The following is a 288,358-nucleotide window of genomic DNA, read 5'->3' as shown; positions in this document are numbered from 1 at the left end:
ACAATAATGGTAATTAATAACTTTATTTTGTTCAAACAAAAACGATATTAAAGCGACATTGTCAAAGAAAGACAACACCGAAGATAATTATTATCCTATTCGCATTATGGCTTGTCTAATGTTTAAAACTTCCTTGAGTAAGTTTATTTATTGATTATCTAAGTAATTATAAAATAGGTACAATATGTTGTTAAAATCAAAATATGGTTCATTAAAGTCAGCAAAAAGCAATAAGTACTTAGATATACCTAACATTTTATTTGTCATGAAGATATCGTCTGAGTATTCAAATAAAAAAGATGAAACTTTTAGGCAGCTCAAGCATAAAATTTGTATAAATTGATATCAAATAGTTGCTTAAGATGAAAGACATTTCGCGATAAGTGTGAAACAAGTTATTTATTTACTGTATCTGTAGCAAAAATGATTTCTGGGAAATATTTGCATGTAAATTGGGAATTTCTTACGTATACATAATAGTTTGTGACTTATTTTACAGTGTCTGTATTAACAAAGACTTAAAACTAAACATTATCTTAATCATCTTACGATTGACGACTAGACAATGCTATGTACAATAGCCGCAGTCCACTTAAATCAAATGAGTATTACATTTAATTCCGTTTAAGTACATTTTATTAATTTAATTACAACCCTCGTACAACCCAACAGTAAAAATACTTCGAATAAACAATACGACAGTAAAACCGTTACAGATAGAATTCCAATGTTTAAAATTCGAAAGTCAAGTTTCTTTTTCAGCCATCGACGGACAAAATGCTAGCCAGCCAGTATGCAGGCATTTCGCAGGGTTGCTAGTTGGAAAAAAATAATTAAATAGTGGAGTTGCAGCGAGTAGATACTGTGGGAGCATTTAATTTGTTCTATTTCCTGAGATTGTCAGGTATGTAGTTGTCCTTCCCGGGAATGCCCGAGCCGCCAGAGTCGCCGAGCCACGGATATCTGTAAATAGAAAAATATTGCTACAATCCCTTTGTTCTGTGAAAATTGCGGAGAATATAAAATAATGCTTTACATAAAGTGTGATCAGACCTCTGCTCTGAGCAATGTTTATGTTTAGACTACAGTGTAAGAGCTCCCGACTGTTTTGGTATCCCCCAGTTGATATCAGATCTATATTACGACACGTGTCGTGTAGTCAACATATTTATATACCTCGGTATACTCGTAGAAACCGTTCCAAGATGAAAACATTAGATACCGAAGCATGCGATTGATCAGCTCAAGAAATCTCTGGTACGGGATCGCTTTGAATAGGATAGCTCCATCTAGATACAAACGTTTCTACTGGACAGCCCGCATAATGGTTGGATTAACGTGATTGATTTGACCGAATAAAAAAAAGTATTTCTGTAGATGATTATTATTCCCTTATAAAGTGACCAAAGGGAGAGTAGGTTTACATACCTATTTTATAACATTTTATAGATTTTAGAAATATCATTTTTTTATAATCACATCACAAAGTAACTTCTTCAGTGTACATTGAACGCCTTGGGGCACACAAAAGGGTGGCGAAGTGGTCAGCGCTGCAGTTTTCCTTAGCGCTGCGGTAAATACAGCTCTATCTCGCTGAATTAAGCATAAGCTGATATCGTGACAAGTCTTGTTCAATTCTCCAGTTGCGCTACTAGTATACCACGAAAAAACAGCTGATACTCACTGGTTAGGGCACTCGCTACACGTCTCCATATACCGCGTGTCAGTAAAATTAGCTGTCGGGTTCTTAAAGGACAGGGCACACTTGTTGGGCAGATTACAGGGTGCGGCGGGGAAGGCCTTGACGTCGCACTTCCACGGCTCGAAGGTCACCAGGTTCTTGGCGGGCCGGGGGTCCGTCATCCAGGTGAGCGCTTGTGTGATCGTCACGAACCATACGTCGGGCCTGCGGGGGACGAAGGATTGTAAGTGGAGGAATATTTGGAGCTAGACTTATGTGTCAAATTAAAATGCTTTAGTGGATTGGGAAGGGAAATTAATTAACTGTAACCAGATTTGTTATTTTTACGTTATCCTTTTGCAAAAGAATTTATAACAAACGATGTACATGAGTAACCTACGCATAAGCTCAATGTGGTGGTAGTATATACATTAATTGTCACTTTTTCCAGAGTTGTAACTACCTACATAGGCAATAACCAACATTGCGTAGGTATTCTTGATTACTACTTATCAGTATTCCACTAAGTGCGATTATTATTTAATTCCCTTAAAAGGAAACGAACAGCCAATCCTAATTCTTATTAATGCTGTGAAATTATCACTTCAATCGAAATAACAATAAGAAGTGGTGAAGTCCAAAAGCGTTTCAGACTGATTGGCTATTTTAAAACCGGGTTTATTTACACAAAGTGGCGTATTGTTGCCGCTGCCACGAACCTAATCTGGAAACAGAAGCGAAGAAGTCTTTCTCTAATTATCCGATTTTCTTCAAAAGATCTTAGTTTAAGTTTGTGCAGCGAATAAGGCGCTTAGATAGAACTGCTTTTAAACTCAACGGTTTTTAGATAAAAGTGCCGAGTAAAGCTTTGTCAACTTCTAAAGACTCGAGGAAATTTATTGCAGATGAAACGGCCATCTTTATTCCGCCCGATTTCATTATCATTTTGTCACGAGAAATAAAGGTTTGCAAGGTAAGGTAAATACTTTCCATTGTTAAAATTTTACGGTCACTTTGTCGCGTTACGGAGGGGTCTTTTACTTCGTTTGTAGCCCCCAGTAATGAGAGAAAAATAAAAATAAACCCCTTTTTATTTTAAGTGTCCTGCTGAACCGGTTCATTTAAATTTTGCAGAGTCTTATTGTGGAGCGTCTATTTTGGGATTGTTTACGTTTGCCCCATTGAAACGGACAGGTAATAGGTATCGTGTATATTGAAGTAAAGTAGCCATAGTAAGCCTTCAAACATTGACAAATTCATAGCAGAGCGGCGATCTTTCTAATTATCGCGTATATTTCTATGTCTTTTCCACTTCTCTCTTATTTATTTTACCTTCCATCATAATTGGAGCCCACCCTATTGCTCTTTTAGGCACACCTCAGAACCAGACATATTTTCATCATACACTGTTGCCTGTATCAAATACCTGCTAGGGTAAGCTAAACTTAAAAAACATTATAGCTATAAAATTTAACGTTTCAAAGAGAAGCTAAAGAAGTAAGCTAGTGTGCTATAACCGACTTTGTTCATCTAACTTTGTAAGTCATCGGTAACATATTTAAATGTTATCTAGCGGAATATTGCAGTTCAACATTCACTCGTAATTTCACGGCAACTCGTAACCAAGTCTGGACAATGAAGGACATAACAAGCGGAACTATTTGGCCGTAGACAAGTTCCTAATTTGTACATCATAGAAGTTATATTCGAACTATACCTAGAGTACCTAAGCTACGAATGAACTCTTCGTTCGTATATAAAATATCGGAAAGAACTTGGAAAAAGTCGGAAGTATAAGGAACTATTTAGTTGTCCGCGAGTTCTCAATCCAAGCCACCCAGGTGGATTCTACTTCAGATATAGATAAATAAGTTCCCTTGTAGTATTGACCGGAGATTATGTGCAATCGTGATCAGATATTTATTAAATATGATTTAGTGGAAAAAACTGGGAACAAAGTGCGAATTTTGAAATTCTGATTTCAGTTTCGGGCTTAGATATACCATGCTGCACATGTAGGTTTCGGCTTAGTATACCCTTTTTGCAACACCCTGTATTATTAAATAAATAAATATAGAGCAGCTGCATTTATAACAATTTAGGAGTAGGTCCCGTAATTAAACTTATATGTAGTTTGTCGTGTAGGTACTTATATTGACTTAGCAATGGGAAAACCAACTTATAAAGTTCAACCCTGTATAGTAAAATAATCCAGCTCTGCTTTAACCACAACTAAGCAACCCGGTGGGCAGTGGTCCAAGCTTAGCAAAGATAGAGAGCCCAGGGGAATTACCGCAAAGGTTCCAGGTTAAAAGGTAATCGATTGAAACAACTGTAGGGAATAATACGCTGACTAAAGAGAAGAGAATTGTATTCGCGAATGTTTTAACTAATTACCTTCTCAAGATAAAGTCTTAGGGCTGATTTTTCAATAGCCAGATAAAAGTTATCTTAGAAATAATTCTGATGCTGTTGCGTCTGAATCTAAAAATATCATAAAACGAGAAACTGACTGATTGTCTGACATATCAACGCACAGCCTAAGAAACGGCTAAATTTAGGCACTTGAAATTTGGAAGGGACGTAGCTTAGGATAGGTATCCTAGAGGTGCACTATGAAAGGAATTCCCGAAACTCCCATGGGAACATTGTTCATTGCTTCACGTTAATCTCTCCCTCTTTTTTGTGGGGGTTTCACTAAAGATATAATAGTATTAAAACAACAATACTAACTGGCTAGCGGCCCAGTTGAGGAACTTGTGCAGGCCCTGCTCGAGCGGCTTGATCTGGAACCAGTTGGTGTGGAACGGCATCATGTAGGGAGCGCGGTTCTGTTCGTAGTAACGGTTGAAGTCTTCTTGCAGCCATTCTAGCACCTGGGGAAATTGATATAATTATGTATATTATTATGTCGCAGTCATCTGATTGAATCTGCTATTTCATTAAATCACTAGCTCGTTCATTGAATTAATGTATTCAATTGATTTTTGAAAAACGTGATGATTTTTGGGCAAGGAAACATAGGACCAGTCCTATACAGTGATTTACTAAACATGGTAAGTACATTACGAAGATCATTATTTCCATAGCGGTTCAAAATGTCCATTCTCCATTGATTAAATATAGCTAAGGACGCTGTCGACATCGACATTAAAATTATTGTAGTAGATAGGTACTACAAATGCATTAAACACGGATCTCATAGATTTTCGACAGAAAAAGACGCATTCAAATAGTGGATGCCTCTGATGTACTTTCCAGGGCCAGAAATAGTAACGGATCTCTTTTCCGGTGAGTAGAGAGACTAGAGAGTAAAATCAAATATGACAGAGTTATTGTAAAATTCTTACGTCGTCAGAGTCGTGATGGTGCAGCACGCACTGGTCCAGGTAGGGGCAGTGGCCACCCTCATATGACTCGATGAAGTGAGCGTTGAATGGCACCTCCCAGAGACCTGGAAATAATCATCATTCAACCTTTTAACCTTAATCCTTTTATCCCTAATCAGGGAACTTACAAATAATAGGAAACAAAAATATTCATAGAAGTGCACTATACATTGATGGGGTGCATTAGGAGCCACTTTTCGCCAATGGTATGTCAGTACTCCCGATTGCCATCTTTCATCATGATCATCAACCCGTAAACGTCCACAGCTAGACCGGCTTTCCTTATACAACCACTACCTACCGGATACCTGCCTAAGATCGACGGTTTCAAAATTTTGGGTTCTGAATAGCATCCCTACACTTGCCTAGTCGTGGCCTACACTCGTATAGGGATGCTCTCGTGTATAATAAATTATCGGTAGTTTATTAAACAAAGATACGATTTCATAACCACCAGCAGCCATAGTATCATACCTTTTTTAGGGTTCCGTAGCCAAAATGGCAAAAACGGAACCCTTATAGTTTCGTCATGTCCGTCTGTCCGTCTGTCCGTCTGTCCGTCTGTCACAGCCGATTTACTCGGAAACTATAAGTACTACAGTGATGAAATTTGATGGGAATATGTGTTGTATGAACCGCTACAAAAATATGACACTAAATAGTAAAAAAAAGAATTGGGGGTGGGGCCCCCCATACATGTAACTGAGGGATAAATTTTTTTTTTTCGATGTACATATCCGTGTGGGGTATCAATGGAAAGGTCTTTTAAAATGATATAAAGTTTTCTAAAAAACATTTTTCTTAAAGTGAACGGTTTTTGAGATATCAGCTCTCAAAGTCGTAAAAAGTATGCCCCCCCCCCCTCTATTTTTATAACTACGGGGTATAAAATTCTAAAAAAAATAGAGGTGATGCATGCTAATTAACTCTTTCAACGATTTTTGGTTTGATCAAAGTATCTCTTATAGTTTTTGAGATAGGTTGATTTAAGCTACGGAACCCTTTGTGCGCGAGCCCGACTCGCACTTGGCCGGTTTTTTAAAACACTAGTTCAATATCTTACCCGGGAAAGTCTTGGTGGGGCAAGTGTCGACCTTGCACTCGTGCGGGATCTTGTAGTCGAGCGTGTACGGCCACACCGGGATCGGCAGCGGCGGGACGCCGACTGAACTGTCGTAGATGTAGCCGTAGTCTTCTAGCACCTGGATGTGGAGCATTTTGATGTATTTAGTACTATTCGAAAATAAACAGACGTAGGTAAATAGTAAGCTGTAGGAAATGGGCTGTTGAAGAGTGGTGGGTTATTTTCTCAATCTTCACGCTTGGCTGGTGGGTGGAAGATATCACACAAACCCAAACGTTTAACCTGGGATCCTTGATACAACAGTCACAGTCGCTTACAAACCACAGCTTCATCCCCTTATCAATAATAATACACAATTTCATAATAGTCTACTGCCAGATATATTTTATATGGGTTTTCTTGAAACAAACCTAGGTAACCATTACATTTTAAAAACAAAAAATATCATGCAAATGAATTCATTTATATCCGATCTACAATATATGTAGACAGGAATACACCAAATTTCTAGGACTTTAATTTTAAAATGGAAATTTAGTGTGTCATCTCAAATTCAAAGTATTGTTTCTTCAGAAGCTACACTATTCGCTGAGCATTTTGGAGCTAATCTGAATGCTTTACGAAATCCGACTAGCTTGGTACCTACACAGTTTCAAGTTACGGCGATTGACCAAATCTAAAGGCAACCACAATCCACGTCCAACTTAGCAAGTAAACTTGAACCAAGCATTACCAAGAAATACTTTAATTGAAACATACGCGATAATAATCTAGAGGCAACTGTTATAAATCATTTCTTTTTATTATAACAGTACACGCGTAGGGAGGTAAGAACATAATTAATAATTATTTACACACACGTTAACTTTCTCAATGAAAGTTCCATGAAAAAAGCTTTGATATTAAAGCTATTAAACTACGAGCCAAGGCCTTGATAGAAGTTAGAACATATATTTTTAAACGCGAATCTTTTTTATTCGTTTATGCCTCGACATAAAAAGTACGTTTTCTTCCATCGTAACAAATAGTAGACAGGTATATAGGTACCTATGTATATTCGCTACTATGAATTATGTATTCGAAGGTAAGCCTTGAAATCCAGCCACATTTATAGCTTTTTTATGAGACATTTGGACGATGATAGTCTAGATAGAGCGTACTTGGAATCTCAACACCGGGCTTAAAAGCCCGATTTTATAACACCATAATTTCCGTATAACACCCGTTACTTGGTATGGATTAATGGGTTTACTCAGATTTTACACCCGTTGAAAGATAAGATATATCTTTTGTACCTATCTGTACCATACCATGCCATATTCCGGAAATCATAGCGTTTTCGAAGAGATCGTGATATTGTAATTCATATAAAATAAACATAACTATTGTAAAACAAATCACAGAATATATCAGTCATCAATATCCCGTGGCGTAATTCATCAAAAATTTTACTATAGCCCCCACTAGCCTACTAAACCGCATGAACCGATATTCATTTACCTATCACATTTTACATTCATAATCATAAGGTATCATAATGATTATTCATTTCATATGCCACGGAGTTATATTTAGAAATGCTACTACTCACGCACGGCATTTGCGTCGGCATATTAGTATTCAAATGTGAGACACACAAACCTGTATTCAACGCGAGTCCGGAACTACGGAACCGGTCAAGTTTAATATTACGTGCGATTACTGACTACAGGCCGATCAATGTTGCAATGTAAAATTAATTTTAAATTCGGAGTGATGGGCTAAATTAGCGACCGAGGCATCACATACGATAGGATATCTTAGATTAATGGTAAGTACCTTATTGATTGATTGTTATATTGCATAAAAATATATTAAATGTTGTAATTTTACTAATTTCGTGTATCTACACCTAATAATAGGCTTTTACAACGAAAAGTTCCTCATTGAATATTTGTTGTTTAAGCTGCCTGTGTTCCAGTTTTTATCAATAAATAGATAGGTACCTTTATTTGGCACACATTTAATTCGTGTTTTTGAAAAAAAATCATAAAAACTTTCTTGTCCCAACTACGCTCAACAGTTAGTTCCAAAAGGGACAAGACCACTTGTAATGAGCGGACTACACTGGATCTTTCGTGCGTGTAGTGACGCAATGTTGCTTTCTTCACCTCACACGATTACGCGATTAATATTGCATTCGTATGAAACTAATCGTTTTACTTAATAGACGAGGAATTGTTTTGCGTGCGAAATATATTATATTTCAGTTTCATATTTTATGTTATAAAATGTGGAGTTATAAAATCTCTGTAATGGGTATGCAAAGCAAAATCGTATATTTTTTTCTGCTTGACTCCATTAAGTTTATATTATTAAATAAATATAAAATGAATATCTCTGTCAAAACAATAAGTGCCTATTTCACAACGTCTAGATAAAGGATACCGTGTGATTATTTAACTAATCTCTTACTCGTCGCATATCGTCATAATAATATTTTAGTGCGCTATGATATAATAGTGTTAAAACCAGAAGGAAAAGGTGACACAAAAAGTTAACTCATTTGTGAAATAGGTTTGTTTTACCATAAATCATTAATACAACTTGAAAACATGAGGATTTATATCGATAACCAACAAATTAAATCAGAAAATACAAGAACACGACTCCATATTCAAATTAACTCCCCCCTTCCTTGACAATGACATTGACATCTCCTTTTTGACGTTTCCCGCCATGGCTTATCTGCCGACCACAGAGTACGTCGTCGCGGTGTAAATACGATTGCTTCCTGTTATTATTCTGAGGTTCGGAGTTATATTTGTAACACGGCCTTTCCTGATGGCGTGACGTCCTCGACCGCAACGTCTTCTCAAAGTCTTCAACACCACGCTCTAGGCAATCCAAAACTCAGCACTTCAAAATCTGTAAACAATTGATGTGATTAGAAGGGTATTTTTGCATTTTGTTCTAATTGGGCAGAGGCACACGAGTCGGCTTGCCACCCTAACCACTGGCAGAGGCACACGAGTCGGCTTGCCACCCTAACCACTGGCAGAGGCACACGAGTCGGCTTGCCACCCTAACCACAGGCAGAGGCACACGAGTCGGCTTGCCACCCTAACCACTGGCAGAGGCACACGAGTCGGCTTGCCAACATCACCACTAGCAGAGGCACACGAGTCGGCTTGCTAACCTAACCACTGGCAGAGGCACACGAGTCGGCTTGCCACCCTAACCACAGGCAGAGGCACACGAGTCGGCTTGCCAACATCACCACTAGCAGAGGCACACGAGTCGGCTTGCTAACCTAACCACTGGCAGAGGCACACGAGTCGGCTTGCCAACCTCACCACTGGCAGAGGCACACGAGTCGGCTTGCCAACAACTTGGGCAGAGGCACACGAGTCGGCATAACCCTGAACGAGAGATAAATCGGCACACAAATAAAAAGTAAAAATTCAGCACCGGCAGAGGCACACGAGTCGGCTTGCCAACAACTTGGGCAGAGGCACACGAGTCGGCATAACCCTGAACAAGAGATAAATTCGCATACAAATAAATAGTAAAAATTCAGCACTGGCAGAGGCACACGAGTCGGCTTGCCAACAACTTGGGCAGAGGCACACGAGTCGGCATAACCCGAACAGAGGGATAAATTGGCACACAAACTAACAACAAAAAAATAATTGTTAATACCTTTGTTAGCATTCAAACCAATAAATAATAAAAAAAAGTTATGAATGAAAGTCAAAGCCACTCATCGCATTTCTGCGTGAGATCCCGTCGAGAGCGGTTTGAAGTACTTGTGAATGCCCCTCGATGCATCTTCCACGTCAGCCGTCTATGGCCAACGGTAACGCGCATCATGCGCACACAGCATGCGTGTTGTGCACCCGCGTCAGGCGGTTGCCAGCGCGACCACCAGACCGCAGCACGCATACAGCGCAGACAGCAGCGCGCATACAGCGCAGACAGCAGCGCGCATACAGCGCACACAGCAGCGCAGGCCGGAGACCGCAGCGCGCAGACAGCAGCGCGCATACAGCGCAGACAGCAGCGCGCATACAGCGCAGACAGCAGCGCGCATACAGCGCAGACAGCAGCGCGCATACAGCGCACACAGCAGCGCAGGCCGGAGACCGCAGCGCGCAGACAGCAGCGCGCATACAGCGCAGACAGCAGCGCGCATACAGCGCAGACAGCAGCGCGCATACAGCGCACACAGCAGCGCACGCCGGAGACCGCAGCGCGCAGACAGCAGCGCGCATACAGCGCACACAGCAGCGCAGGCCGGAGACCGCAGCGCGCAGACAGCAACGCGCATACAGCGCAGACAGCAGCGCGCATACAGCGCAGACAGCAGCGCGCATACAGCGCACACAGCTGCGCAGGCCGGAGACCGCAGCGCGCAGACAGCAGCGCGCATACAGCGCAGACAGCAGCGCGCATACAGCGCAGACAGCAGCGCGCATACAGCGCACACAGCAGCGCAGGCCGGAGACCGCAGCGCGCATACAGCGCAGACAGCAGCGCGCATTCAGCGCAGACAGCAGCGCGCATACAGCGCAGACAGCAGCGCGCATACAGCGCAGACAGCAGCGCGCATACAGCGCACACAGCAGCGCAGGCCGGAGACCGCAGCGCGCAGACAGCAGCGCGCATACAGCGCAGACAGCAGCGCGCATTCAGCGCAGACAGCAGCGGGCATACAGCGCAGGCCGCAGCACGGAAACAGCGCAGGCCGAAATGCGCATACAGCGCAGACTGCTTGGAGGTACTGCATCGGCACCATCTGGTTGCAATCCAGCTCGGCCAGTCTGACTAGTGTAGAAGCTGGCTTCATTGAGATTCTCATTCTAAAGCTGCACTCATCCAGTCAAGTCTGCTTAACAAAAAAAAAACATCAAATATGAGTCAAAATTCATATCAGTCTACCTCAAGTGGTACCAATTGAAGGTAGACTTTTTATTGACCTCATTTACTTCAGTTCGGCCACTCCTGTAATAAAATTAAACCATTCCTATCATACAATTCGGCCACTCCTTTAATAGGGTCTCACACACCTATGCATGGGGATCAGAACCAATCTCAACTGCTTTCATAGGTTAGGTTAGGAAACATAAGAAGCAATAAGTACTTACTAAGTACTGAGTAACACTGTACCATATTATTTCAGGTTTACCTATCTCAATACATCTATATACAATGACATGGAGTGATGGTTGGTGCTACATGTAAGAAACTACTCAAGCTGATGGCATAATTATTATCCTTTCACACTGTCATTTACCATCTCAACCTTAGATTATTAACAATATACAGATGGTGTGCCACATACATACAAAAGCAAAGTTTTCTGCATTTTGTTTACTGTCAAACCGTTTTAATTTAAACCTACTACACCTCTGAGCTAACAAAGTCACAAACTAAACTTATTCAAAATAAGAGCTCAGAGGTAGAAGTGGGATGTTATTTTTGTATTGACATTTCTTTTGCACTGACACTCCATCTAGTTTGTGTATTCAAATATTGTTGCTCAACTGTTGAATTCATCTTTGCTTTCATATAAAATAATTGCAAAATAAATGTTAATTGATATCTGAACTATTGAAATAACTGAAACTGGTAGCAACATAATGCATATTCCCTGTGAGCACGGGCAACAGTGGCGTGATGCAATCACTTCCTAATTCAAATCTTACCACGATAAATAGTGCCAAGAACATACTTACAGGAATAATACCAAACTACCTGTTACTTCTTTTCACAACACCAATGTACTTACGTACCGGCTTTATACAACAAGAACTCATAAACTCACCGCCTAGGGAACAGAAAATTTATAAAATAAAGTGTGCAGAATACCAATATTTCTGTATTTTTCTGATTTAACTTGTATTGTATGATAAACATAGGCAGAAGCGGAAAATAGCGCGTGGAAAGAATCCAACTTCTGATGTTAAAACCAGAAGGAAAAGGTGACACAAAAAGTTAACTCATTTGTGAAATAGGTTTGTTTTACCATAAATCATTAATACAACTTGAAAACATGAGGATTTATATCGATAACCAACAAATTAAATCAGAAAATACAAGAACACGACTCCATATTCAAATTAACTCCCCCCTCATAGAGAAAAAATAAACAATTGTGAAAAGAGTGGCATCTCAAGGAGTTTTTTGTCATACTCTATACGTCATACTGAACGGCGCCACGCCATCTCTTTATATTTCTCAGCCTCATTGTACATACATACAGGGTGCCCTGTTGGGACACCCTGTATATATATAGATATTGTTATCACAAGTTAATCGCCGGATCTCCGCCGGGCGATCCGGTGCGGTCCGGTCGCCCGATCCAAGAAGTTTAGTATGTAAGATTTCTTGGATCGCGCGATCGGATCGCGTTGGGTCGTCTGGTGGGGATCCGGCTATTAACTTCAATCTATAAAGATATAAGACATATTTGCCTTAACGTAGTTACACCACACAACAGTTATTACATTTATTAGCTAAATGTAAGTTCAATCTATTTATGTACCTACCTACATGCAACAATAAATAAAAAACAAATTATTATATAATTCTTTATTACCTCGCATAACTATAACAATGTTTCAGTTCAGTTTTGTTCATGTCACTTGTAAAATAATATGCGAGTGGGTGTGTGTATTCCTTTTTTATTCCTTTCACCGTGAAAACCACTTCATGTTTTGCTAGTTTATGTTTCCCAAGAGAAGCAAATCTTGTCACTTGTGGTGATAAAGTCATTTCGTCCAATAGTGCATCATTTATCCTCACGAGGCAAATCTTTGACGACATTTATCAGTTTGGTACACATAGTATTTTAATCTTCAGCGGATATGAAGAGTCGATCGCTCTTTGCCAGTGCCGCCATTTCAGCTCGGTTCCCGTGGAACCACATGGAACCTGGATCCATATGGAATCTGTCAGGTCACAAGAATTTCATAAAAACACTTTTTGCGGATAAAGATGCTTTTTATTAACACACCATGTTTATTTTTATTTGTAGGTATATACAATTTATAAATAACGATAAGTATACCGAGAGTATAGGCTTTTATTACAAAAATGTTATTTGCGAGACATTGTAAGACAACTGAACTGACACTGACACGCAATTTCTTCATAATAGCCATAGATCATGACAATGTTAACATTCAAATACTACTTATCTATGTGTCTTGTTATTGTTCTAGGGTCTTGTTCATAACGCCATCTTACATCTTTTTTGGTAATAAGAGTAATATAAAGAGATGGCGGTACCTTCTACTAAAAGTTCAGCCATTAAGGGACTGACCCCCCCCTGTCCCCCCTTCCTTGACAATGACATTGACATCTCCTTTTTGACGTTTCCCGCCATGGCTTATCTGCCGACCACAGAGTACGTCGTCGCGGTGTAAATACGATTGCTTCCTGTTATTATTCTGAGGTTCGGAGTTATATTTGTAACAATAGTGTACCTACTTAAAATTGTCATAAGTACATTAAGTTGATAAATGTTTGTCCCCAAATATAGTCAGACTGGACTCGAATGCAACAGCCACCAACCAGCCTTTTGCTGCCCATGTATAGTACGTAGGTATATAAATAAACGTGGCTGGTAATACTCGAATACTCACGTGATATGTCGCGTGTCGAATCTAGTTTAGCAGGTTATTTCACAATCTATTTCGTTCATCATTGATTGAGAACAATCCACTTACACTATTAAATTTGTTCTATCCTAGCATTCTTAAAATAATAATAATGTTAATTTAAGCCCTTATAATAATATATAGCCCTCAAAAAATTAACAACTGAATTTCAAGCTAATCATGTCCGTTAGTAAGGTAGGTTATGGTATGTTAGCTTTGTAGCATAGTTTTACCGCTTGTTTCATAGTAAGTATCTGGATAAAAGATACCAGTGATACATAATTTCAAACCATAACAACATATTTTTTACCCCACAGACCTTAACATTTATTTCAGAATGTATAGGAGATTGTAAAGAAGCATTTAGCATTTCCAATTCAAATCACAGATTATCTTTATTTATATCCCACATATCTTACACTACATTTACGTGGTTTTAGATTATAGATAGATTAATTGTAAAATCGGCACTTACACCTAGCACCTCAAATGCAAATCCCAGCTCCAGTCCCACATACCTTGAACTGCGTGTTTCTCCCCGGCTTGAGGAACGGGGCGCGCGCGCCGACCACCTCCGCTCTCGACACGTTAGCGAACCGCCGGAGGACCTCACGCATTCCGATCATCTCGCCCGCCCACTCCTCGTAGCCCTTGTCTTGCAGGCCTTGCTGCATGGAGATCGTTCCTGTGGCAATCTGGGAGAGGGGTCGTTGGTTAGTGGTTGGGATGTTATGGTTGAGGAGGTTATGGTTGGTAAGTTAAATTGTAGGGGGTGATGGAATGATCGGGTTTTGAGGAATCAAAGCTGTCAGAGATTTCGTTTCAGACACTAAAAACTTAGAATGATGTTATAAAAAAACTGTTGAAATTCCGTCTGAATTCTGATGAATCTTATATGTTTTTGAGGGGATATAGCGAATTTTAAAATTTTGAACATAATAAGCGACAGCTTAGAATGACCCACTGCTAAGTCACCCTCCTTCGACTTACAACAAAAACATCTGTGTAATCTTTACAGCATAAAACTTACAACATCCCTATTTACCGAGCATCGGTTATAAGCTCCATAAGATATTCGGTTACAAAATGTGCTCTGCTCGCTGCAAGTCAAACAATATGAAACCCGTTTTTGATATTCGGTTTATGTCAGAGCCCCTCACAGGGCGTGTTCAAACATCAATGCGGGGAATCCCCGAAATGAAAGCTACACTGGCGTACCAGAATTCATTGTCTGCCTAGTGCCTGCGGGGTTGAGCTGAACATTTAGTTATTTTCATATCTAGAATGTGGATAGACTTTACAAGTACCTACTTGTTCACCTACAAAGCTTCCGGCCGATGTATGGTTAAATTCAATGTAATAGCTAAGTATTGTATTAATGTAAGTATATATTATTTTACTTAAATTCAAAGTAACGAAAAAAGCGTCAAATTAAAAGCTGTAACCGAAAAAACTGTAACCAAAAAACGCTGCATTTATAGACGCTGGTTACAGTACTTTCGGTCAAAATAAGACGATAATAATATGAGCAATACCCGATACACCAATAGTATGCCACCAACGAACTATTTCTTATAGTTAGTTGTTAACCACGTTTACTTTTGTTACGGTGAAGGTTCGAAAAACAAATAGGTTGCTTACAGATTGGGTATTCCACTTTACGAGAAAACAACGGAAGATTAAACTTAGCCCATAAATATTGCTCGTCTAGATTTAGGTACACTAAAACTGAAACTCCGGCTAAATCAAAAAACTTTCACAATCTTTTCTTATTAAAAATTCTTAGCCGTACCTGTGTTTACTCTTTTACCTCAGTTTTTCAATAAAAGCTTGTTATGAAATAAGCTAATATTAAAGTGAAAAGAAAAACATATATCTCTTGAGACTTTCTTTGACGTAAACAGAAGACAAGTCTAGTAGAAAAGGCTGGTTATAAACAAAGTTATTGTCTTTGTAGCTTAGTCTAAAAACAAAGTAAAGTCAAGTTCTAAGTCACAGTGCTATTGAAAATCTCTTGGATTTTTATACAGTATGGAATTTGATGAATGCCGTTAACTTTGGCATGAGAATACAGCAGCCGTACAGTCATACTGAGCAACTTTGAAATGGGACCAATTTTAAAATTACATAAAACGGCTGTTTCATAGTATATTTCAATACCTACATAGTTAAATTGCATGTTTAGGTATTTCACTGATAAAATTCCATCCTGTATATATATCTAAGTTAATTTAGTTTCTTACCTCATGACCATCGTGCGCCAAAGCTTGTACCATAGCGTAGTTACTGAAAACAAAACACATTCGTCATATTTATAAAGTTTAATTTTAGATATCAGAAACTCGTATCTACATAATATTATTATGTAGGTTTTGTTCATGCACTACAGTATGTTTTATAATAGCACCGTAAGTTGCCAGTGAGTTGATAATCCTAAAAATATCCATCAGTACATAAATGACAACTTTCAAAAAGTAATTAATCTCACTACTGAGATATTATTCTAGCTACAAAGATTATCGCTAGTCATATTTAAGCACCTCGACTAATTAGTTTTAAAGTAATTAAGTAAGCAAATCCTTAATTTATTCTTAATCCTGAACATAATTAAAGCGCCAATAATTACACAAAACATCCCGCCATAACAATTTAGCGAAACAAAAGAATCTACACAGCAAACTTTTAAATTACGAGTTAATCTGTTGTACAAAGTAAAAGTATACTGATGGCGTCCCAGGGAACGGTTTGATAAAAGTTGAAAACGGACGCAGGAGTTATAATTATTTGACTTTAGTTCTAATAAATATAAAGTTCGATCCCTTTGAAATATTATTCAGGTATGTTGCGTTTAATTGGCAATAAACATAAGTACCTATCAGCACCTATGTATATTTGTAATAACATATTAATATAATCTTTAGTAAATAAAATATACACTATTGTCTAATGCCAAATAACTTGATTAAAACTGTATTTAACACTACGGGCGGGATGAAATATCTAAATCCTAAATCTATGCAGTGTGACTTTGGACAATAGAAGAAACACTGGGAGGTTCTGTACAAAACACAACCCTATTCTGGCCTAAGAATCGATACCAAGTTAGATTCTACTGAAAAGCCATCAAAGTCATGTATATGTATAAGTATGTTTTAAAACAGTATTGTAAAAGATGACATGAGGATGCTACAGACGAACTGTCATCACGTCACTATTCTAGAATTCTGTTACGTTTCTTCAAGGACATTGGTTATAAATACAAATCCTTGCGTTTCTATGTATTTCTATAGCATTCATTTGTCAGCCAGTCACAATCTCACTCGACGATATTCACAGAAATAAATAGAAACCAGTAGTACCTAGTCAACTTGCAATAGGTACATCATTTGCTTCCACCTAAAATCTTCGATACCAATTTTCCCATTTCCTAGAATAGGCCACCAGCAAACTTGCACAAAGACATACCTGTATTCATGGGAGAGGAAGAAAGTCCCTCGGATGGGACATCCGTTGGGGTTCTTTATCTTGCCGTTGAAAACTTTCTTGTACAACTCGAAGTTGTTCAAATTAACAGCTCCGTCGAATGTGAGCAGGATCATTTGCGGCGTCTGGAACAAAGAGGTGGTGATGGGGTGAAGGTGATTGTAAAGTTAGATAGCAAGACACGGGAGTGTGGAGATTGCAACAAGTTCAAGGAATAAACTCGGAGACCTTATTGTAACTTATGGTATTATTAGACCATATTATCCAGTTTCATTTAAAAACTACACTCATGAACAATGAAAAAGTCCCCGACACTAAATGATACCAAATGAATGATTAATAATAATTAATATTCAATATTGCAGACGGCGGCGTCATTAAGCTACATTCCCTTTAGGAGTAATTTGGTGCTATAGTCACTGGAACTTTTTCACTGCCCGAAAAAATATATCTACCAAACACCAAATAGCAACCGCAATTTTTTATTCAATACAACAATTAAGTAACTTGTAAGTATTCAGAATATCCAGTTTCAGCCAGTTATGAACCGTTACCTGTAACCTAATACGTTTCCCTCTTCCTCTAATTTCAGTTCGTAGTAACTTTTGCACCAAAATTAATTATTAGGGTTTGCCATTATTCAATATCACAGTATTATTTGACACGGGAAAGTTACTTTTCCAGCGTTTGCATTACAAATTACCGAGAATTTATTACCTGAATGGGTGTTATTAATGTTGTTACTGAAATTAGATAGGTATTTTCCAGAGAATTTTGAATATCAAAATTGCAGGAAACATTTTAGTTGAAATTATTAATATTATTTTGAACGTTTAATTAAGAATATGTTCGCCTAATCAACGTATGAACATCGCGGAAAGATAAATATATAATTATATACATGTATAATATAGATACCTATGTAATTCATTTCAGCAACGATGATTCCTGTGACAATTTAATATTTTCCAAAATACGCACAAATAGGTACTTTTGCTAAATCTGAGTCCATTAATTAAATTTTATTCGAGTCAATTCATACAATAAGTAGGTACGTAAGTACATAAATAAATTTGATAGAATTTCAAAACGGATCTATTATAATATTGTGTCATCTTTATGAAAGTTACCGACACGCTAGACAGCTGTATCACCTAGACCTGACAGCTGAATACTCACATCCTCCGGGTCCTGCCTGCTGCTCTAATTGGTTATTATAGTCCTCTCAACCAAGTCATAACATACAAAGAATACAAAGAAGACGTGCCTGTAGGTATCGCTTGTGCTTAGACATATAGGTATCGTTTGCTCGACATCGACATCTATGTACCTTAGATCTGCTCTCTCAATACTCACATCCTCAGGGTCCAGGCCGCCCGGTATGATGGTGCCGTCCTTGGAGCAGAAGCAGTAGGGCAGCTGGCACTCCGCCGGCTCGCACCGCTTGGCCAGGTCCACGGGGGTCTCCGTGATGGCGCTGGGGCGGGAGCGAGACAGCTATATCGATGTCATGAGAGATACGTAGCACTATATTGTGTCCGCTGTATGAAAGAATGCTTCCCCAAGTATCCACTGTACCTTATAAACTTCCAACGCACCCTAGGCCGATTACTAGTCCTCTCAGCTTAATAGTAGCTCCAGTCACCACACGGTTGAGAGAAGAAGTACCTATAGGTATCGCTTGCTATACGGCAGATGAATCGAGAACTGGATGACTTACCCATAGGTAGACACCCGTAACTATATGGCTTAGATCTAATGTCTCAATACTCACATCCTCAGGGTCCAGGCCGCCCGGTATGATGGTGCCGTCCTTGGAGCAGAAGCAGTAGGGCAGCTGGCACTCCGCTGGCTCGCACCTCTTGGCCAGGTCCACGGTACCTATATGGCTTAGATCTGATCTGCTGGATCGAGAACTGATCTGATTATAGTATCACCCCAAAGGCAGACAGCTTAGACCTATAGGTCGACATCGACATCTACGAACCAGTATCTATATGGTTTTGATCTGATATCTCAATACTTACATCCTCAGGGTCCAGGCCGCCCGGTATGATGGTGCCGTCCTTGGAGCAGAAGCAGTAGGGCAGCTGGCACTCCGCCGGCTCGCACCGCTTGGCCAGGTCCACGGGGGTCTCCGTGATTGGGGCTGGCGCGGGAGCGAGACAGCTATATCGATGTCATGAGAGATAGCACTACATTGAGTCTATGCTTCCCCAAATATCCACTGTACCTTAAAAACTTCCAACGCACCTTGGGCCGATAATTAGTCCTCTCTACGCAATGGTAGCTCCAGTCACGACTCACGACACGCAAGATAGAAGAAGTACGTATAGGTATCGCTTGCTAAACATCGACGTATTATTATAAAATGTACCTACAGGGTGTTACAAAAAGGAAGAAAAAGCCATTCTCCATAGTAAAAAAGTCAGGTAACCAACAAAGCTTCTATGGCGCATGACTTTTTTTTTCGCGGATTTTGAAATTCTGATTTCATTTTCAAGCTTAGATATAACATGCTGCACATGTAGTTTTCTGCTTAGTATACCGTTTTTGCAACAACCTGTATGGTTTAGATATAATATAAAATCCCAATACTTACATCCTCAGGGTCCAGCCCGCCAGGTATGATGGTGCCGTCCTTGGAGCAGAAGCAGTAGGGCAGCTGGCACTCCGCCGGCTCGCACCGCTTGGCCAGGTCCACGGGGGTCTCCGTGATTGGCGCTGGGGCTGTGGGTGGCATTGATAGGTTGGTAAAGGTAATGGTTATGGAAGGTTGTTTGGTAGATGGCTATCTATAAGTAATAAGATAGAGATGGCTTTGAGAAATAAGGCAACCTTATAACTATGTGGTAATGACCAGATAATTTTCTTTCTTTATACTTTGTAGTTAGTGTACGACTTTCGAGATTTGGTTTCGTAGTTGTACTATCTTTTTCTTTTGGTTTAAATAAGTATATTTGTATCCACAGTAACATGTTTCAGCTTACAACCCCCTGTAATATTTGAGCAGGTATTAGGCGTGGAGCAAAATTAAGTGTTTTATTAAGTGTTTTAAAGGAGGTAGATGAGGATATACAATATACATAGATAGGAAATAAAACATAGTTTCTGTATCGCCAATAAAATTAGCAATAGAACGTAAAACTCTTCTCTCGTACCAACAAAACTTTGAGGAGGTAATTTCGTTTGACGAGGAATTCTCGAACCGGACCGTTCGATTAACTATGTGTAGACACTAGATACACACTCGCCGGCTAAGTCGCAACACTAACACCAAGTCAGAGCTTCCGAAACTTTCGTTCAACGGCGAACTTTGCCCGATGGCAGAGGTACAACGGTATAATCATGATATTCAAAGGTCCAAGTAAAGTGGCTTAAATATTATTTTTTACTTTCCATCCCTTCATAAGTCATTATAAGACTCATACTAATATGCCAGTCGCAAGTCATAACTCATAAGCTGATAACATACGGGGTTTAGACAGGGAAAATTTTGAAAACCAGTTTAATAAATCAATTTGAATGTACCTATCTTGTCTGCTTTGGCAAGTATATCTGAAACCTCTGGAATGATTTAAATGTGTTGTATTTTTGTTTGTTATGTGTAATCGATATGTTATTTATCAAAATTGGTTGGTTAAATACCTAAGTATAGTGTTAACAAACAATGCATGTCACTAACAGGAAAAAAAATTGGACCTGAAAACCCGAATAAGTATGAATTTCTCTCAAGCCAAGCGATTCATGATATTGGGCTTTACTTATAATCACGACAAAAATAATATGCCTACTCACGACTTGATTCGTGGTAAGTATAGTACAACTATAAAATAGCCCTTCACAGTTCAATTGAGGCCAGATTGAGGGACATAAGGAGTTTTCCGTCATCTATCCCGTCTCACCCACTCGCCTTACGGCCAGTTTATGGCAGCTACTCGTAATTAAACACGGAGCGTTTGCCCAGCTTACCCGATTTTTCATTTTGCCCTCCCGATGTTAAAGTTCAACTTCCTACGACCACTTTCCGAGCTGAAACTTTTAAGTGCATGTTTTATATTCGCTGCAAAATGGCGATACGAATTTTATGGCCAAAGACAATAGTATTGTACCTACTCGGAATACAGAAACTTCTGTTTATTGCAAAATGGCACTAAAAAGTTTTTGAAATAAAAATATGTTTTATTGTGCATCTTCATAAGAAATAACAAGAAAGGTGATGCCGAGTTTATATTTCCACAGAGGACTGTGCTGGCCGTTTGTAATGCAAATTGTAGGTAGGTACAGAGATTCTATTTTATTTACATGAGACTGCAGTAAGTATAAAAATATCTAATGTCTGATTTATACCGTAACGTATATATTTAAAATAAGTTTTATTCTGTGCTCTACCTGTAACTATAGCTGAAGTACCAACTTACTTATGACAAAACTTACAACATCATTATTAGGTACATAAATATGCCGAAAACACTGAAACTCTTATCGAATTTACTAAATACTATTCCAATAATTGAATTCCTACATAGGGCATACGCTTTTTACTGCACACAGACTGGTGGCACCAATTAATCTAACGGTCGGTAGAGCCATCGAAAAAGCCATTGAAGTTTTTTTCTAGTATAAATTAATCCAACATTCGATGCCGCTTGTCGAGTGTACTGGAATCAATTGAAAAATATCGCCAGCTGTTTTAATTATTGCGTTGGTTTTCTACTTTTACTCAGTCATAGGAAGAGGTTTTGTCATATCTAGGCTACGGATGCCACTGGAGCGTGGCCGCTAGTAGTTAGAGAAGGTAAACCGAGGACAGAGTATCGCAACACTCCATCGAACAGGCCATGTACGGCAGAAGAAGTAAGTGAACATTGGCTTATGATGATCAAGAATTGGTATGCTCTACCACTTTCAAAATTGAGATTAATCAAATTGTCTAAAAATTACGTCTGTACACAATAAAAATATATAATTGATTTGATAGCTCAAATTCGATCTTTTTAAACGTAGTACCTACCTATATTTATAAAAAATATTGTAGCAAACAAAATAACAGCAATAAAGAACTCATGCATTTAAAAGATACTGGACAGCAACCAGACAATGTTTTTACCTAAACCACAAAACTGTTAACGAAACCGTCTTTGTAGCTGGCCGGTCAGAATAAAAAAGCTATAAATCACGTGAAAAAAAAACTCACTGGTGGCGATGGGACCGCATCGGGCCTCCGCCTTGAATGTGCAGAACTTGCTGATGTCATCGAAGTACAGGCCCGAAGGACACCGGTTCATGTACGGGTAGCCGTCCACGCACTGAAATTAAAAAGAAACATCCATACAAGAACATTGATTAATGTTATAAAAGTGATAGTGTGTTCGGAGGGCGGTGTGTTATGATTTTGAGTGATGAATTCAATTTTAATGTTGTATTTATTATTATGTTGGTCATAATTTTATTCAATAAGTATACCTAAATATTTTATGCATATTAATAGTAGTCCAGTCAAGGAATGAGGTGTAGAGTGCGTGAGCAGGTAACTAAGCGATTCCTTCAGAAACTTGTTCAGGGGGCTTAGGTTGTTAACATACCAAAAGTCCTGACTCCTAGGTGATGAGCGGGGGGAAGGAGGGGGGGATAAAGGTACGAATTTTTGGTTTTTATCTTATATCTCGAAAACGGTGCATCGGAAAGAAATATTTTCAAGTAATGAAATGGAGCTCTTAAAATTATGTAAAACTTTTATATTATATGTTTTTTTTCAAATTCCTAACAGTTTTCGAACTATTACCCTCGGAAAAAGTTTAAATTTACAAGAAAAATTCATTCATGTCAAAACATTCATAAACATTGCATCATATTGTCTAAACCTATTCATTAACGAATAAAATGAAGAGGAAAGAAGTTGTAGATTTTTTAATTCCCTTTTAGAATATATATGCATATGCTGGTCAATGTCCAACCCGCCTAAAGTTACAGCTATTTTAAACTTGAATTTTGCTAAATTCACTGACATAACTCACCGAGTTAGTAAGCTTAAGTGTAAGTAAAATAGCTGTAACTTTAGGTGGGTTGGACATTAACCAGTATATCTATATACATATATTCTAAAAGGAAATTAAAAAATCTACAACTTCTTTCCTCTTCATTTTATTCGTTTATGAATAGGTTTAGACAATATGATGCAATGTTTATGAATGCTTTGACATGAATCAATTTTTCTTGTAAATCTCTACTTTTTCCGAGGGTAATAGCTCGAAAACGGTTAGGAATTTGAAAAAAACATATGATACAAAAGTTTTAGATAATTTTAAGAGATCCATTTCATTAGTTGAAAATATTTCTCTCCGATGCACCGTTTTCGAGATATAAGATAAAAACCAAAAATTCGTACCTTTATCCCCCCCTCCTTCCCCCCGCTCATCACCTAGGAGTCAGGACTTTTGGTATGTTAACAACCTAAGCCCCCTGAACAAGTTTCTGAAGGAATCGCTTAGTTACCTGCTCACGCACTCTACACCTAATTTTGAGTCATTCATTGACTGGACTATAGAGACAAACTGGCGTATAATTCAATCTTAACCTTTGTCATTTCCATAATAAATTTCGCAATTCCAAGATACAAAAATAATACGAAAAGAATCCCAAATGATCCAAGGCTGCGTTATAAAATCTGAACATGTTCACGTAAAATAATTTCAACATTAGAAGGCAGAACACAGCTAATATATTCGCAATGCAAGACACGCCGTAATCTTGTAACTGTAAGGTAAAAGATATTTTTTAATTCCATTATTTTTTCACCCGGATCTAAACGGGAGGGTTTTTATATTAAAGGTTTTTTTATGTTTTACTTATTTGAAGTCTTCGGATTCCGAGGGAGTAGGTATGCGTCCTTATTTTATGTTGTAGATAACATAATAATCCACATCATACTGTAGACTCTGTAGAGCATCTTTAATTCTTAACCGAGTCTGTTTTATATTATTTTAAAAACACATAAGTACGTGACGTGACGACCGAATGGCGTAGTGGTTAGTGACCCTGACTACTGAGCCGATGGTCCCGGGTTCGATTCCCGGCTGGGGCAGATATTTGTTTAAACACAGATATTTGTTCTCGGGTCTGGGATGTGCCCGTAAAATGGCAATAGGCCCGCCCCCTATTACATTGGGACTAACATAACACTCTGGCGAAAAGTGGGTGCAGCAATGCACCTCTGCCTACCCCGCAAGGGAGTACAGTAGTACAAGGCGTGAGTGCGTGTGTGTGTGACATAAGTACGTAGTGTATTTTAAAACTGGTAAGTACCTGTGATCGATGTTTTAATTTATAAAAGCTTTGTTAAATATTAAAGATTATTCTTACACAAAATGTATCCAGATAAGCGTAAACTACCCAATAGGTATTATGCATCTCGTTCAAATTCATTTCCATTGAAAGTGTCTATTAGAGTTATATTTAAGTACTTAGAGTGTATTCTATGTGATCGTTCTTATTTTCATAATAGGCATCCCCCTATAGCGGTACATATTATATTGTACAAAAACTGTCGGTATGCTTATAATCTCCCAGTTTGAAGGTAGACTTTCGCTAAGCAGATGTACATAATAAACGATGTCACGTTTAAATAAAACAATTTCTGGTCAAGGTTTCACAATCACGCTACACCAAAACCTGTTTTTACCGGTAAATCGAGATTCCGAAATGTCAATTTATTTTAAACTATATTCGATTACAAAAGCAGTCTTCATACTTATTTAATTCAAGATTTACTACCTACTCCTTAATCATTTAGTTATTGTTCCTAGTGGAAATATGTGTCTCAAATATTATAGCCCCTTCATTCTATATATTATCTGTATGCTGCAATATAATGATATAGCAAAGTAATCCTATACTTAGTAAAATTTTCCCTTTGCCCGACGTTCAGCCCTGAATATCCAATATTAACACATGGCCTTTATGAAATATTTCGTTTTCATTATTGTTTTCGGCGTCCAATTTCCTTAGTTTTTTGTTGTAATTTTAATGGAATAATTCCATATTGGTTAAATTGATAAAATCGATATTCACGTTTACGTTCCAAAAAATATTAAAGATGATAATTTTTTACTTCTGTTTATAAAAGGAATCGATTAATTTGTGAGACGAAGGGTGTAAATGACACGCTGCTGTACAAAATTAAACAACAATCTTTGTATCAATATTCAAGAATTACATATTCCAGAATACCTATGTTTTATATTTTAGTAAGTGATCGTATTTGTTTTGCATTATTATTTTATTTACCTACTAGCTGTTCCCGCGCGCTTCGCTTCGCCTTAAAAAGTTTTCCCGTGGGAATTCCGGGATAAAAAGTAGCCTATGTTCTTTCCCAGGGTCTAGACCGTATGTATACCAAATTTCATTCAAATCCGTTCAGTAGTTTTGGCGTGAAAGAGTAACAGACAGACAGACAGACAGACACAGTTACTTTCGCATTTATAATATTAGTTAGGATAGTTAGGATGTATAACCTAACTCTATGTGTTATTCCTATCCCAGAATTGTATGTATCTATAGAATGTTGTCTTTAATGATAAATTGATTTTCATTGCCTTTGGATTACAGTATCATTTTCGAATCACCCTTTGCTTGATGGATCTAAAGTTTTACTAGGGTAAACCTTTATTGGAAACCGTTATTAGTTTAGGTTGTTTTACTTCCCCATAACTTCCAACTAATACTTATAATTACGCATAATGAATCAGTAGGGTAAGATAAATATAAGTGTGATTTTAACAGCGAATTATTCTAATTCGTATACTGTTTAGGGAGGAGAGCTGAAAGTATACATTATCAAAGGAACGTAAATTTATGCAGCATATGTATCTGATAGAGCATTGTCAACATTGAAATACTTTAGGTTAGGATAAAAAAGTAAGAAACAAATGAAACAGATCAAACCGCACATTTTGGCTCGTGTAAATGATCATAACTTTGGTACAATCAACACACAATTATTTAATTAGTGCAATAGTTATAACCTAACTAAATTATAAACATTTGTAAACCGAATAATAATAACTAAATTATAAACATTTGTAAACCGAATAATGTAACGGTTAGTGACTCTGACTGCTATGCCTGTGTTCGATTTTCGGCCGGGACAGAATGATAATTTGTTTAAAGACATAATATATATATATATTATTGTAATAGGTTTTGTGTGTTAATATGTACCTATCTATCTATGTCAGCTGTCGGATAGTCAGGACATGGAGGGTTCTCACCACCCCGAGACGACTCTCCTTGTGAGTACTGTGGCTATACGCTGCAGCGACTAGATCCACTGCTCCATGGATCCCTGATGTCAGACTGTCGTCTGACTGAAGGTATATTGCCTGTAGTTTATTACCAAGTCGTCGGGAATTACAGGTCACTATAAATATATCACGTATTTCGAAAATGGGTATCGTGTCCGATAGTCATATTACAGGTTCTGCTTAGTTTAGGGTCAAATGGTCCTCACATATTATGTAACTAGTATTGTTATAAATACCTGGTAGAACCGTCGGCAGGTGGCGGGGTCGGCGAAGTTCCCGTTACCAGTGGTTCCTTCGGGACAGACGAACTCGACGCCATCTTTATCTTTTTGCGCCTGGCTGTTCACTGCAACAAGTCATATTCTAGATTAGGACTAGATGCTTACTTACACTCACGAGCAGAGCAATGAAAGAGTTCCAGTGACAATAATTATGCTGTTGATAAAATACGGTCCGATCTTCATAGGCAGTCTGGAGTTGAAGTTAATCTGACTGTAAATATGTTTCCACATTCATATGTATAGTTAAACATAATTATATCATAAAAAGAGAAGTATAGCCGATGCAATGTAAATCAATACGGAAAACAGTTTATATGTAATGTGTAAACTAGTTTATAATATATATACCTAGGTACCTACTACAGAGAACTTAACAAAGAAAACATATATAAGAGACGAAGGAAAATAACGGGTTTACAAGACAGTACTTTTTATATATACTTACCTTGATATACCTTTCTTACATAGGATAGTTAGATTATTAATTAACTCGACAAAATGTTTGCCAATATTTCTTTGTACTACAAAGTAGAAACAAAGTCAATGGTCTCACGGTAAAAATTCTAAGAAAATTATAGCAATAAGCAATACGCTATAAAAAAACAAACATAAAGCTATAGCAATCTTGAATTTAGGCTCAATGTTATGTGTGCAGTAGAATGCTATGTAGGTTTAGTAATGTTGAATGGGGAAATTATAATTTATAGATGCAGAATAGTTATTCTAATTATACCTACGTATGAGTAGATTAATAGTGAAAAAATAACAAGGAGCAATAGAGGTACGCTTAATTTCCAATTAGGTATTAAGTAATAATAATGTTGGTAACGTTATTATAAATAAATGGAGGCATACTTAATAAGGATTTGTACCTCAAAAACGATGAAAAGCACGACTTCACATACGAGATCCCCATACCTAATTCGCCTTCTTTAATGTGGTATCACGGAACGGAGATCGAAAAGATTAGTCGGGGATTAGGTACGTATAATACGACCTACTGCGTATTCATACAAAAATAATGATCTAATCAGAATGGATCACCTTACTCATCAGTGAAAGTATATGTAGAGTAACGTACGTATTTTTTAAACACAGCTAGTTTTGATTTTACAACATCTAAAGGGTTTTTTTAGTCAAATATGTAGGTATGTTTATTGTGAACACAATAGGCTTCGGGCGGTTCTTAAATTTAATTTATTTAGGCAGGCAACTATCCGATTCCCCGACAATACTGTTGGATGCTGTTACACTTTTCAATGTTTCATAAAAAACAATGGCTCCAAGTTTCTAAGACTGGCTGCAACTGCTTATTTTTATCAACGCCATTAATAAACCCTTTAATTTACTAAGAAACAAGGTTGTTGAACAATCCTCTTGCAGAGGACATGTCTAACAATGTATGAGACACTCAAATTATCTCTAAGGTTAAGTTTAATAATAGAAACCACAAATTCTTCACCTGGCTAGGTAGGATGCGGTTGCGATTTGTGATAGCATTGTTCAATGCTCACGTTAGCGGGAAGTTAATAAATTTAGTTATGAATATTTACTACAGATGAATCACTAACTATCCTTAGATTTAACTGTAAGTACCTAAGTACATTTGATAAATTAAAACAAACTATTTCTCTTGAATTTATAATGATAGGTAAAACTAAAAGTGATATTATTTTGACTGTGTAAAGTTGAACTGTAATTTGGTAAACGTTAAAAATGTCAACTTAACGTCGACCTACTTGTATGAAATTTTTGAAACAGACAAGGAAAAGTTCGCTTGTTACAAAGTAAACAGTTGCATTGTTTTCGGTAATTTACGACAATAACTTTTACTTATATAAGTTTCTTATGCATGGTCAACGCAAAAACAGTTTATTTAGCTACAGCTATTTACACTTTACACTTACCTACACTTCGTTTCGCGTCCTATATCCTTTTATGAGCTGCCAATCATTTCATACAATTAGTAATGGTATTAATCATCATTTATGCAATTATAAAAATGTTCATAGCCAAAATGATTGCCCAATGCATAAATTAATGGATAACCATTATCATTATACAACCTACTTACAACTATTGGTGAAAGTGAATTCCTGACATCGTCGTTCAGACCTTTTAGTGCATAATAGATAATAATGAGTCCTATGTCCTAATCATTTACATTAGGAAAAATCATTATGGTTGAAAGTTTTCTAATTTGTTCTCTACTTATTTCTTTAGGTATACATTTTTTGAATATTACTAAATAGTTACAAATCACTACTTGTTGGTAAGTACTTAATAGGGTCTCAACCGATAGCAATAATTGATGCTGGGTTGGTGTGTTACTACGTAGGCAGTAACTAAGCAACTTACAATTAAATTCGTGAAATTCTGGCTCGTTCATGTCACAATGACAAGAATCGAACCTAATCAAAATTTAATTAACACTATGCTTCGGTTCAGTAATGTAATAAATTAATAATCTCACAATAGCTCTGATTTCGACATTAACATAATTTTATTATAGTTAAGTATAACTTCATTGTTACCTCCTACTTTAATACATAGGTTCTGCTGCTGAACCTTAACTCGGAATATTAACTGTAAAAACTATATGAATTTACTTAAGTGAGGTGAGGATTACCTTCTTAAAAATAAACTTATAACCAAAGCTTGAAACTATAATTGAATTACTTACCTACTTACTACCTAAAGAAGTGCTTTTCAGTTTATTTGATTAACTCCGGTAACAGAGTGAAGTATTTTGAAGGTTTTGCAAAAAAAAAACCTTGCGTTCCCTGATATATATAGATATCCTAGGTCCTGGTCGTTACTCGTTATGCAGGATAATTACACTTGCTACGTTTTTAAACCGTCCCACAAAAGAGAATGCCAATTATCATTAAACTGGAATTTTTACATGTGTTTGTTTTATGCGCCATAAAGGTTTTTTTAATCGTCCCATTTGGGATAAACATTTCGCATGGACTTAATTGCGACTAAGGGTTAAAGGCTTTCAAGAGTTTCTGAACCAGCTATCTATAATTAAGTACTGCGAAAGGTCTGCATATATTGGAGTCATTATCCTTGTCTGCGGACGTAGAGCCTTCAATGTCAAGTGAGAGAAAGATTGTCCCCTGAATAGTAATTACTTGTGTGCAATGCAAACACAAGCTGCAACGGTTGTTTGAGGTACTTTCTAAAAACACTAAACTCTTTCTTTTATCGCACCAGTAACTGGTCAAGTGAGCAGTTTAACCCAGACGAATTTACGTCTTACCGAGACATCTCATATTTCGGCACTTTATGTAATCATCAGTACCCAATAAAGTGTAAATGAGATAGGTATAGGTAATAGCTTTCACTGCGTTTCCTGGAATCGTTATTACGTTAATATCAATAGACCATTGAGCGTTTGTGAGTTATTTGAGCCGTAATATTTAAAAAAAACCGCTTGCATAAGATTTGGTATGCGTGGGTATCTTCGTTTCCGTCTCACGATAGCTAAAGTCAGCCACACACGACACAGTTATCACACCAAACCATAAGTTAGTAAAGCTTATGAAAAAAAAAACTTTTAAAAAACGAACCCTGAGTAGAAATGGCACAGAAGACGAAGAGTATGACAGGTAAGCCGGCCATAGTGCTCCGCGCGTGGTTGGTACTGGTGGATCGCGACATGGCACCTTTCACTGCCGGCCGCGGACTGTGGCTGTGTGTTGCGCACGCGCCGCCAGCCCCCGCCGACCTCCAGCCACTCGGCTTTCTCCTACCGGACCCGGTTTGGACAAACAGTGACAAATCTGTCATTGTGACAGCTATAGCAGCTTTACTACCGGCTCGATGCGCGAACAATGTGGAAAACTTTGTAAGGTGAAGTTCGCAGGAAAAGCTAGCCACTTAATATTAAGATGAGGCCAAGCTATGAATGTAATAATTATTGCGATATTATGTGAAACTATACTATGATGTAGTTAAGATATTTAATACAGGAGTTAGCTATTATGTATGTATACCGCGATTCACTAAACCTGATAAAAAATTATAGCCATAATACATTATTGTCAAAAGCAGCCGAGTGGCGAAAATAATGCAAGTTCCCGTCCACGCCATAGCCACGTTGCATTTATTCATGTATCTAGTGTTTACTGAAAGATACAAGAAAGTTACAGATCAGTTACAATTTAATAAAGTGATCATCATCATCATCATCATCAGCCAATAATCATCCACTGCTGGACATAGGCCTCTCCCAAGGAGCGCCACAACACTCGGTCCTCGGCCTTCCTCATCCAACCACTACCCGCCACCCGCCTAAGGTCGTCAGTCCAGCGGGCAGGAGGGCGTCCCACGCTGCGTTTGCCTGTTCGTGGTCTCCACTCGAGAACTCGTCTACCCCAACGGTTATCGGACCAGCCCACTGCCACTTCAGCTTGCATATTTTGACAGCTATGTCGGTAACCTTAGTCCTCTGACGGATAACCACATTTCTGATACGATCCATCAGAGAAACCCCAAGCATAGCTCTCTCCATAGCACGCTGAGCGACTTTAAATCGGTGGACCAGTCCTACCTCAGTGTCCACGTCTCTGCGCCATACGTCATCACTGGCAGGACGCACTGGTTGAAGGCTTTTGTCTTCAGGCTCTGAGGAATGGCCGAGGAGAATATGTGACGAAGTTTCCCGAATGCAGCCCAACCCAGTTGGATGCGCCTTGCAGCCTCCTCGTCGAAGTTGCTTCTGCCTAGCCGATAAATAAAGTGATAATATCACGGAAAAAATGAAAAAACCTAGTTATCACACGAAAATTATTTGCCATGTAGGTACCTAACGTGAATCGGTAATGGATTACATAGACATAATCTACTCATACTCGTACTTACCAAGGTATGGGCTAAAATGCCACACTGTTTTTGCAACGTCCTCTGCTGCATGTTTTACCTAGAATTTAGGTCTAAAGTTGCCCATTTCACAATCCCGATCGCATTTACTGATCTGAAAGAAGTTAATTGGCAAAAAAAAACTCTATACTTACCTACTAGTTACCTACACACTTGAGCAATTTTTACCCTCCGCGAAGAAGTCAAATTAGGCCGTAGCTTTAACGACTTAATCGAATTTTATTAAAACATGGAACATAATAATATCATAACATCTCTCATATAGTTAAAATAATTACTTACTCAGGTTTATCCGTTTCAGAGTATAGGTAAGTTCGTAATTAAATCCTTAATTAATTTATTAACAACCTGATGAGGGATGGTGATCGATAGATAATAGACAGGATACACTAACCATCTTTTATACGCAGATGATAAAAAAATATACTTCAAAGTGAAAAACCATATAGATTGTGAGGCTGTTCAAGCAGACTTAAATTCTTTGTCCAACTATTACACTAGAAATAAAATAACTGTTAATGTTAGTAAGTGCGTGTGTGTTAGTTTTACGCGAAAACCCAAGCCAATTCTTTATCATTACAATTTCAACGGTGCTGTAATACAAAGAGCTGATAATGTTAAAGATCTTGGCGTGTTGATGGACTCTAAATGTCTGTTCTCTGACCACGTGGACTTTATCGCTGCCAAAGCATACAGAGGTCTTGGCTTTGTCACGCGTTCTTGTAAACCATTTAATGATATTAGCGCAATCAAATCCGTTTACTACGCATATGTCCGCAGTATTTTAGAATACGCAAGCCCTATTTGGTCTCCACATTACATGATCCACAAACACCGGTTAGAAAGCATCCAAAAAAAGTTCATCAACCACCTGAACTTTCGTCAGCGATTCTCCACTACAGGATACGTAGATGGGTGCCGTAGGAATAATATCCCTACGTTAGAGGAACGCCGCATTATGTTGGATATGGGATTCTTGTACGACCTGATGCTTGGTCGCGTAGACTGCAGTGCGCTGGTGGGCGCGGTGACGTACCGCGCGCCGCGCCGCCGCACGCGCCACACGCCGCTGCTGCATGTGCCCCCTCACGCCACCAACTACGGCTCTAACGAACCTCTCACTCGAGCAGCAGCCACATATAATAAGCTATTCAGCGAGATTGACATGTTTAATACATCCAAAAATACTTTTAAAAAACTTATTCTACATAAATTAACAGAATAATTAGGTACCTACACTGTCTTTATTTGTATTTGTGTACTTATTAACTTTAATAAGTCACATGTTTATTATCATGAGTACAGTTCTCTCCAGTAACATTCTTGATATTATGCATACACAATTATTATCGTACTGTGTATGTTAGTATTTTTCAGTTTTATATTATTGTGTTAAGATTTGTGAAAGTGTATTTAAATAAGTCACTAATTTCTCAGCAACTATAATTGTTAGATTTCTCATACTTATGCATAACAATTTATTTATTTTTGTTCTACTTTGTTAGGTAATTTATCACAAACTTACTTATTGATAAGTACTTTTTTCTTTTTCTTTTGTCAGTAAATTTTATTGTTTTTAACTCATGTAAAATCATTAAATAACTTTAAATTCGTTAAGTTAATTTAGGGAAACCTGTAATTAGCCTTACTATTAACTTTAAGCTGTGTGAAATTTATTATTGTTACGCTGTTGGTATCCTGAATAAACACATATAAACACATATAAACTAATAATAAGTATTAGTAGGTACCTGACAAACACTAGAGCTAGACTTTAATAGGGCTAGGGTTTATGTCACCCGTGCTGAAGGCTGAAAGGATAAGCTAGTCAAATTAGCGTCAGCTACTGAGTGCCCTGGGAGCATTGGATAGCTGAACACATTATTATAGATGAAGTTACAGTTAATACCTACATCACTCGGCTAAAGTCGGCTACTACTGGAAGGTCACTCTATGTATAGACTCTATACCTACTGAAGAATAACGAACGAACAGGAGCTGTCGCGCAATCGGCAAGTTTTATACAACGGGATAGAGTCTATTATACAGGGTGTAATAATGGCTTTAACAATAAAATTATACATAAACTTACATTACCTCCTCTCACTTACCGACTGTATCCAATTTGATAAGGGAAAGAGCGAATCAAAGATTATTTCCGACGGTGCGTTTCTTGAGAAAACTTGTTAGTTTAACCAGTGCAGTGCAGTGCAGTAGATATCTTTCTCCCATAATCTTTTGTTGTCCTTACCACTACATCATTCAGGTTTTATGCTTAATTCCTTCTCTGTTACAGCTGTCCGACTGTGGAATGATCTCCCCGAGTCTATCAGGAAGGCTCCCAGTCGAGCAGTATTTAAATCACTGGTTCGGGCTCATTATCTCAGCAGGATAGGATAGAAGACAGTTCATTTTTTCATGCACCTCAGTTGTTGTGTGTTTATATAATAATATTATTATAGTATATATATTTATATTAGGTATTTATGTATTGTATATATTTTATAGGTATAGGTTTATATATTATCTATTAGTATATTGTATAAGTATAAATTGTTGTAGGATATTATATTTAAGTAGTACATATTTAGTTTTCTTCGCTGAAATTGTCTTAAATAAGTTCTTTTTTTTTGCACTCCCATACAATTTACTCCCTGTACCTCCTGTAGGTTGACTGGTAGAAAATGCTTTTAGCATTAAGTCCACCTAATTGTACATAATTACTTTTGTATATTGTGCAATGAAGAATAAATAAATAAATAAATAAATAAATATCGTGCGTTTTTCTTTAATGATAAAAGATCACGTGGTATAATTATTAATTTAATTAGCCATGACTGATTTGGAAGAAAATTTATTAAGTATTTTTCTGTCTATTTAAATTCCCGCCATTTCCCGCCAAAAAGTTTTAATTTCTTTTAAATAGTGATGTCCAACTATAACTGAAAACGGAAATGGATCCTAAGGGCGCCTTCAAATTGGTCGCTAATTGTCGCGCGGAAGCAGCGCGGCTACAGCGCTGCGGCCGCGCTGCTGTCAAAATCCATATAAGTAAATTTTGTGATTTAAAAGATGCGCGACTGCAGCGCCCTAACAAATACCTAGTTTAAAATTTATTTAATAACAAATCTGTTAAAATAGGTTATCAGTCTGCATTTAATTTTTAACATAACTAATATATATTTAACTTTACATAAATAACTGACAACGATAAAAAGTCTTTGCAAAATCGCAATCTTTGTTTTCATGATTTAAATTTTGAGTTGAACTGTATACGGACAGAAAGAAACAGACGATGATGACAGACAAACCAGACACACTCTTCCATGCTGGCACTAAACTTGGCTATCCTATTATATTTGGTATTGGTTATTGGATGTTTGCTGAATTTACAAAACTAGGTAAGTACTTATTCCAAAATGTAGGCACTGACCACATAATGACAAGACAAAAAAATACGCAACGAATACGAATAGCCAAGTTAGACCATTAGGCTACGTCTTCAGAAGGCAGACAGTTTGGTGACTCGAACTCGTACGTGCGTGCGTACAGACCGGCCAAACGAACGCCAACGAACGGGTATCGTTGACCGTCGTTGCTGCTATCGGCCCTGTATTATGTATGATAATTATCCATCGTTGGCCTTCGTTGGGCCGGTCTGTACGCAGCTTTAGTTACAGGCCAGGTAGCTAAAGCTCAGAATAATAATAAACAGTCTTACTTAATAAGACTGTTTTACAATCTGTGGAAATAGAAAACAGAATAAACTGACAACTACGAGACGATGGCGACGACGTGTCAAACGTCAATTTGACGTTTCATGTTCTCATTCTTGCCTGCTACTTTTATTTACTTTTCTTGATGAAAACTATGGGAAAATCTACTGTTTAATTAATAACTAGTTCTAATAACTTAAGGAAATCAGCTGCCTTTATAGACAGTGTGGTATTTCTATTAAATGCTCAGTAGATAGTGGTTAAAATGTCGACTTTACGCGAACGGCAGCTTAGTAAGTATCAAAACAATTAATTTTCATTTCTCTGTAATTTCCTGTAAATTTTATTGTATTTTTATTCCTTTCAGATGCCTTGAAGCAAATGCTGAATTTGAACCAACCACTGACGAAGAGCTCAGCCAATGAACCGATGTGGAAGATATTAATTTACGACAGGGTCGGTCAAGATATTATTTCTCCCCTCATATCTGTGAAAGAATTGCGTGAACTGGGTGTTACGTTGCACGTGTAAGTAAACATGTATCTGTTTCACGCACTTAATTCCATTTCACAGTAAATTACACTTACATGTATTTAGGAAACAATCAAAGAATCAAATAACCTCTCATAATAGAAACCTGAGTAATTCTTATCTGTCAGTGAGTCAATCAAACTCATTAGAATGCTATACTTTCCAGACAACTGCACTCAGACCGAGACCCAATACCGGAAGTCCCGGCCGTTTACTTCTGTGCCCCTACAGAGGAGAACTTGGGCAGGATATGCCAGGACTTAGACAATGGAGTCTACGACCAGTATCACTTGAACTTCATATCACCTATCTCAAGGCAGAAACTGGAAGACCTGGCTGCGTCGGCCATACAGTCCAACTCTGTGGTCAATATACACAAGGTGTACGACCAGTATTTGAATTTCATCTGTGTTGAAGAGGACTTGTTTATTATGAAACATCAACAGTCGGATTCGTTATCATATTATGGTTTGTACTTTGATTGCTTACCATTGCCATGTTGTATCATCATAAAGCACTGATATTTTGAAATAGGTACGTCAGTCTTTAAGTGTGTGTCTGTGTGTATATTTGTTACTGTTTCAAACAAAATACTATATCCTACTAATGAACAGATTTCAATATGTCTTAGTAATATAGCTTATAATTATTTTTGAATAATTACATTGGCTATTCCAGAAATTCTCATCAGAAAACCTTAGTATCATAAACAAAAGTTAGTATTATTGATAATACTGATTTAGATTGGGAAGCAAATAATCATGATTATTTTGGTTTTTTTTCAGCAATAAACAAAGGTGATACAAAAGACACTGAGATGGAAGCCATTATGGACAACATTGTTGAAAGTCTATTCTCAGTATTTGTAACATTAGGTGAGTTAGATTAGACAACTGTAACTATGAAAAAGACACAATTCAATGGATTTTTATGAAGGTTGATAGCCTGTAGATAACCAAGTACTTAAGCTGGACTAGGATTTTTTACTGGGGTGAAAGGATTTAGCCAGTCAGATTAGTAAGAAGAGTCATTTTCTGAAAAACTGCATATATAAATACAGTTGATACATCACTGAATAAAATAACAACTGGAGGAGACTTCTTTCATGCGTAATTAATTAAAAAATTGTATCACCTTAGGATGCACAAAACTTCATAATGGACAATCTGATGGTACAAAATGTAGGTATTGATTGTTAATTAAAATAAATCCCTATACAATTCACAGGTAACGTCCCAATAATAAGAAGTACCAAAGGTAATGCAGCAGAAATGGTGGCAAAAAAACTGGACAAGAAATTGCGGGAGAACTTGTGGGACGCGAGGAACAACCTGTTCCACGGCAACACAGGACAGCTGGGGTCATTCAGCTTCACGCGGCCAATGCTGCTGATTCTTGACCGGAACATCGACATGGCGACACCGCTGCACCACACATGGACATACCAGGCTTTAGCGCACGATGTTCTGGATCTTTCGCTGAACAGGTTAGTAGTAGTGGTAATATTTAGAACCTCATTTTCTTTTCACTTCTAAGTTTAGTGAGTAATTTAAAACCATATATGGATACCTTCTCTCTCAAAACCCCGACCGAAGAATAATGGGGGGTTTCATAAGTTGGTCAAATGTCTTAGCCGTCTACCCCCTAGCTAGGTATAGTTTCAGACTGGCCCTAGTTTTGCACTCTAGACGTCCCCGCTCTCAACTTATCTAGCGTTTTAAGTTAAATATTGTATGCTACTTACGAGATGTTGAAAATTGCCTACCTGATTTCCAGTTTATTCTTATCAAGTACACATTTAATTATGAAGAATCTATGTATGACTGTTATGTAGCTACAAATAACTATTCTCAACTAACAGGGCGACAGTGCCTGAAGGACCTATTCTATCTATATTGATAATGAAATCCTCTTATCCCTCATCACCATCAGGGACATAGGGCTCGAAGAAAGGATTTCCACTTCTCCCAATCCTGCGCGGCCGCTTCCAGGTCGTCCCAGCCGAGACTTCTATCTATATTACAGGCTTATTATTATCTATATTACTATCGGTTGGATGGCTATGCGTGAGATATCCCCAATTCCCCACATATTTTTATATAATTTTATTAATCAATTGCCATCCATCTACCAGGGTGACAGTGCCCGAAGGAGGTGCGCCGTCTCTCCCAGACGCTAAGCCGAAGACCCGCGTGTGCGACCTCGACCCCCGCGACCCGCTGTGGACCGAGCACAAGGGCAGCCCCTTCCCGACCGTGGCCGAGGCTATACAGGAGGATCTGGATAAATATAGGTGAGTGCATCATTGTTATAAAGTGCTGGATAAATTGTACTTACCAAAAATGAAGACGACAAAATAAACTGTGTTGTCATCATAGACTACGCCTTCGGGGGCATATTTATTTGTGTAATTTAATGATCAACAGATGATCACCTATCAACATCAGTCAGTTCCACACAGAGATGGTTCATATTTGTATTATTACGGTCTTATTCATAAAAAAACCTTAAAGTAGGTTTACTGAGCTCAATAGCTACGGAACACTTTAAGCCTATTTGAGGTTTCATAAAAATCTCTATTCATAATCGTTCCGTAAACCTTCAATAACTATAGTGATGCTAATAGATTTCACAGACCAAACATTTTGACATTTACCCTATTAAGTTGCCGGTCTGACGAAACCATAAACAAAAATAGCGAAAACTTTCATTCATTTATCAATCTCTATTATCTATAGTCGTTTGCAATAGAATCCAACAATCATGTAAACAAACCAAATTGTCACGATTACTCCGTAATCACATACATTTGACGATCAACTATGAACATAGTCTGATTTCAACGAACGCACCATTGTTTTCACATTATCTTCAACACGATTTAACTTGTATTTATAAGTTAAATTTGTTAAAACATTTGCAACGTAAAAATTTCGAAGTATTTGACAAGCTGTCATCTTAGTTTTTTACTCATCGAACTCTATAAGTCATTGAAAAGTTAGTGTTGTTCGTAATCTGAAGTTATCTTTTAATTTTAATTTCATAAATTATTTTAATTTAATATTATTTGAATACAATAATAAATAATTTTCAAGAGCTTAAAATAATTAACCAAAACGAAAAAAGGAAGAGAAAGAAATGAAAAAGCTCGACGGCATTTTAGACACGGCAAGCGATGACACAGTGGTTCCATTTACAATTACGGTCACCGGCGACACTTCTGATAGTGATGATGAAGAAGACGAAGATTTAAATTTGTTTTAATAAACACTTTTTTATATATAATCAGTTTTATTTTATAGTCTATGGCTTATATATTTAATCTAATTAGAACACTATGACATCACTATGGGCATAAACAATACGCTGTCAATGTCAGTCCGCCATATTTGTTTACATGATTGTTGGATTCTATTGCAAACGACTATATGTTAGCCACGGCGCGGCACTTAAAAAAGTTTACGTTGGCTTAAAGGCGCAGTGGCCAAGCCAAAACCCACAAAAAAAATAATTAAATTTTTACGTTACCATGGCAACTTATTTTCAGAAAATATTAACTCACAACAAATGTCAAATCGTCAATAAAGCAGAACAGCTGTTGACCGGCCGCCATGTTTTTGTACAATAGGAGGTTTACGGAAGGTGTATTGTAGGGTCCAGCCAACTTTAGCATATCAAGGTTTTACGAATCAGTTGGAGAGTTCTTTAGCGCTATTGATCGTTTATGAATAAAGTTTTTTTGACATTTGCTTATAGCAGGCCTATAGGTCTCCCGTAACTTTTTATGAATGGGCCATTATTTTATTTTAGGGACCATTATCGGTCCCCTACAAAGAAACATTTTTTAAAAATTAAATAATGAAATTCAGGAATATAGCTACCGTCTGTAGCAATTAAATAAGACACCGGTCACAGAAAATATAATGAATTTATGTAAAATACTTTATTTATTTACAAATTACGGTTACTCTGTTGTTGTTTTTGGTAACGCAATTGTTTTTCATACAAAAATTGTCTGTCCCTCGGAGCGAGTCATATGAAACAAGCACAACGTGTGTAAAAAATTATAATGGAAACAATTTTTTTGAATATTATAATGAATATGTCATTATTTAAACTTTACTTCACGGTAATAATCATGATTTTATATGAACATATTATGGGACAATTAATATTCCTGGCCGAGTACCCAAGCCTAAGCAAAAATACACCTACACTAGGTTACCCTAGGAAATTCAATCATAAATAAACTTTTTTTCACTTTCTTACACCTAAGATCATTTGAATGGCTGTGTATTTGTATCGGAGTGCAGGAAGGAGAGCGGGACGGATAAAATGACCAAGTCTTTCGGATGAGAGTACTGGAGAGAAGCGCGTGTATTTATTGTGACGCCACTGAGTTACCGGCGACATACGGTGAGTTTTATAGATATTTATTATATTATTTCATGCAATATATGTAATAATTAGTAACAATTATTAGGGCATTTTGATATCCCATGTATGTGTATTCATTTAAGTACTAACTTCAAATAGGTTATTGTTTTACAACTGCGTTACCGCTACACTTCGTTACTTTTTCAGTAACGTAGTTGTAGCTATAGTAACTCAGGGGTTTTTCTTATAGTTTTCAGGTATCTGTTACTCAATTTATGGTACAAATATAACATTTGAGCATATTATATTGTTACAGTATAACATTTCAGACTCAATGGCGTAAACAGCGGCTGAAAAACAACGGCTTTATAGGCAAAAAAAATGAGAAATATTTCTTAGTATTAAATTGTTATATTTTCAGCGATTTTAATGTTTGATATTAAACAAAGAGTTCTGTTAATTCTAGTTTGATAGTTTTTTTCACATTATGATTAGTTTTAATTGAAGAAAGTATAAAGATTGTGATTGAGATACCACTGTGTTACCAATTAACCACAGCGTTATCTATTTGTCCCTCGTTTCCTGAGAGTATTCACAAACATTTTAGCTACTCTATATTAGAAAGAATGTTAAACTAAATATAATAATTAAAAATTCACCTTATTTAGAGCTATTTCTAAAACTTTGAGCAAAAAATTATGATTATTTTGTCCTTTTTTCGTAAAGTATTGCATTAAAACTTATTGATTGGTAACGCAGTGGGAAACTTTATTATAGAATGAATAACAAAACTGAGAATATTTTGTAATTTAAACTGTTAGATTAATGTTTTTTTTCTTACTTTTTATCTGGTATATGTTTACGAACCAAAATATATGTTCCTAACAATAAAACATAATTTTGTATGAAAGTAACGCAGTAGTATTTTTTTCTCATCATTCCTCGATTAAACGTCAATAACTTTAAGAAATAACAAGAAAACATCGCTGCAAATGTATTTAATGAATAATATAAATGTTAATTAACATAAATAAATATTGAAAGGTTAATTAATAAGAAGTTTATTTTTGAAAAAAATATCTGTAAAAGTATGTCAAATTGTACCCAAAATAAAATAATGGCCCGAATAAGACCGTTACGGTCTTATTCATAAAAAAACCTTAAAGTAGGTTTACTGAGCTCATTAGCTACGGAACACTTTAAGCCTATTTGAGGTTTCATAAAAATCTCTATTCATAATCGTTCCGTAAACCTTCAATAACTATAGTGATGCTAATAGATTTCACAGACCAAACATTTTGACATTTACCCTATTAAGTTGCCGGTCTGACGAAACCATAAACAAAAATAGCGAAAACTTTCATTCATTTATCAATCTCTATTATCTATGTTAGCCACGGCGCGGCACTTAAAAAAGTTTAAGGGCGGATTCGGCCAACGTCGAGTAACTTTTTACTCACGAGTAAAGTACCAGTTACTCGCGAGTAAGCAGATTTTGCATTCTACCAAACCTGAAACCAAGATAACTAGCTTATCCCAAGAATAAAATGTTATACCGCCAAAATTGACCGTGTAACGAGCTTATCCGAGAGTAATTTTGTAATGGCGGCAGCACATCAGCTGATTAGAAAACCGTCATAATGACATATAAACACATCTGTCAAAACATAAACAAAAGTACGTTAAAAGGCAAAGTCTCAGAATAACAACAGCGAATAAAATATTAAAACATAAACAATTTCATACTTTTATAATCCATTCAAACTAAGTTGGCATGTCATTTCTATTGCATGCTTTGAAACGCAGCTATTTTTATTTTAGTTGCATTACAGTTTCGTTCCTCGTTCATTCAATTTAATCATGGTATAACTTGGTAGAATCCAAATGTACTTATCCTAGATATTTACTCGCGTATAATTTTAATTCCGGTATAGTTATTCTCGTGTAACGTGATGTTTGGACGAATTCACCCTAAGTTGGCTTAAAGGCGCAGTGGCCAAGCCAAAACCCACAAAAAAAATTAAATTTTTACGTTACCATGGCAACTTATTTTCAGCAAATATTAACTCACAACAAATGTCAAATCGTCAATAAAGCAGAACAGCTGTGGACCGGCCGCCATGTTTTTGTACAATAGGAGGTTTACGGAAGGTGTATAGTAGGGACCAGCCAACTTTAGCATATCAAGGTTTTACGAATCAGTTGGAGAGTTCTTTAGCGCTATTGATCGTTTATGAATAAAGTTTTTTTGACATTTGCTTATAGCAGGCCTATAGGTCTCCCGTAACTTTTTATGAATAAGACCGTTACTATATTTCGCTAGATGTGTGAATGCATTAATGCACTAACCAGATCTGGCCAGAGGGTGGTGGGAGGTGTACAAAGCTTGACTTTAAAGCGTACATGGAAAAAGTCTCAAAGGTTTAATTGGAATAAACTCCTAGAATAGAATGCATAATTTTTCAATTTTTCAATTTCCCATTCCAGGAGCTCAGAAGCGGAAGTGAAGCGGCTGAAAACCTCAATGGGTCTGGACACGGACAGCGCTCTAGCGCTGAGTCTGGTCAGCGACAACACGCAACGACTCACTAGTGCCGTGAACTCGCTGCCTCAACTCATGGAGAAGAAACGACTTATCGACATGCATACTACTATTGCTACTGGTGAGTAAATTTATCTGACGAGCAGGCAGCATCTAGCGCTCGATATTACTGGTACTGATGAATGCGGGTATAGCGCTCGATATTGCTACTGGTGAGTGAATGTATGAAGTCAGGCAAACATAATTCAAATTCAAATCTTTATTGCATTCCATAATTAGTGTTACTTAAATAAGGTGTTAAAATAATAAACAAGCGATCATTATGGACCCGACTGTGGTTGTTACTTGTTTGTAAGTCGATGAAAACCTACAGCGATCGATGTGTCTATATGCTAGTAGCGCTCTAGCCTTTGAAAGTGATAGGAACCATCTACAAACATACTACGCAATCGTAGCGTGACAGCATTGCTACCACTGGTGACTACTACATGTAATGCAACGAATTCCATTTGAATAAAATTACATGTAAACCTCTCAATCATTACAATTACAAAACCAATTTCCTATTTCAGCCATCCTCAACGCAATAAAATCAAGACGGCTGGACTCGTTTTTCGAACTGGAAGAGAAGATTATGAGCAAAAGCAGTGCCATAGAAAGCAAAGCGGTTCTGGACCTCATTTCTGACCCGAACGCCGGTACTCCAGAAGATAAGATGCGACTCTTTGTAATATATTATCTGTGTACTACGGAGGTGACTGAACAGGAATTTGAGAAGTTTGAAGCGGCTTTGAAGAGCGCTAATTGTGATGTCAACCCGATGGCTTATATGAGGCGGTGGAAGTAAGTTTTATAATCAATCTATTTTTTAAATCGCAGAGCTGTATGTATGTTATTTTTTTTTTATTTTTATTTATTTATTTACTACTTATATTATCTTACAGGATAAACCTAACACAATAATAAAGAAAAATAACAAACACAACAAAAAACTTTCTTAAAAAGACACAAACAACTAAAAATAAAAAACAATAAACTAATCAACACATAACATATGAAACATAACCTTTGCGAACTCACCCAAAGAACATGTGAGAATGTCAGTCCTCTCAGATGCCTTGTTGATTAGCCTAATAGCCCTAGTGAGTGGAGCGTCATGTAGCAGGTTGGTGCGGGCGGTGGGCACCGCGAGCAGCCGGCCCGCGCGCCGCCGCAGCCCGCGCCCGCCCGCCGGCACCGCGAGCCCGATGCTCTCCAGCACAGTGGGATTGCACAACCATCCTCTAAACACCATAAATACCATTTTGGTCAAAGCCAGGTCTCTCCTAACTTCAATCTTGCTGTATCCAACCATACCTAGTATAAATAAAGATGGGTACAGCAAAGGATAGCCCGGATACACCCCGTACATTTTTAGGTAAAGATACCTTAAAAATGTATTTTGAATACGCTCCAACATGAGATTATATTTAATTTCATGCGGAGCCCAGATGACTGCGTTGCTTTCTAATTTACTCCTAACTAGCGCATTATACAGGGCTTTCACAGTACGTATGTCTGTAAAGCCCTGGCAGCTACGGAGCACAAAACCTAAAGTTTTAAAAGCACCTTTACATATATTCACAATGTGATCACTAAATGACAGAGTGGAGGTGAACTTGACGCCCAGGTCCCGCACGGAGCTGACCCGCGCCAGCGCGCCGCCGCCCAGCGTGTACTGGTGTCGCAGCGGCTCGCGAGCTCGGCTGAACGTCATCTGCACGCACTTCGAACCATTAAACTCTAGTTTATTGTCGCAACCCCATGCTACGACCCTGTCAATATCCTGCTGCAGCCTAATCGCGTCTTCTTCATTTCTAATTTCTAAAAACAGTTTGAGGTCATCTGCGAACAACAGACAAGTAGCGTCCATCAGGATTTCGGGAAGGTCATTGATCATTATAATAAATTCTAATGGTCCCATGTTGCTACCCTGATTTACTCCTGAGTATGTTGAAAAAGGTTCTGAGTATCTGTTTCCAAAGTCCACGTATTGCTGTCTATTATGCAAGTAATTCCTGAAGAAGGTCAGCGAATGTGTCGTGCAGCCGATAGCTGCCAATTTGGTTAGAAGGATGTCGTTGTCAACCGTGTCAAATGCTTTTTTAAAGTCGAAATAGGCAGCATCGACTTGCACTCCAGCATCCACTGACGGAACCACACGAGACATGAAGCTGAGGAGATTACTGTTGGTACTTCGTCCTGGCCGAAAACCATGTTGGCAGTCGGACAGTTGACTACTTACCTCATTGTAAATCATTTTCTGCAATGCTGATTCAAAAACCTTCGCGAATACCGACAGAACTGCTACCGGCCTGTATCCGTTTACATCTGACCCCAAACTGCCCTTAGGAACTGGAATAACCCTAGTGATTTTCCATAGTTTTGGGTATAACGCACTTTCTAGGCAACAGTTATATATATGCAGCAGTGGATCGAGGAGCAGCATGCGGCAGTCCTTCACCAGGTAAGCAGGCACGCCGTCGGGACCGGCGGAGGTCTTGGGCGCGAGGCGGGCCAGCGCGGCAGACACGTGGCCGGCGCTGAGCGCGGCGAGGTGCACGCGCGCCGCGCCCCCCGCGCCCCCCGCCCGCGCCGCCTCCTCCACACTCAGCCGCGGCGGCTGTGCGCTGTACACCGAGTGGAAGTACTCAGCAAAGTAATCGGCGCTCTCTTGCTCGTTCAACTCCGTTCCATCTCGCGTTATAATAATTTTATTTCTTGCTGACCTTTTTGACTTAATGAAGCTCCAAAAGGATTTAGGATCTCTAGCTAGTTGTTTTTGAATCCGGTCATTGTAACTTTTTTCTGCGAGTTGAATACCAATTTTTACTTTTGTCCTGTATTTAGAAAATTCCTCATAATCACACTGCGATCGCGTAAGTTTGTAGGTTTTATGTAAAGATGCTTTTAATGTAATGTCGCGAATTAATTCAGCCGTGTACCATTCAGGATAATAGTATCTTGAAGTTACAGGCTTTCGCATGTTATGTGTATGCACATTGCACATCTGTGTAAGATTTTGGATGTGCAGGTTTCCTCACGTTGTTTTCTTTTACCTGCACGCATTACCACATTGTATTTATCGTCATTAAATATGTAAGAAAGGACGTTCATAACTCTCTCTCACGTCTCAATATTTCTTTTATTTATTATGTATTTTTATGAAATGATCTATCCATATGAGTTTTAATTGATGATCATCATCAGCCTGTAATCATCCACTGCTGGATATCAGCCTCTCCCAAGAAGCGCCACTTCACTCTGTACTCTACTTCGACTTCTCTACTCTACTTCACATGGTCGTCGGTCCAGCGGACCGGAGGGCGTTCCACGTGGTCTCCTATATACCTAGCGCGACGCAATGTTTTTATCACGTTTGGTTTGCGCCGCTTCCGCTTCGTACTAGGCATGCTAATCATAATCACTAAAGCCACAATTTTCTAAACCGCAGAGGCTTCACAAAGATGTCGAGCGACTACTCGGGCGGCGGCACGAAGACCGTCTCCATGTTCTCCAAGCTGGTGTCGCAGGGGTCCTCGTTCGTCATGGAGGGCGTCAAGAACTTGGTCGTTAAGAAACACGTGAGTTTAGATGTGCAGATTGCTTTTTATAGTCAATATTAGCCAGTGGTTATACCACTGCTGGATAGCCCATTCTCCAGGCAACAAAAGTTTTAATAGTCAGAAGGCTTATGAGTCACACAAAAAATTATATGCAAGGCTGCGTTCGCAGTAGGCAAACTGCTCATTACGCTTATTAACGCCGTAAAATGGCTTAGAGTGAGCGCTAAACTAGCAAACTGTGAAAACTCGTCATAATAAAACCGATACGCCACTAACGCAGTCGGTGGCTACCAGTTAGCCTACTGGAAAACGCAGCCTAAGTTTAGCGCCCTCTGGGCAGTTAGCGATCGAACCTTACTAGTTATCCTTTATATAAGCTCCTCCAGTAGATTGGTATTAATAATTGATTGTTCCCATCAACAGAAGCTGCCAATCAGTCGCGCGGTGGAGTCAGCGTTCGGCGCGGGCGAGGGCGGCGCCGACCTCACGTGGCTGGACCCTCGCGCTGCCAGGTACAGTTCGGTCCACGCTACTTGATAAAAAAAACTGTTCGATAATGTAAGTAACCTTGGCTGTAATCGGCATGTTCTTAATCAGCACAGCTTAGAGGTGAATTATACAAGTCGGCTGTGCCATTTCAAAACACAGTAACAGCCAAGAGACAAAATTTTCAGGAGAGCCAAAAAACGTTTTTGTCCCTTCATTTCAATGCCCTGGTAAAACTATGATACATATCTCAACGAATGTAAGCTTAAAAGAAGCGGCAGAACCTAGGCTTTACATACAATACTATTTCATTTAAATATGACTAATATTGTTGCTGTAATGCACAAAAGAAAACACTAACTAGGTTTTAAATGGTTTTCTCACCCAAAAACCGCCCTCACTGACCATTTTATAACCTAGTAAGTATTTATTTTAGTATTATTTTATTAGTATTATTAGTATTATTTTATTTTAGTATTATTGTGTAATTTAAGACAAGTTAAGTATATTGAAATTGCAATAATAACGTAATAATTTATATGTTTTTTCTTTTTTTATATGTTTTGGATCCTTCACATAATATAAATCAAATTTTGCAGCACTTTTACACGACCGCACTATAAGTAATAGCTGAAATACCGGCATATTTTAAGTTTGTTTTTTGTTTTATCTAAATGAACTAAATCGCCATATTAAGAAGGCATGTCTGACACGAACATTATTTATGGCTGCCTTAAATTAGACAATATTTCCTAAATTTTGAGCTAAAATTAGTTTACAATGTTTGAGTTTTTTTTTGTTTTATGCAAAATAGGGCTAGTAGAAAGGTTCTGACGAGAAAGGTTTCTATGGCCTTTATAAAGAAGACAAAATTTCCTTATGTTCTACTTTTAATTCAACTCTTTAGGTCTCATTGGTTCAAAGATACAGGTTCTGAAATATCTGATATTTTTTTCGAAAAAAGTGTTAGTAATAATGTATGCTATTTGTGACTTACTAAAATTAACAGGCAAAAATTGACCTTTGCTGACCATTTCAAAACCTAGTATGAGCCATTGACCATTTTAAAACACAGTAAGTCATTTTCACTTACTATGTTTTAAAATGGTTGGTGGCTCTTACTATGTTTTAAAATGGTTTTCGTGGCATTTTTGATATCGCAGGGTGGAGTTACTAGGTTTTTAGAATTTTTATTTTCGTTTCTGAGCGGTTTTTTGATATTCTGACAATGCAGTTTTGTGCGCAACCGCCTAAAATAATGTATAAATCAAAGACCCGATTTTTTTAAAAGTTGGCGCTTACTGTGTTTTGAAATGGCGCAGTGTTCAGTTGCAAAAAACCCAAGCAGAAAAAGACCCGTTTCGGGTTAGTGCATCACTTTTGCAACACTCTGTAGTACACCCCCCTGTAGTTTACAACCCCCTGTCTTAGCCTGTAGTCCATACCGAGGATACCCAGTGTAATATAAAAAAATCAGAGGGCACTGTCATCATCCTAATCCTCATCAGCGTATAGTCGTAAACTGTGGTTACAACCTAAGCGCCGCAACCACACTATTATTACACATGCTTATTGATACTCACCTTCACGTATTATTATATCTAGGAAAAAACTAAATTAATCAACTTATTTTCATGTATGAAAATATAAATAAGTATTATTAGTTATTAAGTACCTACGACGAATGATTCATCGCGGACAAATCTCTGTGATTTTTGTGATGAAATTTATATTTAATCAATAATTGTGTAAATTAATTTGATGAATAAAAAAAATTTACTACAAATTCCATCTTACCACATTTCACACCACTCCTCCCAATCCTGCAGGTCGAGCCGCACGGAGTCGGCGCGCCGGCAGCCGCCGACCGACGCGGTGGTGTTCGTGGTGGGCGGCGGCAACTACATCGAGTACCACAACCTGCTCGACTTCGCTAAGGTATGTACACTGCACCAGGTTAAGTTGACCTATGTAGGGAGTTGCAAAAGTGGTATACTATTCATCCATCCATCCATTCCACGGGGAAAGTCATCTGACAGAACCCTTATTACCTTCGAATAAGGGTAGTTTTTGTTTGTATCAGATGTCATTCCCCGTGGAATAGGATATACGTCGAAAGGGGGTGAGCCAGGGGATCTTTTTATTTCGCGATTTTCCAAAAGTCGTAGGACAAAAATTGTTGAGAATGATCTCCTGAGTCCCCCCTTTTCGGCTTAGTATACCACTTTTGCTGTTCCTCTGTATAGTCCTCTTCCCAGAAGCACTACAAGACTATTGACTAAAGTCAGGGCTACAAGTAAAAGTTGACCAAAACAGTCGGCGAATAGAGCCGAAGCGGCATGGCTTCGTTTCGACGCTATTATTGAAAATTTTAGGTTTTTTTCTTTTAGTCAATACCTATACTGTTTCAGAAATAGAATCAAAGACGAAAGCCTAAAAATCGATTCTTCGGTGACACAGAAAGTTTGCAATAACAGCGGCAACTTATGCGCCTCACTCCGCATCGCCAAGGGGACCTTAAACGCCGTCTGCGTTGTATTTAACTTACCTTACCTGCCCTCTATCGTCCTCTGTTGGGTATAGACCACCACACAAAAATGAACGTGCGCGCTCTTGAGGGTGCGCGATGTGAGTAAGCGCAATGCAAAACTTTTGTAACGTCTTTGCGAACCGTGCAACCTCGTCTGTACGGATTAGAGTATCCATTTTTTACCCGCAACCTTGTATTTATACATGAGCTTATTATTGTTCCTTTCCTTGCAGCAACAAGCCACCAGCGGCACATCTAGAAAGATAATCTACGGCGCAACGACGCTGCCCAACGCGTCGCAGTTCTTGAAGCAACTGTCGCTCCTCGGAGAAGAAATGCAGTGAACATTCCCACTTCACTTATTAATACTGTATTATATGAGAAAATCTATTATTTAAATATTATTATTAAATGGTAAATGTATACACGGTGATGATTGTGTTTTTGGCGATATCGAGTTAAACAGGTATGTATATTGTCTTGCTAATGAAAAATGCATGGACTTGGGGGTAGATTCGAATGCCAATGATTGAAAAACCTAATTTAAAAAAAGGTATGCCTATAATTCCGAATATTCCTTCATAAGATATAACTTCCCAAACATTGCGTTTTCCAAGTCAAGTAGGTAAGTACCTACCTAATATTTCATACATATTCATAAACATGGCTTTGTAACTTAATTTTATTGAACTCGATTGGGTATTATATCCTAATAGGTAGATATTTATACCACACTGACCGCCTATAATAGGTCTTTTGAAGTTTTATAGGTTCTTAACTGTACCTACCTATTGCAATTATGGTAAATAGGTATACTTAGGCTTACTGCAATAAAAAGGAAGGTTATCTTACTTTTTAATTAAGTGGTTATAGAGGTACGTACTTAGGTAGATTTTAAAAGGCGTGCGCTATTTCTTTTTAATAATCAATATGATTACGTGCCGTACTACTTATATACTAGTTATATGTATTATACGTACGATAAGCACCAAAGAATGTACTTATTTACGTACACAACATCGTTTCCTTTGCCCCATATTGACGCATCTAGCTATATCGTTATCAGCTGTTGGTACCACACTTAATGTGTCTCGCACGTGCTACGAATGTAAGTGGAATTCTAGCGATGCGTGTTTTCGACTGAATCCACGTTTGGTATAAAACATTATTACAGCAAATAATGTGTAGATACTTATGTTTATATGAAAGAGAAACATTTTAATCGACTTTATTTACGCACGTATTTTGAGAAGATTCACTTTGTTATAAGATGGTTATAAGTATTTTGCTATTCCTTACCAACCCTAATCAAACTAATGTAACGAAATCGGAAACAGAAGTGTTGGTATGTAATTAAATTATGGGAATAATTGATAAACTTAAGTAATTAACCCAAGTACTTAATTAAGTTATGCCTAATGGAGAAACTAGTAGACATGAGGAACAATGAAAGTTTTATGAAATTAAGATTTCTGCAACAACCGGATTACATAGCTCTAGCATAAGCAAAGCATTACATATTATGGGTAAATAAAAACAAACGAGTCAACAAGTTGGCAATTTATTTACAATGACATTGGAAATATAGCTAACATCTAATAACTACTATTAAATTTTGATTGTTTTGAACAAGAAGTATAAAATCTAAATCACAAGATAGTCATTCAATTGTAATCAGATCTCGATTCGTAAAAATTAAGCATTCAAGCAATTCATGAACTACATCGTTTAGAAACATTACTGCCTCTTAGCATAACGCATGTTAGGTACATATTTATGTTTACATTCAGCACATACGAGCATACGTCACAAAACAACACTGTCCATGCGAAACGCTATCAGATAAAACGGCATAGTTCAATGTAAGATTGCGTTAACATTTAGATTCTACACAACGGTACAGTTTGTTTATCGCTCTTGTGTAGCTCATTCTTAGGTAAATTTCTTATACAGATATTTTTTAGAACAGATTTATTGAGGAAAGCTTCCCTGTGAGAACAAAGTCAATAGGTACAGTTTTAAATTAATCAATACACAGAGTTATTTTAACTTCGTAATTTCCTCATTAGATCCGTACCTAATTATAACCAGAAATTATTGACGATTAACATTCCTTGGTTAACACAGAAGCAAAGTTTAATCAACTATTAAATGGGGCTTTGCTCACAACCAAAAACTATTATGAGCCCATATCTGCCTGTTAAAAGCCTATTCAGACCACTTGATATTCGTTACCGGTTACCGCTATTAGTACTTAACTTAATGTAGTTTCTTCTATACCGGTATTGCAAACGGTATTTCCCTCTACCGCCGGCAATGAAGTGAGAATATCGTGTGTGTCTTAATAAGCCTTAAAGGGATAGATAGATACACGAATTTCAGTAAAGATTTGCCAATGTTTTTTATATCCCAACCCTTAAGAACTATTGTGCTATCGTAATAAAAATGAACTCACACGCCCAAATCAATTATAAGACCCTCGAAAAATATAAATTACTATAGATTTTCATTTCATTTAAACTATGTTATAGATAGCGTACTTTAAACAACAGAAAATGACAGAAGGAACTTTAACATCTCAACACGGTAACTAACTAATAATATGTGATCAACTTTATTTTAAAATATGTTCTTAATATTATTAAACACAAACTTCAGAGTAATTTAATCTATCACTGATTTATACTGATGAAATGATTTGGCACGGTAATAAAAAAAACTGGTGCAACTATTGAGAGAGCGTTAAAACGTGTGTTCAGTCATGGCAAGATTTACAACGGGGTCAAGTTTTCAATGTAATCCAAGATTACCTCGGTATGCATTTTGTGCGTTTAACAGATCCTTAGCTCATGACACAAATTTATTGATAACATTTGACTTCACCGACATAGGTATATCAAACTTCTCCCACGGATATACCTATAATATTGACAAGTCAGCTCAGTAGGTACATATACATAAGTCACGTCACGACAAAAAGTTCTTTTCAAACTTGTGATGAATTTACTTTATGACGGATGTACAACAACCCATTTTAATGGACTTCTGAACATATCAATGCGACTATCAAACGTTATTCTAACAAAAAATGCATTAAGTCAATGATAAAATTCAAAATATAACTAATTATACGTGTCACAACTTACATTACATAAATGGCACCCAAACAGTTAAACTTTTAAACCCATTTATGGTACATGGTAAAAAAACTAATGACTGAAGTTTCAAAAGTTAAACATTGTTAATAGATTCTTACCATAATTACACTTAATCTACTTACTTACATATTTTAAAATACAGCATTATTGATTCATTTCAAATCATTTATGTAATTTTGGTGCTTTCTCAAAAGTATTTTTTTGTATTCTGTTTACATCACATTTTTAAGAGGAATGACTAAGAATATTCACTTACATGGGTGGTTATTGTTATTATATTTTGAAAGAGCATCGTATATTTATAACTCCGCCTAGCAGACTAAAATATCAAACTATTTTGATAAGCAAAAGCTGTACCTACAAATTAAAAGCATAATAATTATGACAAAGTAAAACAATATTTTAGGTGTAATGCTGATTGGGAAGACTTTAAAAATTTAATTATATTCATTTTAAAACATCAATTCCGTATATAATGTTTAAAATATTACCTACAGTTCAAATTCATAAATTTTGTAAGTGTCACATAAATCTAATTTTGCACTTTTTATGTGTGTAAAACATGCTGATATGATTTTGTTATAACTTATTTATTCCTATGGAGTTAATAAAACAAAATGTGGTATTTTCAGATTCATTCTGCACATGACGAATTAAAACAGATATGTTTTGGTTTGTGAAATACTATCGGAGATTTATTCACTTGACTTCATGGACGGAAGATAAACTGTAAGTAAAATTACAATATCTGATGATGAATGATCTCTATGTGATTCGTCTAAAATCCCGTAGTTTTTTTATCGAGGTACCATTATGCATATTTAGTTTCCTATCTCATGCATATAAAAATACAATTAAATAATTAAGTATAAAAAAATAATAAATACTTATGTGTACAGATCCAAGAAAACTTTTTAGAACAGAATCGAATCAAAAATAGGCACGATAACACTATCGTATAAATAAACTGTTTTATGGTCACATACACGATACATAAATTTATTTTATTACTCATAAAAAACCTTTTATCCGTACCTGTACAGGAACGTTATTTAAAATTTAAATACTTACATACATGTTCGCTAAATACAAAATAATTTCACAAAAAAATACTGAGGTTGGAATGTACTTTTATATTTAATCCAAATGAAAGCTTTTAAATATATAACATACCTACATTGATATAATGTTAACTTTATTGGGCTCGTAAATGCTCAAAAGGAAAAATTATAATATTATAACAGTAAATAAAATGGGAATGTTCTAATTGATTTAGTAAGACAAATCAACTCAATACAAAGACATCTCAGATGTGATAAAATAAAACACGAGAAATGTTCAGAATCAGAAAGGATCTTAAAGGTTAAATTTAAGGGTAAAGTTTATGTTCGAGGGTAAGTACAATGATGTGTACAATTTAATTACAAAAAAAATAGTTTTTTAAGTAATTCTTCGGAGCTTCAACATTTGTGATTGAGATTCACAAGTCATAGAAAGCGGGCCAACTTGTAGAGTTTGCATTAACGGACGTCCCATACTAGTATATTGTACGGAGTCCAAACATTACATCGTGAAAGAGAGTATTACATCATGACACATTCAACGTATTGTGCTTGTATATTATAAACAGGAATTTCATTCATGGGATAGTCATACAATAATCTGTAGGAAGGTAAGAATTATACACTAATACAACTATTTATAGTCTCATACAATGCAATAGACACTACTCATTCACATCACAATTTTAAAACAACTACATTGTAAGGGTTAAATAGGTTGCAATAATGATTAATAATAAATATAGTAAAACAGTAAATATTTGTCATTTTATCAATTTCTTACTATTAGTTTTATGGGTTGTCCTTACTATCTCAATACTACAGTTTTGTTTTGTATTGATGTCTCTGATAAGTATAGGTACTTATAGCAGTAGAGCCTTTAAGTCTGTTTTAGGATTACTGTAACGCTGATGATTTTTATAACGGGTCATTACAAGATTATAACTTAGTAGCTTCTATAATGGAGTAGGATTTATGTATTTACAACTACTATTCTGTAGATAACGTGCGAATTACCGAATAATTAATAAATCAATATTATTTCGAGCCACAGTTATCTCGGGATTTATTATTATTTTTGTACGAACGAGGATACTGTCTTATCTTCTTAACGACTGTTTACATTTTCAAATCGAGGTATTAGGTACCTATGGCTGAGACTGAGATTTGTTTCTACAACTGAAGTAATTTAACCGGCTATCTGTCTATCAAACTTGTTTAAAACCCTGTGTCACAAACTCACATATCGTGTAATTGGTAAATATATACCTAATGCCCTGATTACACCTACCGAGCAGAGTGGCGAGACATATCCTCGGCCGAGCACTCGTTCAATTGCTAGTAGAAGTGCTCGGCCTAGGATACTGTCTGTCTCGCCTTTTATTCGGTAGGTGTAATCACCGTTAACTAAAACGTAACTTGGTACATACATGGATTCGATGAAATCTTCAAGTGCGGTGGTATTGGTGGTAGGACGTCTTGTGACTCGTAGGTAGATATAATGCACCAGACATAATTTAAAATGGCTCAATAGCCGAGCCTGTCACTGTTTTCAGGGTCAGCTAGGCTCTAGGTATCATTTTTCAAATCGATGTATTGATTTTCACATCACACCACACACGACTGTAATCCCAGATGGAGTAGGTATACATCCGTAAGTCACGCAAAGTCACTTGATTAAGTAATTGAAAAATACGTAAGTGTTTTAATTTCCCAGTTAGAGTAAAGTTATGAACATAAACATTACATATTTCGCTGTAAAGGGTGGCTTAAATTAAATTCCCGGAATACCCGGAATTAAATTCATGTTTTGATATTTAGTGACGCCTTTAACTGTAACAACTTTCAGTAAATATAAGATTCAGATAATAAGGACAACTCATCTAATAACATAGCACTTATTAATATGTGATTATCACCACTGTCCACTAGCAATAATTATTTTAGGCAGTATATTTAAAGAGAACAACATTTCTATTCCAATGCAAAGGTACATGTATGAAGTATAGATAAATAATGATTTTAATGAGTGATCAACGTGAAAAACGTCTTGTACTTATCTAGAAATAGGAAATATATTTTTCTTTTATTTGAACATAAAATCGTCAGTTGTTTAAAACCTATCAATAAGTTTATGAGTAAGTATCAAGAAGGATAGAGGAATAACAATTTGATGATAGAATATTTCATATTGCTTTGTGACTACCTTTCACTTATTAAAAGACCTAACAACATCTTTAATAAGCCACAATGACTAGTCATATTATGAATAATAATAACACTTTCGTTGATCTTGTAACACTATGTGATAACATTAAAATCACTGTTCCAATTAACTTTAAGAACACGATAAAAGCATTTTTTTTGATACATAGTAAGTAGATAGGTACATAATAATATAGTTTTAGAGAAGTCATGGCACAGATAAATATAGCACTTGCTTCTCAGCAACTGATTTGACAATGAATTTCAATTAATGTCAGCCACAAGTATCAATTTAATAATCACTTGCGAACTGATGTGTTAAAGAAAGTCGCCCACTTAAACAGAACACTTCAAATGAATCTTAATTGTAAGGAGAATAAAAAATAAAATCTTCAGATCTAAACATAGTTATGAGAGCAAATAAAATATCAATAGATGTTGTCTCATTGTCAGATCATAATTCAGTTTCAATGTTATTAATTGGAGAGACAAACCCTGTCAGAATTGTTGGGAACAACTAATTTAAGTACCTGGAACAAGCATGGCGGGTGCGAGGTGCGGGAGGGGGTCAGTCCACTCGCTACTGCTTGCTCTGTGAGTTGGAGGCTGCATTGCGACTCGAGCTGCTGCTGCTAAGAGCCATCTTCTGCATTTGCCGGATGACGGTGGTGGCGTGGTATGCCTGTTTCCAGCGAGACTTGGCAAAGTTCTTCTTGAGCTGCTCGGACACGGTGCCATGGATGTTCTTGCTGCTCGCCGCATTGCCTGATATCCATGGATGGGCCAGTGCTTGTCTGTAAGAGAAACAAGTATAATTTACATAAGTCTATAAACATTTATCTATGCCAAACAGAACAATAACATGAAATTTGAAGATTTTTCTCCTAAGTGAAAAATGTGTATGAATAAATCTTTTGGTACATTTTAATTTGATTAATTTGTAGGAAAATTTTAAGATTGCTCAGTAAAGTTAAAAATAACAAAATATGCTTACTTGCAAGTATATCTCTTGTCAACATCGACACACATTAAATGCCGTATGAAGTCTTTAGCAGAATCACTTATGTCATCCCAATAAGGCGAGTCGAACTCAAAGTCGCCTTTTAGAATTTGTGCAAACAGGTTTGCATCACTTTCATCATAGAACGGTGGGTATCCACACAGCAATATGTAGGAGATGACTCCTATGCTCCACACATCTACGGCCTTGCCATACGGTTTCTGGGCAAGGACCTCTGGAGCCACATATCCCGGGGTGCCACAGGCTGTAGCCATGATGCCGGAGTCCTCAATCTTAGACAAGCCAAAGTCACTGATCATGATCTTGCTCTCCTCTTCGGCGCTGTAGTACAGCAGGTTCTCGGGCTTGAGGTCGCGGTGCACGACGCCCTGGCAGTGCATGTAGTCGACCGCCTCCAGCACCTGGCGGATGAGATTGGCGGCGTCCTTCTCCGTGTAGGAGCCCTTCTCCACGATGCGGTCGAACAGCTCGCCCCCCGTCACCAGCTCCATCACCAGGTACACCTTGTTCTTGTCCTCGTAAGTCTCCAGCAGCTGAACGATGTTCGGGTGAGAAAACATCTTCTTGTCCGCGCCATCGCTCTTCGCCTCGCTGAATCTCTTCAGAACTCTGATCTCGTTCTCCAGAGAGTCCTCTTTTCCTTTTAGCGCCTTCTTGTCGATGATCTTGCACGCGAACAGCTGGCCGTTCTCCTTGCTCTCGATGAGGCGCACCTCGGAGAAAGCGCCAGTGCCGAGCAAATCTTTCACTACATACTTGTCGTCGATGGATGGCAGCTTCTCAGCTTCGCGACTTTCCTTTTTAGATTTCCTCCCGAAATCTTTTTTGCCAAATAGAGGCATCGTGGAGCCTCACGCTAACCGATGTGTACTACTAATCTAAAAATTATCTACGTTGCATTCGAGATTGACTCCTCTCGGATCGGAATAGACGTTTGATACGCGACGGACGTCTGTGCGCAGGACACCCAAGGTCAACTGATCTGTCAAAGTGACATGTCGATTTAACTACGTTTCGTTGTACGTAGTTCTAATCATGTACTCTGTGGTAGTTATTTTATTTTCTTTACATACCTACTTAGAAGCCACTTGAAAAAATAATCTTCTTGCTTTGAATAGAGCCAGGCAAAAAGGAAAAAATCAAAACGGATGAATTTGAAAATTTTGCAGGGCCTCTTCATCATTTTATCACCAGCATCTAAGTATTTATATTTTTAAAACACAGTAATCTTGTATCGCGTAATCCGAGTGATATTCTTAACTTTCATGCATTGAAAGCAAGCGGTGTGCCTTTCAAAGCATAAGCCAATGTTTATTTACTTACGCAATACGGAACGTATAAACATATTTCTTCGATACGTGCTGCCATCTACAGTTTTTCTAAAACATAAAGCTTTTAAAATCAATAAAATCGTTGAAGGGATTTCCAGTCAACCGACCCTGTGTACCTGGTGGATGTAGTGGTTAGCAGAGGGTAGGTAGGTAGTTTCATGTTCCTGTACCTAACCATCTCAGGTCATCAGTCATCATCCAGACAAAAGAATCATCATCGTTCTTTACCTAGTTATAATCACGAATATGCAAGTAGTTACCCTCATTATGTTAGAATGTTGTCCAACCTTACATTTTTCGTTTGTCTGGGTAACGGTATTCGGTACTTATTTATTTGTTAACACATTGAATGCCGACTACGCAATATTGCGTAGTACGTACCATGTGGTACCTAGTGACATTAGGTACCTTCGGCACTCAATGGGTTAACAAAGGTTAGATAAATTTTATTGCTATCAAGTAGTTAGAAGTTTTTTTTCAAGATTGTGTTTATGTATTTTGTGTCGAAAGTGTTTTACTTCCTACCATAGAGTTTCCAACCCTTATCGCTCTACATCTCTACAATTTCCTCGTCTATGGTTCCACCCTGTGACGTCACGGTGGAAATCGACCAATCCCGAAGGGCGCAGTAGTCGGCAACGGAGCTACGCGGAATCACTCTACTGCACATTATCGTCGAACGATTTTCCCAATGTTTTCGATGTGCGAACCCAAGTGCCGTATAAAAATAATTCAATGCTGTGATTAAAATAATATAAAATGGACGTAGGAATCGTTGAAGCTAAGCTATTTGTTGTTCTTATGTTATAAGGAATTAAATACGTTGGTAGTTTTGTGAAATTAGTGCGTGAGGGGGTGGTGCCGTGATGCCAGTTCGTAAGCAAGGTGAATATATTGGCTATTCGCTTATAAACGTTCGATGGAACGTCGATATTTCATTTGTTTTTGTGTAAGTTAGCGGCTCTGAGCGCGGGTGCATGACGGCTTATTGTTAGGGGTTGGTTATCGTAACAAAAGGCCCCCTGTTCCCCTACGCTTATCGACAATGCAGTGACTAGTGTTGCCAGATCACCGATATGGCATAAGTACACGTAGTTTTATTTATACTAGTACTGAATAAGTAGATAAGCACCTGTATCTACACTTTTATATTATTACATTTCGCATCGAGTAGCTATCCTATTTGCGTCGGGCAATAAAACTTTGAGTGCCTCTTTTGGCTAAATTTAGCCGGAATCAATCAGGAAATAATAGCTGATGCCTATAGGTTGGTACATGCCTCACGCCCCAGATTTAATAACATGCTGCCATACAGAGTTGTTCTCTACCTTATAGTTAAGTTGGTACCTAGACCTACCTACCACCTATCTTAATATGTAGAGTTTAGGTTTCAGCTATCTATCTATCTATCACCTATCTACCTATCAATCATTTAATTTAAAAATAAAAAGCATAATTATTTATACTTACTTCTTAAAGTTTACTTATAAAAAAACTTCTAAACTATTTTGGGTGAAGTTTGCTTTATCATTATTCCAATGCCTTCCTTCCGTTATCACCGAAAAACACCTGCGAGAGTGACACCCTATTCTTTAGCAGTTAGGGGTAACCAAAATATCTGCAGAAGTTAACTCCAAACTTATAATGGAGTGCATCCTCATCCTGAACAAAATTGGCGCTAACAATAGAGTGAGTGAAGAGGACGAAACGCCCATGCATATTCTCTGTGAATGTGAGGCCATCACATGAGAAACAGAATCTTGGGCGGCTACAAACCAGCCCCCATAGATGTCAGGTCTCTCCCTCCCGGTAAAATCATCAGGTTTATAAAAGGAGAGTGAGATTTGACTCGGCAAGGGGAGTCACAATAGATCTTTTAGGTCGCAGTGGCGAATGGGCACTGGTTGCCCTCCCCTTTTCTATTAGTAACTATAACTATAACCATAATATCTTTTATGGTATTTACAGAAGCCCACCGAGCCCTAGAACTGCTGGAAGACTACCACAGCAAGCTGGTGAAGCCGCAGGACCGGCAGCTGCGGCTCGCCATCGAGCGCGTCATACGGATCTTCAAGTCCAGGCTCTTCCAGGCGCTATTAGGTATGTTTATGTTAGCTTTTTTATAGCCATTTAGGGCCGGTTTTTTGTTTTTTTTGACTTTGGTGAAAAATCGAAAACAATAGTTATTTAAAACCAACAACTGCTGATGTCATTATATCGCGATTCGTCATAAATTCGCATGGTGGAACGCACAGGTCGATAAAGAACCCGTGTAGCGGCCGCAGCTTACGTATGTAGTTGCCATGGTTGACTACATGGTTATAGTTGACTACGGATCAAAAATTTGTTTAGCTATTGGATTAAAGTTCTTAATACTGGGGATCTGGGAGTTAAGGTAAAGTATAGTATATAATTATGTACTGTGATGCTATTGGGACCTCTTCTTCAGGTCAAGACTCGTAGAGTCGTTTGAATGTCTCCGGAAGAAGGTAGGTTGGTAGTTACTTAGTATAAAAGTAAAGTTATTCAAAGTTAACTTAGGTATTATTTCTATTAATAAACAGATCACACTTTATGTCGAGACAACCAAATTGAAGATGTATATCAATGCCACTAGGTACCTAACTACTTAAGTATAAAGTACATTTGTATAAAAGTAAGTTGTAAATCTTGTAAGTAAAGGCCGTGCAATAATTCTAGGCCAATTGCCTACTTAGGAGTACCTTTTGTGTTGGTGTCTTACCTACGTATAAATCAAATTACAACACGAATTGTTGTTATTAGGATTCATTAGCATCTGAATAGATCAGAAAAAGTCCGATCAACTAAAGCAACAGACACACTCTTGGTGCCTTATTAACTTATCGTACCTTTCTAGATACTTATACATATACCTACCGATATTCTCATATTCTCCCTTAAGTTTGTATAAATCATGTCACTTATAAATCGCACTCGCTGGCTATACCTGGCACTATTGAATATAAGTTTAAGTTTATTTATTTATTTATTTATTTATTTAAATCCAACAGCGTTACAAGTTTTTATAAATATGTTTATAGCTAATTATAATAAGGCCACTAATAGGATTTAAATTTTAAACTGTAGTATACATTTAGGTCAGATACAGCTGTTTCTTTTAACACAAAATAAAAAATACAAACAAAAATAAAATAAAAAATAAGTGCAGACTCAAGCACAAGCATCAGCATACCATCAGCTTAGCACCCCGTCACAATTATATCACAACTTACGTCATAAACAGAAGCTGATTACTATAAATTAATAGGTGAATAGTTCACATTGTAACAAGGCACACCATAAGCTATTGCCAAAGACCGCACATAATTATTCAAACTGAAAATTTAAGTTAAATTAAGATTAAGATGAGCAAAGTAATCGAAAAGATTTATTAAGCATGTACGTAATTGTACATAACTGTATGTTAAATTAATAATTAATAAGCGAACCAATATCATGATAGGTACATATTAAACATAGGTAACTTAGAGCTTATTTGTTATAGAAGTAGGTGTAAAACTATTGAGATAAGAATAATAAAGCGATTGTTTGGCGTAATCAAAAAATAAAGCAATTTGATGTGGGTTATACAATTATTCATAAATATATCTATACATAAATATGAAGTACATATATGTAGAAATACATAAATACTTCTACATATATACACAATAATAATTGTAATAGGACATCTCAGCTCCGACAAAATTCTCACATATACTCATCTTCCTCAGCAAGCAATTTAATTATTAGACTTTTGAAAGTAGTTTTGGAACAGTTGAAAATGTCTATATTAGCAAACAGTTTGTTGTACGTTCGAGTTAACCTAGTCAGCACGGAGTTGGCCGCGTAGTTAGTGGAGCAAGACGGGACCTGAAACAGAGGCGTGTGTCGGGTGCGGCGGCGCGGCGTGCAGTATGCCACACGACGCACCAGGTCGGGGCTGTCCACCACGTTGCGAACTATGTCATACAGCAGACTCATGTCGAGAACTGTACGTCGTTGATTTAGAGTTAGTAGCCCATTTTGTCTACATCCGTCGTTGTAAGATTTTACAGATTTCCTGAAGCGGTAATTTAAATGATTAACAAAGACCCGTTGAATGTGCTCAAGTCTGTTTTTATAGATTATGTACTGGGGTGACCAAACGGGGCACGCATATTCAAGTAAGCTTCGCACATACGCGTAATATACTATTTTAATAGTGTGAGGATTACTGAACGGTTGGCATGTACGCAGTACGAAGCCCAGATTTATGAAAGCCTTAACAGCGATAGCGTCGATGTGCTGATCAAACAGTAGTTTACTGTCAAGCAAAACACCCAGGTCTCTTACAACATCATCTACTAGGTACTTACTTATTATTATTTTAATAACTTGCAAACCCACAAGTAACCTATCCACCACCCGCACAGCCCGTCAGCAATAGGTAAGCTGTCGAACCATCGAAGCACATGGCTAAAGAATGGCGCTATAAATACACCATTACCTATTTATAAATAAACATCAAGTGCGCAGGCGCCGCCGTCGTGACGTCACGAGCGCTCTTGAGCACGGACTTGACCACACCGGGCCATTGTCAGCTAAAATTAAATAGTGTTCTCCACCTTCATCTAGATTAACAATTAATTAATTGGGCTGTACGTATCGTGCGTAAGAGACGCTTTCTCGTCACTAATGGCGTCGGTCTAGGAAGATTCGAATCTATAAGGAAGATCTCATTGCAAACGACCATAGTCTAACTATAAAAAGCTTCAGTTTTTTTGCAGTACCTAGTTGGTATAGAAGCAAAGACTTACTTTAATTAATTTCGAGATATAGAGGAACTAGAATTACCTAAAATAATAACAATATAGAAAAATAACGTTGTAGTGGTTAACTTAGTTTTGTGACCCCCTTCGGCTAGCAAAAAAATTCAACACCCTGTGTACCTAAGTATCAAGTCTATCTTGCGTTACATGTGCGGCGTGATCTAGTAACCCATATAATACGACATGACGAGTTTTACTCTGCGATCACACTAGACTATTTATGGCCCTGTCGTCTATAAACATAACATTTAATCTCCATAAAACAATACCGAATGCTGACATATTGTAGGTAGGGAGTTTTCGTGGAATCCTTTATCAAAACCTGTAACCTGCCAGATACACAATGGCGTAGATAAGGTTACTTTTGGCCGAAACACTGTCTAGCTTTACCAATATCCACCGATCTCCCTCATCCATTTCGCTGAAAAACAAAAGAGGGCCTACATATTAATTCAACCCGTCCATATAGGAGCCACTTACCTACTTGAACGGCCAAGATACGTTGGTTGCTATCCGTCCCTACATTGGATTAACCTTGCTCCGTACTCAACGTAGGTATAGTACCTGATTGCAGTTGGTACTATGTATTAGAGATGCCACGAATATTCGGCAACTATTCGGTATTCGGCCTATTCGGCCAGTTTTTTCAGTATTCGGTATTCGGCCGAATAGTAAGTAGTATTCGGCCGAATACCGAATACTTAAAAAAGTTGCAAATATCTTACAAAAGGGAATTAAAAACTATTTAATCGAAACATTTAACTATCAAACAATCATTAATTGCGAAAACCTGAATACAACATCAGTATTTTTAATATTTAAAATTAATTAAACGCAAATTGTGATGAATATAGACAAGTTTTGCGGCATTTGTTCATTAAAGAGACAATTGCGCTTTTTTTCATAAAATATACAATACCTACTACTGAGGCACAGGTATTTTTTAACAAAATATATAAGGTTTGGCTACTGATTCGAGTTGGTTGGCCACCAGTTGTACGGATCTGCCGTAAGTTTAAGAAGATCACTCTTTAAATAAAACTTCAACTTATTGAATTATACTGGATCACCTGCCGAATATTCGGTGGCCGAATATTCGGTATTCGGCTGAGAGCGCCGGCCGAATATTCGGTATTCGGTATTCGGCCAAATCACTATTCGTGGCAACACTACTATGTATTATGTATCGGAGTATGTGACTGAGGTCATGAGTGCAGGCTGGTGGATCAAATTTGAACTAATGTAAGTATTTGATTTGGTCCCCATTTAAGAGCTAGGAACGGAAAAGGCATTGTTAAAATCTTTACGAAAGCCCTAAGCTTATTAAGTATACTCAGAGGAAATTTTAATTAAATAAGAATATAAGTACCTAATGTGTATTAAACTCAATTGAGCGGTAATGTGGTGTTCTTAATTATGTCGTATCGTGATGCTTTTAACGTGGAGCTCATTCAATCATAGCAGGGTTCATGTTCATTCAATCATAATATTCATAACCCCAAGGTGTAATAAATGCAGTTATACATATACCTAGCTTACTCGTATAAAACTTATTATAAGTATCTATTTTTACTTATCTATTCTATACGAGCTTTACCCGCGAGTTGTTACAGCGCAGTGGTAAGCGAGAGTCCATTTTTATTCCGAGTTGGAGATAGATACTAGAATATCATAGCAGACCTACGTCAGTGATAATCCCACCTCTTTGATATTTACAAACATTTACAAGCACCTACAGTTATACACTGGTTAGTTCCGTAAACTTTAGCAGCTATTCACTGTGAAATTTATCAGTGCAACCGCCTGCAGCCGAAATTAAAAAGTTGTGAAAGTTATGAAATAAACTTAACCACATACTACCTACTAGGCAGTAAGCAGCTACTTCATGAAGTCACAGTGCATGCGCGCTAACAAGCCTGACAAACCTTTGCTTCCCAGTTCCCACTTGCCACCTACTTACTAAGTACTTCTATGTAAGTAAGTAGGTACATGGCAGTGAGGGTGTCAATACATAGGAGCACATACACTGGATGCGTCCACCCGGCACCCGCGGTCTCTGTGACCCAGATGCGGAGATACGGGTCAGCGGCTCCGACGGCCGACACCGACGTAGAACAACAGGCAAACACTATTCGATATCCAACGTTCGTCAACTGTGAACTTGATTGATTTACGTCCGCATTCTAGTGCGCGAACTGAGAGTATATCGCCCTTTGTGACACCCACAGGAGCTTATCTAGTAGTAGATACGGCTTAGTTCGGTAACATGCCGCTTGCGACCTCCTTTTAAACTGCTGGACTGCAGTCTTTTTTTCTGGCTCGATAGAGGCGTTTTATACGGTTCGGAAATGGAACATGGAAAGAGATTTTTGAATTGTAAAGAGTTTAGAATTTAAAGTAGCTAGTTAGGTAAGTCAGCATATAAGAGTTAATTATTATGAAGACTACATAATAATAGATCAATCTAGGGAGAATATACGTTAGACCAGCATTGAGGAGACTCTGTAAATAAAGCAACAACAGTCGTGAAAGTGAAAAGAGCCTTTAGACCCTTTGTTCATGAAACCTGAAACTATATATCTGTCCTGCGAAGCCCAGTGTCGCAGTGGCTATTTTTAGACAGCGTTTAAATCAGGTTCCGGTCCTTTTATTGGTAACCTTTATCTACGTGGTAACTATTGAATGATATCGTCGCTTTGCACTTCAAAAATTATCTCATAATTTCTCTTAAAATAACTTAAGAGTACTTTCCATTGTTACTTAGGATTTCACGCTCTTTCATTAAGTGAAAAGCCTGAAAGATACTTTTGTTATTTACATAATTGCTTTTCGCAGTATAGCGACGATAATTTATACAATACATGAATGGATTTTAAAATATAAACCGTAGATCATAATAAAGAGTAATTAGTAGTAGCCTCGCATATTCGATTGAGTAATTTTCCGGTGCTATCTCACATACCTAATGGTACAGGGATGACCGTAAACTATTAATATATTGGGATATATTCATAGTTTATTTACATATTTGGATTCATGGATCATGGAACGATTGGTGCTATATTGAGGTACCTAGTATTTTAAATTAAACAAGTAAACGATAGAGTATGAAATTCATTGCATTCTATTTATAATAAAGTGGGCTATAGATAGTTGGAAGGCTGCATAATAGCATAGGGAGGCAAATTTTTATCCCGTAATGTTCACAGGAAAACTTGAAGCCAAAGTTAAAGTCGCTAGCAAAAGCAAAAAAAAACAAAATTAATCAAATTATATCGATAATCCTTTCATTCAGCTCCATTATTGTTCAGTACTGCGAAGTATGAATACGACGATTTCAGAATCTGGAAAAATAATAGTTTTTCAAGCAAGTAATAAAGAATATTGTTTTTACTAAAGCACCTAACTGTCAGTTTTACACTTGTTAACAGGAGTACAACTTAAATGAAGTACGTAGATTTACCTTAGTGAGAAACTGGTCTAAGGACCATCATCATCATCACATAATCACGATCCTTCTTGGTCTCCTTCCAATAAAGAAATGGTTTTGGCTAAATGGCCTAGTCCACCACGCTGGCCTATTGCGGGTTGATAGTCCTCACTTACCACAACGAAAGTCTCCAAAGACAAGTTGAACTGCTTCCCGGCAGTGATCGACAGGGGGCGCTGGGCTCGCAGCATCAGCAGCATCAGGGAGCGCTGTGTCTTCAGCGAGGTCTGCTGCCAACTGCTCGCGTATACTGCCTCGGCCACTTGCTGACTCTGAATAAGAAGCGCACAATATTATTTAAACAGTGTAAGAGTCCGACTATGGTATTATTTGATAGTATTGTTTTCTTTAATTGGTACCCCTCATAGAACAACGCGGACTTGGATGGGTAGCTCTAAAATGAATGATGATGAATAAGACGCACCACGTCAATACACGTATGAAATTAAAAATATCAATTTGTTGCTTTAATCAACTCTTTTTGGTATTGGCACTTGTTTCTATTGCAAAGTTAGCGATGTCGGAGTCTAGCTGGATGTTTTGATGACGTACCTATTTGTTGCTTTTGTTTATTTAATTCATGCATATAATTATCTGAGTTACCTTGTTGATTAATACGTCTCCGAAGTAACAGTACACCAGTAACTCAATCAATATGGTTAACAGGTAAAATACTAGGTTGATAATTTGCGTAGGCTCGTTAGTCTGAAAATGAATTAAATATTAGACCACACTAATTAAGAAGATAATTATATTAAATTTTACATCTACTAGAAGATATACAGGTGGACTAAGGTTTTTCATTAGAGTGGAACCTCATATAGGAAGAATAACTTACGATGGTCATTCTAAAAGCTGTCATGCACGCTATGATGCATGATGAAGCAAATTGGCAAAATACTGCAACACCAAAAATACTTTCTATCTCTTCCACAAATCTGAAAAAAAGATCCATGATAGTTGTATTGAAGTCCTTGTGTAAGCTCCGAAATTGAGAAAAATTGTTTCCCATGATGGAAAATTACGAAAAAGTTATAATTAATAAACTACTTATTGTATTTAGTTATAAATAATTAGGTTATGTAAATTGAAAATTTATTCGACATACCTTATGATTTTCTGATGGTACTTAAGGCAATGAACAGCCCTCTTATTACACTCGATGCTGTAACCTGAACATTATGAACAATATTTTCAGCGTCCACGGAATACTGTGACTTATAATTATTTTATTTCAGTCGGATCTGATTTATAACAAAGCGTTATGAAAGACAACCGTGCTGGGTTATTGATGTAGCTCAGCAAGCTCAATGTGAGCGGCCATATCTGCCGAAAAACTGATCGACCGAAGCAAACCTAATTAATCAGCAGGGTTGTCTTTCAGCTATTCAGCTCGTTGGGCTTGGAATGTTGATTGCAACAGCAGAAAGAGGTCTGGTAAAGTCTTTATTCCTACGCAACCTTGCACTATCTAATCTGCGATTCACGTCATAATAATCATCATAATCGATCAGCCAACTTGGCTTTCAACCACTGTCATCTTGGATCATTGGTCCAGTGACTATACATATGATTGTATAGTCGTTGAGAAACTGTTGTACTTATCAGATGGCGTCAACTGGATTGTACCTGGACAACTATAATTAATTTATATTCCCTTACCGAGACTCTCGGCAGGATCCTCACTACCGTCGCCGACGCGAGTGAGCTCATGACTCAGCAGGTCGAGCTGCGCCGACGCCAGCCCCGTCAGGCCTCCGATGAGGTTGTCCATGCCCGTGTTTCCGAACGCGTTCACGATTATGCTGAATAGCTGGTAGCCGTATACTGTGTAATACCTGGAATAATTGGGGTTTGTGGGATGTGTTTAAGATTATATACCTACTAACTAAGATAAAGGGCTAAATAGGTATGCATGTGCTTGCCAAAACTAAAAATATATTCTAAAGTTACATTCAATGAACTGAAGAAGGTTTTTAAAAGCTTTCTTCCCAAAACTTAAACTTTTGAAAGTAGTTGCGACTGAAAGATAGAGGTGCTCGAAAGAATAAAAGCTCTCAAAGGTGAAGTTATAGCCACTCCAATACAAAAAAGCTTATACACGAACGATAAAGGTATGTTATGAAATACCTACATGAAAGTTCGCAAAATATCATTTTGTAGTAGTGTTGTGTGTTTGTGTAGCTCTGCTGAGTTCTCAGTATAATATTGACACTGTGCTTATTTTTGTATGAGCTTCACATACAAGTGACAAAATAAAAACAGCGTTAGGATACGATTTTATAAATATCACTTACATAGGAGAGCTGGTACTGAAGGTCGGATAGGCCAGGGGCACATAAAAATCCGCCTGAAACATAGGAAATGCACCAAACATAGCCGCAGTCACAAATACCAGCGACGAATATGTGTTACAAACCAACGACGCCAGCTTCGTGGTTTTGTCCAAAATGACTCTCTTCTCTGACTCTTCGCGATTGAAGGCTGGACCTAAATACAAAGATAATCCAAGAAATATAAAATAAAGAAGTTCCCGCGAGCTTCGCTTCGCCTTAAAAAGTTTTGCCGTGGGAAAGGCTTATGTTCTTTCTCAGGGTATCTAGCTAGACCAATAATGTATACCAAATTTCATTCATATCCCTTCAGTAGTTTTGGCGTAAAAGAGTAACAGACAGACGCAGACAGACACAGTTACTTTCGCATTTATAATATAAGTTAAGATTAGGATAGGATTACGATTAGTTAGGATATAGTTAGGATTAGGATAAAAGCAATAAATACCTATTAATAATATGAACATTAAAGAGCGCCCAAGGGGGAGGGACCCTTAATTTTCTAGTTAGGTTAGGTACTGCCCCTTATATTTTTTTAGGTAAGGATATAATTATTATGTACTTACTTTCTAATGTATGCAGAAGGTGTTTAATCCTAGACTGTCGACCCCAAATCGTAACAATTTTAGCAAATTGCGCTAAATGTGTCAGCAACAAAAGACTCACTTGAGCTGTTTTCTCTATGTCTCCCAATACCTGACAAATAAATAATTAGGTAGATATACAGGGTGCTACAAAAAGGGTATAGTAAGCCCGACCGTAGGGGGCGACTAAAGAGTAAAGGTCATCAAATGTCAAAAGCTTCTTTAAATCTGATCTGAGGTTACCCCTCTCGGGGCTTACTATACTTATCACTTTTGCAGAAATTCATTGGTAGCTATGTAAATTCATTATCAAAATCGTTAAGTACCTCCAAAAGTCGCAGGATTTCTATCAAAACAATTCCAAAGAAACAAACACCTTGGTAGAGTACAGCATAAACGACGTATAAGATTTTATAATATTTATTCTTAATTTTATCCGGAAACCAAACACCGGTCAATACCATTCCAAGCATCACGAAACGAAAGCAGCTAGTATTTTTCATATTTTGATACTGTTAACCGTAAAACGCAGTCAGTATCATTGATATCCTGAATAACATTGAAACATAGCATTGAAGGTTCCTATAATTAACATGTAAGAAAAACCACAAAGGTAATTAATTGTCTTAGTTCTTACCTAATGAAAAAATTGTAGACGAGTAATTAAATTAATTAGTGCCTATACTTATATAAGTACTTACATATCTTGAAGTTTGATTGACAATTTGACAAGGACAGTTTTTCATAATTAACGGCTCAGTACCCAAGTACCTAGTTACCTTTAAAGGGTGTGAGTATGAATATAAAGCCACCTGGGAAAAAAGCTTAATCCCTTATTCCCTTTAAAATATCTCTACCCAAGCGTGAAGATTATGGCAAAAATATAACCTTCCAGAATTAGGTACGTACGGTGGCCTGCGCCTAAAAGTATACAGGCGGAGTTTTTAAAATAGCGATCTCAAGCTCACATGCTGTTCAAGCACATCCACATAAACACCACTGCTACACACATCACACACAACACGTCCCCGGATTTATAACAGATGTAGCTGGTCCCTTCATTGTCAGGGATCGCTATTTTAAAAACTCCGCCTGTATACTTTTAGGCGCAGACCACCGTACATTAGTTGTTGAGAGAGCTTCAGGCAGCGTGAAATAAATCTTTATTCAATCTACTCGTCGAAAACAATTAAAAGATAGCATATAATTAAACCCTTTTGGGCTTTATATATATACTATCTAAGGTGGTGGTAGGTAGGTAAATTATTTATTTGCGATCCGGATCAGGGTAGATACATAGCTACGACACTTTGCCAACTGAGGCTTTAAATAATCAGATTCCAACAAAAATACTAACTATTTTCCTGGAGACAAACTTTTAGGCCATAATTTAATTAAAGTTATACTTATTTTTCATAAGATTTTTATTTTAATCTCATCACATTATAGGTACTTACCTAATGTTTATAGTATATGAATCGCATCGCAGAAAATCCTATCGCACAATACTGTATATCACATATCGTTCGTTCTGTCACAGAATAATAACTAGTACCAGGTACAGAAGCCCATCTTCGCAATGGCCTGCAAAGAAATATGACTCCATCCCATAAGCAATAAGATCTAATTTAGATCGCGTTCCGGCCGCACACGTTTTTATCTACTTACCTACCAATTTATTTTTGAGGGAATATGCGCCTTATTTCACTGGACTACGGTGCATAATAAGTTATACGTGGTTATACGCATTGAAAAAGAAGCCACCTTAGGGTTGCCTCAGCACCACAGACAGCAACGGACTGACTTTGTAAAAAGAATGTCATGTTTTAAAACAAAATTAATTTGAATTTAGAATACAAAGCTATTCCAAACTTTTTTTCTATTGGAAATAACCAGTAAAAACAATAACAATTTCATAGTTAAGATATTTTGAAGTACATAAAATGTGTATGAATACCTAAAACATTTAATTTTGTGAAAACATGTTTTTTTTTCGTTATAATTTATATTATGGATATAATTTATATTATGATACAGAACGTGTTAGTTTCGTTAAGCACTAATCCCACTCAGCGCACATTTTATAATCGATTCATTAATGCATTTTGAAGGTAGTTGTGTCTGCAGTGGCGGATTAAGAGCATCGGAGGCCCTAAGCACAAAGCCTGTGTAGGCCCCTAATTTATAACAATTTGTTCCTTGACAAAGAGTGACAAAACAGTTCAATAGCTAAAACGTCCTATAACTTTTCTATAAAAAGGGATGGAAAACATTAAAATTTGCTTGCCTTAAAGGCCTACGACAAGCGCAAGTATCACCACAGTTACAACTACGCAGGTACGCTGAGCTATCACTCGGCACACTTAAGTATACGCAAGCTTAATTTTTAACCGACTTCGAAAAAAGGAGGAGGTTCTCAATTCGTCTGTACTGTACCTATGTTTTTTTTATGTATGTTCACCGATTACTCCGCCGTTTATGGACCGATTTTGAAAATTTTTTTTTGATGTATTGGGTTGAGCTCAGGGGTCGTCCCTTTTTTCAGAATTTTATTCTACTCCCAAGGGTGGGTAAAGAAGTAAAAACAGGGTATGAATTTCCATTTTGAGCACCTATTAACCGATTCTAATTAAATTTAGAACGTAAATATTGTTCTTAATACAAAAAAATATGATGGTGACCTTGAGCTGATCTGATGATGGAAACGGAAGGCAGTCAAGGGAACTCCTCAACGGTATATAGCAACTACCTCGTGTTTAAGGTTGAATGATTCGTATTGACTAGTAGGACATATTGGTATCATTTGCATCTTACTTTTGATTGACAATTATTATTGCAAATAAACTAAAAACAATAAAATAAAATAATAATTAAAAAAAAACCGACTTCATCAATCCACTATCAATCTTTTTTTGTTAATTATAATGTTTCCCAATGAGGAACTATTTCTTCTACTGGTATATTTTCAATGTTTGCAAACAACTAGAATTTTTTCACTAGAAAAAAGTCCAGTCGCCTGCTATACCCAAAAATCGGCGGCGTTAGCGCGGTATACAGTTTTACCACCTATTCGCCACCCACCCACACAGTATTCCATGTACCTACAGTACAAGCTGGCCTGTGCAGTTTAAACTGTGGTGATACTTACGCGTGTGGTAGGCCCTTTACCAACCACACGCACGGTATTCCGTGTTTAAGCCGACCTGCGCAGGCAAAACTGTGGTGATACTCACGCGTGTGATAGGCCCTTAAATCAGAGCAAATTCATTACATCGGTCATATTGTGGATGAATAAAATGTAGGTAACAAGGTAGGTATAAAATGAAACAGCACCAGAGGATGGGGGCCCCTGGAGGCCCGGGGCCCCAAGCACGTGCTTGTCGTGCTTATAGGTTAATCCGCCACTGTGTGTCTGTAAATTTAATACTTTAACGAAAACAAAATTGGAATAGACTTTGTTCAACGTGGAGAAAAAAAAGGGTTTGTAGTTCGGATTAATTTCATTTCAAATAAGGAACATAGAAGAAATCAATAAAATACTTAGGACGTCTTGCACAACAAAGTTAAATAAAATTAAATCTATGACCTCTTGCTCTGACATTATACTGTCAGAGCAAGAGACAAACTATTTAATTTTATTTAACTTTGTTGTGCAAGACGCCCTTAGATTAGTTTTACCTGTCAGCATCTTTTGGTAATCTAAAAAAAATTAAATTTGGATCACGATCCGTATTTAAGCAATTAAATACGGCACAGTATTTTTTTGCTGCTTTTTTTCTTTTTATGTCCATTTTTCTATTCATAATTTTTAATAAATACCTAAATACGACATTTATAAACTAGTACAAAATAGGAACAAATAGCGCGCGCGTGTATCGTCTTCCGCTTGCGGCAGCCGACTAGATTTGCCCCATCGATGGGGCAGGCGCCAGGCTGGCGCCTGCGCCGCCCATGCGCGGAGTGACACAGGCCTGGTTCTGTCTAATAATGCTAAGGCAATTTTTTTATACACCTATATAAATTTGGTGGTCTTAGACGGAGCGTACATAGCGCCCAAACTGGTGCCTAGATCAAATAATATTGTATTTTTCTCGCTAGTATGAGACGCTCCGCTACGCTGAAACATCCTGAAAGATCGTTCCACTTTACGTATCGATGTCCGTTTCCCTCGTCTCTCTTAGGTCTATTGTGCAATGCAAACGGTCTTGTTTCATGTTATGGACAACGTAATAAAATTTTTTTTAAGGAAGTACCAACAAGTAGTTATATATATATATATATATATATATATATATATATATATATATATATGTATATATATATATATATATATATATATATATATATATATATATATATATATATATATATATATATATATATATATATATGTATTATTATGTATTTATCTTCTATTTGCTGTTAAGAAACCTAACAGAAATAAAACAATAAATTTAATGCTATGGTATCGTGTATTTATTTATTCTTGTGTGACTTCTTTGGTATGATCGTTAAAATGTAAAGACTATTATATACCACTGAGTTGTACCTAGGTTCTTGTAATAGTTTAAGGTGATGAATTTTTCATGTGATGGTTGAGCACGGCGTAGTAGGAATACGACGATCGCAGAATCTGGAACAGCGACCGCGATGGGCCAATTGTTTGTTTGAATATTTTTTTTGGTGATAATTTAAATTGTACCCGTTTAAAACGCCAGTTTTAGTAATATTTAAACTATTCGCCCTACGACGATGTATGATGTGATGAGGATGACTCTTGATTACGAAGAAAACTAAAGAATAAGAATGCAGTCTTGGGAGCTGTTCTGGACAACTCTGGGTAACGCTGGGCAACTCTCTGATTCTAAAGCGATCTGGCCGTAATATAGATGCTATTGAGTGAATGAAACTTCCAAGTATCAAGAACCAGAGTAAATACAAGGTGTTGCAAAAAGGGTATACCGACAGTACAAACCGAAATTATTAATTCGCAAATTTTGACATTCTGCTCTAATTTCCGGGCTCTGATATAACATACTGCACACGTAGGTTTCAGCTTAGTATACCCTTTTTGCAGCCCTATATAACAGACTAGCTGTTCCCGCGCGCTTCGCTTCGCCCTAAATAGTTTTCCCGTGGGAATTCCGGGATAGAAAGTAGCCTATGTTCTTTCCCAGGGTCTAGACCATATGTATACCAAATTTCATTCAAATCCGTTCAGTAGTTTTGGCGTGAAAGAGTAACAGACAGACAGACAGACAGACAGACAGACACAGTTACTTTCGCATTTATAATATTAGTTAGGATTCCTTACCGCCACAAACGTGACCAAGGACAGGTGGAACCGTTTCCCAGCAGTAATGGACAGAGGGCGCTGCGCTCGCAGCATCAACAGAATCAGGGATCTTTGGGTCTTCACTGAAGTACGCTGCCAGTCGCTGGAGTATACTGCCTCGGCTACCTTTTGACTCTGAATGAAAAATGTATTTAAGTTATATCAGTTTTCAGGCTAGTCGGTACGGGGCGCACTCACATCGCTCAGTCTCAAGACTCTCAAAAGCGAGCGCGACGCAGATCTTTTGCGCCCCGTGCTAGCCCTTCTGAAGGTTATAATATTTAATATATTTTATAATTCTTTATCTAATTAACAATGCAGTCTCTCCAACTCTCTACGTAGGAATAAGGTCAGCAACTTAACACTCTGCATTCTTATCTGAACTTAACGTAATGTATATGAAGTGCCTATATAAGTACCTTGGAAATGATAACATGACCAAAGTAACAGTAAACCAGTAATTCCATCAAAATAGTTGCTAGATAAAACATCAGTCTAATAATTTGTGTTGTCTCGTTTGTCTGCAAATTAAAAATAGATGTTAGAGGTACATATACATCACGACCCATTACGTCCCCACTGCTGGGACACAGGTCTCCTCCCAATGATTGAAGGGTTTAGGCCTAGTCCACCACGCTGGCCCAGTGCTGGTTGGTGGACCGCTGGCCCAGTACGGGTTGGTGGAGGTAGGTACGGTGGCCTGCGCCTAAAAGTATACAGGCGGAGTTTTTTAAATATCGATCTCAAGCTCACATGCTGCTCAAGCACATCCACATAAACACCACTGCTTCACACATCACACACAACAGGTCCCCGGATTTATAACAGATGTAGCTGCTGGTCCCTTCGTCATCAGGGATCGCTGTTTTAAAAACTCCGCCTGTATACTTTTAGGCGCAGGCCAGCGTACATACAATCGTACATTATTATTATTACTAACTCGTAAAATTATCTACTTGACTGAAATTTTATCTTCAGTGGTTCAGGAAACTAGAAATGGTAACAATATCTAGGTCGTATGAACTTACACAAGCTATTTTGAAAGCGGTCATGCAAACAACCATGCACGCTAATGCGAACTGTAAGAATACTGGCACACTGAAGATGTTTTCTATCTCTTTTACAAATCTGAAAGAAATGCATAAATTACCAAAAAAATTGCACATCCAAGTGATCCAAGTCTCTGGTATCCAGGACTCTATCATACCACTGCAACATCCGGTCATCGTAAGTTTTAAATTATAAGTCTGTCTGTTTAATATTATTAAATTACCTTATGATCTTGTGATGATACTCAATACAATTTACAGCATACCTGTAACTGTAGTCAATGTTGTCGCCTGTAAATTAGTGTATTTAACAATTACTTAAAAGTTGCCGAAAGTAAGTAAGTAAAAAACTAGTTAGTACCTACTTATAAAAAAAATAGAGAATGTGATGGGTGTCGGGAGCATTGATGTACTCGTACATACATACACAGAAGGTAGAACAGAGGGGAGATGGCTTATTGACTCAAATTGCGATTATTATATTTTCAGCAACTTCATACCATTAATACCACCTATACCAGATCTAATCATCCATCTTAGTAAATCTGACTGATTTACTAAGATGGATGATTTCTTATTTAAGTAGAAGAACTCAAGCGGTTACTGTTAAGGGATACATATCATCTTTTGTACCAATTACTTCTGGGGTCCCACAGGGCTCACATTTGGGTCCCTTACTTTTTAACATTTTTATTAATGACGTTTTTAATATTTTTCAACATTCAAATGCTCTGTTATATGCTGATGATACTAAAATATTTATACAAATCAAAGATAAAAATGACTGTTCCCTCTTACAAAAAGACTTAAATAATCTTACCAAATATTGTGAAGTTAATAATCTTTTTCTAAATGTTGATAAATGTTACGTAATTAGTTTTACCCGTAAAAATAAACCGATTGAAAATATTTATACTCTATCCGATAAAACTTTAAAACGGGTAAATGAGGTACGGGATCTAGGGGTATATTTGGATAGTCAACTTTTATTTAGGGCTCATATAGACAGAATTGTAGCTAAGGCGTATAAAATGTTAGGTTTTGTCTTACGACAAGGATCCGAGTTCAAAAATGCTAGTACCTTTATTATATTATACAACGCTTTCGTGAGATCTCATCTTGAATACGCATCAACTACATGGAATCCTATTTATTCTGTTTATATTGATTCTATTGAACGCATACAGAATAAGTTCTTGAAAGTATTGAGATATCGACAGAGACAAAACAATAATTTTAAATATAATCCCGAAACTGTGAAGCCGCTGGTTGTACGCCGAGATATAAATGACTTCGTTTTTCTTTACAAAATAATTAATAACATATGTGACTCCCCTTATCTTTTAGGTCAAATTGGCTTTAAATGCAGACTTTTTAATTCCAGATCTAGCAGTTTGTTCCATATTGCCCAGTGCAGTACTAACTATGCTAAGAATCGCTTTATAGTCCGAGCTTGCTCTAGCTATAATCAAATGTATAATGATATTGACATTTTTCAGAAATCCTTATACAAGATAAAAAATGATATTACTCGTATACGAAAGTGAATTATTTTACTATCATCTACATCTATATCTGATTAATATACTCTTATAGGCATAACTTTTATAGGCATAAGTTTTACGTGGTAAGACACTCATTAGTTTAGTTTAATTTATATAGGTACGGTGAATAATACCTACTTCCTTTCTTACTTAAGACCAATTTATTTTTCATAGTGTAGTTTCTAGGTAATAATTGTATTACAATGAGCTCAAATAATAAGTACCTACTCTCATAAAATTCAACGATAATGGACATTGTATTTATGTTTATCTTTTTTAACTTATATAGGACTTACTGCTGAAATTGTTAGCGGATTGCGTTGTTTCGAAATGTATTCAAACATAAGTATTTTTGAAAACTTTACTGGTGTGTGTGTTAGATATAGATTTATATTTGTAAGTTTAAGAATATACACTGTATGTTTTCTCTTCTAATAAAAAAAAAAAAAAAAAAAAAAAAAAAAAAAAAAAAAAAAAATACCACCCCCACCCCCCATCTCGCCCAGCTCACAGCTCAGCAGGTCGAGCTGCGCAGACGCAAGCATGGTCAGGCCCCCCGCCAGGAAGTCTACGGCTGTATTGCCGAAGCCGTTGAGCACGATACTGGACAGCTGGTACACGTACATTACTGTGAACCTGTGGGGTTACCACCAACCAATATTAACAATTAATAAGCAGCTTCGATCGCCTAAAGAAAGAAAGAAACATTTTATTTGGCTCATGAGTCGGTAGATGGAAGAAGTGTGATTTGTCTAAATATAATATCATTTCGTATTGGTCAATTAAGACGTGATAGACCAATACGCAGAAGACACATTTTTGTTCCCCTTAGAAGTGACCTAGCACCGTAGCGTTAAAAAACTCTCATATCACTTGTATTCAAAATTAAAGTGTTAAGAATAAATGTAAAAGAGCGTTATAGAGTAGGTACTGTAACTCACTTATAACCACGAAAGATGAAACCTCTAGTAAAGCCTGCAAAACGGTGTCATTGAGTCTATTGGTCTATTAAATCCTCTGCTATCTTTCGTTCATAATGGTACTTTCGCAGATGGCTGCCATTTTGTTCTTCTTTCATGATTCGGTGTGTACCTAGGTACTCACATAATAGAAGACTGCTGAGAAACATACGGGTATCCCAAGGGTAGAGTTAATGTAGATGTGTTAGCTTTCAGCAGTGGGAACACTCCCCACATCGAGGCTGTAACTAGTACAATCAAAGAGTAAGTTTTGCTAACGAGATAAGCCAATTTAATGGTCCTATTCAAAATTATTTTCTTAGCCGATTCTTCACGGTTGAAAGCTGGGCCTGAAACGAAACAAACCCTTACCTATTTACATTATATAAACGCGATTAAACCCCATGGGATCGAAACCTAAAGATAGGTGCGACGACGAGCAAAGCGAGGAGGAGCGTGTTAGGTGCACATTTTCGTCAAAAGCAAAGCGGAGCGCAGCGAAGCGGAGGGGAGCGTTTCCTACATACAAGGAAACAATACAAGGCACCAGTTGCGCTAAGACGCCCCATCCAAGTTAAAGCCCGAATATTATTACTTTATATTATTACCTATGCCATAGCATTATTAGACTATTCAAGATTTGGCCATACCATTATTAGGCTAAACAATATTATGCGAAATAACTTTTTACTAAACGAGATTTATGCCATGCAATTTTCGGCGAAACGAGACTTGGACCAAACGTTACTATGCAATACGAGATTAGGCAAATAAATCTTATGCCAAAAAAGGTAGAACCGTTTGTGGCACTGTAACTGTTAGTTTCATACCTAAAAACCTAAAATAATCAGAACTTGAATATAGAATTCAGTGCTATGGTTGACTAAATTGTCATTGAATAAGACTTACTTCATGCCTACGTATGAATAGGTCTTATACTTCATTGGTACTTATACATACATTTACCTAAGGCCCTGTTTCACAATGTCTGGTTAGTGGCTACCTCTAAGATAAAATACATGCTGTCACTCTCTGTTATAATTTTTTTGACAGTGACAGCATGTATTTTATCTCACTGGTAGCCACTAACCAGACATTGTAAAACAGGGTCTTAGTGACAAACTAGGCCTTACCACAACGAAAGTCTCCAAAGACAAGTTGAACTGTTTCCCGGCGGTGATGGACAGGGGGCGCTGGGCTCGCAGCATCAGCAGCATCAGGGAGCGCTGCGTCTTCAGCGAGGTCTGCTGCCAACTGCTGGCGTATACTGCCTCGGCTACTTGCTGACTCTGAATAAAAAGCGCACAATATTATTTAACAATATTATTTAACAGTGTAAGAGACCGACAATGGTATTATTTGATAGTATTGTTTCATTTCATTGGTACCCCTCATAGAACAATGCGGACTCGGGTGGGTGAGCCCTAAATAAATGATGAAGAATAAGACGCACCACGTTAATAGGGAATGCAATCTCGTACGAGATTTCCACCTAGCGAGATCTCGCGAGACTCAAAACGCAGTCTCGCGAGATCTCGCATTGGGAGAATGTCAATAAAAACATTATGCAAATGCTTGTATTAGGAACTATATAGTAACTGACATGATTTGTAATTAAATAGTAACTTCGTTGTTAGTTATTAAAATAATGTAAGTTTCTTTTAAAAATCAACAGCAGAGTACTTATTATTTTGTCTCTAACTCTAATAACATTTGTTTATGTCTATACCTAATTATTATAAGTCTCTACTGTAGCTAATAAGTTCAAATTCATACAATATTGGTAACAAAATAATGATCTATATTAAGTATTGCTTTAGTTTCAATAATTAAGAGTAATACAACATTACTGTTTATAAATAAAAACAAAAATTTAAATTCTGAAGTTTGAAATAAATGTTGTGATATCGTATTAATCAAATACAATAAGTTTAAAGTAAAAGATGAAGTTATCAAGGTACGGAAAGGCCAGTTAGTTTGTCTGAAAATGGCTTGTCAAAAGACACATATTTTGCATGAAAAACACGTCGTCACGCTGCATTTCTCGATCTCGTTATCTCGCGAGATCTCGTACAAAATTTGACGAGATTCAATCTCGTAAAATATGGCCGAGATCTCGCGAGATCGAGATCTGGCTGGATGTTGTGACTTTTATTTATTTCAATCATACATATTGTATGGTAATTAAGATAAAATTATATGTAAGTTACCTTATTAATTAATACGTCTCCGAAGTAACAGTACACCAGTAATTCAATCAATATGGTTAACAGGTAAAATACTAGGTTGATAATTTGCGTAGGCTCGTTAGTCTGAAAATTAATTAAATATTAGCCAATACAATACTAACTAACTATAAGAAGATGCGTACAATTTTACAGCTACTGAAACGCACACACCAGGTGGCCTTAGGCATTTCAGTATAGTGGAACCTCACATAGGAAGAACTTACGATGGTCATTCTAAAAGCTGTCATGCACGCAATGATGCATGATGAAGCAAACTGGCAGAATACTGCAACGCCAAAAATACTTTCTATCTCTTCCACAAAACTGAAAAAAAACGTAACTTTGATGAGTATGATCCAAGAGAAGATTAACCTGAAATTTTTAAAAGTCATTGAGTAAAGTTCAAAATTGCGAAAATGTATTTCCCATTAATGGATAATTACAAAAAAATATACATAAAGTACCTAACAAAAGTATGTAGGTAGGTATAAATATCTACGGTAAATTGAATATTTATTCGACATGCTTACCTTATGATTTTCTGATGGTACTTAAGGCAATGAACAGCCCTCTTATTGCACTCGATGCTGTAACCTGAACATTATGAACAATATTTTCAGACTCCATAAATACCGTTTTATAGTCGTATTTTTTTACATATAGATATGAAAATGCTGGGTTTCTACTAATTACTGATAATGGTTCAGCAAGCTCAATAAGTAAACTGAAGTTTCAGTAGGTAGTCCATTCAGGAATCTAAATCCATTCGAAAAACTGATAACCGATGACAACGTGTTGCTCCATATCATCATCACAACTATCACAACCCATCACATCCCCATAGCTGGGGCACGGGTCTCCTACCAATGAAGGAATGGTTTTGGGCCTAGTCCTCCACACTGGCCTAGGGCGGGTTAATGAAGCCGCAACACAAGCAAGCTTGTGCTGACAGAGTAGCCACACAGTAGGGTGGGTAAGTGGGCAACCCGACGGTCAGATATTTTCACCCTGCACTTATCAGGTAGGCTTGAATAGCTAAACTTCCCTTACCAAGACTCTCGGCAGGATCCTCACTACCATCGCCGACACGAGTGAGCTCATGACTCAGCAGGTCGAGCTGCGCCGACGCCAGCCCCGTCAGGCCTCCGATGAGGTTGTCCATGCCCGTGTTTCCGAACGCGTTCACGATTATGCTGAATAGTTGGTAGCCGTATACTGTGTAATACCTGGAATTATTGGGGTTTGTGAGATGTGTTAAAGATATACAGAGTGTTGCAAAAAGGGTATACTAAGCCGAAACCTACATGTGCAGCATGGTATATCTAAGCCCAAAACTGAAATCAGAATTTCAAAATTTACGAAAAAGAAAAACATTCTCCATAGTGAAAAGACGGTAGGTTTCGGCTTAGTATATCCTTTTTGCAACACCCTGTACACCTAGTACCTACTAACTAAGATAAAGGGCTAAATAAGTATGCAAGTGCTTGCCAAAACTAAAAATGTATTCTAAAGTTACATTCAATGAACTGAAGAAGGTTTTTAAAAGCTTTCTTCCCAAAACTTAAACTTTTGAAACTAGTTGCGACTGAAAGATGGAGGTGCTCGAAAGAATAAAAGCTCTCAAAGGTAAAATTATAGCCACTCCAATACAAAAAGCTTAGACACGTATGGTAAAGGTAGTTAAAGTTATGTTATAACATACCTACATAAAAAGTTCGCAAAATATCATTTTGGAGTAGTGTTGTGTGTAGCTCCTCTGCTTAGTTTTGTATGAGCTTCACATACAAGTTGACAAAATAAAAACAGCGTTAGGATATTATGTTTATAAATATCACTTACATAGGAGAGCTGGTACTGAAGCTCGGATAGGCCAGGGGCACATAAAAATCCGCCTGAAACATAGGGAATGCACCAAACATAGCCGCAGTCACAAATACCAACGACGAATATGTGTTACAAACCAACGATGCCAGCTTCGTGGTTTTGTCCAAAATGTCTTTCTTCTCTGAATCTTCGCGGTTGAAGGCTGGACCTTAAATACAAAGATAATCCAAGAAATATAAAATATAAAAACAATAAATACTAAAAACCTTTTACTAATATGAACATTAAAGAGCGCCCAAGGGGGAGAGGCCCTTAATTTTCTAGTTACTGCCTCTTATATTTTTTTTAGGTAAGGATTTATTATTATGTAAGTACTTACTTTCCAATGTATGCAGAAGGTGTTTAATCCTAGACTGTCGACCCCAAATCGTAACAATTTTAGCAAATTGCGCTAAATGTGTCAGCAACAAAAGACTCACTTGAGCTGTTTTCTCTATGTCTCCCAATACCTGGCAAATAAATAATTAGGTAGATATACAGGGTGCTACAAAAAGGGTATAGTAAGCCCGACCGTAGGGGACGACTCAAGAGTAAAGGTCATCAAATGTCAAAAGCTTCTTTAAATCTGATCTGAGGTTACCCCTCTCGGGGCTTACTATACTTATCACTTTTGCAGAAATTCATTGGTATATGTAAATTCATTATCAAAATCGTTACCTCCAAAAGTCGCAGGATTTCTACCAAAACAATTCCAAAGAAACAAACACCTTGGTAGAGTACAGCATACACGACGTATAAGATTTTATAATATTTATTCTTAATTTTATCTGGAAACCAAACACCTGTCAATACCATTCCAAGCATCACAAAACGAAAGCAGCTAGTATTTTTCATATTTTGAATAATCGTAACACGCAGTCAGTATCATTGATATCCTGAATAACATTGAAACATAGCGAAGGTTCCTGTAATTAACATGTGAGAAAAACCACAAAGGTACTAAGGTAATTGTCTTAGTTCTTTCTTACTTAATGAAAAAATTGTAGACGAGTAATTAAGTAATTTAATTAGTGCCTATACTTACTTATAGGTACATTATCTTGAAGTTTGATTGACAACTTGACAGAGACAGTTTTTAATAATTAACGGCTCAGTGGCCTACCCAAGAAACAAGAAAACCTGCCTTTCTTTAACCTTTATAGGGTGTACCTAAGTATGAATATAAAGCCACCTGGGAAAAAAAGCTTATCCCTTCCCTTTACATGTACAACTCTAACTCTCTAACCGAACCAAGCGTGGAGATTATGGCAAAAAAAACTTCCAAAATGAGGTAGGTACATTAGTTGTTGAGAGCTTCAGGCAGCGTGAAATAAATCTTTATTCAATCTACCCGTTGAAAACAATTAAAAGTTAGCATATAATTAAACCCTTTTGAGCTTTATATACTACCTAAGGTGGTGGTAGGCTGGTAGGTAGGTAAATTATTTATTTGCGATCCGGATCAGGGCAGATACATAGCTACGACACTTTGCTAACTGAGGCCTAAATAACCAGTTTTCAACAAAAGTACTTACCTACCTATTTTCCTGGAGACAAACTTTTGGAACATAATTTAATTAAAAAGTTATGTACCTATATACCTATTTTGCATAAGATTTTTATTTTAATCTAATCACATTATACCTAATGTGTAGTATAAGAATCGTATCGCAAAATATTGTGTATACTGTATCACATATCGTTCGTTCTGTCTTAATGCTAAGGCAATTTTTTTATACACCTATATAAATTTGGTGGTCTTAGACGGAGCGTACATAGCGCCCAAACTGGTGCCTAGATCAAATAATATTGTATTTTTCTCGCTAGTTTGAGACGCTCCTCTACGCTGAAACATCCTGAAAGATCGTTCCACTTTCCGTATCGATGTCCGTTTCCCTCGTCTCTCTTAGGTCTATTGTGCAATGCAAACGGTCTTCTTTCATGTTATGGACAACGTTATAAATTTTTTTTTAAGGAAGTACCAACAAGTAGTTATATATGTATTTATCTTCTAGTTGCTGTTAAGAAACCTAACAGAAATAAAACAATAAATTTAATGCTACGGTATCGTGTATTTATTTATTCTTGTGTGACTTCTTTGGTATGATCGTTAAAACGTAAAGACTATTCTATACCACTGAGTTGTACCTAGGTTCTTGTAATAGTTTAAGGTGATGAATTTTTCATGTGATGGTTGAGCACGGCGTAGTAGGAATACGACGATCGCAGAATCTGGAACAGCGACCGCGATGGGCCAATTGATTGTTTGAATTGGCAGAAATAGCACCAGATTCACATATTTGTATACTTACGCATTCAGTTTAAAACGCCAGTTTTAGTAACTATTTAAACTATTCGCCCTACGACGATGTATGATGTGATGAGGATGACTCTTGATTACGAAGAAAACTAAAGAATAAGAATGCAGTCTTGGGAGCTGTTCTGGGCAACTCTCTGATTCTAAAGCGATCTGGCCGTAATATAGATCTTTGAGTTAGGATTACACCTCTTGCGCATCTACCAGAAATTGCTATTGACTGAATGAAACTTCCAAGAATCAAGAACCAGAGCAAATACAAGGTGTTGCAAAAAGGGTATACCGACAGTACTCGTACAAACCGAAATTATTTATTCGCAAATTTTGACATTCTGCTCTAATTTCCGGGCTCTGATATAACATACTGCACACGTAGGTTTCAGCTTAGTATACCCTTTTTGCAACCCTGTATAACAGATTCCTTACCGCCACAAACGTGACCAAGGACAGGTGGAACCGTTTCCCAGCAGTAATGGACAGAGGGCGCTGCGCTCGAAGCATCAACAGCATTAGGGATCTTTGGGTCTTCACTGAAGTACGCTGCCAGTCGCTGGAGTATACTGCCTCGGCTACCTTTTGACTCTGAATGAAAAAAATATTTAAGTATATCAGTTTTCAGGCTAGTCGGTACGGGGCGCACTCACATCGCTCAGTCTCAAGACTCTCAAAAGCGAGCGCGACGCAGATCTTTTGCGCCCCGTGCTAGCCCTTGTGAAGGTTATAATATTAATATTATTTAAATATATTTTATAATTCTTTATGTAATTAACAAATGCAGTCTCTCCAACTCTCTACGTAGGAATAAGGTCAGCAAGTTAACACTCTACATTCTTATCTGAACTTAACGTAATGTATATGAAGTGCCTATATACCTTGGAAATGATAACATGACCAAAGTAACAGTAAACCAGTAATTCCATCAAAATAGTTGCTAGATAAAACATCAGTCTAATAATTTGTGTTGTCTCGTTTGCCTGCAAATTAAAAATAGATGTTACAGCTATACTCATCCTGCGGCCCGCGGGCCGCATGCGGCCCGCCAGGCCTTTATCAGTGGCCCGCGTGCCATGAGAGATAATAGGGAATATGCGTGTGTTTTTTTATATTATATTCGATAGTTTACATCGCTTTATAATAGTTAAAAAAAAAACAAAAAAATATTGCTTGTGGCCTGCGAAACCATGACTTAAACGTTTTTGTGGCCCGCAAAAAAAAAAGGTTGAGTACCAGGGTGTTAGAGGTACATACATCACGACCCATTACGACCGCACTGCTGGGACACAGGTCTCCTCCCAATGATTGAAGGGTTAAGGCCTAGTCCACCACTCTGGCCCAGTGCGGGTTGGTGGACCGCTGACCCAGTGCGGGTTGTTGGAGGTAGGTAGGTACATACAATCGTACATTATTATTATTATTACTAACTCGTAAAATTATCTACTTGACTGAAATTTTATCTTCAGTGGTTCAGGAAACTAGAAATGGTAACAATATCTAGGTCGTATGAACTTACACAAGCTATTTTGAAAGCGGTCATGCAAACAACCATGCACGCTAATGCGAACTGTAAGAATACTGGCACACTGAAGATGTTTTCTATCTCTTTTACAAATCTGATTTCAGATCTTGATCAGAATCTCGCCCAGCTCACAGCTCAGCAGGTCGAGCTGCGCAGACGCAAGCATGGTCAGGCCCCCCGCCAGGAAGTCTACGGCTGTATTGCCGAAGCCGTTGAGCACGATACTGGACAGCTGGTACACGTACATTACTGTGAACCTGTGGGGTTACCACCAACCAATATTAACAATTAATAAGCAGCTTCGATCGCCTAAAGAAAGAAAGAAACATTTTATTTGGCTCATGAGTCGGTAGATGGAAGAAGTGTGATTTGTCTAAATATAATATCATTTCGTATTGGTCAATTAAGACGTGATAGACCAATACGCAGAAGACACATTTTTGTTCCCCTTAGAAGTGACCTAGCACCGTAGCGTTAAAAAACTCTCATATCACTTGTATTCAAAATTAAAGTGTTAAGAATAAATGTAAAAGAGCGTTATAGAGTAGGTACTGTAACTCACTTATAACCACGAAAGATGAAACCTCTAGTAAAGCCTGCAAAACGGTGTCATTGAGTCTATTGGTCTATTAAATCCTCTGCTATCTTTCGTTCATAATGGTACTTTCGCAGATGGCTGCCATTTTGTTCTTCTTTCATGATTCGGTGTGTACCTAGGTACTCACATAATAGAAGACTGCTGAGAAACATACGGGTATCCCAAGGGTAGAGTTAATGTAGATGTGTTAGCTTTCAGCAGTGGGAACACTCCCCACATCGAGGCTGTAACTAGTACAATCAAAGAGTAAGTTTTGCTAACGAGATAAGCCAATTTAATGGTCCTATTCAAAATTATTTTCTTAGCCGATTCTTCACGGTTGAAAGCTGGGCCTGAAACGAAACAAACCCTTACCTATTTACATATTTTTTACTCACACTTGTAATGATTAGGTACTTACAAAGGAATAATTCCATTTTTTTATTGGTCGTAAGTTTTTTCCTATGTGCTGATTAAGGCAAGGCATATATTATTTATAAGGTTACGATACCTTCGATTTACAACCTCTAGACTTTCGTTAGCGGGTCTAGATGACTAGTTTATGTAACTGTCTTAACCTACCCCCTACTGGTGATTTATACCACCACTTTACAGCCTTTATAGAGCCTAGCCCCCATAGAGCTTTTTGACACTTTACAATAGGTTTAAAATTGACGTTGTGATATACGAATTTCATATTGTTGACTGACGTAAAGAATCGAAACTCCTGTGTTTCAATGTTCATTTTTCCCTTATCGTAATTTAAAATACAGTTTATGAATTTGAGGGTAGATGTCCATACTTTCCAACTCATGCAGAAGGTGCTTAATCTTCGACTGACGGCACCAAATAGTAACAATTTTAGCCAGTTGTGCTAAATGTGTCAGCAATAGAAGGCTTACTTCAGCAGATTTCTGTAAGTTGTTGATTACCTGAAAAATATAACAAGAGGTAGTTTAGTAATAGTTTGTTTCTAACTACAATGATCTATTTATTTCAGTTGAAACATGGTTAAGAACATTATCGGACCCGAAAATCCAAAATATTCTTATAACATCAAATAAATATTAGTGCCAAATTAATAATAAGGGCTGATTTTTCAATAGTCAGATAAGTGTTATTTGAGGAATAAAATTGTAGCTGTCACTGTCTAATACAAACATTCAGATGTGACAGCAACAATTTTATTCCTCAGATAACACTTAAAATCAGCCCTAACTAAAGAAGTTAAAAGACCGTATTTGACTTATTTCGAGTGTAACTACCTACTGTGTTAAGTACCTACCCTCTTAGGTCTTATCCTTTGTCATACTTACTGTAAAACTCTAGAATTAGGTACAATATAGATTTAATTACCTGACTTAGATGCACTATTTCGGTAAAAATTGTTGCGAAGAAAAATACGGACTGATAAAATAAAGCGTAAAGGAAGAACACAATTTTGTAAAAATTTTTCTTAATATTTTCAGGAAACCAAACGCCCGTCAGGACCATACCCACTATAGCTATACGAAAACAATCAGTATTTTTCATATTCAAATTATTAGAACTAATTTTCGCTTTTAACCGCTATTATATTACGTTGCAGAACACAGTTGGGTTTATCCATAGGAGGAACTAAATGAACATTAACGTTACTTCAATTATTTGCAATTAGCAAGAGTAGCGTCCTAGAGTTTGATTGACATTCCGAGAGCCATAATTAGGTATTATTTTAGAAGAATGTAGGTAAAAGTCGATCAAAGCTCGAGTAAACTTCCTTAATTAAAGGTACTTAGAGAACATTAAAAAGTAATTCCGCGAAATTAAAGTGACGTAATTTTTTCGCATGTAGATTACCTCCCGATCTCAGAAAGCTCTTTTAGTAATTAAAGAGTAGTACCTACCTACTTACAGATACGTACCTATCCGGGGGAATGTGTTAGATGTCCCCACATTATATTATTACCTATGCAAGTATGCATCCCACAACTTTTACTGTTGAAGAACTGAGTTTCGAGATTTGGTGTTTTTACAAGTAAATTTTTGTTGGTAGGTAGGTCCAATATGTAATTATTTAGTCATTAAAGTAGATACACTTACTTACATAATTTCATTCTACTAAATGTAAGCTGATAATTGGAGTAATTTCGAATAATCTTCGTATTATGCCATTATTATGTGTGAAAAAAGTGTTAGTTCACGAGCTATAATGGTATTTATTATGCAACTGAAAAATATAGGGGTAGTTGAAATTAACATCGAATAGGTAGGCACCTAGTTAATAATTCTTATACCTAATGCCACCTAGGATTGGTATGCACTAAGTATTTGTGTACTTATGTAGGTTACATAGGTTTTATCGAGTATAGAATAAATTAAGTTAATACCTACTTACCTATTTGTATTTAGTACCTACCAACATGGTGCTAGAAAAAGGATTTTGTAAGTTTGCAATCCGAAATTGGGCGAGTCAGGTGGTAAGTAATTCACAACAACTTTTGTTCACCGCCTGAAAAAATCATGAAATATAAATGTATAAATTCCCCTACGTTATGTATGGAGGTAGTTTACCTAGTACCTACAACAAGTACAACTGACTCTAAACTAAAACTATAATTATTATTATCCCAAAACAAACAAAAGTATACATATATGCCTCCTATTCCCTTCCATTAATGTCTGTACGCAATATATACCTACATGCCAATCAATTAAGTTATTAAAAATAAACCGTCTGCGATAATTTCCCAGAGGCGTTTCCAGCCAAATTGTCTCGTTTACCTGAACGGAGGAACAATTATAGATGTTCGAGAGTATTTTTGTCCCCCCACAGTTCAGGAGGGGGGGGTGGGTTCGCCGGCCTTTCAGCATATCGATCCCTTTACCTCACGCGATACTTTAGGGCGATATTCAAAAAGCCGATGGGCACTTACCTACGTCGAGTGGATAATTTGTTTACCAATACACGAACGGTTTAGTAACGTAACAGTTCTACCTGTAAGTTCTATAAGGGTGGTAAGGTACACCAGTTACACCACTAGTGTGTGTGAAGGAAAAATATTGCTAGCGATTTATTAAATTTTTAGTAAAAAGTTTCGTTAGCTTGCATTGTTTATGATCTTTTTGCAGTAAAGTTAAATAAATCACGCTACTTAGACGTTTTACACACCTACTCCTTCCCTATTTAAACACGCAAAAGCACCATTAAAGTTACCCACTTTTACTACAGGAATATTTTTTACTTAAAAAATAAAGTTTTCTTCTCATTTATACTTAGGTGCTTACTTAAAATAACAGAGCGTAGGTTGGTGGTAGGCATTATAAAAAGAGATTTGGATAATAAAACTCCTCTCAAAGGCGATTAGGTAGGTACGTATCTACGCATTGCCCTCTTATTTAATTCTTTACTCCACAAATATACGGTATAAGTTTAGTAAATAAATTTACAAAGGGCGAACTTAATTCCTAGGTACCTATATTAATTTAAAAAAATCTACCAGCCAAAAATCTTCAGTTACCTGCCTACAATACAAACAGCCCCCTAGCGTACCATAACCACGATAGAATTTCGAAACTCACACCAAGTATCTGATATCCAAGAGTTGTACGTGAGAGTCCTAGTAGCGTAAACATAACCACGTTCGATTTTCAAAACTCACCCCAACCTACTTATCTCCCTGTTCCAAATATCAAAGGGTTCTACGTAAGAGTCCTAGCGTAAACAATAACCATAATCGCCCATACTTTTTTGATCTTGTACCTCCTGCAGGTTGACTGGCAGAAAATGCTTTTAGCATTAAGTCCACCTGATTGTACATTATTAACTACTGTAGTAAATTGTGAAATCAAGTATAAATAAATAAAAAAAAATACGTTCGAATTTCAAACCTCACCCCTCGTATCTCCCTGTTCCAGATATCCAAGAGTTCTACGAGCTCACCCTCCTCGATGACAACAAGAGCGTGCAGCAGAAGACCGTCGAGACCATCCGCATCGCCAACAAGTGGGAGTGCGATGGCACGAGGCGAGAGGTCAGTCTTGTTCTTTCTATCCTACTAATCTCTCTATCTCTCTTTCACGCTATGTATCCCATCATGGCGATGGCAGTGGGGTCTGCCTTCTTTGTCTTCTATCTCAACTTTGCCATGTCTCCAGCTATCTATTCTACTAACCTGCCTATACTTACATAAATCATTATTCTTTATTTACGTATTGAATTAAATTACGCGGTGTCTGGTAAGGTCAAAGGTAAGCTACGCGCCTTGCATGTCTAGGCATAATTCATAGACTACCCACATTCTGAAAATAACACTCCTATGCTTACTTATTCTACGGAGAAGGGGACAAGAACAAAAGTCTCCCAAGATTTACCTGTGGACATTTAGCTTTAAAATTGGTCGAGCGAAGTCTACGCAGTAGGTATAAGTAGTTAGATATAAATAAATCTAAGTACTTATATGTATATAATAAGTAGGAAGTACTTATAGTAATTATAGTCCTTTATAGCCTTATACTCAATAGGTACATAGGTAGGTAGGCGTATTTCCTATTCCTACTTATGGAAACCGACTTGAGGCAGGTCATTTCCGTCGTCGTATTACCTACGATGTTAGTTTGTTATCGCTCGACCGACACAACCCGATATTGGCTTTCAGTAAAGTTACAGTGCTCTATACCTACATAGAAGTAGGTATAGGTTAAAGTCTACGTTGTACAGACAGAGTGGCACTCAAACCACAGTTGTATGCTTTAAGTCAGGTGGACGTGGAACTGTAAATTGTTGCCAATCATGGAAATAAATTGCCTGCGTAGCTTTTTCAGAATAAGTTCAGTAAACTTTAATGTTTGATGAACCTTTGTAAAAAAACTCTGCCGGCTTTGCAAGTTGTTGGCAGGATGCAGAAATAGCAACGGAAATTGAAAATACTTTTTTAGCTTGCAGTTTCCGACGTGGCTGGGAGTTTTTCATAGCATTGCTCCGTAGTTCGTTTGGTCAGGTCAGGAACCGGAATTATTCGTATTTGCTGACCGAGCGAAATTGTTTTATCGTTATGGAAATAACGAGCACTGAATAAGGATTAAAGCATAACGTACTACGCTGAATAATAAGGATGTACTTAATATAATAAGTACTTAACTACTTAGTAAGTATCTAACCTAACCTACCTAGCCTAGAATAACGAATAACCCTAAATATGTAGAAATATAGCTTAGGTACAGGTACTCCTATAAGACCCATTAGTCATTTAACGCTCGCCACCATAAACTTAAGTATATACAACTTATTACCTACTTAGGATAGGTTTAGATAGGTAGGACACGCTATGTCTAGAACTTTTAGGTTGAACTACTTATATTGAAATCAGACTGTTGTCTCTTACCTTGGTCATATCTTATGTTCCAGATTCAACCCAGTGAAGAAAGTGACTACAGAACTATTTCGAATGCCTTCCTACAGGATAGTAACGCAAAACAAGAGAGGCGAAATGATACTCCGGATTCTGCCAAGGTAGGTTGAAATGATTTTCAATAAGTAGAAAGTACAAAGTACTTACTATACTCACCTAACACTAAGTACTTAAGTACTTATATCATGATTACCCATCACCGTGATAGTTAAGAATAGTTATTGTCATTTGTCATGCCCCAATTTATTCTTGCTATGCTTAAGCTTGAGCCATCCTACGGCCAGTCTCTCCAACAAAATATTCCTAAATTCTACAATTCAATGATTTATGATAAAATGTACTTATGTTAATTATTGTGCTCGTTGTTAATTGTATTGTTTTTTGTTTATTGAATTTTATGACATGTACTGAATATGGATCAAGTTATCTGAAATAAGTGAATTTAATTAATAATGCAAAAAATACTATAGTTGTCAGCATGTAAATGAGGTATCGGATAATACTTATCATCCCCTCCTCATCATGTGAAATACCCAATACCCACCTAGTTAACAAGGTGTCAAATAAAGTTTTTCTTTCTTTCTTAACAAGAATCTAGAGTTAGAAAAAAACACTGCGGCAAAGTGCTCAAACTTTTTTATCTACCTAGCACCCAAATAGAACTCGGAACCATTTTTGTGTCTGTAGTCTGTACCTACTTTGGTAGATATCTATGGTGGTAGGTACGAGTACCTACCTATCTTACTAACAAAAGTAACATATTTCTTTCAGGGTGACATCACAATCTCTCATACAATTCCACATTCCAGTGGGATTCCCGTTAATGAGAAGGTATGCAGTAATTAGTTGGTACCTAGATAGGAAAGAGTCCGTTATCTTGTCGTACTGTGTAGATAGACAATGGTGAAATGATTACTTGTCCCAGATACATATTGCTATGCGCACCATGTGCATTGTGCATTCCTTTCGGGTCTGGGTATACTAGTACTAGTTCAAGTAGTCCAGCAGCTTTCATTTCCCGCTTTAGAGAGTCCGTGCCCTACACTACAGTTTTTTTACGTTTTAAGCGCCATCTTTTGGTGGTATGGTGTACCGCGGTGAATTTTCGATACATCGATTCAATTCAAGTTTTTTTTTGATGACGTGACGTTGTACGCTACAAATGGCGGATAGTCGCTGTTCGCGTCTTGTCGTATAGAACTATTTATAACCTAAAATATAGTACAAGTTTTCGGCGATATGTACTCTAACGTTTCAGCGTTCTGTGGATTGGTGCCGATAAATTTCGTAATTGTGCCAATGATGTACGACAAGTACATCGACTGAAGGAATATTGTTTAAATGAATATCAGTGAAATGAAATTATTGCACACAAAACTTTGACATTCACTGCTGATATTTCGAATTCGTTGCAAGTAAGGCCATAAACACTAATCTATTTTTAAACGTTTAGTAATTTCTTTACACCTTGGGAACGTTTTCGTATCTTGGTGAGACTTGCGTCGATCCAGACGAATTTGCTTGTAACATTCCTGCAGAGTTAAACTGATGATACCCTCCGATGTTTCTGCGGAATTTTATCATAAATTGCACACTAATAACGTAACACGGACATTCTAATTAAAGTTCATCGCTTTGACATTCATATCATCCTTTCATTGAGCTCAAACGGTAACAAGACCCTTAATAACTCACCCACAAACATGAATACTAAAAATCATTATCAAAAGGGCTTGGCTCTGCTGAAAAACTCATCTAGATAAGAAATACTACAGTTTTAAGGCAGTTAACACTCAGGCTTGTTCTACTTGATAAGAGTTTTAGCTGTCCTAATTATGGTCTGAGTTGGACTGTTTTGGTGCAATAGATAGAGTTGGGTTCTAGGTATAGAATGGTGCATGAAAACATCCTGCAGAAGGCAGCCACGGACAGAGTGTAACTAACCATGCATGCAGTGTACATAGTATTATACTGAGACCTCAGTAAGCAACTATCGGCAAAATGACGGAGAGACGGAAGAAAAAAACCCATAATGGATTCCTACGGAAAGTTTCCTCCCTGTTCAATCTTGACACGGTAAGCAAACACTCATTCAAATATCTGGGAATAACAAGTGACTGTCAAACTTTGTTTTCTAAATACTAGCTATGTACAAACTAATGTTCTAGATTTCGAAGTGCACTATGATAATATCTGGGCTATATTCAATTCACCAGTGTCTATTTATTTTATAATCAATACTTAGGTGATTTCTTACTGTATTTTGAAACAACATAGCTTTTACAGTGTTTACTCAGTACAAAAATATTTTATTTAAACCATTTTTAATATGCATTAATATTTTTCCTGACATGTTAATTTATCCTGAAATGAAACATGATTCTCATTAACTAAGCTTTCATATATGTATAGAAACTCATGTATCTGTTATGGGTATTGAGTTCTCATTATTGTATTCTTTTTAATGAATCACTACCTAAAATCTTTACACAATGACTCAAGCTTGCATAATATGTAAATAAAATATCTGTTACCTGCATAGTATTTTAAGGCCAAGTGTAAATAACTCCCATTACTCATATTGACTTACACACTCATTCATGTTAAGTATTGTTGACCTAATAAGCATTTTCTTATTTCAGGCTCACATTACAGCCCCAGAAATGAAGCAGGTAAACACATGATACTACTAAATGTTCAATTGAAGAGCTTGTAGTATTTAGTAGGACTTTCCCAACAACTTTTTCGTATTTATCTAACCCAAGCTTTGTAATGTAAATAACCTAATATTCATTATATAATCAGCATGATTAGAGGGGCCAAACTTTTATCAATTAGTTGTGAAACATTTGAAAAGTTTAAGTTAAATGATGTTGAAATTAGAAGAAAGTGCCTCAAGTGAGACTTGTTCCTAATATTCTACCCATCACTGTATAGAACATAATATTTTCATACCAAGTTCACAATTGGCCAATTGAAGCTGATTAGAAGACTCACAAGAGTACAATAAATATATCTCCCAGTGCAGACGTTGCACACAGCCTTTTGTTCTTTATGAGGCAATAGCATTTGTTTCAGTTATTTTAACATTCACATTTCAAAATTAGCTATGCCATTCAACTGAGCTCTGTACAATGGACAACATTTCAAAAAACTAAAGCTGCTATAAATCGAAAACCATTTCGAGATTTAGCTCTAAAGGACACAAAAAAAATGTTTTTGTATTTTTTGGATGTATCATTTTCGAGAAAATCATAAAATAGTAAAAAAGTGCTGATGACGTCATGCATCAGGTGCGATGCATTTTGATGATCAAAGCCCATAGATTTAAAAACAAAGTAACTGTCACTTTCATTTTTGATTGAATTTGACGTTTTATCGTGACGTTGTTGTTTATTTGGGTCATTTTCATTAATTCTGTTCTGACACTTTCTGACTATTTTTTTATTTATTATTAACAGATGACCTCTATATAATATGTCCCAGAGCATGCCACCGCCTACACAGCTGAAAAAATGCTTCTGCTTATTTTTTTACATGATAAGTACCTACTTTCCATCATCAGAAATATCAATGTCATTTGAAAATGACCCATTTGTTGGTTGGCATGTAAACAAAGTTTAAATGTCACTTGTCAGTGTCATTTATGTTTTATTTCGAGACTCAGGCAATAGACAAAAATAAAAATTGAGCCTAATATGTGACTTCACTTCCGGTTTTAAAATAATTAACTTTAAAGTTAAAAATAACATGCAAAAATTAATGTATATACAAAATAAAAAAATACGGGTCTACTAATTTTCTATAATCTTTCCGAATAGCTAATAAAAATATAGGGTAAATAAAATGAAATGTTGTCCATTTAGGTTGTTTGTTAGTTTGAAGCACAGTTGTTTAACCATTGTGTCATATTATAGGTACATCCATTTCAGTACAATCAAATAAATATAGAATATGTGAAAGGTGCTTAATAGAATTGAGATATACAGTATCATACATTTTCACTATAGATGACCAGTCATCCCCCAGGGGGCGGATCATGAACCACATTTCGCGTACCACGATACCATTGCATGATCCATACATAAAGCTTATAGCACCTGGTATAAGGCCTGTAGTCGTAAACATTCTGAAATATCAGAATCCTTACCACTGCATCAATAACCATCCATACACATATGTGTTGTGTAACTTAGAAAAAGCATCACCTAAAACCTGCTAGCAATCATTTATTTGATTTAGTTAGGTATTTATAGGTTTTGCTCATTGCACATGTGAATTCTGCTTCTTCTGTAGATATCTAGTCAACCTCGAAACTACATTCATCATTATACATTAATTTATTCAAAAACATACTGCGAGTTTGTCAAGATACAGAATTATAAAGCTGACCGTACACTTACAACTTTTAACCCTACATTTTCCCCAGTTGCAGGTGAACGGTATAGAAGGCGGCGGCACAGACACTAACGAAGAGGGCTACACGCACCTCACCGTGGTCCTCTCTCGGGCAGGAGGCGCCGGCCTCGGCTTCTCCATCGCCGGAGGAAGCGACAACCCGCACGTCAGCGATGACCCGCATATCTATGTGACGAAGTTGATACCTGGAGGGGCGGCGGCGGCCAGCCAGCTGCAGATCAATGATGCTATATTGCAGGTGAGGGTTTTGGTACTTAGGGGCAGAATGGGGTGTGTTTAGTTTGTTGATACATAGAATGTTGAGGGGGTGTGTTTAGTTTGTTGAACAAGATAATTTTATTATAAGTCCTTCTCTAACTAGAAGGTTGAAAGATGAAAGTAACAAACGAAAATGGAAGAAGTTGAAATTCAAAAGTAGAATCTTTGAATTAAGAACTTTTAATTTTTTTACGATGTACTATAAAAATTGAATTTTCGTCAACATAAGTTTGATACTTTGAAGATATTGATCGCCGGATCCTTTAAAAACCTTTTAAAATATGGTAAGTAGATAAAAAAACTGTAGTTAATGTTTATTTTGATTCATAATTCCTCTGATTAATTTGAGATTAAACTGAGGATTACTCTCGTGAGCATTGCATTGGAGCAAATCTCTGCATTCAGTCTGCGTATTTGTTTACCTAATTATGCGACAAGCGTGGGATATTATGTTTTGCTTCAGCTGATATTGTGCAGTCGGTTGGAACAAACGGCCTTGACCGATAAACCGGCTAATTATTATATTTATAATGTACGCTAACAGTATCTGGCGGAAATCATTAACTATTTATGATTATATTTTAAAAGTACAGCATTATTTTTTATGGTCACTCAGGCAGACTATTTTATGCATTTCAATAGTGCATGGAAATACCTTCAAAACATTCACATTTTAATAAAAGTGAGTCATACTTACCAAAACTACAAGAAACATCTATAAAAGTTTCGTCTAGTTTTGGGCGCTTAACAATAGGTGATCATAATAATATGTCTCTGTGATACCTTGTTGATAAACTAACAAGGTTGTAGATTTACATAACGTTTAGCATTCCCTATATGTACACCTCAACTACTGAGTCAACATTGACAGAGAGACCAGTTAGTTCTACGCATTGAGTCGAACATTTTCCTTGTGCCTTATTTTAAATAGTCACTTAATTTGTGGGTGTTATTACGGTGACAATAATAATTATGATTATTTATACCATCACCAGTCAGTCAACAATTGTCTGCCGCTGGAGGTAGGCTATCTGTTCTTACCTTACTCAATCTAGGCTTCATAAGTCTAATACGGAGAGTCTTAGGACTAAAAATATTTGTGATAATGATATCTAAATGAGTGTTTTGTTTCCAGGTGAATGACACAAATGTGGTGAACGTAACGCACGCAGACGCCGTCGACGCATTAAAGAAAGCCGGGAACACAGTGCGACTTGTAAGTTAATCAATGTTTTATTTTAGTTTACCCATGTACCTATTTAGTAAATGCATCAATGGACAGTTATGTTATAATATTTTATTTTACCCATTTAGCAAATGCATCAATCATTTAGTTAGTTAGACTGTCTAACTAAATGATTAATATTGCATTTGCTATATCGTTTGGTGTGAAGAACATTTTTTATCTTTCTAAAGTACTTACCGAAATATGATTATGATTTCATATTTTAAATCATCTCAAATCAGATAACTTGCTACTTTATCATTATCACAGATACTATAATTAATCTTTTAACAACGTATACCACTGCAATTTAAAGATAAAAATACATTATTGATCAAGTGTATCACCAAGGCACACGCCAAATATGTAGTTTACTTACTAAAAACTCTTTTTACAGAAAATAAAGCGTCGCTCAGCGGAAGCGCCCCTCAACAACTCCAGCCAAGTGAATAATGACAAGGAGAATGCTATCGAGATCGAGCTGGTAAAAGGCGGGGCTGGATTAGGCTTCAGCATAGCAGGTGAATAATTAATGATAAATTATACTGTATTTATTTAGCTATCATCTAGGGGGTTAACACACACACACGCGGACCAATTTAAGAATGGATTTACTCGTAATGTGTAAACCTCTGTTCCGATTGCTCTCAGAGGATTTAGATTATGCTCTATATTCATAGGCCTATGATGTGATGTGAGCAAGTGACTTAGTACTGATGCACATATGGCAGAGCGCCGCGTAGAGTAAAACATGCTCTTTGCTGCGCTATGTCATATGTGCCTTAGTCCTTATCGTGTTTAAATATAAAACCATTTTCCCTAATAATAAATCTATGTTCTTTCTCAGGCGGGCTAGGCAACCAGCACATCCCGGGCGACAACGGCATCTACGTGACCAAGATCATGGCGGGCGGCGCCGCGCACAAGGACGGGAGACTCAAGGTCGGGGACAAGCTGCTCGTCGTCAAGAATACCTCGGTTAGTATGTGTAGTTTTATTTTGAATAAGAAAGAAAAGCGATTGAAACTTTTCAGCACTATCGAGTGTGCCTATCAGGTTCACCAATTACATCATCGGGGAGAAAAAATGGCGATTGAACTAACCAATTAGAACCGGGGAATCTGGCACAGTCGCTTAAGGCGCCATCTGTAATAAGCTTTTAGATTTTCTCCCATTAGGTATGAATTTTTCTGAGAGGTACAGCTTTAGGTTAATTATAGACAGCTCTGGGTAAAGATTGGATATTTCGCTTCGGAATTTTCGTGATAAAAAGAAGCTTATATGGACTGACTGTATGACTGTCGGTCACACTTGAACTGATTTGACTGGTTCGTCCTAGAAAGAAGAAGAGAGCACCACGCTATGTAGCAATGTAATTTTACCATATACTTTTCTACCCCCAGAAAGGCGACGTGGAGCTAGACAACGTCACCCACGAGGACGCGGTGGCGGCCCTCAAGGCGTCGGGCGAGCGCGTGCAGCTCGTGCTGGTGCCCGGCCCGCGCGCCAAGCCCAGCCCGCGCGCCTCCAGGGCCAACACGCGTGAGTACACTTGTATACAACGTGACGCACGAGGACGCGGTGGCGGCCCTCAAGGCGTCGGGCGAGCGCGTGCAGCTCGTGCTGGTGCCCGGCCCGCGCGCCAAGCCCAGCCCGCGCGCCTCCAGGGCCAACACGCGTGAGTGTTATTGTGAGCAGGCTCCGCGGCATGGGTCGCTTATCGACGTCGATAAATTCTTTTCACGAATCTCGTTAATTGCTATGATCTTACTTTATCTGCGTCGGTAACAGACCCATGCAGCGGGCACAGTGCCTCAAACCTACCAAGAAAACTTTCGTAGACTACCTACTTTTTTTTTATAGACTACCTACTTAAAAATAAAAAAAATCACTAAAAAAAATACTGTAGAAATGCTGTTCGCTGAGATGCCGCACTCGTTTTTTTACATGACCCTCTATTCTCGAACCAGTCTTACCAGCCTTTTCCCCTATTTTATCTACCAACCAATGCCACCACTACAACCAACCCCTCTCCCCACAGCCTCAAGCACGGGCAACACGCTCCGCCGCGATGACGTCACCGACGGCGAGGAAGAGACCCCTCGGGTCGTGGAACTGGAGAAGGGTCCCTCAGGGCTCGGCTTCAACATCGTAGGCGGGGAGGACGGCCACGGGATATACGTGTCGTTTCTGTTGGCGGGCGGCGCGGCCGAGCGGTCGGGGGCTTTGAGAAGAGGAGATCGATTGCTACAGGTACTTACGTTGTGTTTTGTAACTTGACGATGTTAGATACTTTAATTGTGAACTCCGTGGTTTTTAAGACCCCTCCGGTTGCGGCTTTGGAAAGAGGCAGCTGAACACTACAGGTATATTTTTTTGGAAGGTTAGTGGTATCTGAAAGCAGGTCAATTTATCCAGTATGGGACCAACTCGGTGTTCTCTATAAGACACCTCGAGTGGTGGAACTGGAGAAGGGTCCCTCAGGCCTCGGCTTCAACATCGTGGGCGGGGAGGACGGCCACGGGATATACGTGTCGTTTCTGTTGGCGGGCGGCGCGGCCGAGCGCTCGGGGGCGTTGAGGAGAGGCGATCGATTGCTACAGGTACTTACATTGTTTTTTGGAACTTGACGATGTTAGATACTATATAAGGAAGTTTCATTGTGAAAATTTATCTCCGGTTGCGGCTTTGGAAAGAGGCGGCTGATCACTACAGGTATATTCTTTTGGAAGGCTAGTGGTATCTGAAAGCAGGTCAATTTATTTAGTACCAACTGTTCCCGCGAGCTTCGCTTCGCCTTAAAAAGGTTTCCCGTGGGAATTATGGGATAAAAAGTAGCCAGTAATTTTGGCATGAAAGAGTAACAAACAGACAGACAGACACAATTACTTTCGCATTTATAATATTAGTTAGGATTAGGATGGGACCAACTCGGTGTTCACTGTAAGACGCCTCGGGTCGTGGAACTGGAGAAGGGACCGTCAGGCCTCGGCTTCAACATCGTGGGCGGGGAGGACGGCCACGGGATATACGTGTCGTTTCTGTTGGCGGGCGGCGCGGCCGAGCGGTCTGGCGCTTTGAGGAGAGGAGATCGATTGCTACAGGTACTTACGTTGTTTTTGTAACTTTGCGATGTTAGATACTAAGCAAGTTTCATTGTGATTTTTTTTCTCCGGTGGCTATATTGTGGTATCTGAAAGCAGGTCAATTTATTCAGTACTAGCTGATCCTGCGAGCTTCGCTTCGCCTTAAAACATTTTCCCGTAGGAATTCCGGGATAAAAAATATCCTATGTTCTTTCTCAGGGTCTAGACCATATGTATACCAAATTTCATTCAAATCCGTTCAGTAGTTTTGGCGTGAAAGAGTAACAGACAGACAGACAGACCCAGTTACTTTCGCATTTATAATATTAGTTAGGATGGGAACAACTTGGTGTTCACTGTAAGACCCCTCGAGTGGTGGAACAATATAGGGACCCTCAGGCCTTGGTTTCAACATCGTGGGCGGGGAGGACGGCCACGGGATATACGTGTCGTTCCTGTTGGCGGGCGGCGCGGCCGAGCGGTCTGGCGCTTTGAGGAGAGGCGATCGATTGCTACAGGTAAATACTTACATTGTATTTTGTTGGTTGGCGATGTTAGATACTAAGCAAGTTTCTTAAGACCTCTCCGGTTGCGGCTTTGGAAAAAAAGCGGCTTACCACTATAGGTATATTTATTGGAAGGCTAATGCTATCTGAAAGCAGGTCAATTTATCCAGTATGGGACCAACTCGGTGTTCTCTGTAAGACCCCTCGGGTCGTGGAACTGGAGAAGGGTCCCTCAGGCCTCGGCTTCAACATCGTGGGCGGGGAGGCCACGGGATATACGTGTCGTTTCTACTAGCGGGTGGGGCGGCCGAGCGGTCTGGCGCTTTGAGGAGAGGAGATCGGTTGCTACAGGTAATAAAGACTTTATAGATAGGGTTATTATACATTAGTGATCTTCCATAAGCCAAGGCAATTAAATTACTGAAATTGGAGCCAACAAGGTGTTTATTTAGTTATGCGATTAAAACAACTGTTGGGACCACCACCACAGCACAGTTAAAGTGAATCATAAAAAGAAACTTGACGACCGAATGGCGTAGTGGTTAGTGACTCTGACTACTGAGCCGATGGTCCCGGGTTCGATTCCCGGCTGGGGCAGATATTTGTTTAAACACAGATATTTGTTCTCGGGTCTTGGATGTGCCCGTAAAATGGCAATAGGCCCGCCACCTATTACATCGGGACTAACATAACACTCTGGCGAAAAGTGGGTGCAGCAATGCACCTCTGCCTACCCCGCAAGGGAGTACATTAGTACAAGGCGTGAGTGCGTGTTTTTTTTTTTTTTTTTTTAAAAAGAAACTTTTTGGACTAAACAATAAACATATTTTTTTTTGTCGCAGGTCAACGAAACGGACATCACACACGCCACACACGAGGCCGCCGCCAAGGCGTTGAAGGTTAGTGCCCATAGTACTCAACTTACCATCACTTAATGCATGCTCAACTACATTACTCAATCTATGACTCCCTTAGTAGATACATACAAAGAATCTTTTCACTTGCATTCCCAATTTCACCTTGACCCATCCAGTAGTTTAAGCTGTATGTTCTCACCCATTCATCGCATGTAGAAGTTCAAGCTTCCTATATTGGAAAATAATAATCCTAATGAATTGTATCACAGAGCACGGGCCAGAGAGTGAAGCTGACTGTCGTATACCGGCCTCAAGAGTACAACAAGTTCGAGGCGCGCATCAACGAGCTGAAGCAGCACCACACGCTGCTCAGGACCTCGCAGAAGAAGTCGCTTTATGTCAGGTGTGTATTGAGTTTATTTGCTAACGATAACAATAGTTGGCACATGTTACACGCATCTGAAACCCAAAATAATATAGTCATATTTTTTTTAAGACCTGTGGTACAAAGTATTGTACTGTACAGTGAATTGTACTAATTAAAAAACGGCGATACGGCTCGCGACCTATCCCGTGAGTATAAATGTACAGCGAAAAGCGGGTGACTCGCTTGACTACCCTTTCGGGGATTAGGTACAGTCGTGAGCATATGTTTGTATGTATGTATCATGTTAATTTTTCTATTCTGTATTATATTCCATGAGTGCACCATAGAACTAAACACACTAAACAGTCTCTACCTTCAAATTCCAGGGCGCTATTCGACTACGACCCGATCCGCGACGACGGGCTGCCGTCGCGCGGGTTGCCGTTCCGCTACGGGGACATTCTTCACGTCACCAACGCTTCTGACGACGAGTGGTGGCAGGCCAGGTACGGTATACGTTTAGGTTAGACCAAGTTTCACCATAGTCTGTTAGATCATTAACACCCCTGTTACATTGTAATGTCATCAATTATAGTCAATTATACGTCATCTCCATATTAAAAATCTTTACAGATGTGTCGAAAGTCAACAACTAATCCCTTGTTATGACCTAACAGAGTATGGTTAAACTGACAGCTACCGGGAGACATCAATATTTCACGGTAAACAAGTCGTTAAAATTCTGTAGGGCTTCGTATTGCGTTTGGCCATTGTCGATGACAATCACTGGAGATTAATTTTATTGTCACCGTGGTGAAAGGATTAATTAATCAGACTGACGTCAGTCGCTTACTGCCCATTCGAGCCTCCACAACCGAGGGCGACATTAAATTCTATCGAGTGTCACATTTATCGATTTAGGTATTATTATCAACAGCCCGTTATCTCCCACTGCTGGACTCTTACTTTCAGTCACCACCAATAAATCCTATATCTCTCTCCTTCCAGAAGGCTTGACTCCACAGACAACGATGCTATCGGCATAATCCCTTCGAAGCGGCGCTGGGAGCGCAAGCAGCGTGCCAGAGACCGACAAGTCAAGTTCCAGGGGCAAGGCACCCCGGTAAGTTCCAGTGTAAGTATTCGCAGAATGGTTTTTTATTTCTCTAACCCTCGGAATACGGCCTCTTTGAGTTTCAGTGTGCGATACTCTGTGGTGTGGTGTGTGTTGCTGGCTGGAAGTAAGTGGCGTTTTTTGTTTTTTTAGCGCGCTTGTTAATGCGTGTGAAGCAAGCAGTTTGCGGGTGTGGGTTTTGATAATTTATGGAGATGAAAACGATTCTTTTAATTTTATCTAAAAAAATATCGCTGCTAGAGTGGCCCCTATTTATGTGAGCATATGGCAACTACTGTAGTTTATGTTATCTAAACCAACACTTGGCAAATGACGTTAAACAGTCGCATAAATTGAACCAATTTTTATTAGGACTACTTTACTGCTTATGGCCCTCATGATGGCTCTACATACTAGTTCTAGTCTAGAATCTAATATGCATCCACGATGTCAATAGATCACCATAGATATATAACAATCTACAGTCCGCCATTGGATCATCGTACGTATACAAAAAGCCTTATTCACTTTTTCTAACAGCGCAGCTATAACTCGATACTTAAACTGTATTCAACTTTCCAGAGCCAATCAACGCTGGAGAGGAAAAAGAAGACCCTTTCGTTCAGCAGAAGATTCCCATTCATGAAGAGCCGAGAAGACGGCAAGTCAGAAGACGGTTCTGACCAAGAACGTAAGTATCTATTATCACCCTTGTTACAACGAGCTTAAGATCCTAATAAAATAATTATGCAGTCCCCTACTTTTGAACTCAGATTACCCTGTAAATTTTAGAATCAAACTATGTAAAATTGTAAATAACGGTGGAAGGCAATCCTTGCACTGATATTATACAACCAGTTCTGCACAGCCTAATGAATATTATGATAATGAACATTAATTGTGTTATAGTTACGTACCCAAAACAAGAAAAGTTAAGACCAAAAGGTAAAAACCCCAATCCATCGGTAATACCTGCTACGACATCAAGCTACACCCCTATCTGAGAAGCTAAACGTACGGTGCCCATCTCACAATATTCCCCATGTACTTTACACCGGCTTGTTTTTTCCAGCTTTCATGCTTTGCTATACCCAAGAGGACACAAATGCGGACGGTAAGTGATATTCGAATGTTCCTCACTATCTATTATATGTACGCTACTCCGCTGTCTGTTGTAGGTACTTTACTATGCAGTTTTATAAACGCGGCTGGCCAATAACCACTGTATTCAATATTTTGTTTAAAATATATATATTGGAGCTGCTCGCTTTGTCTAACCACGGTATACTGTTGCATTACTACTCTACAAAGCAATGGGTAAATTGATTGTTGTTTATAAGTATTAGCGTATACTTGTATGTCTTATTTATATTATACAGTCTAATGCTGTATAACGTGTAATATCATTACATTTACATCCATTTCGTATACATATTTATTATTATTACACATGGTTGTATAGATGGTAGTAATCCTATTGGCACTATCGCTGTTTACCTATACAGAAGTAGTAACCAAATGATATATCCAAAATAAGTGTCGCTTGTAGCATAATGCATAATGTTGACATTACAAGCATGGCATTATACCTTTATATATTATTAAATATATGTGAAGAAAGAGTCTAAAATTTGAGGAACATAATTTCATCGTTGACATCGGTGTTTAGATTGTCCAAATCGAGTTAAATGTGTAAGTGTTGCTCATAAGTAGAGGAAGAAATGACAAGTGACCGCACAGATCCAGTAGGACGCTACGTCCGGTGCTTCTAGTTGCCTAACAGGAGCCATTATGAAACCCATCTCTAAACTTGCCTGTATTTTATTTGCTATTTATGTTCCGCTGTATTCATTGTAGCTCGCAGCTTGTTTAAACCGACAGTCAGCTGTCGTCCGTCACCCGAGTAGACCCCCTCGGCCCGCCATACACATTCTGTATAAAATGATGTAACGTGAATGTTTTCTACGTGTAGGGGAAATCTTGTACCGAGTGGAACTTCCCATGATGGAGGAGATAACGCTCATTTATCTCGAGGACGAGTGTAAGTGTTGGGAGCGAGGCAGAGCTTGCGAGTGCGTAGCTGATCCTTACCTCCCGCTACCTGGTTATGAATCATCAATTAGAAACGTAGTTTTCATTCAATAACACTCCAGTTATCTCTTATGTTGTCATTCTTTATGTTGAGTTTGTGTCATACAACGCGTCAGTTCTAATCGCCTTCCGCACTGGAACCTCACGAGTTGGGATCATGGTTTCTGAATTGAGCGAGTGCGTCGTCACGTGGCCATTAGACATAGTTTCACCGTCTAGAGCGACATAGTCCTATTGAGAGGATGCGGGGCTACTGGAAGCACGGGGCCCGACGGCGCTTGGCCCACGCGCATGCACCGCTTGCCTGTAGACTCACAGTAACACGAGCATGCCACAGGCGTAGCCACAGACATACTTCATTAAGCTTATAGGTTTTCAGATTTACTCTGTGCTGGTTGGATTTTTGAGAACTTGCTCAGTTTCCGCTTGAGTTTTGAGTAGGCCGCTGTGGTTCTTAATTTAGTGTTTTTAGCTTAGTTAGCTCTAGTTGGTGTTTGTATTGTGCTGCCTTTACATATTATTATGTATTATATTATGGCTCTGGTCTTCTGAGTGTTTTTTCAAATGTTATAGTAAATACCTACACACTATCTCACCTGAGTGATATTGAGACATGAATTGGAAAGTTGTGGTACAACTAAAATACCTACCTAGAGAAGGCATTACGAACATTCGCTTTTTTCACTTGGTAATATTACAGAAAGAAACGATTTTACGAGAAACTTAAAAAAGAAGAGCTAGATTACTCATATTATGTACTTTAAGCATGTCTTCGGTAGTTCCTTCTTATTAGAGCTAGATTATAAATTCTTCTTTTCTCTGTAAATTAGAGTAGACAAAGTATCAAAAGACGATACGATTTTCTTATTTGTAAGATTCATTGATCTTTTTTATATCTATCATACTAGCTTTGAGCGATAAGACCGCCATTTTTGTACATATTTGTTAGTATTTAAGTTTTTGTAAGTTTCTTTTATGTGTACAAATAAAGAATATTCTATCTATCTATCTATCTTTGATAAATATATTTATAAAATGTTTTCAAATCTATAACTATCTAAACATTTTTCTGCTCTCAGCTTATGCTAGTGTTTCTACACTCAATATATTTATTTATTGGATAGGTTCTACTCTCTCCAAAAAATCAGCTAGACGTGTTTTATCTTCATAGTCTTTAGCCAAAGGATGAAGTCACTTCTTATTAGAAGATCCCTTTATATGATGATGAATAGATGTAGAAATCTAGGACCATATGAATTAACATTAAATTAATAGTAATGAATGTTTTTGTACATATCATAACTCGTTTGAGCGCGGTGATTCAAGACAAAACCTATTTACTATATTAATTTTATAGAAATAACTATACCTACATCATTTAAAATTTACAGCACCCGAACGTGTTACAGTGTTCTTTGTAAATATTTCAGTGTTCATTAGATGAATTTAGCACTTCACAACTTTTATGCATTTACTACTACACATACATCTATACTTTACTAATATAACACACTGCTGTATATCTTCCAGGCCAAGATGAGAATGTGCTATCTTACGAAACTGTCCAGCAGTTGACTATAACTTACACCAGACCGGTCATAATCCTGGGTCCCCTGAAGGACAGAATTAACGATGACCTCATATCGGAGTTCCCTGAGAAATACGGCAGCTGCGTACCACGTGAGTGTTTTTTATTACTTGTTTTATTATAATTGAGGTATTTTATTGGCTATTTGCATATTTCATCAGGAGTAAAACGAATTGCGTCAGTGGTATTATCGTAGCGTGTTTTGAAACTATACAAGGCCAGAACGCAGAGGTTGGGACTGCTCGCGTATATTTTCAAATTAAAATGGTGCCATTATTTACTTGAAAGTATACAAGGCCATTACGCACTAATCGCGTATATTTTCAAGTAAGTTGGGCCAAAATTATGGCTTGAAAATATACTGTAGCAGTTACCACTGCGTACTAATCGTGTATATTTTCAAGTGCCAAGCGGCAATGCGAGCACTTGAAACTATACATGATTAGTTACCAGGTAGCCCTTTTGAATTGTTGCTCTCTCTTTCTTTCATGCGAAATAGTAATTAGTCTATTGCTTTCTAAACATTGCATCATTATTCCTTAACGCGTTTTTTGTTTACATCGTACAGTTAAAAAGTAAATTGATTTAAATTAAACTGTAGAACTGTTGTAAATATTAAAAGAGAAGAGGGTGTAGAACAATTCATAAAAGACAATTACGGTGAATTCAAAACTTGATAAAAATAGGTTTGTAATAGGGTAATACCTACTACAATCACGAGCAATAAATAAGTCCAAGTAGCAAAAAGTCAACACCAAATTACCCCAATTTTTTTTAACATTTAATTTAGAATTTGATCAAAATGTACGTTTTTAGTTGGTTATAATAATATTTTGATGCGCTGTTAAATGTATTTTAATATTACCGACGAGCTATTGTCACTGGAACTTTTTCATTGCTCGTGAGTGTATTACTATTAATTCATATAAATAATAAGATATAAGTAAGTAACTTGCAAGTGTGATTGCTATAAATATCAATTTATCAATCAAATTAGAGCTTGTTCATCTTTATTTATTAACATTCTATAAGTATGACAGGCAGATAAAGTAAATTGTAGTCATGTACATTTACCGAAATAGTTAAGCAAATCAGAATCAGCATGTAGGTACAAATTATATGCGACAAGTACGCGAATAAAGCAATGTGCGTAATAGCAATGTATATTTTCAAGAACGATTCAGTAATTCCCAACTTGAAAGTATACGCGATTAGTACGCACAAATCGTGTATATTTTCAAGTCAAATAATATTTTTTTTCACTTGAAACTATACAGTGCTAGTACACTATGGGTGCGTTCTGGCCTTGTATAGTTTCAAAACACGCATTATCGTAATTGGTTTTCATGAACGATATTATGCAGTATTATTACGGTGTGTATTATTTTTTTAGTACTTATACATGTCAGTGTCGGTAAAGTTGAGGTCAATGACTGAGGATATTGTGATGATTTGTAATGAGGAATTTATCTGGAATCCTAGACACCTTGTATTATATTGTTAAATTATCATCGTAGAAACTTATTGGGTATTAAAATTTATTTCAAATACCTAATATTAGACGAATGGACATACTGTGGTACGATCCATCAATACTGCCAAATTTTTGCTCTCGTCTAGACCTATCTACATTGGTTGGTAATGAGTCTCACTATTAAGTAATTTTACCGTATGTCTAAGGCTGCGTCCCCAGTAGCCAAACTGTTACCGCCGCCAACCAAGTGAGCGGCAGCGTATGGCTTTAATATGCTGAGCGTTGGAATTTTGCTGGTTTTGCGCTCACTCTGCGCAATTTGCATATTAAAGCGCACCTATTAACATGCCAACAGTTTGTTTATACCAAACGCAGCCTCTTGCCATTTATATGTAATGTAGTATAATCACGCGAAACCCATTCTGCAGACACGACGCGACCGCGCCGCGACTACGAAGTCGACGGTCGCGACTACCACTTCGTGTCGTCGCGCGAGCAGATGGAGCGCGACATACAGAGCCACCTGTTCATCGAGGCGGGCCAGTACAACGACAACCTGTACGGCACCTCCGTCGCCTCCGTCAGGGAGGTCGCCGAGAAGGTAATAGTTTACCCCCAACACAGGTCTATCACAAAACCCCAAAAAATTATAACAATGTGGCGGCCTAGCTCATAAATATTGTGTTCACGATGGGAACAAAATAAAAGATTTGGGTTGACTTCAGTTGTAGTGCTATATTTTAAATTAGCAAATAATTAGCACTTGTACAATTAGACCCGACAATGGTTCTTGCGTCGCGGTAAGTAGGGAAGTGACGTTGGATCGGTAACCGCATACGTGTCTAATACGCAGTGCGGATGACTAAGTGTGTGCGTTTAGAAATTATGTTAGATTAGTTATTAGAATACTTTAACGCTTTATATTTATTTACTTTAAATTATTTATTTATACAATTCTAGTTTTATATATTATTTATATTAATTATTTACTTTATATAATGCAAGACGCACACATTATTAAATTTCTGAATTTAAGTTAAACTAAAAGACCGGCGTAGACATCTTCCCGGCCCTTGAAAGCTTCGGCTTTCAAGATTCATTGGCTTGAGGAGTAGGTAGGATGCAGAGACGATTTAGCGCTCTCCGCACTGTGCCGTGGGTAGTGCGCACGTCGGCGACGCGAGGCACGCCGTCGGAGCCCGGGTACAGCTTGTCGACTCTGCCGAGCCGCCAGCACAGGGGGGGAGCAGCGTCTTCTTTGATGAGGACCAGGTCATCTAGGAGCAGGTCCGTGGCTCTCGTCTTCCACTTCGTGCGCTGCTGGAGTTCGGCGACGTACTCGCTCGACCACCGCTTCCAGAAGTGTTGCCGGTACTGCTCGAGGCGCTGGAAACGATCGAGGTGATTCGGATTAGCTTCCAGTAGACACGGAGATGGTGAGGCCGTTAGTGGCCTGCCTATCAAAAAGTGGCCCGGGGTAAGGGGGGAAAGATCATTTGGTGAGGGACTGATTGGACATAGGGGACGGCTATTTAGGATTGCTTCGATTTGAGCAAATAGAGACGCCAGTTCCTCGAAAGTTAAATGAGTGTCTTTTAATACTCTATACATGTGGAATTTGGCTGAATTTACACCGGCCTCCCAGAGACCGCCGAAGTGAGGAGCGTACGCAGGTGAGAAGCGAAATTCAATGCCCCGACGAGCTGCAAAGTCAACTATAGAGTCAGCTTGTGACGTTAGAAAACTGTTGATCTCCTTAGCTGCAGCAACAAAGTTTCGGCCGTTGTCACAGCATATTGTTTTTGGCTTGCCTCTACGACTTATAAACCTAGAGAGAGTGAGAATAAATGAATCCTTTGTTAGGTCACTTACGGCTTCTAGGTGGACACATTTGTAACGGAAGCATACAAAAATGCATAGGTAGCATTTCGTTATTTTGCAGCCTCGTCCCTTGCGATCAGTTATTACAAATGGTCCAGCAAAATCAGTGCCTACAGTGTGGAAAGGAAAGTCAGGTTCCACTCTGTCAGAGGGCAGATTCCCCATGATATTATTTAAAGTCTGACCCTTGAATCGACGACACACGAAACAATGACGAGTGACGCGTCGTACTAGTGCTCTACCTCCGATTGGCCAATAGCGCTCTCTCATAGAGGCGAGGAGATGTTGAGGTCCAGCGTGCATTAGTTGTTCGTGCTCTAACTCGAATAACAGTTTTGTTAGATGGTGATCTGACTTTAAAAGAATGGGGTGTTTTTTGTCGTAGGGATAATTAGATGAACCTATACGACCCCCAACTCGCATAACACCTTCGCTGTCAATAAATGGGTTAAGAGATGCGATATTAGCTTGAGGGACAGGTTTACCTTTCTTTAATAGGGATAACTCATTTGGGAAGGACTCTAGCTGAGCCATTTTTATTAAGGTCCTTAGGGAGTTTTCTAATTCGTTTGATTGTAGGGGACCTTTTCTTTGCGATTTAGGATCTTTAACAGAATCAATAAATCTTAAAACATGAGCAAATATTCGTTGAAGACGCACGAGCTTTGAATAGTTTGCAAAGGTTATAATTTTGTCATCGCTCGAAGACGATGAAGCCTCCGCCACGAAAGCGGGATTAGCTTTCAACTCTGGCAAATCGACTACTTCTGAAAACTCAGAGGATGGCCATGAAGACTCCGACTCCTTCAGGAACGCAGGTCCATGCCACCAAATAGTTGAGCCACCTACATGTTGGGGATCTACTCCACGGGAAACAAGATCTGCAGGATTTTCTGAAGTAGGTACATGGCGCCAGGATGAAGCATCGGTGAGCTCTAGGATTGAACATACTCTGTTGGCAACAAATGTTTTAGCCTTTTTGTTAGAATTCAACCAACCTAGTACGACACTTGAATCTGTCCAATAGACGTGACGATCGATATTGCGATGAAGAGCCTGTGACACTGCTGAGCTTAATTCAGCTCCAAGCAAAGCAGCGCTAAGTTCAAGGCGAGGAATAGTCATCAGCTGGATAGGAGCGACACGAGATTTAGCAGTCAACAGACTGACTTTGACATCACCGTTGGAATTAGTGGACCTCAGATAAATGCACGTTCCATAGGCGCGTTGTGAGGCATCGCAGAAACAGTGCATTTCAATAGACACAGCATTATCTATTAAAACTCGCCGAGGTCTGTGAAGGTTAGACAGTGAGTCTAAGTTTTTGGTAAAATTTGACCAGGAATTATGGATTTCTGTAGGGACCGGCTCATCCCAGTCAACTTTGAGAGTCCATAGAACCTGTAAAATAATTTTAGGTTTGATTGTACACAGGGACAAAAGACCAAGTGGGTCAAAAATTTTAAATGTAGAGGACAAAATCGACCTTTTAGTTAAAATTTTGCTAGGCGTGTACTCAATTTGGAAATGTAGCATATCAGATGGAGGAATCCATCCAATACCTAAAGTACTGGTAGAGTTGCTAATTAGGAGATTATCTTTCTCTAGCTCCTCGTTGCCGGAGAAAAGATTAGTTAGGTTAGACCGGTACTTTCGCAAGTTGAAACAACCCTTGGCAAGTTCGCTGGATACTGAGCGCTGAATGTAACGAAGCTGCTCCTCTGAATCTGCACCTGTTAATAAATCGTCGCAGTACAAGTCTCTCTGAATGATGGACTTGATAGAGGGGTCACTGCATTCTTCGCCTACCTGCCATATGCATCTGGTTGTAAGGAAACTAGCACTTGCAAACCCATACGTGACTGTACCGAGTTGTAGAGTCTTCAGTGGCTCGTCTTCGTTGTCTCTCCATAAAATTTGCTGCAATGGACGATCTGACTCTCTTAGAGACACCTGCCGAAACATTTTCTCGATGTCCCCTGATAAAACATACTTGTGGAGTCGAAATCGAAGAAGAATGTTGTAGAGAGAGTCCTGTATAGTAGGACCGACCATTTGCAGATCGTTGATGGAAAATCCGGAAGTAGACCGAGCGCTAGCGTCGAAGACCACACGAAGTTTAGTTGACTCGCTACTCTCCCTAAAAACAGGGTGGTGGGGAAGAAAATACGAGAGATTAGGCTGCTCTACTGGGCACTCGGAGAGATGACCCAGCTCTTCGTACTCGTGGATGAAGTCGGTGTAGGCTTTTTTCAACTCTGGTTGTCTCCTGAAACGAGCTTCTAAATTCAGAAACCTTTTTTTAGCCAGACTGTACGAGTTACCTAGGCAATCTGGATCGTCTCGAAGAGGAAGAGCTACACAAAAACGACCATCTGTAGAACGAGTAGTGTTAGTGAGAAAATGTTGCTCGCATTGTTTTTCTTCAGCAGTTAATGGCTCTACCTGAGGAAACCTCTCAATTTTCCAAAAACTACTTAACTCGTCATTTAGGCTGTCAAGATTTTCCTTGCTTGACACAAAATTGCACAATATGTTTTTATTAGATTTTTTATTATTATTTTTAGGCATAGTTTTAGTTATTATAGGACCTGCGATGAGCCAGCCAAACTTGGAACTTCTTAAAATAGGATTTTTCTCGCCTAATGAGTGCTGTTGAGACCCTATTATGTCCCAAAATAGGTCAGCACCTATAAGCATTTCGATAGGGGATGGCTCATTAAAGCTGGGGTCGGCTAATGAGAAGTCAGATAAATTTAGATGCCTAATATCGAATGCAACTTTAGGTAAATTATCTGAAATCTTAGGCATTACTAGGCACGTCATTTTGACGTCATAGGATGAGTCATTGGACTGTAGTTGGAGTGCACAACGCTCCGTTTTTAAATTAATTGGGGTGTTTCCAATACCTACTATGTTGGTGTTAGATGGCTGAGGGGTCAAACTAAGCTTGTCTTTAACAGCTTCAGTGATGAAGGAACTCTGGCTGCCGCTGTCCAGTAAAGCTCGGACCTTGATTGACTGGTTGGTCGCAGGATTTATTAACCTAACCAGGGCAGTGCACAACAGTACTTCTGTGGAAGACTGGGCCGACATTGTTAGGGAGCTTGACTGATTTGAGTCGGAGACTTCATTTGATTGGTGAAGTAACGAATTATGTTTTTGTTTACACAAACGACACGAGCCTGGTAACTTACAATAGCGTGAATTGTGACCTCCTCTTAAACAATTAGTGCATAATTTTAGTGCAGTGACTAAACTCAATCTCTCCTCCGGTTTCTTAGACTTAAATGTGGGGCATTCATACAAACGATGATTAGCTTTGCATTCGACACATTCAAAATGAAATTTACACGGGGAAGATGAAGCTTCTTTAGAAGTCACTACCATGGCATTGGTTTGAGGCCTACTTTGGGTGTTGAAATTATTATTATTATTAGGTTTAGACCTATCTTGCTGCCTACTACGCTGCACGGTTTCGAGAACATCAGCACGGTTCTTTAGAAAGTGGAAAAATTGTTCTAGTGTGGGAATATCTGGCAGAGTGTTTCTGTTTTCCTCCCACTTAAAAAATGTACTGGGATCTAATTTTGCTGAGACCATAAATATAATAAGCATGTCCCACTTGTCAGTAGGTAGGCCGAGAGTGCTGAGAGCCCGTAAGTTTTTTGAAACATGATCAATAATAAACCTTAATGACTTATCGGTCTCTCGCACTGACTCGAAGCTTAGAAGCGACTTTAGGTGGTTATTAATTAGTTGCCGCTTGTTGTCAAATCGTTCGCACAGGAGTTGCCAAGCCTTGACGTAATTTAGGTCATTTACCTCTAAATTGCAAATAACTCGTGAGGCCTCGCCTTCTAAGTAGGAGTTAAGATAATGAAATTTATGTATGTTTTTGATTTTTTCATTATCATGAATTAATGAAGTAAAGGTCTCCTTGAACTCCATCCATTTATAGTATGTCCCGTCAAAATTTGGGATTTTAATTATAGGTAATTTGAAACCTAGTGCCTCATCCGGTTGGTGATGACACTGGGAATTGGCGGAACATGATGGGTTGCTTACGTTGTCCTCCTGCTTAGAAGGCGACTTGGTCTGAACAATATTTTGCGCAACAGCGATGGCCTGATAAAAATCTTGCTCAATTAAATCTCTGGTAGCTAACTCAGAGGAGAGATTTAACTCATTTAAAATCTCGATTTCACCCTGCAACTCGTCGAACTCATTGAATAACGCTTCAAATTTCGTTATTTTCATCGAAAGTTTGCTTAGTTCGATGGAGGAAATGGTTTCGGTAGTTATCAAATCGACACTGTTCTTAAATTTAGTAACGCGTCCTCGAATAGAACTACGTTTGATTAGCAATTCCTTTAATTTGTCCTCCATGATTGCAAGCGTGCGATGAACTTAACGGTATAGATCAGCTGATGTTAGTTAGAAATAATAACAAAAGTTGAACGATACGCTCCTCACTTCGTTGTCGCTGGGCAGCGCTGGGCGATAGCAGAACCGGTTCGTCTGGCGGCGCACGGCGCGCGCAGGCAGCGGCCGCTCGACACCAGCAGTCGGTGACTATGCGCTCGCGCAGTGAACACGGCGTCTCCGCGCTTGGAATGCACCACACAGTCCGCTGGAATTGAGACGTTCGTTGTGTTTAGCAGCTGATTATCAAAGTTATGTTTTAGTTGGAAGCTAGTGAACAAAGATGATTGCAGGGGAAATTAAAGCAAGTGAAGTTATTAGAAACGCTAGGAATAAGTAGGCGTATTTAATTAGGCAGTGTTTTATGTTTAGATTTAATTGATTGCAAAAGCGTAAATATGCACAGCAATAATAATTACGATAGGTGGATACAGTTTAGTTGTGCAATGACTTGGAATTGGAATGCAAAATTGGGATGAAATGTAGTTACGTAATAATTCGTAAGTATTTATTGGCTTTTTATAAAGATTATATTTATTGAGAATAGTTTAGTTTACTAGTTAGATTAGGCCTTTGTGAAAGATAAGTGCTTTGTTTAGGCGATGACTTGCAAATAGACTCGATGACGTAGAATGAGATGACGTAACAAGCCTTAGGAATTTATGAGCTAATAAACTTGCGTTTAAATGCGTAGCTTAAGCGGATAGAAGGCACGTTTAGCTAGATATATCGCAAAGCGACTAGGATACCTAGGTCTAGATCACTCAGTATTTCGAGAACAAGCTTCAATAAATGCACAAATCAAATAGGAAAGGTAGGAAATAATAGGAACGGGCTCACAGTTAGAAGGGCAGGCAGGCGGCGGCTGCGGCGGTGCGTCGGCGTCGCGGCGGGCGGCGCGGGGCACGTCGGGCGCGGCTCTGGGGCTGGCTGCTGCTCACGTAGGCGGAGTCCCGGGTTCGTTCCCGGAGTGGGCGCGGGTCGCGGCTGCACGGCACGGGGTAGGCTCGGCGCTGGCTGAAGTGGGATGACCCGTAGTCTTCTTAGACCAGCTCCAAGGTGTGACACGTGGCGATGACCTCTGCTTGGCTTGGGCGGGAACGTGGACCTGTGCTCAGCAATCAGAATAGACAGCAGGTCCTGTCACGGTCGCCACTTTTTGTTCACGATGGGAACAAAATAAAAGATTTGGATTGACTTCAGTTGTAGTGCTATATTTTAAATTAGCAAATAATTAGCACTTGTACAATTAGACCCGACAATGGTTCTTGCGTCGCGGTAAGTAGGGAAGTGACGTTGGATCGGTAACCGCATACGTGTCTAATACGCAGTGCGGATGACTAAGTGTGTGCGTTTAGAAATTATGTTAGATTAGTTATTAGAATACTTTAACGCTTTATATTTATTTACTTTAAATTATTTATTTATACAATTCTAGTTTTATATATTATTTATATTAATTATTTACTTTATATAATGCAAGACGCACACATTATTAAATTTCTGAATTTAAGTTAAACTAAAAGACCGGCGTAGACATTGTCATTGTATGCCACCGTCGAGGGGATATGTGATGATGATGCTTTCTAGAAGTCGCTAAAAGAAGGCTACGGAGACTGTTGTTGGTATGGAAGTGCTCAACAAGCTAATGTTTGAAAGCAACTACCACCTAAGCTACGGTGCCGTCACATATCATCCAAAGCAGCACTCAAATGACTCCTACTCCTGCCCTTTTTTAACTGATGCATTGTAATGGTTCAAGAGTCGTGGGCTCATTTTTGTCATCGTTAACGACAGTTATTTCAGTTAAGTTCTGTAATAACATGGAGTTTCTTTTCTTTCCAGGGAAAGCACTGCATTTTGGACGTAAGCGGCAACGCCATCAAGAGATTGCAAGTTGCTCAGCTTTACCCCATCGCCATATTTATAAAACCAAAGAGTGTAGAATCTATTATGTAAGTATCAAACTACATCCTCCATCTTACATTACATTTGGAAGTAAACATAGATCTTTGAAAAGCTAACTTTGTGTTGTTTACTTTTCAGGGAAATGAATAAGCGTATGACTGAAGAACAAGCGAAGAAAACTTATGAACGCGCTCTGAAAATGGAGCAAGAATTCGCGGAATACTTTACCGGTACTTATCACGACCAATAATTTATATCTATCCACCATCAGTCCTTAATCGTCCACTGCTGGACATAGGCGTCTCCTAAAGAGTGCCACAACAGTATGTCGTCAGCCTTCCTCACTGTAGGACGACCCACTCTACATTTCTCCACTACACATCAGATATCTTCTAAACTAAGGGTTCCGCTCATAACTCGTTAATAGTCTTAAAGCTAACTAACAAATCTGTTTTCTCATCCACAGCGGTAGTAACCGGCGACACGCCCGAAGAAATCTACTCGAAGGTAAAAGCGGTGATCGAGACGGAGAGCGGCCCGTCCGTGTGGGTGCCGCGCCGCGAGCCGCTGTGAGAGCCCGCCCGGCGGCCCCGCGCCGCCTCCCGCCCCACCAACGTATTCTACCAGGCAGACCTGCTCTCCGAACTCTAACACTCCTACGCAACAGCGCCTCAGTGTTGCCAGCACTCAAAAATATAATAAGTGTTTCCGGGCAGTTTGAATTTTGAATGTTGGTTGGTTATGGTAAATTGCTGGTAATAGCTGAGCGTGCGTTCGGATTCCTGTCGTGTAGTGCCGTTTCGGTGGGCCGAGGCAGATAAAAGCAATAACGGTTACGCGCCCGTAGACCCGATAGTTAGTCATGTGATTTGATAAGTCGCCTTTATAGTAAGGAGCGGTAACTCGCCGGATCACGCTTGTACTAGACACCTCCGTGTTTGTTCGCTAAGAGTTTGTTTCCGCGTAAAAGTTGTCGTTCACTCGTGCAAATTGTTGACCAAGAACTCTAAGCAATTTATAGCGTTCGAATGTAGTTACACTACGCTTATGTTTATGTGCAAATCTTATTAACTAGTGGTAATATTTTAACATTGTATGCGATATATCATACATTAATTGATTTCTCTATAACGACTTTCTTCATTGTTTGACACGGCACACGTAATGTGCTTCAATTAACTATGTAAATTTATTGTATATTGAAATTTTATATGATATTCAAGTTTATTTACTCAGGTTGCTAGATACATTTTGAATCTGCATTAGCAATGAAGTTGACGTATCGCGTATGTCGGTATATAAGTACTAGGTAGTGAGTGAGAGACGTAGCGTGACCCCTCGCACATCCCGCATGGCTAGAGAAGTACCTACATCATTACAAATATCTGGATTATTTGCTCAAGAGCAATCTGTATTTGTAGCTATTGAATCTCATATATTCTGCACTATAATGTATCGCGTTAGTCGAGGTGCAAGTTGTTTGTTGATCATTTTTATAGTAAGCAATTGTGTTATACGGTGTGAAACATCTCACCAATTTAAATAGTGTTTGACATTAATTTATTGAGAATTTTATTTTCTTACTGAATTACGGAATGCCCATCTGCAAATATGGCGCCGACGCGGATTTACGATTCGAATATTGTGTCTACTATTACTTGGTGTATACTTTGCTTTTTATTGTTACTAGCGGATATCAACTTGCAATAGATAGGTATAACAATGTATTGAACTTATTATGATTGTACTTAATTACCTAATAATTTTAGCAATGGAAGTATTATTTCCCAAGATATTTTTTCTTGCGATATTATAACATGACAATTTTACTGAGTTTTTAGATATAAAGGAATTACTACTCTATAGTACAACATAGATTAAAGCAATGCAGTCGAAAACTAGGTCTACCAAAGAAGTATAATCAGATATAAAATAAATAAGATACAAATGAGATTTAAAATATAATTGATTTTAATGTTTGATAAAGTTATTAATAAACTAAGTTGGCAGTAATTCCTTTAATAATTTGTAACATTCTACTTTCTGTAAATATACTAATGATTTTATTGTAATTTATTTTTATTAACCCTAATTTAGCTCCCCATTGTATTAACATTTAATTGTGGAAATGTTCTAATAGGTATTTATTTTTATGGATTTAAGTAGGTACTCTATTTTAAATAAAGTAATTATGTGTGTTTATCTGTGTATAATAATGAATTTATTGTAACTAAAGTCACTATAGTTATAAAAGTCTATTTTATCTAAAACCCATATTTGCAGATGAGAACAATGTTTATGAGTTAGTGATGTTCAATAGACTAGTTTGAATAAAATTATTTACGTTGAAAATTCCACCGTAATTTTTGTTTTTCTCCTACATCTACTAATCCTTGCAAAAACTAAACAAGTATTCTCAAAGTAGTAGTAAAACTTTGTTCTACATCAGTTGCATTCTGCTCTACATTCGTTAGATGCTGCTCTACATTCGTTAAATGTTTCTCTACTTCAGTTAAATTCTGCTCTACATTCGTTAGATGCTGCTCTACATAAGTTTTATACGGGTTCCCCTCATCTCGCCTAATCTTTATTACCCTAAACTCGTTTCGCATAACTCGTAAGGTCTAAACTTTTTTGGTGGAATCATCACTTCGCCTAGACTTATGTGGCATAAGACTCGTTTCGTCTAAAACTCTATTGGCACAAACTTGAAACATCTAAGTCTCGTTTGCTCAAATTGTTCGTATTTTTATAATCTTGTTTCTCCTAATATTATCTTAATAAATACTATATTAAGTATGTTTTAAATGTACAAATTGTGGTATTTTTCTCCTACATCCCGAAAATCACGATATTGAATTATCAAAATATCGAAAGTAAATGACCATAATAATGATTACAAACGCCATTAAACCCCATGGGATCGAAACCTAAAGATAGGTGCGACGACGAGCAAAGCGAGGAGGAGCATGTTAGGTGCACATGTTCGTCGAAAGCAAAGCGGAGCGCAGCGAAGCGGAGCGGAGCGTTACCCACATAGCGGAAAATTAAATAATGCAAAGCACCAGTTTGCGCTATGTAGGGAGTCGCTTCGTCAAAGTTAAAACCAAATGAATATTAGTAGTTTGTATAAGCTATTCCATAATAGCTACCTATTGTTAGGCTATTTGAGATTTGGCCATACCATTATTAGGCTAAACAAGATTATGCGAAATAACTTTTTACTAAACGAGATTTATGCCATACGATTTTCGGCGAAACGAGACTTTGACCAAACGTTACTATGCAATACCAGATTAGGCAAATAAATCTTAGGCCAAAAAAGGTAGAACCGTTTTATACTGCTCTACATTAGTTTAATTCTGCTCTACATTCATGAAATGTTGCTCTACATGATTTAGATTATGCTCTGCATTAGTTTAATTCTGCTCTACATTCTCTTCTCTGACGACCGAATGGCGTAGTGGTTAGTGACCCTGACTACTGAGCCGAAGGTCCCGGGTTCGATTCCCGGCTGGGGCAGATATTTGTTTAAACACTGATATTTGTTCTCGGGTCTTGGGTGTTGATATTTATATTTATATTTAGTATCTATCTATCTATGTATTTGTGTAGATATATCAGCTGTCCGACACCCATAACACAGGTTCTGCCTAGCTTGGGGTCGGATGGCCGTGTGTGAGATGTCCCCACATATTTATTTATTATTTATTTATTCATTAAATGTTGCTCTATCTACATGATATAGATTATGCTCTACATCAGTTGAATTCTGCTCTACATTCGCTAGATGCTGCTCTACATTAGTTGTATTCAACTCATCATCATCATCATCAGCCAATAATCATCCACTGCTGGACATAGGCCTCTCCCAAGGAGCGCCACAACACTCGGTCCTCGGCCTTCCTCATCCAACCACTACCCGCCACCCGCCTAAGGTCGTCAGTCCAGCGGGCAGGAGGGCGTCCCACGCTGCGTTTGCCTGTTCGTGGTCTCCACTCGAGAACTCGTCTACCCCAACGGTTATCGGTTCTTCGGCAGATATGACCAGCCCACTGCCACTTCAGCTTGCATATTTTGACAGCTATGTCGGTAACCTTAGTCCTCTGACGGATAACCTCATTTCTGATACGATCCATCAGAGAAACCCCAAGCATAGCTCTCTCCATAGCACGAGCGACTTTAATTCGGTGGACCAGTCCTACCGTCAGTGTCCACGTCTCTGTACCATACGTCATCACTGGCAGGACGCACTGGTTGAAGACTTTTGTCTTCAGGCTCTGAGGAATGGCCGAGGAGAATATGTGACGAAGTTTCCCGAATGCAGCCCAACCCAGTTGGATGCGCCTCCAACGTCTTAAAGACATCTTCCAATGCATTGGTGAACAGTTTCGGAGATATCACATCCCCCTGTCTCACTCCACGTTGCAGTTGGATAGGTCTTGTCTAGTGGTCCTGTACTTGGACAATCATAGTAGCGGCATTGTACAGACATCTCAACACCTGGATATAGCGCCAATCGATATCGTATTCAATTCTACATTCGTTAAATGTTGCTCTACATGGTTAAAATTCTGCTCTACATTCGTTAGGTGCTGCTCTATATCAGTTGTATTCTGCTCTACATTCGCTAGATGCTGCTGTACACTAGTTTTATTCTGCTCTACATTCGAAAGGTGCTGCACTACACGAGTTGTATTCTGCTCTACCTTTGTTAGATCCTAGTGCTTCCACGAATATTTCACGACAAAAAATAGCCAAATCGGTTGAGCCGATCTCGCGTTTTAAGCAGACTAACAATATCAATTAATTTTATAACATTTTTTTACATATTCATATTCTATGCCACCATTATTATCTATTTTAAACTGATTGGACAATCCTATCAATTAGCTGCAAATAAGTAATTAAATTTAATTACAAAAAAAAAACATTTTTGAAACTTGTAATACCAAGGTTTTTGAATCTAAAATGCTCTATGTGAGGTTAAAATAACAAAATAATGAGTTTTTCAAGATGTTATATTAAATTCTTACAACTCGTCAAGTACAACAGTAGTCTTCTCGGACACGTAGAGACCATCCAAGAACTTTCTGATATCCTTGTTTTTGACAGTTGTGGACTGTTGGATGAGAGCAGCGGACCGTGAGACATCTTCTAGGGAGTTGCCTTCAATGACCAGCTCGTCCTTCTGCTTGGGCGAGTTGATGACGGTCACACCGGGTGCCATCTTTACCCTTCGGATGTATTTCTCACCCAAGAAGTTACGGATCTCAATGATGCTGTTGCTCTCGGTGGTGACACAGTTGATGGGGAAATGGGCGTATACAGCACGCATTTTGTATTGGAAACCCTTGGTGACACCTGCAACAAAAATGTAAACAATGTTATAATGTAATGTTGTTATGGTGTCCCCTAAGACACAGGAGCTTTTTTAAACATGGAGGAAGTCTGTACCCTGCATTTATTTATTATTTTACTGAACAGTATACAAAAGTAGAAGTATTTACAATCAGTTGGACTTAATTTTTTACCAGTCAACCTGCAGGAGGTACAGGGAGCAGAAAGTATGGGAGTGCATGAGGTTGAACTAAGTTTTTTTCATTCCCATGTTGAATCCAGGTGACAATAATGATGGTATGAATTAGTATTTGATACTTCAGCACTTCATGGGATCTCTATAAACACCCCTCAGCACATAGCATAGACTCCAATTATTATTGAACAACTCACAATAAAAACAGCATCATAATAATCTGTCAGTCTTGGACCAACCTAAAGCATGTTTCAATCAGCAATTTATTTATTTAATCTCCACAGTACAAACAGTAGAGGGTGGTTGGACAGAGATTACACTTTTCAACTGTTTTCCAAATACTATAATATTATGTGAGTAGACCAGACCCTAAATAAGGATAAGGCAAGAAAGAGGAGAAGAGAGAGAGAGTACCAGTTTATACTTCAACTGGTATTGGTAACTAATAGAACCCTGAAGAGGTGTCACATTTAAATAAGCTAAGATCCAAGACTACAATGATTGACAAACTAATAAAACAATAATATGATAAACAATTCCCCTTTTTCTAAACTAAACCACCTCAAGACAGTACTCATGCATGATAGGAATTGATAATATACATTTATTATAAATTGGTAAAGGTACTGATATTGGTAGGAACTGGATTGATGTATATATAATCTCGAGGGTAGTCCCATTATAAACTAAACATTAGATACTAAATTTAACAGAAACCAAAAACTAACCTAAAATTGTAAACCAAAACAAAACAAGCGACTCACCTTTGATCATGTTCTCAACGTGAGAGCAGACTGTCCTGACGGCCGCGAGCTCCTTCTTGGATCCGAACCATTTCTCCACCTTCAGCAGCCTCGGGTTGACCATGCGAATGTCAACTGCCAAGTGTTTGAAGTTCCTCTTCAAAACTCCTCGGGGTCCTTTGACGGTAATTAACCGCGATTTCACATGAACTGTGAGTCCCTCAGGGATCTTCACCTTTTGGTTAGCAACAATCTGCTTCATGTTGAGGGCCTAAAACAGAGACAACTTTGTATTGACAAAATATATAACCTCCAACACAGTTGACAGATATTATGTCTTGAACACTTGGAATTTTAACAGAAATATCGTCCGACATGAATCTAAGGACACATATAACGACACATTTGGTCACTGAAATAACATTATACGCACAAATTCACAGGATTTTTACGGATTTATCATCAAAAATTGCAAATTGCTTACTTTCTATCACACAGATAGCCGGAAAAAGAAGGTGTTGCCAGCAAAAAAAAACTAGACTAATATTATTATATTCTGTGATTATAGTCTGTGTTGGTGTTGGTGGTTTAAAAATCGTCGTGTCGTGCGTGCATCGTCCATCCGCGTATAAAAATAAAATAGTGTATTACTTATCAAACCATTCAAACCAAAGCATAAAAGTCATAAAATTCAACAATCAACAACAACAACAAATACCTACTTATTAGTCTTTAGGCAGTTCTCTGAACGCGCTGCCCATGAATAGTAAAGTTGGTTGTTGCTGTGTGATTGCTGTCCTAAGTTACCCCAGTGGTACAGAGGGCCTTTACAAGCGTGCAACAACTCTAGCCTCCGTCCACCTCAGGCCTTGCGCTTGCAGCTCGCCGTCCACTGTAGGCTGCCATGAGTGTTCGGGTCACGGGGTGATTTGAAGGCGATGCTCGCTTTGCTCTCGGCTCCTTTTTAGGGTTCCGTAGCCAAAATGGCAAAAACGGAACCCTTATAGTTTCGTCATGTCCGTCTGTCCGTCTGTCCGTCTGTCACAGCCGATTTACTCGGAAACTATAAGTACTACAGTGATGAAATTTGATGGGAATATGTGTTGTATGAACCGCTACAAAAATATGACACTAAATAGTAAAAAAAAGAATTGGGGGTGGGGCCCCCCATACATGTAACTGAGGGATGAAATTTTTTTTTTCGATGTACATACCCGTGTGGGGTATTAATGGAAAGGTCTTTTAAAATGATATAAAGTTTTCTAAAAAACATTTTTCTTAAAGTGAACGGTTTTTGAGATATCAGCTCTCAAAGTCGTAAAAAGTATGTCCCCCCCCCTCTATTTTTATAACTACGGGGTATAAAATTCTAAAAAAAATAGAGGTGATGTATGCTAATTAACTCTTTCAACGATTTTTGGTTTGATCAAAGTATCTCTTATAGTTTTTGAGAAAGGTTGATTTAACTGTAATATTATATTTGCTGCTACGGAACCCTTTGTGCGCGAGCCCGACTCGCACTTGGCCGGTTTTTTGATGGTTTGGCCACTGGCCGAGCGCATGGGCAATGTCCGAAAAAAATCGATAACGCTCATAATTTTTCTGATGATAGGAATAACCCTCCGTATCATCCTAAAAAAGTCTCAGATTTTTTCTACGCGTTAGTATTTTTTTAAATAAAAACATTTTAAGTTTTACAAAACGGGGATTCTACGGACTTTAGGTCTTTTTCCATCGTCTCTATAAGCAATAAAAAAAATATGACAGGTTACGATGTGAGAACTCCTTCGTCATTGGTGAGCACCGATAGACGTAGTACAGTGCCACAAACTTATCTGTTCCGGTGAGAGCGAACTAAATTGATCCATATCTCATTAATTACTAATGAATTGTATATTGTAAAAGATTAGATGGGTTTATTAACACCGCAAGAAAGAATTAACAATACGAGCAAACTTAAAATTTTATAGAATTAAGAAATATTACACATTTATGTGAGCTGTCACCGGAACAGATAAGTTTGTGGCACTGTAAGTCTATGGATCGACGTGTGACCAAAGAGTATGTAAAACGCTAACGCTAATGTGACGGCTGTCATATATTTTTTTTTATTGCTCATTGAGACGATGGAAAAAGTCCTAAAGTCCGTAGAATCCCCATTTTGTGAAACTTGAAATGTTTTTATTTTTATAAAATTACTAACGAATACAAAAAATCTGAGATTTTTTATCATGATACAGAGGGTTATTCCTATCATCAGAAAAATTATGAGCGTTGTCGAATTTTTTCGGACACTGCCCATTACGGCTTAGCTATTTACTCGCTAGCTACGTCAGTGTGCCGTATAGTGCCACAAACTTATCTGTTCCGGTGAGAGCGAACTAAATTGGTCCATATAATCTATGTCAATATGAAATTCATTTAGTAAGTAATGAGGTATGGACCAATTTAGTTCGCTCTCACCGGAACAGATAAGTTTGTGGCACTATACCCTTGGATTAGACTGATTCCCAGATTAGATTTCACCTTCTCGTTTTTCTCTAAAGCTGCGTACAGACGGGCCCAACGAACCCCAACGATGGATATTTATCATACATAATACAGGGCAGATTGCAGCAGCGAAGGTCAACGAAACCCATTCGTTGGCATTCGTTTGGCCGGTCTGTACGCAGCTTTACGAGAAGATTTTTTTTTGTACGCGCACGTGCAAGGCAAATCTATTAATATTCTGAGGTGTAATAATTGATGTTCACAGATCAAATAAGATTCACTCTCACAGGTTAAACTGTCAATGTCACCCAAGTATCCATCAATGTCAATTTGACATTTGACATTTTGTCAATCAGAAATCCCGAAATCAAAACAATAAAAATAAAGTATTTCGTATATAAATATTATAGGAAAAGCGTAAATTAAGTATCTAAAATAACTATAAAATGTTTCGTACCTTGATCAACGCAGAAGCAAAGTTTTGTCAACGGATTTTGTTAAGAGGTTTGTATGTTTTGAGGTTATGCGTTAAATAAAAATTCTAATTTGGCTTATTATTTATACATTTAATTTCCAGGAGTGAATTCCTCTTCATCTACGGGTACATGGGATGTGTTAGCGGGATTATGTATTGAAAGACTGCCAGTTGTTACTCCTCCGCTTAATGATATGCAAAAGAAGTACAAAAAGCTACTTGACACCATTGAAATTGAAAGAAGTTTGAAGTCTGATCACGAAATAAGGCGTGAAAATGATAAGTAAGCACATTCTGAAAGTTATAGTAAATTCATTCAAGGTATTTGAAAAATAAGTAAAATATGAAACTTTTACTTTACTTTATCACAACCACCTCCAAATTCTCTAAGAGCTGTTGGTACTGAATAATAACTGTAAAAATACTTATCATCTCTTTCAGAAAACAAGCAGAGTTGATGAAGAGTGAGTCCAGTGATGTGGACACAGTCAGTAAGATCACGGCACAGGATTTTGAAGATGCTGCAAATGAAGAACTGGCCCAGTTCAAGTTTGCACCTATTGAAACAGGTAAGTCTTTCTTATCATGTCTGGGGGAAATACTTGAGATGGACTAGCATTTGCCATGGCGTAGGGTGCGATGGCATAGGGTGCCTCAGATGTATATAAAGTACTCTTGACACATTTCTGAAAGCAGCTCCTATTGTGCACCCCAACAGGAAGCTGTTAAGTGGGACCAAACTTATTACCCTTAGGGCCTGTTTCACAATGTCTGGTTAGTGGCTACCTGTAACGCACATGCTGTCACTGTCAAAAAAATAATAACAGAGAGTGATAGCGTGTATTTTATCTCACAGGTAGCCACTAACCATTGTGAAACAGGGCCTTAGTGTGCAAATGTATAAAACATGGGAAGTCTTCTCTTGTGTATTTCCTAAACTTTATCTACTAACAAGATGCTTCTTTCCACTCAACATTAACATAATTTACCAACCAATATACTACATACCACGTCTTTAAAAATTAATGTTATTCAGAAACATATTTTTGATATAGAAAACAATACTATTTTATAGAAGCAGACAAGAAAGGTGACAAGACATCAACGGAGAGATACCTGCAGAAACACCTGGTGCTGGTGAAACAAACAAAGCTCGGCTCCGATGTGAAGAGCATACTTCCCCAGGGGGCATGGAAGGAGGGAGAGACATTGAGACAAGTATGTTTATTTAATCACTAGCTGTTGCCAACAAGCTTTATTTTGCCATGATAACTTTTCTCATAGAAATTGTGGAATAAAAAGTATCCTATGTGTTATTTCATGATGCCAGCTTGCTACTACCAAATTATATTCAAATTGGTTTATTATTATTTAGCTATTTTCCAGTGAAAGAAAAAAACAAATTACAAATTGGGCTTTTTTTAATAAAAAATATTTTTGGATGAAGGTTCAAGGTACACTCACATTCTACTCACCTTTTAAGGTTAAAAAGCGAAGCCTGCAGGAAATACGAGTAAAAAATAAATGTACTTACCAAAATGCCTCCTCCTTCTCCCACTCCTCATATTCTATTACCCTTGCAGACGGCAGAACGCGTGCTGTCGGAGCAGTGCGGCGGCCTGCAGGTGCAGTTCTACGGGAACGCGCCGTGCGGCTTCTACAAGTACAAGTACCCCAAGGAGGTCGACGGGAAGGTCGGCGCTAAAGTGAGTAGTAACACTAAACTACCCTCTTTTTTGTAGAACTTACAATGAAGTAACACAAAAAATTCTTAAGGAAATGATCATTTTTGTGGAAAATTAAATTTTCTGGTACGGAATTATTGACACATAATTTTATTGCTTTTCCTCGGAATCGAATCGCTAAAATCTTCATGATCGAAAATAAACCTATAATTTTGGCATTACATTTTTCTTTCTTGGTGTTTAATAGATCGTAATTGGCGAAGTTTTATACCATATCCGTTAGGATATTTAAAATTTCCACATGATATCTGTTAATCACCTTTATTAAGATTATTGAATTTCTCTGCTATGCTATGATTATGGCGGTATACTAATTAAAATTGTGGTCATTCGTTGATAAACATTAATTAAACCAACGACAGGATGAATCAAAGTGTAATGTAATTTCTCGCAAACGGTGGGATGGCATGATACACTCAATTAAGTTCTGATAGTTGGTACTTATCATGAGGCTGTGACTATGTAAACCCCGCTTTCTCACGGTAAACCTATAAATGCCAATTAGACTAAAGCCCGATAACCACATACTGTTTAGTGCTAGTGTTTTAAGTACATTGCGGGGTATGTATGGTAGATTCATAAGTTATCCAAATATAATACAACAAGCCCAGCAATGTACGACCACATACCCCTCCCACTAAACAATGAGTGAATCGGTCATATACATGAAATTAAAATGATATACCACGTAAAATTTTACAATTATTTGTCTACAATAGTCATAATATTACTCTACCACCATTTCACATGACAGGATAAACATAAATAACATAGACATGTTTGGTTCCAGGTATTCTTCTACTACGCTAGCTATAAGGGCGGTGCAGCAACAAAGGACAAGACCGCAGTGACCTGGCTGAGCAGACAGGAGCTGTCAGAGACCCTGCCCGAGCGGTACCACAAGTCTGTGGCAGAGTTTCTGATAGATGAGGCGCATTATTGTAGTGTTTGTTAATTTGTTGTTAATTGTAAAAGTTAGATAATAAAGTAGTGTTACGATATTTAGGTTTTTTACTAGATCTTCCATAGGAATCCTGGATAAAAGGTACAATCGGCCATCCAAACAAAATTTTGGAGATTTTGGTACACCTGCAGTGGATTGATATTAGTTCAGATAGATGCAACTCCTCAAACTGAACTGTAGTCACATATACTACCTTAATTTAGTTACCGCGTAGACTATCGAAGCAGAATATCGTTTGGATAATTGGCCAAAACAAGCCAAAAGCGCTGATTGCTGATAAGGTAAGATTAAGTAAGTATACACATTTTTCGATCTCCCATACAAAATCCCACAGTAGGAATCAAACTATGTATGGGAAATCTCTTTTTTTCTAGGTCATGTTTCTTGGGGAAAGTTGTTCAGTTTGAGCAGTAGATCACGTGTTTTCAGTTTTCGGGAGCATGTCATTTACACCCTGTATACTTAGGTAGGTAGCCACAATATGTAATTTTAATACGGGCACCCAATAAGAGCATACAATTTTGTAAAACATGATCGACAATTATTTGTTCCCATCGAACCCGAAATCTTCGGCACCAGAGTACGGACGTACCAATATTAACCGCTTAACGTTTGGTGGTCGTACCTTAAACTATGTCGTATGAAAACAATCCAGAGAGAACTATTCAGGATGTCGTCTTATTTTATCATTACACTTTTGGCTGCTACTTCAGTAATGCTCAACTTTCACAATACCCAGTCGTTTATCAGTAAGGTGTTTTTCCGTGCGTACCTAAATAACAGCAAAAAATGCTTTGACCAAATTTTAATTTCTTAGATATCAATAAATTTTAATTTGAACACAAAAAACCGTTTATCGTCGTCAGCGGAAAATCGCGAGCACATGTTGCCGGAGGTACAACCACGAATGACGGAAGCTGAGGAGTACAAGTACGACCAGTGGAGGTACCTCTAGCCGCCGCGCAGACTCCGCCGCGCCTGCTGCCCTCGCAGCAACCTCGCGAGTTGCGCGCGCGCACCGCTAATGAAGTGATAAATGCACGCGGCCGCGCCGCCCGCGCGCGCCAGTCGCCCGCCGCTCGCCCGCCGCGCCGCATCGCTCGGCCGCCGCATGCTTCCCTCACGCAGGAATCTCACCCGACTGGTTCGCGCTCCGACCGTGTTAGTGCGCCGCTCTGGTGAACCCTTTCGCTTGTAAATGTGCCGATATTTACATATGCGAGCTCGAGATCGAGTCGGACTTTCGAGCAGCTTGGCCGCCGGCCGCCCTGGCCGCCCCTGGCTGGCCGCTGGCGCCCGCACCCAGCCCACCATCGACGTGCCATGAGCGACGTATGTCTTTATCCTACTTTACATACTCGCGACTAACCCGCCGCGCCTAGCGACCCACCTGCCACTAACTAACCCTGCCGCTTCCACATTATACATTCCGTGTTGTATAACATATGCGGAAAATAATTCAGAATAATCCCAATTAGGTACCTGTTTGGCTTTCACATCTCAATTTCATAAGCTCCGTCCCCTCGGAGAAAACTCTACAAAGCTATTCGGTTTACAATTCGTGCGATAGATGGCGCCACATGGCCTTTTAGGGAACCAATCAATTTGTTTCAGAAAATTTAGAATCATACACTTTTACCCATATTTGCTGTAATATGTGCCTGTAAACATAGGTATAAAGTATCCCTAGAATACCTAATCATGAGCACAGTACCACGTACCTACAGTAGATAGCTACGACAAATATCAAAGCGCATCTGAAGCAAAAATACATCAGGCTGAAACCAATACTAGAGATCCTATCTGATGATGATTTACACCCGGCATGAAAACATTCCCTACACCTTATTTATTTCACTTGCATTGTTGGGTCTCACTACTACTCTATTGGTGATCACTGGAGCATGAAGGTGGCAAGACCTTCATAGTTTCACGGTCTGATGGGCCACAGTGGACCGCCCCCTAAGTTGGACCACCAATCGCATACCTACATATCTCTACATTGTAAAATAAGGTACATAGACTGAGTTATTTCAAATCTGTTACGGGCTACGGGGTTGAATAGGTAAACAGTTTCCTATTCAATGATAGGAAATACCTACATAGCCTTAGGCTGATGTTATCATGTTAATCATATTATTAATGCCTATGCGACTGAGGTTTTGCAATCTGTACCTACTTCGCTACCGTTTAAAAAACAAATAAAACGTCCAATGCAAACATTGATCAAGTTGTCGACTGAGTTATTTATGTATGCCTTCCGAATGTTAGTTACCTAGGTCACCTACTTTCGCAAGTAAGGTTGCATTATCAACTGAACTAAACAATAATAGGTAATAGGTACACTATCTAGCCTATCGAATGTCTCTGTATTACCAACAAATCTATTAATTTAACGGGTGTTTAGACTGTTTAGAACCGATTTTGAATAGGCATTAGGTAAATCAATTTGACAGCGTTTGATCAGCGTTCAGCACGTGTCTAAATTTTTAAGGTAACCCCTCTTTATGTTAATTGTGATTACCACAACTTCCTCAGATAACTTAAATTCTCAACGACCAACAAGTATAAAACTGAGCGTCTTCCGAGCCTATGTCAAAGCAGGTTGATTAGGACAACTATTAGCATTGTACGTACACTTGTCTATGTGTGCGTGACGCCCATGTGTGCAGACCGGTCTCTAGCCACCGTTGGACATGACTACATTTAAATAAATGATAAAGTCTCATACCTGGTTTCACAATTTGAAATTATTAAGGCCGTTGATATGGAATTCAGTTTCCCCGTTACGTCATTAAACGTTTATATGTGACGCAGTAGCGTGGTTAGGCTTTCGAGGAAAAGCACAACAGCTTTTGTATTAAATAACTTACAGAATTTCAATGGTCAGTACTTATAATCAAAGGGTCCGTATTAGAGCTTCATTTATCTTATTCATAAATTATTGTCGATTATTGTGAGTTGATAACAAACTTTGAGCTGACTGTTGGATATCTTGTCGGAACCTTGATTAGGAAATTCTCTATTAAACCAAATTGGAGCATTTAATTCAGTCCACATGGTCGAACGATACACAGGCTGATGATGATGATGATGAACCCAACACTAAAGCCATACAAATTTTACTCTCTCTACCTCTCAAATAGAGCTTTTCTGAGAAGGAAATTTACGTTCAGTCTATTCTCTGTATCTCCTTACTGAATAGTTTGAACCAAGCGTGACATACCGACTTTATACCCACTTTCTCAATTGATTAAAATAGGTAGGTATACCTTAAGTTCTGTCCAATGATAATGCATAATTACATACCTACTAAAATTCTACTGGACGTTCTTAGTCATAAAACCGGCAGTAAGAATACCAGAATACATTACAAAAATAGTCACACCAACATCTGTAATAGTGGTATAAGTACCTAATAAGTTACGGTAAAGATCATTTTTTCCCACTTAAGTAAGTACCTACTAAATTTTACAGTTGAACTCATACGTACCAATGTTATGTTTTTCAGACCCATTGGAATATCGCTAGAATATAAATCGCACATCTACAGTAGGCAACAGTTAATACAGGCCATGGACGCAAATAACCAGTAAAAATAAGCTATGAAGGTGAGATACCTACGTTGAGGGCGATCGGTCCCAAATACGCGTCTCAAGACAATTTCACTTCGTTACGTGCGTCAGAGACATCATAATGACATCACGTGACACTTTTCAACACGGTTCTTCAAGGTAGAGCTGATATCAAGAACATACACAATACAGTCATTATCGATAAAGTTATTCTTATCTACCTATAACGTGCTAAACTTATTTAATTTTCTTTTTTCTATCTCTTATCTGTAAAAGTATTTCCGTAGCTTTTCTTTCTTATACTTGCCTACCAACCTAATATTAGGATATTCTTATATGTAATACTAGCTGTTCCTGCGAGCGTCGCTTCGCCTTAAAAAGTTTTCCCGTGGGAATTCCGGAATAAAAAGTAGCCTATGTTCTTTCCCAGTGTCTAGACCATCTGTATACCAAATTGCATTCTAATCTAGACAGACAGACAGACAGACACAGTTACTTTCGCATTTATAATATTAGTTAGGATTAGGATGTAGGTACCTACCTATAGGCTTATATTTTTATAATACATTTTCAGTTACAGTTTACATGAAAATGTTCATAGAGAATTTAACGCTTAGGGTGGTCGACGAACTAATTCGTTCTAATATTCTAGATTCTCATTCTCATAGGAGGTAACTAGCCAAGTAAACGTAGAAGCTCCGGTCTTCTAGCCCTACTATGCCCAGCAGGAGACTGTAGATACATACATATTATGTAGTGTATATAGCCGTGACACATTTCTTCGATTACATCTTCCGTGAAGAGTGCAGCAATCCGCAATCCCTCGCATATCCAACGATTGAGTCACATAAACGGCACATTATCCAACTGTTACCAACAATTACGATTTAGCAGGTAGCTGTAAGAGATGAAACCGTTAATTGTTCTAAACGACTCACCTAATTGCTCGTACGGTGCAAGCGAGTCAAGTGACGGTACAGTCAGACAAACGTACACTTTCTTCGATGTTATGGCCTAGATGGTAAGAGCTATAGTTGCGAGAACGTTGGGTGTATCAGTGTCCTAAAGTACGCAGACTAAATATTTTTCTTAGAAGTGTTAATTGGTGTAATTGGTACGTGAGATGTGAGGACGATGATACTTCAATATTGTTCGAGGCACGGAGTCTGAGCTTCTCTAGAAATTGACGGTACTTTTGTTATCAATATCTTCCGGCAGAAAGATCATTGGTGAAATGCAATTGATTACCTGAAATAAAAGAAAGAATGATCTAAAGAGCAAATCGAATATAAAACGAAACTAACTGCCCAAATAACTATTATTTTCATAACTATGTGGGTAGTACATAGAACACCGCGGACTCGGAGTCTCGGATGTCCTACTAGGTACACTTTAAACTATAATTCAAATGCAAATGTTGAATGTATCGAGATAGAGTCGTGGCTAGCGTAGCATCGCTCTTAAACTTCTTATTTCATCAAGCAAACTTACCATCCAGAGATCAGCCTGTAGCTGGATCTCCGATCTTCATAATATGATGCATATATAATGCGTTTTGCTGGAATCGGTCCAGGGCCACCACTCGACACGACACAGTTATCATTTCATAGTACTCAGTGCAGCAAGCTTCCGGAAATGCAACTGGAAACTGATTCTTTCATTTGGTGTCCCGCTCAGTCATACTATTACCAGTATTATTAAATTTATTGTCTTAATGCAAGCGTCATGCCATGCCATGAGAAACGTAAGGAGTACCTACCTATAGAGAACAGCTTTAATGTCTAAATTTTTTATTAAACCTCTGGACTAATAGGGTAGGTATTATTTTCAGGGCCATAATTCTGACTTACATTGACTGCAAACAATATAAATAAAGTATGTTGATAAATAGTTAATTCATACAAAGTTTGTAATGTAGGTACCTCAGGCACCACTGGAAAAACCAACCTGAAAGTATGATGGAAGAAAATACTCGCATGCTGCTAACTGGCAAAAAATTAAGTGAATCAAGATCAGTATCTCGGAATGTACGGGGAGGAAAGAATCAGGCTGAGTGGAGGATAATCTCTTGACGATCTGAGTTCACTTCATAACTTGTACACTTGGGTGGCTCTAGCTTGACAAAAAACGAACGAACGACTGCTGCTATGCAGTTTGTTAATATAAGACTGCGGGGTAGAGTCCTGGTTCACGCTGCAGTAGCGAAATTTCGTTTTTCGTAAGGTAGAGTGACCCCTGGTGTTGGTTTAGCTAATTGAGGTCCGCCGTGCGTGCGACGGCTCGTTAGGTGAAGCCCTATTGTGGACCGGTGATGGTCAATTGGTCACCTTTCTTTTTACCCGACACGAAGTATAAAACGGTCATTAGGATTATTTTGTAAATAAGTACTTAGAAGAAGAAGGATTATGATGATTATGGAACTTAGGGAAGTTCATTCTTACGAAATCATATCCTGTATAAATGTTGTAAAAGTGTTATAGTAACCCGAAAGAGGCTAAAGGTGTAATTCTGAACAATTTTTGCATCCATCCTTGTAACCTAAGGAGTAAGGACACGTCGCGCAGGAACGTACAGCAATACTCTGCTGCTTTCATAAGGCGTAGGTAGATACGTGCGTATGTATCGCTTTTAAACTTGCGTATACGCGCTTCATACGTGCGTTTATACTACACTCACGGGCAATGAAAAGGTTCCACTGCGAAAAACACCAAATTACTTCTAAATGGAAAAGGGTAGATTAATGACGACTTCTGAAACATTGAAGTACTTACATTTAACAGAGCATCAGGATATTTCCAAATTAAATAGGTAATATTTTGTTCAACTTTTAAATTAAATGTTTGAAAAAATTGAGGTCGTTTGGTGTCCGCATTTTGTGAGTGGAACTTTTTCATTGCCCGTGAGTGTGTTAACCCAAACGCGCGTACATACGCTTGTCTTCTGCGTGTGTCGTCTGCCTCTAAACGACTACAATAATAACTCACAGTAGTAGATAACATAAACCAGCGTAACTGTCAGAATTGGATGTGCTGTTGATGTTGATTGGTGAGTCAGGTCAGACCTCGGGCCGGAAGGTAGGCCCACCAGGGTTGAGACTGCTTGGGGCCACTACAGTTGTAGTCTGCCCACACGAGGTTAACTTGGAGACTTGGAGAGTGTAGTAGGTATAGTGGAGTAGACATGTTAGTAGAAATGTGGCAGTTTTTTTGTATGAGTGTGTAGTTTGTTACTAATGCGAAATAAATTCTGAAGGTTATTAGGTACTTATCGAAGGTAATGGATATATTTACAGACATTGAAATTTTATCGGTTTACATGTATATTTTTAAAAAGGCACGTTTTTCATACACCATAGAAAAATGTAAATACAAAACCCACTATAGCCGACTTCACATTAATTCATTGTAAAGTGTTGGTTTTGTAAAAGAATGTTGAATCTGCACGTGATAAACCTAATAAATGTTATGATTGAATAAGTCAGTTCTCAGGAATATTGGCGCCGCGGCGCCAGACAAAATGTTTAAAAAGTAGGTCGAGATTAAACAAAATTACGACAAAATGAATTTTTGCGCATCGTGCATTAAACGTGATGTATGAAGACGATATTTTTTTGCTACCAAGATTTGATTACATTTTTTCAGCTAACATTGCATTGTTTGTCACATGCATTAATATCTACCAGACATTAATAAGAATAAAGTTTACAGAATTTAATAAGATCAATTTATACTTAAATAGTCAAATACCTAAGTCTTTTTCAGAGTCTGATTGAAGTTGCCTACTTCAGTATTTAGAAAACTTTGACTCTACAAATTAACCTTAAATAATGAAAAAGGAGTATATTACTCATTATAATCTCGCTGCCACTGTGATCATATCTCTGTCACTACATAGCTCCTACGATTTTCCTATTGTTTCATTATTTACGGGAGTAACACTGGTCTGATGAGCGTTAGTTATACCAACGCACAAACTTACATAATGTATGTTGTATGTTCAATAACAAGAATCATAAATGTTTGGCACGTGGGAGTTAGAATTTGAGACAGCTTGGAGCCACGTTGAACTCACCAACTCCATTTTTGGAATAAGTAATCTGTCTTGGCATCTAAACTCAATGACATACAGGTGTCAGGTTACCAATGAACGGGAGAACATAGGTAGTTAACATATTGAATCGGTGACAATAGAAATATGCTATAGAGTAGGGCCAGTCAGATTTACGTCTGTTACTGACTTCCCTGACCTGGATAAGTTTGATAATAACTGAGCTGAGAGTGCACAGGATCGAAGGGTGTGGAAGGAAAAAGGGGAGGCCTTTGCCCAGCAGTGGGAAACCTAAATACTTACCTAAGTTATTGCTCCTTGCGTGCAACACCGCAGTGAATAAAATTGTATGGGTTTTCAGCAACCTACATAGCTATCTAATAGATACCTATTATATTCTACTTATTCTATTCTCAGTGGGGGTGTAGCTACCTGTAAACCTAGCTCTCTCGAATGAAACCTTTGTGCATATCCCCAAGGTCTAAACTGCCTTCATAGGTTTGGACCATTTCCCACCACGCTGGTCCACTGCGGGTTGGTGGGTTCACATAATTATCTATACGTGATAAATCTAGATAATATGCAAGTTTCCTCACGATGTTTTTCTTCACCGTTAGAGCGATGGTATACATGGTACTTAAATTCAACGGAGATAAATTCCTTTACCTAAAAAGTATGATATGGAAAACTAGAACACATAAAAGGTTAAAGTGATTGAATCAATGGAATAATTAGACCGCAGCTATATTATGCCCATATACTTACGTATTTAATTTACGTTAGTGGAAAATTTAATGTGGTAGGTATTACCTAATGTAATTTGATATTGAAGATGAGTCAATGATTTCCAGGATTTATAAGATGATTTATCTCCTCGGGCTGACCTGGAAAATTGTTGTATGCAACTTAGAAATGTAAATTCTTTTATGAAATAAAAATAATTCCTTCATTAAACATTATATAGTATGGTTTTAACTTATTTTGGTAATTGGTAATCTACTGTGATAGTAAGTACGACACCCTGAGTATTTTAATTAAGTAGGTACATACATGTAGGATAGGTAATAATTAATATGTCTACTAACTTACCTTGATCCTAATTATAAAGTACTTATGACAATTAATTATAATTAAACATCAAGAAGGCAGTTCCACATGATAAATAATCATCATTATTTACTAACATTTTCAAAATTATGATTATTCTATAATAATGTATCTGTTTCTTCTTCTTTCACCCCTAAATATCTATTTGGAATGAAGCAATTCAGTTGAACTTCGGCTTTGTGAAATATAACAGTTCGTATAGAGATAAATATTTATAGAAGTAAATATAATAATATGTAGGTATGCATACATGGCAGATTCACTTAACTATTTTAAAGCCTTAAGTTAAGTACTTATGCTACTGTTATAATAATTCTGAGCTTTCGAGCTTGCTCAACGAACAAATATAATATAAAGATTTGAGATATCGAGCTGTGAATCGAGGTTTGTGGCTGCTACCGAAGCGGGCCGTTACGCGCAAATAGCTCTTTGGGTGATCTCGTTTTTAGGGATCCCCCGCTAAACTTGCTGCTGGTCCTCTGGACAGGGCCTGGCTGACTGCTAGTATCTAGTGCCTATACCTATCTGTAGATACTTAGTTTCTAATATGATGTAAAAAAATATCTGGTTTTGTTAAAATGGCTCAGGAGTTTCTTCTCCTTAGACAGAAAGAGCCCCCCTTATCCGAACGGAGAGTAGTTTGTAAAAATTGACGTTCATCAGAAATTGTTATAGTTTTACGATGAATAAAAATATTTGACTTTGACTTTGATTTTGGTAAAACTGTGACAATATTAAAAATCATAAAAAATGCAACGTAAACCATGGTGCAGACCTGAAATTAAAATAGCAGACCTTGACTTGCAAGTGCGTAAACCTCGTCCAGTGGCCAGTTGTTTGATTTGTGCCGCTCTGCCATCTGTACAAGACCATTAACTGCTTCCCAAGTCTAAAAGATAACTTCAGGGCCAAGTGGTCCCTTGTTTGATATATCACTGTAAAACTGTATAATACCTGAACGACTTGTTTCCTCTACCATAAAAGATCAGTAGAATATTTTTCTGTACTGAATACTAGTTTGAAAAGAAAAGACGAACTTAGAATTAAGTATTGTGTGGCGTGCTTTTGAGACACCCTGTAATTTCATAAACTGTTAATTCTGGCCGAACGTTCCGTACGGAACCCGGGAAGAAAGGTCAAGTCACGCTTGTCAGTTTGTTTTTTTCTTTTTTGTCACGTGCCACTCTCGAGGTTGCTGGTCCGTTATTCGCCAGTATTTCTGATCGGGCGAAAGTTAGAAGTTGCAGGTTGTATGATGCTGGCGTGTTGTGATGACCCGGCCACTGCTCCGAGGTGATTCACGCGAATCATCACTCGCTATCAATGATAGTCTAATAAAAGATATACGGTATAGCCGTACCAAAGTTGGTAATATGTGCAATAGAAGCCTGCTGAATATAGTAAGCTGACTATCATGATATACCTACTGACCTTCTCTAACCATGTCAGTTAGAAAAGGGGAACCCTTTTTGAGTTGTTTTAACTGGTGTATGGTGGGAGCCTCTGATGTGTGATAATGATAATGTGTGATAATGTATGTGTAACCTAACCTGACTGGCAAATCCTTTTACTATATTTCACAACTCTAGCCCGTTATTAGTTTGTACGTCACCGATACCCAAAGAAGAAGCAGATTAAATAAATACATACATAATTTCATAAAAATATAAAAAGTCTATAAATAGGCAAGTTACTTTTAACGGCCAATAAAATATTGATTTATACCAATATTCTCTCTCTAGTATAGGCTTATAATAATAAAGTTATTCTTACTTTTTTTCAATAAAACACAAACTGAAAAATAACAGGTGTTGGCACAGGTCTGTTGTTAATTATTCGTTTCAGGAAAATTTAAATATCAGTAAACTTTAAATATCATCATCAGTTTCATGACATTATTTATCTGTATTCGCAGACAGATGAGACAAAATGATAAACTCTGCACGTTTTCTATACTTTTTATTTTACAACTTCCTGCATATAGGATTCAGGCTCAATGAGACTGGTCATAGTGCCAAGAAGTCTGACGTAGGTTTGCTTTATTTATGCACTAAAGTGATATAAACAAACACGCATCTGTATATCAAATTATCAAGCATCTGATACAATCCATGATATCTTATATCAACATCTAATTTGGCTACCGGTGTCATATTATAGCATTTGCTATTTGCATGCTTTGCAGTTTGAACTACATACTTTGTAGATGGTTTCTTAGGAAGTCTTGAAATTTTATCGCTTTTGTTGGAATGCTATGCTATGTGCCTATAATGATGAGATGAGAGCCTTTTGGTTTAGTGGTAGAAGCTTCGCTTCAAACCAGATATTATACTTAGAAAGAATGGATAGGTTAGATAGATAGGTGGTTTGTTGGCAAGGTACAAAAGATTATTCGCTGCCAACTTCTGAACTATAATATAAAGAAGTTTGCAACGAATTTTACTTTTTATCACGCAAAATATGTAATAAAATTTATTCGAATACGATTCTAGTACTATGCTTATATAGCTAGTTACTGTGGACGACACAAAAGTGTTTTTTAACACACTTATAATTTATTAAAACATGAACTAAGTAGTATTTTTACAATTCGGACCAGTATTTTGATGCCTCGGCACATTTAGATACCCATATTGGACTCTTTTAAACAAGTTTTACAAAAATAGCCGGCAAAAAAGCAGTTGTATCTATTAAAGGAGACGCGTATAGTGGTGTAAGGTCATTTAAGAGCAACCGAGAGTAATGAACGGCCACAAGTGACTACAGTCTCAATGTGCTCATCCTGTATATAATTGGTAGCGAGCTACAGACAGTCAGACGCGCGCATACTTACACTATATGGACACATTAGTGTAGCTAGGTACAGTACAGTCTTCTTAGCGTGTCGATGACTATTAAGGTTTGTCGTCTGCTGAATGGATTTAGCGAGTCAGATTTATAGGTAAGCTTGTAACGAATAAGCTTTAAATCTCGAGAATCTACTTCAAAATATTTATATCTCACTAATCAACGAACCGTCCGTCAATCATTTCACCCCACTTAGGTACACCACAACAACTATTTTTTTTTAAATAGCCTGATTTGTGCCTGTTTAGGTAGCATTCGTTTTCTCCGCCACACCCAGATAAAAATTTCAGGAATATTAAAAAATAAAGACACGGATAACGGATAATGGACGCACATTTACGAAATGGGAGCACGTGCGTATCTCCAATCAAAATAACACCAGCATTCGACAGCTGAGCGCCACTCACCGCCCAGACACGCACTGCGTAATTCTATCATACACAATACTTACAGCATCATATGAAAACATGCTGAAATCAACCTTTTCACGTTACAATAACGACCCTAAACCTCCTGATAGGTGCACCATTGTTGAATCAACAGGTGCGTAATAGATAAAGATAGCGTTAGATGGAAATAAAAATATTAAGATTATGCATAATGTTATCTATAGGACGTGAGGTTATCAATAGTGTAAGTACGGAGAGAAGGAAGTGTGCAGTTAAGTGGGTTATGATTATGACGAGGTTAGGTAATAAGTTCTTTGTTGGGGGATAGTGGTGGCACAATGTACTGTGTACACAGCTTGTTAAGTAATGACCGGTAGAGCTTTTGTTTGGTTTCAATAGTAGCTGTGAGTTGTGACGGTTAGTCGTAGACTGTGACGCATTTAGTAACGGTTTTTTAAAGTGGAAAGATGATGCATACGTGTAAATGACTATTTAGTTAGATACTTGTAAATATACAAAAGGGGAATCCAAGTTCACATACTATTTGTATTTGTACAAACTCATCGTTAAGGTGAATTGAAATATAGGTGTCATAAAATGTATTTATTGTAACACAGTATAATGACTCTAATCACCGATTATACAAACTGCTTTCAGAATACTGTCTAGAAACAAGTCGGCAAAAATATTCGGTATTCATTGTAGATAAATGGACTTTTATGTGATATCAATTTTAGGTGATAAATGTGTGTTCATGGTATCTAGGCAGGTATTACATTTGATGCTTAAGATATTAAGATATAGGTTAATGGTGCGGTGGGTTATGGGTGTTTAATGTACCTATATACAACATTATTATGTAATATGAGTAGGATAGATACTGCATTAGGTACATGTTTAACGTGGGAACTGATTGCAATTTCGGAAGCTCTTTCTAAAGATCTCTATTCCAGTAACACTAATGAGTGTTAGCGCTTTTGTATTCAGGGATAAATGCACCGTTTTGTTACTTCTTCATTGCCAACCGGCTAAGACTTGTTTCACTATGTTGCAATATTTTTTTAAACTTACAGTCTTTTATTGTATGGGAATAAAATTGGTACAATAAATGTCTATGGAAAAAGGTATTGCTGCTTTCTGTAGAGATGCATTTCTATCAATTAATGTATTCCTTTCATATACGAGTATTTCGGTAGAATATGGTTATAGTGTCATGTAATAATGTGAGTCATGTTCACAATCAACTCAACATCAGTTGTAACCAAATGTGTTGAATTGACAACATTTCAATATTTTATACAGTTGAAATTCGAAAACCATTTAGAGATATGGCTCTAATATTCACAAAAAAAAATGTTTCAGATTTTTGTATTGATTTATTTCAGAGAAAAACATAAAATTCTAAATTCGCGTTCGTGACGTCACGATGTGGCATAATAATTAAACGCGCTTTTACTTCTACAAACATGAACAAAAAAAAACATATTATGTCACTTTGACAATGACAATGACAAACATCACTCAAATGTCTGTCACTTTTATATGTCCACGTCAATGACGAAAGCTTGTGATTGGTCCTTGCCACAAAATGAAGTTGAAGTTAAAGTTGATTGGTCCTTGTTCATGTCAAGTTAATGTCATCAAACTTTTTTTTTTAGGTTAGGCAGGCAACGAAAATATTTTTATTTAGAGCCTCAACGTGACTTCACTCAGGTTGTAAATATTTTGAACTTTGAAATTAAAAAAATATATGAAAACATAGAAATAAGAAAATACGGGTCATCTAAATTTGTGATATCTCCTCGAAAATAAAATAAAATCAGTGAGCATTTTATTTGAAATGTTGTCAATTCTGAACTAAACGCCATGCATGCATCTAAATACCAATAAACATTCCAATGTCTATAGTAATAAATAAGTAGAAAACGATGTCTCATCGATAGGATCTTTCCATAGTGTTAATTAATCGCTTTTTACTCCTAGTAAAATTTCAGTTACTTATTAGCAGATAAATGTTTTGCAAATAACACCTAATACGGTCCGTTCTATAATATACTGTTTGATATCATACTTAAGGTTATGCTAGAGACGCTATCTTTCAGATATAATAAATACTTACATAATTTACAAACTCGCAATAGCTACCAATTAAAAAAACCGGACTGCAGTTTAATAGAGCAAAGACTGAAATTTAGACCTGAAGTTAGACCTTTAGACCTTTTTTTATAATAATAATAATAATAATAATAATAAATCTTTATTGCGCAAAAGAAATGTTACATATTTACTATACCAAGTATAATACCTTAAACAAGGTATTATACTTAAACTATATCTATGCACACGTCTGAATTGGACATTAATCACAAGGAGCAGGGGTCCCCAAACTAGGCTAAGCCCGTATCTTGGGGTACCAAAAATGACTTGACTAAAGTGAATTTATATTAATAAAACATAATCAGTGTATGTCACACAAGAGTGAAATAAAATTTCAAAACAAAAACAAATCATAAAATTATCTTAAACAGTCTTCTTGTTATGGTAACTAGGTATAGAAATAAAATTTTAAAATCTTTAAATCAATCAAGGATATCCTCAGTACAATAATAATTTAGTTTGAATTTTGCATTATCCTATCCTATTATGGCAGACCTATTTAGACTTTAGATCTGAAATAATAGGATAGAATTGATAGGATAGATAGGATAATAGGACAGATATCTTGCTCTATAAAAATGTCGGCGCTGTGATAAAAAAGTACCTATTTGTTCAATTTAAAACTATAGTCACGTTTTACAGCGAAGAAAAAGGTGTCGTAAAATGAAATATACCTATCTACTATACCTACAACTCAATAAGCCATAAAACTTAAATAACAAGATCAAGCCATGCCGATCTTCGATACCAACTGTTTCATCTAAAGTTAATTTAAATCAATAAGAATAGCGGTGGTAATTTGATATTTTAAGTTTCTGGAATCGATTGATTAAATCATAATTTAAATTATGTACTTTATTAACATACTAAAATGACGTCACTTATGTCTTCCAAAAACTTGATATTTATTATAATATTTATAATTTATACATAGATTTACCTACTACACTTTACTACGATATGAGTCGATGAGCAGACCCATCGGACCCTGATAGTTACGCGCTACATTCTTAGTTAAATCGAAAAAGTTTTAAAAGAAAAACTCAACTATACAAACAGTCCCACGAACTCTAGGTAATATCATAACTTCATATAAGCAACATTGTTAAAAAACAATTAATTACTAAGTACAGATAATGGTTATCGTGAAAAATTTACATCAAACAGGCCTCATTAGTATGTAGGTGACAATAGGGGAAATAAGATAACAGGGCAGGTAATCCTGAAAAGCCTGCCTGTAATCCACGTACCGATATCAAAAGATTACATGAGCATGAACTTGGCCATACTTCAGATTTTCAGAAGCTTTTCTTTCTTGAATGTCATAAGTGATCGGTGTAATGCCTGCTATGAGTCACAGATAGAGACAGCGGATGTTTGGTGGTGAGGGTGTCTGTAGTCCTGAACCCTGGATGCTGGTGGGCGCGGGGGGCGCGGGGCGGGGGCGGCGGGCGGGGCGGGGCGGGGCCACGCCCGCGCGGTGCCGGCGCGTCTGGCGACGCCATTCTGTCTCCCGCAGCCGTCGCGAGCGCACGACATGCGCGCCCCCCCCGCGCCGCTCGGCCTCTCCCGCTCTCGCGCGCCCCGGGATGATCCCTCCGAGCTCGACTGTCATGTGCCGTGATACCTCGCGAACCCTCCGCCTGTTCCCCAAGCGTTGATTCCTAGTGCCCGCTGTGTCGGATTGCTCCAGACTGCGCTCGATGCGCTAACATTTCGGGTGAGTGTGGCGCCGCAGCCCGCTTAGATGCGGCCGCTACGTGCGGCTGGTTTGACCGCATTATTTTCGAAATACGTACGCAATGACTCGACCGGCCGTGTCGCAGCTATCAAAATATTATTTTTATGATTGTTAATTTACGAACGACTCGTTTGGATGACCCGACTCTCTTCGAGTTTTTCCACTTGAGAGACGACGACACTTGCCAAGTTTTCATTAATTTAACGGTAACTTTACTTGTTATTTAAATGTTTCGTATAAATCGATTTGCTTTAAGCTGATATTGGTTAAATCGTGAAGCCCCTGACCCATAAACCCAGTGTTTACATCAGCTTTCTTGCGCGCCGCCGCCGCCGCCGCCGCCGGGCCGGTGGAGGCGCGAGGCACTTGAAAAGCGCAACGCGTTGAATTCTTTTACTCACAGAAACTGATTTTTCGAAAGTTCTTCTCGATGTTATTGAATTTTATAAATATATTTTTGCTTTTGTAGTTTTATGGTTTTTGATAATTTCAAATTAATTATTTAATTATTAATATATCAAAAATGTGTGCATGTCGAAATCATTATTTGTTAAAAATAGTTTCCGCAAACAGGGATATATAAGATAACGTAGAGTAACTGTGTTGTGTGTGTGTGTGTAGTGAATGAACTGTGTCAGAGTAAACAACTAAACATACGCAATTGTAAATTTACCGTGTGTGATATTCAATTTACTGTTGCCAGTAATGAAAACATTATTATAGATGTAAATTATTTCTAGAATTGACCAGATAAAGCTAATGTTGATCGTTGACCGTTACGTAAACATTCACCGTAATATTATACTCATTACCACTGAAGCCTTGGGCCTGGTATTTTAATATTATTTGTACTTAATCATTTGTTACTTATCAATACTTAAGATTTTTAAAAATATACTTACATAAATGATTAATTTTATGGTTATATACAAATTATATTTTACAATTGCAGTTACACAATTATAGGTATACTAACTTAACAGAATCACAAAGTAAAATCAATCAAATAAACCTTCCCAGATCATTCCCTAAGCGTCCCCTACGTAATTGGTGGAAACATTTATATGTAAATGGTAGATATACATATGTATTTTGGATAGTCAAGGTAGACAAACTAAGATATAATTTGCTCCACATACATACATGTATAGCATATTACTGTGCTGTAATTATGTAGGTACCTTATATCAACGGCCTTTCAAATTAGGAAGTGCTTACATTGTAACCTTGCAGTTGTGAGAAATCAAGCAGATAAGCTGCTCCGGTCCGCACAGAGTCGCCATTCACAAGTCCTCAGTAGAGATAACTCGTACCAGGGACATGGCAACTTGTCACACATCGCCTAACAAGAAATGCACTTCCCAGAATAACCTTTTTAGGGTTCCGTAGCCAAAATGGCAAAAACGGAACCCTTATAGTTTCGTCATGTCCGTCTGTCCGTCTGTCCGTCTGTCACAGCCGATTTACTCGGAAACTATAAGTACTACAGTGATGAAATTTGATGGGAATATGTGTTGTATAAACCGCTACAAAAATATGACACTAAATAGTATAAAAAAGAATTGGGGGTGGGGCCCCCCATACATGTAACTGAGGGATGAAATTTTTTTTTTCGATGTACATACCCGTGTGGGGTATCAATGGAAAGGTCTTTTAAAATGATATAAAGTTTTCTAAAAAACATTTTTCTTAAAGTGAACGGTTTTTGAGATATCAGCTCTCAAAGTCGTAAAAAGTATGTCCCCCCCCCCCTCTATTTTTATAACTACGGGGTATAAAATTCTAAAAAAAATAGAGGTGATGCATGCTAATTAACTCTTTCAACGATTTTTGGTTTGATCAAAGTATCTCTTATAGTTTTTGAGATAGGTTGATTTAACTGTAATTTACATAATAAGTTTATTATATTTGCTGCTACGGAACCCTTTGTGCGCGAGCCCGACTCGCACTTGGCCGGTTTTACATTTAAAACTAATCACCAGAGTAATTCCACCGACATTAGTGTGAAATGAAAACTTGCTTTTAATTACTTGTTGTTTTAATTAGGCTTCTTTCGGCCCCGACTCCAAAAAAGATAAAACATAGTTTATTAATAGTTTTATCCATTAAAAAATTATGATGATGTATTTTAGCTATTGTTACATCATAATATCATCACGTTTCGGTTGAAGCTCTACTGACTTAAAATTAGATTGCAGAGATTGTGATCAATATTGTAATGAGTGGTGTCGTTGTTGCAGGTGGGTCCCGGAGAACTATGCTGGGGTGGTGCTGGTGGGGCGTGGTGGTGGTGCTGGCGGCGACGGGCGCGGCGCGGGACCTGGCCGGCGCCGAGCGGCAGCTGCTCGCGCTGCTGGGCCTACCGCGCCGCCCGCCGCCGCGCGCCGCGCCGCCGCCGCCCGTGCCCGCCGCCATGCGCCTGCTGTACGAGAGCAGCAGCGCGCTGCCCGCCGCCGCCGCCAACACCGCGCGCTCCTTCCACCACGCCGCCTCGCCGCTCGACGACCGTTTCCCCAACGAGCACCGCTTCCGCCTCTACTTCAACCTGAGCGGCGTGCCCGAGGACGAGCGCGCGCGCGGCGCCGACCTCACGCTGCAGCGGGCGGCGGGCGGCGCGGGCGAGCAGCGCCTGCTGCTGTACGACGTGGTGCGGCCGGGCCGGCGCGGGCGGGCGGCGCCGCTGCTGCGCCTGCTGGACTCCAAGCAGCTGCGCGCGGGCGACGGCGCCGTGACGCTGGACGCGCTGGGCGCGGCGCGGCGCTGGCTCGGCGAGCCGCGGCACAACCACGGGCTGCTGGTGCGGGTACTCGAGGGCAGCTCGCAGGAGGACGCGCGCGCGCCGCACGTGCGGGTGCGGCGGCGCGCGGGCGAGGCGGCGCCGGCGTGGCGCGCCGCGCAGCCGCTGCTGCTGCTGTACACGGAGGACGAGCGCGCGCGCGCGGCGCGGGAGGCGGGCGGCCCGGCGCTGGCCCGCGCCCGCCGCGCCGCGCGCCGCCCGCACCGCGCGCACCGCCGCAAGGAGGCGCGCGACGTGTGCCAGCGCCGCCCGCTGTTCGTGGACTTCGCCGACGTGGGCTGGAAGGACTGGATCGTGGCTCCGCCCGGCTACGACGCCTACTACTGCCAGGGGGACTGCCCGTTCCCCATCGGCGACCACCTGAACGGCACGAACCACGCCATCGTGCAGACGCTCGTGAACTCGGTGAACCCGGCCACGGTGCCCAAGGCGTGCTGCGTGCCCACGGAGCTCAGCTCCATCTCCATGCTGTACATGGACGAGATGAACAATGTGGTGCTCAAGAACTATCAGGACATGATGGTGGTGGGCTGCGGCTGCCGATGACGGCCGCAGCGCCGCTAGTGTTGGCTAGTGTTAGCTAGTGCCGGCTAGTGCCGGATAGTGCCAGCTAGTGCCGACTAGTGCCTTCTAGTGATACCTCGTGGACCCAGTGTAAATATAATGATAGTGGCCTCGAATATTGTAAATATCTATCTGTGTATATATTTCTGTAATTACTATTTTATTGAAATGAGAATGTAATAAAACTTTGAAAAGTGATCTCACCATTTTATTTCCTTTCTCACAGAGACACATACCTAACTTGCATGAGATACCTAGATGTATACATAAAGCGAGTTATGCACTATTCCAAAGTCTAGTCTAGTGCCTATGTCATTGTGATTGAGAACAACAACTCATGTACACTAGATCTATTTATTATTCTGATCACAGAAATAAATAACAAGATAATGTACTGCCGTGCCGCTAAGTGTAAAAGGTTTATAATATAATATGTAAATCCAATGCAAATATGTAACCGATTGAGAAATTAATATAGTTGTCTATTGCAGTACATGGCTCAGGGTGCATTAGTGTTACAAGAGTAATGAGCTGCTAGAATATGGTACCTATCTAGTTCAAACGAGTAATGCTATATAGGTATAATATAAAATATATGTTGGGATATTGCTTATAGTGTACAGGTAATATGCCAGACGGAAGGTTCTTTCAGAGCAGTGTACTCTTTGAAGTAGGTACCTACAATTGAATTAAAACATGAAATTTCAGTAGCCTAGCGCATTGTTGAGTTCTCAAATTCGCTATTTTCAGGGCTTCAGGCACTTTCCATCACCATTCCATTATCACAATTTATATTCGATAACTGTTTGAGATCGGCCTCTCTGATATCTTCTTAATGTTAACAAAATATAAATGCTAGTGTTAGGTAGATACCCTAAACGCAATCTCTAGGTTTGTCACCGAAACACTATGAAGATACACCACACCTATGTACCAATCAATCAATGGGTTACATTTACACACATAACAATAAAGACCTGACTGAATATGAAAATAACGTTAGCACTATGGATTGCAATCCGGTTCAGCAGACCCGGTAAGTTTTTGGTGCCAACCTTATTTCCGGCAGGAATTGATTTAAATTGTAGCGGAATACAATCTTAGGTTATCAGAGGATTTGCCGAAATTATGATGATCTTAGATGTCATCATCCAATAATAATAAGTCATCTGACCATGCAGCTAAATCCCAACGTACACTACACTCTACCCTCGGCGTTTTCAGCAGTCGTAGAGCCGTATCCTCTGCATGCTACACTAGACATGCATAATGGCAAATATTGATTTATACACAATGAGAATGTATTGGTGGTATGTGAGTTCGACAAGGGACAAAAGTGTATGCTATGCCTACTTCAGAGCTATCAATTTGTTTAAACTGAACTATATCATCGTGAAATTATGGTAGTAGGTATAATAGTGTAGGTATATTTTGCGAAACTGTTTTTTTATGCAGCCTATATGGTGTGGTTGGTCCACTGCTGTGCAAAGGTCACCTTATGAACAGGCCTCTTATGTCTATTAAAAATAGCTAGCTAGCATAGCTATCAATACACCTATTAGTGTAGGCAAATTTTGCAATATTAGGCAGCGTACAGAGTATCACTTACTGATAAGCGTAGGGATGTAACTATTAAAATACTTTTAGAAAAATAAAGTAGGTTAGTAAAAGAGTACTTAATATTTTTTTTCGACAAGACACAATAAGGCGGACCAACGAAAGTAAGTAAATTGTAGATATCCCTCATGGCACCCAGTAGTTCGTCTTGTTCCATTAGTTTTTTAAACCACCCTTCATAAAACTGCATTCCATAACTTAATAACCGTCACGAGTAAAAACCTTAGAGATGCTTTAAATATAATATTTAATATACCTACTTTAAAATTTATGTATAAATAAGTTAAATAAATACAATTATATTGTTTTCTGCAAAACTTGATAAAAAACTGATAAGGGTCCCGTAGCTACTGATTAAATTTGTGTTAAGTAAATAAAAAACTGGTGGGTTCTTATAACTTCTTATTCATACAAAACCTTAATAAGAAATGGTCCGGTTGTTTATGCATTTTGCCCTAGACAAGCGTCCATCTACACAGAACGTACGTCATTCATACACTAGATCGGTTACTTTTTTAACATGTAAGAATGCATTTTATTTGTACTACTTAGAATTATCATCAAAGTATTCATTTCAAAGCTTGACAAGCCAGAACACCTTACTGAATAAATTGTCTTCAATAATTGTATTGTTTTCTTAGAATGGACCTTTATTCAATAGAACTAAAAAGACTATGGCGGCCTGGTGAATTAAGTAGGTAGGGAACTACACTTACTTCAATGCCTACTAAAATGCATGTATCTATTTTAAATACTTTATCTTCTCCAAGAAATATAAATAAAACTAGTGACAAAAGTATTTAGTTGAAGGTTCCTGAAAAGTAATCATGTACTCATCATACATGTTTTTCGATTTTATGAACTTAAAGGCGTTACCACAGGGCTAACTAGGGTCTGCCATCGAAACAAACCAAAACTTGTGTTTAATAGCGTTTTCCTTCAAAACTGCTAAGTATGTTCATCATATTTATTCAATTTTTTTAGAATCTGTCTACGAGTACCTATAGTCTAGAAGTTATTTATTTTAAAACACCCTAAAACTGCTGAATCCAGCGGAAATGAAATTAACTTCAAGATTCATAGCTGGCCTTTTTTGTCTTGGCAGTTCTATGGAAAATTCATAATTTATTAAATTTGTAGTTGACATTATAGCACCTTTTGTTATTGTTGTGTACTGGCGATGATGATGGGATGATAGGAATACTCATGAATTACAAATTAATATCGCAACATTGTAGTACTGTGCAATGGAACTAGGTCCTAGGAATAAATTCTTGTATGAGCTTTTACAATATAGGTACATAATAATAGTAGAAATACTTCAATTTACATGTTATTCATGTCATTTTAAGTATTATGTGTTAAGCTTAGGTTCATTAGATACTCTTGCTAGTGTTAGGTTGATTTCCAAAATAAAGGGCGGAAAACGGATCAACTAATGATTTTCCTGAATATGTCCCTCCTAATAAAAGCAAAATAAGTTAAAGTTTCTTAAAGTAGGCTATACAGAATAATCTCTCCTATCTTAGCGATAGACAACTGTGGAGAGCAAGTACATTGTTATTATGCTGCTCTAAAATAAAATGTGTGTTTCTCTGTTGAACAACATTTCATCAATCTCCGAGAGTGAGATGCCCGATATTTAATCAAAGGCTGTCAAAATTTAGGCCAAGGAGGTTTTAAGGAATACATCGAGTGGAACAGGTCCTCAGTTAGAATATTTGGTCACAAGGCGGCTATATATCATGTTTTTGTGCGCGCGGCGCATAATGCGCGGCCACCCGGCAACTGCTGCTCCTCCAGCATACGTCTATATTATCAGTAGATAAATTTAGGTATTGTCTTTGCCTCGTCCTCCCGAGATTTTGCTTTTGTTTTTTTTCTCGTTTCCACAACAAAAAACTGAGTGGAGGCGAACGAAGTGGGTATAATTTATTTTATAGTCGGTTCGGTCGTAACTCGACGGTGGACGGGTGGACTCCGATTTATCCCCATCTCGGCGTAATTAACGTAAATGGATTGGCCAGTGTCGGTGCCTGTGAGCCCCCCTCCCCGCCCCCGCGCTGCCATCACTCCACACAGCCTTTGATGTTACTGACAGAAGTGTCACTGTTCCCCCCATATAGGGCTTACACTGAAATGTGAACTCCGTACACCGCCATTACAGTTTTATAGTTATTTCAGTATTCCTTATTGGTATTGCCTATTGTTTCATGCAATGCTTCGTCAAACTCGCCGTAACTATAAATCTATAGGTAGGTGAGTACGTACTTAGGTACTATTAAAGGTTTCAACTTCAGCAATGCTAACAAAACAGGCGGCTAATTGAGATACTTGTTATTAAAACCTGCTGATGTTCCGAATAAAAAACATTGTATGGAACATAAGCACGGCTCGCTAGTGATCAGGCGAACTTTTTCAGCCATCCTAATTAGAGGGAGAATATTACAAGAAACCACAATTCAAATGAGATTATACGATACCGGGAGAGGATCGTCCACTCGCCGCGTTCCCTGAGAAGTTATCCTCTCGGGGAATTATAATTGTTTTGCATTCTTGCACGCGAATAAAAACAAAAGACAGGCGAGTGGGCCCCCCGCGCTGTTGGCCGCGCATTCCCGCCGCCAGCGCGGCTGCGCTGCACCACCGAGAGACACTATATTACTAGCTAGCTGTTCCCGCGAGCTTCGCTTCGTCTTAGAAAGTTTTCCCGTGGGAATTCCGCAATAAAAAGTAGCCTAAGTGCTAACTGTATACCAAATTTCATGGAAATCGGTTCAGCCGTTTTGACGCGAAGAAGTATAACAAACACACACACACACACACACACTCACACACAAACACACACTCACACACACACACACACTCATACTCACAGACTTTCGCCTTTATAATATTAGCGAGATTTTTAAACTGCCTACTGAAATAGACGCGGTAGTGTTTGACTAATTCTGAGACTTACTTAATTATTTGATGAAATTCGCTGAATGGATAACATAGATTCAATTGTATTTTTAATTGTTCAATTACCGCTTTCTTTGAGCTGTAAAAGAACTTGAGTTTTCAGTTTTTTCAAGACGTTGTTATTATCAAAGCTCATTACTGTTATACAAAGGCTGCTACTGCTATATAGAGGAAACATATCCTTTACAATTCAGCTCTTTTTCTTGATGCCTGTAAGTTTCACATGTTTGTGTACCGTAGCACCGAAATAGATCAACCGATTTTGGTCTAGTTTTTACGAAAGAAAACCTTGAATGTTCTAAGCCATATTTCATGAAAATCATAGTTAGGCTCATTGACAAAATTCAATGTTAGAATATGTTCTTCGGGTTTCATTAGTTTTAAAATTAACATAAATACGAGATTCAGCGTAGATTTTGAAAATTTGCGACAAAAAAAAATAGTTTTTCCGTTGAAAATTTGTTGGACTAGGTATGTAAAGTACATTTTTTTTAAGAATTTCAGATGTAGATGTGCTGATTCGCCTTCTTTCCGCTTACCCTACCATTTTTGCAACAGCCTGTATAATGTATTCGGAATGAATGAGTATTATGAAACTGGCCGTACATTACAATTCCCCCAAGAACGTTCCATGCAGGGGAAGTAAGTATACCTACCAAAAAAAAAAAAAACTTGCTTTATTGCATTGCTTGCTTGATTGTTTTAATCCACAAAATCACAGGATTGGGTATTAAAGGATTTATTTATAATCAATAGAAAAGTGTAGTTATACCAAAATAAACACATACATAAACTATACATATAAAAATATATAATCTTAGTGATTATATACATATATTATATAACATTGAAAATAGTTTTTCAAAAGATATTATAGTTGGTTAAGTTTGCATGTTATTTTTGTAATGTTCTTGTTTTGTCAAATCTGTCTGTAAAATTGTATACAACTATACATTCACATCCTCTTACTTAGATATAACGGAAGAGCTTGTCACCTATATTACAGGCCTTTAACCTAGTTTAGGTGGCAAGGTTTACCATATTTATAGTGTTCACTCGATGTATATTTTTACATGTTTTTGTTTTTTGGATCAATAAATTATTATTATTTATTTATTATATAATTACTAACTTCCTATAAGTAATTATTCTTCATGTCAAAATACTTCTCCCGATTTACTTACATGTGTTTTTTAAATCAGTTAACTTAACCAATAAACACTATTGACTTTGATGGTACCTTCTATGAGGATAGAAACCTCATAAAATAACTGACTACAAATACCCACATAAATAGTTATCAGAGATAATTAGTTCATCAAGCTGTAGAAACAAGAAACGTTATCAGATGTTTAGATCAAGAACAAGAATTTGTTTTAATTATGTTTTATTCTGTTTAAGAATTTAATGCGTGCTTGTTGTTACATGTATGTTGAATGTTAATAAGAAATAGGAAAATTAATCTTTTCATATTTTAAACATATGCTTTGGATTTTTTTATTAAATTAAGTATAATAATCAGCGTAATTTAACTACTCACGTAGTTTAAAATAATACGTACTTATTTATATTTATGTAATTCCTTCTATTTATTAAGTAAGTAAGTAAGTAAACCAATGTATACATGTTGCTTATAAATAGACAGTATGATCCCAGGAAACCTTCTTTTATTTTTAGTGACAGATTTCGTGGGCAATGAAGCAACAAGTACCAACATTTCTGGTTGTCTCATCCACCTCAGACGAAGCTGCCTTCTCGCCACGACTTTGCCCTCTATTCATACCGGGATACGGTATTTTGTGATGGTGATTATGAGTCCGAGTGTACGCACCGCGGGCATCGACCGCTTGAGGCTCAGATATCCCCGGTATGCTCAAATTGAGCAGGTTCCACTCATATAGCATTACCAATTTTGCACGATACCTTGTAAACAAAACAATTTTCTTTCTGTCAATGGGCTCTGTTATCTGTTGTGTAATGTCTTCGTTACGTGGAACTAATCCGATAGATAGATACGTTCGATGGAGAAATGGTTAGGAATTTACATTTATTCATATGCATATGTATATATACAGCTATTTAGTTACATTGTAGGCTAATACTAGGCCTTTAGAAATAAAACTTGTGAATCTTACGACGCTCTCGTGTTAGGTAGCTATAAGTAAGTTAAATAAAGCCATATTAACTAACGAAGGGATTTCCATTTAAAATAGGAATAAGCGGGCCACTAGAGGCCGCTAGCGATTCACTCCACTATTGACTCTTCCCATTCGCGGAGGCACGCGCCTCGCTGTTCCTCAGTATCGACTTTCACCGTAACGCTTTTTTTATATAATTTAATTAGTGTAACAATGTGGTAATGTCGAGTGGAGCGGTCTCCGGCGGAGTAACGGGATGATTTAGAACCGGACACCTGCACATCGTGGCCGAGCCAGCGGAGGGTCACTCTACATGGCGAAAAGCTGACGAAAAACGGAAGCAAGAACAACTAAGTTTCGGAACGGTGTTGCGCGACCCACGAGTCTATCTCGTTGTATTAAACGTGTCGATTGCACGACAGCTCTCGTTCGTTTGTTTTTCGTCAGTAGAGAGTAACCCTTCTGGGTCACTATCTTACAAAAACGAACCAACGAGAGTTGTCACGCAATCGGCACGTTTAACTCAACGAGATAGAGTCGTCGGTAGGACAGCAGCTCTCCTAAAATTAGTTTTTCCTTAGCTTCAGAGTTCTTCGCTAACTGCAACTCTGTGACTCTATCTGGCTGTAAGTATTTATTTAGTTTATAGCTTGAATGTCAGGTCCCGTTCGTTAATTTTTCAAGGTTTGAAACCTAAATTAAGCTTAAGTAATTAGGAATGTCAATAAGTTGTAGCTTGAGGATGTTTCCGTGGAAACTCAATGTATAGACGAATAGATGTACAGGTTTTTCAGATACTATAAGTAATTAACCACACCAAATTCAGTTCAAAAATGCAATCGCCTGCAGATAAATACTTAAACAAAGCGGTTTTCATTCCACCACTGCACATGGTGTGCTGTGAACGTCGTAAAAATAGATCAATATATATTATCAGATTGGAAATGCTGACTATCAAAAAACTAAAACATACTAATCTTATCAACACCTAATAAGTATCTATATCTCACCTTTAGTGTTATTTTACAAATAACCAAAAATATTCAAGATCACCTCCAAGGTTTGTGTTAACCATCTAACAGCTATAATTGAACTAACTGAAAATTTTAAGAGAGTGTCGGAGCCCTTAGTACATGTTAGCGTTATTTAGCACCGTTGCGTTGACAGCGGAAAAAAACTGAATCAAAACGGCACATACCGTAAACTACCATGAAAATTTTACTATTTAACACTTCATCCATCTCCAAAACGTACGAATCCTACGATGGTAGGTACACCACTTACATAACTTTAGGCTGAAGAAAACAGACTGGTTGTCTATAAAAAAGAAAAGAAAAAACTTCAATTTAAAATTCGAATCAATCTGGCATCATACGATGTTACCATAGAGGCTAATGATCGATCATTTCGCGATGAGAATGAGAGCTTTTGAGATCACGATGGGCAGGGAAGTGCGGGGTATGGTGCGGGGTAGGAGAGGGGGTACTAGACATAAACATCATTTATTTTGGGCTAGTAACAACGACCTGCGTCCTTGGTGCGGCCTTACTGCGCAATGCCGTGTCGACACTCGGCCCGCGGCCGTTGAGCCATGTACTGTGAGTGTGTTTGTGTGAACACTGTGTACAGTTGGAAAGAAAAGCTTTTCGAAATAGTAGCTTACATATTTCAGTATCTAGCTGTTTTGGATAGACTGTTTTTGGGAAAGGTCTGTGTCTACCTTGCTAAGCTTGAACCATATACGCTGGTCTTCTACGGGCTGGTGGAATCGCACTTAATATATTTAGTTTCTTTTGGATAGTTAGTAGTTAGTAGGACCATCTGCCGAAGAACCTATGACAAAGGTTAAACGAGGTCTGAAGACAACGAACAGGCAAATGAAGTTGGATCGTTCTCCAGTCTCTGGACCGGTGACCTTAGATGGTTAGTCGGCAGTGGATAGATTAGTGGCTAGATTAGGAAGGCTGACAATAGAATGTGCTCTTTTGAAGAGACCTATATCCACCGTCGTTGAAGAAGCGTCTTAGGAAATAGGAAAGTAACAGATATTATAATCTCAAAGATTGTGTCGAGCACAGCTGAAAGTAAATAAAGAGGTCAGGCCAACGCTCATAGACAAATTACGGTAAACGATTACATCGTTTATTCAGCTTTACCGTTTATAAACCTATCGGCGGGATGAAGAGATCAGAGGAGCCGAAATGGTACGAGGGTGACCAGACAAAAAGTAAATCTCCCGAAAAGATACTAGGATTAATTTGCTAAAATAAACTTTTATTATGTTTTATATAAACTAGTTACAGTAGAGTATGTGGATCTGTTTTTTGTCACGTTTGAACACATAGCTTTAGCATTAACATTAGCTTTAGCATTAGCTTTTGTGCTAGGCTAGCATGATGTTCCAGGCACAGAATATGATTACATAGTTTTGAGCTTGGGTTAAACTATTGTTACATGGCAACCCCAGCCGCGGCTGGCTAGTACTCGTGTTATGTTCGATGTATGAGGTGATGAGAGCAGAGCGAGTGGCCTTGGAGCCATCTGCTTCTCGCCTGTGAACTGCGGAGTTACTCCAACTAATCTAAACATTTCTATAATATTTACTGTTTGTTTTGAGCTTTCCAAATAGTATGAATATGGGTTACAAAGTTCTTGAAAACATTTTCCCTACATAATGTAGGAATGTAGGGTATAGAGTGACTATTTATCGGTCCACACTAATGGGTCCCATGCTTGCGTCACATAGATAGAACTTAAAACCAATGATGCGAATCTGATTATCACTGGTGGTTTCTCATAGACCAACACCTTTTAATCGACTTTCAAGTTTAAAAATCATCAACCTTATAGTAGCCCTTAACACAGGTTCTGCCTAGCTTGGGGTCGGATGGCCGTGTGTGAGATGCCCCCACATATTTATTATTAGCTGGTATATATACTACTGCTACTATATGTTAGCTTTATTACACACAAAAACGTTCTGTTAACCCCAAGCGAATCCTTATACTATTTATTAAAAAAAAATATGTAAGTAGTTCTCGAAAAAGAAGGCACGTCCGGATGACGGCGGTGACAACACCTGACCGTGTTGGTTCATATCATTGATTTACAATTTGTGGTAAGAGTAGGCGCGTGAACATCGCGATACATCGAGCTGCGAACATTAGATACGACGTTTTGAGCTTAGTTGGTCTTTAGAACATATTCCCTTTATAATAAAATGTAGACTGAATGTAAAGATAGGGAGATGGGCTTCAGAAGTATGCTGTTGGTTTTTTAAATAATTATGAATAGAAAAAAATGGTACAGTTCGGTCCAAACAACTTGATAGCTGTGAAGATGGCAGTGATTAGGTACACCATAATACCTTGTCAAACTAACAATTTATACACTTTTTCAAAGATTGACGGTGGGTTAGTTTGACTTAACACACAAGTGTATCCTCAGACTTATGAAGTTGTTTGGAGCGAACTGTAACTAATACTACTACAAGTTTAGACGAATTATGACCTCCAGTCAGTTTCCTTGGTGCGTGTGTCGGCGGAGTGAAAGTGGCAGCGGGTCGTGTCGAAGGCCGCCGAGCGCCGGAACCTGCGGCTACACACCTCCAACCTCCACACCTGCACACCTCCACACCTCCACACCTCCACACCTCCTCACCTCCTCACCTGCACCAACACACAACCAAAAAACTCCCAACAACCACTCATTACAACCTGCGATCGCGAACAGAGCAAATTTTCTAAATTGCCATCATTACACAAATTCTTTCGGCGTTCCGTGACCTAGACCAGGTTGTAATAGTTTGAATTTCGAATCTCCGGGCCGAGAATCCGGATGTAAATAAATAATAGAGTGTGTCGGCCCGGGGCGGCGCGCACCTGCAATTACTGGCCGTCGTGAGCGGGCTAATTACCCGAGTGCGATGAGCCTTTGTCTAACACTTCTCACCTTGTCCAGTTTTTAGGAGCGGCCCCTAAATCGTCGGCCAATTTGCGGACTCGACCTCCAACAGACGGCCCGACGCCCTCCGCTCAAGGTTCCCGATGTCCCCGCGACGTCGGTGACCGGTGGCCGGTGGACAGAGTGCTCGGTAGCGTGTTTGAGCCTCGTGTTTGCGCGCTCTCCCCCGAACACTGTTGCGTAAACATGTCCAACATCAGCTATGCACATACCCGCCGCCTCACCGACTACGCTGATCGCCAAGAATAATATTTATTCAAGAGTTAACCCGTCGTGGGCTTCATCGATTTGTTGATATATCGTCATGTGCCGGCATTCCGATGTTTCATAGTTATCTGACTCACTATGGTGTTTGCCGTGTGGATTCCTGCATAGGTAATTGCGATTAGTGCATGTTTACCGCAGCCGTGTAGGGGATATGTTTTTAGCGGTGGTTGCGTGAGGAGCGGCCGGGCAGGTTTGGTTTATAAATAGCGGCGGCGGCGGCAGACGCGCGGTCGCCGCGGCTTCCGCGAAGCGTCGCCGACACCTTATCCGAGCCCGTATAAGACACTTTATAAACTCAGATGTGTAGATATGGCTTTATCTAAATGTGGGCATGTAGTATATGTATGGAGGAGCAGGTCTGTTCACCTGGCAGTCGAAGAAACAACGCACAGCGTTTTGTTTTTACTAGGTAACTCATTTCAAATTTATAGATGCAGTTCTGAACCTATGAGTACATAAATAACATAGTAAACAACAATCAGTTTTTCAGGGCCTTATGGAGTCAAATCCCAAAAAAGTGTTCACTTTGTCGCTTCCGCATTCCTCCGAGTCCATCGCTAAATGATCCCCAAAACATGATAAGTATTTGTGTCCACAAGAGCTTAAGCAGTTCGATTGCTTAAGGACAGGTCCGCGGCGTGTGAACGTGGGAGGCTGAGGGAAGCTCTCGAGGGCTGCGGGGGGAGGGGGAGGCTCCGCGGCGCGGGAGGGGGGGGGACAAACAAGAGAGCATCGCTCCCGGGTACTCGCTCCGTGGATGAGACGGGCCGAAGACTGGGTTTTGTTCCCAACGTCTAATTGAATGCCGATAGCCCGTCTTGTCATTCAACTATTTATGGTGTGGACGCTGTTACTGAATGATGGATTGGTGTTGCCCAATCGTTTTTATGAACTCGATATTATATTGAAATGTAAGCTTGAAAACTGCTTCGAGTGTCACGGTAAGATAATAATAATGATGGTGTTAACGGAGAGCTTTGAGTTGGAAAACTTGTTTGGTGCGTGGCCGAGGCGAGCTTGAGCGGAGCACAATATACAGTAGCATTGAAAGTTGTATAATATAGTAGAAAGCGTCTGTCGATTGTTCGAGCGTGATAATGAGGCTGACGCGGCGCGGCGACCAGACGGGAGGGCGCCGAGGCCGCGCCGCTGCTGGCTGCGTGCCGTGCCGTGGCTGCGTGCCGTGCCGTGGCTGTGCCGTGTCGTGGCCATGTCGTGTAGCCACCAGCCCCGCCGCCGCCCCGTGCCGTTCCGTCTGCCCTCTCCCACACCACACCTGCACTCTCACACTTGCGTCATTTACAACTTTAAAAATAAACAAAACCAGTTCCGATTGTCATCTACAAAGCCATATCAACCACGATTAATGCCCAACACCACCTGGCCGACACCCGACCCGACAAAAAACAGTAAAAATCATAAATATTGATAAGTTATTTGTCATTTGCGAGGATAAAATCGTAATCGATAGACGAGGGAACCTTGAACCCGCCAAATTAATGACTCTGATGGGCTCGGCGGACTCACGCTCAAGACGAGATAATGGGCTGATGAACTTAATTACTTAAATGTTGAAATGTTAGACGGCTCCGGCGAACATCGTGTCAACTTTGACCGAAAATGTTCAATCCAGTTATCGCAGGATCGACAATAACGTTCGAATAAATGGTTGGTTATAATTTATAATATTGGTTGTTGTAAGTTTTTGCGTGGAAACAAAGGCAGGGTCGCTGACCCGCCGCCCGAGCCTGCGCTTGAGGGCTACTCTTGTTTAACTCACTACGAAGCTCTGGAGAGCTTTCATGTAATCGGAAAGTTAGTGCAACAAGATAGAGTCGTGGTAAGCTCAAAAGCGGCCCGAAACTAACTGTTTCGTAAGCTAGGGTGACCCCGCGCGCCGGCCTGTCTGCCGCTCACTCAACGCACAATTAACGTTTATGAAGCTCACTCTGGTGGTAAAAGGGCAATTATATTTAAGTAGTACTGGAGAGTACTTAGGTATAGTTGTACATATTTTACTTTAAATTATGTTTTTTAACATTACTAATAAACTCACAGGCAATGAAAAAGTTCCACTCACAAAATGCTGACACCAAACGACCCCAATTTTTTCAGATTTAATAAAAGTTTCAACAAAATATTACCGTTTTTATTTGGTAATGTCCTGATCCTCTGTTCAATGTTGCAGAAGGCGTCATTAATCTAGACTTTTCTGTTTAGGAGTAATTTGGTGATTTTCTCAGGGGAAACTTTTCATTGCCCGTGAGTGTATTTATGAAATTTTTCATCACTCCCTTATCTCATAATATTAAGTTGTCATATGTATTTCCCTTAAGCACCACAATTAGAGGAATTTTGTGCATTTTATATGTAGAAAATGTAGTTTTTTTAAAGTAGGTACATTTTTATGCAGAAAAATTTAAATTATTTACATAGTTATCAGCGAAGTAGCCTAAGTACCTATATTAAATTGTGTAAGCCTATATCTAGCCTTTCCTTTTGATCAGTTCTGTATTCTCTTATCTTATTATTCAATTAGGACTACTAATTAATCAGATTTGAAGTTTGAACTTCGAAATACGATTTTCACATGAAGTATGAACTTCTGAAAAATTCAGTCCAGGGATTCGATTAGTGGCTCTACACAATTTAATTATATACTTAAGTACAGAAAGTGGGTGAAGTTGCATTTAATGGTAAGTAATTCCCTCTGCTACGGCAGAATATCGTATACTTACCTTTCTATTTCAGGACGAACAAGACCTTTAAGCTTAAGTAGGTATAAAGATATAGGAGGATGATGTAATATCTTCGAATAGTCGTAATTCTAATTCCATAGCTACCAGCTACACCAGAGACATTTCCTGTAGTAATCGATACCCTCGTAGAAGACCATTTAGAATTGGTCATTATAATGATGGTAACAAATGCGCGTCGGGCCAGCCAGGGGCGCACTCTATATGATGAAAAACTCAGTTTCGGAGCGGTCCTGCGCGAGATACGACTCTATCTCGTTGTACTAAACGTGCCGATTGTACGACAGCTCTCGTTCGATAGTTTTTCGTCAGTATAGAGTAACCCTCCAGGTCCTGCCAGGTGTTCCGTCCTGCTGATCAAGTTACACCGTAGCCAACAACATTAACCAATTTATATTGTCCCATACGACTACCGCCGCCGTCAATTATTGTTTTATTGACAACGAACATTAATAAAGAATGCTAATCTGCCTCGAGAATGAGCTGCAAAACAAATGATTCACTCGCGATGGAGTGCTTTGCGCAGATGGACGCGCCACGGGGTGTATTTATTATATTATGCGACATTTCATTTCAATTTAACGTCGTAAATCTGGATGATTATGAGGGCCATTACCCCCCGTCCTCCGCGACGCAGGCCGCGCCCTCCTTGCCTGAGTTACAGTATCGATATCAATGTACCAATTGTAGCATAGCGTATACGCAATATAACTACAAGTAAGTATATAAAGATATTGCTAATTTACAATAAATATTACGTCTCACGCATTAGACGCAGGAAAAAGTGCAGCCTGTTAACGCAACCCCAGAAAACTGGGTACAAAGTTCACAAGAGCTGATTCACTGCGCGCGCGCTGCACTGTGCCGCTACGAACCTGGCTGTCACTTTTACGCGTCCACTTCGTATATTTCCATTTATATTGTTTGTCAGTAAGGAACATTTGCATAAGTTCACTCGAAGGAAGCCGTACCTAGCTATAATGCAGTTGTACTATAGTTATACACCTGTTACTTGCGCTTGGTCGTGCGTTCCCATTTTGCAATACAATCACCGCCGTATGATAACCCAGTAAGTGCTACGAGCTAAGCTAGCTGCGATGTGTTGCGCTTTAGCATAACCACGGGCTGCATGATGTAACTGATTTAAATTTAAGCAATGCAATTGAAAACCTTCTCGATGGGGTACAGGAAAATATGGAGATTACAGCCAGTGTTTTCCGTTAGAAAACATCCCAAAAGCTAATTACAAAATCGCGTAGCGTTACTAAACCGAGATTAGAATATAATAGAATTGTAGACTACATGAAAATTATTGATTTAAGTACTTACTTAATAATATTTTTTCATCTTGGATGGAGATAATGTAAGTCTTCCCCGTCCATTGAATAGAAATGATCACCGGAACCCCAGAACTGCACCCTGTATCTTTACCGCTCGTGGTTCTTCCGATGGGCAGCAACAGTAAGCGAAGCCGCGCACGGTAGCCGACCTTGCGGACAGCGGTGTCGGGTGTCGCCGGCGGTGTCGCGACACGCATGCCGGCGCTGACACTGATTCTAGACACGACGGAGAAACTGCAGGCGAGATGCATTGTTGGGTGATGCTACCTTATATGTCATAGTTTTGAGACTTTAGCGATTCATTTTGCGTTGTTTAGGGGCGCTGCCAGTCTGTCTAATCATGGGAGTGAGATGACGGTACCGATGTAAAACTTCAGCGTTTTTAAATAAGATAAAAATTTTACCAATAATTCTCAAAGATACCCTAATTTAGCCTAACTGCTCTAGAAGGGCCTGAAAACATTATCCTGCAAATGGTATTATAAAAGCTGTAGTGTCCAGAATCAGCTCACGGCGCGGCTCTCCCTGGACACTCGAGCCGGCCCGCGCCCGCGCCGCCGGCGCACGCCACTCACCGTGGAATTCCTCTTCCCTTTCCCCGCGGATGCGATCACACCGCAACCAACCGCCACATACCGCTGACACTTCTACGTACCCATACGCAGCTTTGATTGACTAACTTTCACCATTTACATACCTACGAAAGAACCCGAGATAATGCTCGTAAAGCTTAATTGTTTAGTTGTTGAATGCTTATTAAGTAAAAAGCGGAGAGCATCGCAAACACCGCTGCAGCTTTCGTGAGCGAGTGTCGGTTTACCTTGCGGGCGACGCGCCTGACACCAATCCGGCCGAAGCACATGCAACTATTAAGATTTATGTAACCACTTCTATTAATATCGCTTGTACTGAATGTAATAGCGGAGTGCGTATGATAGACGGTGGCATTTACACGCCCCGCGATACGGGCTAAAGCGCTAATTGAATCCTAAGCCGGGCTTTTGAATATTCCATTGCTGTTTAAGGATCGTAATTAGGTAAATGCTTAATGCGTTCATTAATATGCGTGTCGTCCCGCCCCCGCCGCGCCCGCCGCGCCCTGCTGACTGCTCAATCCGCCGCTCCACATTTAATATCAGTCAGCGTTTGATGAATGTTTCTGTGCAATTAGCCGGTCGCATACTTGGCGAGTGTAGAGACTGAGCTGCAAATGTGTCAATAGTCTAATTAGAGGTGATCAATCAACGCGCGGGTTGCGTGGTCCGGTGTGCCTACTCCTTTATGCCGTGTTGTGGTCCGTGTCTATTATTAGCCACGGTAATTGTCACGCTGCTTTGCATCCGATAGTAGTACATAAATAAATGCGACACTAACAGCTATGCGTAACATATATTAAGCATGACCAGCATTTGTAAGTAAGTATTATAGATTGTCTATAAGTTGGTTTGGTATTTGGCTTCAGATTTAGCGGTCAAAAAGATTGATTATTTTACTCTAAATAATTTAGAGAACCTATAACGCATATTATAATTTTTTAAACCTTACATTTTCGCGAGTACGGACATATAGGTATATTAATGGTTAATTGGATGATTACATTAATCTACACTACTTAGTACTTTATCCCACAGAGAGTACATCAGGAGCAACCTTCCCCTTTCCCACCGGCACCTACCTACATTTAGGCAATATAACACTCACAAGCTCACAGCAACACAGTGACGAAACAAAACAAAATCGGTGTAACAGTTGAAGTCCGAACCTACCCGGAGATAACTCGAGCATTTAGCGGCGGCCGAGAGTGGCTCGATCGATCATTAGCACTTATATTTGTTTTGTCCCGGAGACGACACGGCCGGCGTGCCATCTGATCACGGAGTATCAGACGGGATAAGCTAATGAGCTGTTTGGACTCATTTAAGGCTGTGAATACATAATAATATTGGGCCTTTTTTGATGCTCATACTGGATATCCTGAGATTTTTTTCTAGTCCTAGTGCTTAGAGGAGTAATAATAATAAATGGCGTATAGAGAATGGGCTCCATTTCAACGTGCTATTGCCGTATTCACGATAACTATCGCGCTGTAACTGCTACTCTATCTCAATATATTGAACGTACCGATTCTGAAACTTCATTTTTGTGAAGAGCACTCTAATTATTAATGGATATGCTACGAGACTATTAATGGATATACTTACACATGTGTGTACTTATATCCTAACTCTAACTCAAAAATCCATCCAAATATCCTTGGATCAGTTAAGACGGCACCTGACGTGATGTTTTTGTCGCAGCGGCTCATTATCTGCCCTCATCGCTCCATCCGTCATGCTGTCACGGTGACAGCTCCGAAACAATCAAACGTCACCGACAGTGATAACCGTTAGTGTAGCTTGAGCTCTATTCAGGGCCTTTGGCCATGCACTTAGATTAACAATGATAAAGATGGAGTGTCAGTGCAAAAGTAACGTCTCGAGAAATAACTCCCAATTTCTACCACTGAGCTCTTATTTTGAATTAGTTGGTTAGTAGATTTGTGACCTTATTCATTGGTATAATGGTTGTCATTAGGTTGAACTTAAAACGGTTTGACAGTAAACAAATGCGGACAGTTTTTACTTAGCTTTTGTGTATGTGTCACACGCATCTTGTTTGTATATTGTCAATCTAAGTGGCTGAAGCTCTGTACGGGGCCTTTGCTAAGCATGTCAGGGCTGCATAAGACTCTACGCTGATCATTACAATGTCATAAAAATTTAGGGAATCATTAAACTTGACTCTGTATTTTTTTTAATTCACGATTCATAATCATAATAGACGCAAAAAAATAGAGTAGGTAAAGTTCAAAAGCTCGACAGTTTTACGACGAAGTCAAATAGAGTCTCCAAGCTATTCATCTCCAATCTCGACAGTTGAATATGCATAATATAATATTTTTATTGTATAATTGATCATTTTGATCTTCGAAAAGCGGGAAATGCTATATGCGTAATCATGATGGCGAATAATATAAACAAACCATAAAAAAGGATCAAGTTAAGTACTATGTTTTCCAAAACAAAAGTGTTATTTCCTTAAGGCAATATTATTGTTCTTCATAAAGTATAAAGATGAATCAACAGGACACAACATTTGCATAGGCTAAGTGATAAACAGGGTTTTGTAACACGATTATACATACGCTTAAAGTTTCCACTAAGTACATTTTAATAATTATTATGATGAGTAATAATGTCACTGCTATAAGGGCTGCCGTTTAACATTTTATTAGTATTGTCCACTGTCCAGAAATATAGAGTGTAACCAGTGAAACGGAAATGTTAAAGGGCCCCGTGCCGTCGAATTTTAGAGATGCAGATAGAATGTTGCTCTAGGAATCCAAAGCTCAGCTGCTCGTCTAGAGTAGAAAGAAAGAAAGAAAGAAACATTTATTTGACACACTGAACAATAAAAACAGAAACAAAAAGAAAAAAAAAGAATACTACAAAAAATATATGAAAAAACAGAAAATAATACATTATAAACAAACAAGGTTGCTGTCCAGAGCGTCAAAAAGGCAAGGAGTCTAGTGTTAGAATTCCACTCTTCACTAACAGGCAACTGTAATGCCTACCTATGTATGTCTTATCTTTGTCTGTGTTTTCCCTACAATACTTAACCTAAACAACGTTAAGCAACCCCGACATTCTACACAAAAAATCGCATAAGTTTTAAACGGCTAAGCCGATTTTAATAAAATATAACTAACAACACTTGAAATAAGTTAGCTATGACCCAAAAAAATCTAATTGAAATCGGTCGAGCCGTTTGGGAGCTAAGATACCACAGACAGATACACGGTTAAACTTATAACAGCCCTCTTTTTCGTCGGGGTCTAAAAAGTAGTAAGTACAGTCAAAAAGCTTGCACAAAAGCAACCGTAAACATCTAAAATAGTCATTTAATTATGCGTTAGTGACATACCGTCGTGTACGCGAGTGCAAATGACTATAAACACTGTCGGCTTGACTAAATGACTAACGCCGATGACACCGTGACTAATAAGGCTAACCGCCTGTCTAATAAATCTCGTGTAAATTATGCCCATCTGATGGTAATGAGATGTTTCCCTCAGAATATTTTATTGAGTATTGAAATTAAATTATGTACTACCTATTGCCCCTTAAATACGTTAGTAGTTGATATTCCAAAAAAGCTGGATTTGGTCTTGAGATAATAAGTTTGTCCAGAAATCAAAAATATACATGTACCAACTTAAAAAATACTAAAATGTACAAGCATATTTTATGGCATACTTATAGTATTCATTGTCAATAAATGGGCTAAATAAAATGAGAATTTAAAACATTGCATTTCATAGCCCCTGTCCTATAATACGACAGGAACCATACACATAAATTATCCTTTAGTTACAGTATAATTATCATAATTCATAGGCTATTGCAAAAACTATTTACCTATTTAAATTACTGTCAATAAACTAATAAAGCAATTTATATCCAAATCGGGCTATCACAATTGATCTATTAATGCTTGCCTTAATTTTTCCTTCTTTCCTTATATGTGTAATTGCACTTGCAATACACATAAACTTATGTATTTGAAAAGAAAATCTGCATGTGCGACAAGGTTCCGTATAAACTTAGCTAGGACCTGCATTTAAGCGCAATAGTGCTGTTTTGATTTTTTTTTGACTCAAATCAGTAGTAAGTATATACGGAAGTAGAACTCTAGATAGAGGAACCACCATTCGCAGGATAACACGAAGGTACGAGTAGTATAGTAGGTCGTGAGCAAATAAACACTTGTCGTTAGATCTAAACAACACGACAATGCGTGTAGCTGAGAATGATCTCTTGAGACGCGGAACCCTGGCGTAGTGACGTCACAAGACGTAGAGCTCAGAGTGGTTCAGAAGCCACAACTGCGCGTCTGCCGCACCAGAAGGGTTGCTCTACCTTGGTAAAAAACTAACTAACGGAAGCTGTCATGCAACCAGAGACTTGGTTAGCGCAGCAGCGGCAACGCTCTGGACCTTTGTTAAAGACAGAGTGACCCCACCACCACATCCCTGATGCAAGCGCTTACAACAACCATTTTAATGTAATTTTAATCGCAATTCAAACACATTTGTATGTCGATGGCACTGGAATATTTGCAGAAATAATAACTTATTTACTCGAACTCGTTTAGAGCTTGTGTGCAATCGAGTCAAGTTAACCTCACGGCACATTGAATCAATTTACCTCTTAAGTGGCCGTCGATAAGGTCGCAAGTTGAGGCTTCGGTTTTGGCTAAATGAAGGGCCTGTATGCAACTGTAGGTGAGATTATGGCGGTTGCATGTTGCACTGGCATTCCGAACCGAAGCGCATAATATAATATAATACAATGCATTACGAGGTACGTAGTCGCACACGAGACATTCCGACAAATATCCACTCCATCCTCAACACTACCAGTGACGTCAGACGTTACAAAAATATATGGACCAGCTGCAGAAATTCGAATACCTAACTGTTTACAAGTAATCATCAATTTATCTTTTATTGATCCTAAACTACACTTATTACGACGCGATCGGCGACTTTTTACCCAAAATCGTTTCACTAATTATATGCATAATGACTCCGAGATTACACAACAAAAAGGCTATCTGAATGCACAAAAAACATCAATCCATTTGTGATAGAACATTCTAATTACGAGGCTATATAAATTGTAGATGTTATCTCGCACACATCGGTATAAACAAGAAGAATGCGTGCCCGCCGCCGCCGCCGCCGCCGCCTCGGCCGAGGATGACACGGAATCACAACTTTAAATTTCAAAATCTCAGTTATCACGGTTCCCACTCCGAAGTATGGGCAATAAAATCTCGATGGCCTAAGAAAAACGGGCGGGCTCGATAACCATAAATTTCGGCCGAAACGGATGGGACAAATTTTTATAATGGGCCTCGGCCATTTGGACGCGGACTTGCACTAATGACAGACTAACAGTTTGTTTTAACATCATTATAGGAGCGTATCTCGCATTCCATCGCCGTATACCTGCGGGTGCCACCGCCGGAGCAGGCTCATTCCTCATTCATGGAGATATTCGTCAACTACATTGGATATTCATGGTCTCACGTTTCCACTCGGTAAAGTAGGGCGAATGCTGTCAAAGGAAGAGATTCTGTAAAAGGACATGAAACGCCACCGAACTGCACTGTAAGTAAACCTAAAAAATACCGCAGTTTTGGAGTAGTATCATCTCACATCACACCCATGCTTGGTTGATAATGTTGGCCAGCAACACATGGAATGAAAGAGTGTAAATTTTAAGTAAAAAATAAAATTCAAAATAATATATAACCTTCTTAGGTACATAATATCTGTGCAGTATCGTAGAGCAAGATGTTGGAGTGTTGTCAATGAGAATAGGCCTCCCGCTACAAGCGGGACATTCCGCCGACACCGCGCAGCAATTTATCCGCGCGACAGCTACAAGCATTCACAATTACCTTATCGCGGCTTAAGCGGCTTCTGACATCACACGACAAACATTCGTGGTCCCAGGTCACCACACACTCACACCACACAAAAGTATAAAGGTGACCTTCGATTTAATTGATCCCTGCCGAGTAGGTAGGTGCGCCGGAGAAATTGACATTTCAATGGCAAAAAAAAGGAAAGCGGGAATCGCATGGAAGTGATTTAGCGTGGAGGCGCGCCGGTTCCCATGGGAACGCTCGCGCTAATATTGACACTGCCTCTACAAGTTTATACCTATGCCTTAATGCACGGGCCAGCTTTTTACATTTATTTGTGTGCGCGGGCGCGACCGACGCGCCGTCTGCCGCGGCTGATAACGCATCTCGTCACTCCGTGTTTGCTGATAGCATTATGGTTTCCGAGATTTTAGTTACATGATATTTTGTCTGGTACCAAATTGAGCTGAAAGCATGCAAAGACGAGATGTTAAAAGAGCTTCGCCTTAACGTATCCAATCAATTATCATAAGGCGTAGCGAATACTTTACTATGAAATAGTTACAATTATTGTAGAAACAAATACTGAGATCAGCGGGTGGTCTGAACTTAGTTTATGTCTTATCTAATTTGTTAGGGATGCCGAGAATACCTGCAATTACCACGGTGTATAGCTAGTTACTGGTTGTTATGACGCAAGCTCGTAAAGGCTTTCCAAAGTTTTGTTTTAAGACATGTAAGTAATGTAACTATATTTACATACGAAACTAAGCACACAACATTCTTTTACACATTGAAATCTTACAAAGTTTATAGTAATAGATAAAAAAAAACCTTTTTTTCGTTTCAAAAGGTACCAACAAACACTATATTTAAAAAAAAAAACAATAATAATAGATACTTTCTGGTTAGAAACGGGCGTATTTTCTGTAGGCGTCAACTGTATGCGGCAACTAAGTACAACAACTACAACTTAGGCTACAAAATGAAATGTATGAAAACTACAGTTTACAGTTTTATCGTTGTATTGCTGTGGCCCGTGAGCGGAGGCCCTAACTACATTGTATCAAAATAACTTAATGCTGGATGCATTGGTGTTTATTTCCGGATATATACAATCTAAGACACAGGTATTCCGTGTATGTAATAAATAATAGAGAAGTTCACATAATATACCATGCTATTCAAACTTAATGTACTGCATAATGCAAGGTAGCTACAGCCTTAACACGTGCATTAAGTTTAATTAATACCTAGTTACCGATGTCCGGTAAGTTCAACCGTAGCTTTATATCGTTACTGTTTTGTTTATAATATACCTCTAATAAAGAAATCATTAGGCCTAAAAAGCGAAAATAATTATTTAACGACTCGGTTAACCTCAGTGACGTTATAAAACGTTAAATTGCTAAATAATTAATTGTAATAAATAACGTACGGCGACTCGACGTCTGTTTCACAACGAAACGAGACTCGTCGTCTCGGTAAAGGTTCTCAAACTTCCCATCAATTTTTACGATGATTTCATGCAATTTTATTTTTGGCAGCCCTAATGCACCTTATCCATTATGAGGTTGGTTTTTTGTGGTCTGATCAGACTCCGCGGCGGATCGTGGCCGCTCTGATAACAGTTTCCTGTTGAAGACGGCATCGATTATCTTACGCCACCTGTATATGTGTGTAAGGAATGCTCTTACAACCTTTTTGTTTCATGTTTGTTTTGTTTCATGATATATTGTGTCCACTCGCAAATTTTAAGTGCTTTACTCCGTAAATTGAAATATTTTTTAGTATAAAATTTATTTTAATTGGTGTAATATCGATCAACGAAGATTTTTATATTTATTTCCGCCAATAATATACAAAAAAAAACTTGACTGTATTATGTTATGCTAAATTATCTTTTTTTCCTCATCGGTAGAGCAATTTTACATTTGTGATTACGTATTGTCAACACCCAAATAATCGGGGTTTTGATTTACAAGCCACATAATTACACACGGCACATTAACTGGAAATAGAATATCATTCGTGTCCAATAAAAAACCAATTCGATCAATTATAAATGGGGTTTTGCCTCGGGCTGTTACCGCATCGTCAAGTTTTTCTGTGCTCATCTCACGGTACCTACTATGAATAATAAAAAATATGTTTTTTATATTTCTACGACTTGTATTTTGTGCTTCCATTTCAATGTCGAAGAATTCATTTTGCGCGGAAGACAGGGCATGGGTCAAATACAGTATCTCCAAATAATGGTGAAAAATATGCGATTTTCATCAAGCGCACAGTTTTCTCTACAATCCGCTGTACTTACTGTAAGTTTATCCTTAGTTAAGGTATTTATAATTTAAAACCATACATAGCCGTACCAACGCCATTACGAAACCCCTCTTAACAACATTTGATCTGTTGGTCTGAGTAGGTAGGTATATAATTTGGGACCCTAAAATTATATCAGATGTATGTTTATTTTATTACTACACATAGGTACCTATCTATTTGTGATGCAATTAAGTAGCATGCACCCATCCAGACTCTCGGCTTAAACTATATTCCAAGGCTGAAATTATTAGTGGTCTGTCCGAGACCTAGTACAATCTGTATCCCAATTATCAAGCTCTAATTCTAGATCCAGACTTCCTGCAAGCACTAGGTAGTAGTTTATGCGGATTGGCGATAATTGGAGGGATTCATCGTGGGTGTTTCTGCCGTGGTTTTATGTCTCAGTTCCTTGCTTATTAGAGATATAAATTAATCTGTATCATATCACTATACCTACATACTCAAACATAAAGCATGAAAACACATAGTGTGTTCAAATGTAGGCACTTAAAAGTGACCAGACCATTGTAGTTTGTATTGAGTAGCTTATTTTTTATCCGAATTCCTCAAGCCGTAGATGCCGAAAAACAAAAGTTATTTAGAATGACGAGCTGAGTCACTGTCTTTGCTTAGAATGACGCTTTTGCAAACAAAACTTTTACCTGCAAATGTTAAGTAAGTTGCTATGTTAGCATTATATTATATTTTACAGTTAAAGTTAGGATCATGTGTGTCGCTACATTTTGTAGGTATTCGATCACTTCGTTGTCATGGAGTTAGAACCGTAACGAATAAAAATATACCTTTTCATCACTCGTGCTCTGAAAGTAGGTGACCATTTCCTAAATAAATAAGCATGGCTCTTTTCATACATAAAACATAACATTAGTACAAGGCGTGAGTGTATGTTCATGTCCAGGGAAAATTGTTTCCTTCCATCAAAAATGCGATCAATGATTATCTTCATCTTCTTGTCGTGTCGATGGCAACCGCCACGTCGATACCTCTCTGGTTGGCCTTGAGGAGGTCTTCGCGGGTGCAGGTGTTGGGACAGCCAGGGCACACCATCAGGTGCTCCATGGTCTGTGGAGACGCACCACATGCGCAGATGTTGGAGACAGGGCTGCGGTAACCCCACCTGCACATGTTTTCTTCGACGGTCCATGTTTGTCCTGAGTCGGTTGACCTCCATGTCGCCCAGGGTAGGTCCATGTCCATCAATGATGATGAACTTGGGTTATTTACCTTGTAATGAAGGTGAGGGAATCTTTTCGTTGTCTATAAAGTCTTTATTCTTACGCATGATATTATAGAAGAAGAAATTATGTATTTTTGTTATTCATGTTTTTATTATTTATTTTCTTGTGTTTGTAATAAATATAAAACTTAATTATTAATAACTACAAAACCACCAATAACATCCTGAAACAGACTGCCATGCGTCCTGAAAATTGTCATTTTACGCCGATATGTGGACCGATCTTAAAATGGCGGTACGGAGGATTTATCTTATTCCTTGGTTTGTCCTTGCGGTGACCATGCGACCGGCATGTGGGAATGTTGGGACGTCACGCTCCCTTTAATTATGTGTAGGAGTGCATCCGCACAAATTATAGGCTGTCGAATGGACGCGGGCGGTTCGGCGTTGGTCAGTGTTGCCCACACGTTTGATTCTGCATTTGTTTGACGCATTCATTTGTTTCTTGGACCACCTATCATGGTTGTTTGGATGTATGGGTAGCGGATTGTTGAATGATCTGATCGTGTTTTGACAATATTTTTTATTAATTTGGTAGGTACTGTATGTTTAATTGTGGCTAGTTTATAATAGGATAAAATTTCCCAGAAAAACGTTTCTTCTATTATGTTATGTTGCTTTTCTTTGACTTTTGACCTGTCGGTATTATGAAGAAGGCTTTGCCCTTATTTCAAGGGCTGGTCACATTTGTCAAAGAACCGATAACCGATGGGGTAAACCGAGGTGGTTCTAGGGAGACCGCGACTAGGCAAACGTAGTGTCGGACGCCCTCTGGCTAGATGGGGTGACAACTTGCGAAAGGTCGTTGGTAATGATAGGATGCGGAAAGCTATATAGATCGTATCCAGCAGAGGCGTGCTTTGGGAGAGGCCTATGTCGAGGACTGCTATAGGCTGAAGAATTTAAAAATGTAATGTAATAAGGTTATATTTTATAGTGCACAGTAGCAGGAGGCTGGCTAGGAAGAGCCCTGCAGCGATCGGCCGATCACTCAGCGTCACAATTACTTTGATGTTCTCCCAACTGCCTTTATGACGATTATTAGCCGGGATTAAGTGCTCTTTAACCTTGACAATAAAACCTTTATTAGTGTTATAACTTTTGTCATAAAAGACCTTTTAGTTTACTTTATTTTTTTCGATAATTGTCACCTTCGTCGTACTTTAAAAAATACTTGGCTAACATAAATCGGTTACCACGATAATGTATTCCATTAGTCATATAGATGTATAAATTCATATTCAGTTACAACCGGATTGTCTCGTTTAGAGTTTTAGAATGTTAACAATATTCTCGCCGAGACGATGTTGTGTTTAAGACATCAAAAACAATTATTATTCTCCAACTGGGCTTATCCTCCGAGTTATTTATCATTATGATCCCGATCACAAAACAAGAACGACACGGAATAACTTATTCAAGTGGTGCAGGCGATTCTGGGTCTTATTCCCTGAGGCGTGGGGGTGGAGATTAGGTGGTGGCGACGGGGTGATGCTCGAAGCGCTTTCGATTTGGGATACATGGATGCGTGCGAGGTTTTGGACTGTTTACGGCATCGTGGGTGGCGGTGGGCGTGGCGCGCTCCGTCCCGCTCGCACCCGCGCACCCCCCGCCCCCGCCGCGCACCCCCGCCCTCCCTCCCCCTCCCCCTCCCCTCCCCTCCCCTGAGCCACTCCATCAGGACCCCACTTGTTAATGTCTTTTTTCTGCTTTCCGCTTGTTTTGAAGAATGGTCCGCCGAGCTAATATTTACTCACGTTTTTGGAAATTTTGTTTTCTTTCCAACAAGCATTAACAAAACAAAGATTACTGCTATTTACAACGTTAAAGTAGTAAATATCCAATTCACGATTAAAAAAACAAATAATGGACATGTTACATTAAGTAGGGATCGGTTTTTTAACTAACTGGAATAACAAGTATACCTATTAAAATGTACTTTTAATGCCACTTAATTTTGGTTCTAATTAGGTAAGTGGTTAGCTAAGATGGATAGAAGAAGATATAAATTTTAATTACATACGAAAATTTAATTATTTGTAAATTTGTCATAGGATAGCCATGAAGGTACTTACTTTCCTACTAGACTTAACTTCAAACTTCTACACATAGAACGAGACCTAAAAAAAATTATCAAACTTAAAACAAAAGGCACATAACTTTCTTAAACTATAGTACATATCATCCACAACCCACGAAGGACTGCTCTGTGTAGCGATTTATAAATATTCACCCAAATAGGTTTAGCTATTAGTTTTTAAAATTAGTTTAGGTTCAGAGTTAAAGTTCTGAGTTTTTTAAAATAAACTTAGATTTTTACAACAGGAAAATGTTTGTTTTACATCTAGATTTTATGTGGTTTAGGCGATCAATGTCTGTAGGGCAATATAACTCGAGGGAGCAACCACACCGATCCGACCGATATGAAAATACGCATTCATAATTATTATAAATTACCTATGTTTAACACCAGCAAACAATATGATTCCTACCTCACCGTATAGCCATCTGAAATAAGCAAGCCAAGTGTGATTTAATAAATACAATCTAGACTTTTATTTTTAATGATGTTTAATGGATTCATGTAATGAATGACTTATTATCACACCCTATACATAATATTATTTACATGGTAATCTATTTTAAGACAGCACCAGCATCTTCAAAATAAGTAAACTAAAAAAAAAGCAATAGATCAAAGCGAATATATTCGACCAGATGTGGCAAGTCCCTGAGGACACAAACCTCCGGGCGGCGCGCTCAATGGCGGCCCGACCCCCCGAATATCCCTTCCCTCCCTCTCCCCTTCCCCCCCCCCCCTCTCCCCTCCGCGGGACCCCCCACACGCCCTCCCGGAGATTAAGAAATTATCCCGTACATCGCTAACGAGCCACTGGGAACTGGGCTTTAATCAGCCGCTACAGAAGAGCAATAGATTTTTTTACCCTTACGTCGTTATGAGGTCTTAGTTGAGAATAGGTCAGCTAGCAATGGTTGTGAATGTAGACTACAGTCAAGCTAGAATATTTTAAACTGATCTGAACTGCCACGGTCTGGATTTATTGGGAAATGTAAAGCAATATTCCCAGCATAATACCTACTTTATGAACTGCAGATAAAAACATAAAATATGTTTTTAAACTGCTATTTTAAAAATCGTTTTTTTTTCATAGTTTTCACAAAATAGGTAGTCGTAGTCTTACATATTTTGGTCAGTCTTACCAAATATTTGGTAAGTATACCAAATACCTACGTACCACTTAGGTACTGCTGGATACTGGGGTAAGGACATAACTTGTAAATTGTACTTTAAAAAGACCATTAAATCAATAGGATGGATAATATGTAATACTTGTATCGCAAAAAAACATAATTATATGTCCTATTAAGTATGTATACAGCAGATGAATTAAATGCGTTTTTGTGTCGACTCTTGCTATAGCCTAACTGTAAGTTTAAATAACTATATCTATAGATAGCCGACAGTTACTTTCATACGATTTTCACAGAATGCAACTTTTTGTACGTCAAAATTGTATGAAACTAAATTATATGTGCTATCGATAGATAGAGTGTTGAATCTGGCAGTGAATGAGACTCTAGACCACAGGAGTTAAAAATAAAATTGCTTATCACGATGTGACTTAGCCAAAGTACCTACCCACAGTAAGGATAGAAGATTCAAGGTATTTTTTAGGTTAAAAAAATCACATATCGCATGTTAGTCGTCAATCAGAATATAAATTAATTATAAATAATATATGCATGCAAATAGCATATTTAACAAAAAAAACTAACACAAAATCCATAATATAAGTACGATTAATTGTGCCGGAACGGGCAGCGCTTTATATTCGACTACGCCCATATAAAAGACATCAACGCGTAGCCTTGGTTTGAAAGTTTTGCCAAAAAACCAAAGTTATTCTTATTTAATTTGTGTTCATTCTGTTACTAATACACTTAGGTATTCTCCATTTTGGGTATTGGTTAAATAATATTCCCTAGGATACATGGAAATATTTAAAATTATGATTCACACGATACTTAAGGTTCCGTTAGGATCGAACCTAACCCTCCATTGATAAGACAAAACTGATTTCTGAGTCTACAGTATTAAGTAAGTGAAACATAAAAGCGGACCGTAATTATGATTCTTAGAACAGAAGCGAGTGAGTATCGGCCCTTTCTAGACTTGTAACAATGGGGATAATCTGTCTAGGCGCTGCAGTGAACAAACAGAGCCCGGCAAATATTACACGGGGCTGAAGAGGCTCCTTGTGGCGCTAAGGGAAAGTTAACAGGCACACAAAGGGTCGAGTGGTCGCACAAAAGCAGAGATAACACAAACACGCACATTGTCGAGTGTGCGGTTTACGGTACCTTTTTTGTTGGTGGAGATTTGGAGCGCATTGTGCGTTGCGCGCGCCGCTTTGTGCATCATGGCCGCTGTCACCCGCCCGGTGACGTCATTGTTTGTTATTTCTACTTATTTACGACTACACCTCTCAACGCCGATTGGTATCATATATTAGCTACAATTAAACATATGCTTATTCTTCTCCAGAACTTTTCTCACGCCGAAAACTTGGCCGAAAACATTCAATTTACATAATCACCGCAAGACAAATGAAATAAAACCGCAAGAATGTTGTTTAAAACATCTGGCTTAATAAGTAATTACGATCGTGATATGGGAGAAAAAAAGCAATAAGTGGAGTTATTACGCCGCGCACAATTTGAGCGGACACCTATAATTGTTTTAATTTATTTTTACCAGTAGCCATGTAGCAGTAAATAAACAATAATGGCCGCGCATACCATGGCGCTGACGCACGCCGGTATGTGCACTTTCTCGTCACTCGAGGGATGAAGGCGAAGCGCCGCTGTGTAAGTATTTTGGCTCGTATATTACCGCCTTTGTCCCACCTTAGCGCCACCATAAAAAATCGACGGAAGTAGTAACACAAAGCGAATGCCATCGAGCAAAAAGTTTTCACCAAAAAAACTGCATAATGCGGTCGAGGCTGGCTGTGTGGCCGCTCGACCGCTCGCCCAGATTTATAACAGCTCTATCCGTACCTGCGCCGCGCCGACGGCCCTTTGTCTCATAATTGATGACGATGGTTGCGTCTCGATGAGTTATTAATTTATTGTCGAAACTTCAGTTTTAGGGCGTTTTTGTGTAGGTGCTAAAATGTACGAGTCACAGGTAGAGCTTTGTTTGAACTGCTTTTGTGCAATAAATAGTTGCTTCAATGCGTTTATTGTTGGCGATTGGTCCTGTTATTATAACGCGTTAAATTAGCCCCTTATTATGGGGTGTGTAAAATTGACTCACTTTATGGCACCCTTAAAACTAAGTAGATCGAAACTGAAGCTTTATGGAAAACAAACGATGTTAAATTATAGAAACTTATTAAATAATTAACGGCGCATTTACATTTAACTAAGGTATATCAGGAATGCTTAAACGTATAATAGTATAATACATACACGTACCTACGTTACTTGTCATTTCCACTCGTATAACTTGTTGTAAACTTTATACCTACTAATATGTACGTATTGTTATCTCAATCTGAATCGAACTGGCAATAAAATCAATATTTATAGTCCATATACGACTGAATCAGAGCTATTTATTTACTCCTAATTTATTAATGTCCAACCCATATCTGGTATAATAGACCCCATTTATATCTATAAACTATTGTTATTTCACTGGCAACGCCTAGATTTATCTGTGTAAATGTTTTTATATATAACCTATGTCAGTATTATACCTACCTACTCTACAGAAGTAGGTATAGATGGGTCTAGTCTAGCAATTTCAATATATCGAAATAAATATAACAATAATTGAGATGATTGATTCGAGACCTGAATTTTCCAGTCTAAACAGGTTCACTGTGACCAAGCATGAATCATTTCAACCAGAGTGAAATCATGAAAACATAATTATTTGGTCTTAATCATCAATGCCCGGGTTTATTAGACATCGGCCGACTGGAAAAGCTTCACAAGATAGGAAGCTACAATGTATGAGAGTATGTTGTGTGTGTGTGTATGTATGTATGTGTGTGTGTGTGTGTTGTTCGTCAAATAGAACTCCCCGTGGGTACTCTACGAGCCTCCATCCACAAGATAGCGTGTAAACACCGCTGGGGTCACTCCTTACAGTCACTCTACATTTGATTTTAACGAAAGTAATTTTTTTATAGAGATCTATCTAGCTATGTAATTTATTTGTCAACACATTTCTCAGATTTCAATACAATAACTAAAATTGTCAAAATAAAAGTAGATAGACAGAGAATCATGTGAGTGAAATCAATCATAATGAGTCCGGTTTAAAGTAGTCGCGATGTTGCTACTTTAATAATATAATTTACCGTGACTTTCTTGACTAACTGATAATATTTTTAGTTACACCAACTATCCGTAGACGAAGTAAATCTAGAGATTTATTTATAGATGTACCATCTCTAGATCTTATTTACTTATTTAAGGATGATACATAGGCATATCCAGCAGGGGACAAGGATACTATTAAAGATTATTACAAATTACACACACATTACAAATTAAATTATTACAAATTAAAGCTAATTAATCAAAGCATCGAATGCGTCTAGCAACAGGCGAGTGGCCCCGCCGGCCTATCAGCGCTGTGTGTTCTGTTGGAATTCGTGCCTTCACTAAATGATTATTGTCTTTGTTTTCTTTTTTGTCCGCGTGTCGAATCGAAACGTTAAAACATTATTATGATTTTTATATTATAAAAGGCTGCGTAGCCGTAGGCAGTTCTCAACTTGGCTGTGTGTGCATGAGGCCTAACGCTCTGGGATTACAAAACAACGAATACAACTCTACATTAGAACATCAATTAATTATACTTACTTGTTTATTTAGTTGTGGCAGACATCACGTCTTCCCGAGGCGCGCTCCTGCGCCCGTTAATGCTCAGCTTTACTGTTATCTGCTGCTTCGAGTGTGAATAGATAGAAAGCAATTGCAGTGTATATTAAGACGATATAAGTTATTTTCTTATTGGAAACTCATTAATAAAAGTCATCGAGTTGAAACTAGCAAAAAGACGATGTGTATTTAGGGTATAAAGAGGTGGATGACTATGGGGTTGATGGTAAATGACGAATGCCGGATTTCTTGAGGCCAAACTATTTACTGATAATTTCCAAATTACATTTTTACAAGTGTGTTATAAGTGACGGGCGCGAGACGACTAGCGTCCGCGCATTGATCGCTACTGGAAGTTACTAGAAAGCTGACATTGCAAAACGTGACTATAACATGTGTCGCTACATCACTTCCCCCGTTTTTCAAAATTTTTGTCAAAAATTTTCAATACTACTACATAGGTAATACGTATGTTACAAAAGCCTCTCTTACGGAGCTTTAAACTTGAAACAAACAATACCAAATAAAACAGAAATTACAAGATTACATTTCAATCTACCACATTAAGAAATCAAACTTATAAATCTCACACAATAAACCACTTGGTAAAACTACGTAGCACTATGTTCACTCGCGACGCGCTTATCACATTCCGCTGACCGTGCAAGATGAACGCGGCTACCTCGGTTCTACGAATCCGACCTCGTGTGTGATTGAACCATGTGGGAATTTCCGATCTAAAAATAGCTTCTTTCGTTGCACCTCTCGTCCATCCTGGCGGGAACTTCCATGAGGACCCTCGAGTGAGCCTCCGCGTGGGTGACCAGTCCACTATGCTCCAGCTCGGCAGCCTCGCAGCGAGGAAAACAGCCCACAACTCGCTAACTTCAGAAGCGCCGATTACCGCCCGTTGACCTGCCGTCGTGAACGCGCAATCGTACCTTCTATGTGTGTTCCGCTCGTCCAGGTCCTGACTTGAGATGCTTCGATACGCTAATTACTTCTGCGTTGCGTAACCAAATTTTGTGAAGGGGTGATGCACTTCCAGTAGATGATTATAATTTCTTCATGTGTTGTCGCCTGTTACCCCATGGCCCTGCTGGGGGAGCCGTCTCGTCCACGCCGTTCCATGCTGCGCCGCGTCATCGCCGTGCTGACTCCATCATTTCTTCAGAAAGTTGCGTGTTCCGATTGTCGGTGGTCACCAATTTAGGGTTACATGTGGGTGACTATGGGGTTGATGGTAAATGACGAATGCCGGATTTCTTGAGGCCAAACTATTTACTGATAATTTCCAAATTACATTTTTACAAGTGTGTTATAAGTGACGGGCGCGAGACGACTAGCGTCCGCGCATTGATCGCTACTGGAAGTTACTAGAAAGCTGACATTGCAAAACGTGACTATAACATGTGTCGCTACATGTACATAAGTACTATTGATGCATCATAAATGTGTTGCTGAATAGATTCGAATTGAAGACAACTCGGGACGGGCCGAGCGTCGCCGCCGCCGTGTCTCGGCAAACCTGCACCTGTGGAAATTCTATTAAAAGACTTTGAAACATGATCGGTGAGAGCGATACTTCCTCACGCACGCTACACACTGCGGGCCTGGGCCTCACCTCTCCTCCACAGTCCGAACCCAGGCGGCGATGGTTAAAGAAGTGGTAGAATGCGTCGGCTATAGGCTGTCTGTTTGCTCGCGTCGAGTTCAGGTCCCTCTCTGCACCTGTAGAGATGTACGTGCCATTTACATCGTAATGCGCGTTGCGCTAGACCAGTTCTCGGCACGGGAAAATGCTGTCCACATACACTCGGCTAGATAATGTATTGTAGCATTGTCGTGTTGATGCTGGGGCGAGTGGTTTTTTTTTGCGCCTACGGTTATGGGTAGAGTTGGACTGGATAAGTATTGAGATTTCATTGGCGGGTGGTTTTTGTGGAGTGCGGGTATGTGACGCACGCGGGACATGATGGATCGGGAGCGGGGTCCCACGGCCAGGTGGCGGCCATCGACACCGCGGCAGCCGCACTCTCGACGCTCGCCGAGCCCCGCCGAGCCGAGCCATCAAACGAGTTCTTATCTCGCGCTGTAAAATTTTATTGATACCGATAATGCGTAGTGCAATTCTATTTATGTTAATACGCTATAGGCAGTTCCACCTATTGCATGCAATCGTGGAAATAAAGCGCGTTAAGGGAAAGTCTGTTCCTGATTGTTTTGTAAAACAATAAAACCGACTAAAACCAACTAAATAGCAGGATACTTAAAAGTAAAATTATCTACTTCGAATGTCTGGCAAGGAATCCGAATGGAGGGAATAGAGACGTTAAATAACAGAGGTCGCATTTTTCAACCGTATATTTTGATCTCATAAATAGAATGATAATAAATTTATCCTTTCAACGATTCATTCTGCGTTGTTAGATTTTTATTTTATTGAGCTGCTTCGGCTTCGGTGGCATGGCATGAGCGGGGAGCGGGGCGGGGGCGGCGGGGCGCGGGGATTGCGCCCGCGACGGATAGTCTGCCCGATAAAGGAAGATTTTATGCGCTCGATTTAGCATGAAATTGGAACACAAAGTGAATAAAGCCACAAGATTGTAAACATTATGAGGTTTCCCTTTTTTATTACAACCGTTCGGCTTATTTACGAGTATCTTTTTATTGGTCACCAGTGTCTGGCCGGTCCCTCCGTTTACTGCCTTGTTAAAGTCTAGTTAACGAAACGACGGCGTCCAGTGACCGGCGCAAGTGAGCACTTGCCCTCTATTTAATTGGAAATTTATCGCTTTACCTCCCGCGAGCTAATTGATTCTGCAGCACTGCGGCGTGTCCCGGGAAATGTCGTTATCCGCTCCCATTTCAATTCCACATCGAAGTAAGTAGTAAGTACTCCATTCTGAGTGCCATTCGATGATCGAAATGATCGTAACTTAACTTAACTCAACAATCACGGCAGGCCTTCCACGGGCTACCTAATTCAGAAATGGAACAGAAAGGAAGGATCGAGTTGGAGATATCCTTTTATTGGGTCTGTCGTTAGTTAAATGACGTTTGTGTTTCCCACGCGGCCGGGGAGGAAGCGGCCACCACAATGAATGACTCACTAAAGTCTTAAGCTCTATTTCAACAAGTCATAGTGCAATTAATAATAAGCGGCATCCTGTCGAATTATCTCCCGCGCCGTGGCAGGGGTCCCGGCGGCTTTAATTTACCACAATGGAGGTTCGTTCCGAGAAGCGGCGCGGCGGCCGATCAACCGATTGTTTCGTCGAAAACAAACACGAAATAATTATCATAAAGATGAAGAGTGCCCGCGAGAGTGCCCGCGCTAATGTGCCCACCTGGTGGCCGCCCGCCCGCCCATCTCTCCCCATCACACATCACGCATTATCATTTTTCATCACATTTTCTTATAAAGTCATTATTTCTATGCCATCCACGAAACCGTGGGAAATGTTGCACTGAAAAGAAAACACTCAGAGCCCATTGTAAAGCTAATTGTCCATCCATTTTGTTAACGATTACAGTTATACAAGCTGAGCCGTCACCGATAACGGCGTCTTTGATTAGTTTTCGACCATTAAACTAATTATTGTGCGTTTCTCCGAAGGACCAGAGATTTCTATTAGCGTTCCACTTAACATGTTCGGCAGTCGTCGGGCCCTTGTAGGCTGTAATGTGTCTGTGAGGTGGTCGTGCTATCTGAGCTATGTGGCGTAATCTCTGCCGTGCTTACGGTACCGGCTTGTCCACGGGGGACAAAGGCAGTTATCGCCGGACATCGGCGCTCGTCCCGGTGAGCTCACTCTCACCCCACAGATAACTCTGTTAAAAGCCTCTCAGCAATAATTTAACACTCGGGCGGCAACGAACTGTGAATGCTACAGATAAAATGCTTTGACGAATTCCTAGCCTGTCCGCTGACAATGGCGAAATACGTTAGATTAGGAATTCTTTAAATGAGAAATTTTTTTTTTTTTTTTGTTTGTGCGTCTGCTTCGTGTGTCGTTTTTGCCGCGAGCCGCGGTGGGCACAGGCCATTAAAACGGGAACAATGGGCCACACACTCCCGACCACCACCCATTAACAAAGCTGGATGCGGATCACGTCAATGGCTCCTATCTGCAAATTGTAATTAACTATCGACCGTTTGTGGAAATAACTTCTGTGAGAATCGCGGCACCGGATATTGGTACTTAGATAGACAGACAACCTTTTGTAATAGATATTTTATCTAAGTTGATACGAGCCTAGTGCTAATTTGGCAGCTAAGTAGTCGATTCAATCACCTATTGTTATTTCTATCCTTCCCTATTTGGCATGAAGTGATGCATCTTGTGCTAAATTATTGTACAGTCAACAAAAAGGCTAAGTAGCCACCATTAGTGCAAACAGTAAGTGATCGGATAAATTCAATGACTCCTGGAATACAGTTTTGACTGCTTTAGAATTCAGCAGTACTCACTTAATTGTAACTATACATGAATTTAGCTCTAGGGATGGATATTTATCTCTTTTAGTGGTACCTAAGTAGCAGTGCAACGATAGGGTTTGCTTAATTAAATCAGTAACTTATTAATTAGAAAAACTTGTCCTACTCAACTGCAATACAAAATACGGGACCTATCTCAAAGCTACGCCTAACAAGCTCCATCGAATGCCTACATGATTGTTATTACACATTCTTATCTCGAAAATAAATGACTCATTCCCGAAAATTGGGGAATGTTGGAAAGGTCCGTAGTGTTTGAGAATTTTATCAATGATACTTTAGAGCAGCGGGACTACCACCCGGAGTGCTGTGTCTTCCCACTGGACTGGACGTGTGGAGTCCGCTTTTACTATTAGTTAAATGTCGAGTTTTTTATTTATAAGTACTTACTTAATTCCGGAGGTAGGTAGTTTTGACGGAAAACACATGGGAAAAACGTTTAATATTGTCTTACATTTTTTACCTTTTATTTCATTTAAAAAGTTTTTTTTCTGTATTTTTTCAGCTAGAGGTATTTGGTCACTAATAGTAGTTAGCTACTTACATGACTGAAACTTAATAGAAATTCTAGATAGACAACACATATTAGGCACTTCAGCAATATCTGAAAGCTAAGAATGGAGAGTATGAAATTAATTCACACAGTTTCAATTTAATATTATTATCTTAACTGTAACTGTGCTTAAATCATGTTACGATTGTCAAACATGTTAGCTAAATATCTATTTTCGCATAAGTACTTAGGTATACTTCATAATTTTGTTTACCAAAATAATAAGCCAATTCCATATTTACGTATCCCATGAAAGTTGTGCCTTTGTCTCACAGCTATTCCAATATTAGACTGGAACTTAGGTGGGCTCGTAAAATATTGAATTCCATAACATCATGAGGTTTAGAGATTTAATCTGATTACGTTGCTTGTCCTATTTGTTTGATTTACTTGTTAACTACGTGATTATGTCAATGACTTAATTCCATAGGTAATATAAGGTTTAAGAATGTATCCTAAAGAAAAATTTTGATTATGAATGGGTAAATTAAAATGAATTAAAGATAAAGAATAGTCTACAAAATAAAGCACATAAACATCTACATTAAAACTACTAGGTAGGTAGAACACAGTTATGAAGTAGGGAAAAAACTACCTATAGATAATGCAGGATGAAATTTTATTAATTGATGAAACATTCTTAACACTAATATTTTTTGGCTTTCCTTACAATTTTGCTGATCGTGTAAGTATCCTTTTCGTATACTTTTGTCGTATGCATATACTGTTTTTTTTCATTTAGCTACTTTTACCTCATTACATGTCTTGTCATGTCTTGTACTTATTCCTACCTTGTAACTAACTTGTAATACAAAATTGGTAAGTATAAGTACCAGGAACCACTTTTAATAGATTTACCTGAAATAACCAATTCATATTCATGATATATGCAAGTACTATGTAATGCAAGACCAGCTAGCTAATGTAAATACTAAGAACTGTAAACAAAACAGTCGAAACCTTCAAAACAAGCAATAATTTCTATGAAACCGCGCAGCAAACGAAAGTAAACATATCCATATTTATTTTACACGGAAAATTATCTAATTATACCGCGTGCGAATTGAAATTCAGCACGCCGCCATGTTTGTAAACCCGAAGCGGCCAAGACTCGGCGGAGCCTTGAGCAGTGCAGCCCAACATAAGCCATGCGCGTGCGCAACACGAGCCAAAACCTCCACTAACCACGTCAACATTCGGCTGAAAATGCCGTGAAGCTTTCAGCTAATATTCGGGAGCACACTGAAAAGTGTTTACTCATTAATCACGCTCATTGTTTGAAATGCGTCTATTTTGATGCGGCTACAAAGAGAGCCGCAACTCCACGACTCCTGCGCGCATGCGCCGTTGTTTAACAACACGGATAGCTAGTTAGATACGTACCTACTCTCACGGATGGTTTCTAAGCCGGTAGGTCACCGACGAATATAGGTTACCTAGTGATTTACAGTTAAAGACTTTATGAGGCGCTAATTGAAAATGAGCAGCATTAACTTCAGTTCAAAGGAGATTCGAATTAGATGGGTAACTCGTTAAATTATTATCCAGTAAGAGTCTGTTTAAAGTAAATGAAAACATAATACTTAGTTAGGTGGAGTAGAGCACGGCGCTTTCTGCTTTCAGTTAGTAAATATAGGTAAAGACCTGAAGGGTTACTCTACATGGTTACTCTACACTACAATGACAAAAAATTAACGAACGAGAGCTTTCGTAAAATCGGCACGTTTAATACAGCGAGATAGGTCGTGGTTCGCGCTTCGAAACTTCGTAGAGTGACCCCCCTAGTGGACTTCTTGGTTTGGTCCCGATTTTTTTTCGAGAATCTGAGGTCAAATGTCTTTGAGACTATTGTATCATACCTACTATACTACTCTTAACTAAGTGATCTACGTAAGTGTGACTTTCCAAAGCGAGATAATAGAGAATTAAGAGATCTTAATTTACCTTCACGGAAACTCAATCACCAAACAGGTGATAGGTAATTTCATAGGGAACAAATCCGGACAATCAAATATAATAAAACAATAGAATAGACCCAAAGATACATATATTAGTAAGTGTCCTTTTCAATTCAATGTGGGTATGGTTACTAATAAAAATTACCTACACATAATGAGAAATGATAATAGGTAAGTCTACCTAGGTATTATGATTATAGGTGTAGGTACCTATCATTCAGTCATTCAGCTTCATTACACTTCTGTTATGTCTCTCCTTGTCTTGCCAAACTATCAAAGCTCCTATTAATTCAAACATGATACCTGCAGTAACTGCATAAATAACTTTGTACCTAACTAATTCTCTACTTAAGCGCTTATTATTTTATTTGTATGGGATTACCAAGTTATTTATGCAGTTAGTGTATCCTGAAAACCGCACAGAAATGGACAACATTTCAAAAAATTAAAGCTTCTATAAATCGAAAACCATTTCGAGATTTAGCTCTAAAGGCCACAAAAAATTTTTTTTTGTATTTTTTGGATGTATCATTTTTGAGAAAATCATGAAATAGTAAAAAAGTGCTGATGACGTCATGCATCATGTGCGATGCATTTTGATGATCAAAGCCTATAGATTTAAAAACAAAGTAACTGTCACTTTCATTTTTGATTGACGTTGACGTTTTATCGTGACGTTGTTGTTTATTTGGGTCATTTTCATTAATTCTGTTCTAACACTTTCTGACTATTTTTTTATTTATTATTAAGAGATGACCTCTATATAATATGTCCCAGAGCATGCCACCGCCTACACAGCTGAAAAAATGCTTCTGCTTATTTTTTTACATGATAAGTACCTACTTACCATCATCAGAAATATCAAGGTCATTTGAAAATGACCCATTTGTTGGTTAATAATAATAATAATAATAAAAATCTTTATTGCGCAAAAGAAATGTTACATATTTACTATATACTAAACAAGGTATTATACTTAAACTATATCTATGCACACGTCTGAATTGGACATTAATCACAAGGAGCAGGGGTCCCCAAACTAGGCTCAGCCCGTATCTTGGGGTACCAAATATGACTTGACTAAAGTGAATTTATATTAATTAGTAAAACATAAACAGTGTAACTATGTCACACAAGAGTGAAATAAAATTTCAAAAACAAAACAAAACATAAAATTATCTTAAACAGTCTTCTTGTTATGGTAACTAGTTATATGTAGAAATAAAATCTTAAATAAAATCTTTAAATCAATCAATAGATAATGCTGGTAATAATTCTACAAGTATTATAGGATATCCTCAGTACAATAATAATCTAGTTTGAGTAAGCATTCCTTCAACTTAATTTGGTTGGTTGGCATGTAAACAAAGTTTAAATGTCACTTGTCAGTGTCATTTATGTTTTTTTTCGAGACTCAGGCAATAGACAAAAATTAAAATTGAGCCTAATATGTGACGTCACTTCCGGTTTTAAAATAATTAACTTTAAAGTTAAAAATAACATGCAAAAATTTATGTATATACAAAATAAAAAAATACGGGTCCACTAATTTTCTATAAACTTTCCGAATAACTAATAAAAATATAGGGTAAAGAAAATGAAATGTTGTCCATTGAAAAATATTTAGCTTTTACGTTGGTTTTACATTAGAAACGACTTCTGTTCTGAAATTGAGGCTTCTATGATGCTGCTATGTCTGCTAAAAATGCCTATTTCTGAGCACACTACTTTTTTAATGTTTGAAATCCGTCCATAAGGCAAAGTCATTTAATATTTTATCGGGTCCCGCCCGCCCGTGGATAGCGATGACGTCATAGGACTGAATCCGCGCGCGATCGCAGTAGTCCATAACTAATGATTTGTGATTATTTCGAGAACGTGTGATGTCACTAGTTATCAGAATACATCAAACTTTCAACTGGATCTAGAAGATCTTCAATTCGGTTCTTTACACTAGAATTTAGAGCGTCTTGGTCGTTTTATTCTTTAAAAAGGGAACAAATTCAACGAGTTCCAGGCGTTCCAGCCTGCAAAAAGGCTTGAACATTATAGACCGGCCTGCTAGACCTACAACCTTGGAAAAATTGCCAGAGGTGACTGGATGAGGAAAATCGAGGACAGAGTGTTATGGCACTCCTTGGGAAAGGCGTATGTCCAGCTGTAGCTGATTACAGGTGATGATGACAAAATAATGATTTAAAAACACACACTTGGGTGGCTACTACGTCTCTGGCAATGTGCATTAAAAAACTCAGTTACATGTATGGGGGGCCCCACCCCCAATTCTTTTTTTTACTATTTAGTGTCATATTTTTGTAGCGGTTCATACAACACATATTCCCATCAAATTTCATCACTGTAGTACTTATAGTTTCCGAGTAAATCGGCTGTGACAGACGGACAGACGGACATGACGAAACTATAAGGGTTCCGTTTTTGCCATTTTGGCTACGGAACCCTAAAAAGGAAGTTAACAAAAACCATGACTGACCCTCATTCGTAAACTACTGGTTCAAATTTATACAATTTGAAATAGTGATTTATTCCATGCTTAAATTGTAATAATAACTACCTAAGTACCTAGGTACCTTGTGAAAATTCAGAGTTGAGTTTTCCGTTGGTCTACTATTTAGGTATGGGACTAGCAAGCTCTTCTCGTTTAGAGAAGTACCTGTGTTCCTTGAGCAAACTTATCCTTATCCCGAGCTAGCTTTGCTCGCTTATTCTGGGGATGTGTATGTTTGCCTGTATTTTTTTAAACATTGAGTCGGTGGTTTTTCATATCAAATTTAAATTGTCCATTTCATTTAGATAGCAACGTTGAAATTACAATTACAATTTCGGTGAGAACATTACCAACGTTTTTTCAACGGTCGAAGCTGGGAAACGCCAATGACATTTGTCACAAACGTCAAAAATGACGGCAGACGTCAAAATCAGCTGGAAATGGAAATGGAAAAATAAAAATATGATTTTTCTACTTGTTTTCACGAATATTAACGCATAAAAAAATAAAATCCTAATTGGTTTACTTGAAAATGTATTCTAGAATAAAAATAAGGTGAGATTTTGATGTTCCTGCAAATTATTAATCAATGAGGCGTCTGTATCGGCTTTGTGATATTGTTTAACTTCTATACAATTATACTAAGAACATTGTATTCGATTTTAAGGGTACAATGTCCCTGCGGGATCCTTATAAGATGCCTGAGCCAAGCTGAGATATCGACCGCTTTGCGGCCGTTCTATTTTAGTGTACATCCAGATTTGTTTGGAAAATTTCCAGAACAAAGAGTGAGTACCTATAAGTATCTAAGTACCTACTACATAATGATATTTCCATACATTTTTCAATTTTTACTGGATGGTATGCCTCATTAAATGACTATATCATTTGTGTGATGAATTAATTATCACTAGTAAGAATAGAAGAGAAACTTTAAAACTAATTTATCAGTTACTATAACTTATCATTTTAATTGAACAGAAAGTGAATGAGAGCTCACTGCAACAACTAAGTGCATTGTTGGAAGCGCAGCAGTCTAGTCGGACAATGAAAGTTCCTCCTCTACCTTTTTATTTAAGAAATAAAGATGTATCAGAAGGTTTGTTGTATTTTTTGCATTATTGCCTTTATGTGTTTATGATATAATTACATAATTTGCTATGGATATTGTTGTGTAACCAAGATTAATAGAAGAACGCTAAGCTCACTATGAGTGGTGTGGATGTATTGAGTGGATTTATTGACCTCTGAGATAAATTTAATATTACAATTAATTTATAATTTTTTGATAGTATACATTGAGACTGACAACACTTATCTATTGTGTACGCCTCATGGCAAAGCTTGGCATGTTCTAACTTACATTTAAAACCAATCATCATCGTCATCACAACCCATTATGTCCCAATTGTTAGGGCTTGGGTCTCCTTCCAATGAAGGAAGGGTTCTAAGCCAAGACAAATGTAGTTAAAAGATGAAGATAAAAAACAACCAAACTCTCACAATATATTGATCTCTCAAAAAGGCACGGACATAAAGTCTGTGGAGTGATAATAAAATCTTAAAAAAATAAAATAAAAAAAAAGCCAAGACAAATGTAACATGTTAACTAACTAGTGTTCAGGATTTTAAATTTTTGTATGTTTCCTTTCAGGTGAATTTAAGTATGTAAGAATCCATCTTACTGGTAACACAGTCAGGGATACAGTTGTTAAAGTTTTAAGTACCTGTGATATTTCTACCAAATATGTAGACAAAATTCCTAGAACCACCCCAGTACCTGAAAAAATGTGAGTTTCAAAAAGTAGATTGTTAAAAATAAAACAATAACATTTTATTATTTCAATTCAACTCAATTTTGGTTGTATGGCTTTTTGCCGTGTGTGATTTTATTATTTGTATGCAAGTAGTAATAACTATAGGTAAATCTTCTGTTTTCAGTAAAACAGACTTTGACAAAGCATATGAAGAATACAGCACAGAATTTGAAAAGGCTAGAAGAATGAAAATGAAAGTTGAGGAGAAGAAAGCACCTGAAAATATTGTGTAAGTTTATTTCTGAAGAGGTCAATCTCACCATCTCATTGAAGCCAAATAGATAGGTAGTATTATTTATTTGTACGCAAACATAAAATAAGTTATAGAACTTATATATTAACACATACATACATACATACATCCATCCTGACATCCCTCAGCAGGGATAAAGGGCCTTGAGTAGATTTCTCCATCTGACTCGATCTTGGGCAGCGGCTGCGAGATCCTCCCACTTCATATTAACACATAGGTAGGTACAAATGGTGGTCTTATTGCTTAAACCAATTTTTTCAAGAAAACCTTTGGGTGGAGATATGCATATTTTCTCAAATTTTTACCTCTATATACATGATGTATGTATTACTTATCTAAAATATACCAAACACAATACCTCTATTATCCATTAAAACGTTGTTTTCAGAGAGTGGATATATGAAAACAGTGAAAAAGCCAAACAGAAGTATGAGTCTACGCACGCAACCAGAGACCAAGTCAAGAGTCTTGCGGCACAACTTTGCCAGACTTATGGTATAAAAGAAGTTGGTAAAAATCAATATTTTGCTTCATCATCATGATCATCATCAGAAGACATTATGATGTTTTTAATGTGCTATTAGAAAAACTCCTATTGCCGTAGTGCAATTATTTTACATTAATACAAAATTTATGTGCTCAACTTCATATTATTATAATATCTACATGGCGAGCGACATAAGTCTTGTAGTCCAGTCAAGGAATGAGGTGTAGAGTGCGTGAGCAGGTAACTCAGCGATTCCTTCAGAAACTTGTTCAGGGGGCTTAGGTTGTTAACATACCAAAAGTCCTGACTCCTAGGTGATGAGCGGGGGGGAGGAGGGGGGATAAAGATACGAATTTTTGGTTTTTTGCTTATATCTCAAAAACGGTGCATCGGAGACAAATATTATAAACTACTAAAATGGAGGTCTTAAAATTATCTAAAGTTAAACACATTTTAGTTAAACACATTTATTTACAAAAGCACAATACAATTTACAGACACATAGATTTGCCAAACCGTGAGGTTTGTTGGCAGAAAATCCTCTCGTTTACAATACGAAGTTTACATTGTATTGAGCAAGTATGTAAGTACACAAATGAACAATATAAGAAGGTACAGATCAATCATAATCATCTTGATAAGGCAGAAGATAGGTAATAATACACTAGTTGTTCATATTTAATATGTCATGTATGAAAATATATTACAGGACAATAAGGTTCTTTATCTTCAACAGTAAGTACAGTAAACAAAGTCACAGTAATTCACCGGGCATGTAATGTAATTTCAACTTAGTTTTAAGCATATTTTTACTTGTACAATTCAGCAAAACATCCGTCGGCAATTTATTACATAATCTAGGAAGTAGAAACGAAATGGTTCTTTCTCCATAATAGTTATTAGCTTTTTTTGTTTGAAACATTTTTCTAGTTACTTTTCTTGTTTGAATTTTATGGCTGACACAGTCCAGGCTCTTTACATTATTTATATTTTCTATGTGAGTCACATATTTTACCTTCTCATGTATAGGTAGTATTTTACATATATTAAACAGCTTATCATATTCATGGTTACAACTCAATTTAGTTTTTTTATCAACTAGGAACTTTAAACATCTTATTTGCAATGACTTAATTTCATCAAGGTAGGTTTTAAAAGTGTGACCGTAACTGCTTAGCCCATAAGATACTACAGAATCAAACAAAGCATAATAAACAGATAACAGGGTCGATCGACTAACAATGCCACTAAGATAGTAAAACTTACCCAGTATACATCTTAACTTTTTACATACTTCTTTTATATGCGTTTTCCAACTCATATTAGTGTCTATTGTCAGACCTAAATATTTATATTGTTTTACAAATTCTAATGCATCACATTTACAGTGCGCTAAACGGTTATGTAAACAGTCGTAGCTATGACCTATCACTTGCAGGCTCTGACTGTCTTTGCCATTATAGGGTGAGTGTATATGTCGCAGGCATCTGGTTTAATCTCCTGTTTGATTGAACCGCTAGCCCGTTCATTGGATGACGCTATTCAGTTGTATGACTAGGCCGAACGTTGATTGTACAAGCGTCACAAAACGTCCAACTAGTTAGCGGACTTAAAATCAGTCAGGTGGTGAATAAAACAAATATGGCGTCTAACAGCGAACAGCTGACACAAAAAGCACTTGTATTGTTATTTTTTGCAAATAAATTAGCTTCAAAGTGCGTTATTTATGTTAAAATAGAGTGACAACATGGATTTACCTATTATTACACCGCCGGCGGATAGTTTCAAAAGAAAAATGTGCTGAAACTGGATAATTATGAACAACAATATCAAGGTACGTTTATTGTTATTGTTTAGTTAATTTGTGAGATGAGAGCTTTGTAACATAGTCTTTTTGTTGACTCTTGTCTGGTCATGTTCATCCTAACCAGACATTACAAAGTTGCTATACTATATCCCATTTAACGACTTCGCTGAATAACGTTCAGTCAAGACGTTGGACGTTACAGTCAACCACTTGACGAGTTGTTCTTTAGTCATTCAACTGAGTAGCGTCATCCAATGAAAGGGCTAGCGGTTCAATCAAACAGGAGATTAAACCAGATGCCTGCGACATATATACATCACAGATCACCCCCAATAGATTCCGCCTACACTACAAGGCAAGCGACGCGCACCACGCATTAGCTCAATAAGTATAATAATGAAACAAAGCTTGACAGCGCTCCTTTAGTTCTGACCAAGATTCAGACCCGCGCGTAGTGTGGAATAATAAACTGTTAAAAATCTTTTCCAACGAAAACATATGACATTTTAATGCCGTTTTGTGGTGTAAAGTGGTGTGGGAAGTCTTCTAAGACTTCAAACTTCCAAAAAGATGGAATTACTTTCCACCGGTAAGTGAAATCATAAAAAAATATTTTATTATGTTAGTGAAGCAAAGGTCAATATATAATGGTTTATTAATAATAGAACTTACGCTATGCGTTGATGTCTTTTGAAAATGTCTCTTTCTCACCTGCGGTAATGAAATTACCTGTCCTTTTTTATCAAAATCACGCGATACTACTAGTGTTGTGTAGCGCCGAGTTCCGCGCTCAAGTTTTTATCGATCATTTTAACATATTTCAATTTACATGTAAAGATAATAATAATAATTATAGCTTCAAAATACTACTTGTTAGTTTATAGAGTATATTTATTGGGTCGGGGGTTTTTTATACAAATGATGTTGGGATTTTACACGGCAAATTTTCTTATTTTTAAAGTGCAAGATTAATGCGGAACATTATTGTAATCGTTTGTTTTAGGTTTCCGCAATGCCCTGAAAGAAAAAGCAAATGGATAGATGCAGCACATCGTGGCGACCTTTGGTGACCTAATTAATCCATTTAAAAAATCAATAGTAATGCTATTTCTTCGCGTGTACTGATTATTGCTGCCCACTTCGTCGGCCTATGATTATGTATCGTCATAATTTTAGCATATTTTTTAAATTATGTAAAATTTTATCTACTTATAATAGGTAAGTCAAGAATAGCTTCTAATACGTACCTTTGTACCCTCATAATGTTATGGTTTTTTAAGTGTGTTTTTGATTCAATTGTAAGTATTAATTGTAAATATTAAATTGTAATTGTAAATTGTAAACTACCCTACCTTACACTACACTACCCTACCCTACCCTACACTACACTACACTACACTACACTACCCTATCCTACCCTACCCTACCTTTCTTACCTTTTAAACCTTCCCTGGAGTTTCACGAACATTTCAAGACCAAAATTAGCCAAATCGGTTCAGCCGTTCTCGAGTTTTAGCGAGACTAACGAACAGCAATTCATTTTTATTATACATGTGTATAGACTAGCTGACCCGGCGAACTTCATACCGCCTCTTACCCTACACTACCCTACACTTCCCTACACTACACTACCCTACACTACCCTACTCTACCCTATACTACCCTACCCTACTACCCTACTACCCTACCCTACCCTACACCACCCTACACTACCCTACACTACCCTACCCTACCCTATACTACACTACCCTACACTACCCTACACTACCCTACCCTACCCTACCCTACCTTTTTTACCTTTTAAACCTTCCCTGGACTTCCACGAATATTTCAAGACCAAAATTAGCCAAATCGATTCAGCCGTTCTCGAGTTTTAGCGAGACTAACGAACACCAATTCATTTTTATTATATAGATTATTAAGATTATGTAAATAAATAATTTTCTCAAGAAAAACATTTTTATTTTCTAATTTTTTAAAAAATTATTTAACCTTACTTTACTGTTATATAATTTTTGTGACTTTAAATTTGTAGTTCGGAAAATCACAGGTCTTACGTTGGAATTGATTCGCTATGACTATCTATCGATTAGTTGCTAACTCTGTGATTTCGGTGTCGCATCACTAGATCGTGGATGCGTTCTAGCGCGATTCTGAATTAGCCAATCACTCGCCCGCTTTTTTGCTCCCCGCACACCCTTCCTTCCTCTAAATTTGGTGAGTTCGGTCCAGTGCAAATGTCGCATTAGGCGGAATCTATTGGGGGTGATCTGTGATATACATGCATTTAGTCTTTTTTATGTTAAGTATTATACCATTGTCATGCGCCCATTTTGTAATGCTATTGAAATCACCTGTATCTTAGAATTAATAGCTTTTAAATCTTTACCTGCACTAAGTATACACATGTCGTCGGCGTACATATACACTTTACAATTTTGAACTACATTTGACACACTATTTACATGCATTATATAGCCAATAGGCCCATAAACTGAACCTGTTGGTACCCCGTATTTTATTTGTTCCGCGTGACTATGGTTGTTATCTACGACTGTTTGCATTTTCCTATTGTTAAGGTAGCAGCGGAACCACTCACTCATCGGGCCCCGTATACCGCACTCATTCATGGCACGGATTAATAGGTCGTGGTCTAAAGTATCAAATGCTTTTTTGTAATCTATAAATATGGCCAAAACTTGATTCTTATTATGTAAATACTCATTAATATCATTTGTAAACTTTGATAAGGCCGATGTCGTGCTATGGTTGCGCCTGAAGCCATACTGATTACTAGACAAGATTTCGTGTTTTTCTAAGAATTTTGTAACTTGTGCGACAATAGCTTTTTCTGTAATTTTATTAATAACTGACAAGATGGCAATAGGACGATAGTTTGAGTAGTCAGTGTGGCTCCCCTGCTTAAATATTGGTCTGATAAGTGATAATTTTAGCTGATCTGGATAAATACCTTTTTTGACACTTACATTTATGAAATGAGCTATGACAGGACTAATTTTACATTTAATTAGCTTCAAATCCTGAATTCTTATTTTGTCTGAACCGGGTGACTTATTAATTGACATTTTATCTATAATTTTTTCGACACATGATGCTGTAATTGGTTGAAATCTAAAACTTACATTACAGGTATTTACATATGAGTTTCTGTCTAGAAAATTTACATTACATTTATGTTTTATGTTATCTATCTCTTGTGTAAATGTTTTTGTGAAGTTGTTACAAATATCTGTGATGCTACAGTCCCTCCCTAAGTGTTGAAGTATTGTTTCATCTATATTACATTTTCTTTTACCCATCCATTTGTTTATATTTTGCCATATTTTTCTATAGTCCCCTTTACAATCATCTATGACCTTTTTTCTGTAGATATTTTTTGCGATATTAATTTTTTTATTAGTTTTATTTCTATGCTTGGTATACTCTAATCTTAATGTCATATTACCTGGTGATTTTTTCCATTTTTTAAATAACAAATCTCTTTTTTTAATCATTTTATACAAGTTCTTTGTGATCCACGGTTTTGTTATTCGTCTGTTAACATATTTGACATATTTCTTTGAGTTTTCATAAACATCGCAAAATATATCACAGAGTTTATTATACAATAAAACAGGGCAATCTATTTCTACAAGTTTCTCCCACTCAATCTGAAATAGTTTTTCTTCTATAGTTTTATTATCTAGAATACATCGTTCCGCGCAAGAGTTTTTTATACTGAATGATGCGGACTGACAGGGCGATAAGCACCCACCTATTAAGTAGTGGTCAGATATCTTACCAGCTCTCAGTACGTATGACGATGATTCACCTTGGTTAGAATAATCCCTCACCCACATATGATCAATGCACGATAACACAATTTTGTTTTTTACAATTTCCTCACGAGTCACATCACTAATTCCACACTGCAATCCAAGGTCACACAATGTATCCTTATATTTGGTAGATATAGCACTGTTCACTCCGTCCAATATGTTGATATTAGTATCTCCAATCAATACAAGATGCTTCTCCTGCTGCAGACCGTGGAATAGGGATCTTAGTTCTTCTATAAATCGTAGTTTGTTAGTTTTAGGCGGCCTATAGACCGCTACAAGGTAGGTCGTCCCCATCTCCTGTCCTTGAACCGCGCCGTGGAGCACCTCGCATGATGTACCATTACTCGTGTTAGGTATGAATGAGAGGTAACTTTTCAAATAGATAGCAATGCCACCACCTTTTCGATTTATTCGCGTATTTGTAAACAACTTGTAGTTCTGCATATTATACAGACAGGCTTCCTCTTCTTTTATGTTTATTTCTGTTAGAATAATGACATCAATATTTTGTTTACATTGATCAATCAATACTTGAAATTCTGTGAAGTTTTTTCGCATAGACCGTATATTCAGATGAATGATGTTTATATTTCCAATCTGTTTGCTATTTATAGATTCTGCCCAATTATCAAGATTAGTGTACCTTTTGTAGTTTATATCAGTAATAAAATGAAGTTGCTGCACATCTTTGGATCCGAATTATAATGAAATTCGTATCAACAATCGATTGGCACAGAGTGTAGTAGAATAGGAGGTATAATATAAGTTAAATAATATTATCATTTTGGTTTTAGGTGCAGGTCAATATCGGATTCGTCACGTATTTGCTTGATTTTATTGTCCGTGTCATCTTTTTTGACTAGGATTTTCCCGTTTTGAATCCAAATGTATTTAACAAACCCTTTGAGCTTCGTTTTTGTTTCCCAGAATAGTTGTCGGGTCTCCTTGGTCACACTCTCATTGATGAATATAGGCGATTGGTTATCATTGGAGAAAATCGTACTGTTTGTTAGCCGCTGTTTGCGGCAGGCGAGCCAGCGGTCGCGCGCGCCGCGGTCACTCAGCTTGGCAACAATCGGTCGCGGCCGACCGTTATTCTTATCTCCGCCGCCTACCCTCCATGCGCTAACAATTTGATTTTCTTTTAAGTTAAGCTTTTCTGCAATTTTTTGCACCACTTTCATGATATTTTCACCTTCCTTCTTTTCGACCCCTACCAGCTCAATGTTCTTTTCGGGTTCCGCTCATCTGGCATAATCTTTATTGACCAAAACTCATTTCGCATAACTCGTATGGTCTAAACTTTTTTGGCCGAACCATCACTTTGCCAAGACTTATGTGGCATAAGGCTCGTTTCGTCTAAAACTCTTTAGGCACAATCTTTAAACACCTAAGTTTCGTTTGCTCAAATTTATGTTCGTCTATAACCTGTGTATAATCTTGTTTCTCCTAATGTTATCTTAATAAATAATATATTAAGTATGTAGTAAATGTACAAATTGTGGTATTTTTCTCATACATCCCGAAAATCACGATATTGTATGATCAAAAAATCGAAAGTTAACGACCAATATAATTATTACAAACCCCATGAGATCGAAACCTAAAAATAGGTGCGACGACGAGCAAAGCGAGGAGGAGCGTGTTAGGTGTACATGTTCATCAAAACCAAAGCGGAGCGCAGCGAAGCGGAGCGGAGCGTTTTCCAAACAGCGGAAACAATACAAGGCACCAGTTTGCGCTATGTAGGGAGACGCTCCGTCAAAGTTAAAGCCAAACGAATATTATTACTTTGTATAAACCTATGCCATAGCATTATTAGGCTATTCAAGATTTGGCCATACCATTGTTAGGCTAAACAATGTTATGCGAAATAACTTTTTACTAAACGAGATTTATGCCATACGATTTTCGGCGTAACGAGACTTTGACCAAACGTTACTATGCAATACGAGATTAGGCAAAAAAATCTTATGCCAAAAAAGGTAGAACCGTTCTTTTCTAATTCCTTCTGCTCTAATATTTGAATTCTTTCTTCCAACGATTTATTGCATTTTTCTAGGTATTTGTTATGTTGCTGCATATCTTTTATGTAATTTTCTTCCTTCTTAAATCTTTCAATAGTTTCCTTCTTGAATTCAATCAGTTCCTGGTATTTTTGTGCGTAAAAATCAATCGCTTCGCTCATTTCTTGCAACTGTTTTTCTATTTTGTACATAATGCTTAGCTTCGAGTTGATTTGCTCCAGTAAGGTTTCTGTCGGTGCTGCAGTTATGTGGGCAGCATCAACTTTAGTGGTCACTGGGGGATCCAATTTAGGGGAACCAACGCGGTTAGAACAGCCATCGCAAATATGGCTGCCTCCGGCACTAGAATTTTTCACACACTTCTTATGGAACAGTCCACCACAATGTCCTTTACACTGAAAAAACTCCTCCTTAGTTTTAGCAACATATTGCTTGCACTTTTTGCACGTTGACATTATTAAAGGTAATTAGGTTCTACGTAACAACAATATTTGTGACTCGCGCTTGCGCCAGTGTCCTTACGCCGAGAGTGCGCGCGCCAGACTAAAAACTTTTATATCATATGTTTTTTCTAATTACTAACCGTTTTCGAGCTATTACCCTCGGAAAAAATTGAAATTTACAAGAAAAAGTATTCATGTCAAAAAATTCATAAACATTGCATCATATTGTCTTAACCAATTCATAAACGAAAAAAATGAAGAGGAAAGAAGTTGTAGATTTTTTTATTCCCTTTTAGAATATATTACATATGGTGGTCAATGTCCAACCCGCCTAAAGTTAGAGGTATTTTAAACTTGCATTTTGGTAAAGTCACTGACATAGCTCACCGAATTAGTAAGGTTAAGTGTGAGTAAAATAGCTGTACCTTTAGGTGGGTTGGACATTAACCAGCATATGTATATATATTTTAAAAGGGAATTTAAAAATCTAAAACTTCTTTTCTATTCATTTTTTCATTTATCAATAGGTTTAGACAATATGATGCAATGTTTATGAATGTTTTGACATGAATACATTTTTCTTGTAAATTTCAACTTTTTCCGAGAGTAATAGCTCGAAAACGGTTAGGAATTAGAAAAAAACATATGATATTAAAGTTTAAGATAATTTTAAGAACTTTATTTCATTAGTTGAAAATATTTCTCTCCGATGCACCGTTTTCGAGATATAAACTAAAAACCAAAAATTCGTACCTTTATCCCCCCCTCCTCCCCCCCGCTCATCACCTAGGAGTCAGGACTTTTGGTATGTTAACAACCTAAGCCCCCTGAACAAGTTTCTGAAGGAATCGCTTAGTTACCTGCTCACGCACTCTACACCTAATTTTGAGTCCTTTATTGACTGGACTATTGTCAAGGTTTCAGAGACGAACGACAGAGCGAGTGTGACAGAAAATGTCACATGTTGCCTGCCCTTTTAATTTAACTGGCTTCAAAAAGGAGATTCTCAGTTGGACCTGTGCGTTATGTCGGCTGAACAGATTTTGATGCAGTTTTCACTAAAATATATTTAAAAGAAAATTCTCTTATTTCAGGTGAAATGGGATAGCGGATGGAACATCAGCCACATCAGAGGAGCGTTGCAGAGCTTGGTCGCCCTAGCTTCACAGCATTCACGACATATGACTAATTTGGAAGGTGGGTCATTCATTTGATTCACAATCAATACATATTCATTCAGAGAGCATCGTTCCTAATTGGATAGTTGTGTTAAGTTTCAAACTTTAATAGAAGCAGTATCCAACCATAAGTACCTACCTTCCGTCGTTTTTGGAACTCCTTCGGAAGCACCTTATATGCCTATTACATCGACAACTAATTCAAATATACATATATTTTTTTATTATACACCGGTAAGTTATTCGTTTTCGTATATAGCAAAACCGCCTAAATCTGTACTAAGCCAATATTGTTATTGTTGCAGGTCGAACAATAGCCCTCGGTCAGTTCACGGGGGTCAGTCTGGACGGAGAGGTGTTCCTCAATATCATCGATGTGAGACACGAGTGGTTGAACGTAAGTCCGCCCACAAATAGTTTAAAAACCCACAGACCTATGTAATCAAAGAATGCGCTTGGCATGATGAATGTTTTGTCTTGAAACAATAAATACCTACCTAAATAGCTGCAGCGTTCGCGAATCAGACCCGGGACTTTCGGCACAGCTAGAGTTACTTACTGCGCTATCCTGTCTTCAGTTCAACGAGTAATATTTAGTATTATAATTATTATTCGGTACTTTAGTAATTTTATGCAACTGAGCGTGTTCCAAGACTACACGAGACGTAGACGTAGCGAATACGAGATTGCAGAGGCCCTATTCAGCAGAGCTCACCAGTAGCTTTAATAATGAAAAGTTTTATCCAGGCCCAAGACAAAAACCTCTTGTAGAGAATGCGGTGCGGACTTTATGAATACATTTTGTTTGTTTTATTACAGTTAATAAAGAACGTCAGTCAGCAAGACAGTGCACTGGCCCTCATCCCCGACTACGAGGAGACACTGTCCGGCGTGCTCAGGAAGATACACATTTGCAGACGGTACTTATTTAAGTTTCACGTTCAACGAGCATTCACGTGTACTGAACTGGAGGGTCACTCTACCTATATGACGAAAAACTAAGTTTCGGAGCGCTGCGGGGCGGCGGCGCGAGCCCGGACATTATATATTTTTGTATTAAACGTGCCTATTGCACGGCAGCTCTCGTTCCTTAGTTTTTCGGCAATATATAGTAACCTTCCTGCACAGTCACATTATAGATTCGTCTTTGAGCATATTACAATAATACCTCCCTGACTGTTAGAAAAATATGATAATTTTACTCAGGTAGGCAAGTCGAAGATCCAGGACTCGGTGTGGGGACTCGACGTTAAAATCCGAAGGAATCTTGATGTTCACTCTCAAAATTCACTTTGTCTTTTTATGATATGGTAAACAAATGTAATGCCTAATGGATGCTGGTAATATTTCACCGATATTTCCCGAATTCACTATTAATCCGATAGTTACGACTAGAGATGCCACGAATATTCGGCAACTATTCGGTATTCGGCCTATTCGGCCAGTTTTTTCAGTATTCGGTATTCGGCCGAATAGTAAGTAGTATTCGGCCGAATACCGAATACTTAAAAAAATAGCAAGTATCTTACAAAAAGGAATAAAAAAATCAATTTAATCGAAACATTTAACTATCAAACAATAATTAATGCGAAAACCTGAATACAACATCGCGCTTACGACAGTTGCGCTTTTCTTCATAAAATATACAATACCTGCTACTGAGACACGGGTATTTTTTAACAAAATTTATAAGGTTTGGCTACTGATTCGAGTTGGTACAACTGGTGGTCAACCAGTTATACGGATCTGCCGTAAGATTAAGAAGAACACTTTTTAAATAAAACTTTAACTTATTGAATTATACTGGATCACCTGCCGAATATTCGGTGGCCGAATATTCGGTATTCGGCTGAGAGCGCCGGCCGAATATTCGGTATTCGGTATTCGGCCAAATCACTATTCGTGGCAACACTAGTTACGACGGCTCTGAATTACAATGGCAGAACTCCACGACGAAGACTACCGACATCTTGTCAAAATAAAATTAACCTACCGTACAAAAGGGAGTAGATTTATTCCAATCTACCCACATATACATATTAAAATTAGTCATGGTATTTAACACTGACTGACGAACATTGGCGTGTTATGTATGACTACCATGATTATTGTATCATTGCAAGGTGCTCATTGTAATGCTCGGTTCTCCTCCTTCATTGATGTAGGTAATACTCAATTCTGTAATGTTACATTACAAGCGAATACTCTCGGCATAGACTAATACACTAATCGGTTGATAAAATACAGCTAAACTCAGAAGTCAAGGCACACCACATACACACAAACACAGACACGTTAAACTTATAAGTAACGCCCTTCTTTTTTGTCGGAGGTTAAAAAATTCCAGCATTTCATTCTTGATGCCCATCTACTATGACAGCCAGATTCTAAAACCATAACCATAATCTAAAACCATATCAGTGGGCAGACTGTTAGCGGCGATATACTGAGATAATCAGAGCGCTAGCTCAGTCAGTCGCTGACGGTTTGCCTGCTGGGGACACGGCCTAAGTTTTACACCACACACACCAGTGTACCTACGAATTACAATTTCCTCCCCATTCTCCCAGTAAGTTCATGCCGAAGGTCTCCGCGCAGCAGTACTGCAGCCACTTGCGGCAGCTGGTCACGTCGGTGGGGGACTTCCACGGACGAGGGTCAAGGTTCCCGGACCACGTGCCCGACTCGCTTAGTAAATATGAGATCGTTGTTGAGCCGTGAGTGACTTTGTTGTTATTATTATAATTTACGTTAAGTCCTTACTTAAGATAGATTTTGCGTGGATCTTTCTGAAAAATCCTCAACCAAAGAACCATCTACGTACTTAGGACAAATGATCTGTCCAGCTAGCCTGGGCATGGGGCGCAAGACTCGCACGTCAAGACGTGACTAAAGTTCTCCGTCGCACTCGCTCTCGAGGCCGCGAAGTGTGAGTTTTAGTCACTTTGTGCGCGGCTTGCACCCCGTGCTAGCCCTTCTGATGAAGCAAGACATCGGGTGCCGACTTCTTCCAAATTTCTGGAAAGTCCCCAGTATTTTTTCCTCTAATAGATTCACGACTTACAGTTGATCTCATAATTAAAGTGATTTATTACGTCGGGTGTAGACATACTGCCTTCAGAAAGGCCACTGATAAAATTCCCCCCTATCCAGCGAGGCGGGTCCCCTGATGCTGTCACCCACGGGCCAGTTCATCACCCCCTCGTCGTGTCCCGCCGATGAACTCATCTACTTCATCGCGAAGAGGTTGGACGAGGCCACTCTACTGTTGACCGAGTATAGTATGTGAGTATGCTGGTCTTTGTAACACAATTTTATATAGGTTGTTGCAAAATTGGAATAGTACGCAGAAAGGTGGTGACTCGTCATTCTGAACACTTTAGATCTAAAATTCTCGATTTTTGTTACGTCTTCTTAGAAACTTTTAATCAAGAGGCGTGTAGTAAGGGGAGTAGAATTCGGTAATATTTCAAACAATGTGCCCCTTTGGCAGATTACACACAGATGAAACACTTACCATAAGTCAGGCGACAATAAGCTCTTGATTGTACCTTCATTAAACAGGCAGACATGGATGGCTAACAAAAGCCATTAATGACATTTTGCAATAATATATGTTTCTCTAACCCTATCTAAATCTTCTAATTACAGCAACAAGCACGTAGAGAAGGCTCTCTACAAGGAAGTGAAGGAGCGGTTCGGTCTACTGGAGCTGCACAAGGACGACAGCATCACGCCGGCGCTCATGATCCTGTGCTGCCAGCGACTGCTCACCAGGGTCGACAGGCTCAACACGGTAAGCAATGTTTGAAACACAATTGTAAAGAGGTAAAGGTTCAAGGGGTGCTAGAAAAGAGACTACATGTACATTGTACATAGTACAGTTAGTGTCACGGAACTTGGCTAATAGCACGGGGCGCATTTAAGACGTGACTCGTAAGTCGCACTCACTCACATCGCGCAGCCACAAGGGTGAGCGCGAAGGAGAACTTTTGTCACGTCTTAAATACGCCCCCTACTAGTCCTACAAGATGCGTGCCGGCTTGCGCTTGTAGATAGGTAGTCACCGTCGCTTATTTCTACATGGTTAACTTACGTGAATTGAACTGTAAGTATTCTATACTTAGAAACATAAATTGATGGTCCCACCCGGGAATCGAACCCGGGACCTCTGGGCCATGAAGCGAAGCTTCTACCACTAGACCACAGAGGCAGTATGTATTTATGTTTCTAAATTGTGGTTCTAAGTTTGGTTAGGACATAGAAGGCTGATCACCTGATGTCCGAAACAGTGAAACGATCCATGCTGTCGGATGGGCATGTAAAGCAGTCGGTCCTGCGCCTAGCTCTCTCCAGTCGTGTCGGTCAATCCGTCCCATTGGGCTATGAGAGTGATGGAACAGAATAGAGTGCTCCTGTGTACTGCGCACACACTTGGGCACTATAATCTACTCCTGCGTAGATGGCTGATCTCAAATGAGATTGGCCGCCGTAGTCGAAATTCGGCTAGGAGGACATTATTATTATTATTATTTATTTATTCTATACTTGTGTATAACACACACCGTCAACATACAACACCACCAATAGATATATTAGGTCCTTACATATAAAATTGGCGTTTTCTATAGGAACATAAAGTCGTTTTTTTTTTAAATGAAATATTTTAAATTAATCAAAGTATGTACCATTGCTTTTGCCATCTCATAGGTAGTTCATTGATCCCCTTACTAAAAAAACCATTCGGGCGGGAATCAATAAAATCTTTGAAGGCGGTTTGGACTGCCCCATCGGAGTTGAATTTTTTTCCTTGCAAGTAGTTATCCAAATTGCGAAAAAAATGGTAATCTGTTGGAGCAAGGTCCGGAGAGTACGGTGGATGTCTAAGACATTCTAATTGAAGCTCCTCTAATTTGGTAGCCGTCTGTTGTGCAGTGTGTGGTCTAGCGTTGTACTGAAGCAGCAGTGGCCTAGAGCGATTGACCAGCCTCGGTTGTTTAGCAGCTAGCTTTTCCATCATGGTTTGCAGTTGCTGACAATAGATATCTGCCGTAATCGTCTGGCCAGATTTAAGAAAGCTGTAGTGAACGACACCGGCACTAGTCCACCAAACACTTACAAGCAACTTTTTTTTAGTCAATTTTCGCTTAGGGCAGGATTTGGCTGGTTCGCCAGGGTTCAGCCATTGCGATGAGCGCTTCCGATTATCGTAGAGGATCCACTTTTCATCACAGGTAATGATTCGATTTAAAATTCCTTCATTATTGTGCTGGTTGAGTAACGTAACGCAGCAGTTGACGCGCGTTTGTCGGTTTGCTTCACTCAATTCATGAGGTACCCACCTTTCAAGCTTTTTCACCTTCCCAATTTGCTTCAAGTGGATTAGAATAGTTTTATCACTAACACCGGAGCCTGCAGCTAACTCGGACGTGGTTTGCGATGGATCCGCTTCCACAATAGCCTTCAATTCTTCATTATCAACTTTGGTCTCCGGCCGTCCACGAGGCTTGTTCTGCAGGTCGAAATTTCCAGAACGAAAACGTTGGAACCAAAAACGCACTGTGTTTTCTTTTGCGACACCGTCACCATACACATCATTAATCCTTCGAGCCGTTTCTGCAGCACTGGTGCCACGGTGGAACTCATACTCGTAAATAACGCGATATTTCAAGTTTTCCATTTTGTAAACAGAGTGACACAAAGAAAAAAAACAAAAGAAGAAAAAACAAATGAATTAGGGGGTTTGAAACACAAATGCATGAGTAAATAGCTGTATGAATTTGAATTTGGAATTCCTAACCATAAAGGTAATATTTGAGATCAAAGTGGCCAGTACGACAAAACGCCAATTTCATATGTAAGGACCTAATATAATGATAGTAAAGTAAGATAAAATACTATACAACTAAAATCTCATTTCTTTGTTTGTTTCAGAAATTACGGGGCAATATTCTGAATATTACTCACTATTATTCAGTTCTATCCGAAGGCGTCCTCTGCATACCATGGAACTTTAAATAATGCTTTTATGTATTTAGTAAACCAAGTACCGAATTATGTAGCTAAAGAATATTATATACAAAAAATCAGTCAGTATCAACTGTAAATCAGCGGTATTTTTGTAATATGTAAATAAAACTATTTATAACGAGAGCAAAATATTTATTTACAGAGTTTATTTACATGCCTATGTTAAGTATATTTATGTATAGAATTATTGAATCAAAAAAAGTACAGAAATCGGCTCATTCTATCGAGACCACAAGGCTTTTTAAATAGGTATAAATTTGTTGAATTCAAAAATTTTATAATCTCATAACATTGTGATTCGTTCCGTAAAAATACAAATATTTATTGTGCGCATAAAAAAATAATCCTGTGATAAAAAGACAAAATAGTGGTCTTATTATGTAATATAATAACAATAAAAAAACACTAATTGAATCAGATTTAAAAGCACCAATAATATTCTCACAATCATTCAAAACACGCATTATTTTATACGAAAGAGTATAAGTAGATGGTACCTAACTAGAGACTATAATAACAATAATACGATATAAAGATCAAAATTGCTTATTCAAGGCAAAGATACAGAACACTACAATAATATGAGTCACAGGTGAAAGATACATGAGAAAGAAAACTCCATATTCATTAGGTAGACCCCATGTTAGTGCTTATCAGCTATGTTGACTGTACAATCAGCTGAGTAAGTATGGACATTGTCGAGATCGAAAAATATATGCGTCGAAAGATGAATCAATAATCAAAGATACCAGTGGAGGTTATACTTATCTATTTTGTTAACTGTACCTAACCCTACGGCTGTTTTTAACATCATGCGGATTTGATCACGCACGCGAGATTGCCCCGCACGCGTTCATACAAGTATTCATTGTATTGCGTGGAATATGCACGCAAGACGCCGGAAAATGGCGTGCCATCCCGCGTGCGTGATACGATACAAGATATTAAAAACACCCTACCCTTGGCAAAATCAGCACATACAACACTAACACGTAAACCAACACCGCGTATCATCGTCGCTTGTTCTGCTGCACTATAACTAGCTTGTTGCGTTGCTTGGTGACGGTGGCATCAGCAGCAGCCACAGTGTCATTGATGATGATATAGTATACGTGTTTATAGCCCTGGCTGTACCTAACCCTACATCCGCGGCAAAATCAGCACGTACCACACTAACACGTAGACCAACACCGCGTATCATCGTCGCTTGTTCTGCTGCACTATAACTAGCTTGTTGCGTTGCTTGGTGACGGTGGCGGCGGGCGCGGGCGTGGCCGGCATCAACTGGCGGAGGTTCTGGGAGGGAATCACTGGCGCCTGAAGGGGGAAAAGTTTAAACGTCAGTTTCATTCATTTCATAGTCTAGGCAGAAAGATTACCGAAGAACATAGTGATAGATGTCCGATACTGTACTAGGCGGCCTTATCGCTAAATTTCTCACAGGTAACCGTAAAAGGTATAATTATGGTAACAAGAATGCCAATACATAGCGTATTCATAGCTTAGTCATCTCATCACTGACGTAGTATGTTGTAAATTCAAACTGAAGATAAGTTCAGGAGACATAGCAAAGCCTATTAATAAATACAAGTTTAATAAAACAGCCACTCACAGGCGGGTATCGTGCTAGCTGCCGCATGCGGTCGACCAATCGCATCGCGTCGTCGGACGTCTCCGAGTCGGTCGTCATGCCGAGAGCCAATGCGCGCTCGTAGTTGTGACCGCCTTCCAGCAGCCGCTGCATGGGGTTGTAGTGTCTGGAAATAGAGAAGTTGGTTTTGGTTTATTGATGAAGCTTAGAAAATCCAAAATTAGTGATATAGAGAGCGTTGTGTAGGAATTCTGTGCCACGTTATAGCATCTTTGTAGTCCCCGCTTGATATATCGTTTTTCCCAACGGTTATCGCTGTTACGCTAGATATTAGAGCTTAGGCTATAAATTATAAATTGCAGTACCAAAATTTATATGAGCAGCGTCCTTAACCAGTAACCCCGGGCCCCGGCCGCCTGGCCCGTGGCCACTTGTGCTTGCTGTTTCGACCCACTATGCTTGTCATATTAGAGAGGATTAAGCATGTTACAGTGAAGATTCACTGTCGCCATTATCTGTTCCCGTGGGAAGTAGTTCGGGCCATTATAGGAATACTGTTGATCTGGCAGAGAGTAGTATACTTGGATCTACTATTTAACCACTCACGTCCCAGTGACCCATTGGTAAACCAGTCACAATAGAATTTTTACTATCTCTGATTTCCCGCGAAGTGACAGGTTAACATGGCCAGCAGTCTTACCTAGCATGAGCAGCGTTCTTAACCCGTTGCGCGTGGCGACAGGCGGCGGCGGCGCGCGCGCGCCACGCCGCCGCCTCGCCCGCCGCCGCCGCCGCCGCTGCCTCCAGCGCCGCGCACGCCCCGCGTAGGTCTACCACCTGGGAATGTTGGGAAGGGAATGTTGTAAATGTTTCTGGCAAGAAAAATAAGGGGAATCGTAACACTAAGGATTGCTGGTCCAATAAATCTTTACATAATTTGTCGGGATGCCCTTGTGGCCGATAAATGAAGACTATGAAGAGGCCTTGCCCAGGAGAGCCACATAAACTAAGCAGGTACCATCAGGATATTCAGGATACTGGCCGGTTACCTGCTTTAAAGTTTATAACTGCTTGCAGTGTATTAGCGTGTGCAGTAAAAAGACACAATGCTAGAACGACGAGTTGCGCGCGAGGCATATTGTGTTGAAATCTTGCATGAATGGATTCTGAATGAATCCTCGGCTGTACATAAGCTAACAGCAAAGAGACTTCATCATTCACAGACCTACAACTCAAAACCCATCTAAAGGTTCGGATCTCGTCAATCTTACCTTCTGGAAATATCTATACAGCAGCGTCTTGATCTCATCATGCGACAGTTTGTCCAGGCGTGCCATGAGCATCTGTTCCCCTCGAGACCGCGTGTCTTTGCCGTCTCCATACGAATCCGACAAGGAGGCCGAGGGAGACTTGCCACAGATCAGATTGTTCTTGTACTCTATGGCAGTGTCTATCGCCTCTATGGCTTCTTCGCACTCGAGGAGTTTGCGTTCCTGGTGAAATGTTTAAAATTATAAATTGAGGAGTATAAATTCAAAAAGTATATGGGAATGAAGGGAAAAAAGAAAAGTGTGAAATTATTTTTTTGTGGTAAAAACTTAAATTGAATGTACATATTTTAAATGATGTTTCTATACAATAAAATTCAGATGGTGGGAAGAGGCCTACATCAGGTATATGAAGTAGCCCATTGTGTTAAGGTCAAAGTAGAATGTAGATTACCTCGGAATCAGATAAAGATTTGTACATTTTCCGCTTGTGGCCCAAACTGCACCTCTGCTCATGAAGACATTCCCTTGTTTTCCTCAAGTTTTTTATCTCTTTCCTTAACATTAACTCCCTTTCCTTTGATAAGTCTAAGTTTTCCAAATCATTTGTCTTCTCCTTTAAAATATTATCTAATTGCGTTATTCTATTTGTGAAGTGTTTCAGAGTATTCACTTTCTTGTCTTTCACTTCTATTGATGTTTCAGACAGTTCGTCTAACTTCATTTTATCCTTAACAAGTTCTACATCCAGAGTATTCTTTCTCTTTTCATCCTTCTTTATTTGTCTTTTGATTTGTTCAATTCTTTTCTTGTAAGTTTTAATGCTAGTCTCATGCTTTCTTATTTCTTTAGCAGTATCCTGATCGATGAGACTTGACTCAACACTGTCACTGAGTTGCTTCTCATACCTCTCTATCACAGATTTAAAATAATTGCTTTGTTGTTCTAATTTTGTGTTATTTATTTCTCCATCAAATTTCATTTTAATAGCAGCTAAATCAGCCTTTGCTTTTGTGTATTGGTGCTTACTAGTGACCCTGTCACCATGAGATCGGTTTTGTGAGTTAACTATTGCTCTTGCTAGTTCATCAATAGTTTTCTCCTTAGATATACAAAGGTTTATCAATTCCTTCAATTGTGTTTGACTACTGCTTATCTCCCTGGATAGCTTTCTAGCCAAGCTTTGTTTTTGAGTATATTTTTCTTTAGTAATCCTATATTTCTTACATATTTCCGTAGTCTTTGGGTTGTCTATCATTTTGAGTAGTTCTCTTTCAATTAATTTAGGTTCAGGATCAACATCTTTTTTGTGAGATTCAATTATAATTTTTTGAGATTCTGGTGATATGGCTTTTGCTGCTACCTTTCTGAGAAGTTCTAACTCTGGTCCTGATAGACTTTCACCAGGCTGAATGGTTCTCCTCCTGCCTGAATTGGATTGAGAAGTCAGCACAGGCAGAGACTGAGATCCACTGGTCTCTGAAATTGTGATGTCATCAGAGTCAATGTGGTTCAAGTACTCTTCACATCTCTCAGCAAACAGATGATCATTCTTCTCTCTGAAATATTCCATGAACTTATCAAGTTTGTCTTGAAACACAGTATCCGAGTGGCTGTCTTCAGAGTCTGTCTCTTCATCAGACTCACTCCGTTCACTAGGCTCTGTATCCTCAGCTATCCGAGGCAGACCTTGCTTCTGTCCAATATCTTTATTATCTACAACTATATCAGTATTTAAACACTCATCACATTCAGCCTTCAAAAACAACCATTCGCTGACTTGACTAATATCAGCCTCAGATAGTGACTTTGACTGCAGTATTTTATTAAACAATCCCTCAGCATTGGATACTAGCTTAATCCACTGTGTAGTTGCAAATTGTAAATTAAAATTATTGTCATTGGCAGGCATTATTGGTTTCTCAGCATACACTGGTGTATTGTTGTCGGCAAAAGTATTTACAGTGACAAAGTTCTTTATTCCTCTGCAACACAAGCACAGGTTTAATGTTTGCAATGTCTCCTGGTAGTCTTCTGGTTCAGTGCCTATACAACCAATGACCCAGGTGAAGGCTCTTCCCCCAAATGAGTCTTTCAGCATAGCAGTGAGTATACACTGGTCATAGTTGATTTGCTTCGGTGGGTTTCCAGCTAGCAGCTCTTTTATTATGTTTTCCAGGGCATAAAGGCCTGGGTCAGGGTATGCTGCTAGATCACAGAAGCTGGCTGTTGATAGTCTATGATTGAGGACTCCATTTGTTCCAACCCACTTCTGTTCCATGCTGACAGTGAACACTGTATGATGGTTTCCCTGGCACCGCTGTCGCCAGCCCAGCTGTAGGTACTGGAAGGCTTCCTCAACACTGTAGCACCTCACCAGGCCCACTCCAAGCACATCAAAGATGTTGTTGTTGACAACTTGCATCCATGTCAGATGTAAAATGAACTCCCTTTCTGGTAGCTGGTTCATCTTGTGAAATATATCTGTGATGAATCTTGGAATGATTCCTTGATCACTTTCACTATGTATGCATTCAAAACCTGTCAACAGTAAAAAAAAAGATTTACAACTGCTTTTAAATTTTCATAAATGGTAGCAAAGGCAAATAGGTATTAAACATAAAGCAAGTAGGTATAAATAAGGAAATGATAGAACAAGTTAAATACCAGGTCCAAACAATGTGTAAGTTTTCCCGGTCTTGGGTTGTCCGAACACGACCACTGATGTGTCACAGCCATCTAGGAAGCAGTTTATTTGTGGTATCATGAACGAGTTGAAGAGGTTGGCTTGAGAGCAGTCCACTGGAAGTGCTCTATTAACGTGGAATGTTTGCCCACTTTCCGTAATAACTATTTGAGTCACAGGATTGCTGAAGATACATTGAGTTGAGTCTGCTAGGCTTGGGGGCTTGAGACGGACGGCTATTTGAACTGGGATATCCATTTTTGAAACGTAAATAAACAATTTTCTAGGACTTCAGGCGATCACCAAATGGCATACTTCGTTTTATGAATATCAATTTACTGAACTGAAAGTAAAGTATATCAGAATTATTTAATGAAATAAAGTTTAATCTATCCCGCAAATACTATACAGGCTCTGGATATTAGTCACAAATTAAAATAAACACATGAAAAGACCCGAAAATCGTAACAACACCAAAAAGCAAAGCAGAAAACCAGAGACAAGAATTGGAAGTTTTTTTTTTGCTGTCAAAAGCAGTCAAAGTTTGTTGAGTGCACAGACTTAACTTGATCCGTTATTATTCTGAGGTACAATCTTGTTGCCCGTCGACCGTTTTATCATTTTGCAAAGACTTCTACTTGTTTATCATCATATCATCATCATAAAGCACTAGCCAACGAACGACTTTTGTGGATGAGTGGTCATCATCGCTCCATATGATAGCTGCAAAAAGTAACTCGTGGTGCCACTTGAATCGATCGAATCTTCAGCTGAGTACCGAATAATGTGTTAACAACAACACTAGTACTTTTTATTTTTTTTTAGTGGAGTTTGTGATGTTGTTGGTTGTGGACGTCATTTTAGTTTAAAAACAGAAATTTTGTTTAAATTAAATAAATTAAAGTGTAACTAGAGTATTTTGAAGGTTTTGTTTAGGTTGTTATTTTAACTACGATATACGGTAAACATTAAAACCATGGAAGTAGTTGACGATGAAGGTATGGATATTCCACCGAAATATGGTCTTAAGTTTCGCCTGAACCATGAATTTCCTCTTCAAAGCAAGCAAATAATAAAACCAACAGCAAAGCAACTTATAGAGATGTTACCGCTTACAACCAGGTAAGTTATCAAATTAATATTAAAATGTTAAAAAATATAACCTATATTTTGATAGAATTCATTAATCTACACTCTAATTTTTAATCTCGCGGAATTCTGACAGTTATCAATTTTTGACATGTCAGAGATCACAAACCTTTTTTGGCTGGGTACTTTTTTCAATACGAGTATGAACTGAACATCAGTTGTATCCGGACAATTTTTTAAATATATGATGGTCTTTTCGTTTGGCGCAAAAGAACAACGAGGACGCTTCTTTCTGGAAGAGAGAAAGTCGGGCTCTTGTGCTCTGTCAGATGGGGCTGCTTCCCGGGAAGAGCCAAGTTGTGGCTCCATAATGTTTATAAAAATCAACAAACGATCACAACGCGAAATGTCAAGAATAAAAAACCGTCCAAGTGCCAGTTGGACTCGCGCACTGAGGGTTCCGTACAAGTCTACTTATCTGAGATATTTTTCCTTTTAATTTCATCATATTATGTACATCTATAGATATACATAGCTTAGATTCTATACGAAATATCAGCTTGATATCTTTAACCATTTCTGAGATAAAGGGTGGTGACAGACAGACACAACAAAATTATCATATAATGGTTCCTTTTGAGGTACGGAACCCTAAAAAAAATAATAACATCGGAGCAATCGTTTCCGAGACATTCATGGAAAAACAAACATACATACCAACAAGCATATAAACATATTTCAAATTTTGAATATTAAGTAGTTTATTGGCCCTAATAGATTATCATTATTATGAATATGGTGCAGTTCCATACATACATATACCAAACATAATTATGTACCTATTTACCGAATTGAGAATCTTTTTTTGAAATCGATTAAAAAGGTTTATTATCCCTGAATTTAGAAGGAAGTGATGCCATGCTAAAGAATAAAATTAAGTAATTAAAATTAATTCGATACATTGGTCGTGAGTCGTGATCCTACTTAATCTTATTGTGATATTTAGGGAAATAATATACGAGTTTGTTGTTCACCATTCTTCTATTCGGTAATAGACTAACTAGAAGTATAAACAAACTATAAACAAACTCTTATCAAAAAGGCCAAACACCACACTTATAAATGGGAAAGTTTATGAGTATGTGTGTATTTATGTATGTATGTTTGTTACTTCTTCACGGCAAAACGGCTAAACCGATTTTATGAAATTTGGAATGGAGTTAGCTGACACCCTGGATTAACACATAGCTTACTTTTTATCGCGGAAATCCCTCGGGAAAACTTCTTAAGGCGGAGCAAAGCTCGCAGGAACAGCTAGTATTGAAATATTTGTTATTTTTGTATGAGAAAATGGTTTATTTAAATTTGAAAGTTCTTGGAGTATAAAATACTAACCTGGATATATAATTTTTGTATTAGTTCACTTGAGCAAGTAAATATTTATAGATTTATCTTTTAAAAAATATTGCCCTGAAATGGATCTAAATTTTTCCTTTTTTCGGTGAAGAGCTTTTTTAGTAGCATCACTTTTGAAATGTCAGAATTCCGTAAGATAAAAAATTAGAGATTAAGCAAATTTGTAATTTATTACCTTGTATCTATCCCTAGTATAAAATACGTAGGTACATTCGTATTTTTTAAAATATAGTATTTATAATATAAGTGCAAGTTTCAATGCTATACAGTACAGTGTTATTCAATGTATATTGCAGATACCTTTTTTACTATATGGATAGAAAAATGCACAAGAAAAAACCTATTATGGATTACATACATCTCGTCTCTGCTCAGAGAAAGTATGGTAAGTTGATGTTCACAATTCTAATTTATTATTTAAAATATTGTTTGCAAATATCATCCATTATCATGGTGCACAGTCAAGTCAAGTCAATTAAACCTGAGGAATTTAGTACTTTGAGGATCAAAGAGTTGATAGAATGCATCCAGTCAGTGTGGCAAATTCTGTTAAATTATACAAAGTTAATCTACAACAACTACAAAAACAAAACTTTCCAGATACGTAAGGTAAAAGCTAATGACAAAATATCCCCAATCAATCTTCATTTAACCCCTTATTTTGAAATCAAGTCATGGTTCTTTTTCAATCGGTAAACTTTTAGTATTTCTGCAGATACATTTTAGATTTAGTTTATATCCATGCAGTATGGATTTGAGGAGTGCTAAAACCTGATAATAATGATAAGATAGGGCAGGTGCTCCTGTTATCCATTATTTATCTCTTCCTGTTTGACTTTGACAAAGTAAGGGTGGGTTGCATCAACATCCCGGTTATCGTAATAGTTAAGGTTAAACTTAGCAATGACAGAGTCGTTACAGTTAACATTTTACTGCAACGTGTTGCACCATCAAATCGTCGGTCATTGTTAATGATATTAGGGTTGCTATTCGTTTGAGACATAATTATCCCCAAAGTTATTGTGGGAAACGTTTTTAAGTAAGGCAATACCAAATCTAGCTGTCGGACTGAAGCCGTCACAGAGTACATTGTAGCCGTCATTCTCTGTCAAAGCACTCAAAGTCAACATGTCATAGGAACTAAGTCTGGTGTTCCTCCAAATATTGACCAAAAGATTATCATCAATAAAACCCGCGACAAAGTAGACTCTAATAAGCCTTTACTAAGAGCGGTGGTAGCTCAGTCGGGTAAGCGCCCGCTTCTCACACCAGAGATGCGGGTTCGATCCCGGCGCTGACATGTACCAATGAGTTCTTTTAACATAAGTATACCATCGCTCTTACGGTGAGGAAAACATCGTGAGGAAACCTGCATACCTAGATTTAGCACATCTAGATATGTGAACCCACCAACCCGCAGTGTACCAGCGTGGTGGAGAGATGGTCCAAGCTTTGGAAGGCAGTTTAGACCTTGGGGATATGCACAAAGGTTCCATTCGAGAGAGCCAGGTGCAGGTACTTACACCCCCAGAGAATAGAATAGAATAGAAGCCTTTATTATTAATTACGCAGCTATGCCGTAGCCACAATAATGGGCTGCACTCTTAGTTCTTCTTAGTTCTGTCCTTATTTTCATTGATATATTTCTGTGTTTGAGTGATTGCAAAATTTCTGAAAACAAGGTTATTCAATTAAAGAGTTACGTAGGTTACTTTGATATTAGATTGCTGCGCTGGACCGGCAACCGGCAGGTAGCCGGTAGTGGCTGGATAAGGAAGGCCGAGGGCACAGTGTTGTTTCGCTCCTTGGAAGAGCCCATGGCTAGAAGTGGACGCTTATTTGGTGGTGAAGATGATCATTACACCTACAACATAATAATAGGTGCACTTACTTCGTCGTTGGAGGCAGTAAGAAAGGTTCTAGTTTTAAAGCCAACACACGAGCCACATTTTTGAGACCTGGAACCTGCGGATCTATCAGTTCTCTGAAAGTACACCTTTCTCTTCATATTTCGTAAGTTCCGTACTTACTCCACCTCAATCTCTATTTCTGAGGAACTTGTTTCAAGCGCTATTTCACGTAGAAGCGACATGATAAGAATTATTTAATATTAATATTTGTACGTAATACTGTTACTTTGAGGTTATACAACGCGTTTGACAGCTACTTGACTTTAACAAAAGCACTAACCGGCCAACATTGGGTGGTTATGGTTATCGTTAAAGTTATGACGTCATTTTAACTATAGTTGAATGGTGCAACCCATTTTTCGCTTAACCGATGCTTTGACAGACGATGTGACGTTTGTAATAGTTAAAGTTAAATGGTGCAACGCACCCTAAATGTAAAACTATCACTTTAATAAAAAATATTTTGCTATACAAAGATTATACTCAACTTGCAAAACTTGCATTAAATGTACTATAAGACAATGCAATACTGAGGCAAAAATATAATTAAATTTGTGCTGAAAATTGTTTACAAAAACATTAAACCTATAGTTAATAATCACATATGTTTTGCCCATCCAGGTTGTCCTATCGGAGGTATAGGGGGCGGCACAATAGGCAGAGGTTTCAAAGGAGAGTTCTGCAGATTCCAACTAATTCCCGGCATCTATGAGTACATCACCGTCCCTGAGTGCCAATTCATTGTGAACATTAAAAACGGAGACAATGAGACCATATTCCAGTCTGTACTCGCCACTTATGAGTAAGTTAATTGCTATTGTCATGAAGTTCAATTGAATACAATTTGTTACTAAGCATTGTGCCGCATGCTTATTTGATAAGATTAATTAGTTGGCTTAGATTACAATTATGAAGTGAGTTCAATATTATGGATTTGTAAATTGTTCCACATTTAAATTTTAAAAGCACATTTTAGGCCCTTTATTGTTTTTTTATTCTTCTATACCTATGTATTACTTTCTCATGGGTAACTTAACAAAATCTATTATGTCAGCACCCCTACAGCCTCAAATCTTTAACTTATTTTTTTAGCAAACCAAAGAAATCTCCAGCCAGTTGGGAATGGAACCTCAACGGTGAAGACTGTGAATACACAGCCCTATACCCTCGAGCATGGACCACATATGACCTGTCCAAGTATGGCATCAAACTAACATGCAGGCAAATATCACCAGTGATTCCTCATAACTACAAGGTTATTACTAAGTAGCTGATGCTGAAATTTCCTGTGTTTGTCCATTTTGTGTAGCTTTTTATGTCTGTTCTAGCCCATAGGTGTAGATCCTATATCCTATTTAACGTGTACTTATAACCTGGCTTTTCATAATCGTGCCCCATACTATTTCACCCCACTTTAAATTCACCATCAACATGATTTGATGTTGAGACAACCGGCATTCACGCTCTTATAAACTCTACTTGTTACTATTGTTGTCCCGAACAGTGGGTGGCCTATTATATGCTTATTTCCTATGAAAATCAAAACGAACGCATTTTACGTTTCAATTAGACCACATTACCACCACCGACACATTATTTAAAAAAAATCCTATTGCGTTTGTAGAATAGCAGTAAGCAGCTTTACCTAATAAGTCTTTACAACCTACTGAAGTTTCAATCCCATTTTCAGGACAGTAGCCTGCCCTGTGCGGTGTTCGTGTGGACGGCCAAGAACACGAGCCAGGAGCAGCGGCATGTCAGCGTCACGTTCACGTGGACCGAGATACTGCCCAATAAGAAGAAGCCGCGTAAGTTGTACATGTGTTGCTAAAACGGTATAGTACGCCGAAGGAGTTTAAATAATAAATAAATAAACACGCACTCACGCCTTGTACTAATGTACTCCTTTGCGGGGTAGGCAGAGGTGCATTGCTGCACCCACTTTTCGCCAGAGTGTTATGTTAGTCCCAATGTAATAGGGGGCGGGCCTATTGCCATTTTACGGGCACATCCAGGGTTTAACTGAACAACTTTTGTTCTGCGACTTTTAGAAATGAGCGGATATCAAAAATCAAGTGACCAATAAAGTTTCTTATACAAATATTATGAAATGTAGCTTGCAGAGGCCAATTTTAGCGAGTATTCCCAACTCCGATGTAATAGAGGGGCCTTTCGGCATGTTAAGGGTACAGCTAAGACCAGAAACAGATAGCTACGCTGAGAAAAAAACCCAGCGACTTTAGGCCCTTTTTCAGTTTAGTGTTAGCGATATTCAGTCATCATTTAGCACGGAACATAAAATCTCATAACTCACACGTGCACCCGTTTATTTGCGGCTTAAAGTTGGTTCTATTAATAGCTGCCGAGCTCTGAAATTCTTACACTTTATGTGTGTAACCTTGAATAACGTTAGGACCTGAACTAATTCTATTTAAGAGATTTTAGTATGGTGCTATGCCTGTTGGTATACAGGATGTTGCAAAAAGGAGACACTAAGCCGAAACCTTTTTGCAACACGCTGTAGAGTAGGGTTACTTATTGCTAGTCACTCTAGAAAATTATTATACGTAGGCGTCAGTGGAGGAGCCTATTGCCATTAGTTAGAAACATGCCCAAAGCACAATAAATCTCTTTATCTAGAAGACACAAAGTTCGAGCTAGGAATAGGTCTTGGTTCATCTCAAGTATGTGCAATAGCAAAATTATTGATGGAATAAATAATGCAATTTTAATGTCCCTATGATAACCTAAATAGCTTGCATGAGCTCATATCTGAGTCATTTCCGTTTATAGCTATCACCTTATACCTAATCAAGGTACAGAAATAGCCGATATATAGTTAAAGGCTTACTTAGTTTGCCTACATCGTAGGCACCTATCTAGCTATCACATCCCTTGTTATAGGACTATTATGTTGCCCTTTCAGAAAAAATCGACATAGAGCGGTATTCCGAAGAAAACACGTGCGGAGTTCAATTAGAACAGAAAATAGCAGATACCCCGTGCACTTTCACAATAGCGAAAACAAAAGACGAAAACGAGACAATACATGAAGGCTATTGCACATTCAACGCGGCGAAAAACTCCAAATATGTGTGGGATTGTCTAAAGACCAAAGGGAAGTTAGAACCAGACACGACGGATGAGAAACACAAAAACCAAAGCGATGAAACTAAGGAGGAGAAAAATCATGCTAAGAAAAGTTATATTCGTAAGTTGATCTTTTATTAACTTACTATAAGACTTTCTTTTATATTTTTTTAGAAATGGTGTTATACCAAAAATAAACTTATCCTCATTCTTTTTACAAATATTGATACTTACTGGTTTTTTTTATAATTATTTTCAGCTGATTCGATAGGTCTATCGAGCTGCATGTCTCTAGACCCCGGGGGAACTGACACGGCAGAGTTCAGCTTAGTCTGGGACATGCCAGTCGTTAAATATAAGAAAGATGGTTTAGTTAATAAAAGGTATGGTTTATTACTTTATTACTTAGCTGTATTAATGGTTTTTGTGTGTTAACACAATATAATTTTAGCGATAATTTTGTTATTCTCTCACAATTATTTACGAGTAGGTGTACAATGGTTCTAGGGTTATTTACAATGAATTTTATTATTGACGATGTGAATGTTTTTTCCAGATTTTATACTAGATATTTTGGTAGTGACGGCATAGCTGGAGCTAGCATAGCAGCGTATGCTTTAAAAAAGTACAAAAAATGGGAGAAACAGCTTTCTGAATGGCAGGATCCCATTTTAAATAATAGGTAAGTTTTTATCTACATTGATACTCACAATACATGATATTCTTTGAATAAACTTGAATATAATTCAAAATCACAGAGCGTAGTCATATAGGATGCGCATTAATAACCTTTAATCAATACTAATTTGTTTTGATTAAACTGACACAGAATACTTATTGTTCGATTCTATTGCCTAAAGTTGAATTGTACTAATAGCCCTAGAATGGCCCTATTCATGCCCCACAAGTTAACAATCATTTCACACTACATACGAAAATAAGCCTAAGGTTGTAATAATTAAGGGTGCTAATCAACTGTGTAACTTTTCAGCAATATACCGGACTGGTTAAAAAGTGCCTTAATGAACGAGCTTTACTTCGTGGCCGATGGCGGGACCATTTGGTTCGATGTTTCTGATGAGTTCCCTGAAAACGATCCGAGGTTAGAAAGCCTACATTTTACTAAAGCTGTAAAGCGTTTTCACGATGTTATTTTGCCCGGTTATAGCTCGCTTGTAATGAAAATTAGAGCATGATCTGTTAAACTGATTTGCTATCGTCATCCGAATATCACTTACTTTTATCATATTGTAATTCCAAAAGCAATAGCTTTTCAAAATGGCCACTTGCTTAAATAATATTTTATTGTGACAAAGTACTCACCCAGTATATTTTTATAATATTCCAGGCACCACTTCGGATTGTTCGGGTACCTAGAAGGACACGAATATAGAATGTACAACACGTACGATGTCCATTTTTATGCGTCATTTGCATTAGCGCAACTCTGGCCTAATCTACAGGTTAGTAACTGATATTTACATAAACATACATACTTGTTATGCACTTAGGGTTGCTACACCATACTTATGGGAGTTTACAAGTTCCGGCTTTGTTAGTTTGAGTTATTTATAAGTGTAACGGAAAAGCCGATTAGAAATTATATCTGCATATTTTACAATCGTTATTGTTGGCTCAGCTTTTGCTACTAATTAATTAATTAATGCCGACCAGTTTTTGTCTTTAGCAAACCTAAACTTGTTACTATCGAGATCGTATAGGTGTAACATTTACTTGTCTAAGGTGTAACGGAATATGATCTCCTTATTAATATCAAGAACTTTCCGATCGATAGTATATTTTTATTTCATGGTTACAGGTTGTAATACAATACATGTTCCGAGACACTATAGCGATGGAATCTGAGAAGACTAGACCTTCCATCTATAACGGAAAGACGTCCAAATACAAAGTGAAGAATTCAATACCTCACGATTTGGGCGACCCTGGTAAGAAAGTATTTTTAAAATAAGAAAGTAGGTACTGCATACCAACTCTCGATGCATCCTGGTTTTGAGACTGTATCGTAATGCGCTAATAGTCTTATCGCTAAAAAGTCTGGAAATATACTCTGAATGGAAAATAGAACTCGTTCCAAAAAAGTTAGCTTTATAACTTTCAAGCGAAAAGAATCAAAGAAACACTCCGGTTTTAATTAATAGGGCAAAATTAATAGACTCCAAATTATTTTTAACTTTAAACCTGAAATAATTAATTTAAAAGTGAAATTATTCACTACCTTGTTTCCCACTAATTAAACTGTGTCTAGTAACCATCTCTGTGAGTACTGATACCCAGTTGATACTTGAATAAATAAATTTATTTATTACTAATCATTCAACCCTACAGAGGGAGAACCGTTCAAGAACATAAACGCCTACAACATCCACGACGTGAGCGAGTGGCGCGACCTCAACATCAAGTTCATACTGCAGGTGACTCGCGACTACAGGCTGCTGAAGGGGCATAGCGCGCCTTTTGATAGGGACAGGTGAGCATGTTGAGTAGCTATTCTGAGAGCACAGAAAATACTTTAGGAATGGTGAATTATAAATTCTGGCTGGGGAAAATGAGATTTAGGGATTCCTACACTCATAAAGTCTATTTTTTACCGACTTCTTAAGATTAGGTTCTAAGTTTGATTTGTATCTTTGTTCACAATTATTTAAACAAAAATAGTTTCTACAATGAAAAAATGTGTGCCTTCAGAATCACTGCGATCAAGTTGACTGATATTTTACGACAAAGGTGCAAATCAGTGGCGGAAGTTGCGACACGTCTAATGCAACTTTATTTCGTCCGCCGCCACTTTACACCTTAACTTATCACTTTACTAGGCAATTATGTTTTTTTTTTGCAATAAATTCTGTATACGTAGTTTGTATATTTCACATATTATTCAACCAAGAAACTGGCGATTAAAACTGATCCCATTAAAAACAAAGAGGGAAACAATCAGAAAATTCACTGCTGCTCTTTCATTCGTAATTATGTTACATTAAACACAATAGTTATGTTTGCTACAGTTAAGTTTTGCATATGTTTTGTCAACACAAAGTAGCATAGGCAGCTTAGCATAGGCCTTTCATACAAGTTTATGTCTCGCTCACACCCTCACAAGCGAGCGGGACAAAAACTCAGCTCGCTTTATCACCTAGGTACCGCTCGTTGGAATTCATCGACGACGACCGCGATTGCAACGAGGACCTTTACGTTAGAGCGACCGGCCAAGGAGACCACAAGCCTAGGAGCGCTTCCGTCACGCAACAAGACCCCAGCACGCCCCCCACGCAACACGCCTCCAAGCCCTCCCCAGTAGGAAATATCCTAGAAATGTTGTACAGGAATGAGGAGAAAACAATAGAAGCCGACTCGGAAGAAAGCGATGATGAGTGTGATGCGGCGACTTGGGATGCGAAGAGATATGTCTCGGATATGTACGAGCCTGTCGTGGCTTTGTTGCGACAGACGTTGACCTGGGATCAAGATAAGGATGGCCTGATTGAGAATAGCGGGTGGCCGGACCAGACGTATGATGCGTGGGTCATGTCGGGACCGAGGTGAGTGTCATTTTATTGATTTTCTTGAATAAATAAAATAAATAATAAGTTAATGAAGGACCGATTCATACTGTCTCGCTCTTGTTGTAGCTCTGTCTATACTTCTACTGAATTTGACCGGCAGCCATTATGATATTGTTTCTTTAATTATCTATAATTAACTTAAGAGTTTCTCGCCATAACATAATATAGCATGATAGATCGAGGCTTTCTGAAATGGTGGTAGTCATTTTATTAGTTAACTAATCAACAAATAAATGGTTAAAATCATGTCGAATGAACAAGTACAATCTTCAAGACTATATGGCCTATATGCACATAATTATATTATATTTATTTATTTATCTATTCTTCTTATGAGGTGGATTTAATGCTTATATGAATTAAATCTTTAAAATATTCAGACTCTAAAATAAAGATCTTTAAATTCCCCAGCGCATACTGCGGCGGTCTCTGGGTGGCGGCCATCAGCAGCGTGTGCGCGCTAGCTCGGGTCCTCGGCCGGGAAGCTGACGAGGCGGAGTTCAGTGCGCTACTGGACCGGGCCCGGGCCTCGTTTGAAGAGAAGCTGTGGACCGGGACTCACTACCGGTTCGATACCAAGACGAGTGAGCGGGTTGTCATGTCGGATCAGCTGGCTGGGCAGTGGTATGTTGAGATTCGAAGATATTTGCGTTTGTGTTAAGGTTTCAGACTTGCGTGCTTTCGGCGCGTGTAGGTACTTTTCTGCAGTATATGCTACATTACGCACTTGCAAAACTGAACTCGCATGAATAAAAAGTTTTTCAAGTGCGTAATGTAGCATTAGATTCGCTAAAACTTATGGTGTCATGTCAGTATCCCCTTATCATACTAATACAGATATTTTGTAGTGTAATTATATAATTATTATTTATCAACAGAACCGCTTTATAATCTACGTGATGATGATAGTCTGTAAACAATCAAATGATTGATTAATCAGATTATGAATCATTATGTTGTATGATTAATTGATTATCTTTATCAACGTTATTAAAAAGCTACATTGTAGGCATAATTAATCTACACAATAAGTACAACCGATAAAAGGCGTAAAACTATTCGAAAGTATGCACGACTGACTTTTATCTCCCACCAATTTCCTCAAATCCACATCATCATCAGCCCGTAATCGTCCATTGCCGGGCAGACTAGGCCTCTCCCTAGGTGCGCCACAACACTATGTATGTCCTCGGCCTTCCTCATTCAGCCATTACCGGCTACCTGTCTAAAGTCATCGGACCAGTGGACCGACGGGCATCTCACGCTACGCCTATCAACTCGGGGTCTCCACTGGAGCATTTGCTTACTCCACCGGTCATCTCTTCTTCGGCATATAGAGCCGGCCCACTTCTGATTCAGCTTACAGATTTTATAATCTTCTAACATCCTTATTCCAGGTTCCTCCGCGCATCAGGGCTCTCCGAAGCGTTCCCCGCAGCCAACGTGCGCAAATCCTTACGTACAATATACGACAACAACGTGTTGAAATTCGGCCACGGTCGCATGGGGGCCGTCAACGGGTTCGTGTTGGGCGACAAGAGTCGTGCGGGCAGAGTCGACTACACGGCTCTGCAGAGTGGGGAGATGTGGACCGGGGTTACTTATGGACTAGCTGCTTTGATGATTTATGAAGGTGCGTGGATTTATTTGATACCTACCTAAATTGAGTTTTGCAAAAAGGGTATCTAAACTGAAACCTATGTTTAGCTTTTCCGTGTGAGCTCCGCGTCGCTTTTAGAGGAGTTTAATCCTGGGAATTCCGGGATAAAAAGTAGCCTGTAGGGCCGACGAATAATGCATCATGTAGGTAGAGATGTGAGATGTTTACATAGACGTGATTTCTAACACGTGTTCTCTTATTATCTTATCAGTCATGTCATTATGGTCACCATGTAGAGATAATCAATCAGACAATCACCTGTTCATTAAGTCTTTATCGCTACAATAATTGATAAGATTAGGTCTATACTGTCTTATCAAGTCATAGAAATAGAAATATAGTTATAGATTATAGTGACGACTGTGAAATATGCTACAACTAATTTTAAATAAAATTTCAGGAATGCACGAAGAGGCGTTCGCCACGGCGGGAGGTATGTACAACACGTTGACCCAGATGGGACTCGCATTCGAGACTCCAGAGGCACTGTACGAGAACGGCAACCATCGGTCGATAAGCTACATGCGCCCTCTAGCGGTGTGGGCCATGTACCAGGCCGTAATCACGAGACCCCCAGCGCCATCTAGTGGCGTGGTGGCGAACGGACAAACAGCCAAACCTGTTTTATAGTAGATCGTTGTTGTATTTAGTTTACGTTGTTTTTCGGAGCTCGGGCACAATTTGTTGTTGTGGCTAGATTGTTGAAATTCGTACTTACGAGTCAAATATCGTAGCTAAGTTATTTGATGAAATTAAAAGCGTCTCATTTTTGAGTTGTAAAACAAATGCAATATTTGTGATCTCTAGGCGATGCGTATACGATTATTTACTTGATGTTGTTTTCGTATGACGATTATTCGAAATGTTGTTTTGTTAAAGGTTCCTATTCACATCAACAAATGCAAAAGTAATTCAAATGAAGTAACTTTTTCGACTTATAAATGAAGGGTAGGATAGGTCCGCGCTTTTGATAGTTTTGTCTAACAATAGATGGCATTTAATGCATTTCGTTTCTATGTACTTAATAAAAATATATTGTGTCGGTCACAATCAAACCTGTTACATGTAAGTTGATAAATTTTAGTGAAAACTAATAACTAACTATTAGAATTAAATAATAATGAAGGAGTCTACTAGATGACCGCAGGTGATATGAAACACATTTTACATCTATTTGTAAAAGTGCAAATTTTATACGTAATTTAATCGTACATTTAGATTTTTTTACTAATCAAATTAATGAAGTGTTATAATACCAATGATCGCAACGAAAGTATTGATTTAATTTATTATTTAATTATAAATACATAAACTAAATATATTCAAGTTTAATTTTACATATTTTTTTGTTATACTTAGTTTAAAATGCATGCAAAAATATAGATTACAGGTCTAAAGCCAAAATATTTTTATTATGTGGGACTATTAATAAAGTATACTACATAAATTATGCTACCGTGTTTTAATTAAATTTATCGTAAAATTTTATAACCCAAGTTCACCGCACAATACACTAGCTCTAGAAGATAATAAAATAAATAGGTAGGTAATTTACTTTATTTAATTATTTTTATTAAGAAATATAGTATAAATGCTTTTTACTACTAGATAAGTACAGGATTTAACAGTTCACCTACCAATAAATGATAAACCGTTATCATGAATACATAGACTAAAATCGCATCTAGATGATTACCCCAAAAAAAAATGGTATGATTAACTGTTAATACCTATATAAATTTGTATCTACTATTTATACATTACAAAAATAATCTATTACAGTTGGTATATCTACTACAATCTCAGATCTTGTACTGTTTGTTTATAATATTATGTAAATGCAAAATATATTAATGTATAGAGTATTTAAAATGTTATAGTTACGTAGGTACTTAGGTAATTCAATACATTTATCTATTCTATACTATACACAAAACATGCATTATAAATATTAAAATTCAATCATCAGCAATGTTTCATGGCTGTAAACGTATCGGTTATACATTTTGCACAAAATGAGTACCTCTTTGATCAAACAGAGAATACAAATTCATAAATCATGGTAAAATTTATTATATTTAATTATTGTTTCAGTAGTTAAATACAAATAATAAATAAATAAGGAAATGTTATTGTCACTAAATGTTCTACTATTTACAAAAATCGCCTATTTACATCAGTTCATTAAACGTGTTAAACTCAGTCTTCTATTTATATTGAAGCGCAAAGATCTAATATTCCATTTGTTTCGTATAGCGTTTTAAAAATGTCGTCTTAATTTTTACAAATTGCTGGACGTATCATTGACTATTTCTAAAAGTCAGAGATAAGTATTTTTGGTGCAACTAGCCATTGTATTTTATTCGCATAACGCCCGCAGTCAAAGACGTAATCATATTAAAATGGCGGACCGGCTCATGCTATCTCGCCCTTTTTCTCTCAATTGGGAATTCTCTTCTCCATAAGTAGGAGCGACTGTCACCATTTTAATTTTGTTATTTATATGCTCGAGTCAGATACGGACATAATACCGTCTGTCTCTTTTACTCTTGCCGTCTTATGTAACATAGTATCGACTCTTATTTAACTTACACTCTACGTATGTGTAGCAGATATGTTCATATACATGTGAGCGCCGTCCCTGTCGTCGCAGCGACTGGGTAAGCGGTCTCTGTTGGTGAAGTTCAGTAGCAGATGCGTTCCGTTGCGTGCGTCTGCGCAGTCGAGCCGCTCGCGCGACGCTGAGGTTTCACGCTCGACGATCGTTGCCATGTGCTGCCCTCTGGTGGGGAAATGGTAGCTTTGAGTATTGGGTGAGGGTTTGTGACGAAAAAGCTGAGATGTAAATACTGGAACGAAGTTACTTCTAAAGGTTCCTAGAGATAAGTAGGTATATTAGTCAAATGCGAAACTATGAGTGAGGGAGAGAAAAAATACTATGAAACCTTCATTCCAAACAGCACTCATTATTCTAAGGCGTGTTTTTTTGGGTAACTGCTTCACCATTTACAAAGTTTGTTGGTCTCATGACTACTTCCTTTTTGGCACTAATTTCGAAAATCTATTATTATGGCTATGGCATAGATCCATACTTTTTTGGATAAGTACATGTCTCAAGTGACATTACCTGTTGATCTGATCATGCCGTGGGTGTCCGAAGGTGGTGAGTTGCGGGCCTCCGTTGAGCGGGCGCGGCGGCGGCGGGATCAGGTAGTCGTCCAACTTGTGGTCGATGTCAGAAGTTGCAGAGTGCATGGTGAGTGTGCTGGATGATATCTGGGGAGAGAGGGACTGTTTAGAGGTTGGTAAGAGGAAATATAGCAAGATGAGCGATATCTCGGATGATAACTGGCTGCATATCCAAATACCGACTGATAGCGGCAAAAGCTTGAGTGTCAGCGATTCATAACTAGACTAGCGTTTGCCATAGTGGTGGTCAATCAATGAGACTTGTATGCTCTCTCGTATTGCTTATGTCTCTGCCTGCCCAGGTGCACTGACGTACCACGCACCGAGTAAGAAAACTTAAATCAAACCGAGCTTCAAATAACTTTGTTATAGGTATATAGGTACTTACAATAGATCTAGCCTTGTCATCCATCTCTGATTGCACACTGTTGGTCTCCCCGACACTGCCGCCACTCACTGTGCTGAGACGACCTGATGATGAAGAACCTAAGAACAAAGATTTGTCCATTAGACCATTCACTGAGAGGGAAGTATACAATGTTGTAGAGTAGATTGTATAATACTTACTCTCGCTCAAACTGCTGTTTGGTCTTGTGCTTCCGTTGCGCTTTTCTATTGATCCATTTTCAGAGTCTGAAATTTATTACAAAAGTTAAAACCGATTTATGAAAGTTAATAATTCTATATTTTTAGTCATAAAACTATTTTAAAACTTACGCTTGCTCTTGTTCTTAGAGAACATTTTCTTGACTCTCTCGAACGGAGTCGGTCTCTTCATGTGGTCCTTTATCTTCTGTTGTATCTTGTCGTATTCAACTCGCATCTTGTTCAGTTGCTCCTGTTTCTCCTTCAGGGACTGCTGAGTTTCGTTTCTATTCTTCCATTCCATCACCAACTTTTCCACTTCAGAAATTGTGAACACATTGTTTTTGAAATCGTTAATGATTTCCGCTAACTCCTCCTGTCCAGTCAGAGGACAGCTTTCCTTTCCGGACTTAATACTAGCACTGCTCCTTATGTCTTTGGTATTGAGGTTTATTTGGCAAATATCACTGGTGGGTGTGTCGATGGTGAATGATTTGGATTCTTCGGTGGGTGAGTAGAGGAATATGTTGTCTGAGTGTTGCGCGGTGAGGCGTGAGCTGTTGACGTAGAAGTTGTTGCATTTGAACTTAGGGCTCTCAACTTTAATGTTGGATGGCTGGACCAGGTAGTCGTGTTCAATGGCTTGTTGCACTCTATCGACTGCTTCTGTGTGCGCTGCGAAGTCATTTTGGTAAAGCTGCTCTGATACTTTCGGCAGTTTTAGCGACGGTCGCTTCTTTTCGTATTCCTTCTTTAAGTTTTCTTCCAAGTTCTGTGTGCAGACTTCACTGAATGGGTCGGTTATTTCTTTGTTCTCTTCTTTGGCCGGGTCGTTGGTGTAGTTCGGGAAGTCGACTGTGTCTTCGGACTCGACTATTCTCAGTTCCTCCTCCATTTTGTTCTCTTTGTTGTTGTCGTCCTCGTTGTTCTCTGTCATGTTTTTCAAATAGTAGTACATGTTGGAGAATTCGTTCATTTGCTGCAAGAAAAAGACACATACTTATTAAAATGAGACCCAGTCTTGCTTTTGGGTAGTGAACAGAAAACCTCGAAAAGAATCTCATGGCAAAACTTCAAATGGTCCGAACTTTCCATATCAATGTATTCCTAAAACCACTTACCAGATGTGAAGCGAGCACATCAGCCAGTTTATCATGCCGCTGCTCTCTCGCCAGCTCGGCCGGCGTGAGGTGCCGAACGTTCCTGAGCGCACAGGCGGCGCCCCCGCCCGGGCACTCCAGTAGCTGCCAGCACAGGCGCTCGAGCCCGAACCGGGCCGCCCAGTGCAGGAGGGTCGGGTATTCTTCGCCACCTGGAGGGAATTTGGGTCTTGAGTGAATGGAACTCCAACCAGCTAGACAGGTAGCCAGCATAGTTATTTGGTTTAGGAAGGCCGATGAGTCCGATGACAGGGTGTTAGATGCCGTATAATGATTATAATCATTAAGGCTGCCACAAAATAAACTAAAGAGACCTACCAGGAAGATGTTCAACAATACATAAGCGTAAGTAAGAAGATTGATTGAAGACACATACAGTAGAAAAGGTAACTAGGTTTAACTTACTCGAAACATCAGATTTAGGGTTGAACTGTTCAGGCGAAGCTAGCAAGTTGAAGTGCGGGGGAATGTTCTTCTGGAAAGCGTTGAGCATCCAGCTGTCCAGCTGCTCCTTACTGGTCGCTTTGAAGCCGAGCGTCTGGAAACCAACGGTTACTGTTAGCCAATCAGAAATGTTGATTGTTTAGTTTGAATATCGTGGGTGCCCCATTTCGTGACGAACCTCGTTTGTTGTTCTATCGTGACTAGGGCATGCAATACCGGAACAATTTTCAATACCGGTATTGAGTTCCGGTATTACAACTCAATACCGGGATCCCGGTATTAATACCGGTATTAGACTTCCTTGTAATAAATGGCATATACTGTGTTTAAAGGTCGTATACGTCAAAATAAAACAAGAAAATGCAATCATATTCGTATTTTGTTGTAGATTTTTACGAGAATTTAGTTTTAAAGTTTAAATTTTAGAATAAATTATTTTTTTACATCAGGTGTCGGTTTACGCATGGTCAACAGTAGATTTCTAGCAGCCGAAAACTGCATTAAACGGCTAGGAAAAAGTGCGCTTTCACAGTATATAGGAACACAAGGCTAACTAAATCTTAATCGCTTTATTTATAGCCTAAAAAAGTCCGATTCCGGTATTACTTCAATACCGGTATTAACTTTCAATACCGGTATTGAAAAAAGCGGGAATTTTGTCTGGGATCCCGGTATTACGGATACCGGTATTGCGGTATTGCATGCCCTAATCGTGACGTAACTTTTAATTAAGGATGAAACTAGGATGCATTGATTGCATTGTCCAAGAGTTACAGTTAGGTAATAGTAATCATGGGTGTAGCTTTTCAATCCCTAAATCCATAGAAAAGGGTGTAACTTCGATATCTTTGTGTGGTCTCGGAAACGAAAAAAAACGTTTTAAAGTGCAATTTTCTTTGGTGCTTTCTTTTGTCCTTACCTGACACATAAACTCGAGCGGATGATCAGAAGCCCTGAGCAGTTGGTCCAGCTCGCGCAGGCGGCTCTCGCACTTGATCTGCCTCCGTCCCAGCGGCTGCCCGTTCTTGCTGACTCGCACCCACACCAGCATCGACACCTCCAGGCATGACTCTGTGGTGGGAGGGGATGATTGAGAAATGGGGGGTGAGGTTTTGGATGAGCAAAGATAGATTGATAGAATATTCTTTAAGATTGTGGATTTATGCGGCTTAAGCTCTGAGGTGATTTTGTGCTATAGCTAGTAGAGTTACCTACACAATAACTTATTCTGATCTTGGAGGACTAGAATTTGCCAAAATGGACACTCGTTGTTTGCAAGTCGGCATCAAACTGTTGGCTGCTGTCACATGAGCGTTATCTTCACATAATTGCCTATTGCTTCCTATTCTAATGAACCTTTATCAGCTATCCAAAAATAGCTTAACAACGTAATTATCTATCTCTTACCAGGGATATCGAACTGAAGCGTGTATGGGTTCCGTTTCTTGAACGTGTTGATGTGGATGACCTCTCCCTTCTTATCGACCATTATCTTAATGCTGTCTTCTTCTCTAATAGGGTCGTTTAGCAGCGCTATCACCCGACTTTGGCCCTGTGGAAGGTTGATTGTTTTTGTTAAAAAGTCAAATTGTTATGTAAGAGTGATAATTGTTGTTGCAGCATCATTTTTCATTGCACTAGTAGTGCCACGAATGCGAATTAAAATTTATAGTTTGTGCTTTCATTGTTGCACAATTTACATTCATTAGTCTGTGTTAAACTTTTAGAGGCAATGTTCTAAAATAGATTCTAGTGGCTACGTGAGGGCAGTTTGTATCAATTAAGTAAGTTCCTGTTTACTGTTTGCTTTTATTAGCCATTTGTAAAGGCCGGAACGGAAGTGGGGAATTAATTTCTCTTATCGCTCTTGCAAAGACAGTTCTCGGTCGTATTTTCTATTCAAACAAAAGTATACAACAATACCTAAGTACTTACATTATTCTTACAGTATGTTTTTTTTTTGTTTTTAAATACCTATTACTTTCGGTTTTTTATGCCTTTAATCTATTATCACACCCTCACCATCTCATGAAGATAAAGCAAAGCAGTTTTGGTTCAAATACCTTTCAAAGTGACGACATAGGTTTTCATAAGCGGATCAATTATTGCCAATAGATGTCGTCTTATCCTATTTGACAGATGCTTCCAATCATCAAATAGTATACCTGCTAAGTACTTACAAGTTTGACCTTCTTCGGCACGATGGAAAAGCTGGTGCGGTCGGTGGCGGTGTCCCGACAGTCTTTGGTCCTCAGGATGCCCACGGCCGACGTCAGGAATGTGTCCACGAATGACGTGTCCTTCTCGCGGACCGACATCATCTGCCATTGGTCGATGCTCGGGTAGTCTGTCGGGATTGGTCAGTGGGTAAGTTTATTTGAATAGATGGATTTGTGGGTGAAAGATGGAAAAAAAAAAATTAAAAAAATTAAATCGTTTATTCATTTTCAAACAAGACATATACATTTATGCATAACACCCCAAACAATACAATTGTTTCTCGGGGTAGTACACTCTAATTAGCTAGCTATTTTTATAAACACTTAAAGTAGGTATAAATACAATTAAATTATATGAAACATGCAGCAAGTTATGTACTATAGTTTATGCAATCCCAATAAAAAACACAAGTTGAAGGTAACAATAATTGAGTCTTATTACATTTTAAACAGGTACTACACCAACATACACTAACATGGTGGACCAAATAAACGTTTAGGACGAGGCCGGTGTTAACATTTCTGGCCTCGGACTGAAATGACATAGGTACATAGAAGATATTAGAGAGAACGTTTTCAGACGAATAAAGGCAACAAAGAAAAGGTTACGCTGCACTGAAACTAATAAGTACAATCAGTTACTTGAATGTTTCTGCCACTTTAAAATGCATTGTCAGCGGTCATTAACAGATGTTAGGCAAATTAAACCAAAGAATTTTCTGTCGAAGTCCCCGTGTTCAGTCGGCAACGTCTCTTGCATACTAAACACGGAAAAGTAAGACAAATACTTGAGTGAAGAATATCAAGAAACACCGCTCCACTTGTTCGTCATTTCAATTCTGTTTGTGTACAACTCTTTAAAATACTTTGAGTTAAATGTCGATACAAAAATGCTTTGTGAAGTATACCTAGTAGCCTTGATTTTGAATTTGAATAACATGTGTATGTAGTACCATCGGGAAAATCCATTGTAGGCGAGGCGACTGGACAGACAACAGGCGAGTGGGTTTCAAGAAGCGTTTCTACGATTAAAGATAAAGAACATCGGTAAATTTTCCGATAGTACCTACCATAAATTCCTTAGGGAGCCTTAGAAAACCCACTCTACATCAGTGTATTGAATAGTGTAATAAATGCCAATGTCCTTACCAGCAGCATTGTCAGCAACCACATCGTTTTTCTCAACCCCAAGCAGCATCACCAGGACTTTGTCCACTTTGAACAGATTCTCCATGTTTGTCTCTCTCTTGAGGTCCGCCATCTTGGCTGTCAGCTTTGGACATATGATGACAATCTGCAGCTGCGCTTTGGCCAATTTGTTCAGCTTCTCTTGAGAATCCGGGCCCATCAGCTCTTCTACCGTCATTGGGGTTACTCTGGAAAGAAGTTGGTTTGTTAGGTTATTTCTTACTACTTAGTCTCTACTCTTAATATTGGTATCGACATCCGTTTAAATGAATTCCTCGTAAAAAGCTCCAATACGCCTTAAAAATTATTAACAAAATTCTGCCTTCAAAACATTTTTATACACTATACTAGACACTTAGGTACTTCTACTCTTTTGGCCCTTCATAAACATTAACTTCAATAAATAATAGAAAATCTTAGACCAGATGTTGAAACCAACACTATGTATACTTACTAAAAATAGTATCACAATCTCTTAGCTATCAAGATCTCTGTACCACCAAGCCCAGCTATCTTATTACTAGTTAATGGAAACTGAAGTATTTACCTGTAATGGTGCCTCGCCCTCTGGGACATGATCTTGTCGAAGCTGGCGACCAGGTAGTCGGACCACAGAGCGCTCTCCGGCGACCCCGAGCTCCACAGTATCGAGATGTCCTCCATTTCTGACGGCAAAATGGTATTTGTCACACACATGTCACCGTAATCAGGGTAATTAATTATGTAGCAATGGTTCGGATTTAAGTCTTTTGGACTGGGGATAGAGTTGGTTTTGGTTGGAATTGGTGGTTTTGTGATGCCGTGAAGCTTTCAGGAGGTTAATTATGATGTTTTGTTTCTTATAGATTTGTGAGATGATTGCGTAATTAATACCTAAATGTAGGGCTTTGTTATTTAGTTTGGTTAATTCATTTTTAGTAATTTCTTTCTCTCGTGATAGTCAATTTCTTTGTATGCTGTCACAAATTCAATGAAACATAAATCCTCAACTCAATACGAGCTTATCTTTATATCTGATACTTCATACTGTTGAAAGGAAGTGTTGTTTCGAGTGAGTATAATCCGATGTATGAAGGATGTCGTTTATTCGTATCGAACTGGGGTCGATGGCTGGACTCAACACATTTATTGTTATTATTATGATGTGCCAGTTGTTTTGTACCAACTGAGTTCTAGTGTAACTTATGTAACTTATTATGCCTGGCCTGGCCTAACAAAAAGGTATCTAGATGAAAGTACTACTACATAATGTTTTAGTGTTACAAAACTTACAAAGGTCCTGCCATGTTTTGGTATCTATAAGTTCGAGTTAACTTTACCGTAATTTAATTATATGTTAAAAATCCACAATAATTATGAAAATAAACCTATAAGTATGTTATTAATAAAAATATGAAATGCGCTATAATTAGAGCTTCTAGGTGGTAATGTTGCCGACGGTACCGGCGCGGGCGCATCCTGTCTCTGTCTGAACAGTCGCCACTTGAAATCAATTAATGTTAATGTTGTCCGCATCGATACATGATAATAATAAACGCAAGCCCTTTGAAAACAACCCGTACTTCACTACTTATTTATTATGTATATGCTTGGCTGTAGCTAAGTACTTAAAAGCTTCCTTTGTTTATAAAGTTACTTACGCTATTTTTGTAGAGATTTAGAAAATCATTGAATTAAGGAAGGTACCAACTTAACAATATTCATAAGCCTCCAAGTTTGCAAAAGCTTTTTTTACCGCGCCTCGCCTGTCCCATTAGAATTCATTTACTTTTCATTATCCGAGCTTTCAATTTCTTGGGTAAATATAAAATATCTAAATAGCTTGCCAATCCTAAAGATAACTTCATCTGTCTACGGAAAAATAAACAATAACAAAAAGTAGACATCCTCATTTTTATTACGTTCAGAATATCTAATGGCGCGCATTCGATGCCGTTGCGTTCGAAATTATGCTATGCACCATGCGCGCCCTACCGGAAACGTATCCAGAATTATACGTGCCGTGTCTACGGCTTAGGATCCCGCCAGAACTCATATCCGTTTCCTAAATAGTCAAACGAGTGTCTATCACGTGGTACGGAATAACTATGCGCGATTATTGCGATTGGGGCACCGTACGTGGTTGGGTGCAACGGTACTTTGCTGCACTGACGATGTATGGGCTTGTTTTGATTTAACACCCGATATGTAGGTACCTAACTGATATTTTGGTTGCTTATGGTGTGCAATGATTGATGTATGCATGCTTAGATTAGCAATTTAATAAAACTAGATTTTTATTTAAGAGTTAATTTCACATGGCTTCATACGGCTATAACATATTTTAATTTAAGATTTTAGTTGACATGGCATAAGTTATCGATGACTATCTAGTATTAAATAAACTTTATGTGTAAATAGAAAGGGAAACTAGCTCAATAACCCTACGAGCTAAAAGGAATACCTAACGACCTGTCGATAGTGAAACTCACTGTCCTCGTTATCCAGTCCTCAAAGCTCTGTAGGGCTTACAAAAGCTCTTTAATATTAATGGCGTGGTCTGTTAGTCGAGACGTAAATTGAAAACTATTTTTAACCCCCTCGAAACGGATATACAGTGCGGGTGCTTTTAAAAACATAAAGTAGAGCATAGGTGTTGCCCAAGCTCAGCCGTGGGCTCCCACAAGGCAGATGTTTTCTAACACTTTGATGTGTCCAAATAAAACATCCACGCACCGAAGTATAAACACACGGGATATTCCCTGTTTATGGGAATTGCTTCTTGTTACTCATTCTGGCCTAGTCTAGATTTGGTCTTCGGTTTATTTGTTTTAAGAGTTTAAATCTATAGCTGAGAAAGTTCGTCTACTTGCTGCTATATTTTCCGGTGAAGGTACACTATATCTTTAGAATTTATAAGGTAATATGCAATATAAATAAAATACATAATATTATATTTGACGTATAATTGATATAAGCTCCTTTGGCCGGTTTCAATATATATTATCATTATTGTCACACCTAGCAACTTACCTATCTATGGAATCGTTACCAAATACTAGTAGGTTAAACTTAAACGTATTTGCTGCCAAATATGATACCTTAGTAAGTAGATCCATAGATAAGTCAAGTAAATTCTGTTTAAATCGCCCAATTAGTAAGTAACGTTACAACCAAAACTCGGTGTATAAAGCAATGTTACAGCCTGTAAATAGGGCATCTCGTTTACTCAAATGTCAGGATGTAGCTTATTGACATTGTTAACTCAAGTTTTCGACGGATGCGGCGAGACTGTATCTATGTCTCTAGTTAGAAGCTGGTATAATAGTCAGAAGTGTGCCTACCTAATGGATTCATCGAATCGAACTCGCCTCAAATAGAAACGGATGAGCTTTGAAATATTCAGCGGGGGACGATCGATCTTTTCTCTAAAACATACCTTGTTAGAGCTTTAGTGAAAATCAAAGCAAATGTTGAATCATGTCTACCTATACAGATAATTTACGCATACATAAATTATGAATGTATATAGTTTTTAAAACATGATGATGATTGATGTAATATTCATTATTCATCCCTGAAACAAACCTCAATAATTTCAACATTTTCAGTCGTTATTTGCGGTGAGCATGTTGTTGAAAATAATAATTTAGGTAATTGATTTCATCCCAACCCAACATTTACATGTAAGTATTAAGTATGAAACTGGGTCGAGAGGGCGAACTCGGGTGACTCAAACATTTTTATGCTGTTCTCCGAACTGATTATGCCTACGTAATAATGTAACATCTTGAACCTAAATTATAAGGTTACAAATTTAATTGGAGAGACATTCTGTAAGTATGAAATTAATACTTCTGAGAGAAATAACTTATACTGAGTACATACTTAGTTCATTTTTAGGAAACTTTAATTTTGTTAAGACGATTGTCGGATATTGTATACAAACATATATCAAGAGAAGCCGGGACCTTCTCATAGCGATCAGCCTCTAACGACTACGCCATCTGTCCGTCGTTCTAGTAGGTGTAAGCATCTACAAAGAAAATAAATCGGATATGCGTGCTTTCACACAAAACCCCTACCCTTTGTCCCAATTGGCGCTACACACAAAAGGTTCAAGGTACTTAAGCTCAGCTAAAACCTATGCGGGGATAAAACCAACCTTTTTTGCCAATCCGCAATCTCTGATGTCAGACGTTTTAGCCAAAATACAATATTCAACGAATGGAAATGTAGGCCGGGTTTCACACGCTAAGGATTTCTTCTCGAGACACTACTTGAACTCTAGTGGGTACTTATATTTATTTAGTCTAGTACTCTAGTATCACGGTCAAATTTCAAAAGCTTCATTCATAATACTTTATGGCGCTCAGCCGGGAAAGCGCCCGCTTCTCCCACCAGATCCCACCATGAGTTTCCTGAAGATTTTTGAATTTAGGTACTATAAAGTATCGCAACTACAGCCTTGGAGGCAACCTGCATATCTAGATGTGTGAACACACCCACCCGCTGCAGCTGTGGACAATCGTGGTGGTTCATTTCATTCATTTCATTTCCAGGTGCAGGACGTTACACCCCCACAGAGAATACAAGGTTTTATGTGGACTTGCATATTACTATGGGCCACTTGCAGAAACATATGAAATCTAGATTTAGTGTCAAATCTCGATTTAAGAAATGTCAGTCCATATAAAATTTGATACTAAATCGAGATTTTAACACTAAATCTAGATTTAATATGTTGGTGCAAGTACCCCTCAGGTGTTTTAAATAAAACAAAAATAAATATAAACCAAAAACATACAAGTTCTAAACTTCGCTCTCAATATCATAACATGACAGTGGTCTCAATTAGCTCGCTACGTTTGACCGGTGGCGGACCCGCTCATGTGAAACTTGCCTGAAACTGGCTGAAACTGATTCACGATATCGAAATAAACATGCGCTTTTTACTGCATTCGTTCCCGCACATGCTAAATCATACGTCTTGACGTATTCGGTGGTTTATTTATCGCATTAATGAGCTGTTACTGCGTGTTCCCTACATGGGTGGCGTTTATTATCTGTACTTTATTGTATTTATAATGCATTATGTGTTGGTAAATAATGGATACAAAAAACTCTCTACCTCTATTTTTCCTTTGAATAACAAGCATACGGTTTCCGTATTTCGAGTACTCAAACAACTATTTATATTGATTCAATATTGCCGTAGATAGGTAGGTACAAAATTTGAAACATCATATGAGTAAGTAGGTACATAAACCATAACGACCAACAGCTTTGAATATGCAAACATTTCGCGGTAGCATCTTTGATGTGAACTTTTGACATGAATAGAATAGTGCTTACTGCCTCGATCTACACACTGGGTTCCGAGAAACTAAAATGTGTCGTATTAATTAATACGCTAATGGTTCGAGGCAGTTTGAGCTCATTAAATTAGCAGTCCTTGAATTTGTGTGTCGTAGTCCTGAAGGGTTTACTCCAGCTTAAGAAAAACTATTTGGATCGCTGGTGCCTACGACTCTATCTCATTGCTGTTGCATGACAGCTTCTGGTGATTTTGTTTTAAGAATAGTAGTCCCCCTTGCCTTGGAGACTCCACTAACATTAACAAAGAGACTCATAACTATTATACATAGGTAGTCACATCGGAGACAAGATAAGAGTACAAAGGGCCCAGCACGTTACTATCATAATAGGACGTTAACTTAGAATCTTTATTGACTATTACTTTTATACATTTTTTTACTGCTTGCCAGCTCATAGATTTTTATTTCCACATAGTATGTAGCTATGCTTTTCTTAACATTTGAGTTGAGTTCATGCTTTAGAAATTGTAGTTACCTAGATGAGATTAATAAGTAGATAAGGTGTCATAAAATCTCGAAAAACTTAAGTATTAGATACGCCTACTAGGTTACCTAAACTTTTTAAGTAATTACTTAGTATCTGCTTTTGTATTAGAAGGTATTTATTATTCAGAATAGCATTGCACATCTTATTGTTAGTACTTATACCATCTTCGGCTATTTCAAAACCAGTTGAAATTCAAAGGAAACAACACAAACATTCCCTTTCACGCCTCTAGCGTGTTGAAAAAACATAACTTCTCTCGCTACGGATGACATAAAGTTGATGTAGCTGTCACAGTGGCACGGTAGCTGTGAGAGCGGAGGATCACTCTATCTTTTCAAAAAACCAACGAATGAGAGCTTTTATGCAATGGGAACATTTGATACAACGAGATAGAGTCGTGCACGCGCAGCGGCGCTCTGAAACCTAGTTTTTCGTATGCTAGAGTGTCATTTTCGAGGGCTTTGTGCATCCTTCGAGACTCCACAAGTTCACGCATTGTGAGTCCGGGCACACGCACATTAAGTCACTTCGATGCATGTAAATGTGGGCATGTTTATTCAGCGGAGATCTGGCGGCTCGTCGTGCATAGCTAATGGCGGGCGACAGGCGCTAACAACCAATTTGGACATGTTTGTGGCACATGACGTGGCGTGACGCTGGACTGACGCTGCGGAGCCGGTTATGGCACGAGAAGACCATGTTCGTGGATGAAATATTCTGGGGTAACGGGTGGGGTTGACTCGTAAGTAAATGCAAGAGGCAGATCAATAGGAATAATTAAGGGGAGCTTTCAGTTATGAAAATCCCATTCAAAGAAAATGTTTCATCTTGCATTGCAAAAGCTTAAGAACATGTGTCTATATTTTTTGCCGTTGTTATTCAATACTAACACAGAGTGCTTAAGAAGAATAACACATAAGTGTTTTCGAAAAAAAAGCTAACATCCGGCTTCAACTTTGAGGAAAAAAACTTACTCATATCCCCCATTGTTTTGATTCACCAAAAAAACTGTCCTTGCAAATGCACTTAGCAGTCAGCCAGCATAGTCAATATATCACTGAGAGTTCACTTCGTTGGCAGCTTATGTAAGAAAACTTTAATAAAAGCTCACACGAGTATAAAATAAATGATTTATTAGCGTTCGCGAATCACGCGCATGCGGTGCGCGCGCCGGGAGCGGATTGTGCGCGGGGCGGCCGCGCGCGCGCGCCGCATACAAACTGCACCAGCGACACCTAATCAAACACATTTGGGCCCTTGTCTAAATATTCTCCCGGCGTTATCGAGCGCCCAAACTCGGCCGTAAACACCCCATTGTGTTCCGCAGATAGCCCGCGCGGGAAGGACAACGGTTCTGCAGATAAGCGGACCACCATAAGCGGGAGATGTGCGCATGGCCATCTAATATCTCTATGAATCCGATTGTTGCAGCCGTCAAAACATGATAATTAAAGTTGTTTCGCGCCGCTCATTAGTTCAGCGGATGCTCCGGATTGTAAAAGAAAAAAGTTTATCAAAGCTCGCCGCAGTTTTGTAGGGCTGTCGAGAATGCAGTGGTTATCTTGAGGTCGAAGGGCGCCCCGAGTGCAACGATCGATACGAGTGGAGGGTTCCTAGTGAGCGTCTATTGTTTACTGCTGCCATATCAATATCGACGTTCGTCTTGAGTTATTACCGAGATTGCGTAACCATAATTTGATGTTATGGCCCTTTGTCATCGAATCTGAATAAATTAAGAGATACCTACGGCAGACACACACGAGTACCGAGATACGAAGGTTTGTTTTGACCAGAAACAATTTGAGTTACTTACCTTTTGAAGTCATATCTTCGGTAAACTTCGGACATCACAAACTTCACTAGAGACCAATATAGTACGAGTTTGAGCGATTTCTCAGAATTATGGTCAGAAGTTATCAGGGCTGCGGCTGGTTTCCCAACTATTAAGTAGCTAGTTCGTACAACTTAGTTGTACAATAGTTTATATTACATGCCTATCCACAATATTATAATATATTATATATATTATATTTATACACAATATTATAATTATAATTACTCTACGGTTATGTGTTCGAAAACTTTACTTATATGCCACACTCTTTGAGGCAAAACAATTCACCTCATCTTATTCCAATGCCATAATAGTTATGGTTGGACACACAAATAGACGAGACGCTAGAAAAACAAGTCTAGACAAATGGGCAATTTCGTATTCAAATAGTCTTTCTTATGCGTGATTAACTTCCCATACCGCGTGGCACGTACTTATCATGCATGGGAGCCTAGTCTCTTACCTTTGAACGGGAAGTTCCTGGGTCGTCGTTTGCGGACCTCTTCATCTGAGGCTTGTGGCTTGGGGGGCGGCATGGTGGGCACCTCGCTGGGCACCACGGTGACCTCGCCCAGGCCGCCGGGCCCGGTCGCCAGGTAGCCGCTGACCGAGTGCCGCCGGCGACCTTGCAGTGGAATGGTGTAGAAGACCTCCTCGCGCTCTTGCAAGCCGTTCGGCGTGACTACTGTCGAGCTGATTTTGCCTTTCCTGGGTAAGTTTAAAGTTTATTTTTAGATAGTATACTGATAATTATGTTTTATTGTTATTGGTAAATACAAAACAGTAGGTAAAATTCTAGGTTGATCATTGAATGACGAGTAAGATACTTACTTGATCCTGGGAGCGGTGGACGTGTGCCTCATGTCTCCGGGCGCCCTGTCCCCTGGTCTCGGCTGCCCGCGCAGGAACCCCTCGGCCTGCTCGGGCTCGCGCGCCGACAGCGACCGCAGCAGCGCGCGGAACTCGCGGCGGCGCGGGCTCTCGGGCTCCTTGCGCCGCGCCGCGCCCAGCGACCGCACGCCCTCCCCCCCGCGCCCTGCCCGCGCGCCCTCCGCCCACACGCGCCCTGGCGCCGACCGCGAGCACACCTCGGCCGGGGCGCGGCTGTCCGGCACATCTTGCGACTCCTTGTCCGTGAGCGCGAAGTATGATGGATTATCTGCAATAATAATAAATGAGTTAAAGAACGGTTGAGGTCAAAAGGGTAGCATAAAGAAGGATGCATTACCGACGCTCATCGCGGGAAGCGGCGGCCCGCGCCCGCGCAGCGCCAAGACTGCCGCTCGGGAATTATTCAATAATGCCAATGGAGTAACGGGCTCCAATCGCCCAGCGCCCGCTACCGACAACCTAGTTTCACCGCTGACCGGAAAATGCGAATTGAAAGCAATCCTTCGGAGTTACGGCGACAGGACGTTTGTTAAACAATGGGGAAAATTTGAGCGTGCTTCCCACGCTTTTTTCGTAGTACGAGATTGTTTTTGTAAAAATGTTAGCTTGATAATAGACCCGCATGTTATGAATGGAAGCTCATTCTAGGCGAGAGGTCCCATCCTCGGGGAACATGTGGCGTCAGTGCAGCCAATTAGACCACAATGGAGGCTCGTAGGGGGCGGCAGGGGGCGAACACATTTATTTTTTGTTATAAATCCCGAGTCTGACGGATTCCGCAGGGATGTTCATCCTTGACACAATGTATAAGTACGAGTAGTATATGCAGGGACTGTGGGATATTATTAAGATTAAGACGGATCATGCGGTCGAATACTATAAGTACTTACACAAGAATAACTACGTACTTTTTGTTCCTAATTGATTGATTCGACTTGTTGTTCAATAAACTTTTGGATTGGTTGATGAAGAGAAATAATACCTTATGTTAAGAGAGTTATGAGTTGAGAACCAACCATATTGAGTCGATCAAGTAAAAATAAGATGAAGTAGGTAAGTATACATCTTAATGGTATTGTTATGATAATATGGTATTAGGTATTATAATTAAATGTACTTAATGCCAATGAATGCGTAGCTAGATATTGTCAGATCTAAAGCTACTAATGAGCGTAGTAAGTATATTTTATCTGTTCTGATAATTATATACCAACTTAGTAACTAATACCGACCCACTTACACAATGTAATACTTGTTGGCAACACAACATTAGGAGAAACAGTAAACAGATGATTTAGATTGGGAAGTGACTCAAATTCTTAGAAACGAATAATGCTTATTCATAACTTTTTATAAATGTGCGAGTACAAAAACCATTAAATAATATTATGTTTCAGAATTTAATTATTTAACGTATATATGAAGAATGGACACACTCATGCTAGATTTAAACTGTCCTTGTTATGATAATGCTTAGAATGAAATCATGTAATAAAAAAAGATTCTCGTTGAAAGACAAACATAATATAAAAACACATAAGGCACATTCGTAGGGCGCTGTAAACACTGGGCGGGCGGCGACCGCTGAAACTACGCGAAAACAAACAAACAAACACACAGCGACACATCAGCTTCAAAACAAATGCATAACACAAAACTCACTGGTGGCACGTAAACAGTAGTCAAACTGCGGACCCATTTTAACGAAACAAAACTTTTAAAAATTATATTTGATAACTGATAAAGCGCACAAGTTCAGCGGACGCGACGCATCTCGAGCGCGGCCTGGCTGCGTCTGCGCTGCGCCGGCGCAGGTGGGCGCCCCACGTGCGGAGGAAGCGCAGCACGCGCCCGCAGGAAGCACCCCCCTCCCCCCCTCCCGCCCCCCCGCACCAGGATATTCGTAAAAACACACCCGGGATTTATTAAAGGGAGCCTGTTTAATTTGGGAGACGTGCGTGCGCGCCGCAGTAGCTAGGCGCTAATGTTTGTAAATAAATCCCCGCTTTGTTGACATTCGCTTCATTCATTCCGCCGTTCGTATTTGGATGCGTTTTCCGCTACCGGGATCGGTTGCGGGAGTTCATTTATTTTCAGTTGCGCTGAAAAACTGCGAAGTCAAACATCCGATCGACGTAGCTTTGAAATGTGAAGCTGAAAGGCGAGCCGGGCGCGGCGGGGCATGGCAACCAAATTACTTTTTCAATCTCGGCGCAGGCACAGGCCCCTCGACACACGAGAGCTGTGACCCGCCTGGTGGAGCAAAAAAAATCGGACCAGATGTGGAGCCCCCGCCGCCGCCGCCGCCGGCTGTTTACTTGCAGATGCAGTAAAACAATGATGACTTTTGTGTCCGCTCGGAACAGAGTACACGACACACAATGCTCGCTCGTCAATTACTTTGTAAGCTCATTCGAGCTTCAGTACGAATACCACTGGATGTAAATGAGAAAAGCGTCTACTTGTAAAAATGTATGGAAAAGAAACGGCGCAAATTAATGTTTATTTATTCGAGTCACTCGTGAAACGAAGATATCTGGCCTAAATCTTTGTTAGCGGCCGTTCGCTTTCACAATATAATTAATTATAGGAATTGGAAATCTCTTTCCTTTTATTTCTGTCTTGAGGCGAAAAAAAATCTACAGGGTGTTACAAAAGTAATAGAAAAAATTATGGTCACGCAGGTGGTCATTCTGAACATCTTTTATTATGCCGTTACACATTATATATTACCAGGCCTAACTCTACATAAATAACATTAACCTCCCGCAAAACATGCAATTCAATCTCCTATATGGCTCAAAGCCGGTCACTGTAGCGAATACACAGAGAATCCACTCTTGGATACAGTCAGTCTACTAGTACAGTCAACAAAAGAGATCATTATGTATATATCCACCCTCAGCCCAAACAGTTTGATCCTAAAAGTCAGATATTATTATGAAATATGAGTAAAAGAAAGTATCACCGATCCAAACAAATACAGTTTATTTATTAAGTAAGGGGCCGTCCATTAATCACGTGAGGTCGTTTTTCTCATTTTTTTACCCCCCCCTCCCCCCTGGTGATATTTGGTGAGGTTTGGGACCAACCCCCCCTCCCCCCCCCTGGATCACGTGTATTTTTTTGGAAGTCTATATAAAGGCAATTTTTGACTAGAAAAAATATAGGTCATACTACAAATCGTTAAATTTTTTGCGCCGTCCAAAATATCGTTTCAGAAATAACTATTTTTTGACAAAAAATTAATACACGTGATGTCTAATGAGAACCCCCCCTCCCCCCTCGTGATGTTTCGTGAGGTTTTCAGTACCCCCTCCCCCCCCCTTTGAGCCTCACGTGATTAATGGACGGTCCCTAAGTAAGTATTATATTCGTGAGTAGATATTTATATGAAAGTGTTTTTGTAAGGGGTGGACAGTCATCTCTTTTGCTGCCCGTAAATAGTGGGCATCCGCGGAATGTCCGCGGTTTATTTTCGCAGTAGCGCACGCGTTTGATGCATTCCCTGCAGGTTCTATCCCATTACTCATTCATCTCTATTTATATTCACATTCAGTTGCGAAGTTGCGTTGCTTTACTTTCGTTTCCTTAGATCTGAATGGGCAAGGAATCTGAGTGACAGATGTATTGAACTTGGGAAGCTGAAAGCTGAAGGAAATTAAATGCAGCTTCTGGAAAACAATAGAGATAACTTTTCAAGGGATTTAAAGAATTATGTATAAGTATCCGTCTATAGAGAAATGATTTTTTACAATAATGTTTAAAGGGGAGTGGATTCAAAAGATATAAACCAGCAGAAGCTGAAAAATATAATCATATTTAAGCTACTGTTTATAGTACGTGACTTTAATATCTATAGTTTACCTACTTACCTGACTGAAAAGTCCTAGATGCCTAGAATTTCTTACAAAGACTATTATTTATGGTTTCTCCACCCCCACGTACTCCTTTAGAAATATAGTGAATCAAAGCAAACAAGCGACACACAACAACAAAGGTGCAAGTTCCTACATATCGCCATATATACAGGGTGTGTCCGTAAACATTATGTAATGAGAATGAGACACGGGAAGCTCGCCAGGTGCGGCGGATGAAACTAATCGATAGAACCTGGCACAATTGTTCAGTGGTTATGTTGATGATTAGATACGATTTTCAGGTCGGGCGTCTCTTAGTTTAAATTCAATATTTTTGTATTTCTTTCTCATCTTTCACTCTCACTCGTATACCTGTAGGATATATCTTGCCTTTATACAAAATGTTGCAAAAGTGGTATAGGAAACAGAAAGAGGGTGAATCAGGTGACGATTCTGAACAAATTTTGTCATATACGACTCTTGGAAATTCACGAAGAAAAGCTACTTTTTTAATTAATATAACTGTATTTCACAAAAATTGCAAATTTTTACATCGTCACTGTTGTATATAGGACAAACCCAAGAACAGATCTATCCTTGTTAAGTATTTATTTATTATTAAATACTCTATTATGTAAGTACAGAAACCACAATATATTCATAACAAATAAAAACCTAGTAAAAGCATTCATTTCATTTTCATTTATTTATTGAATAAGAAATTACACAAAAAAATACAATATGCCTAATACAAGCAGCAGAAATCCATTAAGGGTTTAAGAGCTACTTAATAGTAAAATATTTTTATATCACATGCATTATTTAACAAGTAGGTATATTAGTAATTAGCTAGTAGTTATCACTTATGGTAGGTATTTAGTTATTAAATATTATAAGTTAAGTTAACACAATTCAATGAGATAGTTAAGAATACAGTACAGATTACAATTCGAAAAGTGGGCTCATTGCCAAAGAGCAATTTCTTCCAATCAACCTTCGTTGGTGGTAAAAGAGTTATTATCTAGGTTACACACACACGGAACACTTTTCAGTCGATGCTATTCTATTGTAGTTACAGTAAAGTTCCAAGTCTAGATACCTAGCTAGGTTCGTAGCACCGTCGTCGTAGGCTAAAGTTTCGTAGCAGTTACCTACGAATTCTCGTAGCACTAGAAACTGAAATACTTGAAAACTTTCCTGTTTCATATACATACTTAGATCTTTCTTGTTTAAAAAGACGGGGTTTGCACAATTTAATAATTTGCAATATCACATATCAAATCACAGCGTTATAGCCTCGAAAACTACTCTACATGCAGTATTTTTATAGAGATTCGTATGCGAGGCTTCAGCCGCTTTTCATTTATTGTTGTAATTTGATATAACTGTAACGTATTGTAATTTTACGAGTACAAATGCACTCCTCTCTTTAATCCTGCTGCCATCAATCATTGGCAGGGCACAGAGTCTGAGCATCTTCAATTGTCTCCTTCCGTTCCTATTATGTAAACCAACTCTTGTATGTATGTAGTACTTAACCGGTAGTTATGTAGGTATGTCCTTGTTTAGTTTTTAGTGTTAGGTTAATACTTAGTGGAATACCTTTGGTATACCGTAAACTAGGTGTCTTGACGAGTGATTTGAGGAATGTTCAGCAATATTGCCTCTACGGTTCAACTTACAAGACACGGATGCAATATATCTGTCGCAGGCAACTGGTTTAATCTTCTGTTTGATTGAACCACTAGCCCGTTCATTGGATGGCGCTGTTCAGTTGTATGACTAGGCCGAACGTTGATTGTACAAGCGTCACAAAACGTCCAACTAGTTAGCTGACTTAAAATCAGTCCGGTGGTGAATAAAACAAATATGGCGTCTAACAGCTAACAGCTGACACAAAAAGCACCTATATTGTTAGTTTTTTGCGAATAAATTAGCTTTAAAGTGCGTTATTTGTGTTAAAATAGTGTGACAACTTGAATTAACCTATTATTACGCCGCGGGCGGATAGTTTCAAAGAAAAAAAGTGGCGAAACTGGATAATTATGAACAACAATATGAAGGTACGTTTATTGTTATTGTTTAGTTAATTTGTGAGATAAGAGCTTTGTAACATAGTCTTTTTGTTGACTCTTGTCTGGTGATGTTCACCCTAACAACACATTACAAAGTTGCTATACTATATCCCATTCAACGACTTTGCTGAATGACGTTCAGTCAAGACGTCGAACGTTACAATCAACGACTTGACGAGTTGTCCTTTAGTCATACAACTGAATAGCGCCATCCAATGAACGGGCTAGTGGTTCAATCAAACAGGAGATTAAACCAGTTGCCTGCGACATATCAATATTGCAAGGTTTCGATTATAGAGTCACCTGCAATAGTTAGGTTATAGACACTTACCTAAATTTAGGTTAGATTACTATGTAAAAACACATATAGGTAAAACACACCGATCTCTGGATTAAACTGTTATTATGACACAACTAAGGGCCAAGATATTTGATCTGGTGAAGTACTCAAATAACATTGTAAGCTACACCCACCGTGAAAGCTGCTAAAACTGGCTAAAAGTGTCGCCGATTCGGGCCCAAACGAAAATAAACAACGCACTCACGACCACCAGAGACGGACACTAACAAACACCCACAATGTACAAGTATGTAAATATGTAACTTCTACCCAAGTACATGTATATTACAATACTTAGAGGTAGAGGTTCAATAAAGTTCCGATGACAATAGCAACAAATTACTCCTAAACGGAAAAGTTTAACAGGGCATCAGAATATTATCAACAAAAAGCGTAAATATTTTGATCAAATTCTAAATTAAATGTTAGGTAAGTACGTATTATTAAAGTCCTAATTCCAACCATATCTACTTAGGATTCTGTACTTTAAAGTTTTAGTACAAAAGTACCTATGTTAGGTAAATATATTACACGAATGTCTTATTTGATTTTTCAAGCCTATTCTATCGTTATATCTTAATATTATAATTTGCTATAGTAAAACAAAGTTATGAAGCTAGTCCCCGATGCGGTGGATGAGATCGCAGCGGAAACGGCGGCCGGGTGCGGATTACAAATGTCTATATTTGAATGAACTTCGGATATTGCACTCGCTCGCATCTCTCTTGTTCCTTGTAGGCAGGTGAAAGGTTAATCCCATGATCTTTTCTAAAGGAACGTAAACTACAACTAAGTTTCGCAGATAATAGACCTAATTTCTGAATAAAAAATATGTCGTAGCTAAAGCTCATGACCAAAATAGTCTAGTTATGCTATTATCAACGAAATACCTATTCTATTCTATTCTCTTCTATTCTCATAGAGGGTGAAGTTCCTAGGTATCTATCCTATATCATAGGTATAAATAAATATCCTGTATTATTCGGGAGTTGCCCTCAATATGAACGCGTACCCTAAGTGTAAGTGTTTCTACGTTGTGCTTGTGATATGAAGCAGAGCTAAATTATTAATGTGGAGCATCGAACTTACTTTCAAACAAGCAGACAAGATCTGTATAATATCTAGCAAAAGCATGAATCGATTGCCTGCAAGCAAAGCAAACGTTAACTCGAAATAAAACGTAGAGTATATAGAAATAGAAAGTTTGACGTTTATAAAAAAATGTGTTTTAATAATTACCTACTAATCGCGTTCCAGGCAAGGAAAGCTTTTTGTCGAAAGAAATTTCAGGAATAGGTTAGATGTAGCGTCGTTTTGAGGAATCGGTTCATTGAACTGAAAATCTTCTGAGTACATAATATATCATGAAGTACCTTTACACTGTCAAGGTAGGCATACCTCTCCTGTTTCGGATTAATAGTAGGTTAAGTACATAGGTCTAAAGTTTCACGTTTCCAGTCTGAAATAATTAAGGGAGTAAAATCTGGATGTAGAGTTATCAAATTCATATTCCTAGTACCTACTTGCATTATATTGCATGGTATGTTGATATTTTATGTAAGCCGTTTGATACTTTTACTACTTACCATAGAAGACTATGAAGCTATAATTTCATCTGAAATCTATTAACTATGTACATACATGGTAGGTACCTACGAACTAGTTTTAGTACCTGCGAAACGGTTTCTAAACTGAAAATTTAGACGCATTGGATGAAATGAAATCTTAGTGTGAATTCAGCTTTACACCTAGTTCTCATTACGAATCCATATTAAAATAAGCCACCTTGTACTTACCAAATTAAGTGTCTACTCAAGTAGGTATAAGTACTGCTACGCTTCCTATCCTATACATGTACAATACTTACATGTTGTATTTAAAAGTCTATGCAATGTAGTTTACGGAGTAGGTGCATTTCTAATCAACGCCACATCACATTCCGATGTAAAAATAACATTCGTTCTAAGTCGAACCACAAACCACAATGCACCTACCTGTGGAAGAAGTAACACACCGTAACTGACACTGGAATATTAACTCTTACGACATTTGAATTAAGCACGATTTTAAATCTAGCGATTTTAACGTTTAAATAGCGAGACCTCAACTGTATCAAACTGATTAGCGGGTGCCAGCACGCATTCTAAACTGAGTTAAAGCTGAGTTTACACAAGAAGAGTATGCTCGGTCCTAGACCGTTCGTATGAAAACTACAGAACACGATTAGAATCTGCCTATTTGGTGTCGTTGTCCGAGAGCGATATTACAGGCTCTGCCTAGCTTGGGTCGGATGGCCGTGTGTGAGATGTCCTTATATATATAATATATATTGTTATTATTATCTTTTGTTTATAAGTACATCACGAGTAGCATCCGCACAATCACTCTGTCCGTCTTATAATAGGTAGGTACTTAATCATCGTCAGCCCGTAATTTCCCACTGCTGTGCAAGTGCATATATGCCGCTCCCAAGGAGCTCCACCGCACTCTGTCCTCGTCCTTCCTCATCCATCCACTACCGGCCATATGTCTAAGTTCCTCGGCCCAGCGGGCCGGAGGGCGTCCCACGTTACGCCTGCATACTGTTATCGTGTACACCCAACACTCACAATCTCAAGCCAGCTGACTGGAACAAAGTGCTAAGTTTTAATTGAAGCGGCAAACGAATGCGGTCACAGAGTAACAGTTGGCACAGATAACTGTTCCAATGTCACACGCGACACAATGGCACGCTGCGTAATGTGTCTACACAAGTACCTACATACCTACAAGCCTAGACTTCGATTCACGTAACTTGACCAATATTTTTTCAATTAAATTACCTATGTAACTACCTAAGCCGTAATGGCTACAGAAACAGGAATAAATGCAATGCGGCGTGACCGGAAACATCCAGCATTCGTCTCTAATGCTGCTGCTATTGACAAGAACAATTATTTCTCAATGCTGGTCATCTTTCGTGAATCGCATAATACCTATAGGGATCTACCTGTCTACTTAATGCTTGCCAATAATAGCTCATTGGGAAGGTTGAGGTATATGTAAGCTCATTAGCGTCAGAATAATTGTGCTAAGATGTAAGCTGTTCCGGCCTGAACTGCATGGGCTAAAATAGTGGTCTTCCGGAAAAGGCATTCCAATAGAATTTACCTGCTAGGTATTTATTTATTTGACTAGTACCTATACCTTTACTCCAGTCCACGGTAGTATACATGCCTAGGTAGTAGAGTTGCCTAAATCATCATCATCAAATGATACGCCCAAAATAATCCACTGCTGGACATAGTCTCCCTACGATCGCCAAAATACTCTGTCCTCGGCTACGAATGGATAACAAAACAATAGACCCTCAGGCTTTTTGTTGCCTGCATAGCACAGTAGAACTCACACACCCACTTGTTCTTAGGTAAGGTAGTAGGTAGCACAGAACAACCTTGGTACTTGACTTGGAATGTGGAAGTGCAATTATAGTTGCAATTTTTCACAGTCCGAATGTTATAGAGAATAGCCCCGCTTCCATTTTCCTCGGGCTAAGGCCCTAGTTCAAATCTGAACTCAATGAAAAGTAATAATTATTAAAATTATGACGCGACTCATGTTGGCCTTCTTCCACGCGTTATAAAGCGGCACACCTTCCCCTGTCTCCAGAAATAGTCGCCGCATCATCAAACACTTTCAAATGAGTAACGTAGTGCGTTTGTTTTCGTTCGGTGGAACGATAGTTCCGTACAAACCGCGGTTCTTATTAACTGTGGGTGGTCCTGGCTAAGAAGAGTTCCATATGTTCCTCGGGAAATAAGCACGATAAAGTTCAGAACAAAAGAGCTTCAGGTAAATCAAAAGACGATCGTCAAATAATATCCAATGTCGAAACAACGGCTGCATACAATACACATTCAAATTAGAAGCATCTCAACAAAAAGCTTAAGGTTGACAAACTTTTGGTGGGGACACGGGAGGAATAGAAATGTGGGAACATTTACTGTCAGTAGTTAGCATTCATATCCCGCTCGACTCACCCATTGCTGGGACATCCGCCGTTGCTTCCGCTGCCAAAGATGGAAGAAAGATGCCACGCACCTAGTTCGTTGACTACACTATCACCATGAGAAATGACAAGGTTACACTGTCACACTTTAACACTACATGGTTTCGCTTGGGGGATTAAATAAATCGTATTTATTTAGTCGTAAAAGACGCAGAAAACACGATCTGCCTCGCACAGCGGCCGCGTAAACTTAAACGTATTAGCTATCGAGTTGAGGAGTTATTTTTGATGCAAAAGCGCGCTCTGCGCTACCAATGTCTAGAGCATGTGAGGAATATGCAATGTCGACAGCCTTGCTGTTTATATTTACGTGTAAACATTCGATGCAGCCTGACACGCGGAGATCTTGCATCTATAAGGTACTAGCTTAGATGCGAATCGGAAAGTTAATGCCCTGGGAATGTTCTGGAGTCCATGAGTACCTAGCAACAAAGAGAATAAAGTACTTCTACCTATCGTATGTAGATAATAATAAAATAAACATACGGATAGGTCCCGTGGAAACTCAAGAAAATAATTAAATATAAGTAGGACCATTAACTACGAAGATAAAACTATTAAATTACCGATATCCTTAGACAGGTGACAGGTGGCCGGTAGTGGCTGGATGAGGAAATGTGTGTACTTTGCTGTGACAGCAGTGGTTGACTACTGGATGAAGAATCGGATGATGATGATTAATTCCTCAGATATTAACGCATTTACGAAGTATACTCAGTATACGTAGATAGCCAGATTACAGTGCTTATGTAGGTATAAATAACCAGATATTTATATCCTAGCTGGTGGAGACAATAATTAAATTCCAATTTAGGTACAGGATGGAATTTTATCAGTGCGATTCCGATTCCCATTGGCACGGCATGCGGCAGGCAGGTCGATGCACTGATACCATTATGATACCTTGATACCAACTCTAAATCACGAAAAAATATTAATAACGTGACCATACATTTCACTGTATGGTGTATGAATGAATACTACTACTATAAGTAGGTAGGTATATTTATTGAACTAATGAAGCGGCTGTTTTCGCCATTGTGCACCTAGAGTATGCATTACTTAAATAGTTACCTACATTTTAACATTTTATACGACTCTAGAAGTGCCTGGGCTCTAACGATTAGTTACAACACAGCAGTGTGGCTGTACCTACTGTAGTAGTATGTAACTAACACATTAACTGCAGGTACCGATTTATCATAAGTCACCCATTTATGTAGCTACATCCACAAACAGAACAACATAAGTAACTACTTATATACTATTAGCATTATTTTTTGTTCCAGTAGGTACTTTAAAAGAGCGGTGTTTATTTTTAGTGCTGTGCTAGGCATTTTTCAGTATCTTCCTCAGGATATCTTTGCCCATAAGTTTTTTCATTCACTTTATTAATTCATAAACATTCTTTTAAAATAATACATAATCGGAGAACATCTCATCTATTGCATGCGTAAATGGGTTTTCCAATATTTTGTAGAATACCCGCACGGGAAGCTGGGCTGAGGGAGGGATTCCCACACTGTGCTCGTTCGGAAACTCCAATAAGCTGATTATTAGAGTTTTCACACGGTAATGATAATATCGAAAAGTTCCTTCAGTTTACGTATTGAATCGCACCGCACTACTTAGTAAAGTTAATGAAAAATATAGAGGGAAAAAGGTCAGAAACAAATGATGAAATGAATTACTTGACAGTGACAGTTCAGTGGTCAAAATTTCTAAACGAAATTTGAGACGTGTGGATGGTGCAAAGCGAAAGGTATCCAGGCAAATAACCAAATATGCTTAGTTATCACAGAAAATGACTACATATTTGTATCAAACCGAATATAATATAATGTGTATGCTATTTGTAAATTGATTCATATCACACACACAATAATTCATCAAACCCACGCCCACCACGCGACACATGACAAATACATAAGACACTGATTTTACAAAATTTTCATGTCATGTCACCCTTTTGCATGAACTTATCCAACACTGTTATTGATTTGCGCGAAACTAGACTTGCGCAAGTGAAGGCTCTTTTGTTTGCTTTGCTCTGATTTGTGAAGGCAGTGGTGTACAAGGAAAAACACAAATAGTATCCGCTGGGGTTCTGTAAGGGAGGGTCGTAAAAATGAGTGGTGTGGACGAAATACTCAATTATGAGAGTAACCCCAATGATGACTACTACGCACTGCTCGGCTGCGATGAGAACTCTTCGGTAAGTTTGAATTTAGAACGAAATAGTTGAAAACTAGTGCACTATCGATCCACCTATTTCCTTTCTGCTTATTGACCTTATTCCGTGAGTACCTTTTACCTGAGGGCATATGACATGACCTACAAAAAGGGGACTTGTTTTTTTTTTGTGAGGATTTGTTAAAAACATTTGAATAGAAGAGTTTCTGAAAGGAATGTCAAGGTTTTCCTTTTGAATTTCCGGGTGGTTTTCCTCTTTTGTTTTGTTATTATTAGTGAAAGTTAGTTGTGATTGTTTTGTCCCAACAGGTTGAGCAAATAACTGCGGAGTACAAGGTGCTGGCTCTTCAGCACCACCCCGACAAGAACGATGGCGATAAGGAGGCTGAGGCGAAGTTCCAAAAACTGAAGGTGAGATTTAATCTCTCCTAATTTTAATACCCACTTCTCATTATCTAACACATAAACTTTGCTGCTCGATATATTATATGTAAAAGTCTTCCAAAGTGTACCATCCTCTGCTTTTCTCAATGAGCCACTGCTCTATTGCAGCTTATTATAACCACATAAAATTATATTTATAATGCATCTATTTTATAGACATTACGTCATGCTTTGTGGTTTCAGTTTCCTTGTATTTTTATGTAAGAATCTATTTTAAACCTACTGGTTTCTATTCAGCCTGTAATAATAAAAATAATAATAATTGAAATAGTATTGTGTGTGCGAGCATGCTTTGGTGAATCGTGGCATAAACCCATGCTTTGGCGTTCCAAAGGTTAATGAATTTAGAGCTTTTTATTATTTTACAACTATGTTCAGTAATAATAATATAGGCTGATGTTGGCCCTCGCTAATACTTATAACCATAATAAAAACCTAAAAATAAAAAAAAATGTCACAATTAACATAATAACCACCACAATTTACCCACCAGGAAGCCAAGGAGACCCTGTGCGACCCGTCGAAGCGTGCTCTCTACGACAAGTGGAAGCAGAGCGGCATCGCCATGAGCTTCAAGCAGTGGCACGGCATGAAGGACCACGTCCAGCAGTCCATGCACTGGTCCAAGCCTAACACCAAGGACAGGTACGTTCAAGTATTTAGGTCCTGATCTGTATAGTTTGTCCATTGAGAGAAAGAATTTTATATGTTCTCTTATGTCTGGTAAGTAATGTTGGTTCTATTTCGAATGTCAAAAACGCATTATCTGAATGGACAAACTATAGCTAGCTAAAGATGGCAGAATAGCGAATAGCACATTGATTTTTGTTGGAGGAGTGCTGTACATATTTTGTTTGTAAGTAAGTGAGGCTAGAAGAGGCACCAGAGAAGCTCACAGATGCATTGACTGAACATGGCCAGAAGAGATCATCATCATCATCATGATAAAGCTGCCTAACATACAATACACCCATCGTACAGGAGCCTAGAAAAAATATCTAAATAATATTTGTTTGTTCATTCATTAATTTTTTTTAAACATTAATTCCAGGATCAGAATATATTAATCTTCTAGTTCACTTGCATAGGTGTGAAAAAATTAAAAATTCATTCGTCTCTCAAGCCAATGCCTTTCCTTAATTGAAATTCGATATTCCTACTGCATCTAAATGACCCACTCTGTTTCTAGTATAAATATTTTATTGACTTGCCTTCAGTTTTAATTAGATATTTGAGTAAAGATCGGAAACATTCCCTTGAAAACAAATACCGACTGTTTCAAGATTCAGAGAGTCGTTGTTTGTATTCAATTAAAATTAATGAGGTATCATTGCTTGGACAGTTTCTATTACTCGGCCGATATAATTGAATGTTTTATCGACGTAGAAGGCCAAATATTCTCAGACGAAATGGTTTACAAAAAATATCTACTTATTTCTTTGTATCCCACGCGATGTTATGAGATTTTAATGTCAAGAAGGAAAACTTTTGTTAAAGAAGCACCTACTTAGATATTTCAGTTGAACCAAACTTATGATTTATGATTCTCATATTAGGTAAACCGCTAATAAGTTTCTATAGTATTACATATTATTAACAGGAAAAATAAATTATTTTAAATTTGAATAACATAAGCAGTTCACCTGTCTAGTAGCTAAGTTTCTTTGTATGGCTTCCACTTTTGTTACATAAAGGCAGGCTGACTAAAGGGTTGATGCACTCATTCGCACATTTCACACCCGAGTTTAATTTGTGCAAGTGAATCGAAACAGTCGACGTTACTAGGATACAAACCTATTCGCAGCTATTCATAATTATTAACTAATTGATTTTTTAACTATACACACAACTAAAAGGTACCCTCCTACATTTTGACTTTACCAGTAGATAAATTCTGAGCTAACCTATTTTTACTTCCAGGATGCTGCCAGAAACCGAAGGCGGGAAGTCTGGTCCGTCGAGCCTGGGCCCGTCCAACGCAGCCGCTCGTCGCGCATCCGAGGGGGGCGCCAACCTGTGGGGGCGCTGGGGGGGCGGCAACCAGGAGCCCCCCTCCGAGGTCATCAACAAGTTCCGCAACTACGAGATCTAAACCTCCTTCGCGCCACAAACCAATGGGGTCTATGCTGTCTATGGTCGCGCGATGCTAGTTCCCCATCGCACGACCTCTTTGCTAGATACACCTCGTTGGTCTGGCTTGTTTAACACTCTCTTAACTGGACTTGTAAAAGTACAGTTGTTTGAGTGTTGAGCTTTTTTATTATGTTATTTATTGCTAGAGGTTGCTTGTGCCGCAACCTCTACGGTTTACAATCAAAATGTATTTACAAAACTTACATTCCAATATTTACCTCTCATGACACAAAAATGTTGTGATAATCGGCCAGGCTGTTGAAAACACTTGCCAATAATTTTTATTCGATATTATTACTATTGTGATCTGTTTTATGTATACTCAATTATACAAGTTTGTGTATGTTAATTGTAATTTAGTCTTAAAGGCACAATATTCATCAAGTCAGCTCGAAAAGTTACTTAAATGTTAGTTGTATGTTAGAGTTTAAACTAAGGTTACATTCGATGTTTGGTGTGTTTTAAACTATCAATGTTGCCCGTTAGACGTGTCCCATTGTCCAACAATGACTATAGTTACACCTAGCCGAACCTGTAGCTTTAATCTACACGATCCTACTCTAATAATCACAAAGTCTGAACGTTGAAATTTCTGCTGTAGAACAATATGTTAGTACTTAAAGTATCTTAATATTTTGAAGAGTTCTATATATTTTGGAATCCTCTATGAACTGTCTTGTCCTATTTACATTATTTTTATACAAGGAGTGCGGAAATATTATTGTGTAATCCAAACAGGGTATAGGTAGAAGCGCGATGCGAGATGGTCTCTCTATTATTTTTTTCTGACCTTTCTTTATCTGAAAGACATATTTAAATCATTATAATAAATTAAATGTTATTTACTCATTCCCAAATGGCTGTTGTGTTCCCCGGTAGAAGTTAAATATAGAAATTATTAATATTATAATATCAGTATTTATGTTTGATGTTTAACAATATAAATGTTATAGATGGAGTAGATGTTTTTAATGTTTTATCTGAATGGAAATCTCTTAGCTTAATTAATGACAAATCTAAATGTTTATTTTTGATGTTACATATCTTTCAAACAATAAAGAATTACCAACACAATTCATGACCTTATTATGTAACCCAATTCTCAAAAAGTTTTCGTCCATAAACTAATAGTAGTTACTACTACAGGTAATAAAACATAACATACATGAAGACTGAATAAGGAATTATTGAGTGTAATGGGGAATTATGATACAGGGGACAGCATTGAATAATTATTATACCTAATAGGTAAGTATAATAAGTACATCAAACTTTGTTCAAAGACTAGACCGACCGTGGTCTAATAATAATGACCTACAACATCCTTCTTTATCCTTAGACAATTACCATAAATTAATTTTGCTTTATAAATAGTCTTCTTAGTCGTATCAATCTCCTCATACAGGGTGATTGGAAAGTCGATGTATTCCTTTAAATGGGTCATAGACGAAGGCATTTCCAGTCGATTGAACCCCATAATGCATTATCCGAAAGTCAACCATTTCTGAGTTATTGAATTTTTAAGTTTTTTTTAGATTTTTCCCAAAATTTATGTTTAAAAGCAAAATATTTAAAAAACTAACCATTTTTTTAATACTTTTTTGATTGTTTTGCATCAGTGACACCTTAGTCAACAAATTATAATCATTAAATGGTCAATATTCAACTTAATTTAGACACGGTGCTTCAAAATAGTTGAAACATTAAGAAAATGTTACGAAAGGTGAAAACAAAATGCTAAATTAAAAAATTTTTTATCAGAAAATTTTTCAGGCACTATAGCTTAAAAACATAGTCAATTAATAAGCTTTAAAATGACATATTCCAATCTAAAATCGATTAAGGTATGACCAAGATATAGCCAAAACAATTACAGAAGCGGACCAATCTCAGTAGGAAAACGAACAAGATTTGTTCTAATTTAAAGGTAAAAAGTCTTATAACTGGACTTTGTACAGCTCCGAACCCATTACTAATTATTGTTCTCCGATAGCGCGGTTCCTCAAAGGCACAGATCGACGACAAGATTGCTTCACCGAAATAATGGTTGTCCGATAACACGTTAGCCGAAAGTAATTTTCAATTATGATTGGTAACACAAAAGAATTCTTCACAAGCCGGTTCCTCAAAACTATTGTTCGACGACCGTTAATTCGCGCGAAAACATGATTTGTCAGTAGCACGTGACAATAGCACTGTTCAACAATGATTGTTTTACCTTCACCGTGTTCAAACACTGTACTAAAATGTTTTAGCTGAAAAATTTTACCTAATAGTGTTATGGGAGATGCAATTTGTCGGTTAAACAATTTCACATGCTGTGCTAACCGTGTTATCGCACAAGCATAATTTCGGTGAAGCAATCTTGTCGTCGATCTGTGCTTTTGAGGAACCGCGCTATCGGAGAACAATAATTATTAGCAAACGGTTCGGAGCTCTAAAAAGTCCAGTTATAAGACTTTTTCCCTTAAAAATGGAACAAATCTTGTTCGTTTCTCTACTAAGATTTGTCCGCTTATGTAATTGTTTTGGCTATATCTTGGTCATACCTTAATCGATTTTAGATTGAAATATGTCATTTTAAAGCTTAGACATTGTATATGTTTTTAAGCTGTTGTGCCTGAAAAATTTTCAGATAAAATTCTTTTTTAATTTAGCATTTTTGTTTTCACCTTAGGTAAAATTTTCTTAATGTTTCACCTATTTTGAAGCACTGTGTCTAAATTAAGTTGGATATTGCGCATTTAATGTTTGTAATTACTTGGTCAAGTTGTCATTAATGCAAAACAATCAAAAAAGTATTTAAAAAATCGTTAGTTTTTTAAATATTTTGCTTTTGAACATAATTTTTGGGAAAAATCTAAAAAAAACTTAAAAATTAAATAACTCAGAAATGGTTGACTTTCGGATAATGCATTATGGGGTTCAATCGACTGGAAATGCCTTCGTCTATGACCCATTTAAAGGAATACATCGACTTTCCAATCACCCGGTATATGAGCAATACTTAACTTACATAGTATCCAAGGCCTCCTCGGAAACCATCGGGGCACAGGTCAGTAACAGTGATGAAAGTAAAGACACAATGCACTAATAAGCAAGCAGGATTATGTACACAGGGTTAGACCGACTTTAAGGAACTCATAAATCGCATGGTTGCCGTACAACCAAGCCTTAAGTCATCGCCATAGAGTAGGTTTTAAGGTGATATGTTGATTATCATCTTACTCGTAGGTACCGATACTGAACAATCACAAGAAAGCTATAAGATGCGACTGTCGCACGCGCCATATCACGCATTCTTTTAGGAAAACACATTATTGACTCTTTAGTTTTCAGAATTTCAGTTATGTCCCTGTTTAGTGTTTACCAATACCACGGGTTCCGGCAAGGCGGCGGATGTCAAGAAAAAGATTGACTAGTGGTGGGCCGGTGCTAGTACGATGAAATTAATTTTGAAATTAAAGTAGAGGTAGGTATAGGTGCATTACAGTCACAGCAGATATACTCATGTGCAATGAAAAAGTTCCACCTCCCATTGAGTGTAGTATTCTAGTAGATACGTTCTATGATTGTTGAGTAGATATAACTACTTTCCTGGTAGTCACTTAGATATAGACGGCTCGGCTAGATAGAACTTCGGCCTTGTACTTAAAAAAAAAAACTTTATTCATTAAAACATTGTACAAAGTAAACTTAGCGCCGGGGTCGTGTGCTAAGTCGAGAACTTCTACTAGAATTTAGCTCTTACATTTCAAGAGGAGGTCTGAATTATATTCAGATATTAGCACCCAATCATAACCCGTAATCTCGATACATTGAACCTCATCCGTTATTCTGATAACTTTCGATAGTTATACCTACCTAATATCGACACCTTACTGCCCAGCATTCGGGTGGTATTCAGCACTGGATGTTTACACCGGGGCTCGAGTTACCCGGCCATCAAGCAGCGATGGACACCCATACCGTCCACTCAGTCACCAGTGACACTTGGCAAGACACACTAGAATAACTCCAGAAAATATAGAGCTGAAGTTAAGCCTAATAATATACTTAAGTACCTTAATTAATTTTACCTGCGACTCTGAAATGTGAAGAATTTTCAGTGTGTTGCTGCAAAATACATCAATGAATTAATTTTCCTTCAAGTGGTAATACATAAAGGTCCAAGCCCTTGCCATATTTCGCAATTATTCAATGAATAGCTTTTCTGAAATTGTTCTGTAATCTGAATAGTAAAACAACTAAAACAGAAAGTTAAGTGAGTGTTAGTGACTTTAATTGCTGTTAAGATTGGTGAGTTAAGTTAAGCCGTTATGTAAATTACCTACCTGCAAACTTTATGAATAACTTTGAATTCGAATAGGGTTTGTTTGATTTAGTGCCATGTTTCAGGTTTCAGTGGGTCTGAAATTAATTAGTTTACAACTGGGTATAACAGCTGGCTTTACTACTGAAGTAATAGAATCATTTAACCAGGTACTGTGAACAGCACAGAAAGTCCATTATCTTTTCAAAATTAGTTTTTACATTATCTACAACTTACAAGTTGCTCCTCTTTTAATTTTAATTTAATATAGGTAATTACCATAATATTTCATGGCTAGCATGGGTGCAATTAAGACGTGATAAAAGTTTTGCATCGCGCAGCCTCAAGAACGAGCCACGTGTTAAATGCGCCCCGTGCTAGCCCTTCGATGTAGTAAAGTTTAGATTATTCAGAACTTACAGTGTTGATATTATATCTATGTATTGCAGTTTCATAGATTAGGTAGGTACAGTCCCTTAATAAGTACTTTCGTTACCGTTAGTGGTTACCCAGAAGGGTTAAACATTGGTAAATACCTACATAGGCAAGCCAAATGCTAGAAGACTGAGGCTTACGTAAACATATTTCTGGGAATCAGAAATCCATTGATGAAACCGGACCGCGCAATCATATGGTTGACCTAACAAAGCGCTATTACACTTTGACAATGAAATGTGAAACCTGAAGTTATCAGTCTGATACACGAGATAGCATTATTCGTTAGTAGGTACTGCTGCTATAGGGATATGCTATAGTCCAAGTTAGAAAGATTTGTTTAAATATCGACCGATGTGATTGTGGAAATATGTTATTAGATTTAAATTTGTAGTGTGTTGCCCGTGTAGACTAGGCCTACCTACTACGTAAAAAGGTAAGAATATTTAAATTTCTGTGCAACTTTTTGATGAGAAATTTGGTTTTCTAAGGATCGACAAAAAATACCATTGGCCATTTTTGTAGAAAGTAACCTACCTAATAATTAAAGAACATTGAATTCATAATAATCGTGTTGTGAAACTGTAAAAGCTTTCTATTTCCGTCGGCTTATAAATTGAAACAAGTGGATAGATTAGCGCTACAGCGGGCTCCTGTAATCCGATTCTCTCGGAGATTGCCGATCAATTAGCTTTACACGTGTATTCTCTATTAATAGAAAACAAGTGACGATCCATAGAATTGGAATAGCCATGTACGTTTACAGGGAGGTTACTTTTGTATTTTAAATAATAATTAATGTATATAAATAAATAATTAATCTATAGATTTAGATGTGTGCTTTGGGAGAGGCCTACGTCCAGCAGTAAACTGATATAGGCCGATGATGATGATTACCAATAATGTTCAATGTAGGTAATTACATATTGAAATGTGCTTAGATCACTAGTGTTATCTCTGACCATTCAGGTGAGAAGGCATAAATTTACATTTAAATGCATATGTATGTATGCTTAGAGTACTAACTAACCCTCTGCATGTCAAACTGCTGCTATAAGTTATATCAAGAAATGAAGACATGGAATAACATAGAGTAGTTCACAGCAAACACAGTAGGGTGCAATGCTAAAGACCAATCATGCATGTACTTACTTTGTTTGTTCTGAAATATTCTAACAATCTACGGAAGAAGCTGAAGTTACGCAAACAAGACAGAATGTGAAGCTTAGGGTAATGTATAAACAACAGGAATGTTATGTACAGTATAAGGCTAATTCTATATGTAACGTTTTTGTTGTCTTAAATTGCTCTCCTCACTTCAAATGTCGAAAGAAGATGATCAACTCAAGACGAGGATGGAATGCAGAAATGGTATAACAAATGAAGATAGCGACCTAAAGGAATACGCGACTATGTGTTAATTATTTCTATAATGCGACTACTTATAATATACATCATTATTTAACTGTGATACTACTGTAAGAGAATGAGTTGAACTATGAGGTTAGATTACCTTAATTTTGCATTTGAGTCGTTTTAAATTAATGATTGAAGATGAGAAGGAAACATATTTAAATTTTAGTATAAATGTATTTTATTGGCTTCACTAAAATAAATTGGCACTAAATAACAAACTAAAGATAAACTTAATAATCAACATAATTACTTATAATGTATTAAATTCTGTAAATAGTAAAATTATTTAAAATATTTATTAACTTATAAATGCAACTTTATAATCACACGATTTTGTCATAATTATGTAACAGTATGTTTACACCATAGCCGATGTTGGCGCAGCTTAGAATATAAATCTTACTAATAAGTACACTCTGTATTCGTTTTCAGAGATTCAAAAACACGGACTTGTTTAAAAAGGGAAATTGGAAGTTAATATACAATTTTACATCTATGGGGAAGGTGTTAATATGCATAATCAAATAGGCTCCAGATATATGTAATACATTTTATCCATGGTTAACTTCTAATAGCCTTTTCATAAACTGGCTATAAGTTGTGAATCTACTTAACTTGGGAAAATTATTTATCTATGTTTTATAACCATAACACAAAGCATTTTAGGTAGGTTTTATACATATGTAAATAAGATACATAAATAATTAATTGAATAAATTTAGGCAATATAAACTGGCTGCATGATTGACTAAACTTTAGCAAATATTTTTTTCACTTTATCTTTGAACTATGTTTAGGTATTTGTTATGTTTGTAATACTTTGTACTTTAAACTTATCTTATTTGATATTTAAAACTCCTTTTCTAATACAAAAAAGAGTTACCCTCAAGGAACACAGTATTGTTTTCTCGTTTTACATAATTTAGGTAGCCGTTAAACTAAAACACCGTAGCTTTTTTTACAGTCGGTAGCTATGGCCATTACTAAGCAAAAAAAAAAATAGGATTCGAAATCGAATGCAATATCAGATGCAGATCAAGTAGGTTAAAATCTACTGACGTTTTTTTAAAAATAGAATGTTACTTCTAACCTTCTCATAATAGGGAATATGCAAGAGGTTCAAATAAAGGTCAAATATTATTTATAATAAACTTTGTTATTTCATAAGTACGCCTCCATCAATATTTTTGATTATAATTTATTTTTGAGCAAGTAAATGAAGTTGAAAAGTACAAAAAAACTTCGGTAAATTCTAACTTCAGAGAAACGTCACCCATCTTCTTAGGGCGGATGTGACGTCAAAATTCTTTATATATCAATCTCAGAATAATAACTTCTTTGCGTTTACGGCGGAAGTTAAATAAATGTCAAGTGTAAACAAAGAAATGTTAATGTCACCGAGTGTTTGTGATGCTCGTTGTGATCAGATACGATGGATCACATAAAAATTCTCCCAATAGATCCTAGCCACCTATAACCTCTCCACTTCTTGTTTGATATGCTTATTTGTTTGCAAAAATCAGGACTTTTTATATTTTTGTTGGTAGTGTATGGGCTGCCACTAGTTGTTCTTTTGTAATGAGGCGTAAACAGCCATTCGCTAGTCAACGAGCCACTCAAATATGCTCCATATTCCATATTGCAACACAATAAAATTAAATTTGTATTGTAAGTAGGTATTATTATGACATGAACATGACACAAGTTGCTCTTTCTACTTTTAGGTTATAATGGCAGTCGTTAGTATATTTCAAAAGTTGTTATTTTTTTCTAAATTAAGTTATAGAAGATTTCTCGTAATCAGAAGAACTGGACACATTAAATTTATTACGCAGTATGAACGAGTAAACTGTGGCCAGCTGCGGAAAAGTTTTTATTATAAATAAAAGATAATATGTACCTATGTAATACGTTATTATTTTTGTAGAATTAAATTCGGGGATAATCATGTAGCATGTGAAAGAAAACATCGTGAGGATACCTCAATATTTAGATTAAGCACATTTAGATATGTGAACCCACCAATCCGCAGTGGACCAGCGTGGTGGGAAATGGTCCAAGCTTAGGAAGGGGGTTTAGACCTTTGAGATATGCACAATGGTTCCATTCAAGAGAGCCAGGTGCAGGTTCTTACACCCCCACAGATAATAGAATAGAATGACCCACTAACCCTAGCCTCTCTTACTGAGAACCAAAGTTACAGTAAGTACTTACATACAATACAAATATTACTTTATATTCATATTGCCATAATAGCGTAATATTGTGTACAAAGGTCCTCTGGTTTGCGCGCTCCCATTTCAAAAGAGCTACTAGTAGCTATTTACGAGCTCCCATTACAAAACAACCACTGGTCACACTTTATTACCATTACAAAACAGCCACTGATCACACTTTATACACTTCCTTTTTCGTTTGTTACCATGACAACATTGGTTTGTTGAAAATACAAAAGTACTCTGTGATTACTTGATTAGGTAAAAAATCTATGCCGACTGACGGGACTCATTATTCTGAGCCGTGAAATTAAAAGATTATGACGTCACGCCAGCCTGCCATCCTGACGGGAATTTCAAAGTGGTCGTGATGGTTGTAATTTTTTAACTATCTTTAAAATACCTTAAATTACTTATTTTGGCGTTGAATTTTTTTTTACTATAATAAAGTGATGTAAAACTATCCAATAAAAGTATTAAAAAAAATTATGCATATTCCCTATTTTACGGATTCGACGGCAGTTCAAAAGGAGTATTTATCTCTACGCACTGGCTGGTACAATGTCTTAAACTTTTTTACGGATTATTTGCAAGGAGGATGCGTAGAAAGAGGTTTAACTACCTGGATGTCTTCGGCACGGGCTTGGCCACTTTGTGAATGTAGCCCTCCTCTTGGTACTCTGTCCCGCAAGGTTTGATGAGTTCTTGACCGCCTTGGTGGATCCATTTGTTTGATACTGGAAAGAATAGATTCTTTTGTTATTGTTCAGTCGTCTTCAGTTATTTTGGTGGGGATAGGTATAATCTTGAGAGTGAAATGGTAATTTAGTGGTTAGATGTCAAATGTGAATGCAAAATTTATGAGTAAAATCGAAATGCCCACAGTACTAAGGGTGCTATCCTATCTGTTCAGTATGCAAGAGTAGACTATATACAGCAGGGAAATTTATCTGTGCCCGACAAACTTACTGATTTAATTTCAAAGTTGGTCCCTTAATTTAAAGTGCCCACTGCACAGTAGGTTTATCGGATACATTGATCAGCCGCCTCTCAATACACAAGTAAAATTCTACCCTAATTTATATCCCTAGTAGTACTAGTAACAAGATAGATACAGTACCCCACTTAGACCCTCTAAGCACGGGGCAGGCCGCATGCCGGGTCGCCAGGTCGCCCTCGCCAGAAGGATGAAGGTTCAGCCAGAAAGCCGCCGCCCGCTTGACGGGAGACAGGCTGAGGCCTAGCTCCGTGAACACTGTGGCGCCGCCTTGCGCCACGTCTGACATCTGTGGGGTGGGGGTAGGTGGTGATTTTATGTTTTTTTTTATAATTACAATTATTTATTGATAAAATCTTACACTTAATCTTGTTTATAAGATTTTATGATCAAATAACTCAACTTTGAAAATAATATTCTTTGGTTTGATAAATAACGTATGTATATTGGTATGAAAACGATACTTACGTAGAATAGTACTGTAGCGATTCTGTTCCCGGGAAAGTTAACGAACGCATTTTCTCTTTTCTGGAATATAGAGACACATTATTTCATCTATGCACAAATATTAACATTGGTACACTCTTCTAATTTATTTTCATGATGCCACCTATTTTCTATTTTATCCCTTTCAGCGCCAGAAACGATCGCAAGAAGGTCACTCTACAGTAGCTCTTATCTTATTGCAATAGCAGAAATATTCTTACCCGTGCGAAGTCATAATGTGGTTCGTAGTGGCCTCCGATGCCGTAGTTGACCACTTGCAGTTCCTCCGCCGATCTCATGTCCAGTTGTGTCATGTGGGTCACCCGACGGGATATACGCTCCACTGTAAGAAATATACTTTTAGTAAGTCCTATTAATAACGTAAACCCAAAAGTTTGTAAGTAACCATTTTTTTATTTTTTAACATAAAACTACTGATCAGACTTTCTAGAAATTTGCCATGCAGGAAGCAGACACCCTGTTGTAAAGCAATCACAGAATCATTGCTTTTCAGTGGTAGCGCTAGTTGTCTTTAAGGAAAGTGTATTTGTTTAAAGACACTAGACCTTTGTACTCGGGCCTTGGGTGTGATATTTATATGTAATATGTATCTATCTATGTATTTGTGTAGATATATCAGCTGACCGATACTGGCATATAACAGGCTCTGCTTAGTTTGGGGTCGGATGGCCGTGTCTGCGATGTACGGTCAGGTGCAGAGAAACCTGACCCCCCTCTCATACTAACAATGCTTCTGAGGGGGGTCAGGTTTACCACGTAATGCTGTTTACCTATAGGATGCTCCTCGTCCTTGAGCCAGGAGGACTTGCTGATGCGGTAGTGCGCCGGCACCAGCTCGCCCGTCGCCGGGTCGTGCACCACTGCGCGCTTGAACTGACAATGAATGTAAGTAATTAGATGATATGAGGGAGAATCATTCAAAAACAGCGATACGACTCGCGACCTATCATGTGAGTACAAATTTCAATTTTCAATGAAAAGCGGCTCGCTTCGCAGATTACATCTTCATTCATTATTACATAATATTTATAAATGGTTCCTGGCTGTATCCAACATCATTTTTAAGGAAAACATCGTGAGGCAACCTACATTCTATATGTGTACGGGTGTGTGAGCATTGTACTCGTTAAAAACGGCGATGCGGCTCGCGACCTATCACTTGAGTACAAATGTATAGCGAAAAGCGCGTGACTCACTTCACCACTGACTACCCCTTCGGGGATTAAAGTAGTGATCAGTATGTGTGTAATAAGCTTACCCGTGGCCTAGCCATATCCTTGATATGCTCGATCTCCGCGTCGCTCATGACGTCATAGAATATGAAGATGTCCGGCTTGATGTACATTTGTTCCGTCTTGATGGCCGCTAGCCTCAGGAACGGGTGGTTGTCCGTCGTGTACCAACACTTTAACCTGGAATTAATAAGAAAATATATGAGTTCACGTCGTAGTGTTTATTGTACAGGGTGTTGCAGAAAGGGTATATACTAAGCCGAAACCTACGTGTGCAGCATGGTATATCGAAGCCCGAAACTGATATCAGAAAATCAAAATTCGCGAAAAAATCTTTTTCAATAGAAACTTTGTTGGTCACGTGTCTTTTTACTATGGAGAATGTCAATAGTTATATCATGCTGCACACGTAGGTTTCAGCTTAGTATGCCCTTTTTGCAACACCCTATGTATAAATTGCAATTAGGAAATTAATTATTGTCATCGGCTGTCTTCTGTGTGTGTTACAAATTACAATCACTACCGACGATCGAAATTTGAAAATCGACAATATGGTAACCATGCTACGTTTGTTGTTGCCACACAAGAACTCAAAGGTAATCAGTTTTTTAACAAATGTAGCTGGTCAATAGGGAATATGCCTAATTTTTTTTAATACTTTTACTGGATAGTTTTACATCACCTTATTATAGTAAAAAAAAATTCAACGCCAAAATAAGTAATTTAAGGTATTTTAAAGAAAGTTAAAAAATTACAACCATCACGACCACTTTGAAATTCCCGTCAGGATGGCGGGCTGGTGTGACGTGATGACGTCATAATCTTTTAATTTCACGGCTCAGAATAATGAGTCCCGTCAGTCGGCATAGATTTTTTACCTAATCAAGTAATCACAGAGTACTTTTGTATTTTCAACAAAACAATGTTGTCATGGTAACAAACGAAAAAGGAAGTGTATAAAGTGTGATCAGTGGCTTTTTTGTAATGGTAATAAAGTGTGACCAGTGGCTGTTTTGTAATGGGAGCTCGTAAATAGCTACTAGTAGCTCTTTTGAAATGGGAGCGCGCAAACCAGAGGACCTTTGTACACAATATTACGCTATTATGGCAATATGAACATAAAGTAGGTAATATTTGTATTGTATGTAAGTACTTACTGTAACTTTGGTTCTCAGTAAGAGAGACTAGTTTGTGGGTGCAGTAGTTTGTGGGTCATTCTATTCTATTATCTGTGGGGGTGTAAAAACCTGCACCTGGCTCTCTTGAATGGAACCATTGTGCATATATCAAAGGTCTGAACCCACTTCCTAAGCTTGGACCATTTCCCACCACGCTGGTCCACTGTGGATTGGTGGGTTCACATATCTAAATGTGCTTAATCTAAATATTGAGGTTTCCTCACGATGTTTTCTTTCACATGTTACATGATTATCCCCGAATTTAAGTCTACAAAAATAACAACTTTTGAAATATACTAACGACTGCCATTATAACCTAAAAGTAGAAAGAGCAACTTGTCATAATACTTACAATACTAATTTAATTTTATAGTGTTGCAATATGGAGCATATTTGAGTGGCTCGTTGACTAGCGAATGGCTGTTAACGCCTCATTACAATAGAACAACTAGTGGCAGCCCATACACTACCAACAAAAAATATAAAAGTCCTAAACTTTGCAAACAAACAAGCATATCAAACAAGAAGTGGAGAGGTTATAGGAGGCTAGGATCTATTGGAAGAATTTTTATGTGATCATCGTATCTGATCACAACGAGCATCACAAACACTCGGTGACATTAAAATTTCTTTGTTTACACTTGACATTTATTTAACTTCCGCCGTAAACGCAAAGAAGTTATTATTCTGAGATTGATATATAAAGAATTTTGACGTCACATCCGCCCTAAGAAAATGGGTGACGTTTCTCTGAAGTTAGAATTTACCGAAGTTTTTTTGTACTTTTCAACTTCATTTACTTGCTCAAAAATAAATTATAATTAAAAATATTGATGGATTCGTAATTATGAAATAACAAAGTTTATTATAAATAATATTTGAACTTTATTTGAACCACTTGCATATTCCCTATTACCACTCCAGATTACCTACTTACTCTTTTAGCGATGTAGCTTAGAAGGGTTTCAACTAACTTGGTGTACACGTAAACATAAATAAATATTTCTTCTCTAACCTCATAGCGATATAAATAATCGTTTCTTCCATTACCTCATAGCGATATAAATAATCGTTTCTTCCATTACCTCATAGCGATGTGCGCGGGTATATCCATCTCCCCGCGACATAAAGCCTCGTAGTTCTTGCGCTCCTGCAGGTAGCCGGATACCTTCTTGGGCTTGTTCGCTTCTTCTTCGTCTTCACCGGTTTCCTAAGAGATTAGGAAAAAATCAAGCTTTAGCGAAAGTTTTTGGGCGAAGACGAACAGACAAGTTTCATAAAAATCAATATAGATCTTGTGCTTCTATACTGGATAAGTAATGTAATAGGTACTAGGCAACTCAAACTTTTTTTTATTTAACCTTATTTGCAGACAACCCTTTCAAGTTCAATATTTTTTTTTCTGATGTTTTAAATTTGATGCATTTCCTGCTTTCACTTTGACGGTATTAATGTTTTTTTCCAATAACTACATACTTAACTATAAAATCGATAACGATAACAAAGGGTCACACACAGTTGACTCTATCCAGGAACTAGACTCCAGCCTACTGTACTGAGATTGTGTTTGATTTCATTACTTCCTTACTAACGTTTCTTTCAAGCGACGCGTAACAGTATAGCTTTGATAACCGTTATTGTTGTATATTTTTTATGTTTGTGCTTATAAATTATGTAAAATATGCCAGAATGGACAGACTCTAAAGGGTCACTTTTACCAAACGCTAAACGTATTTAAAATTGTATTTAAGTCAAATTTTAAATATACATATTTTGTACCAACTGACAAACGTTTGACAGGCTACTAAATATGTTTAGCGTTTGCAGAAATTCCACCTAAAGGCACAATATTTAACACGTCAAATTTTGTCCTACCGTCTTTCCCTAGTATAAACATCTTAAGCCGTCTCACCCCTCGTCGTTTCTTGTTCAAGTTCTGCTTCTCCTCTGCGAGTGACTTCTCGTAGTGCGGCACGTTCCCGAGCGCGCGCTCGTGCTCCGGGTCCAGCTCGAGCAGGCGTTTGCTTCACTTAACTATACCCTTATTTCATAAAGCTCCGCCTCAATGTCGTCGCTCGCGCACTTATCACTTTGTTTCACTTGTGTTTGTAAGTCTTTCGTTTTTTTTGTTTATTTAATGTTATTGTGCGTCACTACTAAAGAGGCCTCCACTGAAACACCAGCGCAGTGTCCTTGGCTGTGGTCAAGGGCGCTGCAATAGCTGAGTGGACGCCTTTTTGGCGGACAGCAAATTTATACGTAAGTTCTGTATTATGGTGTATATAATTAAGTATGATTGCTGTCATTGTCAAATAAAGTTTTATCTTTCTTTCTTTCTAAAGGCTTTTTCCTGTTAGCCGAATTCCCGTCGCTAAATGTAGCAATACCAGACTACCAGATTAACCTATAGCCACGTACGGATCTATCGGTTATGGTCACGCTTCTACATAATTATATGGCCATATTGCCATACCGTCGCCAAGTGGGTTATTTTTGATACATTTCAATTTTAACCACTTGGATACGTACCTAGCTGGTGACGTCGCCAATGCGGCCTAAGGACGCAGCGCTCTAATCACTACTACTAGTACCATAAACAACAGCAACTACAGTAACAAGACAGTAAGTAGTAGTCTTACCCCTCGTCGTTTCTTGTTCAAGTTGTGCTTCTCCTCTGCGAGTGACTTCTCGTAGTGCGGCACGTTCCCGAGCGCGCGGTCGTGCTCCGGGTCCAGCTCTAGCAGGCGCTTGGTCCATTCCATGGCGGACTTTACGTCGTCTGGGGGAAATTTTTATGTTTAATTGGTGTTGCATATATTAGGGACACATCGTATCATGAAAGAATAACAAAATGGCCTAGTTTCGACACATTTCACACTTGTCTCAAACGGTAAGAAGGATAGTGTCTTCTGCGCATTACGCGCTAGTAAGGGTAGCTTTTCGCATTTAACAATTAACATAAAGATCACTTCGTATATTTCCGAGTGATAAAGTACAAAAATATCATTATAATATTAGCAAGTAGGTACTATGCATATTATTCAGTCCTGAGAATTAATATCTTCCATTTTCAACCCGATTTAAATCTCCAAATTGCTTTACAACCTAATTTTTGTTATTTTTAATAACACAACACAAAAATACGCACCCAACAAATAGTGCGCAAACCCGATATATTCAATGATATCGATCTTCGTGAAAGACAGCTCTTCGTCTTCCCTATACTTCCGTAGAGCTTCCATCATCCAACCGAGCGCGTTCTTGTAGTCTTTCATACTGTAGAGGGCGCGGCCCAGCTCGTAGCAGTCACTGGTGGACATGGGGGTACTGGGGAGGTAGAAATATATTATGTATTTTTAAGGTTTTTTTTATAGCCTAATTTGTGTCCCACTGCTGGGCAAAAGGTCTCGTTATGTTTGGACCACACCTAGGAACTTGACAATTTTTGTCAAAATATAGGACCCGAAAGATATCTCGGTCGGAAAAAATATTAATTTGTTATAGAGTTTTGGGTGTATGGTTAGCAGAGTTATTCCTCTGTCAATCGATAGGTAATCGGTAATAGATGAAGGCGTTATTGAATAAGTAAGTATATAAAATTTTTGTAGTTTAGATGCCTAGTGAAAAATCAGCCATACCATCTTTCAGGGTTACCTACATCATTTCCGATTTTCAGTGCTGTGCACCAATTTTTTTATGTACCATTAAAATAGGCTTCCGAAAGTCGACATGCAGTTATGAGCAAATTATATAAATAAAATTTGGAGCTTGAATTTATAAAATGAACAGAGCTTGTTACTTATTTTTAACACACTCGAAAGGTTACAGACTCTTAGCTTTCATGTTAGTGTTTTTGACATGCATCTTTGGTCACTTTCGCAATAAAGCAATAGAAAGTTACCAGACATAAACGATCGGATACATGCAATACTAAATTAGGCATGAAATTTGATAATTGTCTTTGTCTAATGTTAATTATATAACAGATAAAATTAACGAGGTTTATGATCAGTCACCTTATCTAACCATAAACACTAATTGCATTTACAAATGCCATAGTTTTTGCGAGCTTGATTAGCTGATAATGTGGGAGTTAAGTTTGAAGAATGCATTGTCAGCTATTGTCTTTTGAATGCTCATTTTATTGTGATAAAAACTACAAGTACCGCTAGTATTAGATTTAATTCATAGCTCTAAGCTCTCACGGTTCGTAACACATTCAACTTATTCAAGGTCTAGACTAGAATACTACTGTTGCATAGGTTACATTGTAACAATAATCATGTGGTATTGTAACAGTACCTAATAATAAGGTAAACCTGCGCTACCTAATTATTTCATTTTTTTTCAAACAAAGTTCAATCATTTTGCTGTCTAAAAATTTTGTGGTTCTTGCGTGCTAGGCCTTTTGTCCCCGCTGCACGGGTCCGTTATCGACGTAGTTATGGTCACTATATCGCGATTGCCCATAAATTCAACGAGTTCATCGACCTTGATACCGCCACCATGGCGCAGGGCTTGGGCTATTATTCGACATGGCAGAAACCGCACAAAATTTCCCTATTATTTTGACCATTGGTATACCTGTAAGACACACCGTTCAGTATCCCCTCGGACAAGTCCCTGGTGTCCAGATGGTAGGTGGTCTGGAGCCGGGTGAGCGCCTGCGCGGCGCCGGTTAGATCCTCATTGGTTGGATACTTGACTCCTGGCCGGTTAGAAGTTATGTTCTTTATGTATTCTGTGGAAAAAGAAGAAAAACTTGTATTCACCGGACGTGCGAATGAGTGGAATTTAAATAGTGGGTGTTTGATGTGATATGGATCAGTTTTTTTGAAAGTGGAATACCTAAATAAGTCAGAAAATTCAAAATGCCAATTTGTTACTTCGCCGCGGTATGTTAAACAGAGCCTAAATTATTGCTCTGTGAAGAGAAAATTAATTTATTTTTATAACGTTAAACGCAATCAGGTTTCTTATACTTACGGTAACATATTGCATATTAATTTACTGGATATTAGGGTCCCTTTTGATACCTTAAAATGACGGGGTCAATGCTCTTGGATATGAGGAAAAAGTTTTTTTAAGTAAATAAATATTATACATATGACTTATTTATTTTATAAATCACACGAAACCTGTACCATCAAGCAACTCTTGATGCCTACCGATAAATATGAATTTATACTATGCCTATGTTTGTACATAGTGTAGTACTAGTACCTAAGTTTTGTCTTAGACTAGTAAACCGTTTTGTACATACCTGTACCCATCTTGATGTTCTTCTCAACTGTATCTAAATCCGAAGTCAGTCTTTTGATTAGTGTAAATGCGTTAATAGGATTTCCTAAGTAGTTCGGTATATCTTCCATAGCCTTTTCATGTTCTAATTTGTACAGCGTTAGATCTCTGAAATAGGGAATACAGTTGAAAAAACACCATACTTAAATAAAATCACACCATATCCATTGGTATGTCTCGGAATTGGCCAAGATCGGCGACAGAAATACCGTTGGAATGAATGACAGGATACTTAAATAATATTTTTATGTTTGTAACTTGTATGTATATGGTTCGTAGGTACCGCTCTGGGACTGTATGTTTGTATCAGCAAACATAAATCCGTTATTTTATTGTTTACCCATTTCAAAACATAGTAAGCCCTGCTGGCCCTCCTCATAACCAGAGCTTACTCTGTCACTGCCGGACCTAAGCAAGACACCATGACAGTAGGCCTTTTTCGAGCAACCATTCAGGGCTACTTACGTGTCTGCACTCTGCAGTCCTCAACCTAGCAGGCCAGAAGCATGCTGAATAACATACCTTTTTAATTTTCCCAGTCTTCTCTCCTCCTTTTCTATGTACAAGTCGAGATCATCAATAATTTTCTTATGTGTTTCTAGAAGGTATTCTACGTCGGATATTGCAGTGAACAGTTCCGCAGAAGTGTCCCACGACTGGCCCAGCATCAACGCAAAAGCGAAGACCCCGACAATATTCATATTTCTAGGAATCATTATGCTGATTCACGTGATTATCTGAAACCATAAAAGCGTTATTAAATCAATTTGTGGTTTTTAAAGAGTGTCAGTTGAGATGTTGATTAATTTTTACTGCCTAAGTAATAAAACCGGCTGCATGCCCTTTGCTCTCATCATTAACACGAATAAAATGTAAAGTTAGACCATAAATTTCACGTCAATCGTGTACGAATCAGCAAGTTTTCACTTTCAATCACCAAGAGTTCCCTATTCCTCATTCACACACCAACTATACAACGTTATTGAGGTATTTAGTCCGCGAACCAATAAACATTATTGAGAACAACATTAACCTTCTTAAAGGAGGCACAGCTTTCCCATCTTCAATCTAGCGAGGCAATAGATTGAGCCTACAGAATATTTGGAGAAACTAGTTTTTGCTTTTCTGCAAACTTATTTACCGTTTCTCGGTTTCGTATCGGTCTCGTGTTGGTCAACCGTAACCGTTCTAACATAGTTAAATAGTTCTGTTCTATTTATAAACGTGAACAAATCAAAGGAAACGTGCTTACAGTGACTGCACTGTGGAGTAGTGCATGAACCAGTGAGAATTTATTGTACGTAAATATATTTTGATCAGGATGAAAGAACAGAATACCTCTATGTATACTTGTACCGACTATAAATTGAAATCCGATGATAAAATGATAGTTCGTCTTGTTCCCTACATGTTCCCGTTGAAACCCATATTACGTTAAAGTAAAGATAACATGCGTTATATCAATCAGACTACATGTGCCTATCTCTAGTTAGAATGTTTCTAATGTAATAACCGGGTGGTGGGCATGGTTAGAGATAATAATACGCTAACTGTTACATTATTATTATGTCAACAACATATTTAGCGGGAGCACGCGAAGTGTTATCGATTTCGAGATACTTCTATCTCGGTCAGACTGTCAAGTTTAAATAGGAAATGTTCCCGAATATTACTGTCGTTCACTATAACTATGGCATACTGATTTGGATGAATACTGGGCATAGTGGGTATTAGTTTATAAGAGATATGACAGGGTCTTCCATTCATCTCCTGAGCGTGTCGGTTGCTGCCAAATACTGGAGCTGTACTTGGATTGTCACCGCTCTGTCAAGGTATTATAGTGCCACAAACTTATCTGTTCCGGTGAGAGCGAACTAAATTGGTCCATACCTCATTACTTACTAAATGAATTTCATATTGACATAGATTATATGGACCAATTTAGTTCGCTCTCACCGGAACAGATAAGTTTGTGGCACTATAGCCAGTCAGACTAGTGTCAGTACCTGACAGCCCAGGTTTCGCTGCACCTCTCGTGTGCAGGTGCCCAAGCTTTCTATGAAGGACTTCCCATAGAAGAACAAATTATTTTCCAAGAAGATTTTGCTACAGACGACATCTGCCTACGGCTAATTCTCCTCGCAAACTAGTGTGGATAAATTGATAGACACATTATGGCTATCCCACAGGATATTTACAGTGCACGGTCATAGGGAGACGTGGCTACGTGACACAGATCACTCGCGCCCGTTCCATTTATCTACGCATCTTCTAGAAAAATCCCTGGGGCATTTTTTTATGAATTTAAGTATGTGTACCAAGTACCTAATACCTAACTATTTACTTTATTTATGGGGACTGGTTTTCAAATCAATTTGGTCTCTGCCCTGCCAAAACAGAACATTGTCATTGATCGGTTTATTTATGCAAAATCCTGAACCATTTTATCTCTGTAATTAATGTTCTACATAGCTCATTATTTTTAATACGTCTGGTTTTTCAAATATAGAAATGGTTTAGGCAAATATATAAGAAGAAATCTTTATTTATTAAATGATGAATCAAATTATGTTAATTCGATTTTAGACTATTTTACCTATGTATTTAGTTACTTCAGAATCGGTACGGTCTAGCTCAAGTAGACCTATACAATGGGATAAAAGTGAGATTACGCGCCTACCTATATGTAATAGGCTGATAGGTGATAGTAGAGTAAAAAATATATTTAAAAAATAAAATGTTATTATATTATGTTCGCGGGCGTAATTCCATTAATTCCATTGAGCAGCAGCCGAGTCAGGTCATCGCACTATCCTACAACATTATGATTTCAGACGCGAACAGACGATGACCTTATCAACAACCGTTTTAGGGTTCAGTGCGACATGGTTAAAAACGCTTATTCTCTTCTGAATGGTTTCGATTTTTATTAGAGCAATCGCGTAAAAAACATCGTCTGGGTGGCTTAATATTTAATAGGTATTTTAAAATCCGGCTACATGCAAGTGCGAGGGCACTACCACAGCACAGGAGATACGTTTCTTCAAAATTGAGAAGTTTAAACAACGAAGTTTTGTTAACTTTTGTAAATCTGTTCTGTCAGAAATTACATATAATTTATGACAATATTTAGTGCAGGTAGATATCGATGTAGGTAAGTATTATGTTCTTGTATTTACAGACGGAACCATTTAATTAAATCGATTATACAGCTTTGATATAAAATCATAAATATGTTGTGGTGCAAGTGTGGTGTTGACTTCTGGCAATATTAGGTACTTATTTTAGTGTTCATATTTTTTATTAAAAGGTACGTAGTAACTAATTTATTTTTGGAATTTAAGTAGGCTAATAATAGTTAAATAAATATTTATTACATGGGTATATAACTAGGTACCTATTAATGCAATGTATTAGGTAGAATTATGTAATATTTTTGCTATTAAAATGGTGATGATGTATGACAGATCTACATGCTGTATAATATGTAGGATATAGAGTTGTATTGCTTATAAGTGTGGTCTACACACTAGGCTTGATCCTGTATAGATATTATCAAAAAAGTTTTTTTATTTTATTTGAATAATGAATGAATAATGAATAAATGAATGAATAAATATATTTATTTCACAAATAAGCTTAACCTAATACATCCCACAAAACCAAGTACATATTGGTTTGTCTATGGGGAGGGAGTCGCACTGCTTTTTCTATGATTACTTAGGTATAGTTCCATAGTGGTAATGGTACATTAGTTTAAAAATTAGTGTTTAAAATAAAAATTACAGTGTTAATTAAAGTACCTACTTTTACAGGTGAAATTGCCAAATGTTGGATAAGAGTCCCCAACAGGATATCTAGTAATGGATAAACATTGTGTTACATGCTCCGAAGGGTTATCCCATTATTCCCTGATGCAGTACATTATATTGGGAAGTGGGGTAGCACTGCTGCCCAACCCATGCTGGCCCACCAATTTTAGTACCTATAAGGCCTGTGTTTATGTTATTCTCATAGTACAAATCATTGGTTTATTAAACCTTAGAAATATACGTCAATTATAAGGAGAAAAAGTTTAAATAAATAAATTGATTGTTGGCAACAAATACAGTTGAATATTATAAAAAGACAACTTACAGGTATATTATTAACCAAGGGTAAATAATTGTTGTGTAAATAAAATTTAAAATGTACATAGACAGAGATGTTATTGTATAGGCAGAATGCATGGCAGGGCAGGCACAGGCATTGCCATTTTAATTAATTAAACATAATAAAGGGGCTTTTTAAGGATGATAAAATATACATAGAGCGACTTTCATTATTTCCATACAACATAAATAATATCTTTTTTGCTAGAGATGAAGATAGAGAAGATTCAAAAGCACCATTTATGGAACATTATATTTTACTAACCTTCGTCCAGCTAATTTGGGCCCCAAGATTACAAGAAAACTTTCCGCTATTGTTTTCTATTGAAGACACTGGCACTTACACTGGATAAAGTAGAAAAAACAAAAGTGTTTAATATAAACAGAAGACAACACTTCCACCCGCTTTCAAAGTCATTTCATGAATGAATGAATGAACGAATTTCAATAAATAAAAAAAACATTCACTCACAGTTCACAGAATAGATTTTATTTTGACATCTATTACTTAATTCACAGTCACATTTTCATTCATTCGTTCGTATTTTCTTTTCGGTTTCGCGTTGTTGATGTTGTTTGAGGTTATGTTTTGATTAGTAATCTAAGTTTCAAAGTTTTAAAACAAGATAAAAAGACAAACACCGAAGCTATATTCCTAAATAAAGTCCAGAAACTTTATATTCCAAAATGTCAAACGTTAAAATCAAGGTTATCAGCCGTAATCCCGATGAATACCTCCGCGCTACAAAACGTGATATCCATAAGAGTAAGTTTCTTGATAAAATCCAATATTATTTAGTGTCCCATGCATTCAGAGGTATTACCTAGTAACAATTTATTTCATTTCAGTGCCAAGAAACTACGACCCTACCCTCCATCCTCTAGAAGCCCCCCGCGAATATGTCAGAGCGCTAAACGCCACGAAATTAGAAAGAGTATTTGCTAAACCGTTCATAGGCAACTTAGATGGGCACCGAGATGGAGTCTCCTCCATGTCGAAGCACCCCAGCCGCCTCGCCGTGCTCGCCAGCGGGGCTTTCGATGGGGAAATAAGACTGTGGGACCTCGCTCAGAGGAAATGCACTAGACACTTCCAAGCCCATGAGGGTTGGGTAAGAGCTTTATGCTTCACACCAAGCGGAGAGCATTTCACTAGTGTTGGTGATGACAAAACAATTAAAACATGGAAGTCAGAGATAGTTACTGAAGATGATGAGGATCCTACAAACACATTACTCAGTTTGTCTGTTGTGAGTGGTATCACTCATCAGAAGAACAAACCAATATTTGCTACTTGTGGCGAACACTGCCAGCTTTGGGAGAATACTAGAAGTGAACCTATTAAAGTTTTCAAATGGGGTGTGGACAGTCTTCATCATGTATCATTCAATCAGGTAAATAATAATTAATGTTTTAGTCTTACCACAACAACTAGACACACTGTTAACAGATTTTGAGTACTGACTTACCTTATGCATCTGATAAATCCCATTTCAAACACTTCTTAAAAATGCTATGAACTTTTTTGGCTAGATTTTAACTATAGTTAGCATACTGAAATATTTAGTTTTCTTTCTTTCTGTTCACAGGTGGAAACAAATCTCCTGGCTGCATGTGCCAGTGACAGAAGCATCATCCTGTATGATTGCAGAGAGTCCGGTCCTCTGAGAAAGGTAGTGATGGAGCTGAGGTCCAACGCCCTGGCCTGGAACCCCATGGAAGCCTTCATATTCACTGTAGCTAATGAAGATTATAAGTTTGTACCTTTTAACTTATCTATGACTGAAAAGAATAAAGAAACAATAAGAAATTGGCAGACTGACTCATGCTATCTCTATTTTTAGGTCTGTTTCTGTTCTTTCCTACTCTACTTATCAAGCAGCCATCATTTTCATATTGTTTCTTTACTTACATGCAGTATAGCATGAAAATCATCACTTTTTATAAGAGACAATTAAATAATTCCTTTATATTAGCCCAGATTCAGTATAGTAAACCTCCTGTTTTTCTTGAATAAAGATTTATTCTATTCTATTCCTAACTTCAATATTTATGCAAAGATAGAAAATCTGACCTATTCTTTATCTCATTTCAGTTTATACACATTTGATGTACGGAAACTGGGACAACCAGTCAACATTCACATGGGCCACACATCAGCAGTGGTTGATGTGGACTATGCACCAACCGGTAGAGAACTAGTAGCAGGAAGCTATGACAAAACTGTTAGGATATTCGAGAGCCTCAAGGGTCACTCCAGAGATGTCTATCACACTAAGAGAATGCAGAGGCTGACTTGTGTCAAGTGGTCTCTGGACAACAAATACATCTTGAGCGGTTCCGATGAAATGAACATCAGGATGTGGAAGGCCAGAGCTGCAGAGAAATTGGGTGTTGTAAGTATTTTAAAACTAAACCAATAGTCTATTTCATGAAATATTTTCAAAATATCAAAAATCTAAATTACTTAGCTATAGTAGTCCATTGCTGGACCTAAGCCTCTCCCAAAGCACCTCACTGGATGTGATCTATAGCCATCCAATATGTTGAAATTATGCGTGAATGGAGGCACTAAGTTTTCCAGTAAACATTATGATTAAAATTGTACCTATACATTAACTACCCTAGTACTCAATGTTCCTCAACCATGCAACTAATCGCAACGCCTTTACAGCTGAAGCCGCGCGAGCGAACAGCCCTGAACTACGCGGACGCGCTCAAAGACAAGTTCGCGAGCCACCCGCAGATCCGCCGCATCGCGCGCCACAGACACGTGCCCAAACACATCATGAACGCACAGAAGGAACTCCACACTATCCGGGAGAAGGTGAAGCGTAAGGACGCTAATAGACGAGCCCACAGCAAACCGGGCGCAGTACCTCATGTGCCTGAGAGGCAGAAGCATATTGTTAAAGAGGATCAGTAAGAAGAAAAATTGTTTTGTTGAAGTGATGAATAAAGGTTTCAAGAAGTCTAAATATGGTTTAATTTTTGTTGTGGCCTAGATGGTAAATAGTATGGAAATAGGATATACTTTAGGATAGGTACATATCACATCATATTATCGAAGTGTAGGTCACTAAAACCTGAAAACCAAAAGAGTGGTTCTCACCACAGACCAATAAAAAAAGTATCTGTAACAAGCTAGCAAGACATCATTTTTACTTCCAAGCCATGGTTACATTATGTTGGAACGGTTGGAACAATCGATTGTCAGGACTCAGGGTAGCCTTGATATTTATGAAAAAAGTGGATCATTTATACATCGAATTGCATAGGTCTATCAGTAGAGAATTACTGGCTGATTATGAAGGTAAAAGTTATGGGAATTCAATAAAAATTTAAAGTTGCTTTATAGCACATGAAATATTTAATTTGATACAAGTTGTACATTAAGTGCTAATTTAACAATTCAAAGAGTAGTTAATATAATGACTTGAATATATTGTAATCTGAGTTCTTATACTAGTTATAATGTTAATTAACATCACTATAAATAAAAATACTACAAATTGTAAGAATAAACTTAAAAAGAATTAAACTTTTACATGCTAGGTATATCCCATTATTAAATGGTGCTTACTGTCCTTCAAGATTATTAACCCGCTTGGTTGATAGTTCTGCTGATGCGGTTTGGCTGCGTCATTGTGCGAATATCAAGGCTGAAAATAATAAATTAATCAAGTTATTTAATGTGCTAAATTATGTCGATTTAAGGGGAGTGGGCAGAGAAACGGGGAGGCAACGCTAAATGTTGTAGGTAATGTAATAAACATCGAATGCCTTATGAGACGACACAGCATCACGACGCGACAAATTACTTTTAAGTCAAAAAGCTATCGGCTACTTTTTATCGCGCAATTCTCAGGGGTAGCCCCTTTTAAAAGCGATATGATACTCGCGCGAAAAAGCTAGTGTGTTGTGTAAACAAACTCTGTCGGTAACGTCGTCACTGAAGTATTTAAATAAGCAGGAAATTAAGTCTAATGTACTGAACTTGAACTAGTGACAAAGAATATGTAATGTGCCGTCATACGCATTGTATAATGTTATTTAACTTACATAATATCGCGAGGTAGGCAGGTCTGATCAAGGTTGTTTTCTAGTACTGAGAGAATACACAATGTTTTCAGACTCGGGGAGTAATCTAGGACGTGTAGGTCGCTATTGTCAATAAGTCTTTCTTGATTTTCGTCAGATACTACCTGGCGACCGCCGGGGCTGAAACAATGGAATTAAATATTAATTATTACTATTTCTCGTCTGTAAAAGAATTGATGACCTTTGTTGCTTGAGAGGAGACCACAAATGTAGTGTCTGGACATTCTCCAGGCAGTCCTTAGGAAAAGGCCTACAGATGCTATGTACTCATTTCATATGTATGTATGTATAGTATAGGTTCATGTCTTAGGTATTTAAAGGGTCAGTTCCTTATGTAAATTTGGTTATAATAAATAAAAGCATATAAATATAATCATAATAAATTATATACTGGATAAACAGGGTGCTAGTGCAAGAAGGAATGGTAATTTCAAGTATTTATTCTAGAGGCAATCATAAATTCTCACCTAGTGCCTCCAAACAGGTACACTTTATCTTCATACAGAATGCAAGCCTGCCTGCGTCTCTTGCAGGGAACCAGACCCTTGACTTCAATGTACTCCCAGGAGTTATCCTTAGCGGAGTATCTATAGAGATCATTGAAATGGTTCTTGCTATTGCCATTGAACCCTCCAAATATGTACATGTAGCCATCACGAACCCCTGAAAAAAAGAGACAAATATATTATTTTATTAAAGTACAGTTTATCATACTCATATTATTACTATAGCACAGATTCCATATATGGCTTCAAACCTTGTTTAAAAAAATTAAATTAATTTATCCATGCTTCAATCTAATCTACAGTGACTGTGATGAGTAAAATAGAAACAAGGAAACTGTCACCAAAACTTACAGGCAGAATGACTGCGTCTGCCTTCAGGCCATGTTCCCCTGGGGGTCAGCGCCACCCATTCCTCTTTGACTGTGTCCAGGTAGTGCACCTGCGGGCAATACAGCTCCTCATGGGAATCATACGGACTGTTGAGATCACCGCGGCCTCCAAACACATACATTCTCTCTCCCAATGCCACTGCTGTGTGGAAATCTCTATGCGAAGGAGGGGTCCCTTTTGCGCTGACTAGAGTCCAAACCATTGTGTCTAAATCCAAACAGTGGACTTCTTGTGAGTATTGATCAGAGAGATATTCAAATCCACCGAAAATGTACATTTTATTCTTTATAACACATGCTGAGTGGCCATCTTTGGCGTAGGGGACCATTCCGGTGACATCAGGGATGTTCCATTCTAATGTTTTGACATCAAAGCTGGACAGTGTCACACATGCCACTGCGTTGTTTCTTCCTCCCCACATGTAAACCTGAAAAATTATTGGAAAAACATTGTTAGACAGATTTTGACTAAATATAGCTAAGAATACAATAGATCATCACACATGATCTATTGTTACATACACAGACCTAAAATTAAACAACTTATCATGCAACATATTATTATAGTCTCCAATGTACCAATTTGTATAGTTTTTAATAAAGCGTTAAAAGATTTGGGTAATGCTGTTAGCTTTTAATAAATAACTAACATTAATAGAATGCCTGAGCCTAATGAATTGAACATCATACAAGATTACACAATACTTCATACTTACAATATTTTTGTAAGCAACAGTTGTGTGTCCATATCTTTGGAAGGGCTTTACTTCATTATCTTTGTAAGCAACAGCTGACCATCTCAATGTATTTGTGTCCAAGACATGCACTGGAATAGGGTCCCAATCCTTATACTCCTCGGTGGAGCAGTATCCACCAAAAGAGTATATCTTGTCATCAATACACACTGCCGCATGATTAACTCGCCTTGGCCCTCCCTCAATATGTATGGTCCATTTCATTTTGTTTGGCGAATAAATTATATGTAAAACAAAAGTTTATTGACTTTAAGTATAATACTGAAATCACAAGGTAAAATAGAACCGTCCGAATAACGTCTAGCCTTGACGACCAGTCTGCATACAATAAATTTTATTGAACCTGAATTAAAAATAAGCTGAAACTCCGAAGAAAATCAGTATTTTCTTTCAGGAAAAAACTGTTTTGACTTTGACACTGACAGAACGACGGCGGAGCGCTGTTGATATGACATAACACTCGTTGTACTCTGTGATTGACACTGCACATCTCTCAGAATAATAACAGTCTCGAACATTTAAGCACAGCCTGTCTAGTACTTTTAAAAGTTTACGTTTTCTTCTGTCATCTGCATACATTATCAGTCAAAAGTCGCATGATAGTTTCCGCTAGAGGCGCAACTTTGTATGCGAGAAAACGTATACTTTTATAGTTTCCGACAATCTAACAAACCTATACTAGACCTACTGGCTAAAATAACTGAGCAAGCCCATCTGGCCATCAGCAATTCGCTAGTGTTCTCGATTACGCTGATGACATAGTGTTGCCGATATCAACACTATGTCATCAGCGTAATCGAGGTCCTCCAGAACACTTGCTCCCCAACTGATTCCTTGGTCATTGATAGTCACATCAAGTTGATTATTTACCTCTTAATTCAATAAATAAATAGTAAATACATAATACGATATGTTAGTAAAACATAATATGCGATAGGTAGGTATAGACACTTAGGAAAAATAACCATTAATTTTCCAGCTGTCGGGTAAAACAAAGTCTAACATAAGTTGGGCATGCGAAAAGTACTTTTTTCATCAAGAGAGGAATAGGCGTGATCTTTCAATGCCAGACGGCGTTAGGGCGCGAATCATTTGTTATTATTTGGCTCACGCGTAGAGTTTTCAACAGATTGTATTGTATCTGACAATATGAGCGATTAATGTTCGATTTAGAACGCGGCCCGCGTTTTTATAACGGATTGTTTGTTGAACGATTGAAACTTTGCTATTTTTATATCTTAGGCATCTTAGATTTTTGTCGCGTACACATAAGCAGCTTAACTATGTACTGTAGGTATATACTATACGTTATATTTACTTAGGTACCTACTTAATTTCTTATAGTAATTTTAGATTATACTTACTTTCCATATAATCGTACAAATGTCTACAATCTACAATAATTATGAAGTCGCTACTACCAACCATTTAAAGTATTTTAAACCATATAGGTAGGTAACCTACCTAACAGTGTGAAATCGAATCGGAGGATTACCGAGAAAATTCAACCCAATAAGTAAGTTCTTATAATAATTAATTAAATACATACCTATAAGTTTCATTGTCTTGTCATCAGACGACTCTGATACTCAAAATTTTTCTCTCCCCCTGGGAGCCTGTCACCAGTCCCACGATTTTCCCTGTCGTTGTAGAGAATGCGTATTGCCAATGACGTAGAACCTATAAATTATATCTTGAAAATCACCCGCATCACGACTTTTTCGTTTTTTGTCTATCTCAGAGTTAGAGGGAGATTGTTACTTTAACAGAGACTATCCCCCTTATTCATAGAGAATTTACAGAACGTTTTAACTAATAAACTGTTTTGTCCCTCTCCGACAAAGAACAATTTGTTCTTTGACAGAGAGGGACAAAACAGTATATTAGTTAAAACGTATTGTAACTTTTCTATGAATAAGGGGGTTTGACTTAGTTTACGACTACCTACCATGTAGGTAACTAAACTATTTTATTGTTAAAACATTAA

The 288,358-nt window shown here is 38.2% G+C and overlaps 17 protein-coding genes and 1 long non-coding RNA gene across 26 annotated transcripts; 8 read left to right on the top strand and 10 right to left on the bottom strand.

Annotated features, from left to right (window-relative positions):
• Positions 1-380: 380 nt before the first annotated feature.
• Positions 381-30,595, bottom strand: LOC105382998 (chitin deacetylase 1). Of its 2 annotated transcripts, none has more exons than XM_048624531.1 (12): positions 30,439-30,595; positions 26,819-26,928; positions 22,478-22,589; positions 19,883-20,010; positions 17,263-17,405; positions 16,041-16,083; positions 14,316-14,492; positions 6,134-6,272; positions 5,032-5,135; positions 4,415-4,557; positions 1,685-1,906; positions 381-963 (listed from the first exon to the last, which is right to left on the bottom strand). In XM_048624531.1, exons 1-12 carry the CDS (start codon positions 30,527-30,529, stop codon positions 885-887), a joined length of 1,491 nt encoding a protein of 496 aa, XP_048480488.1. In that variant the 5' UTR covers positions 30,530-30,595; the 3' UTR covers positions 381-884. The 2 variants fall into 2 exon arrangements, with proteins under 2 accessions (XP_048480488.1, XP_048480489.1); XM_048624532.1 differs by lacking the exon at positions 19,883-20,010 and adding an exon at positions 19,308-19,435.
• On the bottom strand, positions 8,833-12,242 carry LOC125489259. The gene is made up of 2 exons (XR_007266840.1): positions 11,929-12,242; positions 8,833-9,061 (listed from the first exon to the last, which is right to left on the bottom strand). It is a non-coding gene; the product is annotated as an uncharacterized LOC125489259 (long non-coding RNA).
• A 4,943-nt stretch (positions 30,596-35,538) lies between the features above and the next one.
• Positions 35,539-49,970, top strand: LOC105382969 (protein sly1 homolog). Its single transcript, XM_048624655.1, has 12 exons — positions 35,539-35,759; positions 35,834-35,993; positions 36,164-36,465; positions 36,783-36,872; positions 37,225-37,483; positions 38,132-38,290; positions 42,862-43,037; positions 43,489-43,759; positions 46,410-46,539; positions 46,945-47,033; positions 48,837-48,945; positions 49,771-49,970. The coding sequence occupies exons 1-12, from the start codon at positions 35,732-35,734 to the stop codon at positions 49,879-49,881; spliced, it is 1,884 nt and encodes a 627-aa protein (XP_048480612.1). The 5' UTR covers positions 35,539-35,731; the 3' UTR covers positions 49,882-49,970.
• Positions 49,971-55,550: 5,580 nt separating this feature from the next.
• On the bottom strand, positions 55,551-57,956 carry LOC105382968 (calcium/calmodulin-dependent protein kinase type 1). Its single transcript, XM_011552963.3, has 2 exons — positions 56,956-57,956; positions 55,551-56,755 (listed from the first exon to the last, which is right to left on the bottom strand). Exons 1-2 carry the CDS (start codon positions 57,822-57,824, stop codon positions 56,542-56,544), a joined length of 1,083 nt encoding a protein of 360 aa, XP_011551265.2. The 5' UTR covers positions 57,825-57,956; the 3' UTR covers positions 55,551-56,541.
• A 985-nt stretch (positions 57,957-58,941) lies between these two features.
• On the top strand, positions 58,942-119,884 carry LOC105388463 (disks large 1 tumor suppressor protein). Of its 6 annotated transcripts, XM_048624785.1 has the most exons (25): positions 58,942-59,198; positions 60,282-60,413; positions 90,838-90,953; positions 92,327-92,431; positions 93,102-93,161; positions 94,973-95,002; positions 96,760-96,987; positions 98,143-98,223; positions 98,630-98,753; positions 99,080-99,210; positions 99,636-99,654; positions 99,791-99,910; positions 100,274-100,485; positions 102,667-102,723; positions 102,951-103,084; positions 103,435-103,554; positions 104,057-104,183; positions 104,745-104,853; positions 105,235-105,276; positions 106,135-106,203; positions 107,784-107,933; positions 109,744-109,916; positions 117,467-117,576; positions 117,668-117,759; positions 117,996-119,884. In XM_048624785.1, the coding sequence occupies exons 1-25, from the start codon at positions 59,180-59,182 to the stop codon at positions 118,100-118,102; spliced, it is 2,667 nt and encodes an 888-aa protein (XP_048480742.1). In that variant the 5' UTR covers positions 58,942-59,179; the 3' UTR covers positions 118,103-119,884. The 6 variants fall into 6 exon arrangements, with proteins under 6 accessions (XP_048480742.1, XP_048480743.1, XP_048480741.1 ...); XM_048624786.1 differs by lacking the exon at positions 99,791-99,910 and having other exon boundaries at positions 99,636-99,774; positions 104,057-104,171; XM_048624784.1 differs by lacking the exon at positions 99,791-99,910 and having other exon boundaries at positions 99,636-99,774.
• On the bottom strand, positions 66,261-70,085 carry LOC119693923 (odorant receptor 4-like). The gene is made up of 9 exons (XM_048624790.1): positions 69,879-70,085; positions 69,535-69,664; positions 68,933-69,125; positions 68,298-68,473; positions 67,744-67,807; positions 67,474-67,573; positions 67,239-67,340; positions 66,752-66,907; positions 66,261-66,489 (listed from the first exon to the last, which is right to left on the bottom strand). Exons 1-9 carry the CDS (start codon positions 70,053-70,055, stop codon positions 66,433-66,435), a joined length of 1,155 nt encoding a protein of 384 aa, XP_048480747.1. The 5' UTR covers positions 70,056-70,085; the 3' UTR covers positions 66,261-66,432.
• On the bottom strand, positions 84,596-88,473 carry LOC119693922 (odorant receptor 85c-like). Its single transcript, XM_048624791.1, is given in 8 exon segments — positions 84,596-84,762; positions 85,274-85,429; positions 85,720-85,821; positions 86,358-86,486; positions 86,488-86,620; positions 87,089-87,293; positions 87,743-87,872; positions 88,297-88,473. Coding segments are annotated over 8 exon segments (1,098 nt in total). The 3' UTR covers positions 84,596-84,696.
• A 2,648-nt stretch (positions 119,885-122,532) lies between the features above and the next one.
• On the bottom strand, positions 122,533-124,407 carry LOC105388462 (60S ribosomal protein L9). Of its 2 annotated transcripts, none has more exons than XM_011559368.3 (3): positions 124,293-124,407; positions 123,830-124,079; positions 122,533-122,893 (listed from the first exon to the last, which is right to left on the bottom strand). In XM_011559368.3, exons 2-3 carry the CDS (start codon positions 124,068-124,070, stop codon positions 122,562-122,564), a joined length of 573 nt encoding a protein of 190 aa, XP_011557670.1. In that variant the 5' UTR covers positions 124,071-124,079; positions 124,293-124,407; the 3' UTR covers positions 122,533-122,561. The 2 variants fall into 2 exon arrangements, with proteins under 2 accessions (XP_011557670.1, XP_011557671.1); XM_011559369.3 differs by having other exon boundaries at positions 124,242-124,325.
• A 2,221-nt stretch (positions 124,408-126,628) lies between these two features.
• LOC105388461 (39S ribosomal protein L46, mitochondrial) lies at positions 126,629-129,519 on the top strand. The gene is made up of 6 exons (XM_011559367.3): positions 126,629-126,802; positions 126,876-127,056; positions 127,215-127,342; positions 127,849-127,991; positions 128,357-128,479; positions 129,309-129,519. The coding sequence occupies exons 1-6, from the start codon at positions 126,745-126,747 to the stop codon at positions 129,471-129,473; spliced, it is 798 nt and encodes a 265-aa protein (XP_011557669.3). The 5' UTR covers positions 126,629-126,744; the 3' UTR covers positions 129,474-129,519.
• Positions 129,520-130,463: 944 nt separating this feature from the next.
• On the top strand, positions 130,464-148,904 carry LOC119694004 (protein decapentaplegic). 2 transcript variants are annotated; one of them, XM_038119319.2, is made up of 2 exons: positions 130,464-130,814; positions 147,586-148,904. In XM_038119319.2, the coding sequence occupies exon 2, from the start codon at positions 147,603-147,605 to the stop codon at positions 148,686-148,688; it is 1,086 nt and encodes a 361-aa protein (XP_037975247.2). In that variant the 5' UTR covers positions 130,464-130,814; positions 147,586-147,602; the 3' UTR covers positions 148,689-148,904. The 2 variants fall into 2 exon arrangements, with proteins under 2 accessions (XP_037975247.2, XP_037975246.2); XM_038119318.2 differs by lacking the exon at positions 130,464-130,814 and adding an exon at positions 145,092-145,324.
• A 41,744-nt stretch (positions 148,905-190,648) lies between these two features.
• On the top strand, positions 190,649-208,253 carry LOC105388459 (T-cell activation inhibitor, mitochondrial). The gene is made up of 13 exons (XM_048624781.1): positions 190,649-190,805; positions 190,918-191,038; positions 191,232-191,349; positions 191,905-192,040; positions 192,192-192,296; positions 192,709-192,826; positions 202,021-202,123; positions 202,410-202,501; positions 202,924-203,024; positions 204,675-204,821; positions 205,258-205,389; positions 205,756-205,900; positions 208,039-208,253. The coding sequence occupies exons 1-13, from the start codon at positions 190,783-190,785 to the stop codon at positions 208,123-208,125; spliced, it is 1,428 nt and encodes a 475-aa protein (XP_048480738.1). The 5' UTR covers positions 190,649-190,782; the 3' UTR covers positions 208,126-208,253.
• A 60-nt stretch (positions 208,254-208,313) lies between these two features.
• Positions 208,314-214,204, bottom strand: LOC105388472 (kinesin-like protein costa). Its single transcript, XM_048624779.1, has 6 exons — positions 213,661-214,204; positions 211,448-213,534; positions 210,997-211,218; positions 210,426-210,562; positions 209,747-209,891; positions 208,314-209,451 (listed from the first exon to the last, which is right to left on the bottom strand). The coding sequence occupies exons 1-6, from the start codon at positions 213,935-213,937 to the stop codon at positions 209,332-209,334; spliced, it is 2,988 nt and encodes a 995-aa protein (XP_048480736.1). The 5' UTR covers positions 213,938-214,204; the 3' UTR covers positions 208,314-209,331.
• Positions 214,205-214,493: 289 nt separating this feature from the next.
• Positions 214,494-227,880, top strand: LOC105388458 (non-lysosomal glucosylceramidase). The gene is made up of 16 exons (XM_048624780.1): positions 214,494-214,801; positions 216,481-216,569; positions 218,716-218,896; positions 219,187-219,349; positions 219,785-219,902; positions 221,021-221,305; positions 221,444-221,567; positions 221,741-221,866; positions 222,176-222,286; positions 222,533-222,647; positions 223,004-223,133; positions 223,534-223,675; positions 224,343-224,744; positions 225,180-225,392; positions 226,166-226,401; positions 226,829-227,880. Exons 1-16 carry the CDS (start codon positions 214,656-214,658, stop codon positions 227,056-227,058), a joined length of 2,811 nt encoding a protein of 936 aa, XP_048480737.1. The 5' UTR covers positions 214,494-214,655; the 3' UTR covers positions 227,059-227,880.
• Positions 227,881-227,971: 91 nt separating this feature from the next.
• LOC105388457 (phosphoinositide 3-kinase adapter protein 1) lies at positions 227,972-245,582 on the bottom strand. The gene is made up of 15 exons (XM_038119175.2): positions 245,445-245,582; positions 243,723-244,050; positions 243,355-243,599; positions 235,761-235,878; positions 235,175-235,401; positions 233,987-234,153; positions 233,214-233,358; positions 232,726-232,877; positions 231,768-231,900; positions 231,324-231,514; positions 230,335-231,181; positions 230,185-230,250; positions 230,006-230,103; positions 229,556-229,704; positions 227,972-229,210 (listed from the first exon to the last, which is right to left on the bottom strand). The coding sequence occupies exons 1-15, from the start codon at positions 245,479-245,481 to the stop codon at positions 229,024-229,026; spliced, it is 3,090 nt and encodes a 1,029-aa protein (XP_037975103.2). The 5' UTR covers positions 245,482-245,582; the 3' UTR covers positions 227,972-229,023.
• A 10,503-nt stretch (positions 245,583-256,085) lies between these two features.
• LOC105388456 (J domain-containing protein) lies at positions 256,086-259,949 on the top strand. Its single transcript, XM_011559361.3, has 4 exons — positions 256,086-256,320; positions 256,608-256,709; positions 257,236-257,387; positions 258,663-259,949. The coding sequence occupies exons 1-4, from the start codon at positions 256,234-256,236 to the stop codon at positions 258,832-258,834; spliced, it is 513 nt and encodes a 170-aa protein (XP_011557663.1). The 5' UTR covers positions 256,086-256,233; the 3' UTR covers positions 258,835-259,949.
• Positions 259,950-267,738: 7,789 nt separating this feature from the next.
• LOC105387404 (prolyl 4-hydroxylase subunit alpha-1) lies at positions 267,739-281,056 on the bottom strand. The gene is made up of 13 exons (XM_048624662.1): positions 280,886-281,056; positions 276,992-277,206; positions 276,432-276,577; positions 275,753-275,909; positions 274,317-274,495; positions 273,808-273,947; positions 272,254-272,378; positions 270,017-270,170; positions 269,529-269,631; positions 268,959-269,080; positions 268,720-268,779; positions 268,375-268,540; positions 267,739-267,991 (listed from the first exon to the last, which is right to left on the bottom strand). Exons 2-13 carry the CDS (start codon positions 277,183-277,185, stop codon positions 267,873-267,875), a joined length of 1,665 nt encoding a protein of 554 aa, XP_048480619.1. The 5' UTR covers positions 277,186-277,206; positions 280,886-281,056; the 3' UTR covers positions 267,739-267,872.
• A 101-nt stretch (positions 281,057-281,157) lies between these two features.
• On the top strand, positions 281,158-283,598 carry LOC105387384 (DDB1- and CUL4-associated factor 13). Its single transcript, XM_011558101.3, has 5 exons — positions 281,158-281,386; positions 281,470-282,014; positions 282,210-282,376; positions 282,716-283,016; positions 283,295-283,598. Exons 1-5 carry the CDS (start codon positions 281,308-281,310, stop codon positions 283,544-283,546), a joined length of 1,344 nt encoding a protein of 447 aa, XP_011556403.3. The 5' UTR covers positions 281,158-281,307; the 3' UTR covers positions 283,547-283,598.
• Positions 283,599-283,967: 369 nt separating this feature from the next.
• LOC105387385 (kelch domain-containing protein 3) lies at positions 283,968-286,793 on the bottom strand. Its single transcript, XM_038119361.2, has 5 exons — positions 286,333-286,793; positions 285,579-286,044; positions 285,189-285,384; positions 284,683-284,841; positions 283,968-284,282 (listed from the first exon to the last, which is right to left on the bottom strand). Exons 1-5 carry the CDS (start codon positions 286,573-286,575, stop codon positions 284,219-284,221), a joined length of 1,128 nt encoding a protein of 375 aa, XP_037975289.1. The 5' UTR covers positions 286,576-286,793; the 3' UTR covers positions 283,968-284,218.
• Positions 286,794-288,358: the final 1,565 nt, after the last annotated feature.

This window comes from Plutella xylostella, chromosome 12 (genome assembly GCF_932276165.1).
Source record: "Plutella xylostella chromosome 12, ilPluXylo3.1, whole genome shotgun sequence".
NCBI classification, from domain to species: Eukaryota; Metazoa; Arthropoda; class Insecta; order Lepidoptera; family Plutellidae; genus Plutella; species Plutella xylostella.
The sequence above is the reverse complement of the archived record's forward strand: the minus strand, read 5'-3'. Positions and strand labels throughout refer to the sequence as shown.

Coding starts and splice junctions, on each gene's coding strand:
- LOC105388462 (XM_011559368.3), bottom strand. CDS start 124,070: ATGAAGCAGATTGTTGCTAACCAAAAGGTGAAGATCCCTGAGGGACTC. Junction 122,894..123,829: donor CGTTGAGAACATGATCAAAG/GTGAGTCGCTTG, acceptor TTTTTGTTGCAG/GTGTCACCAAGGGTTTCCAA.
- LOC105382969 (XM_048624655.1), top strand. CDS start 35,732: ATGTCGACTTTACGCGAACGGCAGCTTA. Junction 35,994..36,163: donor CTGGGTGTTACGTTGCACGT/GTAAGTAAACAT, acceptor TATACTTTCCAG/ACAACTGCACTCAGACCGAG. Junction 46,540..46,944: donor ACTTGGTCGTTAAGAAACAC/GTGAGTTTAGAT, acceptor TCCCATCAACAG/AAGCTGCCAATCAGTCGCGC.
- LOC105388463 (XM_048624785.1), top strand. Junction 98,754..99,079: donor ATTAGGCTTCAGCATAGCAG/GTGAATAATTAA, acceptor GTTCTTTCTCAG/GCGGGCTAGGCAACCAGCAC. Junction 102,724..102,950: donor CCGCCGCCAAGGCGTTGAAG/GTTAGTGCCCAT, acceptor ATTGTATCACAG/AGCACGGGCCAGAGAGTGAA.
- LOC105388458 (XM_048624780.1), top strand. CDS start 214,656: ATGGAAGTAGTTGACGATGAAGGTATGGATATTCCACCGAAATATGGT. Junction 219,350..219,784: donor TGATTCCTCATAACTACAAG/GTTATTACTAAG, acceptor TCCCATTTTCAG/GACAGTAGCCTGCCCTGTGC. Junction 222,287..222,532: donor TTCCCTGAAAACGATCCGAG/GTTAGAAAGCCT, acceptor ATAATATTCCAG/GCACCACTTCGGATTGTTCG.
- LOC105388459 (XM_048624781.1), top strand. CDS start 190,783: ATGTATTCTAGAATAAAAATAAG. Junction 202,124..202,409: donor ACATATGACTAATTTGGAAG/GTGGGTCATTCA, acceptor TTATTGTTGCAG/GTCGAACAATAGCCCTCGGT. Junction 205,901..208,038: donor GGGTCGACAGGCTCAACACG/GTAAGCAATGTT, acceptor TGTTTGTTTCAG/AAATTACGGGGCAATATTCT.
- LOC105387384 (XM_011558101.3), top strand. CDS start 281,308: ATGTCAAACGTTAAAATCAAGGTTATCAGCCGTAATCCCGATGAATAC. Junction 281,387..281,469: donor AAAACGTGATATCCATAAGA/GTAAGTTTCTTG, acceptor ATTTCATTTCAG/TGCCAAGAAACTACGACCCT. Junction 282,377..282,715: donor GTAGCTAATGAAGATTATAA/GTTTGTACCTTT, acceptor ATCTCATTTCAG/TTTATACACATTTGATGTAC.
- LOC105388472 (XM_048624779.1), bottom strand. CDS start 213,937: ATGGATATCCCAGTTCAAATAGCCGTCCGTCTCAAGCCCCCAAGCCTA. Junction 211,219..211,447: donor AATCTTTATCTGATTCCGAG/GTAATCTACATT, acceptor ACATTTCACCAG/GAACGCAAACTCCTCGAGTG. Junction 210,563..210,996: donor TGTATAGATATTTCCAGAAG/GTAAGATTGACG, acceptor CAACATTCCCAG/GTGGTAGACCTACGCGGGGC.
- LOC119693923 (XM_048624790.1), bottom strand. CDS start 70,055: ATGAAAAATACTAGCTGCTTTCGTTTCGTGATGCTTGGAATGGTATTG. Junction 68,474..68,932: donor TTCAGTACCAGCTCTCCTAT/GTAAGTGATATT, acceptor CAATTATTCCAG/GTATTACACAGTATACGGCT. Junction 66,908..67,238: donor GAGACGTATTAATCAACAAG/GTAACTCAGATA, acceptor CTTCTTATTCAG/AGTCAGCAAGTGGCCGAGGC.
- LOC105388456 (XM_011559361.3), top strand. CDS start 256,234: ATGAGTGGTGTGGACGAAATACTCAATTATGAGAGTAACCCCAATGAT. Junction 256,321..256,607: donor GCTGCGATGAGAACTCTTCG/GTAAGTTTGAAT, acceptor TTGTCCCAACAG/GTTGAGCAAATAACTGCGGA. Junction 257,388..258,662: donor AAGCCTAACACCAAGGACAG/GTACGTTCAAGT, acceptor TTTTACTTCCAG/GATGCTGCCAGAAACCGAAG.
- LOC105382968 (XM_011552963.3), bottom strand. CDS start 57,824: ATGCCTCTATTTGGCAAAAAAGATTTCGGGAGGAAATCTAAAAAGGAA. Junction 56,756..56,955: donor GACAAGAGATATACTTGCAA/GTAAGCATATTT, acceptor TTTCTCTTACAG/ACAAGCACTGGCCCATCCAT.
- LOC105387404 (XM_048624662.1), bottom strand. CDS start 277,185: ATGATTCCTAGAAATATGAATATTGTCGGGGTCTTCGCTTTTGCGTTG. Junction 276,578..276,991: donor AGACTGGGAAAATTAAAAAG/GTATGTTATTCA, acceptor TCCCTATTTCAG/AGATCTAACGCTGTACAAAT. Junction 274,496..275,752: donor CTGAACGGTGTGTCTTACAG/GTATACCAATGG, acceptor CTACCTCCCCAG/TACCCCCATGTCCACCAGTG.
- LOC105388457 (XM_038119175.2), bottom strand. CDS start 245,481: ATGGGTCCGCAGTTTGACTACTGTTTACGTGCCACCA. Junction 235,879..243,354: donor CAGGAACTTCCCGTTCAAAG/GTAAGAGACTAG, acceptor TTTTGCCGTCAG/AAATGGAGGACATCTCGATA. Junction 233,359..233,986: donor TGCCGAAGAAGGTCAAACTT/GTAAGTACTTAG, acceptor AACCTTCCACAG/GGCCAAAGTCGGGTGATAGC.
- LOC105388461 (XM_011559367.3), top strand. CDS start 126,745: ATGTTTCGTACCTTGATCAACGCAGAAGCAAAGTTTTGTCAACGGATT. Junction 127,057..127,214: donor ATAAGGCGTGAAAATGATAA/GTAAGCACATTC, acceptor CATCTCTTTCAG/AAAACAAGCAGAGTTGATGA. Junction 127,992..128,356: donor AGGGAGAGACATTGAGACAA/GTATGTTTATTT, acceptor TTACCCTTGCAG/ACGGCAGAACGCGTGCTGTC.
- LOC119694004 (XM_038119319.2), top strand. CDS start 147,603: ATGCTGGGGTGGTGCTGGTGGGGCGTGGTGGTGGTGCTGGCGGCGACG.
- LOC105382998 (XM_048624531.1), bottom strand. CDS start 30,529: ATGTCGCGATCCACCAGTACCAACCACGCGCGGAGCACTATGGCCGGC. Junction 5,136..6,133: donor CCCCACCAAGACTTTCCCGG/GTAAGATATTGA, acceptor GATTATTTCCAG/GTCTCTGGGAGGTGCCATTC. Junction 964..1,684: donor TGTAGCGAGTGCCCTAACCA/GTGAGTATCAGC, acceptor TTCTATTTACAG/ATATCCGTGGCTCGGCGACT.
- LOC105387385 (XM_038119361.2), bottom strand. CDS start 286,575: ATGAAATGGACCATACATATTGAGGGAGGGCCAAGGCGAGTTAATCAT. Junction 285,385..285,578: donor CAGACGCAGTCATTCTGCCT/GTAAGTTTTGGT, acceptor TCTTTTTTTCAG/GGGTTCGTGATGGCTACATG. Junction 284,842..285,188: donor TACCTGTTTGGAGGCACTAG/GTGAGAATTTAT, acceptor CCATTGTTTCAG/CCCCGGCGGTCGCCAGGTAG.